The sequence below is a fragment of the Sminthopsis crassicaudata genome, chromosome 2, assembly GCF_048593235.1.
Source record: "Sminthopsis crassicaudata isolate SCR6 chromosome 2, ASM4859323v1, whole genome shotgun sequence".
Classification (NCBI taxonomy): domain Eukaryota; kingdom Metazoa; phylum Chordata; class Mammalia; order Dasyuromorphia; family Dasyuridae; genus Sminthopsis; species Sminthopsis crassicaudata.
This window is the reverse complement of record NC_133618.1, coordinates 616,667,794-616,956,151: the sequence shown is the minus strand read 5'-3', so window position 1 is coordinate 616,956,151 and position 288,358 is coordinate 616,667,794. Positions and strand designations below refer to the sequence as shown.

Sequence of the window (288,358 nt, the reverse complement as noted above, 5' to 3'; positions counted from 1 at the left end):
TTTCTTTTGTTTTTCATTCAAGTTTTCTTTTACAAAATGACTAATTTGAAAATGTGTTTTACATGACCATACATGTCTAACATATCAGATTGCTTATTGCCTTAGGCAGTGGGGGAGGGAAGAAAGATAGGGAGATAATTTGGAAATCAAAAAAAGCAAATGCTGAAAATTATTTTTACATATAATTAGGGGAAATAAAATACTTTTAAACTAAATAAAAGAAAAAAATATTCTGAGAATGGATATGTAGATTTTGCCTGATTACTAAAGAGGATCTCTCTCTCTCTTTCTCTGTCTCTTTCTCTCTCTCTGTCTCTCTCTCTCTGTCTATCTGTCTCTCTCTGTCTCTCTGTCTCTCTCTGTCTCTCTCTCTCTCTCTCTCTCTCTCTCTCTCTCTCTCTCTCTTGTGTGTGTCTCTATTTCTCTCTCTCTCTCTCTTTCTCTCTCTCACACACACACACACACACACACACACAAGGTTGAAACCTCCTGCTATACCTGAACCAGGGCCTTCTCTGCAAAAGATTTGATAAAGAGGCATCCCCTAATAAGTGGGAACCCCCTACTTACAAATGTATTTTCTCCATCCTCATTTTTTTTGGTCTCCCTATAACACTTGACATTGTTGGTTGCTCCTTACCTTTTGGAAACTGTTGTTTCCTATGGCTTCTGTAACATTTTACTATCCAGGTTCTCCTCCTCTGACTGTTCTTTCTCTGTCTCTTTCACTGTCTCTTTCATTTTCCTTCCCCCAAGATAGACATATATCTCAATTGTTCAATAATTTCTAGAAATTAAGAGAGATCAGGTGACTCTAGTATCAGAATTGCTAAACCTGCTTTGAGATGGAGGATAAAGAAATATATGATGGACTGGTGTTTCCTGAAAATGGCAACTCAATGTTATATGGACCCCAATTAATGTCTATCCCCCAGATTGGTTTTTCCATTCCAGCTGTGGGATAAAGATATCAGCTCAAAAGAACTCATAAGCAACAATGACTCCCATTCTAACAAGATGTAACTCGATTGGTATCCACCGGCCAGCTAAATTACTTGGGCTTTTGCATATCAGTGACTCATACAACTTTTAATCATTGTTCCAATTGCGAGGGAAGCAAAAGATATCTGATGAGCAGCCAGAATATGTAAACATAGCAACCATCATCTATTTTTCAGAACTAAATTATGGCTAAAGACTTGTCACTGATTCTATTAGCATTCACTATGCATGTTGCACTGTGCTGGGCTTGTGTGTGTGTGTAGAAAAAATGAAGCAAAGGACACCAGATCTTGCCCTTGAAAAGCTTTTAAGATTCTGAATCAGTGGTTTCCTGTGGTTTAGACAGGGGCCCCTCCCAACACTTCTGTGCATTCCTGAGAGTTGATTTATGCAGGAAATATATTTAAATGGAAAAAGAAAAAAATAGGCTTTTCTCTCTGAATGCCCCTAAATCAGGATGACAATTTTAAAAAATTGATAAAGCATTTGAATGTTGCTGTTACATGGACAGCACCATAGTCAATCAAAAATATTAACAAATAATAGAGGAAATACCTCCTTTATAGAAGTAAGGAATTGTAAGTATTTATTGTTGGTTGAAGTATTGGTTAATATTATTGATCATTGGGAAATATAGTGAAACTCTGATATGCAAAAAAAAGTCAAATAAGTCAGCTGGTAAGCATGGATGTTGATCAAGTAGCATCTTTTTTTTTTTTTTTTTTTTTTTTTTTGAGTAGAGTTACTGTTGCTAGCCCTTAGGCCAAAGCTTAAGGAGACTCCTGGCAATGGAGGACTTCAGGGGTTCTGATTATGAAACTCATCTGTTTAGGAGGTTGAGAATTGTGAAAGGTTTTGACTTGGGACAGCTAGGTGGGGCTTAGCGTTCTGGATCTGGAGTCAAGAAGACTCATCTCCCTGAGTTCAAATCTGGCCTCAGACACTTTTTGATCCTGGACAAGTCACTTAACCCTGTCTGCCTCAGTTTTCTCATCTTTAAAATGATTAGGAGAAGGAAATGTCAAACCACCCCAATATCTTTACTGAGAAAATCCCAAACGGGGTCATGAAGAGTTGGATACAACTGAAAAAAATGACTGAACAACCACAAATTTTGACTTGTAGTTTGGATTTAATCAAGTTCCAGCCAGAGAAGACCTAATGTCCTTGAGATTAGAACAAAAAAGGAAGGAACTAGTATAGTAAGAAATTTGGCTGATCTGATTGTGAGTAGAGAGAAGAGAAGAGATATGAGATATTGTAAGGGTAGAAAGACTAAATAAGTAGCAGTACCTAGCACATAATAGGGACTTAACCAATGTTAATTGACTGACTAACTGATGGGGTGGAAAGGAGTCTGGACTTGGTTTCAGAAGGATCAGCTTGAAATCCTGGCTCTGCTCCTCACCATTTGTAAGACCCCTGGAAGATCAATTCTCATCTCTGGGCTTCAGTTTTCTCATTTGCAAAATGAGGCAGCTGGACTAGAAGACCTCTCAGGTCCCTGGCAGCCCGATGGCCCTATTTTTAGAAGATATTTATCTCAGGTCTCTATTCGTTCTTCCTGATTTTCTGCCCGAATCCAGTGCAATGATTGGCCTACTTTCTTTCCTCCACATTCTGGCTTCCTGCCTCTTTTATCTCCCTTTTTTTGGCTGAGCCTATTTCAACCCTGTTTCAGGCTTGTGTCTTGTGACTAAATTTGTTCTTTCTATCCCAGCTCCAGTAACCAGGTCCCTGCCTTGCTTCCTGTGCCTGAACTCCTACTTTGTAACACTGGTCTCCAATTGGGTTCTAATTTTTGCAAATCTTAAAGTATAATTCTATTTCATCTTATTTTCCTTTTCCTTCCATCTTTTCTTTTCACCTCTTGTTTCTTCTCCCTTCCTTCCTTCTTCCTCTTCCTCTTCTTCTTGTTTTCTTATTATTCTTTCTTCTTTCACATAATTAGGGGAAATAAAGTACTATTAAAATCAATAAAATAAATAAATTATTCTAAACAATTCTCAAACCAAACAATTAACAAAATAGTAAATCAAGTTCTGATTTGTAGAAATTATTGATTTCTGAGGTAAATGCTCAACTGAAAATTGAGTAATGGACTCACACAAGCCTTGGTTCTAACACATCCCTAGTTAATTCCATCTTCTGAAGATCTCTAGTTATGTGGGTTATCTCCAAATTTAATCTCTATCCATTATATCCCAAAATACCCTGATTCCACCCCTTCCACTTCTGATTCAACCAGGGATAAGCTGATAAAAACTTAACATCAGCTCTGGGGAAGGGGGAGGGGGAGAAATGTACTGATGACACAATTTAAAATTTAATCTCTATTACAACACATAAATCTAGATAGTCAACAAAACAATAAATCTGGCTTTGATTTGTAGTCTGCTCATTTTTGAGGTGTAAATGGTCATTTTGAAAATCTAAGGCTGGCTCCAGCTCACCATGGCTGGGTATAGGTGTCTCGTGGGAGTTATAACTTAATTCCCTCTTGGGAGTTGTAGTAGCATCAGCACAGTTGCCATTTGGAAAATTTCCAAACCATTACCCTTAATCATATAATATTTATATAGAACTTTTAGACTTGCAAAATGATTTGATACTTGTAACTATTCTGATAAATAGATTTGTATCAGAAAAAAACATTAGAAGACTTGTATGGAATAATAGAGCATGTTGCAGTGGAAAGACCACTTGCTTAGGAATTAGAAGATCTAGATTCAAATATTTCCTTGATACTTTCTATCAGCTGAACTCTGATTATTCACTTACCAACATGTGCCTCCATGTCCTCATCTGAAAAATTGAAAAGAAAAAAACCACATGACCTCTGAGGTCCTTCTTCACTCTAGCTCTGTGATTCCTTACAGAAATAGTCTTAAAACTTTTTTGATCTCTCACCCCAAACAATCCCCTCCAATGGCTTTCCATCATCTCTGGGATCAAATATAATTGCTCTATTTGGCTTTCATAGCTCCTCAGTAGCTGACCCTCATCTACCTGTCAGCCTTATTGGACATTACTCCTCTTCCCACACTTTGCAATCTAGACACACTTTGATCTTATTTCTGATATACACATATATAAACATAGTTAAACTATTCAAATAAGAATCACAATTTAAGATATTAGATCATCCATTAAAAAAAAAAACACAGCTGAAGAAAGAATGGACTTATACAGAGAACTTCCAGTTGAATTAAAACAGGAATAACTCACTTTTTCTCTTTCTTTTTAAGGCAACGAAGTGTCTCAATGGATAGACTTGAAGGCTGAAGTTAGGAAAACCAGAGTTAAAATCCAACCTCAGACACTTAATAATATAGGATCTTGGTCTTATGTGACCTTTAAATCTTTGTCTGCCACTTAGTGTCCTTATCTGGAAAAGGGAGATAATAAAGTACTTCCCTCCCCGGGTCATTTTGAAGATCAAATAAGGTATTTGTAAAATGCTTTACAAATAAACATTAGTTGTAATTATTGTCATGGCCACATCTGGTGGAGATGTGTACACAGAGAAACAAGACTCCTGTCAAAAAGCTATAACATTTTACATGATTGTTATATATCTTGTGTATTCAATAAAAATAAAGGTATAAAAATTTATCTCTGTGTCTTGCTATATTGATCAAAATAAATGAATAATCATTATTTACAAGCCTATCCTATACTCCAGGATATACACAAGAATTTCTTAAAATAATAAAAGCATATTCAATTATATTACCCTTTGGAGAAAAAAATTTTTTCCTATCTTTTACCACTAATAAAAATTAGTATCATGTTTATTTCATTTTTATCAAGTTCCTTTACAATTGAATTTTTATTTTTCATAATTTGTATAATACATTAGCAAAAGACTAGATATATATAATAAACAAACAAACAAACACATAAATGTACACATATTGTAGGTGCATTCACAAAAATATTTTATAGTGGAATGAGAGGCTCTTGCTATAAGGAATCACAGAGCTAGACCTGGAAAAAACCTCACAGGTCATACAGTTTTTTCACTCAATTTTCAGATGAGGAAATGAAGGCATTTTGCAACATACATAAATGTGCTCTAAATTACTATTAAACAAAGAAATTCAAATTTAAAAAATGTTGAGATGCTACCTCATACATATCAGATTGACTAATATGACAGAAAAGGAAAATGGCAAATTTTGGAAGAAATTTGGGAAAACTGGGACACTATTGCGCATTTGGTGGAATTGTAAGCTTATCCAACTAATTTAGAGAATTTAATACAAAAAGGGCTATAAAGCTGTATATACTCTTTGAACCTGCAAAAAAATGTTACTGAGTCTATATCTCAAAGAATCAAAGAAAAATATAAGGAGCTTACTTGCACAAATATGTCTGGAGGCTTTTTTTCTGCTAGCAAAAGAAAAAATTATAAAATAGTGGGAGGATGCCCATCAACTGGAGAATAGTTAATCAAGTTGTGGTTGATATGGTTATAATGGTTGATGTGGTTGTGATGGAATACTATTATTGTGCTATAAAAAATGATGAGCAGGTTAGTTTCAGAAATCTGGAAAAACATACATGAACTGATATAAAATGAAATGAACAGAATTAGAAGAGTGTAGACAGTAACAGCAATATTTTACAATGATCAGTTGCAGAGTGACAGCTATTCTCAGCAAGACAATGATCCAAGACATTTCCAAAGAACTTAGGATGAAAAATGCTCCAGAGGAAGAACTGATGGAGTCTGAATGCAGATCAAAGAATAGTTTTAAATCTTTCTTTTTTGTTTGTTTATTTTGGTCTGTGTTTTCTTTTGCAAAGGATCTCAAATGGAAATGTTTTGCATGCTTACACATCTATAACCTATATCCAATGAAGTGCCTATTCAAAGAATGGGTAGGGGAAGAATAGAATTTGGATGGCTTCTTTTTTTAAAAATGTATTTATTTATTTTTTTAATTTAATAGTTTTTATTTACCAGATATATGAATGGGTAATTTTACAACATTGACAATTGCCAAACCTTTTGTTCTAATTTTTCCCCTCCTCCCCCCCATGGCAGATTGACCAATACATGTTAAATATATTAAAGTATAAATCAAATACAACATATGGATACATGTCCAGACAGTTGTTTTGCTGTACAAAAAGACTCGGACTTTGAAATAGTGTACAATTAGCCTGTGAAGGAAATCCAAAATGCAGGTGGACAAAATTAAGAGGGGTTGGGAATTCTATGTAGTGGTTCATAGTCATCTCCCAGAGTTCTTTCCCTGGGTGTAGCTGGTTCAGTTCATTACTGCTCTATTGGAACTGATCTGGTTCATCTCATTGTTGAAGAGGGCCACGTCCATCAGAATTGATCATCAGATAGTATTGTTGTTGAAGTATATAATGATCTCCTGGTCTTGCTCATTTCACTCAGCATTAGTTCATATAAGTCTCTCCAGGCCTTTCTGAAATCTGGATGGCTTCTTTTTAAAATGAATGTTAAAAATTGTTGTTGCATGTGATGAAGAAGAAATAAAACAACAATTAAAAAAAAGATCATAAACAATAACTAGACCAATCTGCTAATTTAAATAAACTGAGATCCAAAGGGAAAAATGATTTGCATAAGCTAAGATTCAATTCCACATGCTATGGCTAATCTCCTTAGAATCATTATAAAGTCTCAAAGTGAAACAATAGCAGGTAAACAATAGATTGAAAGTTACAGCTAATCACAAGGATCTGGGTTTGCTTATTCAGATTATTCATCTTAATCTTCACCTTTATCACCATCATCATATTTGCCATGAAAACATCTATTAATCCTTCACTGGAGTCATGGCATCCAAGATTTACATGACCCAGGGATTAAAATCCTTCACAACTTGTAAATTGAGGTTTGATATTGACCTGGACAAACCCATTTGGTTAAATTATGTTTTGAAAAAGCTGAGCCAAACCACACTGTTTTTCCTGGGCTCCACCAAAGAGCTGCCCAGAGTGGACATTTAACAATTCAGCTGGCTGCCACTTGAGGTCAGTGACTCATTTTGAGCCCTGAGTCAGCAGCGTAGATGCTCCCTCTTGGATGGGGAATTCAGTGGTCAGGGCTTGGGAGAACACTCCTAGGTAGAAGAGACCACCCCCCCCCAGCCCCATAAGTTGGGGCACAGAATAATAAATGACATCACATGCTGTCTGGAGGCAAGAGAGGTCAAGATCCTGGGAGTGGGACTATTAGCCAGGAAGGAGAGATGGGATCATTTCCCTCCCTGCACATTCTCCAGCTAATTGGCAGCTAAGAAAGTTGCAGGTACCCCTCAGAATTAGCTGGTTAAGGAGCATGAGAAAAGGGCAAGGCTTATTCATAAACATGCCTTCTCTTGCTTTAAATGCCATATTCTTTGTTGCTTGACATATTCACATTATCCCAGAGGCCATTTTAGTTGGTCTCCAGTTGTGAGAAAGACAACATCACATCTGTGGTGTCAGGTGAACAAACATAAAGGGGAAAAACCATTAACTGAAAAAAAGTCTTGTTCAGATTTTTGTGTGTGGGGCAAAAATTAATAATTCACTTACTTTGGGGAGAAGAGTTCACTCTGTGTTATCCATGCAGGTACAAAGGGTACATTTAGAAGCATCTTGGGTTTGAATAGGCCGTTTCAGATAAGGACCACTGGCGATAGCTTTGTACAAGGGACGGCCGGGCAAGGCAAAAGCTGGTGCGCCTTCTTTGTGCAGAGATCTTTTTTTTTTTTTGGTTTACACTGGATTTAAGTGAAACACTTTCAGTGTATGGGATCTGCAAATGAGTGTCTAAGCCAGACAGCTGGAGAAGCTGAATGAGCCAGGCAGAATATGTCCCGTCTTTCCATGGTGGGAGCTGGCTGCTTGCATGTGGAGTGTACTCTGAACTTCCTCCATAAATGTATGAATGCTTCTGTTGTCAGCGACACTGTGGATGTGAGGGGAGCCAGAAAAGGCAGGTAGAGGATTTTTCCCCTCCACAATTAAAAATCAAATTTTCCATTGGAGCATGTGAGTTTCACATCAAATTACAATCACAGTTTTGTTAATGCGAATCAAAGTCACTTGTAATATAATTTGACAATATTTTAATTGTATCAGTAAAAATGAATTTGAACTTGAGATGGTAATTAAATGATCATATTTGATTGGTATGCTTGATTAGGGATGGAAAAACATAAAATAAAATGAACATAACACCAAGACCTCACTATTTTTGTTCTTTTCCATTAAGAAAGAAAAATAATTTCCCTCCATCCCCACTCCCATTTTCTCATTTCCTTTCTTTGCTCTCAGTTTTCCATGTTTCTAGGCATAGAAACAAAATTCATGAAATATACTCTGAAAGTTTATGTTTGTCTTAAAGTCTTTTTGAGAGGGAAGGAAATCAAGTTTTTAGTCACCACTTCCACTTTACAAAGTAGAAAAATGAGGCCCTGTGAGTGGAAGAAGATTGAATCAGATTATACCATGGTAATGGTAGAGCTCACACAGAAGCAAATAAATAAGGATGCAGCAGAGAGTAATAATAGACTGGAGGATTGAAAGCTTTGACTAGAAGGAAAGGGGACTCCTACTGTATCCAGTCCTCTTCCCAGAATCTTTATTCTGTCCCCCTTCTCTCCTTCCTACATTCTCAATTTTTTATTGACTTTTGTCTGAGGAGGAACCAACTTCTTTATCTTTTCAATTTAAAGAGGCAAGGGATGTCCACATTCAAGGGACTGTATGATGGAATAAGGGCTAGAAGAGTGAAGAATTATGAGAGACAATACAAATCAAAGTTCAGAGGCCAAAGGAGAGAGGGGAAGAAAGCCTAAGTAAATATTTAGGTCACATAGAGGTACATCAGGACAGAAGAAAGAATGAGCAGGTACTCAAAGAAAAATGAAAACTTCTTGAACAAAATGTTATACCATGAACTAAAATTTAGGATTCCCAAGATGTCATGGAACATGGACCAGAAACTCCCTAAATTGTCAAAGGCTATTAAAATAAGACCTTAGGAAGACTATTAGGTAAGAACCCAAGGTTCAAATGCAGAACTGAAACAAAAAAAAAACCCAAAAAAACCAAAAAACCAAAAAAACAAAAAACAAAAAAACACCACAAATGAGAGTCATTATCCCTAAAAGAAAAGAGATTCTCAAAGGGAATACAATTTACCAAGAAGAGAGAAATATGGAAGTAGATGAAAATTTGGCAAAATAGAAGCAAAAGTAGTGATGTTTCAAAATGTTAATTCCATATAAACCAAAATAGCTCAAAGAAACAAACAAAAAATGATAGGATATACAGACACAAATTAAAAAACACACCTCTCAGGATAGAATGATTAAATAAAACAAATAAATCTAAACGTAACTTTGCAGTACATAAAATCAGCAAATTTTCTAGAGAACATTTGAATTAAGACAATAAAAAGCATTAATCAATAGAAGCCACAGATTAGGTTGGGGAGAAAATAGGAACAGAGCCAGCAGATTTACTTCAAAACATACAGTTGTGAAAGTTTCTTTTTAATGACTAACTCGAGATTTTCTAACTTTTCAAGAGAAAGCTTTCCAAATATGGCAGGATGCTCATTTGAATAACCCCCAGCCTCCATAATCCTGGATTATTCCACAGGCATGAGAAATCAGAGGAAGGGGCAGAAAGCAAAGAAACTCAAGCTGCAACCCAGAATACCATCTTCTGCAAACCTGAGCCTAAAGTCAATGTTAAAAGAATTCAAAGGGGGCTTCTGAGACAGTTTTATCAACCAACCAGCTGAGAAAGAACTGAACAAACATCAAAGACAAAGGTGAACAAAATACTGGTTTGTAAATAACCCCAGAACAGAAATGCAATTATAAACAAAGGCCAAATGATAAAATCAATTATCTCATGTATGTAGGCTATTAAAAAAATTGAATTGAGATATAAAAGAAAGAACAAAGAAGGGTTACCAAGGGACAAATTGTATCTATTTGAGAGAAATTTAAGTAATCAGCAGTAAAGGAGAAAAAGGCAAATTAATAGTTTTGGGGCTAAATCCCCTGAAATCTTATAAATGAATAGAGATCTTTTGTGGAAATCTTGTACAGTAGAAGGCACATGAAAGGGAAAGGTAGCACTAAGGTAAGAGACAGAGGGGACCTGGAGATGGCCCCCCACCAAATTCAAGGATAAATGGTGAAAAGATTTTCATTTATTTACTTTTTCAAGAAAAGTAGGGAATGTGAGACCAGTGGCAAGGAGAACAAAGTAGAACATTCATATGAAGAGAAAAGATAAGGATGGCCTGAAGTATATTTCTCTGAGTCAAGTTAAAGGCAAAGGCTCAATAATACTTCTTGCACAAAATTAGAAAAATATTGAGACTGCCTTCTCTGAAAAAGAATTGTGCCCTGGAGGATGGCTCTCACCCAAGAAGTAGAGATTCCTAGGTCCTGAAACTGAGGGGGTACACAGTGATGAGAGGGTCCCAGAAAGGGATGCAGAATGAGCTAGTTTTAGGATGAACAATGATAAGTAAAGGCAAAGCATAGGGAAGGGGCTCAAAATTTAAGGCATCGTGTGGCCACCATTCCATTCCTGTTTTCTCATGAATTGATGTCTCTAATTGTGAAGCAAAGCAGAAAATAGGGAGAATAGGCAAGACCTTTAAATTCAGGAGCACATAAATGGGATGGAGAAAGGAATTCAGATTTGGTTATTAAAAAGCCCTACTCCTTTAGGTGTGTCTGAGAGAGAAATAAGAAGGAATAAGCAAGAATAGAGTTCAAGATTCAGAGAATAGAAATCAGAATAAACCAGAAACAAGAAAAATGAAAACAAAGAAAGGAAAAGCATCTTAGTAAAAGATATGGAAGCAAATTTCCTAAAAAGAGGTTGTAGGAAGAAAAAAAGATTTAGGCAGCACATTCTAAGCTGGGAAAGAACAAAAAATAAGGAAAAAATAAGGAGAGAAACAACCAAACTGGGATGAAGGCTGGCCCTGGGATTTCTGTGGTTTATTGAAGCTGCTGGATAAAGCAGCCTTCTTTGCATTTTAGGTTAGTACCTTCCCACAATCCATAGTCATAGTGACTTTCCCAGTGCAGTAAGAGATTGAAACTTCCAGTCACTCACAATCATCAAGCATTTATAAATTGCTCTCTGTGTGTCAGGCATTGTACTTGCCCAGGTTCATGAGGACAATTCACATGAGAGACAGAGGCTGAAATCTGGTCTTCATGCTCCATCTCCTAGACTGCATTGGCTGGCTTTTCAGAGAGGTTGGCTAGACAGAAACAGCAGGAGATCAGGGAGAAATGGATCAGTCCTATTAAGCAGTACCTACCAATGTAATCACAGGTTCAAATTAGGGACTTAAGTCAGAGGCTAAAAACTCAACACAGAAATAATTAATGGAGCAAAACCAAGCACCAATTAATTCCAATTTTAAATGTGAATGGATTCAATAGAAGTTTTACAAAACCCAACTGTGGAAAAGAAAGTTGAAAATTACAAAATGGAATTATGAAAGGGACTTACATACACATATACACATATATATCATATACATACATACACATATATGTGTTGTGTGTAATGCAAGTATACAAGTATATATGTAGACATATACATATATATTTTATATATATATATACATATACACATATACATTAAAAGGCTGTTCTAGATGCTTTTATGGACAAATCTAGAAAATAACATATTCATATGCTACTTACATTATCTAAAATTTATTTTATTATCTAAAACACATCATCTAAAACATTACTAAAACAAATCCATAAATATGAAAAAAAACTTTAAGTATCACAAATATCATTATGGGATGCATTTTTTTTTCTTTCTTTTTTTTTTTTTTTTCTGAGGCTGGGGTTAAGTGACTTTCCCAGGGTCACACAGCTAGGAAATGTTAAGTGTCTGAGATTAGATTTGAACTCAAGTCCTCCTGAATTCAAGGCTGGTGCTCTATCCACTGCACCACCTAGCTACCCCCATCAATGCATGCATTTTAAATGAAATCCTAGGAAAAAGTTTACAGCAATAGATATAAAAATATTCACCACAAGCTTGGTGGCTTTGTATGCTATAATGATCTATTTCTCTAAATTGTAATCATTCTCTGGGAGCAGGTTTCTTGGGGAGCTTCTGGAGGCAGCCTTAGTTTCAGTTCAGTTCAAAAATCTCAAAATGCAACCAGGGGTTAAAGTCCAGATCTTTTATTGTGTCCTTCAAATATTGCCTCTTCCAAATTCTTATCTCCTTCACTTGGGCTCTAGAGGCCTTCCTCTCTCCTTGGTTCCTGAGAGCTCTTGCCCGAATGTTTCCAAATCCAAAGGTTTGTCCTTCAGCCTCCAGCCTCTCCTCCTCCCAATGTCTCCAGCCAGCACAAAGGTAGATATGGGAATGAATCTGCCTCTGCCTCCAAGAGTGTGGGATTGTGGGAGCTCCTTGCTTATATGCTGTACACCGAGCATGCACCAATCATTTCATCACTAGGAAACCATTATTTGTTGTAAGATTAAATCAATGCTAAATTAAATTTAATCATTGTCTCCTCAATTCCACTCAGTACCTTGTTTCAAGTTCTGGCCCATAAAATCTCCTTGTAGGATCAAATCAATTGTCTCTATCCATTCCAGTGACTTAGCACCTTGTAAGAATCCTAACAGTATGCCAAGAATTTCAATATTGGAAAAATACCTTAATCATATTAAAAAATAAAAAGTCCTCAAAGACCTAGCTATCGTGACATAATCAAACCAAAATAACAAAGTAAGATAACACACATTTGTGTAACACTTTGCACATTTGCCAAATATTGTACAGAGGTTATGTCATTTAGTCCTCACAAAAGCTCAGAAAGGTAAATATTATCATTATAACAAAAATATAACATTATGCTTAAACCTATATCGGTCAAAGTCATAGGCCATTTAAACGTGATTAAAATAAAAGGACATCTCTAAATCCCAAGATTATTTTTATATACAAGAGGGAAATGCTAGAAACTTTTCCAAGGATTTCAGGAGTAAAGCAAGGAAGCTTCTCCCAAATGTTAATCTTTGTTGTTCTAGAAATATTAGCAATAGAAAAGAGAAATAAATGAAAGGCAAAGAAAAGAAAAATTATCCCTATAGAATAAAAACATGATAGTTTATTTAGAAAATCTGAGAGAATTAGAAAAGAAACTAGTGAATAATATAAGTAATATTTTCATAAAAGTAGCAGGATAGGAAATATAGCCACAAAAATCATCAATATTTCCTTTGAAAAATAAAATCTGGAGCAAATAATTTAAAAATAAAAGCCATTCATTCATTGGAAAACTGATACACCAGTGTAAATAGTACAGTGGCCCTTAGTGATAAAATTCAGGCCTTATTATATATAGTACAGGAGCAATTTGACCAAGGACACTTACAACCTTCTCTAAGTCCTTGGAATCCCCCAGTATTTGTTGTAAGAAAGAAATCTGGAAAATGGAGGATGTTGACTGATTTAAAAAAAGTAAATCAACAGATGGAAACAATGGGAACTCTTCAACCTGGACTTCCATCTCCTATTCAATTGCCTAGGGAATGGCTTCTTTGGGTTTATAGACCTTAAGGATTGTTTCTGTTCTATCCCTCTAAGTAAAGAGGATATAAAAAAGATTTGCCTTTTCAATGCCCAGTGTTAACTTAGCTGAGTCTTATAAGAGATACGAATGGACAGTTTTACTACAGGAAATGAAAAATAGCTCTACTATGTGTCAAATGTATGTTGCTGCTGCTCTTACACCAGTAAGAAAAGCATTTCCAAAAGTCATGGACATGACATTGACTAAGTCAAGAGACATTACATGGATGATATTTTGGGGTGTGCACCTGAGGAACAAATGTTAGGAGTATGTCTACAAAAGACCATAGAAACATTAAGGAACTACAAATTGCACATAGCTTCAGAAAAATTTCAAAGACATGCTCCTTTTCAATATTTAGGATATGAAGTATATGCTAATGTGCTTATAGTACAAAAACTTTCCTTAAGAACAGAGAAGCTAAACACCTTAAATGACTTTCAGAAATTGATAGGAGATAACCAATGGATGCGTCCAATTTTAGACTTGACAACCTATCAATTGCAACCATTATATGACATTTTGGGGGAGACAGTGCTTTAAACTCACCATGCCAGCTTATAAAAGAAGCTCAAGAGGCTTTGAGAGAACCCTTGGAAATATCAATTTTTTGCTACACAAGAGACACCCACAGCAGTCTTTCATCAAGGAGACAATGTGATAGAGTGGGTAAACCTCCCAGCACAACCAGAACAAAGCCTTACTCCTTATCCAGTGCTTGTGGCTAGAATTTTATTAAAGGCCATTAAGCGAGCAGTACAATTATCTGGGATAAGAACTGAAAATATATACACCTTTTATACTAATGCACAAATTAATGTATGCTGTGAAATCATCCCAGAGTGGCAAATTTTATTGGCCATGGCTCCAAATTTTGTACACGGGTTTCCATTAAAGATAATCCAGCTATTATATAATTGGCGATGGATTCTTGAAGAAAATTGGGGGTGTTACATAGTAGTATACCAGATCAGAATCAAATTTTTACCAACATATTTGAGGAAGATAACTGATTAAGCTTTCCTAATTTTCTTTCTATCTTTCTTTAATGGTATGACTTTATATATTCAACTTCCATACAAATTTGAAGTGGTACCTAATATAATATGTTGATAGAATCTATTTTTTGCCAAACTTTTTTTTTCAGTTTTTCAGCAATTTTTATTAAATCATGAATTTTTATAATTATTTAATATATTTTGTATCTGTACATCTTTACAGATGCATCCAAACATATCATTTGTGCTGTATACTCTCTTGAGCTAACTATAAAGAGAGCAGTCAGAACTTCCTTTCAGTCCACTCAGCAGAATTAATTGTATGCAATCCTTTTAGCTCTTACTTATTATCCAGGAGATATAAATATAATATCTGATTTGACCTATTCAGTAGGTATGGTACAAAGAATTGAGGTATGGTACAAAGAATTGCCACAGCCCAAATAAAATTTGTAACCTCTAATATATATCAGCTCTTTAAGGAACTTCAAGAGCAAGTGAGAAAGCATCGAGGTAAGATTTATATCTTGCATGTCCACTTTCATAGTGGACTTCCAGGTCCTATTTTTGATGGAAATTCAAAGGCAGATAGCTTTCTAACCATGTTAGCCAATACTTCTTCATTTCAGGCAGCCCATGAATCTCATTCTAAATATCATCAGACTGCTCGAGATTTATGTTTACAATTTGGGATAACAAAAGAGGAAGGTAGGAACATAGTAAAAGCCTGTCCAACTTGCCTTCCTTTCAACGAAATGGATGTAACCCATTATAAAAAAAAAAAAAGGTTTCAAAAAAGGGAACAACACAGTTGACTCCCAGGATGCCAGGAGCTTCCAGTGCTGCTGCTGCTTCCTCCTCCTCCTCCTTTTTTTCCTCCTCCACCACCACCACTACCACCATCACCTCCTTCACCATCACCACTACCACCACCACCACCACCACCACCACCACCACCACCACCACCACCATTACCTCCTCCTCCTCCTTTACCACCACCACCATCACCTCCTCCTCCTCCTCCGCTACCACCACCATCATCTCCTCCTCCTCTTCCACCACCACTACCATCACCTCCTTCTCCTCCACACCACCATCACCTTCTCCTCCTCCTCCTCTTCCTCCTCCTCATTTTCCTTCTGCTCCTTTCCGTTCTCCTCTTTCTCTCTGTCTTCATTTTTTCCATCTGATTCTGATTATGACTGGGACTGGGATCCAGATCTGGACTCAGACTTGGACTCACTCGTGGACCCGGTCCCAGACGCGAACTTGGACTTGGACCTAGTCTGGGTCCCTGACTCAGACGTGCACTAGGACCAGGAATGGGATGGCCTGAGCTCTGACTGCTCTGACTTCCGGACTGTCCCAGCCGTTTCTGTCTGTCTTGCCTGGCCTGGGCCATGGCCACGGTCCTCTGCCTGGTTTTGGACGCTATTTTTGCCATCCCTTTTTTTCGGGGTCCTTGTGGGTGCCCCCCTGAGACATCTTCAAGTAAGACTGTCTGGACGTCATCTCCAGATCGCTGCTGCCACTGCTGGTACTGCTGGTACTACTACTACTGCTGCTGCTGCTGCTGCTACCAAGAGAGCTCCTGCAAGAATGAGTGAGCCAGCTCCTTATATACTCCCATGAGGCACCTGTGATGTCAATGAATCCACATCTTCAGGAGGGAGCAGCAGGCTGGAGTAATTCTGCAAATCCTTTGTCCTCTCCCAGTTGGAGAGATCCAAGGGTCTTAATGGCCCTACTTTAAGAGTCATCAAAGCTAAGTCCCTGCAATATGAACATATGTTTGTATGACGGTATATGTATGTACATACATGAATGCACATGTGTGTCCTGTATAAAATTTCTTGCTTCTCAGTGGGGGTGGGGTGGGAAGGAGTAGAAGGGAGGGAGAGAATTGGGAACTCAAAATAAAAAAAACAAAAAACTCAAGAAATATTTTAAAAGTGTTTATGTCCCTGGGGAAAAATTAAAATATTAATAAAAACCCAAGTTGTCCTCAAGGAGCTTTCCTTCCAGTGGAAAGAGGGCACGCAAACAATGGCATCCAACCAACAGAGGGAGAAGGGAGAAGTTGGACATCATCCCCAAAGGAGGACCCTGGTTCAATGACACAGTGTACATGAACATAATTCTTTATTCTCCTTTGATGGCTACAGAAATGTCAGTCAATCAGGAAGCATTAACTAAGCTCTTACTCAGGCACTGTGCTAAATAAACAAAGAAGAAACTGTCCTTATCCTTGGGGGGGGAAAAAAGGTTTAACAAGGATCTTTGCCTTTTGGAGGAGGGGGCGGGCAATATTCTTATTTACTTTGATTATGTGTAAAACAATTTTTTACATTTGTTTTTAAAACTTTGAGTTCCAGATTCTCTCCCATTCTCCCCATCTCCACCCTCTTTTTAGAAGGCTCCTGTGAATTTATGCAACACATTTCTGTAATATTTATGCTACCAAAGATAGTATAAATGTCGTGTGCCTCCCCCCCCCCCAAATCCACTCAAGAAAAAAAGGAACTTTAAGAAAAAATCTTCAGTCTGTGTTCAGACCCAATCAGTGTTTCTCTGAGTACAGATAGCATTTTTCTAAGTCCTTCAGACTAGTCTTGGATAACTGTGTTGCTGAGAACAGCAAAGTGTTTCACAGCTGATCATCCCACAGCTTTGGAGTTTGCTATAACTACCGTGTTTCCCCGATAATAAGACCTATCCTGAAAATAAGACACCCACATACTCTTTAATATTCCGCTAAAATAAGCCCTCCCCCGAAAATAAGCCCTATCGAACTTACTATGAAAACGGTCATCATGGTGATCCCCTGCGCTATATGCTGCGTAGCGGTACCTTCAGTAAGCAGCGCCGCCCTCCCCTCCCGGGTGAAACGCACGTCGCGCTCCGAGCTGCATCCAATCAGAGCTGCAGCAGTGAGCGCGTCATCCTCTTCTTCTCTGGTGATTTGCTTGCTGGCGCTACTGAGAGCAGCGCCGCGGAGTAGAGCTGAGACAGGACCATCTAAAAACTCGGTAAGTTCAGTAAGCGATGGAGAATAAAATAAGCACTCAGGGGGCATGATGGAGGCTAAAAGGGGCATGATGGAGGCTAAAATGGGCATGATGGAGGATAAAAGGGGCATGATGGAGGCTAAAATGGGCATGATGGAGGATAAAAGGGGCATGATGGAGGATAAAATAAGCCCTCCCCTGAAAATAAGCCCTCTGGTGTTTTTTAGTCCCAAAAAAATAATAAGACAGTGTCTTATTATCGGGGAAACACGGTATGTACACAGTTCATTTCACAGTGCTTGAACTCAGGGAGTACTTTCCAGATTTTTCTCATTTCTTATACAATAAGAGTATTCCTTCCTTATCCTATACCACAATTTATTCAGTCTTTTCCCAAAGTAAGGTCATCCCCTCAATTTCCAACTCTTTGCCCTGAAAAAAAGAGCTGCTACAAATATTTATATAGGTCAAAGGATTTTATGACCCTTTGAGCATATATCATATCTTTTCATCATTAGTTAATTGGGAATGGCTCATGTATTTGAAAACAAGTTTGACTCAGTTCCCTATCCATTTGAGAAGTGAAGCTTTCATCAGAGAAATTTGCTTCAAAATTCTTTTCATAATTACTCTTGCTAACTGTATACCTCCACTGTTTATTCTGTTCTCTTTCCTTTCATCCTGTCCCTCTCAAAAGTGCTTTGCTACCTAATATGCCCTCTCTTTTATCACACTCCCCTTCCCATATCTTTTTCTCTTCCTGCTTTCTGATAGAATTGTGTACCCATATTGATGTAAATTATTTCCTTTTGAGTCAATTTTGATGAGTCTAAAGTTCACTATTTTTTCTCCCCTTTCCTCTTTTTCTACATTGTAGCAGTTTTTTTCTTGTATCTTTTATGTCAGATAATTGACTCCATTTCACCTCTCTCTTTCCCTTTCTCCCAGTTCTTTCCTCAATCACCCCTGGATTTTATTTAATTTTTAGATTTTATCCTCTCATATTCAATGCACACAATGCCATGTCTCTTTCAGTCTCTGTCTTTTTCTCTCTCTTTCTCTCTCTCTAATATATATATATATATATATACATATGTGTATATATATATATATATATATATATATATATATATAGTTTTTAACTGCCATAATAATGAGCATGTTATTATAAGTTACAAATGTCATCTTGTAGGAATGCAAACAGATAACCCTTAAGTCCCTCATGATTTCCATTCTCCTCCTTCTCCATTTCCTTCTCCTCCGCTTTCCTTTTTCTTCTCTTTCTCCTCCTTTTTCTTGCAATTTTTCTCCTTCTCTTCTTTTTCCTCCTCCTCCTTTTTTCCTTCTCCTTCTTCTTGCAATTCTTTTTCTTGAAATTCTTCTCCTACTCCTATTTCTCCTTCTCCTTCTCCTCCTCCTGCATCTTCTTCTCTTTCTACTTTTTTCTCCTCCTTCTTCCTGCAATTCTTCTTCTCCTTTTTCTTCTCCTCCTCTTCCTCCTCCTTCTTTCTCTTCCTCTTCTCCTTCTTTCTCCTTCTCCTTCTCCTTCTCCTTCTCCTCCCTTTCCTTCTTCCTTCTCCTCCTTTTTTCTTTTCCTCTCTTCCTCCTTCTCCTCTTCTTCAACATCTTCCTCTTTTTCCTCCTCCTTTTTATCCTCCCCTCCTTATTCTTCCTCTCCCTCTCCTCCCCTCCCTCTCTCTCTCTGTGCATCACTTTTAACTGCCATAATAATCAACATATTATTATAAGTTACAACTATCATCTTGTAGGAATGCAAGCAGATACTTCTTGTTTTTTAATTAATTATAGTTTTTATTTACCATATATATGCGTGGATAATTTTACAACATTGACAATTGCCAAACCTTTTGTTCCAATTTTTCCCCTCCTCCCCCCACCCCCGCCCGGAAATGGCAGGTTGACCAATACATGTTAAATATGTTAAAGTATAAATTAAATACAATATATGTATACATGTCCAAACAGTTGTTTTGCTGTACAAAAAGAATCAGACTTTGAAATCCAAAATGCAGGGGGACAAAATTAAGAGGGGTTGGGAATTCTATGTAGTGGTTCATAGTCATCTCCCAGAGTTCTTTCTCTGGGTGTAGCTGGTTCAGTTCATTACTGCTCTGTTGGAACTGATTTGGTTCATCTAATTGTTGGAGAGGACCACGTCCATCAGAATTGATCTTCATATAGTATTGTTGTTGAAGTGCATAATGATCTCTTGATCCTGCTCATTTCACTCAGCGCAATTCACTCAGCAGGATATTTCCAATGTATTAACAAGGATCACCTTTGCTGTCCGCCATTGTACTACCCTGGAGGGGCTGTTTCCTATTTCCATCTCAAGTGACTTCTTATTCACACTAGATTAAATTAATGTACACATTATCCCAACGAACATTTTATATTTCTTCAATTAAACTTTCCAAACTTTCAATCTATGTTTTTATCTTTCTCCTTCTCTCCCCCTTCCTGCAAAGCCATTTCCAGAGACAGATGGAGAGAAAGAAAAAATTTTTTTCTTTTCTTGAGAAGCCCAAAACTAGTTCCCAAATTACCAATACATTCTGAGACACTCTGAAAGAATTACTATTTCCAATTCCCACAATTCAGCCTGATATTTTTCTAAGCCTGTAACACAGAGGCTGAATTCTTATCTCTTATGAGCTTGCTAACTTTTAACACAGAACAAAGCAATCAATGCAAAGCAGACATACACACACAGACAAATGCAAAACTCTATTTTCACCTTTTACATACAGATTTAAGTCTGATATACCCAAATAGTCCTGGGATATACATCCTCCTGGTTTTCAACTGCCAACCATACAGCCAAACATAAAGTCTTAAAACCAGAGTGTTTGTCCCCAGGGAAAAATACATTTATTGTAGAGTTGGAAGAGAACTAGGAGATGAGCTATAATCCCCCCATATTGCAGATGAGGCAAGTGAGAACCATTTGTTTTTTAATGGAAGAGAAGGAGGAGATGAGGTAGTTGTGTTTTTTGGCCCTTCCACGGATGGTTGTCAAAAAGGAAAAATCATCAAACAGAATAGAAGCTGGAAGCAGCAAAAAACCCGCCCAGAGAGCCAGATAGTTTTGACCCTGTAGTGATAGTTCACCACAGTTACCCAGATTGTTGCAATATCTTTTTGGCTTCAACTTCCTCTTCAAAACTCATCATTGTAAAGGACCTAAAGCACAAGGGTGAATTTGTCAGTGCCCTCCTCAGTTCAAAAACTATCTATGGTTCTCTGCTACCTGTCAAATAAATGCCAGATTCCTCAATTCAGCCATCAATATTGGACTTCAATGCTCAGTCTCCATTCTACCTTCCCAACACTATCTCCTATCACTACCTTACACTCCAACCAAACTGGACTGCTTGAGGAAGTGGGTCAGAAGAAAAGGCATTGACTCTGGAGGCAGAAGTGATGGAGTCAAATGGCATTTCTGATTCTTACTACCTATGTGATTTTGAACAAATTACTTAACTTCTTTGAATCTCAGTTTTCTTGTCTGTAAAGTGGGGTGATTCAGTTAGATCATAGCTTCTTAAACTGTGGGTTTCAACCCTACATGGGGTCACATAACTGAATATGGGGGTCATGAAATTATGATTTATTATCAGTAAATGTTTGATTTGTATACATATTTTATTTATCTATATATTAGGGATCAAATTTCTCAGGTGAAAAGGGGTCACAAGTGGGAAAAGTTTAACAAGCCCTAAGCTAGATGACTTTTAAGGTCTCTCCCAGTTCTAGGTCAATGATCCTTTGATTTTCAATGGAGGCAGGCAATTGATGGTCAATAATCAATAAACATTGATTAAGTTTTTACTTTGTTCCAGGCAGTGGGTTAAATGATACTTGTTGGAAGTGTATTGTTCTAGGACCATGTAGCCTGAACTGTTATGGTGACAATGGAAACAGAAAGCCAGGGATAGAATCAAGAGAGGTCAGGCAGAAAGAATCCACAGCATTTGCTGATATTTTATATGATGGGCATGTAGCAGGGGAAGAAGAGGTTAAAAAAGTCAGAATTTGAGTTCAAGTGGTTGACTAAATGATTATGTTCCCTGGAAATACCCTGAAATTTCCTGTCATGGCTTAATATTGTTTTTCCCCCTAATGTCTCAATTTGCCTAAATCCAATCCTCTTTCAAAACTCAGTTCAAAATCTTGTAGGTCTTGATTAATGTGAATAATGAATCCCATGCAGTAGTTGGATGTAATCAGATTCACATGATTTGTGATTGGATTTGGTAATTGGATCCAGCCAAGTAGAAATATGCAGTGAAAATCTGAATAATCTGATTGTTTCAAGGGATTTGTCATTCATACTAATCAGGACCTAGGGTACTATGTGCAAGGATATGAAGACAAAATAAAATATAATTCTTTCTTTCAAGGAGCTTACATTCTTTTGGGTAAGGGCAACAGGTAATAATATTACAAAGATGTAGATCCAGAAATTCTAGCACTGACATTAAATAGCTGTCTTAACTTTTTAAAAATTTGTTTTTGAACATAAGAAATAAATATTTCCATGACACAGTAGAACAGAAAAAAGAGTGAAACCGCAAACCTATTATATACAACTTGTTATTCCTTTAAAATATGTATTATATTTATCATGTGACTTTCTTTTCCCCCCTTTTTTTCTTCTACCTTCACCCCAGAGATGGCTGTAAAATTATTCTATACATACTTCTATTTATCAGTTCTTTCCTTGGGTATAGATAGCTTCTTCCTTCATAGGTCCTTTGTAGTTAACTTGGATATCAATCTGTTTTCCAAGATGATTAGGGAAAAAGGAAAAGAATCTATATGTTTTAAAATATTTATAGCAGTTTTCTTTGTGATAACAAAAGACTGGAAATTACCCATCAATTCGAAAATGGCTAAACAAGTTGTGGTACATGATTGTGATGGAATACTACTGTACTATAAGACATGATGAGATCAATGAGCTTAAAAAAAAAACATAGACTTGTATAAAATAATAAAGAGTGAAATGATCAGAACCAAGAGAACATTATATACATTAACAGTGATATTATTTTAAGAATAACTTTGAGCATTATTCAATATTGTATTGGAAATCTTAGCAATAGCAATTAGAGAAAAAAAAGAAATAGAAAGAATCAGAATAGGAAATGAGGCAATAAAACTATCTCTTTTTTGCAGATGATATTGTGATATGCTTGGAAAATTCCAAAGACTTAACTGCAAGTGATCCTAGAAATACACTTATCCCTTCACTGAAGTCTTTATCCAAAAGGCACTTTTAAGAGTATATCAGAGAAAGAAGGAACCCAGGCTTTTCTTTTCAGTTATGCATCTTTAAAAAATTGTTCCTTTAGGCTATTACAGAGGGAATTAAGGATGAAAGTGTATTTATTTGGGAATGTGTCAGGATAGGTTTTCCTATTTACTTTGGTGTATAATTTTGTGCCAGTGAAATATTTCAATATTTTCTTGTCTGGTATATTGCAGCAAATTGGATATTTAAAAGGTATGATATCTAAGATGTGGTATGGATTCAAATATATGAAAATAAGAACTACTCCTCAATAGATACATGGTCAAAGCATATTAACCGAGGGATAGTTCTCAAAGAATTTCAAGCTTTCAACAGCCATATTAAAAAATGCTCCAAAATAATCAAAATTAGAGTAATACAAATTAAAACAACTCAGAAATTCTCCCTTATATACCTTGAATTAACAAAAATAGCAAAAAGGAAAAATGACAATTATCGAAAGGGCTAGAAGAACCAGACTCACTAATAAAGTCCAACTATTCTGGCACACAGTTGACTCAGTATTATCACAATTAGAGTTAGAGTTATTCACCAAAATATTTTTTAAAAGGAGGCAGAGAAGGACCCATAGGTACAATAATATATATAATAGTTCTTTTTATTAGAGCAAAGAACTGGAAATGAATGGGGTGGCTGTAAGTAAGACTGAACACAGTATATGAATGTAATAGAATATCATTGCACATAAGATATGATGAAAAGGAAGATTTCAAAGAAACCTAAGAACACATATGAATTGAAGAGTGAAGTGAACAGAATCCAGAGAACAATTTACCCAATAATTTCAACAGTATAAATAAAAATAACTTTGAGAGACAACAATTCTGATCAATGCAATGATCAGAGGACAGCTAATAAAGCATATCCTGGAGAAATGATGGATTCAAGGGGAAGAATGAGCTAAATAATTTTTGGATGTGGGCAATGTCGTGATTTATTTTGTGGTGATTCATACATCTGTTATAAGGATTTATTTGTTTGTTTATTTATTTATTTTCCCTGAGGCTGGGGTTAAGTGACTTGCCCAGGGTCATACAGCTAGGAAGTGTTAAGTGTCTGAGACCAAATTTGAACTTGGGTCCTTCTGAATTCAGGGCTGGTGCTCTGTCCACTGCGCCACCTAGCTGCCCCGTATAAGGATTTGTTTTGATTTCAAGGGGGGAGAATCTGAAAAAAAGGGAAATTACTGATAGTTTAAAAAAAAAGAAAGAAAAGAGGGTCATTGAGGTAATTAGAAATTGCATAGAAGAGAACAGAAGCAAGGCTAAAAGGAAGCACAAATAAGGAGTATAGCTTTGACAGATATGTGTGTGTGTGTGTGTGTGTGTGTGTGTGTGTGTGTGTGTGTGTGTTAAGGAAAGGAATATTATATTCTTAAGAGAAAAAGCAAACTATTCATAATAGAGATTTGAGATTTCATGTGTTACCTCCTTTCCCCTTCTTCTTGGTGTATGACAATACATATTTTTATGTTTTTTAAGTTCAGAATTTTTTAAAAGAGGAAAAAATCCCTGAATATCTTAACTTGTGTTTGACCTTAGATGTTCCCAGGTACAACTGAATGATGAAGTAAATAGAATACTTACTCTCGAGTTAGGAAGATTCAGCATCCTAATTCCAAAAATGACTTCAGATATTTAGTAGCTATGTGACCCTGGGCAATTCACTTAATCATTTTTACCTTAGTTTCTCATTTTACAGATGTAAAATGAAAGTGAGAAGGAAATGGCAAACTAATTCAATGTCTTTGCAAAAAAAATCCCAACAAAAACCAAATGGGGTTGCAAATGACTAAAATGACTGAAATACAAGTTTCCAATCTCCAATTGGGATGGTGGTTTAAGTCAGATGATATTGTTATAATTACCCAGAAAAGAACTTCTCTGAAAACAAGTGCATCTGAAAGACAGTGATAGGGATTACATCGGCTATTTTTATTAAGAATTTCCAAAATAACGAGCTGATAAGTAAACAGAACAAGTGTTATAAAGCTTAGAGACCTGGGCACACCAGTATTAGTATCAGGCTTGAGATCTGAACCCAGATCTTTCAGCTCCAAATCCATTACTGTACTCCCCAGGAAATTTGACAATAAAAAAGATTTATACTATTTTTATCCCAAGATTGTTGTGAAGAATAAAAAAATCCTTAAAGATACATGTGCTATTATTCTGCTTCCCCCATTTATTTATACAAACATCATCTACTCAATCAGAATTTTGTGTCATAGGCCATTCTGTGTGGCAGTGGGATAAGACAAAATGACTTCTATTAATTTCACTAGATAATTTCTTATGATTGGAGACTTCTGTTCACCTTTGCTCCTTTTTTAGTCATATCCATACTCAATAGTTGAAAAAAGGAATCTTTTTTCCAAGTCCAAAGATGAAACAGGAGGCACGATAGATCTGACTGATTATTGCATTGATGAGGTAGGGTAGCAGAATCCACAAATAGCTACAAATAGGTTGAGAAGCCAGATTATATCAGATAAATTAATTTTTTACTATAATTCTGGTAATCTGCCCCCTGGTCTTGGGCAAACTGTTCTTGGCTTGAAATGTCCACCCTGGGGTCTGGTTTCCTATGCCTTTCTCTGTTCCTTTTCCTTTAGTACTCCCTCAGAATCTTGCTTCTCAACCTCATTTGGCCTTTAGTTTACATTTACTTTCTGTCTTTAATTGTACCATCCACCTTTTGCTCCTGGCAGGGATTTTGTCTCACTTCTGGTAATTGCTCTCATCATTAAGTTATGTTGATTCCTTCATTCTCTTCAAGCTTTTCATACTTCAGGAACTGGATCTCGCATTACCTCTCCTGACCCAACCACACCTATGAAGCTGTGAACATAGATGAACATCCAGCTATCAGTAGCTACTTATAGAACCCGTTATTTGCCCAACTGGACTGGGTGTTGTGAGAAACACAAAAGAAAAATAAGTTATAGTCCCTACTTTATAAGGAATTTGTAGTCTAGCAACATTTATACAACACAACAAAAGGTGGTGCAGTAGATAGATCTCTAGACTTGGATCTGGCTTCAAATACTTACCAGCTGTGTGATCGTTCGCAAGTCACTTAGCCACTCCCTGACTCAACTTCTTTATCTGTAAAATGGAGATAATTACCTCCCAGGGTTGTTATGAGGATCAAAGAAGATAATATTTGCAAACCTTAAAATATGAGAGAAATGTTATTATTATTACTAATATTATACCAAATTGCTTGCTTCCTCCCTTGGGTAGCACAGTTCTGTGTTAGAACAAGAGAAGCTAAGTCAGATCTGAGTTGTTGGGTTTTTTAGCCAGGAGCAGACCAGGAGAAGGACCTGGAATAAATCATTGATGTCAAAGCTGTTCTGGACTGTCTTATTGCAGACCTTCTGTTACACGTTACAGTCCAGTGTTCTGGGAATTTAGTTTAGTGAAACATATTTGGCATGTAGGACAATATTAAATGAGCAGACTAAATAGAGAACTTATAACTATGTGATCTCTATGTCCTTACCAAAATCTTACATGAGATTGAGAGAGAGAGAGAGAGAGAGAGAGAGAGAGAGAGAGAGAGAGAGAGAAGAGAGAGAGAGAGAGAGAGAGAGAGAGAGAGAGAGAGAGAGAGAGAGAGAGAGAGAGAGAGAGAGAGAGAGAGAGAGGAGAGAGAGAGGGAGAGAGAGAGAGAGAGAGAGAGAGGGAGAGAGCTGTATTGTAGATAAAAGGTTGATGGTCAATTAATGGGATTGATAGTCAATTAATGGGACAATTATCAATTAATTTTGACAGACATTAATTAAATGTCTATAGATGTTTTAGGATGGAGAAATGCAAAACCAAAGTAGCTCCTGGCACAGCACAGAGTAGGCTCTATAAGAATGCTTTCCCCCTTCCTTAATATAACTTTTCATTGTGTATATTATAACTAGTGAACTTGTTCAAGGGAACCTGGTATCATTTTGCTAAGATACTAAATATAGAGATTTCCCATGGGAATATTTGAGCTAAGGCTCAAAATGTTGACCTGGATCCTCCGTTTTAAGGTCTTTCTACCAAAAATGAAACGAATGGTCCCACCAGCTATGGACCTTCTCAGTCTTGAGAACAAATCATGGAGACTTTTGAAGATATTTCTTTATCTGGCTTGATTTTCCCCCTACCTAGTTACAAAATTGCAATCTTTTAAAGGTAACTTAGGTCTAAGTATTTAGTAGCTTAACAGACTAACAGACATTGGCAAAAAGTAGTATTGAAACAATATTTAATCAGGACAGAAATGAAGAGTCAACAGCTGAATTCAGTCTTGGCACATATCTTCCAGATTAGGATCCCATTCTCTTTCTCCAAATTATCCCCACTCTCCACCTCTCTTTCAGAGAAGTTCAGGCTTTGAGCAACTCCATATCAAAGTTGTCAGTCTGGAGGTACTTGAAGATCTATTCTGTATTCATACCAGATGGGCAGATGTGGTTGAAATGACAATTAGGTGGATTTTTTTAATAGTTAAATGAACAGATTCAAAGATTAGTGATTAATAGGACAATGTGTTTATGCTTAGTCCTACTCTATTCAATATTTTTATTACTGATGTAGGTAAAGGCATAGTGGAGGACTTATCAGATTTATGGATGACACAAAGCTGGGGAGGAAAGCAGACATGTTGATCAAAATCAGGATACAAAAAGATTTCATTAAGTTAGAATTCTGAGCCACATTCAATATGATGAACGGAATAGACAAAATCTCACATTTGAGCCAAAGATTGTACTGTACAAAATAGACCAAAAGAGTCATGCTTCGGCAATCTTTAAAAAACTCTGTGGGAACCAGCAGTTTCACATGATGGCCAAAATTTTTTCATAGAGTAAGAAGGGGCCTCAGAGATTTTTAATCTTAACCTTTTATTTTTTAAGTCAGGAAACTGAGAGGAAGATGGGGAAGAATTTGAACCCAAGTCTTTTGACTGTTCTTTTATTCAATTCTTAGCCCTTCCTGGAATGTCACACATTTGATTTTCTCAATACTTTTCATACAGAACAAAGAACATTAATAATGCAATCATATGCAGTAATTATTGAGTTGTTTTAAATTTGTATCTGACTTTTGGTGACCCTAGTTTGGGTTTTCTTGGCAAATAGACCAAGCCATCAATTCACTGTGCCATGTTGCCGCCCCACATGATTTTTACTTCCCTAGAATTAAAAGACATGAATTTGCATCTTGTAGTTACTTGCTTATAATTAAGGACATTTTTTAGAGAAGATGGTTCCAGAAATTTCATTATTGGTTTATTAGTGCAGCACTCATTTTATTTTACTGCAGTTATTAAGCTTTATTGCCCATAGTTATTGCCTGTAGGATTAAATTTGAATTCCTTAGCTTGGCATTCAATACACACAGATAAAACATTATGTGTCAGGCACAGTGGTAAGGGCTGGGTATATAAATACAAGAAAGTAAGATAGTTCTTCTTTCAAATAGCTTATATTCCAATAGAGAAAAGGTAGCTATTTAAGGAGATTCAGAAAGAGGGAAAATACTCATACCAGGGAATTGGTGGTCACTTATTCCACACTTTTATGGCAACCTCTAACTGCCAACCTATGTAAAGCTTATGTTACAGACAAACTAGTTCTATTATGATTCCTAAGAAACATTTGCTCAGCCCTTTCTCCCCACCTCAGCCTCCCACTGCAATTCTGACCATCCTTCAAATGCTATCATCTCCAGGGAAACACCCCAGACCATTTCAACAGGAAGTATTCCCTCCCTCTCTCTAAATTCTTAAAGTCTTTATTAGATGTATCACTCATATTTACTATTCAGGCATTCTGGCCTAGACTCAAGATGAGCATTGGTGAGAGGAAATACTAGCCTGAGGATTTTCCTAATATATAAGGCCTTTAGCTTCTTCTTAGTCAATTTATGAGTATTTCTTTTCAAAAAACAAACAATAAAACAACTAAATCTTTCTATTTTTTCTTCTTTTTTGACTCAGGTGAGAAATCTTGGACTGTTTCATCATACATTGTAATAGCATTTTATACAGTGCTTAAGGTTTACAAAATGTATATCCATAAATATCTCATAATATCAATCAAAATATATAAATCTTATTTAATCCCTATAACTGCCCTGTGAGAGAATGCTATTGTTATACTCATCTAAAAATTATAATGTCCCTTTTGTAGTTGAAGAAACCATTGCTGAAAGAGATTAAGTGATTTGCCTATAACCACATGGTATGAATTCGTCATCCCACCTCTAAATCTAGCCTTCTGTCCATTGCATAACCTGGCTTCTTCTAGGCAGTCTTCAGGAAAATGGACCTTTTTTCCATTAAAAAGGATGTTAATGAATCGAGATTAATGCTGTACAGCAAAGACCAGTTGGAGCTGAAGGGCTGTCTATTCAAATTGGTGTTGCAGAAGAATGTCAAGAATGCACTCATCTAGCTTCTGATTGGAAACATCTAATGAAAAGTCCTTCCTCTCTTCCTCCTGTCTCCCAGGAATGTTATTTCACCTTGGATTTTTTTCTTATTGTTAGAAAGGCTTTCTTGATACCAAGTCAAAATTTGCTTCTGTAACTTGCTGTTAGAGAGGCCATGGATAGGGCACTGGACCTGGAGGAAAGCCGACCTTATCTCCGGTACTTAAATGTCGGAGAAAATTAGGGTAGAATAGATTTTCACCTTGATGAAACTGTCATTGAGGAGTAGAAAGGGAATTTTTCTCTATCTCCATGGTATTCCCCTCCTATGGAAGTGCATATAGTTGGTGACTGGGAGAACATATTTAGGACAATTAAATAGTTGATGCTCCCTTACATTTACTTCATCCTTTTCTCATATTAATCCTATAGGATATGAGTATTAGTATTTTTTCTGTCTTAAAGAAGAGGGAAATAGAGTTGGAAACTGGCCTGGGTTGGTGGGTTGTGGAAATGGAAGTTATTTTGCAGTTAAGACAAATTAAACCAATTACATAGACTCATAGATTATTTAATCAGAAAGGAACTAAGAGACCACTTTGCTTAATACCTTATTCCTTATGAGCAAACAGAGGCCTAAAGTTAGTATCCCTGCACAGACTAGAGCATGTTTCCTGACTGCTGGTCCATAGTCCTTTAAACCAAATTACTGAAATCTGGTCTACCTCATGGGCTGTCCCTGGTTACATAACTTAGAACAAATAACTTGGCAAGGAGGGAGGGTCCTGTTGATATTTCCCAGGTTCAAGTTGTTCCTCTCTTCCCTCTTATTCCTCTTAATAGCCAAATTTGAGAAGCTTGGAAGAGCAAATGAGGGTGAGAAAGGACCCCAGTTTGGGGAGGAAAGAGTTTTCTACAGAAAGCACTCTTTTCTGGCCTTGCCTTACCTGAGGAACCCCTTCTTCTATTTTTTTATTGAAGTTTTTTATTTTCAAAGCATATGCATGGATAATTTTTCAACACTGACCCTTGAAAACCTTGTGTTCCAATTTTCCCCCTCATTCCCCCAACTCCTTCCTTTAGATGGCAAGTAATCCAATATATGTTAAATGTGGTAAAAATATATGTTAAATCCAGAACCTTTTCTTAATGAAGTCATCATGAGCAGGAGGATGTGTTCTATCTGTGGCTGATCCCTGGACTCCCTGGCATTTGCATTTTTCTTTCTCCTCCCAGTGAATATATTGTGAATAAAATTTGTTAAGTCCATCACTACCAACCCTGAAGGAACTGGCTCCCTGGGTCCAGACCAGATTTAGTACTGGGCTTCCTTCCCTCTATTTAGGTTGAATCACAGCCCAGTTCTATAAATCCATCTCCCTTTTTTTCTGAGGAAACACTGCCAGGTCAAGATAACTATATCAAGTCCATTTCCATCTTCATCCTAGTACCTTCCCTCAGAGATAACCTATCTTTTGTGTACATAATTTATCTTGTTTCTAGATAATGATTTATATGTTGTCTCTCTCATGAGAACAGCAGCTTCTGGATGGAAAAGATTGTTTTTGGTTTTCTTTGTATCATCATTTCATAACAGTGCCTTACTGGTACACAGTAAAGGCTTAACAATGGCTTGTTGACTGACTCCCATCCCAGCACTACCCCACCATCAGATTCCATTTTCACTTTTTCTTTAAAGGATTATATGTGCTATTAGTGAAACGTTATATTTTCTGCCCTGGGGCAAACCCCACTGACAATACCTAGCTAAGGGTTTGCTATTGCTTACCTCAACTCACTTTTTGGCACTTACCCTGAGAGAAAGGTGAAGGATAAAGAGAGAAGGGTTAGAGAGAAATATCTCTTTTCAAGACATGATATCTTGCCACATTTCATAAAGAGAACTAATTTGAGCTCAGCAATAATATGTAGCCCCACAGTACGATAATGATCATTTGTCATATAAGCAAGCTTTCAGGAGCATAGCCCGATGGGCAGAGGAGACTCCAAAGGAACCGGGCAACAGGCTATGATCAACCCTCTGGAACCCAGTGACAGATGAGTCTCAGAGAAGGCTTAGTGACAGGCTGGTCGGGGCGGCTGAGAAATTCTAATAACTGAGCCCTGCCCTTCAAGCCTGAAGTGGAAAATAAACAGACCCTCAGGACTCCAGGAGAATCTGTTGGGTCTGGCAACCCTCTAGTGGCCACTGTGGATAATAACAGGAGGTCAAATTGAAGTAGGGACTGGTTTCAGATCCAAAGTGAGAGGCTTGTCCTTAGGATGATGCTGTAGAATGCTTTCCACATCATCTGGACGCAGTATCTCTAGACAACAATCCATAGCTGATGAATATATCTGTGATTTTGAACCCTAAAATATGCTGATGATACCATAGAAAAATACTCTCGTGCCCTTGTGTTAATAAAGACTGGTATGGGGAACTCAAACAGTTGAAAAGAGGCCAACCTGTCTATTATTTGTAGAATACAATAATGTTAGAAGGGTTCTTCTATCTGTAAGAGTCCTTCTAGACTATCATTTCTTTTTTTCTTTTTTCTTTTCCCCCTGAGGCTGGGGTTAAGTGACTTGCCCAGGGTCACACAGCTAGGAAGTGTTAAGTGTCTGAGACCAAATTTAAACTCGGGTCCTCCTGAATTCAAAGCTGGTGTTCTATCCACTACGCTACCTAGCTGCCCATTTTTAAAAAATTAAACCTTTTTATTTTCAAAACATATACATGGATAATTATCAACACTCACCTTTGCAAACCTTGTGTTTGTTCTAAATTTTTTCTCTCCCTTCCCCCCATCCCCTCCCCAGATGGCAAATAATTCAATATATGTTAAATATGTACAATTATTTTATATGTATTTCCCCAATTATCATGCTGCACAAGAAAATCAGATCAAAAAAGAAAAAAAATTGAGAAAGAAAACAAAATGCACACAAACAACAAAAAAGGTGAAAAATACTATTTTGTGATCCATATCAGTTTGCACAATGCTCTCTAGGTGCAAATGGCTCTCTTCATCTCTCTTCATCATAAGATCATTGGAATTGGCCTAAATCATCTTATTGTTGAGAAGAACCACTAGACTATTAGTTCTAAACTCCTTTTTTTTTTTTTTTTTTTTTTTTTTTTTTTACAGTTGGGAAAAAGGAGATTCAGAGAAATTAAGGAGCATGGCCAAGGTTAACAAAGAGTTAGTGGAAGAGCTGAAACTTGAGGGCAATTCTTCTGATTCCTAATACACATAATTTCTGAACCAGGATTAATTCAGGTGAGCGCAGTAATCTAGTTTGAGATTAGAACCCAATAAAATAGTTGCGAACTATAAAAATGGAAGATAAAGATAAATCACTACTTCTTTCTGCCTCCTTATTCACCTTCATAATGATTAGCTAAGTCAGAAAGATGATCTTGAAGGACAGTGGGAATTCTACTGATAACAACTGTTCACAGGCTGGACTTTTTATGTCTCAAGTAGCAAGGAAGTCAAGTCACTAATAAAGCCAAGAATAGCATTGCTTGTTCTTTTAAAGAGAAACCAGTTCAACCTCCACAAACACAAAAATCACAGAATTTTTAGAGGTTAGGTGATTGAAGTCATCACTGAACAACATTCCTCTATATTATGATATTTCTGACCAGTGGTCAATTGACTCCTGAAGACTTTCAGAGAAGGGAAACCTACTGCCTCCCAAAGGTTGGACAGAAATGTTTCAAACCATTGGTAAACTTTTAATATACTAACCTGGATCTGAAAAGGAATATTCTCTACAGCATCTCTGACAACCCAGACTCCATTTGAAGGCTTGATGGGGAACCTACTCTCTCCAAGACAGCTCATTTCACTTCTGAATAACCCTAATTGTGAAGAATTTCCCCCTTAAATGGAGATGAAATCTGTCAGTTTTCAAGTTCTATCCATTAGCCCTAATCCTACCCAAGGAGAACAAATCTATATCACAAGCCAACTCACATGACACTTATTTAGGAACAGCTGTCATGTCTTCCTTATGCCTTAGCTTCTCTAAGCTGAATATCCCAAGTCTTTTCGATTGGTCTATGTGTGGTATACTTTCCGTTGTCTCATTACCCCCGACATTTTCTTTTGGGTGGACTTAGGTTGATTGATGTCTTTCTTACACTGGCATTGAGAACTGAACTAAACAATATTGATTGAGGATCTCATCTCCTTTGTTCTGGATTTTATGTCTCCTAATACATTTGAAATCTAGTTAGTTTTTTTTTTCTTTTTAGCTGCCATATTTCTCTGTTGACCATTATTGAGTACATCTTCATTTTATCCTGACTATATGAATATTGCAAAATATTCTTTAGGGAGTCGTTTAAACATCATCTAGGTATGTGATTACTAACTTCTGTTGAACAAGTCTTGTAATATATATTCATGAATTGCTAGGAGATGGATGGTACACACATTGCATATTTCAAAGATACATACCAGGTACTCAAATTACTTGTAATAGGCTTGAAATACAGTTAATTTTTTTCCTAGGGGGAAATAGTTATCAAATAATATCCCTTCCCTTCCATTTTACAGAACTACATTGTAATACCAGAGAAACTGAGGCAGATAGAGATTGGTTTTTAAACTTTAATGTGGAGAGTTTAGGCTGACCAAATGGGACTCTTGTTCAAAGCATTTGGCCCAGATAAACTGAGGCAGGGAACTTATATAGGGTTTTAGCTAACTAGGGTTTTAGAGGGGAAACAAAAGCAGATAAGGGGGGCAAAGTCACTGGGGAAGATGGATGAGCCATAATTTCAGGAAAAGATCATAAATTAATCTTGAAAGGATAGGGATCAAGTTAGGAAAATTACAGACAGGAGACAGTGAGGCAAGGAGGCAATACTCAAAAGACGGGGGAGTTATCCTAGCAAGGATTGAGATCTGGAGTTTATGACACAATAATATATAAAACTAAATTTCTAGGATTAATGGCAAAGAAGGGGAGGTGACTATGACCCCAAACATATCTAGTGCCCAACAATGTAAGTGGTAGTCAGATAAGCCCTGTGAATTTATATCTGTGTTTCAATTGATCTGTGTGTATTTAGGGCCATCACCCCAGCGGTACTGAAAACTGAGGGGAGCTGAAAGTCCATCTAGGTTATAGCAGGTGATTTTCTCATTCGTGACTGGGTGAATAGGTGTCCTAATGAGCAGGTACCCAACTGACTAATAAACTATCTAGTGAATCTCTACCATCTGCTAGATACTCTGCTCAATCCTAGGAAACGACAAAAACGAAACACTCCTGCTCTTAAGGAGCTTTTACTCTAGCAGGGGGAGAGGCAATAAGGGGAGACAATAGGGACACAGTAAATACAAACAATGTTTACAATTACATTATCACCATAGGAATCAAGATTTAGACTAGAGCAAGAAGGTTATTATAGTCCAATCTCTGAGGTACACAGATATTAATAGCTAGCATGTAATAGTAGTTATTTGCTCTAATATGTACAAAATACTTCATATATGTGCATTAGGTGCTGTTATTAGCCCCATTTTATAGATATTTCTTAACAGTTTCTTAACTGAGGTTGATAGGAGTTGTTAGTAAGTGTCTGAGGCAATGTTAAATGTAATTCAAGAAACATTTATTAAGTGCTTACTATGTGTCAGACACTGTGCTAAGTGCTACAAAAAGAAGCAAAGGACTACTTCCTGCCTTCAAGAAGCTTACAAACATCCATTTGAACTTAGGTCTTCCTGACTCTAAGTTTGGAGATTTATCTACTCTGCTACCTAGTTATTTCCTGAATGAGGTTATTAATAGACGAAGGTCACCCAGGTAGTGAACCACAAGGGCAGGATTTGAACCCAGATCTACATTAGAACCATTATTTTTTTCCCCTATACCACACTGTCTCCTATCTGCATCTGGAGCCATCACTAATCATCTTAACTTCCTGCCACTCACTGGACTCTGATGACTGGAGGAGAGAGTGAAGCTGCAGACAACAAAGTTCTGCCTCACTTAAATCCATATTCACTTGAAAGTCAAGATATCACACTCCTGATGTCATTGGTCCTATTGGAGAATTCAGGACAAATAATTAAGCCGTAACACCCTGATTCCCATCTTAAAAAAAGGCTGGCAGACAGATAAATGATAGATCGGCCAACAGTCTCAGACATTTTGAGTCAGAAAACTCAGATTTTGTAAATACAAAATAAATTTGGAAGTTGTTTGTGGATATAATCAGGAAAGACCCAACACAAGAGACTTCTTCTAGAATCACCTAGGATTCTGATAGATAAGATTTTCCCTTATCTTGCCTGAGTCAGGTTTCCACCTTACTTTCCATCCACTTCCAAGTCATACCACCCATGTATCCTATCCTAGCCCCATCTTTCCATTTCTCTCCATTAGACTTTCTCCAATAGACTGTAAGTTCTATTGACTTGAATAGGACAGGAATTGGCTTGCTTGCTTAGTACATTGCCCGGCACAGTGTAAGCACTTAATAAATGTTTTATCATTTTTGCATAATATGTAGATACTGCATGTAAATTAATTGCATTTGTGAATTACATATGAATATATTTAAATTATACATGAATTAAAGTTCAATTAATTAAAACTCACTAAATTAAAATTTATCAAATTAAAATAATTAAATTACATTTTAAATAAATACAAATTAATTTCAGGAGTCAGAAGTACTAATGAGTGGGGGAATTGGGAAAAGCCTCTGATAGGAATTAGGGATTTCAAGAGATGAAGTGAAAGAGAGGGTCCCAGGCATTGAGGGGCAGCCCATACAAAGGTCCTGAGGCAGGAAATGAGATGCCTTGTGCAAGAATGTCATTAAATCAGGTCCTGCCTAAAAAGTTCTAGACACATGGCTTTTCTAAGTACTTCTCTCCAAAACACATATACATGTATATCTCAATGTATTTCTCTCCCTCTTTTTGTTTATTCTGTGCCTTATGCAGGAATTGCACCCTTCCAGAGGGGTTTCAGTTATAGGTTCTACCCTACATAAGATAACAAATTTCCCTCCTCATGTGCACTCCAAGATGCACTTCTTAATTTTGCACAGCAGAGGGCGCACGACAGCCACAAATGGCAGTCTGCCCAGCGAGATGCTGCAAGTGTACGAAGTTAGGAAGCTGTAGGGGACAATGCTTTTGGCATTGGTTAAGTCCTTGGTGAGGTCGGAAAATTCCTCTGATGGGTCTCTCGAGCTGGCTGAGAGCCAGGAAGTGTGCTCCAGTTGTTGGCAGGGCTAGAGAACTTTGCACAAGTATTTTTTTTTTCCAGATGTGGAGATGCCCCATTTGGGTCCAGAGACCCACACCCACCGTGCAGCTGCAGGACAGCCCACTATTCAAGGAGTAGGGGAGAACGGCTATCCTCAGACTGAACAGCAAATTTCATGCTGGCTGGGACAGGGCTGCAGTTCCTGCTCACTGGAAAGCCTTCAGCAGGATTTTGCATGGGAGAAATTGACTAGGTCAATTTCAACACCAGTCTATTACCAGGGAGATTTATTTAGGATGGGCGGGAGGAGAGAAGCTGAGCCAAAGCTATCGAAAATGGAAATCAGAAATTGTCCTCTGGGGACCAGAGGGAGAGTCCAGGGCAGGGGATCTTAATCCTTTTTGTGTCATGGATCCCTTTTGCAGCGTAATGAAGCCTAGGGACTCCTGCTTAGAATAATATTTTTATTTTTAAAAATTGTATTATTTTAAGATTGATTTTTAAAAATCCCAAGTTTTGAATTATCTTCCTCTTATTCTACCCCCTCCTACCCACTGTGAAATCAAGAAATGTGATATCAATTATATATGTAAAATTATGCAAAACATATTTCCATATTAGCAAAGAAAGTAAGAAAAATAAAGTAAAAAAAGTGATGCTTTGATCTGCATTTAGACTCCATCAGTTTTCTCTCTCCCCGGAGATGGCTAAGTTCTTTGGAATTGTCCTGGATCATTGTATTTTCCAGAGTAATTAAATCATTCACAGTTGATCATCATTCAGTATTGCTAATACGTGTACGGAATCATGTTTTTATATAATTGGAAATGCAAAATTTCATTTGCAGGTTAGTGAAAATATAAATGCATTTGTTTTCCCCATCTAAGTTAAATCCTCTGAAACCTATTTGTGGACCTTTTGAAGGTTTGGGACCCAGGTTAAGAATCACAATTCTAGAAATTTGGAGGAATCCGTGACAAGGGGGAACAGGATGTGGAAACTTGCTCAAGACGTTTTTGGTAACTTTTCACTGATGAATGATATGTGGGTTGTTATTACAGGTTTATCTCAAAGATGCTTACCCAGACTTTTGGAAATAATCTGTTGGTCTTGGAGCCACAGGGTCTGGAAAAATGGGGTCTTTTAACAAGGAAGGAGCTTTTTTCTCTCTCTGCTTTTTTTTTTTTTTTAAATTACCTAATTGATTTGTTTCCTGGAATTACATTCTTGTTAAGACCATATTACATTTTGTCCCATCTTGCTCCTCATCTTCTCTGCTGAATATACTAAAATTCTGCTTGTGCTGTCTGATTTCAATTCTTTATTACTCAATCTCTCATCAATTAATGACAGCTGAACTTCTACTTCCACAATTTGACTGAAACCATTCTATGAGCTCACCAATGTTCTCTTGGAGCGACTTCCCCTTTAATTCTTCATCAGATGTGTTACTATTGGTTTGTTCATAATTTCATCTTGAGATGTTCCTTTTGAGATAAGAATTTCTCATCTCTCCTGGCTTGATCCACCTTGTACATTATGGGATATTACCTATTTTATCACTTATTAGCTATTATCAAACACTTCCCCCCAACATACAGATACATGTATCTATCAATACATTACTCTCCAGTCCCTCTTTTTATCTATCTTGTATCTTGTGCATGAATTGTTCCTTTCCAGAGTGGTTTCAGTCATCGTTGCAATGATACATAGGATATCAAAATTTTCTCCTTATGTTAAAATCTCCAGTTTTCCTTGCTTATTACCTATATATAGATATCTATGTATCTATACACCTTCTCTACTGACATTTGAAATTGGATGAATGTGTATAAGTATATTCACATACACATAAATAATGGAGCTACTTGACTATCCCTTTAAACCCCAAATCACCAACTGGCTAGTAATAAATCCCAGCCCAAGCCTGCTTGTTCTTTGTTTGGGTCCTGATGACTCAGAGTGAGGGTAAACAGCAGTTGTTTCTGTTCTGGCCCCTGAATTTCCTCATCATTTTCCTCAAATCAGTCTTGATGTTTGTGAGTTTTCTGACTCAGATGAGCAAATGCAATGCTGTGCCCCAGATCTCGGAAAACTACCCACCCTTTTTTGACTCCACTGTTACCAACTGTATGTTGGCTCAACTAACTGTCAAATTTAGCAACAAAATGTTCTCTCTCAGAGAAGTGGTCTCATCTGTTGGCATTACTCCTTCTGATAGTCTGTTAGTTTTTGGGCCACTGGTTTTGTTAAATGCAAATATACAGCTTAGAGAGAATAAGTCTATGATCAGTCCAGCACTCTGCATCCCACATTGCCTTTATCACTCTCACATCCTGTCTGTCTCTTCTTCTTATAGGTACATAGTCTATAAAATACCTGTGTTTGCTGTGAGGTTGCATCCATGAAGTTTTGTATTTAGGTAAACAGAAGACAATATTGGTGATGAAAATATCATGAGATGCACAAGTCTTCAGTAGGTAAGTAAGTGATCATGCCATTGTTGTTTCCAACTCCACTCTTCCAAAGAACTCCCTATTATATCTGGGAGTCTGAGCTGACTCTAGCATTAAAGTCGCCCAGAATTATAAGCTTATCTTGTCACTTTGAGAATAAGGATTTCCAGGTCTTCATAAAATTTTTCCTTGACTTCATCAGGATTTGTCATAATGGATACATAGGCACTAATAATCAATATTGTATGTCAACTTCATGATGATGTGTTTCCCTGGGTTCTGGATGGTAGATGATGCTTTAGAGCTTCTCCAGTCACCAGTGGAGTGAAACAAGGCTGAGTGCTTGCTCCCAAGCTTTTTTGCATGATGTTTTCAGCCATGATGCCCGAAGTTTTCAATGAGGATGAACAGGACATCAAAGTCAGCAACTTTGAAATTCTTCAGTTTGAAAAGGCTACAAGACAAAAAACAAAGTGGAGGGAGTGTTGATGCATGATTATTTGTTTACAGATGATTGTGCACTCAATGTAGCTTCTGAAGCTGAGATGCAACAAAGTATAGATTGATTCTCTGGTATTTGTGCTAATTTTGGCTTAACAATCATTACCAAGAAAACAAATATTCCATCAGCCAACATCCCACCATCGGTAGAACTATCTTGCCACTGGACCCAAATGGTTCTGGAGGAGAAAGTGAGGCAGGGGACCTTGCTCAGCCCTCCTTAATTTAAATCCCATTTTATTTACATATCATGACAATCTCCCTAATGTCATGGTCCTCTTCAAGAATGAAGGATAAACAGCAACATGGGTTACAGCAAATGAAGAAGTTTTGAATGCTGGGGTTAAGTTCACTTACCTTGGCAGTATATTTTCCAGGAATGTTCACACTAATGATGAGGTTGACACATGCATTGCCAAAGCTGGCTCAGTGTTTGGGAGGCTCATAAGGAAAGTGTGGGAAAGAAGAGGTATTAGACTATTAAACCAAAGGTCTACAGATCTATTATACTGATCTCATTGTTAGATTCCTGTGGAATCTGGACAGTCTACCAGTGCCACACCAGGAAATTGAATCGCTTCCATTTGAATTGTCTTAGGAAGATCCTGAAAATCACCTGGCAGGATGTAATACCAAAGTGATACACAGATACTTTAAGGCAGGGGTCCTCAAACTTTTTAAATAGAGGGCTAATTCACTGTCCCTCAGACTGTTGGAGGGTTGGACTATAGTAAAAACAAAAACTATGAACAAATTCCTATGCACGCCTCATATATCTTATTTTGAAGTGAAGAAACAAAAATGGGAACAAATACAATATTTAAAACGAAGTAAAGTTAAATCAACAAACTTACCAGTATTTCAATGGGAACTATGGGCTTGCTTTTGGCTAATGAGATGGTCAATGTCTGGTTCCATATTTGTCACTGCTAGTCATAACAAGTGATGCAAGTGTGCATCCGTTAGTCTTGATCTGGTTGGAGATTTCAAATGTTTCATTCTAGAAAAAGTCTATTCACAGACATAAGTGCTGCCAAAGATGGTTGCCATTTTGAGTGCATGGTTCCTGAGATGAGGATATGTTTCAGAAGGGAGAGATACTAGAAATTATGAAGGCTGCTTCACTTGAATGCGTCTTTCAGAGAGTCACAATTCTGCAGTTCAGCCAGTTTCATTTGGTAAATTGTATCCGCATTTTCAATGTCAATAGAAAATGGGTTACAGAAAAGCTGTATGTCCTGTTCATGGAGATGAAGCTCTTTAAATCTAAATTGGAACTCCTTTTGCAATTTTTCCAATGAATCCACTCACGTTTTATTTGGGAATGCAATCAGTGGTTTTTCTGCTAACAGATTTTGAGTTGTGGGGAGGTGGCAGAAGTTTTCCTCCTTCACTTGTTTGATGAGGAGGCCTAATTTTACTTCAAATGCTTTGACATGTGACTCCATATCACAGATGAGTTTCTTCTTTCCTTGAAGTTGCATATAGAAATTGTTGAGTAGCTCTGTTACATCTGTCAGAAAGGCAAGGTGCCATTTCCATTCTGCATCATTGAGCTTTGGCACTTATTTGTTTTTTGAAAGTAGAAAAGTTGTAATCTGTGGAAGTAAGTCATAGAAACGTTTCAAAACTCTCTTTCAACCCAGCCAACAGACTTCTATGTGATATAGAACATCTTCATACACAACATTTAGTTCAGACAGAAATTCCTGAAATTGTCTGTGATTTATTGCATTAGCTCTAATGAAGATACCACAATTTTCATAACAGAATCCCACTTGAGTGATTTACTACACAGCACTTCTTGGTGGATGAGGCAGTGTATGGCTATTGGATGAGAATGGTTATGTTTGTCTATCTCTTGGTTAATGTGAGAAATTACTCCTTTCTTAGATCCCACTATCAGTTGTCACACCTGCTAGTTTAGCCCAGTCCAACTCCAAACCATTCATAGTTTGGCAAACCTTTTCATAGATAGTCTCTCCTGTAGTTGTTCCTTTGATTTTTTGCAGTGCAGCAAGCTCTTCTATGACTTCAAGATAATCATTTGTCCCACGAATAAAATTAGAAGTTATGCAGAATCACAAACTTCATTGCTTTTGTTAAGTGCCAAGGAAAAAGAGGATTTTTTTTGTGGAATTTTGCAACTGCTGATGCAGATTGTCTCCTATTCCTTCAATCCTCTGTGTACTTGTAGGTCCTGAAAGACTTACTGTAGTAAATAAATCAGCCTCCTCTGGACACATCTTTTTGGCAACAGAAAGAAGGCATTCTTTAACAAATTCTCCTTCCATGAATGGTCTGCCAGTGTGTGCTATTAGCTTGGCAACTTGAAAACTTGCTTGCAGTGATGAAATATTTAGCTGTTTCTGCTTCACAAAAATATTTTGCCGAGTTGTCAATATATTTTTTCAGTTTTAATATTTTATTTTTTCTTACTTCTCCAATCATATTTATCTTTATGTTGAGTTTCATAGTGTCTATGCAAATTATATTCTTTGAACACAGACACTATATTTTATCAGACATACTTCAGGCTTCAGATAGACATTGGTCAAGCTAATAGATTAGATATCGATAAGTGTCAAATACTGATAAATGTCACCAGCTCAGGTTAAGTAAATATGGTTATAGCTGGCCAAGGGTCAAGTAAATATGAGCCTGCACATATTATATTTATGCAGGTCATTGGGGAAACACAGAAATAGTGAAAATAAAATACAGAAAAAGAGTTCATACATTCCTGTATGTTTTTCACCTTATCTCTTATCCCACACAATTTCCCTTTGAAATATATACATGGTTTTGTCATATTTCTACAAACTTACACACTGTTCAAAATCAGTTAACATATATATATATTGTTTATCAAGTTCACCATCAAGATCATACCCCTCTAATACATTCCAGCCTTTTCTCTGAAGAATCAACATTTTAATACCATCTTCTGTATGCAATATTTCAATAGGTACCATTGAACTATTCTGGTTACTAATGTAATTAGACAGGATAGACATAGTCGCAACAAGATAATACCACTGATTGCAATAAGTCCTTACCATAAATATTGCTTCCACCGACTCTCTTGGAAATGGTTATCCCAGAACAGATTGGCATTTGGCAGACATAAAAATACAAAGATAAATTAACAAAAATGACAATTTAGGGAAACTGAGGCACAACATTACACACTCTCCTTCTGAATATTTGAATTATTGAATGCCCCTGGATACCTGGGAGGTCTCAGTACTATAATTTTGACCAACCCAATGTGAAGCAAATAAATCAAAAAATAAAACTAGAAAATGCAAGAACAAGTCTCTTCTGACAACCCCAGAGTTATCAGCAGTACAAAGGCCCTCACCTCAGCCAGAGAATCCAGTTCGAGATGGATGGTTCACTGTGTTAGGTGGTCTGCAGTCATTTGTGCACTTAACTAAGCTTCTGCTTATGTAGGGAGTAGCAGTGATCAAGACAACCCCATGCTAAGAGAGGCACCCCAAGTCTGTCAGAGATTCCAAAAGAGGGAAAGAGTGGGGCTTGGAATAGCTCCACCTGTCCTCTCTGATAGAACAGGAACTGCTTCCAAGATCCAGAAAGGATTTCTGAGCAGAATATGCACAGTTAGACCATGAAGGCAGGCAAACCCCGAACTTTAGAGGCTTCATCTCAAAACAGCAGTGTCTTCTGAAAATGCTGAGATACCAAGTAAGAAACTGAGCTTACAGGAGACTGCCAGTCCCAAGACAAGGGTCTATATCTTGGAGATTTCCTGAAAACAGCCAGAGAACAGTCTGCCAGAGCAATTCCAACAGAATAAGGGATTCCAAAGCTAAAGCATCAAATAATCATCCCACATATAAAGTTCCCATACATCCATAATGGCAATAATTGCACAATTTAACAATTTCCATCCCAAATCTTAAACACACACCTTATTTCTCTATTCCACACAAACCAAAGCAGGGAAGTCTGATAGGAATAAAAAAAACCTTATCTTTGTGATTCCTCTCCAATATGCAAGTTTTGTTTCCATCACTCTGTGACCTCAGGAAAGTTGTAGTCATCACGTTTCTAAATTTTTGGAGAAATTTTAATTATGGTTCCAAGATAAACAAGGTAGAATCTCATCCATTAATTCAATCTCCTAACTGGAGGTGAATAATTTCAGAGATTAATCGAGAAGAAAACCACACATTTATTTGAAACTACTTAGGGTGTCCCTCACTAAGGAGTGACTTTCTGCTAGAATACACGGCAGCCACCCGAGGAGTGAGACACAAGGAGACTGAGAAAGTTGCTGTTCTCTGACTGACAGGCTCTTGCATCGTCTCACCTCCCTCCTCTTTCCTCTGCCTCCAACTCATCTCATTCCTAGTCCAACACCTGTATCAGCAAAAGTTTCCCTGTAACTCCTTCAGATGCTATTGTTACGTCACACTCTCCCTGAGTTGTTCTACCTCAGTTTCCCTTATTGTTCTGACTGAGTTTCTCTGAATTGTTTTATCTCAGTTTCCTTAACTGTTCTGCCTCAATCCCCTTAAGTTGTTAACCCTCTCCCCCATGTTCATTAAGACTGAAGACAATTTGCTCTAAGGTTATAAATTGTCAATGGGAGATGAGGAGCACCTCAGACATCCTGGCTCCTCGCTCCTTCTGCCCTCAAAGAATTTATGACATTGTCCCTCTAAAATATTCCAAGAGATAAGACCATCCCGGATACTTCATTGATCTCTTTACTTCTGTTTATTCAAACATCCTGTCTCGGTCTTTTTAGTAAGACTTTATTGCCTCTCCCCATCCTGACAGAACCAAATGGTTCTGTAAAAATCTTTCCCACTCTTTTTTCTTTGTTTGAAAGATATAAAAGGCTTTTCTCCCATTAGTCACTGGATACTTTGAGACGAGAGTCCTGTCCAGTCAATTAAACTCTTCAATTAATAAAATATTAAAAGTTTTCTAATCTATATCTTGCCTCAGTTTCTCTGGAATTACACTATGATCCACAGCTGGGGAGGTCTTGGGGAATTGACCTGTCCCTTAACAATTCCTTGTTTTTTTTTTTTTGGCTGTTATTCCCCCTCCCACCCCACCACAGCATGGTCCCCACACTGAGAAACCCAAGAGGTGCTATCACTTTTGGTAGCAGGTGTTGATCTTGTGAAATGTCATGGAGGCAAACTTTCAAACAGAGAAGAGGACTGTGGTCAGAACAAGCATTTAAGTGTTTCATCTGTCTCCTGGCTCGGCCCTTTGATATGTTGGCCCATTTAATTACCCCCAATAAAAAAATTCTTACTGGGAGTTTTCTTCCTTAATTCTGGAAGGATCCTTCTCATGGACAGCTCTGGTTCTTCTTATAATTCTTGACCCACGTTCAGATGCCATATGTTGGACTACACAGGAGAGCTGCTGAAATACGCGAGAGCCACCTGACAGTGGCTGCTGGAGATCCAACCCAGAATGGATCTCCTCTTGTGAAAGGATGAAGCAAGGAGACTGAGAGGCCATTGCTGTTCTCTGACCTCTCTCCTAAGAAGCCATTGCTTTGTCTGACCTCTCTCTCCTCCTCGCTGTGCCTCCAATTTATCCCATTCCCAGTCTGCAACACCTGTGTCAGAAAAGGCTGCCTTGCATCTCCTTCAGATGCTATGATCCACAGCTGTGGAGGCTCTCGAAAAATTGACCTGTCCCTTAACAACTTTCTAATTCAAGAATACGTCTTTCTTTTTTATTTTTTTGACTCTTTTGCATTTTTATTCATTTCATAGCTACACAAAGTTGAAACATGCACATGTACTCATACATTTAAACATACATATATATGCATATATACATATAAGAAATCCTTACTTGATTGCCAGTCTTCTGCTTGATAATTCTTTTTTTTTTAATTTAATAGTTTTTATTTACCAGATATATGCATGGGTAATTTTACAACATTGACAATTGCCAAAGCTTTTGTTCTACTTTTTCCCCTCCTTCTCCCCCCCCCCCAGATGTCAGGGTGGCCAATACATGTTAAATATGGTAAAGTATAAATTAAATAGATGTCTTTCTTTAAGTAGAAATTGGGCCCCAATAATCAGCCCTTTCAGAGAAAGATACATAGCCAATGAGCAGTATTATATAAAGATTCTATTCCAATACTAATGTCTTTCAAAGTAGATTAAAAACAAAGCAGGGGAAAGGTTTTAGCCAGCCATTTGGTGTTCAGAAAGCAAATTAATATCTCTAGGAAATACATTAATCTTTGTTTAAAGAAAGAAAAGGAACATTGAACATTTAGAAAGTTTTATACTTATTGCAGATGCTATCTATTCAAGAACTGCAAAGCAGAAAGGATTTTACTGAAGTTATGGAGGCCACCTGTATTGTTTTTCTTTCCTCCTGAGGATTCATTTAGATGACCTTCTCGGGTCACTTACAACTCTCTTATCTATCAATCAACAAGAATTACAAATAGAATACAAGAAATATTCCTTCCTGACCCTGTGGTCTATGAATTTATGAAACAAAAAGTTTGTGATGAAAATGGTGATTGGGATTTGGAAGATGTCTGATAAAAATGCATACAAAGGTTATAAAGATTACTTAAATCAAAAAGATTAAATCTGAGGACACTGCACTAGCCCATAGTGGAGCAAAGGGGACTTGGCCTAATAGCAAATCAGAAAGATATTACCTAGCGAGAATTCTTGTGGAAAATACCAGCCTGCCTTCCCTATTTGCAGCAAAGAGGATTTTGAAGTCTCTGTGCTTCCTTTTTTACTTCCAGGAAGTGAGATGTGAGATTACCTCTAAGGACCTGATTAAGAATCATAAAGACCCTCACTAGTAGGGATTCTGCTGCTGTGCTGTAAAGCTGGGATCTGCCACTCAGAGAATGGATATGAGAAGAGAAAGATATAAGTTAGTTATAGATTCAAGATTCCCTCTTCCCTTAGAGATGTGATTATCATTTCAGAAATAAGACCAAGTAGTGTTGATTTCATGGAATCTCAAGAATGTCATCAAAGGCTTGAAATTTGTTCCACGTAGAAAACATTAGCCACTATTTTTATTGATTGGTGATGATACACCTATCAAAAATTACTAATAAATAATGATTATGAATTAAAATAATTTTTTAAAAATACAGTTGGGAGCTACTTGAGAAATTTTAGTAGGTTACCAAGAATAGAGGGATGTGAAATTTAAACAATATCCTTGGAGGATGGAGATAAGGAAGAACAGCTGAGGATACCTTGAGTGTTGTTTTTTTTTAATGAGGCCTGGATTTTCAAGCTTTGTTATGGATTTTAACTAAAAAGAATCTTTTCTTGTATTCATTTCTTTAGTTTAGACACTGATTATGATTTCCTGCATAAAGACAACATTGTAAAAATATTTTATATTCTCATCTGTCCATACAATTTATCAAATTTATAAGTTTTCAAAGCTTCCTCTTCCAATCTCTATCTCTTCTCTCTCTCTCTCTCTCTCTCTCTCTCTCTCTCTCTCTCTCTCTCTCTCTCTCTCTCTCTCTCTCTCTCTCTCTCTCTCTCTCTCCCTCCCTCCCTCCCTCCCTCCCTCTCTCTCTCTCTCTCTCTTTCTCTCTCTCTCTCTCTCTCCTTCTCTCTCTCTCTCTCTCTCTCTCTCTCACACACACACACACACACACACACAAAACATAAAAACTATTGAATACCTACAACAAATTAAGGGGATGGATTGTAGATGCAGAAGGGAAGAATAGATCCAATCCAACAATAACAAAATTTTTATGAAGAAATCTTCAATGCAAAGATTCTTGAAATTGGAAGCACTATGTACTAATTCCAACTCTGAAACTTAGTAATTTCATGATCCTGTCTGAGACAACAAATATGAATATCATTTTTAAATAAAATTATTAAAAGAAGGTTGTCTGAGACAGCTCATAATAAAAGCATGGTGAGAAGGTAGAAAGTGTTGTTTATAATGCGAATACCTAGGTTCAAATTCTTCTTCTGTTATTTGTGACCTGTGTGACCATTTCTATAGAAGTCAAGTTTCTTCATCAACAAACTGAACTCTCTAGATTTTTTCACTTTCTCCATAACTGTTTGGCTCACATTAGTCCTCTCTACTCCTTTTTCTAGGGCTTTTTTATGTTTTGAATTCCTTATAAGAATGTAGTTATCTGAGGCCAGAAATTGCCTCAGTGAGGTTTATATAAAAACCTCAGACAGGGCTTTGGCCATATGATCCTCAGAAGTTACAAACATCTTCCCAATTTGGAAATAAAAGAAACTCCCACCAAATCAAATGAAAAAATATTTGCAAAGTACTTAGAATAGTGCTTGCCATATACTTAATGCTACATAAAATCCAATTATTATTACTGTTCTTATTCTTTTGTGGTTGTTAGATAAGTACTCAGATGGGGAAACTGAAGTCTTGCCTGTTTTTTATAAGGCAGTTGATTTTTGAGGAACTCTTCAGAGAAAATAAAGAAAAGAAAGGGACAGGTGGCAACAGGTTAACTATCAGACAGTGTCTGAAACATCTACAGTTTCTGTCTTCAAGACCATGAGTTTCGACTCCTAAATGATGAATTCTAAATGTATATGCTTGTAGTAGAAACATGAAAGAAAAAAGACAAGAATGGGCAGCCTTTGTTCTGGCCCTGACTTTTGTCTCTTTAATTATGGGTGTTTTAATGCTGTTAACATGTGTTTGTAAATTTCTTCATGAATACCCATGGATCATCATAACCTTAAGAAGACTAGACTGAGGAGATTGTGAATAATGTACTGAAAAGGAAAACAAGCCTTCAATGAGTTACAAGTCAAGGCAGTTTATTAGGAATGGATACTCAAGTGTGAGTGACTGCAGTCTTTCAGTGGAAAAGCACGTATAGTGGGGTGGGCTTCTGCAAGAGTGCGAACCCAGATTGAGAACCCAAAGCTCAGTTTCTGTCCTTATATCTGACATAAGAGGCTGGTAGATTCACAGGCACTACCAATGAGGGGAATCTTAAAAAGAATGGATGAACCAGGTGAAAGTTCAACATGATGATTATTCCAGCAGCTCTCCTGTGTAGTCCAACATATGGCACCTGAACGTGGGGCAAGAATTACAAGGAAACCAGAGCTGTTCATGAGAAGGATCCTTCCAGAGTTAAGAAAGAAGAGCCCTGGTAAGACTGTTTTGGTTGGGGTAATTAAATGGGCCAACACATCAAAGGGCCAAGCCAGGAGACTGATGAGATACTTAAATGCTTGTTCTGACCACAGTCCTCTTCTCCATTTGAAAGTTTGCCTCCATGACATTTCACAAGGTTAACACCTGCTATAACCATCCAGAAGTGATAGTGCCGCTTGCGTTCCTCAGTGTGGGGACCATGCTGTGGCGGGGGTGGGAGGGGGAATAACAGCAAAAAAACAAAACAAAACAAACCAAACCAAACCAAAAAAACAAACAAACAAACAAACAAACAATATCCCGAGAGCCTCCCCAGCTGTGGATCATAGCATCTGAAGGAGTTGCTGGGCAACCTTTGCTGACACAGATGCTGGGGACTGGGAATGAGATAAATTGGAGACAGAGGGAAGAGGAGGAAGGTGAGATGATGCAAGAGCCTCTCAGTCAGAGATGTCAGAAAACAGCAACTGTCTCAGTCTCCTTGTTTCATCTCTTCACAAGAGGAGATCCAGCCACTGTCAGGTGGCTGCCATGTATTCCAACAGAAAGTCACTTCTTAGTGAGGGACATCCTAAGTAGTTTCAGATAAATGTGTGGTTTTCTTTTCAGTTAACCTCTGAAATGATTCACTTTCAGTTAGGAGGTTGAATTAATGGATGAGATTCTACCTTGTTTTTCCTGGAACCATAATTAAAATTTCTCCAAAAATTTAGAAACGTGATGACTACAACTTTCCTGAGGTCACAGAGTGATGGAAACAATACCAGCATATTGGAGTGGAATCACAGAGGTAAGGTTTTTTTTATTCCTATCAGACTTCCCTGCTTTGGTTTGTGTGGAATAGAGAGATAAGGTGTGTGTTTAAGATTTGGGATGGAAATTGTTAAATTGTGCAATTATTGCCGTTATGGATGTATGGGAACTTTATATGTGGGATGATTATTTGATGCTTTAGCTTTGGAATCCCTTATTCTGTTGGAATTGCTCTGGCAGACTGTTCTCTGATTGCCTGTTTTCAGGAAATCTCCAAGATATAGACCTCTGTCTTGGGACTCTCAGTCTCCAGCCCTGTAAGCCCAGTTTCTTACTTGGTATCTCAGCATTTTCAGAGGACACTGCCGTTTTGAGATTAAGTCTCTAAAGTTCATAACAAAAGCATGGTGAGAAGGTTTAAGCAGTGGTCCTCAAACTTTTAAAATAGGGGCCAGTTCACTGTGCCTCAGATTGTTGGAGGGCTGGACTATAGTAAAAACAAAAGCTCACACTCTGTCTCCGCCCCTCAGTCCATTTGCCATAACCCAGGCGGGCCGAATAAATGTCTCAGCGGGCCCCAGTGGGCCACATCTGGCCCGTGGGCCGTAGTTTGAGAACCCCCTGCTTTAAGGTCTCTCTTAATTTTAGACTTGATTGTGTGACATGGGAGACACTGGCACAGGATCACCCAGCATGGCATGCCCTTATCAGAGAAGGTTCTGTGCTCTATGAGCAAAGCAAAATGGATTTAGCTCAGAAGAAAAATGAGGTGCAAAATTACAGAGTCCACCCCAAATATTCATAGGGACTATCTGTGCCCAGACTGTGGCAGAGCATTCCGAGCTCATATTGGTCTGATCAGCCACAGTCAAGCACACTCTAACTTGCTCTAACATAGTGATGTCATTTGGATCCTATTGGAAAGCGAAGGACAATAATTAACTAACTGTTCTGGTCAGAAACTTGAGTGTTTCTAATTCTAGGAATCCTCCCAGATGGATTCTTTTGTGAAGGCAAATGAGGCTCTCTTTTGTCTCAATTCTTACCTAGCCCTTAACTACAGAATGGGTATTGCCTCAGATAAACTGAGATTCAGGGAAAACCTTAGCTTAAAAAAGATCAAGGTCTCCCACTGCATCTGGGGCCACTACCAGTTGTCTTAACCTATATCTTACCATTGGACCTCTGGAGGAGGGATTGAGGCTGATATTTTGCACAGCTCGGCCTCTCTTAAATCCAATTCATTGGCAAGTCAAGATATTACCCTCCTGATGTTATTGGTCCTCTTCAAGAAAGAAGGATGAACAACTATCTCCATTTTACATCTGGGGAAACTGAGACTTAGAGAGCTGGTGACTTGCTTGCTTTAAGTCAAAGACAGTATTTGAAACTAAGTATTACTGTCTCCTGCTTCAGCATCCTATTCACCATGCTCTGCTGCCTCTGGTGGAAAGAACCCTGGTTTTGGAAATAGGTTAGACTGGAGTGAAAAACTAGTTGTCTGGCCCAAGGAAAATTACTTGATCTCTAAGGACCTTAGGATCGTTATCTCTAAAATGGAAATATCAGTGATGTTTGTGCTACTTCTCTCACAAGGTTGTTATGAAGAAGGTGCTATGAAAACCTTAAAATCTCCCTCGTCTTCCTCCTCTCATAGGAATTTGGACTCTGCCCCTGGCACCGTGGTCTCTGATAGGTTTATCTTGCCTGGAACCAGGTCTCTCTAAACTCCATGCTGTTGCATGGGAGCGCACTACCTCTTCAGGCTCCCATTTATGGACTCTTCTTGAGGGTAAAGCACTGTCTTATTTGCTTATAATTTGTTCCCTTAATACTTAACACAATGGCTGGTACACAGAAAGCACTTAATAAGTGCTTTTTTCATCCATCTATTTATTGAATAATTGGGAATTATTATTTTATTGCTATGATACACATCAGGAATTGCAGGTTTTGGGGTGTGTGTGTGTTTTAGAAGCAGCTGTCTGGCAATCTCCTTCCCCAGAGGCTAGCTCTGTGAGTCATGGCTTAGCCTCAAAGCTCAGGCTTCTGGAGCATTTCAGGGACTGCCATGACTAAGCCCTGGGAATGTAGATTATATAGCCTTCATTGGTCTTATGGAAGGATGGAACTCCTTTCTTTCTTCTCCCTCCCTCTCCCCAGTCCCAGCCAACTCTCCTGTAGAATATTTATGTCAGGGGTGAAGGTAGAGCGAAGGGAAAGAAATGTCTGAATATTTAGAAGCACGGAGAGGCTGCTCTGTCTGGACACCCCTCCAGTGTCTGAATTTTCTGGGAAGCAGAAGCTAAAAAGACAGAGCTGGGCTAAGCTTCCATTCCCACAGGCCACGGAAAAGCAGTTTTTCTCTCTAGGCATCTACTGCCGTTTCTGTTCTCCGGGTCATCTGCACCAGTTGTTTGTTCAGGGTCATAATGTGAGCAGTTTCCCCCTGCCCTGTAGCCCCCGGCCCTAACCCTAGCCAAGGAAAACAAGACTGGTCAGGAAGTGGGGATGAGGGTGATGAGTCAGGAAGAGGACCAGAGCCAGTGTGATGCCATTGCTGACAAAGTCATCTTGGGAGAATCCCGGGGGGTTCTAGCAGAAGGTCCAAGGAGACTGCCTGGGGCTGGATGAGTGTAGGGGGATTGAAAGGTGGGCAGAAAAGAGCAGGAACCTATGAAAGTAGAAAGATCCAGTGAGAGTAAAAGATGGAGTCAGAGGACCCTTTGGGCTTCAAATCCAGCCTCTGATAGTTATCCCGTCTGAGACCTTGGGGCAGAGGCACAAAGCACTTTGGGCAAAGTGACAAGCTTGGACTAGATAGTCTTTCCCACTCTAGAGTGATGCACCTTTGATCTTTCCTTGAGGAACCAGTAAACCTGATAGTGTTTCTTAAGAACTTTCCTCCTCTTCTCTTTGCAAGTGAAGGTTTGAAACCCATTGGTGGATGGCTACCTCCGGGATGAATCTATTCCCCATGCTTATGTGAAGACTAATGAAACTTATATTTATAGAAAGACCACTAGGTGGTGCCATAGTGCATAGAGCACTGGGTCCGGAGTCAGGGAGTCTCAGCCTCCTGAGTTCAAATCCAGCCTCAGACATTTACTACCTGGGTGACCCTGGGCAAGTCACTTCACCTTGGTTGCCTCAGTTTCCTCATTTGTATAATAAGCTGGAGAAGGAAATGGGCAAACCATTTCAACATCTTCACCTAGAAAATCCCAAATGGAGGCCCAAATAAACCATTAAACTGAAATGACAGAATAACAACATAAAGGCTGACAAAATGATTTATCATTATTTCACATAAATCTGGCGACATGGGATGGCAGTAGGGGTAAAAAATACCTGGTTCAGATTCTGCTTTTGACACATCTAGTAGGTTGCATGACCCCAGGCAAGATGGTTGATAAGAAGTGCCCTTCACATAACTCTTTAAGATCATATAGCAGAATAGATGGCAGTCTGCTAGGGTGTTAGGTGAGAACTCGGGTTGTCTGGACAGTTCTCTGGCTCAGAATTCACACCTTTAGTTCCGGCCTTTAGGGGGAGTTTACACCTTTAAAAGGAGTCCTAAAAGGAGTTTACACAACCTTTAAAAGGAGCAAGTTCATTGGTTTTCTCACAAGCTCTGTTGAGTTCTCACTACAATCTCTGCTAGGATAAAAGAGGAGGGCAGGAGGGCAAGGAGGTAGTCGAGTCTATTCTGGGACAGAGTTGGGACAGCACTCTGGAGGAAGAAGAGTCTAGTCTGGGATTGAGTTGAGACGGCAGTCCCCAAGGACAACTTAGAGACAACTGGACCTTTACAATTCAGGACCTTTACATTTTGGAGTCCACAACGTGGGGCAAGGACTTTTGCTTATCCTGACAAGGACTTATTCTGAGCCCTTCAGAGGAGCTAGCCAGGACCTTCGCACTAGGGCAAAAGGAATTTTTGTCTTCAGGAGTTCCTTTTAGCAATGAAAATACAGGTTTAGTTAAAAAAGGAAGAAGAGCAAAAATTGACTGTAAAAACAATCACAATGACTAATACTTAGATAGCACTTTACAGTTTGCAAAGTCCTTTACAAATTTTTACTTTATTTTGTTCTAACAACTATGCGAGAAGTGGACTTTATTATTTTCATTTTACAGATGGAGAATGTGAACCAAATAAAAGAATTTGGATGGCTTCTCAGCTGGGAAGTATCTGAGGCAAAATTTGAACTCAGATTTTTGTGATGAGAGACACGGAGAGAGAGAGATGGACAAACAGGGAAAGAGACGGAGAGAGACAGACAAAGAGATGGAGAGAGACAGGCAAAGAGACGGAGAGAGACAGACAAAGAGACGGAGAGAGACAGACAAAGAGACGGAGAGAGACAGACAAAGAGACGGAGAGAGACAGACAAAGAGACGGAGAGAGACAGACAAAGAGACGGATTGAGATGGAGAGAGAGAAAAAGAGAATCTCTCTCCCTCTCTCCTTCTCTCTATCCCCTCTACCCCTCTACCCCCTCTATCTATCTATCTATCTCTATCTATCTATCTATCTATCTATCTATCTATCTATCTATCTAGAGAGAACGAACGAGAAACAGGGAGAGAGAGACAGAGAGAGACACACAGAGAAAGAGAGAGGAAAGGAGAGGGAGGAGAGAACAGGGAGAGGACAAAGGAAAAAACAAAGGGGGAACAGAGAGAGACTGAAACAGAAAAACAGACTGTTGGCTGTGGTTTTTTTGAGCAAAAGGGTGAAGTGGGCAAGCCTGGAAGTACAGACACAAATGGTATTGGGGATTTCCAGGTCACAGCTTCATGGGGTGAATTTCTTCGGTTCACAGGGCTCCTTTTGGTCAGCCACCCAAAGACACGAACCCTATGTTTGTATGTCCTTGGGGAGAGTAAGTTCCAGGGATTCTGTTGGCCTCATGTGCCCCAGTCTGGGGGATCACTGGAATGGAGACCAGAGCAGCCAACCAATGGCCCAGGCTTTGCTATCAGCCACATGCCCGCATGACCCTTGCCAAGGCATTTCCTGTCTCCTTGGGCAGGAGGGTTGTGGAATTCCAAGAGAAGAGCCTGCATTTCTGTCATTCGATGCTCCAACGGCCTCCCGCTCTGCAGCAGCCTTGGCTGCAGGGAGCTCACAGAGCTGTTCGGAAACTTTCAGCTTATCTAATCAATATTCACACACATTAGCTGAGAAGGAGAGAAGCTGAGGGGACTCACCCCCATGTTCCTAGCAGGGAGAGCATTTGCACTGTCCTTCTCCCATCCCAAACCAGAGCAGTTTCCATCCTGCCATCCTGCCTTTTCTTCTCTTCCTTCTTTTTGCAGTTTTAACTACACGGAAACTGAGTTTGTTCTGATGTCCTGTCTTAAGCATTCCTCCTCTCACCCTGACCTCCTCACCCTTCTCTGCTCATGCTATTTGCCAGGCCTGAAACTGCCCTTTCCATTCTCCACTGGGCCTATCCTAGACCTCCTTCCATTCATGTAGGAGAGGCTCACCCAGTCTTTTTCCCCCCTGGGGCTACTTTTCATTTTTTCAAAGCTATCAGATCACCTGAAATTCAGGGAGAGAAGGAGGGCAATATTGACCTTAAAATCCCTGCAGGGCAAAGACTATCTCTGATAGTCAAGTCCCCTGACTGTGGAAAAAGCCTCCCCAACCATAGTGATGGAAGTGGTAAGGAGTGAGGGAGAAGTCAATTTGTGGCCAGGAATCTTCCAGGTAAGTATTTGAGATTTGCTGATAGAGACTGATCTATAGATTGGGGGGTATTGATGTAAGATGACAGAAAATCTCAATCCATCTTAGGATCAGTGATTTATCCCAGTAAGTAGATGTATCTATACATAGCCGTAGTCTAGCCCAAATCATGGCATTTATTTCAGTAAGAAAACACTTTCATCCCAGAGCTTGCATAACAATAATTACAGAAAGCATCTATAGATTACTTTAAGGTTTGCAAGACAATTCACATGTTATTTCACTAGATCTTTACAATAACCGGGTGGGAGAGATGCTATAATCACCTCTGTTTTACAGATGGAGAAACTGAGGCTGAGAGAGATTAAATAACTTGCCCAGGATCACCCAGTTAGTAAGGCTCTAAGGCAAGTCTTGCTGACTTCAAGCCCAGAACTCTTCCTTTTGTCACCTTATTGCACCTAGGCATTTATTGGATGCGTGTAAACTCTTTCAGGTTATGTCTTAAGTCTATCTCCTTGATTCCAAAGATTAACTAGGTCTTGGTCTTTCTCTTAGCCAACCCACAGACTTTTATGGAAATCCCTCCTCTGTACTATTCCCACTTGGCCACTACTCAGTAGGTCCAATTCTTTATGTGGGTCAACCATGAGTCTAAAAGAACACATGAAAGCTACTGACTCAATTGAGGCTTGGAGAATGCTAAAAGAACTTGAAGAAAGCCTTCATTGTGTTGGGCACACCTCAATGGAGACCTTTTGGAAAGGTGTGGACAAGAACTAGGCAGGATGAGAATGGAAGGCAGGGTTACGATCTAATCCCTCATATACTCCTACTACATGTATACATACACAGAACACATACACACATATGTATATCTACTCATCCATCCACCCATGTATCTGTCTATCTAGCTAATCTATTTGACTATCTGGCATTAATTTCTATTCTATCTATTCAATTTGTCTGATTATCCATCCATTTAATCTATCTATGAATCTATGTATTTATCTATAAATCTAATCTTTTTATCTATTTGTCTATCATTACTTATTTCTGTCTAAATATCTATCTATCTTATCTATCTAATTTATATAACTATATGTCTATGTATCTATCTAATCTTTTTATCTATATGGCATCTAATCCATTTTATCTATCTATCCATCTAATCTATAGGTCTATCTCATCTATCTCTTTATCAATCTATACAACATCCATCTATTCATCTGCAAGTATTTATTAATAGTTACCGTGTGTTAAGCATCGTAATAAGCCCTGGGTATACAAAGAAAAGTAAAGCCTTTCAAAGAGCTCACATTCTAAGGCGTGAGTGGGGAAACATGCAAACTTTTTGCATCTCTGTGGTTTACGTCCTTCTCAAAGGACTTGAGGTGACAAATATTTTGCTTCCAAATGGAATGCCAAATCTAAGAGCACATTTATACCTTGGAGTTGCCCATAGCTGATTGCAATGATGATTTTCACAACAAATACTCATGTTAATCTCACAGGCTTTTGAAGTGGAAGGAACTGTAGAGAACACTTAGTTCTATTTTTATTTACTGGATAAGAAAACAGAGATCAGGAGAGATCATGGAATCCTATAGCCATAGCATCATGGATTTGGAATTGGAAGGGGTTTTGAGAGATTATCTTGTTCAAAACTTTATTTTGTATAAGAGGCTACTTGAAGGGGGACAGGAGAGGGGTGATGTCTTATTCAAGGATACAGAGACAACAGGTAGAAGATAAAGGGCTGGAATCTAGGTCTCCAAAACCAAATTCTTTTTTTTTATTCCTACTATGTCTCTGCCTCAGTATGTAATAATATTATTTATGGGTGTAAATTATTTTGGGGAAAGCTAAAGAAGTGACTTAGAATATCTCACGTTAACCAAATTCTCTGCATTAGACCATATTTCAGGTCCTTGACAAGGAAGCTATGTCTTTCTTTGATATTCTCCCACTCAGAAACACATTTAGTTGACCATCCTTCTAGTAGACCATGATGCAACTGAATGTTTCTGTAGGTTTCCATAGTGACTGCTAATACTGTGGTTTTTGTGGTCATAGCACCAGATGTCCCAGATCCTCAAAATGATTATGCAGTTGAAGGTTTATAACATTCCCAGGCTAAGTCTGGGTCTATGATTGAAGACTATGTCTATCCCAAATCCTGCTGAACTGGAAGAAGTGAGAATGAAAATCTCAAGAAGACAGATGCCTCTGGTGGGGGTGAAAAGGGGTCACATTTATTCATTCAACAAACAACTAATGGATGCTTACAATATGCAAGACTATGGGGAGGTGCTCTGGGAGACAAGAAGTGTAAGAAATGGTTCTTGATTCAAGGGAATTTGCAGCCCAGATGAGAAAACAAAACACACAAGAGATGTTTAATAAGAAAAATTGTCTTGGATCCACATTATCTCTATTAGTGAGGATTTAGTTTAGACATCTCTTGGATAAGGTAGGAATTCCTTGTCTTATTTATGATGTTCCATCAACACTATATGAAGGATAATTGACTCTAAGCCAATTCATGCATCTGGTCTCTATCCTTTGCCCTTAGCCTAAAGCAGAGACAGAGGGCTATAGAAAAATAAAGAATCAAAACTGAGAGGTTACAGGGCATTATCCCTGAAGTCAGGAGGACCTGAGTTCAAATCTGACCTCAGACATTTAACACTTCCTAGCTGTGTGACCCTGGGCAAGTGACTTAACCCCAGTTGTCTCAGGAAAACAAGAAAACAAACAAAAAAACTGAGAAATTAGACAAAAGCATGTTGGCTACACTTATTCCTTTGGAGAAAATCTTCTGCAGCCACACAGCCAGTCCAAAGAACCATGTTACTCCAGAGAATCATTCTACCCTAACTATGGAGATCCACAGTTAGGACTAATAGCCTGAGGATACTGATTCACCCAGATCCGTTATGGCAGTTGGTCACTAAAGAAGTGACCAGCCAGTGATGAATGACATATGACACCAAGGACAATGGGAAAGAAGTAGCCAAATGATGACCCTTGGTGGTAAGCATATGATGCATACATGTATTGAAACCCAAAGGATGTCTCCCATCCATTATAGCTAAGGTTTTTAAAGGATTTCTTAGATGTAAAAACATGAAGATCTGTTATCATAAAAATTTGGCTTTCATCAAACTTGAGTGCAAATCATTAGTTTAGGGATTTGATTCACGTTTAAAAAATTACATTTCCCAAACCAGGTAGAAAAATGATAGTTGGGTAAAATCTGTGAACCCCGTCTCGCAAGAAACTTTTAAAAAATCATAATTGAGGGGAATGTTTAATTTCAGTTAGAAAATTTTTTTTAAATTATTTTTTTTCTTTTTCAACTTCCAAGATCCCCTAAAAATCTATCCACAGACTGATCCCTGGTCTGATGAGAAAAATGGAAGTGGGCTGAGAAATAACCCTGAATCACATCAAAAATATTGGTCTTTAGTTTCTTTGTACTACTTTTAACAATTACAAAAGCAATAAGAACAAGTGAAAATTTGTTTTTCTGTCATTTTTTTTAGCCTGATTTCTCTTATACTTCTCTGTAAGGCTCAATTTCTGTTTCTGAGGTCCAGAGTGACAAATATTGTATTTTATTTCCACTCCAATGTAAGTTCAAAAAATAATAAATAAAAAATTCCAGGAGTTAATTGTTAAACAGGTTTATTGCTGGCTTTTAATCAGTAAGAATATGTTACATTGCAATATTGGATTTCAGATACACTTTCCCACACTTAATTGTGGTCCTGTTGCCGCAGAGTTTCACAGAAATGAATGGCAGACACACATCACATTCAATGGTTACACAATTCTAATGTGGAAACAGTTAATTTCAGAAAGCGGTACATTTATCTTTCCGTTCATACCAATCACATTCTGTAAATCACTTTCTATTCCCTCTGAAAAGTCCAAAACTTTTAAAATAACAGCTCTTTTCTTTTAATGTTCAACATCCCATTCTCATTCTTTCTTATCTTTAGAATTTATACTCCTTTCTTGAAATGACCCACACAAGAAACTTTCCACTTATCCCTAAAAGACCAAGCTTTCCTAGCTATCTTTTTCAAGCATTAAATGAATGGATCTTCTGGATTTTCTATTTCTACTGTGTTAGGCATTACTCATAAGCATAAATTGATATAAGCTAAGAATACTAGAACATATCACGGTCTTCCCCATCCCCCATGCCTTTCCCATAACTGTGGAGGACCTGGAACATGTCACTTGGACTATACTGGATTTTGCCTGCATGCATGATATGCTGAGCCACCTGTAAGCCATCCACCATAAGCCCCTTGTAATAAATTACTCTAACTGTCCAGCAGTAAAGCAAAATTGCTCTGTTCCTCCATGTAAAAAAAAAGTATCAATATTTACAGAAGGGGGAGGGGTTGCTTTTTATAAAAAACCAAAACCAACCCCCCCAAAACTCCAAAGTTAGGGATCACATTCTATGAAGAATAATAGGAAATAAGGCATAGGGACGGTTTTTCTTTTCTTTAAGACAGTGCAAATGCCACGGGAATGGGTTATAGCCTGTTATCAGAACCTACCAGGTGGGTTCCTTGCCATTCAGGTGGGGAGCTCCTTTCATGAAAAATACATTCATGCCCCAATACCCACTAGCAGATGCTCTGAATATGGGGCAAGGGATGTTTTGGAACATTAAAGCTCTACCAACTGACTCTTCAAGAGTCTTGGGAGTGGACACTGTGGCTCCCCTCCATTTCGAGAAGAAGAAACCAAAACTTATAAGACTGACATATCAGGATCACAAGGCAAGATTGAGAGATCCCAGCCAGGTCCAGAGGCTGGTGCTTTATTCGTTAGTCTAACCTAGCTGCCTCTGTGATTGTCATTGGGTGTGAGGTCTGTGGAGAACGTTTATATTGATGTGACCCAGTCCTCATTCTGAAAGGGCTTCAGGACACATTCAACTTCTGATGTACTTTAAAACAAACTTCTTATTTGCCTAGATAACTTTGAGAGTGGACTAAAAATTCTGGGCCAGCATGACTACCGTGATTGATCCCTTGAAGAAACCAAGGGAGATTCTGGCTGTAAAAGTAATGCAAGGTCATTACTTTAAGAAGCTGGAGTGAAATACCTCTAATTAGGTAAATTAAAGGCAAAGAAGCTGTATAGGGTGGGTAGTTGAGAGGAACATAGATCTAGGACCTGGGAGGGATCTCAGAAGCCATCTAGGCCCCTCACTCATTTTACAGACGAAGGAATTGAGAACTAAAGCATTCCCCCCCTTCCCCAGAGTCACAAAGGTAGTAAGTACCTGAGGGGGATCTACACAACAAATGCTTTTTCACCGTACCATGAATCATGAAACAATGAATAATAACCAAGTTTCTCTGACCTCTTGGGGTTCTGTTTAGGTTCTTTCCCTTTTCTCCTTTCCAACTTCAGGGATCCAGCAACGTGGAGACAATCATATTTATGAAGTGTGCCATCTGCAGTCCCTCAGCCCTGTTACCATTCTATTACTTTGCATTTAGTTAGCATCTTTTCTCTAAGGGACCCTGTATATGCAAGCTCTCCTTCTAAGGGAATATAATTCTCACAAGACCGGGAGGCAGGTTGGTAGGTAGATTAAACTAATGTAACTGCAGAAAAAGATGAGGAAAGGGAAGAAGGGAAGGGAAAGGAAGCCAATCAGTGCAGCTTTTGGTGGAATATTGAAGTAGGTAGGGAGGAAGGGACCAAGCATTTATTAAGTGCTGACTATGTGCCAAGCACTGTGCTAAGTGCTTTACAAATATTTCCTTTGAACCTGATGGACAAGGAGTCAATCCCATTTAGCTGAGTCTTTCTCTTTGGGTGTGGAAGAAAATAATAGTGGTGATAAGGAGAGAGGAAAGAAGAGAAAACATGAAGAAGCTTGAGTCCCATTGTAAGGATGGATTATTGTGCTGCAAGTGGGGATTTCCATTGGAAATAATGACTCACAGACAAGGTTACTTGAAGGCATGAAGTTGGGTTGTCCTAGATGCCCCTGCCAATAGCACGTGCATGTACATTATATACATACCATACCAGCAAAATGTAAAAAAAAGACAGAAAACATGGGGAGATCATTATAATTTCTACAATTACACAACTAATACAAACAATACTGCCTAAAAACACACACATAAAAACAAAACCAAACACATTCAGATTTGTACTTTGCCCTGCAGAGAAACTCCTTCTGATATGGTATAAATATAATATACGAGACTAGGAAGTTTAACTTATTGAGATTCATTCGGGACGATAGGATGCAGCTCATTGTAGTTTTCCCTACCTGGAATACCCTTGAGTTACTTCGCATAATCCCACGTCAAGAATATTTGTATGCATGGGGCAACACCAGGCACACTCCCCCCTACACACATGCACACCGATGAGGGTGATGTGCTCTGAGATAGAACTATCCTTTCCCAGAAAGCCTGCTTTCTTTGAAGATGACCAATGGCAAAAATTAAGGAAAAGGCTTGCTTCTTTCTTTTCCAGTGGGACTGAAAATGACTGTGATTTGAAGCCAGATTGGATCAAAGTGGAAAGCGTGGATGTGGTTTAGATCATCTGAGTTAACATATCTATAAATGGGGAGAGGGCAGATGCAATGCCATCCAATTGACCCTACAAGGAGGCACGCTGCCCCATACCATATGAAGAATTCTTGATCATGTCAGTAGAAACTGGGCATGTGGAATAATGAAGAAGGGTCGGTCAATGGGATTGACTTGAAATGTTTGGGGAGAGAAGAATTCTCTTTGTGTGAAGAAGAAAGTGTTTGTTTCATTCACAGCCCAAAGAGTTTTTCTGACCCTTCTGAGGAAATGTCTTTCTTCTTTTAATTTCTTAATTTTCTTATTTTGGAATTGTGAGTAATGAGGAAACATTAGGAGTGGATGACCAATCCAGGTATATACATTAATCGGGTATATATATATATAGGGACCTAAGTACCCACATATACATCAAGGCAGATACCTGGATTTATCTACTGATAAATCCACTCACTATATGTGATATATAAAAATATTTCATATAGTAAATTGACCATGTATTTTTTTTTGCTGACCAGCAACAAATTCCAATGTTTTTCAACTGTAAACCAAGACTCAATAAATACAATGAATTCAGCAAAGAACTCGGTTTTGTTAATCTTGGTTCCTCTGGAGTTTTAAAAGTCAGGCTGAGGGGGTGGGCGGGATGGCGGGGGTCCTGGGGGCAGCCGAGCAGGAGGGGGAACAGGAGGCAGCTGCCGGGAAGGAGGCTGAAAAGATGCTGTGGGAGGAGGAGGGCCCCTGGGGGCATTGTTGAGGGGGACGCTCTCATGACTGGGGGGTGGTCTGGGGGGCTGTTTGAAGGCAGTTGGTTTGCCATCAGATTTCACTCGGGTGAAGTTGATGCACCTTCCCTGTTGGGGAGAGAAAAAAAATTAATAGTTAATGGAAATTAATCAGGAATTAGTCACTGATACAGTGGGAATATGAACATCACACTGGAGTAGTTCCCAATCTGTGGGCCCAGTTTTCCTGGATGAGGCAAGAGCAATTGCAAAAAAGGTTCTGGCTGCCTTATCAGATGATGTGATCTTGTGCAGGAGGTTCCATATATGGATATATATTTTACACACACACACACACACACACACACACACACACACACACATACACACACACACAGAGACATATATGTAGATATAATCACAAATCAAGAGCACCAGCTCTGAAGTCAGGAGCACAAGAGTTAAAATTCAGCCTCAGATACTTACTATTGTGTGATCCTGGGCAAATCACTTAATTGTCTCCAAAGAAGGAAAGTAAGGAAAAAAGCCCCCTAAAGTTGATGAATGCATATTTGTACCAGAGATTTTTAGCCTTTTTTTTTTTGTATCATGGAGCCTATATTTTCCTTTTCCCATCAAAGTTTTTGAATAATTGAAGATGTTAAATTTTAGTAAGAAATTAGTGAAAATAAAAGATGGCATGGAGACTCTGACTATGGACCCGTTAGGCGCCTGTGGACCCCAGGTGTAGCCCTGATGGATATGAATGACTTCTGTGTATGAAGCATTGATTAAATGCTTACTATGCGCCAGGCACTATGCTAAGAACTGAAGATACTCACAAAGGTAACTTTACAGTCAGCCCTGGATTGGAAGCAGGAAGACCTGAATTCAAGTCCAGCCTCAGACGCTTATTAACCAGATGACAAGTCACTTACCTGGTGATTGCCTCCGTTTCTTCATCTGTAAAATGGGGATAAAAATAACATCTATCCTCCAGGTTTATTGTGAGATATTTGCAAAGTGCTCTGCCAACTTTAAAATATTAATGTAAATGTTAATTAGTATTAGCTCCCTCTCTTTCAAGGAAAATGGGGGAGAAAATGCAGACAATAATAACAGCTAACATTTACATAGCACCTATTATGTGCCAGATTTTCTGTGGAAAGCTTTATCATGATGTCATTTGATTCTCACAACAACCATGGGATATAGAAATATTATTATCTAAATTTTACAGGTGAGGAAACCAAGGCACATAACTAGCATCTGACAATTATGTACATAAAACATGAATCCAGAGTAAATGGAAGGTAATCCCAGAAGGAGGGCCCTAGCAATGGAAGAGCCTGCCTCCCTCCCTTATGAGACCTTTCCATTCTGGGTCAGGATTACCCCAAGGGCCTGACTCTTGGTGACCAAGGCTCTACCTGTCTGAGTCAACCAGGCCCGCATTTTCAAATAAAAGCTCTGGAATTGCTATTGGAAAACACAAGAATGATCTGCTGCTGATGGCTAGGGCCAGCTACCATCATTTTTCCAAAACCTGATTGCCTGCTGGATTCCTCCATCCCTAACTCCCTCCCTTCTGTCTCCACAGCTTGTCCCGTGGCAGTGTGTCCCGTGGCAGCTTGTCCCGTGGCATCATGTCTCGTGGCAGCTTGTCCCGTGGCAGCTTGTCCCATGGCAGCTTGTCCCGTGGCATCATGTCTCGTGGCAGCTTGTCCCGTGGCAGGCCCAGACTCTAAATTGAAGATACCTTGTTGATTCTGCTTAAGGTTTCATATTAAGTAGCTGTGGTCTAGAGTCTGGATTTCTTTGATTACAAATGCCTCCACAAATGTTTTTCTTTTTTTCTTGTTACATCTCTGAGAACTATTCATTACACTCATAAAAAAGGCAGCTGAAGTCTAGTGCAGGAACCCAGAAACATTAGGCCTTGACTTGAGCTTAGCCCTGACCAGTGGCTAGTCCCATCTGGGTGTTCCCTTGGGCACACAAGGCAGAAATCACACCTTTTCTTCTTCTGCTCCAGCTCTGGGAAATGGGCTGTATACCTGCTAGGGAATACTGGCTTCTCAGCTCTAGAAACAATCCTTAGGGTCTGTGCAATGAACAGAGGAACACCTGTCTGCTCTCAGCAATCAGGAAGGGGAGAAGGAGCCAGCAGCAGCAGACCCTCTCCTGATTTTCCTATATAGAGTTCAGGGGGTGGGAGAGGGAAGGCAGAGGATGCACATAGAAAGGGAAGACATCTCCAGTGGCCTCTGCATTTGACCTTCAAGCCATGCTCTGGGAATCTTAGCTCTAGCTCCAGACTGCGGCTAATGTCAGAACAAGGAATAAACAGTTATTACGCTGCTCTATTTCCTCTGTGGTAACAAAACGACTAAGTAGCACATTCTCTATTCAAGTGTCAGGCAGGCTCCAACTCCAACCCAAACCACACTCAGAGGAAAAACCCAAAAAACTAAACCTCTGCTGCTAGTCACTTGAATTTCCAACCCAGGAGACTTAAAGGAGCTGGTCTCTGAGAGGAATTAGCTCTTCCTTGTAAGGCGGGAGTTTGACTGAGGAGCCAAATGGTTCCTATCAACTATGACTCAGAAAAATCTTGGTCAGACTTTTGCTCAAAAAGCCTCAATGGCTCCCTATTACTACTTAGATAAAACAGTAGCTCATAGGTTTGACATTAAAAGACCTTCACAATATTTTGTTCTTTGTGCATTCTTTGCAGACATTTCATATCGCTCCCCTTCACATACTCTTATCTTCTAGATAAAATGGTCTGCCTAAAATACGCCAGTTCCCTCCCTCCTAGAATTCTCTCTTTTACCTCTGTGTAAGAGACTCCTACAACCCCCTGAGCTTGAGTCTGAATCACAAGGTGCCTTTTGGAAGCCTCTACCTAGATGTATCATAATCATCTTAAGCCCAACAGAACTTCCTCTCAGCTCAAGTGGGGGTTCCTTAGAGAAGCCTTTGCTAATTACTCTTGTTGTTAGTGCCTGCCCCTGTTCATTATGTATTTATTTTATATGCAACCTTTATTTACTTGGATGGGAGCATGTTGTGACTCCTTAGAAGGAGGTTCTTAAGCTGGGGTCTGTGAACTTGTTTAAAATTTATTTTATAACTCTTTTAATACATTAAGATTTATTTTTAAAAATTTTAAAGATTTTTATTTTCAAAACATATGCAAGGATAAGGGAAGGGCCTGGGGACAATTAGGAGAACGAGGTGATCATGTGAGAGTCTTGCAGGTGTCTCAGCTTCCTCCAAGTGAATGGACATGGCATCAGATAACCTGAGACCTGGGAAAGACCTTAATTATAAAGGTTAAAGTCCCCCACTGCCAGCCACCAGGGCCATCGCCAGTCATTTTGACTACACACAGAGATTGTCCATTCTCTCCCCCTCCTTCCCTCCTTCCTTCCTTCCTTCCTTCCTTCCTTCCTTCCTTCCTTCCTTCCTTCCTTCCTTCCTTCCTTCCTTCCTTCCTTCCTTCCTTCCTTCCTTCCTTCCTTCCTTCCTTCCTTCCTTCCTTCCTTCCTTCCTTCCTTCCTTCCTTCCTTCCTTTTGGCTAATTTTCTGGTCAATTCAGTCTTTTGAATTATTCTGATTCATTCAATTTTTTGATCTATGCAGAAATCACAAACTTAACCCCCAATTGGGGTTAAGTGACTTGCCCAGGGTCACACAGCCAGTAAGTGTTAAGTGTCTGAGGTCACATTTGAACTCAGGTCCTCCTGACTTAGATTTATCTCTTTCAAAGAGGAGATTTTTTTCCTTACATATGGGCTTAATCTAGAATTCTTCTCTTCCTCTTCTCCTGCCTTAGCACCTTGTTTATAGTAAGCACTTAATACATGTTTGCTGGGTTAGCAATGATTGGATCATTTTCTTGTGTAGATTAAGCCACCGTGTAAGTTCTCCAGGAACATTGACTCATATAATGATGCCCCAAAAGAGACTTCCTCTTATTAAAGAAATTTCAAATTCAAACCAACAGGTGATGGAAGTACTGGGGGGGGGCAGACCTTCTGGAGTGACAGATTTAATAGGGGACTCACTAAACTTGTCACTGTATGCTACTAGATATGCTATAAGATGGCAAAATTAAAAAAAAAAGTATCCTCACCAAAAAAATAACAATCCTCACAAAGTATTTATATTTGTGCTTATTTCTTTTCTTTCAGTCATTTTTGCTATTGTTCCAATAGCACTAAGAGATGAGATGGTTCAGAATTATCTGGTTGATTGAGAATGGATATGAATAATAATAGCACAATGCCAATATTTGTATATTAAAACTGATGTATCATCTTCATAACAACCCAGGGTGTTTAGATACTATTGTTATCCCTCTTTTACAGTAGGGGAAACTGAGGCTGAGTTGTTAAATGATTTGCCCAAAGTCACAAGCCAGTGTCTAGGGAGGAATTTGAACTCAGAACTTCCGATTTCTAAGTATTCTTTTTTTTAAACCACTGAATGAGCATTGTTTCAGTCAAACAGACCTGTAAAAGACTTAGCTTAGCAAGGTCTAGGTCTCCCACTGCATCTTCAATCATCCTAATCTATATCTGGCCATTGGACTCAGATGTCTCTGGAGGGGAAACTGAGGCAGGTGACCTTGCACAGCCCTCCCTCACTTAACTCCAATTCACTTGCATGCCATAGTATCACCTCCCTGATGTCATGCTTGGACAAACAACCACCACTGTATCACCTAGCTGTAAAGGGTCATGATTTTCTGAAGGATGACTACAAATAAGTGACAAAGCCAGCTTTAAAACTCACTCCCTCTGCCAACAATCACACACAGTTTCCCTCCCTCTCTCAAAAACCTCACAGAAAGCACCAATCCAAGGTCGCAGCTCATCCTGAACATGAAAAGACCCCAAACTGAGATCCCACTGTCCTTGTCTAGGGGAGCTAGCACCCCTGAGAAACCAACTGACTAGAGTCCTTTCAGAAAAGCCCTGCAACCAAGCGAGCTGTGGCGAGCTGGGGCAGGCCCTGAAATGACTGGATCCTTGTTAAACCTCTTCCCTGCATGCTTTGTCCAGAGAGGTCTAAGACACCCCTGAGCTTTTAGGTACACACGGGCTCTCCTAGCAACCTGGAGAGCATTTCTTTAGGCTTTGACAACTTCCCATGTTGCTCTTCTAAGCTGTAAACAAGCTTTAAGAATGGAAAAAGAGCCCTAGAAAAAGGGGGCTTTTTCTCTTGAGTGACTCCCTGGAGATGTACTTTGGTAGGATGTGAGGGAGGCATCTTGTTGGTAACTTATTTTACACAGTAGTGAAGATTTATATCTATCTAATGTTTCCTCTTTTAAATGCCCTCTGGAATTAGCTTACTATTTAAAGCAATTCCATGATAACAAACAAAGGACAGTTCAACATTAATTTGTTTAGTAAATAGGAACTTTCCAGCAGTGGGAAAAGTGAAGAATTATAGAATCAAAGCATCTGAGTTTGGATCTCAGCTCTGTCACTTCTACCTCTTGATCTTGGGCAAGTTGTCCTCAGTTTCTCCATCTGTGAAATGAAGGTACTAGACTGGATGATCTCAAAAATCCCTTTTAGCTACAACTTGACATAGCAGATTAGCTTAAAGGATGACATATTTAGAAATTTAATGGGACTTTTCCCTCAAATAATGGAAGAAGGGAAAAAGGGAGAGTCCTGAAAGAAAAATCAATGGATTGAATTCAGGTGGACCTAAATTCAAATCTGACCTCAGAAACGTCACACTTTCTGGCACATTTAAATTTTGTCTTTGTATTCCTACCACCTTACACAATAATAGGCTCCTAGTAAACACTTCTTGATTGACTGACTCAAGGGGGCTTACTCTTACGCTGGTGTACAATCCAATTGCTGCGCTACCTCTGGCTGCTGTGGGACCATGCAGGACTCGGACTCACATTCCCTCACACTCTTTTGTTCACCAGTTTTCTAATTCTATATCTAGGAGAGACTTTCCTGTTGTCCCATTCTATCAGTTCTTACCTCTCCATAAATCAGTCATGGGGCTAGGAGATAGCCCCACATAAGGCAGGGATAATCTCAAATGTGTTTAGAAGAACCTCAGTTAGCAGCAGCCACCAATGATGGGCAAAATATTTGCTTGGATATATGTTTGGTGCTAAGGAAAGCCATTCTTTCTGGAGCTTGCCAGGTATAACAGAATCTTTGGGCAGATTTCAAATTCATTCCTTCTGTGTGTTGGCTGTGGCCCTTCCTCCTAATTCTGCTTCCTCTCCATCTGCAGAACAGTACCAACCCCCTCATATACTCATGCTCCACAGCTGACTGTGGCTTTTTCTTCAGCTACAGCAACCTGAGGCTGCTGATAGCTCCTTCTACCATTCTGAATCTCAGACTAACAAGAGGTTTCAAAGGCCACACACTGGGCTACCTCATCCAGCCTGGCTGATGCTGACTCTTGAAAGAGAAGGTGAACCATTTAACAATGTCTTGATGACAAGGCTGAATTCTAGGTAAATATTCATGAAGAAAACTTTCTCAGGTGCAAGCTTCAGATTATTTTGCTGAGACAATTAAGTGAGTTGCCCAGGGTCACACAGCTAGGAAGTGTTAAGTGTCTGAGGTCACATTTGAACTCAGGTCCTCCTGACTTCAGGGCTGGTGCTCTATCCCCTGCACTAACTAGAATCAGGTATTTTTAAACCGAGGCTAATCTACATGGAGTAAACCAAACCAGCAAAAAAAAAAAACAATTCAAAAAGTCAACCCATGGATGAAAAAAAGATGTGAAGAGAGGGAACAACTGTATATCAATCCAACAAAAGGTGAACTCAGCAAGCATTTAACTTTTTGTTGTGCTGGATTCAAAGAAGAAACAGAGACAAAAACAAAATGCCCCTGTCTTCAAAGAAATCACATTCTACTGAGGAGATAAAGCTAAGACAGGTAAATGTAAAAAAAAACTGGAGGAAAGAAAGGGGTTTGCAAATGTGGAAGAAGAAAGAATTCCTATAGGATACGGGATCTGAGCTGAACCTTGAAAGAAGCTAAGGATTCTAAAAAGTCAAAGGAGAGAATATATTCCAGACTCAAGAAGCTTCTGGAGCTTTATGCTGTCTAATATAAAGCACTTTAAATGATCTGGCTCCAGTCTTGCTTTCCAAGTTGATTACCATCACTCCCCATTACTCACTTGACCTCCAGCAAAACTGCCCTACTTACCATTCCCCAAACATACAGAACATTCCATCTATTCCCTCTGGATTTTGGCCCAGGCTGTCTCCCAGGCCTCAAACTTATTTCCTTATCTCTACCTCTTGGAACGGTGAACTCACTTCAGGGGTTGGTTTAAGTGACCTGCCGTTAAAGAGGATTTTCCTGAATCCCCTGACTGCTAACCCCCTGCTCTCTCTCAGTCACTTATTTATATGTATGCATGTATAATGCTTTTATATATGTATATATCACAGACACACAATATATAATTTCATACATGTACATACATATATAATGTATATAGAATAACATGACTGAAAAAATGACAGAACAATAAATTCCTCTTCTCCACCCATTATTATTTATTGGACATACAATATCATATTGAGAACATTCCCTACAAATGCAAGTCAGCTCCTCTGTAACTTAGACGATGGTCTGGAGGGGTTAAATCAGTGGTCCTCAAACTTTTTAAATAGGGGCCAGTTCACTGTTCCTCAGACTGTGGGAGGGCCGGAGGATAGTAAAAACAAAAGCTCATACTCTGTCTCCGCCCCTCAGCCCATCTGCCATAATCCTGCAGGCCGAATAAATGTCCTTAGCCGCCGCATCTGGCCCGTGGCCTGGAGTTTGAGAACCTCTGGCTTAAATCATATGTTAGGGACACAATGGATGGAGCACTGGCCCTGAAGTCAGGAGGACCTGAGTTCAAATTTGACTTCAGACACTTAATACTTCCTGGCTGTGTGACCCTGGGCAAGTCACTTAATCTCAATTGCCTCAGCAAATTGAGAGGTGCTTCTAATGATAGCTCCTGATCTGCTACATCAGTTGCTTCTCTTCTCAATATTACTCAGAAACAATCATTCATCTTGGATTGCAGTGGATAGTTTCCACTAGTTTTGAATAGCCAAGGTCCTCCAATTCCAAGCATATTGTGTTTTCTACAATACTGCAATGGGTTGTCTATAACTATATACCCACATGCACACACATATATGTACACATACATGTGAACATGCATAATGTGTGCTCATGCCTGCCCATACATTTACAATATTTGCATTGTTATCATATGTTTCTAGGGAAAATTAGTTTTCTTGTGTTTTCTGTCCAAGAACACCCAACAAATAATTTTACCTTACCTATTAAATAAGGAAGAGGGAAATTCAGATTTCTTTCAGTTCTCCAATACTTAAACATCTTTATTTCCTTTTGGACTTGTCTGGGAAACTTCCTAAGTTTTGGGGAATGTTTGTGGTTAAAGTAATTTCTAATAAGTCATATTCCCCCCAATTTTAGGTGCTTTCCATTAAAAATAGCTCATATTAAAGGACAGCCATATTGCTTCAATGGGACCACAGTAAGCATTTATTAAACACAGACTTTATGCCAGGTGCTAATTGCTTGCAAATACTTTATTTCCTCATCACGACCCTTCTGAAAAACTGGCATTATTATCTCCATTTTATGGTTTGGAAAACTGACTTGTGATTTGTCCAGACTACAAGCCCAGGGCTACTGGTCTCCTAGGATAGCTGCCTCAGACAGGATTCAAAGAGCACTGCTCTTTCCCTTCTATGTTGGATAAACACCCAAAACCTTCCCACCAAGCATTTAAGCACAAGTGAAAGTGTGATTTCCAGCTGGAAGGGATCTCAGGGGCCATCTCTTTTAACTCCTTTGTTTTTCAGATGGGGAAACTGAGGCTCTGGGGAGGTCCCACAGGCAGAAGGTCAGAAGCAGGATTTGAAACCAAGTTTCCCGACTTTAGAGTCTGTTTTCTTCCCTCTGTTCCACAGAGAGAACAATGACATCTCTAGCCAGATCACGCCAATTGCCAATTCCTCATTGCTAACAAGAGCCAGTTTAGCTTTTAGTCCAACAACAGCTGCTCTGTCCATCTCCAATTGTCTTTGGTTTTATTATGATTTCCTCTAAGAAATCCCTCTGCCAGGCTGTCCCAGGCACCCCTGCCACCCCCCCAACTCCATGGGAGCAGGGCACTCCATGGACTCATGTCATTTTTTTCTTTTCCTATATTGACTTTCCACTTTGTCATCCCCTGTCATTTCATTCCCCCAACTGGCTTCTTAAGCACAAGTGTTGAAAATCCCACATCCTACTCTGCTCTCTCTTGACCTAGCCCCTTGATAATAGCTTCAGTCTGAGAACATCAAACCCAGAATCTCTGATTAATTGCTATTCTTAACCTGGAGACTGTAGATAGATTCCAGCAGGGCCATGAACTTGGAGGGGAAAAAGAATTACGTCTTCCCACTGAAATTTAACATTTCCTCAAATGAGAAACGTAAACCACCAAACAATATTCTGGGAAGAGGTAGCTGGTTATAGAAGAGACCTATATCATACAAAAATGTTAAGAACCCTTGACCCACCAGAGATCTGGGTTGGGCTGAGCCAAGAGACTGAAGTGGCTTGAAATCTCTTCTCAAAGAAGTGTACACATTTAACATATACTAGATTACTTGCTGTCTAGGGGAGGGAGTAGTCAATAATACAGACATTAATCACAGACTTAGTTAAAAGGGACCTTAGAAACTATCTAATCAAGTTCTCCTTCCCACCCCTATTTTATAGATGAAGAAACAGACATAGACAGCTTGAGCAAACTTGTTACCCACCAAATAAGTTTCAGAGGCAGGGTTTGAACTCAGATCTTCTTGATGTCAGCCTAATACTTTAATAATTCCCAGCATCTAGTACAATGCTTAGTATACAGTAAGCTCTTAATAAACGCTTATTGACTTTTATAGATAAGAAGACTGAGTCCCAGGGTTTTAAACTTTTTATTTTATTTATTTAGATATGTTTCCCTTACTATATAAATAATATAAGTTGAGTTCTGTCTAGGTTTATCATCTGTTTTATGTGTGTATATGTACCCTTAAGGCTCTCTAAGTACAGCTGTCTAGTCTACTCATTAAATCCTTAATCCCTGGAGAACTCTGTGAGCAATCCTTCACTTTCAATACAAGACTAACTAAATCCTTTGCTTGAGCAAAGCTGCCTAGTCACTCTCTCTGCACAAGCACCAAACACTGGTACTGGTTCCAAATGCAGTCACCCTCCATTCACCAGCCCTAGAACTGGGATGAGATGACTGTGGATCCACATTTGCCAGAAATCTGCCCGTGCTGCCGAGCTCAACACTGGCTTCCCGCTTGCCACAACAAGGCTCATCAAAGCTGTCTCTGCTTTCTCTGGAATGGCCCTGGGTACCTGGCAGCATCAGGACTGAAAATGAGCACATTCCCTTGGGCTTGTTTCCATCGTTCCTTCCCTTAGGGTTGGGATGAAGACTGCACTGTGCTGTTCAGAGAAATTGGGTGCACGTTTTCCAGGGGCTGTATTTACTTTTGCATGTTTCTTATAGCACTGTGATTGATGGTTGGCTTATCTTCCTTACAGTCTATATTTTAGTCATCCCAGATTTTCCAGTTGGCTTTGTAAAACTGATGGGAAAAGCAGTGGAGTCTTGTTTTTTACTTTAATTTGTTTTCAAAGCTAATAGTCTAAACCCAAACCAAAACACTCTGTAATGATCCTCTACATTCAATCTTTAATATTCAGTATTTCATAAGACTCTAGATTTTGAGCTGCCCTCCACATATTTCTCTGAAATACAAATTGACTTCTTTGAACCTAACTTTCCTTATCTGTAAAGTGGGGAATAAATATAAACTCCTCTGTTCTTCACAAACTGGGTCCATCTTCCCTCTTCAGCCTTTCTTGTCCCTCTTTTGAAAACAGAGATCAGATCAAAGTTGTCTGGAACATATTTAAAGCTCCATGCTACAAGTCCTCCACAGTCCAGTCATACTGGTCTTTGGGCTAATCTTCAAACCTCGCTCTTTCTCCCATGTCTAGAATGCGCTTCCTCCTCAGGTCTGCCTTGTGGGACTCCTGGTTTGTGCTGAGGGGCACCTTCATAGGAGATGAGGAGCCTGACCTGAGCTTATAGAGCCACACTTAGCTTCCCACAAACCAGAGGACCTGGGCACTGCAGGTCAGTGATCTGTTTTCTACGTTAGAATTCTGATCTTTGATTAGTAGAGAATTTGACCACAGTGCTCCTGTTCTGAAGCTGAGAGAGCAAAATACCCCAATAATGTAGTGCAATGTTAAGCATGTGTCCTTGGTCTCTATGTTCCAGGGTTTCTCAAAGCAAGGCTTTGAGCACTGTGGCTTCTATGGGAATCTGGGCAGTTTTTAGATGGGGTCAGAGACACTGAACCATAGAGTTCTGGAGAGCAAGGGGCAGGAACCCAAAATTACAAATCTTCTTTTTTCTTTTTTCCTTCTCCCTTTATGATCTGCTATAATGTCATGAGGGAGAATTATGTTCTTTGTCTCTGACTCTTTCTTCTCTTTCTTTCTCTGTCTGTCTGTCTGTGTGTCACTGTATCTCTCTCTCTCTCTCTCTCTCTCTCTCTCTCTCTCTCTCTCTCTCTCTCTCTCTCTCTCCTTCCTTCTCTCCCTTCCTCCCTCCCTCCCTCCCTCCCTCCCTCCCTCCCTCCCAGATAGGATGGCTTGGTACTCAGTTCTATTCTGACACTTTCAAGTAGAATAGATTACTTAGGATGAAGCCCCAATATGGTTTTGAATTTATTAACCTCCTTTGTTTTAGCTTTTCTTCACTTCTATTGCTTCTTCTTGCAGGTTTTTTTTTTTAAAGTATATGCTTTTTATTGACAGTTTTATTTTACTGAAGACAGAGAAATTAATTCTCACCAATTAGGAAAAGTCATTTTATTTGGCAATGTAAAAATGATAATAACCTTGGAAGAAGGTATTTTCATTTTTGCAATGATAAGAAAATGGATCATTTCACAAAAATTAGATATGTACCCTAGAATTTAGTCAGTCTCTTGATAAACATTTATTAAGCACAAAATTATAAGAAGTATAGTATCATGGTCAGAGACTATAAAAGGTAATGCAGGAATTAGAGGTTCTTAAAAATGAAATTCTTAACTATAAAAACATAGATAATGAAAATGAAAGAGAAGAAAAAGGAGAGATCAAAAGAAAGGTGTATGGCTACACAGGGAACTCTCTGATAATTCTTGGAAACTTCAGAAAAACATCTACGAATTGTGTATGTTTCATCATGGTATCTATTTAAATACAATTGCTGAAGCCTCCCCTGGAAGTGGATTTTCTTGGACTCTTTCTGGGTACAAATAGTCACACTTCCTCCCTTTCTCTCTGGGGTTCCATTTTCATGGCCTTTCTTTTCACGATGAGAAACATCTTCAAAATCTATTTTTGTTGCCATAATCAAAACACTACAGTTATATGTCATCCTATTGTAGAGCTAATCGTTGTTCAGATGTTTCTCATTTTCCAACACTATAACCCAGTAAGGAAGCAGCATAGGGTTATGTTATTATTCATTCTAGTTATGTGAAAGTTGAGTGATGACAGGGCAGGGGCCAAACACTGACTCAATAAATATTATAATTAAATTATAATTAATTTATATATTAATTTAATTAAATATTAATATAATATTTAATATATAAATATTTAATGACTACCTTATTTCTTTAGGTAGGAGCTGACTTCTGACATGGACATTGGGCTGAAGGTTGAAGTGAGTGGGAACAGCATTACTATAATTACCAAGATGGCAGCATGTGGGCCATGTTTGGGAACTAATAAGAACTGCAGTGTTTATGAAAGACTAGAGGAGAAAATGAGGTAGGAGAGAGAGATTGGGGTCAAACTATGAAGTGCCATCAATGCTAAACAAATGCCTCTGTTTTAATGTTTTCTCCAGTAAAGACTTACTGGAAACGAAGTGAGAGGTATCCAATCCAGCTCCTTTAGTTTTTGCATGGAGAAATTGAGGTTTGAAGAAGTTAAGTGATTTACTTATCCAAGGTCACACAGAAAGTAAGTTGGCTAAGCCAAGATTTGAACTTGGGTCTTTGTCTGCAAAGCAATTCCCATCACACCATATTACAAATCTGATGTAGTTCTATCACAGAGAACTGAGACCATACAGTGAGCAAATAGAAATAAGATTTGAGCTCAGGTCCTCCAAATTCAAATACAATGGTCTTTTTGTCCACCATGATGCTACAACAGAATCTAATTTATTTTTAAAAGAGGGCCAATCTGTAAGAAATGACCAGCAGGATGAATACAGAGAGGCCTGGAGAGACTTACAGGAACTGATGCTGAGTAAATGAGCAGAACCAGAAGATCACTATACACTTCAACAACAATACTGTATGAAGATGTATTCTGATGGAAGTGGAAATCTATAACATAGAGAAGAGCTAATCCAGTTCCAGTTGATCAATGATGGGCAGAAACAACTACACCCAGAGAAGGAACACTGAGAATTGAGTGTAAAATGTTTGCACTACTGTCTTTCTACCCAGGTTACTTGTACTTTAGGAATCCAATTCTTCCTGTGCAACAAGAAATTTGGTTTTACACACATATATTGTATCTAGGATATGCTGTAACACATTTAACATGTATGGGATTGCCTGTCATCTAGGGGAGGGAGGGAGGGTAAAATTTGGAAAAATGAATACAAAGGATATGTTATTAAAAAATTACCCATGCATATGTACTGTCAAAAAATTATAATTATAAAATTAATTTTAAAAAAAGAGGGCCAATGCCCTAACTTTGGGGTGCATAGGGGCTAGTTCTCATTGATAGAGTCTTGGGTAAACCAACTGCTTCCAGAAATTGGAGGAGGGAAGGAGCTAAAGGGGAGATTTCATTTTATAAAAACTTTAAGTAAACAAGACCAGTTCTGCTGAAAAAAAAATGTGGTCTTTTTTTAGCTGAGGTTTTTGGTCAACCAAGCCTTTCAGAATTTCCTGTGATATTATATGCTGAAGTGCAGAAATCAATGGATTTGCTGAAACAAGCAACTAAACAAGCATTTTGGAGGCACTGCCTCTTTCTTGCTCAGCTCAACACCAAATTTTAAAAATGATTTAGCTTTCTGAACTTCTTTTGCACTTCAGATTGTGAACACTCTTGGCCAAAAATGAGAAAAAGAAGTTTAGAAACAAATTATCACTGTTAGAGGAGAAGAAAGGACAAAGTTACATTTCCATTTTTTCCAAGTTACTTCTACCTTTTTTGTTTTGCTTTTCTATTCAAAAGCATGAGAAGATCTTCCTGCTGGCTAATAAGATTATCACCCTTTATGGCATGGAATTTCTTTCCATTCAAATAGCATTAATTAAGTGGGCGTAGGTTCCACTGCTGAACCCTGTGCAAGTTCACTTTTCTCTCAGAATATATGTAGATTTGTGTGAGACAGAACTCAAGGCCTGTGGAAGGAATGTTCTTATATGTGTTGATGAGCTATTTCATCCAATGCTTTTGCTTTATTCTAAGTATAAATATGCCATTAGGACTCTTGAGAGCTATAGTTTACAAAGGATTCTGACCCACAAAGCAACTAGAATCTAAGGTAGTTTTGTGAGAGCCTGCAGGTGAGAGGGACTCTGGGTGCTACTACTTTTTTTTGGAGAATTACTAAATAGGATATTTATCATAAATGGCTCAAAATTAAGTCAAGAAGGATTTTAACTTCTGAGAAATGGGTGTCCAAGGCTGATATCTTTAGTACTTATGGTCAGTGCATCAGATAACTGCTTCAATAGTCTTGTGGTCTATGATTTCAGCAATGTGGATACTCCCTTCACACCTAACAAAGAACCCATTTCTCTGATTCTATAGTTGAGAGTTGCTGTATAAATCTGAAGACATTTTAGTGATGAACTTCAAACTCAGTCAGGTTGGTCTTTGGATGGTAGACATATCATCCATCAGCAGGCTCATATTCAAGGTCTTTTCAGGAGGTAGAACCTGCCAGGGCTGATACACAACTGATAGTCTTTGAGGTGGTCACTTCCTTGCCATGATAACACATCAGAATAGGATCTTAGTAGAGGCAGTACTTAAAGTGGGGTGACTTTCAGAGAAGGAATACCAAGTCCACTGTGAGGCAGCTAGGTGACACAGTGGATAAGGTGCTGACCCTGGAGTCCAGCCTCAGCCACTTATTAGCTGTGTGACCCTCAGCAAGTCACTTCATATTGTTTGCCTCAGTTTCTCCATTTGTAAAATGAGCTGGAGAAGGAAATGGCAAGGCATTCTAGTATCCCTATAAAAACCCCCAAAAATCCCAACGAAAAAAGACTAAAATGGCTGAACCACAATCCAGCTGTAACCACGGTACAAATTCATGCAAGACTCCTGAAATCAAAATTTTGTCTTGCTCATATGGACATAAACTTGCTTATCTTCCCTTCAGTAATCTAAGCTTTTTCTTATCAAAATATCTTAAAAACTCTATCATAAAGTGTAAAAGAATAACTTCACAATTGAATAGGTACTGGATCCTGAGCTTCTTCAGGGAGACAAACCCTCCAGCACAGAATCTCTCTAAGAAAACCAACTGACAGAACACTAAGATGAGAGTTCACTTCCTAAGACTGTAGATTTAGAGAGAGAAAAGCTCTTCTCAGAAGTCACTTTGTCTAGCCCTATCATTTTACAGATGATGAAATTGATGACCAGAGAGCACGAGTGACTTGCCCAATTCACACAAGTGACTATGATAAAAGACCTCTGGCTCCAAATCCAACATTTCAGCCATTGAATTGCTTCATGTTGTCTCATTCTCTGCCTTTAATTAGCATCTTGTCTTCAATTCTGGCATCAACATCCCTTTACGGTAAAATCTGAATTGCAGAATTATGGTGAAACTATTTTTCCAGCAAAAAAATTTCATGCATATATATATATATATATATATATATATATATATATATATATATATATGTATGTGTATATATATATATATGTATGTGTATATATATATGTATGTATATATATATATGTATGTGTATATATATATGTATGTGTATATATATATGTATGTGTATATATATATGTATGTGTGTATATATATATATAAGGTTACAATGGCTGTTGGATCATCTCTGTTTAGAAAGTCCACAAGCAAAGCCTCACCTAAGACCATCTATGTTTTATCTGCCTTTGTTCATGAACAAGACATCTGTTTACTGCTCTGCTGGTCAGGAGGTGCGGATAAAATATCCCACAAATTACTACTTGATTTAAAATGATGGTGGCTTGGGGATGGTGTCTGTTTCTTCCCTGTAGCCCCTCATTGTCTGACCCCTGAGGCTGGAACTGGGTATAGCTGGTATTCTGACCACAGACCCCTTCAAAGACAAGCCTAATGATTAGTCTCCTCAGAAACTTGATTTAATTAGGGTTTCAGGAAATGCTGAGGCCCACATCTTCTCTTACCTCATGAATGCATTTCACATTCCATTGGTCCCATCTCTCTTTACATCAATCTGCCCCCATCAGTCCTTCTACTCACCAAATCCCCTCAAACATAATAAGTAGAATAGGTCTTGCAAATGGATCCAATCAAGACCTTCTTAAAGAACCACTCTGAACCATCTCTAAACCTCAAAAACCATTCTGCGCAGAGCCTGGGTTAGTACAATCTGCCATTTTGGCTTTGCCAATTACAGTAGACAAATGATTTTATTTCCTTACATTTTCTGTTTTTGATAAATATCTAAATCTGAGGACCAACTCAATTGATGAGTTAGATAAATATAATTAGAAAATGACACAGAGGGACAGTTAATATATGGGATGAGCAATTTAATCAATATTCATGAAGTGCCATCTATGTACCAGACACTGCACTGGAGATCCAAGTACAAAGAATGAAACTATTCTTACTCACGTGGAACTTACAAAGTAGAGAGAGGTAATGAGCACAAGTTTAATGGGAGTCAATGACAATCCAAAATAGTAGTGCAATATTTCGCATTAATAGAAAGCAATGTCCAGAACAAAGGATTTGTGAGTCTCACTCTACTCTGCCCTGATCAAATCACATCTGGAATACTGTGTCCATTTTAGGAAGGACAATCAATGGTAATCCCAAGTAAGGCAAACAGGATTCATGCATGGCCAGAGCAGAGAAAGTTTATTTAGAGAAACTAGAGAAGAGAAGTTCTGAGAGTGAAGGGACAAAACTAAATCTCCTTAAGTATTTGAAAGCTGTCAGCGGAAGAGAGTTTACATTTGTACTGTTTAGTCCCAGAGTGGTGCAACTATCAAAAATGGGCAGAGGCTCCTGAGCTAGCATCCAAGAATATCTGGATATGATAAAACATGGGGGTAAAGTGCTTATTTGTTGCCCTGAATGGGTTGTTTATGGTTCCTAAAAGTTGGCATTTCCTTAGGTACTTAAAAAAATCAGCATCTGTTAGCTATTTATTAATTTTTACCATATCTGTGATTTGATCAGTATAGGGACATCCCAGTAAGGAAACTCCCTCTTTCAGTGCAGACTGATACCTTCTTTGAATTTTGAGAGTTGCCAAAGGCATAAAAAAGGTTTCCCAAAGGTCACATAGCCTGTATGTGTCAGAAGTTAAACTTGAATCCAGGTCTTACTAACTCCAAAGTTGGTTCTCTACCCATTATACCATACTGCCTTTCAATGATTATTTCTCCCATGTTAAAGAATGGAAACAAGGGTCATATGAAATGACAAGGAATGGATTTGGAAATATAGCATGAATCATACTGATGAGTCAGCGTGTCACAGCAAGCATGGATATTGTCAGATTTCTTTGCATAATCTGTTATATAATCCAGAATAAAAAGACCTTTTTCCCTCCAAAAAAAACATTTTCTCAACCTTGCTATTCTCATGGATCCCACTCTATCTGCAAAATTCCCTCCTCTATATGTTAGAAGCCATACAATGCCAAGAACTTCAAGAAAGTTATTAGTATTTTTAAAATAATAAAAAAAACTTTAAAAATGGAAATTTCAAGTAGCCTAAACTTTTTTTCATAGTAGAGGAGAGGCAGCTCTGGATTAGTGATTTTGTGATTGAAGAGAACTCTCAGAAGTCTCCTATCCATGAAGAGTGGAACCTATTCTGCATTTTTTAAGTATTAAATGTAGGTAGCTGTATAGTGTAGGGGCACTTAACCATGAGGCCTTGGATAGATGTTTGAGGGGTATTCCTGTGAACTTAGATAGGAAAATATATCTTATTTTCACTAAAATCTTACTGAAATTGAACATTTCCTTCAATGATTTAAAAACATTATTTTGAGAAGTAATCCCTAGATGTCACCAGACTACAAAAGTGGTCTATTAAACAAACAAACAAAAAAGATTAAGAAGCCTTAGAAGTAGTGAATAGGACTTTACACTTGAAATCAGAATCATCTGAATTTGAATCTTACCTTAGACACTTAATAGCTTGTGACCCTGATCAAGTCATAGTATCACTTAAACTCAATTTCCTCATCTGTAAAATAGTTAGAATAATAGTACCTATCTCGTTGGATAGTTATGAGGATCAAATGAGATAATGTTTACAAACTGATCTAATCATTTTGGAGAGCAATCTGGAATTATATCCAAAGAATTATTGCTATCTATATCCCTTGACCCAGCAATAACACTGATAGGTCTATTTCCTTTTATTTTGCTTTATTTAGTATTTTATTTTTCCCTAGTTACATGTTAAAAATAATTTTTAATGTTTATTTTTAAAACTTTGAGTTCCAGATTCTCTCCCTTTCTCTTTGCCCAATGCACCCACCAAACTGAAAATGCAAACAATTCAATATAGGTTATACTAAGTGTATTTCCAAAGACGATTAGGGAAAAAAGGAAAATGCTTTAGAACTTGTATGTTCTAAAATGTTTTATAGCAGCTCTCTCAAATGGGGAATGGCTAAATAAGTTGTGGTATTTGATCATGGTAGAATACTACTGAGCTATAAGAAATGATAAGTTCAATGATCTCAGAAAAACATAGACTAGCATGAAATAATGAAGAGTGAAATGAGCAAAACCAAGAGAACATCATGATAAAATGTTATTTTCACTATTATAAATACCCAAATTAACTATAAAGGATATATGAAGAAAGACACTATCTGTATCCAGAGAAAGAACTGATAAATAGAAATATGTATAGAATAGTTTTACACACACATACACACACATCTATCTGTGTCTATTGGTGGCCATCTGTAGGGCAGGGCGAGGGAAAAAATAAAGAAGGAAAAAAAGAAATTTACATGAAAATTTTGTTGTATGTTTAAAGAAAATAGCATGTTCTACATAGTAGATTTACAATTTCATGTGCAATCATCTTTTTTATTATTATATCATGGAAACATTATTTTGCTTCACAAATTAAAAATAAAACAATTTTTTTTAAAAGCTCTTGGCAAATTTTTTTTTCTCCTGAGGCTGGGGTTAAGTGACTTGCCCAGGGTCACACAGCTAGGAAGTGTTAAGTGTTTGAGGCCAGATTTGAACTCGGGTCCTCCTGAATTCGAGGCTGGTGCTCTATCCACTGGGCCACCTAGCTGCCCCCTCTTGGCAAATCTTAAAGTGCTATGTAAATATTAGCCATTATTATTGTTATTATTATGATAGAGAGGCTTGGTGTGATATACTAGAGAGAGTGAGCTGAATTTGGACCTAGATTCAAATCTGATATGAAATAGCTTTGTGATCCTGGATCAATCAAAACTCTCAGAATCTAAGGCAACTGTCTAAGATAATAAATTGCTTGGAAGATTTAGACTTTCAATTTTAGAGGAAGTTTCCTTACCCAGGAATTCCATATGTACAACAAATCACAGATCTAGTCCATTCTCTGCATTCATCATCATCATCAATCATCTTTATTATTGTTACTATCATTGTAGGATTCCCTGGGGCATTGAGAGGTTAAGTGATTTAAGTGTCAAATAGCCAATGCCACTTGAACCCAGATCTTATTGGAGTTCTAGTTTCCCAACCCTGAGACTGCTATTCTATATAATCATATCTTGGGCCAAAAACTCAAAGAATTTTCTTCCAAAGAGCTCAAACCACTTGAATAAATATGTCTTTCTGGCATCTGCTAATTTGGGATGGATTAGTTGAAACTCAAAGGTCTAAGTGATGACTGACACTACAAAACATTAGTGGCAAAGTATAGTAACCAGCAGCATTGATTCCCAATCCAAGGTTCTTTGCACTAGGATTTCCTTCTTTGTAATCTTAGTTTCAAATAATTGTGTTTAGAAAAACAGAATGATTTGGAATCATTTATTACTTCCTTTTCAGGCTTTTGCCAAATCAAGCTAATTTTGTTGGCCACAAAGGGGAGCTGACTTCTACTACTGCTTGACAATAAGATCTTTTCTATCCTCTTGCCTTGATGAACATTTGATTCGTTGACTTTGCCCCCTATTTGGCTTGTCCTGCTTTAATTAACCTCAGCCTTGTTCTTTTTTTGTCTTTTCTTTTACCACCCAGGAGCACTTTACATGTGAGTAACTGAGTGCCCTTGTTTGGAAATGTTTCGGGGCTGCCTTGACCACAGTGGTGGTATTGTGTTGTGGGTGACAGAAATCCACCAGCAGCGCCAGGGAAAGGCATGGGATGAAATCAGATTCTATAATGCAACTTCTATCAAAATACAGCTGGGACTAAAAGGCCCATTCAAGAACCCATAGGCAGATCTAAAAAGTCATTGCGAAGCCTGAAGTCCAGCTGCCCAAGGATTTCCCATTCAACCAGCAAATAGACTGTTTGGTACCAGTGGTGTTCATCTTTCAATTTCTGAACTGGAACGATATGGAGACTTCTGCTATGTCTCTGCAAGGTCCAAATGCTTACCTATCCTCCTAGATACTACATAGATTTTTTTCATGATTTATTTATAACTTTGCTAATTTTTAGGAAAATGTGAGGAGTGAAAATATTATTATAGAATCAGAAGGTTAGAAGTAATCTCATGTGATCAATTAATTCAGCTCTCTCTCAATAGGCAAAGCAGCATCTGATCCATGGATTAAATATAAGCTGTTTTTTTTTTAAAGAAAAAAAGTATACATAGATGCATGAATAGTGAAAAATAACACTGATTATAAGTGGTACCCATATTTCATAACATTCCTATTTGACAAATAAGCTTTGCCTCTATTTAAACCCATATGATAAAATCTGCCAGAGTTAGATGCGTACCTAGCTTTTTTCAAATGGCCTTATTACAATGAAACATATCCAATACTGGGAGCCCAACCTAAATGGAGAAACTTGGCTTGGCATCTTTAATTCAATTTAACCAACATTTGTTGAGCATCTCCCATGTGCAGGACACTCTAAGCTGTTCTGATTTCCAACTCCAAGACTCGTTATTTAAAGATGCTCATTTCGGATAAGAGCAATCATCTGACAATCAGTTTCCGTACTGGGATTCCGTGTCAGAATTCATAAAGTTTAGCAGGGAGTACATCTCAGAGATTTGATTTTACTCCAGAATTATCAAGAGATGATGGAAAAAAGAGATGAAACTATCCTCCAAAGAATTTGCCACTTGCTCACTTTAGATTTGTAGCAAATTAATTACAGGAACTGAGGAATGGTTGGCTTGCATTTTAGCTTTCCTACAGGATATAACTCTTTAGAGTAGCTACATTGTGACATTCTAGCAATGTAGGGATAGATACTTACCTTGGAAAGTAATAGCATAAATGAATTCTAACATAAAAATTATCACTTAAGACAGGGGTTCTCAAACTACAGTCCGCGGCCAGATGCGACCCGCTGAGGACATTTATGTGGCCCGCCGGGTTATGGAAAATGGGCTGAGGGGCAGAGACAGAGTGTGAGCTTTTGTTTTTACTATAGTCCGGCTCTCCCACAGTCTGAGGGACAGTGAACTGGCCCCCATTTAAAAAGTTTGAGGACCACTGACTTAAGACATCAAAACCAAAAAGGAAGAAACTAATCATTATTTATTGGTGAAAGATTCTTCTAACTGGTGATGGGATATAAAGTGAAAATTTATTAAGTGTAATTGACTCTAAGTATACTACATAAAATAAATTTTTATGATTGTGTTCAAGGTAATGATTCTGAGTGCTCATAAAGCTGATTTTTATGTTGATTTAATGCTTAGATAAGAAATATTAACTTTCCCTTCATATTGAAGTCAATTTTGGATTTAAGAGATGATTGAGTTTGGTCCCAAATCTTTAACTGCTTCCGCTTGGAAATCCCATAGACATTTCAAACTGAACATGCCCAAAACTGAACTCGTTATCTTTCTCCTTAAACCCACCCCATCCTTTATATTTACCTATTCCATTCTTCTGGTCACCTAGGAATTATCCTCAATTCTTCATTATCACTCACTGACCCATATCCCATCATTTGTCAAATCTTGTTGATTTTTACTTCTCTAAGAGCTCTTGCATTTATCACCCCTCTACCCTTAATATAACCACCATAATTTAGGCCATCACCCCATCGGGAAAGTAGATTGGTCTTCCTATTTTTGATCTTTCCTTTCTCCAATCCACAATAGCTATCAAACTGACATTATTTAGTAAGTAGGACCATGTCACATCTTTGATTAAGAAATTTCAGTGGCTCCCTTATGATTCTGGGTAAAATATAATTTCCTTTGACATTCAAAATTCTTCATAACTTGGCTCAAGATTATTTTTCTAGTCTGATTATACATGGCTCCCCTTAATGTACTTTATGTTCCAACTGCGCCCAATAATGTTCTCTACATCCCATCAAAATTGGCTCATCAGTTATCCTCCATACATGATATATGTCATGTATATGTCTTTGTATAAGTTGTTCCCTGTACCTGGAATGTTTTCCCTCCTCACCTTCATTACTTTAAACCAAGCTTCCTCCGAGGCTGAACTCAAATGTCACCTTTCTTTGTTTTGTTTTGTTTTGTTTATGTTTTTAAGGTTTTTTTTTTATGGTGGTTAGAAGCAACCAGGGTTAAGTGACACAGCTAGTGTATGAGGCTGCATTTGAACTCAGGTTCTTCTTACTCCAGGGTACTCTATCCACTGTGCTACTGAGCTGCCCTGAAAGATTCTATTTTTTCTCTGTACATATTTCCACATTTATCATGCTGCACAAGAAAAATCAGATCAAAAAGGAAAGAAAAATGGAAAAGATAACAAAAAGCAAGCAAACAACAATAAACAAAGGTGAAAATACTACTTTGTGATCCACATTCAGTCCCCATAATTCTTGTTCTGGATGCAGATGACTTTCTCCATCACAGGTCTATTGGAATCTCCCTGAATCATCTCATTGTTGAAAAGAGCCATATCCACCAGAAAGATTCTTGAAGGAATAAGAGAAGTGCACTACTGGCCATAAAAGAAGACCACAGTTGTGATGTCTTACCTTGTCTCCTGGCTGGGGTCTCATAAGTGATACTTGGTCATACCCTTGTCGAACCAATGCCCACAAAGCATCCAGTTTGCCCTAAAAAAGGCCACATATTATTAGTTTTTAGCTTTTGTTGATTTTAAAGCCATGATTTAGATAACTAATTTTTCTGTGTGGTACTGATCATATTTACAAATTAAGCATTATCCCATAAAATAGTGATTTTTTTCCCCAAAAACCAAAATTCATCTCTTATAAGATATAATTTTTTTGGGGGGGGAACTTGAGATCAGGATTAAGATTTAAAGTCAAGGCTGCTGGTGAAGGAGAATAATTTCTGCAGAAAAAGGGGATGTCCAGAAGGAAATGGAGAGTTTGAGGATCCTAAAGGTAATTGGAAAATTAAAGATTGTAGACCATGAGGGAAAATGAAGTGATTATTTATAATAGGAACAATGATTCTGAGATGAAAACATCTGTAACCATTTAATGCTTTCATCTTCATATGAACAGACTAAGGCTCAATGTCTTATATATGGAAAGTCATTAAAACTAAGGTCTTATGATTTCAAATTGAGCACTGTATAAACTGAAATGGAATTAGACCTCCCCCACAAATAGTTCCTCTGACTGACAAATCGAAGAGATTTGGGAAGTGATGATTATGTCATGTTCAGCCCCCATAGGGCATAGCTGTTTTGGAGGCAGAGGGAATCAAACTCTTTTCACTCCCAATTCTTAGACACCCTATATTGATCCACATGATAAAACTTCATGATATTACTGCTGCTTATGCTGTCTTCTGAATTCAACACTATTTGGGTACCGGAGGTAGGCTAAGGGAGGTCAAATCAAGTCAAGAAGCATTTATATTACCAAAGAGTGGGTAAAGCTACTATTATTTCCTTGCAAGATTCTGTCCTGGGACTTTCTCACCCAGAACATCACTCTACCACGTGAACCACTTTCTCACATTGGTGAATTTCCTTCGGGGCCTCCATTTGGGGATGGGACTGGGCTAGTCATGCTTTATTTTGAGCTATGCTGTTGGTTCAGTGTGCCCTATCAAGGGCTTATCCCCTTCTCAAAACTTCCCTGCTCCTTTTAGTTCTCCCTTTGTGGGCTGTCCACCCCCATCAAAATGTAAGTTTCTTGAGTTTTTAAGTTTATATTCCCAGAATTCAGCATAGTGCCTGGCACATGGTAATCATCAAATAAACGCTTATTGTTTTGTTAGATCAAAGACCTTTGGGATAGACCATGGTACTTTTTTGAATATACACTGTCTTCTATAGGTGGGGATGAGTGTCCTCCATGTTTCAACGCCTCCTCCAGTTCTAACTCCTACAAGCCCTGTAAATGGAGAATCTAAGGAAACGCTTCTTGACCTCACCTTGATGGGAGTGTACCATTTTCTCTGTGAAGGAAGCTCTTTCCTGCTGTGCTTCTTTGGTTTAGGCTCCCATGGCTCAAATTCTTGTTCTGGTAATTTGATGACAGCATTTTTGGGCTTTTCCAGTTTGGCCCCTTCCTCTGTTGAGCCTTTGTCTCCCCATCTCACCTGAATAGAAGGACAGAAAAAGAAAATGCATGTCTGAAAATGTTGCCAACTTAAGTTCTTTTTCACACAGTTGTTCATAATCTACTTAAGGATTTTCTCTTCCCCATCCCCTTTGACTGGAAACTTGAGAACTCCTAGTTTGAGTCCTTTGAACTTTGCCAAATCAATTTTCAAATGGATCAAACAGACTTAAGGTTTTTCTTTTCCATTTTTCAGTCTGAGTGAGGACAGGCCTGATGTATCTATGACTCAATATTTCCTTATTTGTCCATGTGTTGGTCCAGTGGTTTGAAATCCAAGACATTCCCTAACCTGATGACATCATCTTTATACAGTTTCTCACGAGGCAGGTCTTGGAATTGAATAAATATGAACCAGCCCCAAATGTTTGGAAATTCCAGGCAGTCTGCTAGAGACCCTTTTGACTTCACAGAAGGAGTCCACCAAAATCACTCTTAGTGAAAATGGGCAAGTCTGGAAACTAGATCTTGAGCTATCTTTTTGACACCATGAGTTAAAGATACTGAGTGTCCTTTCTCCCCTACTCCTCAAGCCCAAATTAATGACAACAAAGAACCAGAACAATTCATAAAATCAATAAACAAGACAAATCTTATCTCTCTCACATAAGTTCTGCCTTTCATTTCCTCTGGTCAAGGTCAATAATGATTATTCAAAAGGGAGTAAATTCTTCTTACCTCCATTCTTTTAATCCCTCCAACTCCTCGGCCACCATAATAAGAGGCATCCACTGTTGGCCACTTTTTTTTGGGCAATCCATCTTCTTCATCTGAGTCCTAGTCAAGTCACCAAGAATTTATTAGGTGCTTAAACAAGTGCCAGGAACTGTGCTAAAGCACTGAGGATACAAATAAAGGTAAAAACACAAGGAGCTCACAGTCTAATGACAATATGCAAACAGCAATGTATGGATAAGGTATATACAGAATGAACTGGAATTAGATCTATAGATTTGTCAGAGACTTGCCAGGTGATGGATGCAAACTATCTTGGATAACGCCAAGTCCCATAGTATCTCCAGATTGGTTGGCCCTGGCATGGTGTATTTACATGTTAACGGCAAATAAAACCCTATTGTTTTCACAGCTGTGGTTCTTCCCTGAGAAGCCTGCAAGCATCATGGTGTCCCTTCTTCGTCTCTCTCCAGGCCACCTTTATTTATATCAACTCTGTATAAAAGATTCATGAGCACAGTTTGCTTGGGAGGGCACAGACGGCCACACCGTGGGAATGAATTGTGCATGAGACAGGCTACTGCCTTGTAGCAGAACAAGTGAGATGGCAACTCACTCAATGAAATCATTGATTAGCTATGAGAGTGAGGGACAGGGACACTCATTCATGGTGATGCTCTTGGGGCCACTGTGAGCAGTCATTCTAACAGCAGGACATCACTTATTGAACTTTCAAAGTCCTTATTTAATTCAGTAGGCAGCTTAGATGTTGTCTGCAATAGGCAACCCAAGAATGAGTAATTTGATGGGAAAGGCACAGTATTTGGTTTGTGAAGTGGATGGGTAATATCAGGAAAGTTGTCTTCAATTCTAAACATTATCAAACATCATCTATTGCTTTTCCCCTTTTGTTCCTTCTAAGACTAACTTGCTCCTTTGTTCAGAAAAAAAAAAGCAAAAACAAAACGACAAAAAACCTAAAGGGAGTCACTTTTCCTGTAATGCTGCAACAGTTAGAATTAATACTACTTACCGCTGGTGGGGGTGGAGGTGGGGGTGGTTCCTTAATCACCTGGAATCATACAAAAGCACAGTTTTAAGAAGGCTTCATGGCCATCCTCTTATCCTGCTGTGGAAAGCAGGAAGCAAATAACCATTTCTCTGGACCTATTTATTGTCATTAAAGAAAAGTTTCCCATTTATCAGTTCTGGAGTATACGACTTCTTTAACTGCTAGACACTGCAAAAGAGTAGAAATAAATTATGGAAACAAATACTATTCTCATTGTTAGCTTGGAGAAGGCATAGACTACTTCCCTCTTCATGCTGCCTCCACTGTGGCCACATTCTTTTTTATTTTTGTTAATCAGTTGTTCAGTTGTATCTGACCCTGATCTTTCCCTTTTACCCCCAACAAAAAACGTAGGATGCCAGGTTTTGAAAAGGGTGAGTTTGCCTCATTTTGCCTGGGACTAGGCTTCTATAACCTTTTCTGGCTGTCTCTACATCACATACTTCACCCCACTCTTTCCAGCTCCTCAGTAGGTATTTTCTTTTCTAATAAGAATATAAACTCCTTGAGGTTCTGCAAGAACTGTCTTCCTTGTCACTTGCATCTCAAATACTTATCACATATCCTGGAACAGAGTAAGCACTCCAAAGATGTTCTCTCTCTCCCTCTTTCCCTCTCTCCCTCCCTCCTCCTCCTTCTATTCTCTCTCTGTTTCTGTCTCTCCTAGGTATTCTTGAATTTGGAACCATGCTGCTGCCACTGTCTTATCCTGGAACTTGCACCTGGGACCTTTCAGTCATAATCAATCAGCCCTATAGCCTTCTCAATCTGAAATATCCCTTTGCAAGTCTATCCCCTTCTCCCATTGGTGAGTTCTTCCTGGATTTTCCTTCCTCTTCTAGATAGATTTCTGATTTCTGGATTTATAATCTTGTGAACAGTGTATTTATTTCTACCTCCTTTCTCTTTTAACCCTCTGTTGTCTGTTTTTCCCCCATATTAGAATGTAAATCTTCTTGAGGGCAGGTACTTTCAGTTGATTTTTGTATCTCAAATGCTTATAATAAAATTTTAATAAATACTTATTTCTTTCCTTTGCTTTCTTTTCCTCCCTCCCTTCTCCCATTCCTCTCTTCTTCCCTTTCTCCCTCCTTCCTTCCTTCCTTCCTTCCTTCCTTCCTTCCTTCCTTCCTTCCTTCCTTCCTTCCTTCCTTCCTTCCTTCCTTCCTTCCTTCCTTCCTTCCTTCCTTCCTTCCTTCCTTCCTTCCTTCCTTCCTTCCTTCTTTCCTTCCTTCCTTCCTTCCTTCCTACCTTTTGGCTAATTTTCTGGTTAATTCAGTCTTTTGAATTATTCTGATTCATCCAATTTTTTGATCTATGCAGAAATCACAAACTTGAAAACATGTTGAATTTTTAAAAATTAAGTCAGTAAATTGGAATTCAGAATAAATTTTCTCATATAAATAACACTGTAAATGTTGCTTAGATTCTTAGGCTACCTCCCAACTCATCATATATATTTACAATGAAAACTATAGAAAATATTGTTAATAACCCACATAATATAATATTACTTTAAGTTTTGTAAAATGCTTTCTTCACAACTCTGATTAGTACAAGTAGTTTTATTCTCATCTTACAGATGAGGAAATGGTTTTAGTGACTGGTGCAAGGATCCCTAGCTAGCAAGCACTGGGGCTAAACTTTGAGCCACCATCTCTTAAGTTTAACTTCTATTTAACAACAAGAATAACAACAAAATCCAACCCTGCTCAGAGAAAGAATTTTTTTTAAAGCTACTCTCCATTAAGTTTATGTATGTAGTTTGTAAGATATTTTGCTGACAAGTTTTCTTGCTTCATCAATGTAGAAAAGAGACAGAATTGTGTTTTCAGAAAAATAATAGATGTCACCCCCTCCAAACCCGGTATGTGTGATTCTATCTACAAATATATCTATATTCTTTCCCATGTAGCATTCATGCAACATTGCTTTCTCCAAGATTGTTTCACACATGGATTATTAATTATTTTATGGGTAAAACGGATTATTGTGGCTGGCTTAAGAATGTATTCATCATTTATGATGCCTTTTCTACTTTAGGGAGGATACTGAGAAATGCTAGAGGTATGTCTCATCAATCCTTCTCTGTTAATGTCATGTATCTGCCCTCATCCCTGAAGGAACTGGCAGCACTGCATGGGAAAGGAAGAAGAGGGAGGAGAGAGATTTGGAACAGCAGAAATCTTAGGTTCTCACCCATCACTCATCCTGGAAGCTTGTGTATTTTTCTATGTATCTTAATGATAAGATGGTGTCCAACAAGTACTTACCACTGTGCAGCAAAGAGGCCAGAACCACCAGAGAAGGGCCAGGGCCAGTAACAGAAACAGAATCAACAGGGCAATGAAGAGAATTGTTCCACTGAGCTGCAAACAAAGGAAATGTCCAATCACTTCCCTAATTGTCAGAGGGTCCAATTTAAAAAGACATCACAGAATGAGATCAAAGGCATAACAGACAGAACAATGGGTCATCTCTGCTTTGCTAATATCACTGCTCATCAATAGGATGTCAGGGATAACCAAAATTTCTCCTAACAGAAAGGGATATGAGGAATTCCTCATTAATAAGCAGCTCAACAATGCTTGGTTGATCACTCAAATAAGTCTGTTTTATGATAATATCATCCCAGGAGCAAGTATACAGTCACTGACTCACAGTTCATGTAGAAATCCTAAACTTTATTCCTTCACCCCCATGGAATCCCAGAGTCAGGTGATTAAAAAATCTAGGAGATTCAGGCTTATTGGGACACCTTAAGTTAGTTTATGGAGATTTTTTAAAAGCTGAAATATCATTTAGTAGATTACTGACACACAGTGAGAGAAATAATGGTTAACACTACTAGTGCTTAGAGTTAATGAAGCGATTTGTCTCAACAACCCTCTGGGATATATAACTTCATTTTACAAACAAGGAAACGAAGATCTAGAGGTACAATGACAGAAATCATCCAGCTATTAAACCCAGGTCTCTTGTTTCCACATTCAGTGCTCCTCCTACTGAGAGGCTAAGTGACCTGCCAAGGTCACACAGCTAGCATCTGAGGCAGGTTTTGAACCAAGACCTCCGGATGCCAAGTCCAGTGTCCTATTTACTGAACTATGCTGCCTCTCATCAATTTTATCAATCAGTGTCATTTAGCCTAATTTTCCATTCCATGTTCGAATATCACCCCCTCTATTTATGGTAAACATCTATGTGATATCTAAGTATTGACATTCAAGAACTGAAAAATAGAAAAACAGAACTAAGGAAAGGAAAGAGGAAAATTCACACATGATGGAGAGATTAAGCAGATTCTGAATATGAAAGTCAGCAGAGAATGTGGGAGAGGAATTACAAGGGTCACTTTACTTCAAATTAAAACAAAGAGAGAAAGGGAGAATTTAGTTGGTTGGAGTTATATTTTTTAAAAAGTGCAAAATAATTTGTAAAAAAAGGTTTGGAAAGCTAATTTTGCTGATGGGCTGGGATGTGCAGGGACAAGTGATCATAGAGTCATACCCACATACTTTCCCTTAGATGGAGACAATTAAGTAAATAGTAGTTAAGACTCTGCAAGTTGGTACCAGAATCAAGAAAAAAGCTAATTGAGCAGAGATACAACTCCCTCCTCAGGCATTCCTCTTCTTCCTGTCCAAATTTTCCATATACTGAAAGCACATATAATCCTAATTCTAAGTATTTGCAGAAAAGGATTGAGTTTTTTTTTTAACCAGCTGGCCTTTCAGGTATCAGATTAATGGAAGAACTAATATGAAAGGGAGTTATAACCTCTATTTATAGATTGTGAATCTGAGGAGGTAGGAAAATGAGCTTTAGAGGAAGGAAAAGAGAGGAAACTTACTGCAGTAGTCATGAGAGAGCCAGGTGAGAGCTAAAGCTGGGGAGCCAAAGAGAAGAAAACAGGAGAAGAAAAGGTAACTGGAGAAATCTGCAAAATGAGAAGGAACGAGCTTAATGAAACAAGATTCAACAGGCTTGGAACACACCTGGCTTCACATGAGCCCTGGTCTGATCCTCTTATTGAGTGAGCTGAAGTGCTGATGACAGCTGGGCATTAGGGATGTACATACAACCAAGGTACCAAGTGGGTAGGGCCAGCACCTTCAATTCCACCCCACCCTGGGCCATACTGCTCTACATTTTTATCTCCCTAGGTGCCTGTCACTCATACTCCTAGAAGAAACCATACATCAGTAGTCCTTATTAGCCGAGAATAATTATAAATTCTCTCATGCCAAAGGCTGCAGGGACTCTTGTTATATTTAATAACATTCATCCCTATTATGAACCTGATGGAAAATCATCCTAATTTTTGCACAAATGACCTGGAGTCATTAAAAAAATTCCTGTATGTCAATTGTTTTTTCATTTTGGGGAGATAATCAGGATTAAATGACTTACCTAACGTCATACAACTAGTTAAGTATCTCAGGCCAGATTTGAACTCAGTCTTCCTAATTCTAGGACTGGTATTCTATATACTGTGCCACCCAGCTGCCCTATGTCAAAGCACTCTTGCAACTTAATTCAAATGCCAAAATATTTCCTCTTTTGTCACCTGCCCTGATGCCATCTTTATTTCTTCTAGGATAGTATTTTTCAGGATGGGGAGGTGGAAAGAATGTGACCCTCTCAGGTAAAATAATTTTCAAACATTTATTCAATGAAAAGAGCTTCTAGTAGATGTAGCAATTTGATAAAAGGAGGCTTGTGGCTTTAACCACAGAGTTCACTCTAAAGATAATAAACTAAGAGGGAAGGTGAGCCATATATCAGAAAGCATATTGCAAGAGCTTGTCCTCCTGTTTGCTGGCTTCCCTAGTGATATTTATAGGATTATCAATTATCAATTTAGAGTCACCGTATGAAAAATGGAAAAGGGATTGGACTTAGGGTCATAAATGCTAGAGCTGCAAGGGATCTCACAAGTGAGATTCCACCCCTCATTTTCTGATTGAGGAAATGGATATCTTGCCCAGATCACAAAGATAATAAACAGCAGAAAGGGAATTTGAACACAGGTCCCAAGATTGTAAATCTTATGTTGCTTCCACTTTTTTTATTTTGTTTTGTTTTTGTTAAGTCTTAGTTTTTACAATGGGGATAATACTTCACGTCTTTCTTCTAGCTGGAAAGTAATATCTAACACTCTTACAACTAAGAAAGAAACACTCTAAAAAGCAAAAATTAATCTTCCTCCTTGACATTTCTGGATTGATTCACTCTGGCCCACAGGATCACATCCTTTATACTTACACATTTGGTGCTGGTGATACTGACTGAGCTGGAGATGAAGGTGAGTCCTTTGTTCATGCTGACTTGGAGAAAAACCACCCTAGAACACACAGAGAGACAGTCAATGCAAGAGGTGGTATTCTGCATGTTCCTATGGTTCCCATGAGACCACTCTTGCCAGAAGATTAAATCCAGTCTTGTTAAAGGCTGAACTGTGGCTGCAGCTGTTCTCCTGGGTGTTGGGTTTACCACACGTCAGCTGACTAGACAGAACTGGAGCACATCATCATTATTATTATTAATTTATAAAACAGATTTTGCTACCCGTGGGTAGACCACACCTAAACATGGGAAATTGAACATCAAAGAAAGGATATTTTTCACAGACAAACCTACCAGGACATTACCCTTGCCTCCTTTATCACTCTGTACCTGCTTCCTTCGCTAGGGCACTGATCAGGACTATTTCATATTTCAGAAGAACTGTTCCATATATCATATGTTCAAACTGATGTTCGGTCTGAATCCCAGCATGTAATAGTGGAGAAAGGGCTGATCTTAGTCAGGAAAGCTGAATTTAAGTTCTGACTCACACACACTGGCTATATGACCATGACATCTCAATGATCCCAAGACTATAGGACACAGAGGACTTGCTGACCTGCATTAGTGGAGAATGTTTCTACAGTAGGAATATATCAAAGTGTGGATTTAAAAAAATAAACAAACAAAAATTCCATCTGCTTACATAGAATTACACCAAACCAGTGGTAGTACAATAGCATGCAAGTGTTTACTTCTGTGATATAGAAGAAAATGGAGGGAGAATAAAACAAAATTCAATGTTTTTTTTTCTAGACTCATCTTCTAGAGATATTTTAAAGACGAATAAAATAGTCGTTGGGTTTTTTAGGAGACTTATGCAAATTGAGAACATTATTCACAGTGGAGTGATTGTTAGTTCTTTATTCTAAATTCTATGTACCTAAGTATAGCAAAGATTAACCTTGCTGTTTCTATGCACAAATGAAAACTTGACAAAGATTTATTAAGTATCTACTATGTGCAGGTTTCTGGGGGAATCAGATGGAATCTCTGCCTTCAAGGAGCAAACAATATAATAGGGAAAAAAGACAGCTATATGAAGAACTACCCCACAGCAGGCAAACATAAAGGAAACATCTGCCCCAAATTCTATGAGAAATCCAAGAAGGGAGCAATCACTTTTGGCAGGGGAATCTGGAAAAGTTTCAAGAAGGAAGTGGTATCTGAATTGACACTTAATTAATTTTCATTTTTGACAGAAAGGGGTTGGGGTTGAGTATGGATAAAGGGGATGCCCAAAAGATGCTCCTAGGAATGGCAGAAAAGAATGGGACAGTAAGTAGAGCAGTTGGGACTTACACTGGGCAAAAGGAAATCATGAAAAACAAGGTTGAGAAGGTTCTATTGCCACTTACTGTCCAATCTCATCCAGCTTTGGTGCAGGACAAAATAAGTAGGTATCTTGCACAACTGTTGGTTTCTCATCTAAAACAAAACCACAGAAGAGAAAAAAAAAACATGAGAAGTCTGCTTAGGACATCACTAGGGAGGGCAGCACAGGTGAAAAGTCAAAGTAGAGGGTTTGTTGTCTCATTCTATTCCTAGAATGCTAATAGGCTCACTGGCTAAATAAATAAATAAACTGGATATACTTTAAATAAATCTTGGCCACCTGCAGCCTCAATTCAGTGTTTATATGTGAATATTTGTGATTCCTATAAGGTTCACAAATAAGGTGAAGAAAAATGAATTAGAAGAGGCAGTAGCAAAGCAAGTCAGGAGACCTGGATTCTAATCCATTTCTTCCACAAATTAGTTATATATCTTGAGCAATTTATTTGGCTTCCCTGGACCACAGTTTCTTCATCTGTAAAATGAACAGTGTATCAAGTCTTTCCTGGTTTTAAGTTGACTGGTCTATAAAAATTTCACCAAATGATCAGATTTTTTCCCTTAATGACTGTGAAAATATTACATAATCTTGAATTGGGAAGGATTTTGGAGGCCAGCTAATCTAACTTGTATCCAAACAATTATCCTGTCTGCAACATCTATGACAAATTATCATTGCAGATTATGCTTGAAGACTTTCCATGAGAGGAAAATCATTATCTCTTAAAACAGCCCATTTCATTTTCATCTCTAAGTATTAGGAAATTAATCTTTTTATCCATTTTATTAATTTTTTATTTTTAAAGATATTCTGTCTCTCTATCCCTCCCCTATCCACTGAGAAATAAAAAATATGATATTCATTAAACATATGAAGTTATGCAAAAAGTATTTCTACATTAGCCATATTACAAAAATAAAGGGAAAATGTTTTAACCTGTACTACAAATCTATCAATTTTCTATCTGGAGATGGATAGCATTTTATATCATGAAGCCTTTGTAGCTGTGTTGGATTACTGTATTGATCAGAGTAGTTAAGTCATTCACTATTAATCATTACATAATATTGCTGTTACTATGTACATTGTTCTCTTGGTTCTGATTTCTTTACTTTGCATCAGTGCATATAAGTTCTTCCCAGGATTTTCTGAAACCACCCCCTTCCTTATTTTGTACATTACAACACTAGTTTATCATATTTATATACCACTTGTTCAACCACTACTCAACTGATGGGTATCCCATAAGTTTCTAAAATTTTACCACTACAAAGAATATAAATATTTTCATAACTGCGTACTATTGCCCTTTTTCTTTATTCTTTGGATACAAACCTAGATGTAGTATTGCTAGATTAATGGGTATACACAGTTTAATAGTCCAAATTGTTCTCCAGAATGGTTGGATCAGTTCACAACTCCACCAATAGTGCATCAGTATCCCTATTTTCTCACATTTCTAGTTTTCCTTTTTTTGTCATCTTTGCCAATCTGATGGGTGTGAGCTGATACCCCAGGAGTTATTTTAAATTGCATCTAATTATTAGTGATTTAGACCATTTTTATATGATTATCTTTTATAGCTTTGATTTCTTGTTCTGAAAGCTGTCTGATTATATATTCTTTGATCACTTAGCATTTGCCTTTTTTCATTAAAAAGTTTTATTGATATGCTTCATTTGTACATTATCAGCATTTAATTCCACCCCAGAAAAGCTCTCTTTTAATAAATGAAAACAAAAAATTTAAAAAGAAAACTAGGGACTCATTTAAAAGTGCATGCAATATTCCATACCTGTGGTCCCTGCTTCTTTATTTTTTTAAAGTATTTTTAAAATGAACAGTAATCCATTTTCTCTTTTACCCAGATCCCATTGAAAAATATAAAAAGAAAAAGATATTCCTCATAACAAATATTAATAATCCAGCAAAACAAATTCCCTCATTATTTATGTTCAAAATGTCTTATTCTGCATCCTAAATCCGTCACCTTTCTGTCAGGAGGGGTTTCATCTTTAATCTTCTAGAGTCATGGTTGATCAGATTTTTTACAGCCTTCAAAGTGATTTGTTTTTACAATATTGTTGTTGTTCTTGTATAAATGATTCTCTTGGTTCTACCAGTATTATTCTACATCCATCTTGAAAAGTTTGGAATTCTACATTTCTATAATATACAGTAAATATACAGTCAGACTGGCATACTAGCAAGAATGCTTGGTTTACAGTCAGAAGCTCGGTTTGAATTCTGACTACCAGGAGTCAGCCTGAAAATGAGGGCATTTTGACTAGATGGTCCTTTCCTATGGTAGTTCTATGATACTCAAATACTGCTCCTAGTTTGCCTTTGGGGGCCAAGAGGAGCAAAAGTATCCCTCTGGATGTAGTCCTTCAAATCCATGAATAAAGCTATCATATCCTTCCTTGGGCTTCTTTTCCCAGGGTAAACAATTCCATTGCCTTAAGGCAATCCACATATAGCATAATCTTGAGGCCCTTTGCCAACCTGAATACTTTCCTTTAGATATTATTCAGCTTAAAAGTGTCTTTGCTATTTTTAATAACTGTAATATTTTAAGAATTAGTACTAAATTCTTTCCTTCAGAACCAGAAGGGAAATATGATATTCTTAGAAGGTGATGCATTTGGCTCCTAAAATTCAAGATATAAAATAATAAAAATAACTAACATTAATATAGCAATTTTATTAGCTACAACATATTTTTAAAATATCTCATTTTATCCCCATAACCACACTGGGAACTAGTTGTAACTATATCCATTTTACAGGTGAGGAAACTGAGGATAAATGATCTGCCCAAGTCTTCCTGACCTGGCTACCTCAGCAGCTGAATATTGCAAAGAGAATAACTACAAAGTACTCTAAATATTTGGCTGACAGTGAACAGAATAAGGAAACCTAGAATCAGGGTCCACCTTATCTCTTATAACTCTCTATGCCTCCAGGGTGCCTCAAGGTCTGTATCATCTCTAAATCTGTGATTCCAAGGCATATGCCCTAGTGGTAAAGGCAAATAGTATTGCTTTCTGGGAAACAGGAATTTTTTTTAAACTAAAATACGTTTAAATTTTTTTAAAGTCAAGGCCATGGGGTCTTAGGGAAGAGACAAAGCAAAGGGGATAATTCTAGATAATTGAAAGCAATTCTAAAAATACAAAACTGGTCAGGATGCTATTCTGGACCAAGGTGGTCCCAGTCAATAGGAAGTCTGGGCAGGCATTCAGGGAAAGAAGTATGTTGTGAGTATGAGGGGGAATGTTTTTACCCAAACATATCCTAGTAAGTAGGAAATGTATTTGGACAGAAGAATGTGATATAGAAATAGTCCTATGGGAGAAGAGCCCGTCTGGCAGCCAATCCCTTATCCAGGATAAACACAGTTTTCTGGGAAATGTACAGATGAAACTGGAATAGACTCAGTCCCCCACTGGCAACTCACAATTTATATATATATATATATATATATATATATATATATATATATATTTAAACCTGCAGGAACTGGGAAAAAGAAGCCATGACTCAGGCTGCAGTCTTATTTTCTCTTTGTGGTGAAGTCTGTGATGGAGAAAGGGGTGAGAGACCATTCTGAACAAGGACACTAAATCAGAAATGAACTTAAAAGTGGAAATGTGTCATGGTTCCCTTGCCAAGTGGGTAAAACTCCTTTTAGGAGCTGGCCCTGCCATAGGACAGAAAAAGCTCTGCGATTAATGCCATCCTTGGCTTCTCCGCTTGGATTCCAGAGTGGCCAATTCATGTTTTTTGCTGTAGTGACTCTTTTGATGAATTCCTGGGAACAGGCTGGGAGCCAGACCCTTGTTTCACAGCCCATCGCTTGGGCAGCCAGCTTGGGGTTGCTCCTGTCCTGAGTTGAACCTAGATAGTCAGAACAACAATTATGACCTCTGCTTTGTGGAATCATTGGTCCCTAAAGTCCAAAGTGGTGAGAAAACAGCAGGCTTTGAGAAAGGAGAGAGAAATAGCTCCATGGACTTAGAAATCTCTGTGGGGAATCTCTTCTAGAGTGAATACTATTTCAATTCAATGAAATAAGTGCTTCTTGTGCCTGGCACTGAAGACAAGAAAGAAACAGTCTCTGTCCTTTGGAAGCTTACAGTTGAGAACATAAAAAAAAGGGATATGTTCTAGATCAGAGGTTCCCAATCTGAGGTACTCATGTCTCCAGAGGGGTTACAAGAAACTCATCAAACGATACTTGGGAATATTTGATATTATCCCAACAAAATGAATCTCTTTATTTTATTTCTTAATGTAAATGCAGGGTAAATGCAGAAGTTATTGACTTTCATAAAGAGCAGAGGCTTCACTAAGGTTCCCTGAAAGTCAAAGGAAACAGATTTGTCCTTTAGTTCATTAAGTATCATGCTTATACTATTCTCTACAGTTCAGAAAGAATCAACTAGGTACCAGTGAGTCCTAGGAGAGGATTTATTTTAGTGAAACAAAGCCACAAACAAAATTCATAATTAGGACAGTTGAACCAGGGGCCAACAGCGGGAACGGGGGGAATTAGCTAAGTAATATATTCTCTAACTAGAATTCTCTAAGTAATAATTCTCTTTCTAATAATTCTCTGATATCTAAGTAATAGAATTTTCTAATGTCTCGTGGGGCTTAGTGGACAGAGAGCTAGCCTAGGAGTCAGAAAAACCTGGCCCCCAGGCTTAAGATGTACTAGCTATGTGATCGGGGTAATATCACTTAACTCTTTCAGTTCCATGAAGTTTTGTACCACTGTAAGTTCCTGGAAAGTACTCTGCATTGGTGAGGGGAGTGTTACATACAGGGATGAAAATTCTATACACAGTGGTGGAGGGAGAACTGTTACATACAGGGATGAAATCTGACCCATTCCATAGTCTCTAACACGATTAGAGAATAACAGCTTGAGGATGACCAGAGTAGTGCACCTTTTTCCTGCACACAAAAAAACTCTCCAATAAAGTACACTTTTTCCATCTAAAAATGGAACTAAACAATCCCATTCTCCTACTTATCTGTTCAGCAAGAATGAATGAGTTCATATATTCTCAACTATTAGGCTCTTTGATTCTTAGGAAGGAAAAGGAATTCAAGAGATCATCTACTCCAGGGGTCGTCTCTCTCTGGTTTTATGATAAAAACATAAGAACATATCACCCTTGAGCTAAGAATGGTTAGTTTGTTGGCAACACAGAAATAGGCAGAAAGATACAGTGCAAAGACCCCAGGAGCCCTGACCCACATTCAGTGCTCCTTCTAAGGCATTATGGAGACGTGACTCGGAAGCAGCTGACCATCTACTTACTAATAGTAATGGTGTCATTGATCTTAAAGCTGCAGAGAACTTGGTCAATATTCCGTGCATGATAGAATCCATTGCCTCGGACCACCACTTGGAAGGATTCTGCAAAGACAAAAATTTAAAGGGACACATGAGAAATGGTTTGGCTCTGTTTTCCATCTGACCTTGCCTTTCAAGTGGCTCTATCCCTCAAACTAACCCCCAGGAATTCTACTTAGCAGCTGCTGTTCTTGAGTCCATATCTTCACACTGAGCCAAATCCTCATCCGGTGTAACTCTGTGGGAATCTTGGACTGAAATCTGGCCTTAGTGCCATTATCAAAAGGCATTTTTTTAAAGTGTCTGCTTCTGCAAAGGTCCGGGCTCGGCAACATACACTGGATGCAATATCGCGAACACTGAAACCCTTGTTCCTCTGAAGTCTGTCATTTTATCAGTAATAATCTCTGGTTTCTGTGTGGCCCATAAGAACCATGTCTTATCCTGTTGCCTAACTTTACCTCCCTTATTTTTGTTGGGAAGTGTAGGCAAGGGTAAAGCTCTAATTCTTTGAATCCCACATACATTCTTAAGAACACAGGGGAAAATAAAGCAGGAAGTGGGTTTTTTTTTTTCAATTGAGAGTTTCTTGGCTTGAGGAATTTGAACCTTGAATTCCAAAATTGGGCTTAGGGTGAATTATTTTCTTTTTGGTGAGATGAAGAATAATAAAAATGCTCTTCCTGACCAGTTATATCAGTTACTTGATAAGGAATAGAGGTCTTTCCATCATATTCATTTATGACTAAAGTGATAGATCCAGGATTTCTTGACAACACCATTAAATTTCACTGAATGGTTGAACAAATTGTGGTAAATCAAAGTAATGGATGATTACTGCAGAATAAGAAGCAAGAGGAATTCAGTGAAGTATAGGAGGAAGTCTTGTATGAACTGATGTAAGCATTTCAGCTTCTTCCTCCACCTGAGGATATCATGGAGAGGTCAAGCTGATTATGATATTTTGTGGACATTTGTCCATAGTCCAAGCTAAGTAATGGATCATGGATAGAAAGAAAATATCTTTACATAAGGCAACCTGCTGAGACTAAGACTAGCTACGTGTATAGACTCTCACAGCAATCCAAGAAATTCACTGTCCCAAACTATGCTCATATGCCATTTCCTCTTAGCAGGAAGAATTCATCTAATTTATAAAAATGATTAATGTTAACTATTGTGATGGCTTTTTCCTTCTTAAAAGCACTCTGTGGATCCCCTTCTCCAAAGCTAAGGCTTTCTGCCCATTTCCCCTCCTAGATCTTCCTCTGTATATTAACCATGTTTTCTTTTTCATTCTCAATCTCTCTTCTTTAAAGAGTTCAGTTTTGGACATACTGAATTTAAGATATCTAATGGGACATATAATTCTCAGTATTCAATAAGCAGTTGAAGATGTGAATGAACCTGGAAGGCAGGAGATAGTTTAGGGTAGATAAGTAGATCTGACTTGTCAATGCATGCAACAGGTACCTACAGTATATGGTGAAAAGTAATTTGGAATGTAGGCACGTGATTGGCATATGGACAATTTTATAGACTTTCTCTGAAAGAGATATAGTTGTAACTTTCTAATACTTTTGTCCCTTAAGACCACTTGTAAACTTACAGGATTATAATTAGTGTAGAAAGGGCCTTTGGGACTATCCAGTCCAACTCACAGCCAATTTTATAAACGAAGAAATGGAGGTATACAGAAATCAAGGCTGGAAATCAACACAAGCCTTGTGATTGCAAATACAGCACTCTTTCCTCTTTACCTTCCTGGCTCATACAAGTCTTCTCTTGCTAACATTGACTTACACAGAATACCTGTGCTGCTTCTGGCCAGTTTAATTTTTCCTCTGCAGATATTATCTGTATACATTAATGTAAGCAACTCAGGAATCTACTTTGTATAAATAATAGGTTTTAAAATAATAATAATATTATTACGATGCTAAAAATGAATGAAAACTTTTGTGAGTCAGTGAAAATCTTAGCTTGGAGGGGGCAAGTTAAGTTGCTGGTATTATAAAGAGACAGACGTCTAAAATGTTCCCTTATTTTTACAAATACAGAATACAGAGTTGTGCTGATAATTTACATTGTTAAGATTGGACAATCAGGACATTGTGCATGGACTCTTGCAAAGCTAAATTGTAGAACACAGCATGTCACTGGCAGCAACATAGTCTTTCCAGAGATTTTACCATGGAAATGGCACTAGGCTAATGCGATTATGTTACTGAGAAATCTCTTGTTCATCTCAAGTATATTCGTATATCAAAAAAATCCATCTGTCACTGCAATTCTGCTGGCTTTGTAGCTGAATTCTCGCCCAAATTCAAAGCTTTTCTTATAGGGAGGATGTGCTATAAGGTAGAAAGGGACTAGACAGGCAATTATTGCCAAAATCTGATAATACGTCGAGTTCTGCACATTATTTTTAAAAATTCAGACAACCAAGGATGACATTATGGTTTCAAAAATAATCTACAGACTAGCCTCAGCTTGCCAGTCCACTCTGCAAGAAGACACCTGTCTTCCATTTTCTAAATTGGAAGCTACTGTGGATTACTGGAGTAAAAAATTGCCTCCTACTCAAATCGAGTTTATTTGAGTTTCAAATGGATTTATTTGGCAATAGTAAAAATATTTAACTTAAGTCTTGTGCTGTAATAGGATGCTTTTATTAAGAACCACTTGTCAGGGAAGATAAGTATAAACATATAAAATCCCATAGAGACTCCTGGAAGGGGAGTAGAGGAGTTTAACAGACCAGGTGTGAAAGAGGAGGACAAAGGAAAGGGCATGAGTACCATAGGAAGTATAAAAGTCTTAGAAGCTGGTCGGCATGAATGCCATTTTGTTTTCAAAGCCAGGTAAAACTAATCTGGTCATAGAACAGATCTGCAGGGACTAGTTTACTTTTGTCATTGTATCCCCAGTGACATGGTAAGTTCAATAAATGATAGTTGATTTATTGATTGAAGTGTGGGATGAGACAGTCATTTTTTTTTGGTATATATATATATATATATATATATATATATATATATATATATATATATATATATATATACACACACACACACACACACACACCCTGTCACATGATGGCACTATTAGCCCCATTTCCCAGTTGAGAAAACAGAATATTTGACTAGTTTCGTGACTGGCCCGAAGTCACCCAGCCAGAACATGCTTCAGTGACATGCCTGTGGTTGGACCCAGGTCTCTATGAGTGGAGGCTACAATGGGCTAATTCTCACCCTTATAAATTCTCTTTTTTCTTTTGCTCATACTTCTCCCCTTCTTTACTGCATCTTGACCCCTCTCTAATCTCCCATTCAGTAAGCTGATCTCCTTCAGTGGTTGTTTTGATTAAAACAATGAATATAAAAGATGTGGAAGAGCAATCCCTCTCAGGTGATAGAACCTGAATGAATTCACAATTGGTTGAAAGTGTGTGGCTGAAGTTTTGGAGCTGGGGACTTACTCCATGGAGTTATTTAGTTCATTTCACCTCTGCTTCCTAAACCCCAGAATAAAGAAAATAAATGTGGAAGGCAGAATAAGGCACTCACAACAGAAGTTATCCACGAGAGTGAAACAGCTAGAAAAAGCATTTTTTTTTTTTTTGAGTTGCAGTGGCTTCCTGCCCTGCCCTACTGTACAACACACCTTTTCTTCACAGTCACAAGTCCCTAGAGGGCTCAGTACAAACACTGAGTTATCACCAAAAGACTCGGGGCCTCTCACAGTGTTAATTCAAAGAAGGAATTTGGCTGGACTTTAATGGAAGTCAGCCAATGAGGCTGGTCTGAAAGGAGGTGTTGTGAGCACTGGAAAAACCAACCACTAAAATTTCCAGTTAATTTGATAATAGAGCCCAACAGTGGATGAAAATAATCCTAGAAAATTATACTTGTGTTGCCACAACACAGAACTATAAACATCACACACTAATATCTATATACTAATATTGTGTATACCCATTAGTGTATACATGCATTATATGTGCATATATACAGAGACATACATAGATATGATACACAAACAAATGAAATAATTACTTTTCTTAAGGAGTTTGCAGTCTATGGAGAGAGATGACATGTAAACTATAAGAAACTATATACAAAGTTAACACCAACTAAGGGAGTACAAGAAGGAAGGGCATTAGCCACTGGTTGCAGGGAACCAGGGAAGACTTCATGGAGAAGGGGGTCCTTGAGCTGAGTTTCTAGAGGAAGCTGGGAGGTGAGGCAATGCATGCCAGGCAGGGAGCACAAAGGCATGGTGACAGTGAGTTGAAATGGCTAGAAGAAGTGGATCAAATCTCCTTTAGAAATGTTCAAAGATGGAATGCCTTCATTCCAATTGCTGCAACACTCTTTTCCCTGTGCCTTGGATGGTCATCCCTCCAGAGCTAGAGATCACCTTGTCCATATCTTTCATTTTACAGACAGGGAAACTGAGCCCCCTGGAGTTAAGTGACTTGGCAAAGATCATATAGATAGTAAATGCCAGAGGATGGAAATAATCCCAGTCCTTCTGACTCTAGGGCTAGTTCTCTTCATTGTATCAAGCAATCCAGTTCATAGCTGGAACTCTAGCTTATTCCCAAAAGTTAATTTCATTCAATCATTTATCAGTTCGCTAAGTCACTCAATTTTTATTTTTTGGGGGGATAGATAAAAGAAGCCATTCTTTGCCTATTCTTACCTAGCCTGAATCACTTAATGGGTGTTGCCTCTGAGATCTGTTAAAGACCTTAGCTCAAAAAAGGCAAAGGTTTCCCACTGCAGCCAGGGCCATCTCCAGTCATCCCAATCTATATCTTGCCACTGGACTCAGATGGCTCTGGAGGAGCTGGTGACTTTGCACAGTCCTCCCTCACTTAAAACTCCAATTCACTTGCATGTCACAGCATCATCTCCCTAATGTGATTTTGAGGACAAAGGACAAAAAACAGCAAAACAGTAGCAAAATACCTACTACATATGAAACATCCTGTGTTTAGTGCTAAGAAGGAGAGACCTAGAAGTAAGGCAAGTCTCTGGTTCACAGAAATATTTACCAGTTTAAGTGATCATCACTGCCAACAGAAATCAATGAAGAACCTAAATATTTTCCCTGAGTACTTTCTTCCTTAGAAAAAATGAGAAAACAAAAATACATTTCAAAGCTACAAAACAATGAAAATTCAGAGCAGATTAACTAGTAATTGGATAGTTTTTTGAGGTATAAGGAGAACAGAAAGATGGGAAAGAAGGAATTGTGACCAATTCCACATGAAGGGATAGCCCTTCACTTTTTCAGATCTTCATTTTAGTGGGATGGATAATAGATTTCATTTAGACTCTTCTCCAGTACCGTGTTTCCCTACCCCTCATACTCTCTTTATCTTGCTTTTTTAAAATAAGGAATTGATATCCAAGATAAATAACAAAATGGTAAAAAAGTTAGCCTTGATGTATTCAAGCAACCGAGCTCAGATGAACTAGGAATCTGATTGGTGAGTCTCAGTGATTGTTAAAAAACCAAGAAGAACCAGAAAGGTTCTGAAGGACTAGAGAACATGAAAAGGTTCTAATATAAAAGAAGGTGGACTCCTCAAATTTTAAGCAAGTGAGCTTGAGTCTTGTACCTGGCAACATTATAACATGATGATTTACGACTATTTGGAAAGAAATGTTCTGATAACTAAGATGAAACTATGCCAGATTACCATAATTAATTTTTTTGACAAAAATCATTAGGTTAGCAGATCAGGGAAATGCCATTAACATAGTGTAATTAGAATTCAACAAGTATTGAACAAATTCTCCCATGTCAGGATGCAGAAATAGGGAGGTAGATGATAATTAGATGGAACTAGACTAGATTGTATAAAGAGACCTAGAGTTCTTCACCTTTTTGTATCATGAACCCCTTTTGAGAAGTCTGCTGAAGACTATGAACTCCTTTTTTTTCAGTTTGGTGAAGCTTATGAATCCCCTTTAAAATGCTGTTTTTATATACATAAAACAAAATATACAGGATTACAAAGAAAACCAAAACTTAATGAAAATAGACACATTTTTTCCCATCCAAGTTTCTGAACTCCCAGTTAAAACCTCCTTTACTAAACCAAAATATGATTTATTGAGTTATTAATTTATATGAGGTATTGATCATTAATTAGAGGCTATCAGATGGGAAAGTCCAGGAATACCCCTGATACCTACCCTTGCTCCTATGCTAGTCAACATTTTAATCAATTGTCTAGACAACACTATAGTCATACTTCTATCTGCAGGTAATGCAAAGCCAACATGTTGGTTGACTGTCAAGATCCAAGATCAAATTAAATAAAGTAAAATATGAGAAGAGTAAATGGAAAATCCCAACATTGGGTTTAAAAAAGTTAAGAGTACAAATAAAGAATCAGAAAGACATAGCTTTAGGTAAATTTATGTGGAAATAATCTTGAGATTTTAGTAGACTTTAAGTTCAGAATGTCAACAGTGGAATAGCAACCAAAATAAATGCAACTTTAGGCTTCAATAAGAATGGCATTTTTTTCCTAAACTTAGATGGTGAGGATACAACTGTTCTGTGCCCTGATCAGCCCTGTTATGGAATATTTTTTTAAATTTTTGGGTGGCACATTTTATATTAGGAAGGGATAGTGATAGAGCATATCCAAAAGACTATAACCAGTGTAAAAAAGAATATTATCCTAGATAAAGATATGATTGACCATTCCATAAATAATATGGAGATATTCAGTCTGGAGAAGAGAAGAATTTTGGAGAGCATAATAACTAACTTCAAGTATTTGTAAAGTCACATGCAATGGAGATAAGATTTAATCTACTTTTCTCAATAATCTGGATTTAGGAACAAAGGGAGGAAATTATAATAAATAAACAAATAAATGATGATGATGATAAGTTATAATATCTAGCATTTATACAGCATTTGCTTAGGCACCTTCTGTGTGCCCTCAGGCACTGTTAAATGCTTTATAAATATTGTCTCATCTGGTCCTCACAACCACCATGGGAAATGAGCACTATTATTATTTCCATCTTAGTTGAGGGAACTGAGGCAAACAAAAGAAATGACTTGTGCAGATCAAAAAGCTGTAGTATTTGAGGCTTAGTGACCTCAGATGTTCCTGACCTCAAGTCCAGCACCCTATCAGCTGGACCCACTTGCCTATCCACAAAGAGGCACATTTGAGCTTCACATTAAAAAATAAAAAAATTCTAATATTTATTATTTATGTGTGACTACAGGCACGTCCCTTCACCATGTTTGCCTCAGTTTCCTCATCTGTAAAATGAACTAGAAAAAAAAGGCAGACCAGTTCAGCCAGTATCTTTGCCAAGAAAATCTCAAATGGTCACAAATAGTCAGGTGCAAGTGAAAATGGCTGAACAACAGAATTGTCTGAAATTGTCAGAGCTGTTGCATTTCAAAGTTGTCTGAAAGGACAATCAGCTGCTTTTAAAAGAATTATGGTCACCATGACTAGAAGTCTTCAAGTCGAGGTTGGATTATCATTTATCCAGAATATTGCTGAGGGGTTCTAGTACTGGTTCAGTTACTGGTTCAGGAACTGGCTGACCTACAGCATCTCTAAAGTTTCCTTCAGCTCTCATATTCTGCCTCCCTGTGCATAGTAGGTACCCAATAATTATCTATTGAATGAAGGGATGAATTAGACTAAAAGACCTGCAACTAGATTTCATTTTCTCCATACTCCTCTTTTAGGAGAAAAAAGCAAGCCACAAATCAGAGACTGAGTCATAAAACAAACTTAGAGGGGATGTTTTGAGGTTAATATACTCCTCTGCCTGTCATTATCTCTAATCATGAACAACAATCACTCATGCTCCCAATAGTGACCCAGAGAAGAATCTGTAACATCTCCCATCATCAAAGAAAGGAATACCCATTTAGCCAAGAACCTCGACCAGTCCTAGATTGTACAGTCCCAGATCCACCACTAACACACTGGGTGACTCTGGATGGTCACCTCAACTCTCTCCCTTATTTTCCCATCTACAAAATAAGGAGGGAATAAACTAGATGATGGCACATCCTTTCTAGCTTTAATTGCTACCAGTTTGGGAATTCGGTGCGTTTTGGACAGATTTGCAACAAGAGGTGGAATCAAAAAGCATTTCTCTTTCCTTCCCAATTAATAGCAAACTCCTCATTATTCTGATTAATCAAGATTTTAATGTAACAAATGAGGGAAAATTCCATCAATACACAGACAATAGAGAGAGTCTCGTTATTGGGTCGCCCCATGCTCTGTCCCTCCCCTCCTCCTTTCACAAATCATTCTCCTCCTTTTTCTGTCCCCTCCCCTGCAGCCCACCCTGCATCATCAGATGTTCTTGCCCATTAATTTATCCTAGCTGATGGATGCTTGAAATGGCTAATTCTATCTAATTTGGGGTCCTGGCTCTGGCTTCCTTCTTTTCTCCCTGAGTTACTGTCAGACTGTTCTTTGCAGCTTTTGACAAGCCGGCAAAGGGAAAAAGGTCAGCAGTGAAATTTCTGGGCAGAGCTGGCAGCGAGATGGTGGGCTGGAGCTGGTGTGCCCAAGTTGGGCTGTCGGCTCCGCTTGTGTGGCTCTGATGAGAAGCTGACAGCTTGCATCCTCACCTGGGATTTGACACGGCTGCTTGGATGCCCCATCTCAGCAAAACCTTTCAATTACATCTGTGTCCCACGAGCATAATCAAAACAATGACGCTGTCAGAGAGGGAGCGGGAGCCCCTCCGCCTCACCCTGATAGCCTATTTCCAGGCAGCATGTCTTGGTCACTTTAAATCAGCAGAAGCAGATGAAGCCTTTCCTCCCTCCCACCAACAAGCACCACAGATTTATAGGGTCAGAAAATGTGAGGTGTCAGATGGCTGTCATCTACCGTCAACCCACTGGCTCAGTCAGCTGAAGCTTTTCTAAGTGACTTCCCATAAAAACCCCAAATCCAAGGCTGAGACTGAAGAGATGGCAGCAGAAATGACATTCACGACAATCAGAAGAATTTGCCTAGTGACTTGCATCACAGTGGCAGGAAGACTTGAAATAACAGTGTGAAGATTGTTAATAAAAGAATGGCAAGGTGGAGACTGTGTCCATGAGAAACAGGGGAAAAAAGAGAGGGGGTGATAAAGATAATAAATACAACATATAATACCTAGCGTGGAGGGGAACCAGGAACACTTCTGAGTTCAAATCAAGCCTGAGGCACTTACTGGTTGTCTGTGCAACACACTTAATCCTGTTTGCCTCAGTTTCCTTATCTGTAAAATATGTAAAACTACTCTAGTATCTTTGACAAAAAAATTCACAGGTAGCATTGACATGCTGAGGTCTATGGGGTCACAAAGCATCAGCCTGACTGAATGACTAAAGAACAAGTATTTTATAATTAGCAAAAATGTATGTGATCTCCAAAACAGAATTCATTCCAAACTTATAAAGAGACATTATCCCTTTCCTAACTTGGAATCTGTGAATGTGTTAAAAAACTTAATAAATGTATTTCAATGTCATTGGGTGTCCTTATAATCTTATTAATTAATATTAATTATAGTTAAATGTCTGAGGCTGGATTTGAATTCAGGTCTTTCTGATTCTAGGACAGGCACTTACTCCATTACTTTACCCAGGTGGCATGCTCAGTGTTAGAGACAGAAAACAGGAAAAAGGACCTGTCTCTGCTATTACTGAGCTCTCAGAACCCAGAAGGGAGAGAGATGTTGAGCCAAGTTTAGGGGATAGGAATTCTTTTCTCTTGTATCAAGTTACAAGTACTATTTTCCTCTACTCCACCTTCTTCATAGTTTCAACTAAATGATCCAACTCTTCCTGACCCCATTTTGAGGTTTCCTTTGCAAAGATACTGGAATAGTTTGTCATTTCCATCTCCAACTCCTTTTATAGATGAGGAAACTGAGGCAGATAAACTCAAGAAACTCTGGGCTGGACACTCTATCCACTATTCCATCTAGCTAACCCCTTTGTATACTCAGTGCTTAGCAAGGTGCCAAAGAGATATATGTTGATTGAAAGATTCACCTCTTCAGCTTGGGAATATGATTTCTAGCAGGAGCCATAACTGCCAATTTGAGGGTACTTTGGAATTCAGCACTGTGGAATTTTACCTATACCAAAAAAAGCTAGCATTTATCTAGCACATTTAAGTTTACAATATGCCTTGTATGAGTTGTCTCTTTGGATTCTCACAACAACTACTTTGAGGTAGGTACTATTATTATCCCCATTTTATACATGAGGAAACTGAGGCAGTCAGATTAAGTGGCTTGTTTGAGTAAATGTTTGAGATAGGATTTGAACTTAGGTTTTTCTCACTCTCAATTTCAATACTCTAGCTGAGTATAGCAGAAAAAAATTTTGTTTACTGATTAGCTGTTTGGCACATTAGACCCTGGACATATAATTCATTTAGTCTCTCTAGCTAATAGTATCTGGTCCATTGTAGGTACTTAATAAATGACTGATATTAATAGTAGGCAGTATGACAAAATATATAGAGACCAAGGCTTGGAATCAAAAGATGTGTATTAAATCCCACCAGAACTCTTACTAGCTATGGGCAAGTTATGATCTCTATATGCTTCAGGAAACTCTTGGGATTTAGTTACAAAGTAAAAGATAAATATTATAAGCTATCACTATTTTTAGGGGAAGTAATGTCTCACTTGTCTGAGATCTTATTGATGTTACAACTCATAACATTTATTTTATACTCTTTATTTATATGCTCCATCTTCTCTATTTAGACTATGATACCCTTGAGGGTAGGGATCTTATTCATTTTTCTACCTCCCTTAGTGCCTAATCTAGGAGTCTGCCCACAGTAGGTTTTCAATAAATGCTTGATGAATAAATGAAAGAAGAAATTGATGAAGATACATATTATGAGATTGTTAAGCCTGAAGAATGTTTTTCCATCTTCTCAAGAAGCCTTTCTGAAAACCTTTAGATTTTTGTGCTTTTTAAATTACCTCCTATTGATCATTTATGTAGCTTCTCAACAATGTAGTTTCAAGGAAATTCCAATGGATTTGGGATGGAAAATGCCATCCAGATCCCGAAAGAAAACTATGGAGGCTGAATATGGATCAAAGCATTGTATCTTCACCTTCTTTATATTTTTTAACCTTTTGGTCTAATTTTTCTTGCATAATATGACAAACATGGAAATATGTTATTTTTAACATACATTTAACTTATATAAGAATACTTGCTGTCTAAGAGAGGAAAGGAGAAAATTTTGGAACACAAAATCTTACAAAAATTCATGTTGGAGACTATCTTTACATGTATTTGGAAAATAAAATACTACTAAAAATTAAAAACAAAAAGAAAATACTTTGGAGGCATTCTTACTTAGAAAACTAAATTAGATAAAATGGTCCTAAATTAGAACAGAAAAGATATTGAAATCACTTAAGGAAGAATATCTTTATTATCTAGTACACTAATAAGGGGCAGAGAGTACATTGTATACTGGCAGATGCTTTTTTATTAAGATGGGGAAAGTGACTTCACAATGCTCAGTTTATCTTACTATGTCCACACAAAACAGAATAAGCCAAAGAAAGGACAATGCAAACAATAGGTGCTTAATAAAAATTTGATGAATTAAACCAAATTGAGTAAATGTTGAATAACTTCTTAAGAATTTCTTCCTCTATTTATAATTATTTAATTATTTCTAATCAATCCTTGAAGTAGTACCAGCCACCTGTCTGGGGAACCAACCAGACACTAAAATTTCTTACAAATAATCATGTTGACTCTATTTATTTTTTAGGGATAGGTACCAGACCTGTGATTTCATCAGCAGAAGGAACTTCAAGGCAAGGAAATTCTACCATACTATAATAACACAGGACCTAGAGATTTCCCAAATGCAGCCTCTCTCCCAGGGAACATAATAAAAAAAACGATCAAAACATGAGAATAGCATTGAGTTCAGCCCAAAGCAGCTAGAACCCAGTAAAATTCTGAATTATAGAACTGATATTCTCTAGATCCTTCTCTTCTTCTAGCACACGCTCTTCCTGGTTTTTCCCCCGGAGTTTATTTCCTAGATCTTTCTACCTTTTCCCCAAATCTATGAGCTAGATACAACAAGTAGTAAAGCAGATTTTCAAGGCAAGAATTAATCACACAATGTTAGAGAGCAGCTAGTCCAACCCCCTCACTCTACATGTGAGGAAACTGGAAACTGAAAAGAAAGAAATCTTTTATAGTGATTGCAACATTTCCATTCCATACTAAATATGCCTTCCCTTTCAAATAGCTTCAATAACAATTCAATAAAACTTCTTTCCAAGTATGTTCCCTGCCTAAAACATCTTGCCTAAAAGACCAATGTTTTAGCCTCAAACTTATTGGTTCATCCTCACGAAAATGGGACAAGATAACGTTGCCAAGTTGTGGTTGTATTGCTAGGAGACAGTTTTTGAGCAGCGTTCAGATTATCTGAATGTATCACATAAATCCCCCATAGAATGCTTTAATAAACTCTGATTATAATTTTTCCAATGCACCAATTCCACTGGAGAGAGATATTCTAAACGTCTAGTCTGTCCAAATCTTCTGCCCGGTTGTAAATACTCCTTTTATAATAACAGAGCCACAGCCAAGTTTTAACATGAAGGTTGATTGGTCTTGCACATTTTAAGAATATGCCAGCTCAAAACAACTCTATATAAGGCTATTCTAAGCCCACAAAACTACAGCAAACTGCTAATGATGCTAACAATTCTGTACCATTTTCAACCCAAAATAACATAAGTAGCGTCTGGGGTAGAGAAGAAGGAATCCAAAACAGGTATGGTAAGTGAACCCAACAAAAAAGGCATGTAATGACCATAAATCCCTGAGGAGACACATTCTTTTTCCAAGTTGAGTAAATATCTTATCTGTCTGGTCTGCAAAAGGCCAGTGTAAAATGGAGGGACTCTTGTCAATCATTGCTGTTATTCCATATACAAAGTTCTCTTGTTCTGATAATTTCACTCCATTATTTTATGCAAGTCTTTCCCCGTTTTGCTGAAATTGAACTCATCATTTCTTATAGCTCAGTAGTATTCCATTACAATCACATGCCATAAATTGTTCAGCCACTGATGGACATCCCTGCAATTCCTAGGTTTTTGCCACCACAAAGAACTGCTATACATTTTAGAACATACAAGTTCTTTTCCTTTATCCTTAATTATCTTTGGAAACAGACCAAATAGTGGTAATATTGAGTCAAAGATTAAAAGTAGTTTAATAACTTTTGGAGTATAATTTCAGATTTTTCTCTAAAATGGTTGGATCAGTTCACAATTCCAGCTATAATAAATTAGTGTCTCAATCCCCGCCAACATTTGTCATTCTCCTCTTTTTTTTTTTTAATCATTTTAGCCAATGTGGTGCATGTAAAATGACATCTCAAGGTTGTTTTAATTTGTATTTCTCTAATGGGAGATGTTTTTGGTAACTTCTGTCCTTGATGTACTTTCCCAGGAAATATCTTTTAGTAAGAGCTAATTGATAAGCAATTGATTAATCAGTATTAATTCATGAATAATAGTAATAGTTTTAACATTATTATTCAAACTTACCCAATGATAGAACCCTGAGGGGAGAAATAGTCAACTGAGGACACTATTCATTAAAGGGTGTGGGAGTAGGAACTGGAAGAATGAGCCCAAAGAAACTGCCACAAATATATTAACTCATTTGATCCTTGCAACAACCCAATGAGATAGATACTATAGGTCTTATTATCCCCATTTACATTTGAAGCAACTGAGGGTTAGCTGAGGTGCAATTACTTGGTAGGAGTCATACAACTACAGCAGTGAGAATTTGAATCCAAATTTTTCTTGGCTCCTACTCAGATGCTATTGCCATTATAGTGCTCTGTAATTGATGTTCTAATTATTGAAAACAGGATTGAAAAAAAGGTCAATTCTCCCAACTCCCTCCTAAAGTCATGTAATCATTATTACCTCATCATGAAGTAGCTGAAGACTGCTCCAGAAGAAATCAAAGCAGTCCCACCTTAGGCTCCTTCATGATATTTAGGGAAAAAGCATTAATCTCAGATCCCCAAATATCTTTTCACTTATCTCTCATCAAATCAGGCAGTCGAGTGGATAATAAAAGGGGGCCAGACAGTATGAGTTGAACCTCGGCTCTCTCCCTTCACTATCTGTATGACCTCAGTCAATTTCCTTAACTTCTCTTAATCTCGAGTTCATCTATAAAATGGAGATAATTATATTTGCACTCCTATTAAGATTGATGTGGACCAAATAGGATAATGGGTATCACAAATTTTATAATCGTCAGGTACTCCAGTTATTTGTTGTTGTTGTTATTATTGTTGTTGTTACTTCTGCCCAGTTACCCATGAAGTGCATTGATTATGTGTATTGATTATGGTCTTTTTGCTCTGCAGTAATTTCATAGCTTCAATGATACAACTCACCTCCTGCACACACACTTGATGGCTCCACTGCTAAGATTTCAATGCAAGATTTCTTCAGGATCTAGGAAGCAAATAGTTGTGAGTATAAAACAATCAGAGCCAAAATTAGGAAGAATTGGGTCCTGGGCAAGTACCCAAACCAGACCCAGAGCAAGCAGCAAGAAGCAAGTCATTAGCTGGAGGGCTTGAGGCTCTGCCCAGCATCCTCTGATGGGGAGAATGAAAGTCCCAAGATACTGATGAAAGATTGCTGCTTGTTGAGAGCAGGAAAGTGTCATTTCATCACCTGGAAACTTTCTATTTTAATGACTTTTTTCTTGCTAAGTAGTTCTAGGCTTTCATTTCTCTTCTGCAAAAGGATTGCAGAACTATCATCAATTTTCAAATGTAATATCCTGGGCAAAAGGCTGATAACCCTACCCTCATTATGTCTCTGAAAATGGGGGTTTGTTTTTTCAAAAGAAAGAGGAAAGCCCAACATCTTTATTCATCTCATACTCACCGAATCAATGACACCTCGAAGGGCATGAAATCCACCCGTAACAGGAAACACATGGTCAATGCTATCAGCAATGGTTGACAGCTGCAAAGAAATGAACAATGAGTCCACAGAAAAATTAGAGTGAATGCCCAAGTGTTGGTGGAATTCACCCTTCTTAGTATTAATTACTAAGAGCTATAGCCTGTTTTCTATCATTATCCAATTTATCTCCCTTAGGGATATTATTTATTTTTTCACCTCCAATACTAAGCCTTTTTTTTTAATTACTCAAATATTTATCAGTTGAACAAATTCCCTTCCTTAGAATCCTGGATTTGGGCTTTGTTTAATCAGGCTACAGCCAAGGAAATATAATAGAAATGTTATAGAAGAGATTCCTGTCCAAATTGGGATTGAACTAATAGGCAAATGAGGTCCCGTGTAACCAGGGGTGTGGAGGTGAATGTTTAACAACCAGACTCTTAAAAAGCATGTACATAGAGTATACTTTTAACATTAACATTTTTTCAAGACTTTAGATAATCAACAAAATAACAAATCAAGCCTTGATAATGAATCATATGAATTTCTTTCATCTTCATATACAAATATGCTGATTTCCAAGATGTAAATGCACACAATGAAAATTTAATAATTTAATAACAATAACAAAATTTAATAATAATAATTGAGGTACCATAGTCCACTCTTGACTTAAACTCTGAGATTTATTGAAGCATCTACTTGATTTCCATAGAAAGAATTAATGCAATTTCCAAAAGTTCCTAATTTACTCATGAGGAATTATGGATCACTCTTGTAGGCTTGAAGTCTTACTGTCTTTCTTAGAGTAAATAAATCTAGTATTTTTAAAAGTTACTCTTGAGAGTATGAATGCTTCAGTAAAGTAATTATCATTCTGCTGTGTGAGCGTCTAGACCGACGATGGAGAACTCAAGGACTTTAGTTCCATGTTACCTGTGTTTCGTTGAAATCTTTTACTCCCACACAGTAGACAATCGCCCCAAAGGCCCTGGCTCTGTCTGCCTAAATGAAAGAAATGTTTCATTTAGCTCAAGAAGTTTGAAGCTCAAGAAGGAAATTTAAACAATATTTGGAGCTTAAAAAATTGTAATGAAATGGATGGAATTGCTGCTGCCAGTGGTAAATAATACTTACTTCTTTCTCTGCAAAATAAAATTGCTCCTCCTGTAGCTCTCCATCAGTCAGAGCAATGATTACACTGGCAGTGTGGAGACCTGTGAACAATGGGATGACTGAGGTTACATCATCACAGGGCTATAATTAGGCATTTTTTTTGGCAGTAGGACAAGTACCAAGAGCATGCATAGGACAATTAGTATGAAGGGCATCTCAGATGATTGTACAAGGTGACACTCCAACCCAGGGTGGGAAGATAAAGACCTAAGGACACCAGCAAGAGGCAACTGAGAGGGAAGTTAATATGTGCAGAGGGAGGAGATGGAGAAGAGGTCCATCTCAGTCCACCATCTGAAAACTTCCTATTTTAACTATTTACTTTTGCTAAGTAGGTGCTAAATTCTGATGTTTTTATGCTGCAGAAGGATTGTAAATGCTGTCAGCACCCTCTAAATATGGCATCTTCAAAACAGCCCTGTTCACTCTCTCCTGGTTCTGGTTCTGGTTACAGGGTAGCATAAGAGATATATTATACCAATTTTCTACTAAGAAATACTCTCTATATAGACTCAATTATCGTTCCACCTACAAAACACTGGTGATGCCAGTTGAAGTGAACAGAGGGAGTCTTCCTTTATTTCTTTTTTCAAATGAAATTTTGGGTTTACTTGCTGAGACAATCTGATCATTTATCACAAACTGTTATGAACTAGAGATTGAATGGTGGGAGTAAAACCTTATGGATAAACTAGCTCATTACCATTTTTTGTTGTTAAATCTGTGCTGGGAAGGGAATATGAAATCTTTTCAGTTGTAAAGGATTAGACTTTAGGATCACAAACATTAGGGGCAATTGAGCTTAGAACCTTCTCTCTTCCCCCCACTTTATTTTACAAAAAAAAAACAAAACAAATAAAACACCCCCAAAGCCCCCAAAACAGAGAAGGCACTTTAGATCAGGGAGATTAATTCACTTGCCCAAGTTCACATAGCTAGGAAATATCAAGAGCTACAATTTGAACCCAGGTCCTTTGACTTCAGAGCCAATGTTTTTGTTTTTCTCCCCCCAAAAAGAAAATACCACACTGGCCAAGTTGCATTGTAAAATGTTTCATTCAAAGTTCCACAAAATGCCTGGTTCTATTTATGTAATTCTTCACCAGTATTTCCTTCAGAATTACAATCTGTTTCCTGTGTTTAAGGATGACATATTCTTTTGAGTTGTCCAAGGAATTCAGTGAAAAAAAGTCAAATATAATCTTGTATGGAACCATTCACTTGGTTAACTTATCTAGGACATTGAGGACATGTCCAGACTTCAGTATCAGTTAAATTCCCTTTCCCACTCTCCCTCTCCCTTAACTTTTTTTTTTTTAATCTTTCAAATACTGTTACCAGCATAGTCTAAAATTAAGGGGACCATTGATTCTGACAGCTTTCTACTAAAATGATCCTGCTCTCTATATTATGAGGATGGCACAGCCATAAACACTTAGGTCAACAGAACTCAAAAACAATGGACATGCTTTATGATTAGAGAGACAGGAATGCATCTGATGCAGCTGGGAACAAATTTTAAAAATCAAAACTGGCTATTGTCAACTGAACTCCTGTGAACCCAACACCCTGCCTTTTTTTTTTTTTCCTTTTGGCACTGCTTAACCCAAGCTCAAAGGCAGGAAAAGTATGTCTTCCAGGAAAAGAGAACAATAACAAAGAAACATACAGGTGTCCTACCTCCATAGTTTTCATGGTAAATCTGCTCATTTGCCTATAAAAAAGGAGGAGGAGAAGAAGTTGGAAGAAGAGAAGGAGGAAGGGGAGGAGGAGGAAGAGAAGAAGAGGAGGAAGAGGAGTAAATGGAAGGGGAGAAACCAGAGGAGGAAAAGGAAGAAGAGAAGGAGGAGGGAGGAGAAAGAGGAGGAAGTGAAGAAGGAATAGAGGAAGAAGAGGAAGTAGAGGAGAAAGAAGAAGAGGAGAGGGAAGAGGAGAAGGAAGAAGAGGAAGAAGAGGAGGGAGGAGGAAGAAGTGGAGAATGAAGAAGAGGAGAAGGAGGGAAGGGAGGAAGAGGAGGAAGAGGAAGGTGAGAAGAAAAAAGAGAAGGAGGAGGAGAAGGAGGAGGGTGAGAAAGAAATATTTTAAGTCATCAATTAAATCCAACAAAGGCAATAAAAGTAGAATTTGTAACCCATAATAAAATCCCCCAAGTCTTGAAGTCTCTACCCTTTCAAATCCTTTATGCATGAATGTGTCTCCTCCAGGTACTTCATACCGAAGGATCTCTAGACCTCGTCGTATTGCTTCTCTGAAACAAAGAAATACAATTTAAGGGTTTTTTTAAAATGCTTCTTTTTTTAACCCTGAAGCATTACAAAATAAACGTGTTGTCCCAAACCCACTTAGATAGAAAAAATACTATCAAATGATTGCAGTATTTTCGAAGAAGGTTTTTATTCTTGGTTCCTAGTCAGTCCATGCTTGCACGATAGAAGGGGGCTAGAGAGAGGAGGCAAGGTTGAAGTAGACAAAAGAGCTCAAAGTTGGAGGACTTAATTTTATTTTTCTTCCATCCACAAAGGAATTGCTTTGTTCTGTGAAGACATCCTTCAGGGTCCACCAAGACCATCCTACATCCAGTCTAGGAGCTGCAGACCATCAAAAGCAGTGCTTCATCTCCTTCTCTATGGCCACAAATAATGAGCTATGATATTGATTGTTTTTTAGAGACAGTTGGTGACATAGTGGATAGAGCCATGGGCCTGGAATATGGAAGACCTGAATTCAAATACAGCCCTTGACATTTACTGCTTCTGTGTCTCTGGGAATGTCACTCAATCATCTGCCTCAGTTTCCTCAGCTGTAAAATGGGGATAATAATAGCACCTAACTCCCAAAGTTGTTGTGAGAATTAAATATTTGTAAAAGTACTAAGTATACAGCCTGCCATGTGGAAGACATTGTAACAAATGCTAGTATTATTATTTATTATTATCATTATGCTTATAAGTGCTTATTCTTTTCCCTTCATAATGTTGTCCTTTGTAATTACAATTTAGCTGAAAGGATTAGATTAAAAAAAAACATTTTTTTTTAAATTTAGCAAGCATCAAGTATGTGTCAGGCACTGTGTTTGAGGCAATGGGCAAAGACAAAAAACATAAGTTTCTGACCTCAGGAAGCTTTCATTCCTGTGTGCTTCCCTTATTTCTCTCTTCTTGTTGCACTATTCTCCTCCCATCCCTAACCCACAATTCCCCATTTCACTTATTATTTCTTCAATCCCAGAAGTCTGAGTTTCTTCGGCATCATACCTTTCCTCACTTAGGTTTGTTCCATAAAGCCATGCAAATCTTCAGCCAAGGTGGGTTTTTTTTAGCTCCCTTGATTGACAAATTGTTATTGTTGTCTGTCCTTCCTTCTTGAAAAGGATCAGACCATCAAGAAGATTTTGCCATGACTTTAAAGTGGATTGGATTTAAGTAGGGGAGGATTGTGCCAAATCATCAGCTTCTCTCTCCCTTCTGGAGCCATCAGGGTCCAGAGGCAAGGTCAGAATGACTGGAGATGGCCCCAGTTTTTGTAAATCACCCCAAGTTGGAAAAACCGAACTTTCTTGTAAAATATAAGTACCATTCAGCAATAATTCTTGGGTTGTTAGCAGCAACATAAACTTTGTCAGCTTCTATTAAAAGCACATGGGTTGTAAAGGCCAATGATGATCTGGGCCAACACAGTTGGCATCTATGAAGAATACTCAATGAACAGATTGAGACATATGCCGGGGCTCTGTCTGCCAGGAGAGGCAAAGGGGAGGTTTGTGTAAGGGAAAGCAAAGGCATGAGATGGAAAATCCACTGGATCTGCAGTCAGAGGACCTCAAATACTCATTGCTTGTATGTCCTGGGGCCCACACTGCCCCTGTTAATGAAGGGAAGGGGGATCAGATGATGTTTAAGGGGCTATGCAGCTCAAAATGTAGGATTCTAAAATTCCTCCCTGTTCTCAATCTTATGGGCCTATGAATTTGGGTCAATATGAATGGATAATATGGACCATCCAGAGAATTTAGAGCTGGTCGACTTTACTGTTAGAAACAGTAGAAAGATTGTAAAGAGAAGGGATCACTCCTTTTCAATTCTTTCTTTTGTGAAGGACATGATCATATAACCAGTCTCTGAAGATCCTTGCTGTCCTCAACTACTTTCCCTCACAATTCACATTTAATTAATATCAATTGATTATCAATAATTATCAATCAAGTATTGTCAATTTAAAATTTAAAAATCTCCTCACCCATAGCCTCCTACTTTGTCTCCCACTTCAAGTCTCTCTTTATCTTCAAAACATCCACTCATGGCTTCCAAAGTGATCTTCCCAAAGCATAGATCCAACCATGTCACTCCTCTGCTCAAGAAACTTCACTGGCTGTGTCTTACCTCTCAGATAAATACAAATCATTCTGATTGGCTTTTAAAGCCCTTTACAATCTGGTTTTTGACCTCTCTCTCCAGGCTTATTGTAATAGCCAGTAATGAACTGACCCACACAGTTGACATATGTGAAGAATGCTCAATGAACAGCATGCTTCTCTTTTCTACCCAGTCGGCGTTCTAGTTCACCTGTTTGCTTGTTCCCTGTACACGAGATTGCATCTTCAATCTCTAAATCTTCAATAAACTGTCCCTTAAGCACAAAATGCCCTCCTTCCTTATCTTATGTGTGTGGAATAGAGAGATAAGGTGAAGATCTTACAGGAATGTGTGAATTCTTTTTCTGTATTTTATTTTCATTATTTCTATGTCTCCCCTATGACCTGCATAAATATAATATGTGCAGGCCCATATTTACTTGAGCCTTGGCTAGCTATAAATACATTTACTTAACCTGAGCTGATGACATTTATTGATATTTAGTCTATTAGCTAGACCACTGTCTGCCTGATAATCTAAAGCCTGCAGGCCTGATTTTCTGTTTCCTAGAAATCAGATGATTTTGGGGAAACAGAAACCTTCCATTTTAATTTCTCTAGATAGCAACAACCAATTAGATGCCTCCCCCCTCCCTTCTCAATGTTCTCCTACTTGTGCTGTAATCTCTTGTATAAAAGCTATGTATCTTTACTACTACTTTAGCCCTCCTACCATGAGCTTTCTCTTTCCCTTATCTCCTGGTAGAACTGCTCATCCTCATGAGGATTAATAAACAATCTTTCTGCTTTCTACTTTGAGTGGTCTCTGAGTAGTCATTTTGGGTAAGGGTCTTCTAGATCCCACACACAGGTAACAGAATCCCCTGTATATTTAAAAGCTCTTGTACCTTTTCCTCTAGAAAGCATCAGTAGCTAGTAACATCTTCCAGAACTTATTTCATATGGATTTTATATTTAATTATCTATATACATCATTTTCTACATGCTCTACTTATGAAATATAAGTTCTTTAAAGGGTAGGTTTTGTTTTTATTTTTGCATCACTAGTTTGTAGCACAGTATCTGTCATATAGTGAATACTTTAGAATGCTTTTTGACTTTAATATACAGTTGGGAGGGAAATCCCCTCAAATAACAACCAACAAAACAAACACTGCTTATGTTTTTGGGATTTAGATATAGACTCTATCTCAAAGGGATAAAGCCATTAATATGTTGACTAGTATTTGCCTGTCAGATAGAAACTCCTATGGAGATGTGATCGAGGAATGGGAACTTTCAATTGGCTGTGGTGGAAAGAATGAAGCAAACACTTGAATCATTAAAATTCACTGCTCAACCTGATAGGGATACTGGCAGTCTATAGAGATAATAAATAAATGAGAGGTACTGAAGACAAATTTTGTCTGTTTCTCAATTCTGCTCAGAGCTTAGTCAGCCCTATAGGTGCTCTTCTGCCTTATCTCAAAAATATCTGGATTTTACTTTTCCTTAGCCTTTTATCTCAATTCTCCAGCTGAATTATCCCATGTAGATATGACCAAGAACATCATGAAGCTGAGGGGAATACTTGCCTATCTTCTGTCAACTTCATGATGGTAGTTCCCTTAGAGGAGAAGACAATGAAAGACATCCGCAACATTGGGCTAGAAATAAAATATTTTGAAAAATAATATTATGTTTGGTACATTTTACAGAAAAGACAAATTACTATCACCTCTACCTCTGATATCCACCTCTTTGAAATGATTAGTAATAGGAAGTGTAAGATGGATGGGACTCGGTTTTTCTTGACTCCATTCCATTTCGATTCTAGATAAAGGAGAAAGATGTCTACAAAGCTATTTTCCCCTCCATCTATCTTCCCATTCTCCTCCCTGCAACCAACTTATCTTGAATTTTAGTACAGTACAGAGTGAATTGGGCTCAGAAAAGAGAGCAGGACATTATTTTTCCCTGGATGCCATCTTTTTTATTACCATCACCACTACATCATGACCCTTGCTAATAAAACTCAAGTGCTCTCTAATAATTATAGCAATTTAAATGTATTCTCTAAGGGATGCATCTGGTTCAGTCTGCTACCTATCACTCCTTCGAGCCTTCTCCTCATCCCTTACTTGTCTCAAGAGCCCTCTTCTAGGCTCAATCCCACCTAAAGGATGACTCTATGTAGTATAATGAAGAAATAAATGTTACCTCCAAAGAAATGGAAAATTTGATTTCAACTCTGAGAAACTTTACCTTATGAATTTTTCAGCCAGACTTTCAACAAAGGAGTAAATTTCTGTCCAGTGATGTCTCACGCTGCCTGACCTAAACAAAAATAGTGATAAATTGGATTATGAGATTCATTAGAAGATCTAGAAATCATTGGTTTTCTACATTTCATGCTGTTTTAGTCATTTGCCATGATAATGTCCTTAATTTTAATAATTTTCTAGGAGGAGAAATGAATGACAGAATTATTTGACTTATACCTGAAATGGGCTGATCCTGAATATACCTGAAATAGAGATTATTTAATTCAACCCTCTTAGGTTATTGATGAAGAAACTAAGGCCTAGAGAGATAAAGTTACTTGCCTAAGGATGCAAAAGTAATATATAGTAGAGATTCGAACCCAGGTTCTTTGACCTAATGATCTTTCCACTTAATGATGCTGCAAGATTACAAATACCTTGATTCTAAAAGACCAAAAGAGATTGGTCCCTTCATCAGAAAACTCATTATGATTTACTCCATGATGCCATCTTACCCTCAAGTCATTACTGAAAAGTTGAAAGTATCCCCAGTTTAAAGATGAGGAAACTGAACCAAGGAGGTTAAGTCAATTGTCCAAGATCACACAGCTTGCCTCCTAACAACCAGCCCAGTGAGTTAATAAACAAGTATCTTCCAACCTTAGGATACATTTGTGAACTTGACAGAATCTAACACGGGGATATCTATCTTTCTATGTTGTTAATCACTCATTTTATCTCAGAGACTGGAAACTCCCTGAGGATCATGACCATGTCATATTTACCTCTATTATCCTCTTACTCCTAGAGCCCAAGACAGTATATTACACATTGTTAAGCCCTAATAAATATTTGTAAAATGAATAAATGGATACTTTAGAAAAGTCCTAACTGTGCTGCTTCCCTTCATTTTTCCCTCTCCATACATTTCCTCCACAACCTCATTTCCTACCCTTTCTTGCCCTCTTCTCTCTCTAATTCTGGAATCATGAACTATGATCAAATTAATTCTAACATTAAAACAGGATGGGATTTCTCAGTCTATAATCCTGTGGCCCCTCTGTAACTTTCTGGATCAACTACCTGGCTATCACTCCCAAATATATATAATGTCTCCAACTGAAGCTTAAGCTCCTCAAGGGTAAAAATAGTCTTTTGTCTCCCGTGGTTTAACATAGTGATTGGCACATAATAAGCGATTAATAAATATTTTTAGTTAATTTTATTCATTAAAGTATGTATTCATAAGTATAATATATGAATATTATAAATGGGACAAGTCAATGGCACAGTGGATAGAGACTAGAGTTTAAATGTGACCTCAGACACTTACTAGCTGTATGATCTTGAGCAAGTCGCTGCAAAAGCAAGCCTGTATAAGACTGAAAAAGAAAATGGCAAACCATTCCAGCAACTTTGCCAAGAAAATTCTATGAACGGTTAGTCCACAGAGTCATGAAAAGTTGGACATGACTAAATAATAACACACATACACACAAGAAAATATACCCATATGTGTTTTGGAAACCCATGATTTCATTCATATAGCAATCTACTTACTAATGTGTAAACTCCCTCTACGGAAGCATTTTGCTAACTTCTTAGAGTTGTCTTAGGCGGTGAGCAATTATAAGATGTTTATTTTTGATCACTCAGTTTGTGTATATCAAAGTCAAGATTTAAACTCTCAGGAGTTAACCACAAGATCAGCTCTCTATACACTATCCCATATATAGTGTTCCATCCACTAGGTCACCAACTGCCCCAAACTAAGACAAATAGAGATTTAAATAATTTGTCCATGATATTAAATGTCTGAAGTGCAGCATTCTATCTACTAGGACATAGACCCTTTACACATAATAGCTAACTTTGCTCTTTTCTCTATTATAATTATTCCTTAAATTTTTTCTAGCCTAAAATCATAAAGGGTAGCAAGAGAACCCAGAATATCTCAGTTTGCTGTGGGCTTTCCCCCAAAGCTATCCTAAAATATGTGGGTGGCAAAATCTCCTGTTTCTTTTATTTAATATGTCCTGAATGACCATCAGCCAACTTCAATTTAATGCGCTAAACATTCACTAAATGCTTAACAAAATGAAAGCTGATATTTATATATTATTTTATGCTTTGTAAAGTCAAAGGATGATAGATTTAAGGCTAGAAGAACTTCAAAAGACTATCAAGTCCAGCCCCTTTATTTTATAGATGAAGAAACTGAGGCACAGATCTGTGAGATGGCTTGACCAAAGTCACATAATTGCTGTTTGAGACAGTGTTAACAAAGTGCTAATCAAGAAATTTTATCGAGAAAGAAAGTCCAGAGGATTGTATGTTTCTGGCAGAGCAGGCTTTGCACTTTGATGGGAAAAGGGAACACTTGATACAGAAGCAGACTACTTTTATACTGTTAGTTTGTCACAGTTCCCTCTGCCAAAGAATGGATTAGTTAGTTCCCTTTTGTGTTACATTATTTCTTACATGCTACTCCTAAACAAGTTCCCTCTCCCTCCTTATATATCCCATGTTCAATTAATGAGGTTCTAATTCTATTTGGGGTGTGTCAGCTTATATGCACGAGGCTTTCCAGGTTCTTGAACCTAATCAATTAAAACCAGTTTTTAGCCCAGACATTTTCATCAAAGGCTTGAAGCCAAATGAGCCTTCTCTCCTGAAAGCTCAGTGGTCAGGGATTCTTATTATCTTCCATTACCTTGAGGCTTACAATATTCTGTGGAAGCTTAGCTTTTCAGTATTTCTCATTGTCTGCTCATGGTTTCTGAGGAATTGTATTTTTACCATTCTATGGAAACTTAACCCTTGTTTGTCTCTCATAAAAGGATATGATGAATCAAGTCTTACTGAATCCAAGTCAGATGCCCTAACCATTACCCATATTGCCTTTCATCAGTGAAGTCTAACAATAGCCTTCTATGGTGGATGGTCCAAATATTGTTGTCTCCCTTTTCCAAATTGAGGTAACTCACCAAAGGTACTTCATGTAAGGGAATGATTCTAGAAGCTGATTCTGTATAAAGCAATAAGACTCTACCTTTTCAAGAGCTTACATTTCAAAGTATGTTAAACACCCATTAAAAGAATGGTCAAATATAGGGCTTAATATTAGCTTCTTTGTTTAAACATAATTTATTTTTCTTTCCTGTTCTCCTCCCTTCCCCTATTGCCCTCTAAAAGACTTGAAGTGGAACCATACAGAGGAAAGCAAACATCAAATACAGATGAGAGGAAAAACTAAGATTTTCATTCCTTTTATCCCAACCTAATATTCTGTGAAAGTGGGGCAAGCATTGAGGAGAATTTTGCATGACACTATTCCAGATATATGCAAAATGGTGGAAGTGGGGATAGCAAATGTGTGAGTGGGGGAGGGTCAGTTCAGGATACTAACTTGACTGGATGAAAAGTAAACTGACTGAAGAATGAAAAGGAAGTAGAGAGACATGAAAGAATAGTGAAAAGAGCTGGGGAGTTTTAACTCAGAAGAGAGAAGAACCAAATGGGACAAGATTATTTTACCTTGAAAATGTCATAATGTCAAAGAAAGACTAGACTCATTCTGTATAGCTCCCAAGAGATGTTAGATTTGATATGGAGAAATTACAGGAAGGCAACTCACTTATGATCTACCAGCTGGACTTAGCTGGAAATAGAATAGGCTGCATCATGGGGTAATGACCTCCCCATTTCTGGAACTGTTCCAGCAGAAGGAAAATATCCAACAGGGTTCTTATAATGGGAATTTTTGCATTGAGTGCGAGGTTGGACCAAATGACCTCAAGTCTCTTTCAGCCCTGAGGTCCTCTTAAAATTGGTGCCAAATACAGTCCTTTTCTGTTCTTTGCATATGGAAATATTCATATTTACTAAAGTTCATTAGATTTTTTTAATCCTAAAAATAAAAGATTTTATGAAAAGATTACTTTGGCAAAGATCCTTTCAATCCCACTGAGATAACTATGGCGCCCAAAACAAGACGAAAGGTTCATAATAGATGAGGCTGAACAAAGAGTAAGAAAGAACATTCCCATGCAATGAGTTTGATTTTTCTTTTTCAGGAGCAGACCCCACAAGTTTGAAGCCAGATATTTTTTTCCTATGTGTTCACTTAGAATGAGCTTTAGAGTATCATGCTGTACTCCAGAACCTCATTATAACATGGCTTGCAACTACATTGTTTTGGATATTCTTTAGGCCAAAAGTAAAAGACAGCACTTTGTCCAGGGAAAAGCCCTGAATTGGGAGTCAGAGGAATTGGGGGGGGGCATCTAACCTTAGCTCTGTACTAGTTAGCTATGGGATCTGGGGCATGTAATTTTCCTCTTTGAGCCTTGCTTCCTCATCTGTAAAATAAGGGAATTAAATTAGATGACTCATCAAGGATCTAAAAATTTTGATTCCTTTAATCACACCCAATAACTCTCTATAGTCTGGATATCAATCTCATTAATCCATTGAAACTGCTCTCTCCAAAGTCACCAGCAATATTTTAACACCAAATCTAATAGGCTGCTCTTTATCCTCATTGTTTTTGATTGAGAAAGGGAGAGAAAAAGGGACAAAGAGACAGAGAGAATAATTCACTTTTATATAGACTTTTTAGATATATAAAAACTTTTCCTTAATTCAACTCTATGAGGGAGGTAGTACAAGTATTACGATTTTCATTTTGTAATGAAGCAAAAAAAAGTTTGCCAAGAGTCACACAGCTGGTTATAATAATAGCTGACATTTATATACTGCTTGAAAGTTCTAAAATAATAACAAAGAGCATTTATGTAGCACTTTAGTGTTTCCAAAGTACTTTACATATATTGCCTCACTTGATCCTCACAATAACTGTGTGTGGAAAATGCGCTTTCTGTCCCTATTTTACAGATCTGAGGCATAAGGAAATTAAGTGACTTCTTGGAATCATATAGTTGGTAAATGAGGCAGGATTTTATTCCTAGATCAGTGCTCTATCCACATTGCCCTTTTGCATACAGGATCTCATTTTGTTCTTCACCTGGGAGGTACGTGTTGGAGCTGGATTCAAACTCAGATCTCCTGACAGTTAGTCGTAAGCATAGGGCACCACAGACTCTCCATGAGTGCCATTAACTACTTGCCTCATGAGTCTGGGGCCACACAAGTAGAACCACACCATTTAATTCCCTCATAGGCTTTATGAACCCCATACCTCCTTGACCAGTCCACTAGCACTTCCAGATTATGTCCTCCTGATGGTTAAGCCTAAACTTTGAGAATAGAACCCGAGCCTGAATTGATAGCAGCAGCTCGTGCTCCACAGGGCTCACTTTCTTGGATTGGCAGGGAATCACCATTGTTTTTTCTCTAAATATCTGGATTGTTGTCCTCCCCTCCCCCAAAGCTGATGCAGTGCCAAGTAAAGCCCTGGGCATGAATCACAAGCCAACAAAGTATATACCACATGAAGGAGAGCAAACACATAAACAGAAAAGCTGACAGTGGTTAGAATCTAGCAGAGTAAGTGTTTCTACCACCAAGTGATTGCCTTGGCTGATGTACACAACAAAGACTTGCAAAAGAGGCAGGATTCTCGCTTCCGTACCCATGAGCCAATTGCAAGAAGTCCAATTCTAGCTCCAAATTTTCTAAAACAATGACATGAGTCTTCCTCAGGAGTTTTCCCTACGATGAAACCACCAGGAAAACCCAAAGCATTTTAAACCTGTCATTTTGTATGCAATGGAAAATCCACTAGTGTATAAGATTTTGAGCAGAGATGGTCAGGGGCCTGTTCTTTGTCATCTACTGAGGGAAGAATGTAGCCTCGGAGTATGGGTTTGAAGGCTGGATTGCCTTAGGTTTCCTGGCTAATGCTAGATTTCTTCACCCAATAAGACAATATCTCAAAATATGTTCACTTTGGATCCATGTCTGCACAGCAACATTTACTAAGCTTCTACTAAGCTCAGGATATTGTTAGGCATTAGGGGAACAAAGAGGAAGCTAGGAGACCTAATGGATACGGCATTGGACCTGGAGTCAAGAAGATCTGAATTCAAATCCATCCTGAGACAAGTGTCAGCTATGTGGCCCTGGGCAAGCCACTTAACAGCTCTTAAAATTTAGTTTCTTCATCTGTAAAATGGAGATAAATAATAGCACCCACCTCTCAGATTGGCTAAAAGTATAAAATGAGATAATTGTAAAAGTGCTATGCAACTCTTAAATTATTACACAAATGCTACTGTTTTTGTTCAGTTGTTTCATACTTTGGAGCCAGATTTGTTTCAGATACTGGAGTAGTTTGCTATTTTTTTCTCCCCTCATTTGACAGATAAGGAAACTGAGGCAAATAGGAATAAGTGTTTTGCTGGGGTCATATAAGTGTCTGAGGAAGATAAGTTTTCCTAACTACAGACCCGGTATTCTATCCACTGTACTATCTAGCTGCCCATATAAATGCTAGTTATTATTATTACAAAGATTTTTGGGGAAAAGTGTAGAGGGTCACAGTCAGTGGGAAAATGCTGATGAGGTATACGACCCTTTATCCCAGAGGGAATCTGCTGACAAAGTCTTGTTCGGCTCCCCATCTCCCCTAAGGGCTCTCGGCCTTCCTGAGAAGTCAGGGGGCGGTGACAACTTGTGTTGTGATTAAAGCAGAGTGATATTAGGTGAAGAGTAATACCAGGTGGCAAACTACAATAACAAGTTGCTTATGTGATCCCATGTGCACAGTATATACTTAGCACATGCCCAGTATTGTTTTGGTTACATAAGATATGAGGGTATAAAAAGGGGAAAGTCCTTGGAATAAACGGACTCCATTTTTCCACCATCCTCGGGAGTCCCGCCTCATCACTTTTCAACTAGAATGGTGTATTTTAATCACCCCAGCATGGGGACTCTAAAAAACACGGTACATTTTGTCACCCCAACTTGGGAGCTCTAGAAAGCAGGACACAACAGAAAAGAAATGAATGGACCATATCCTCAAGAATCTTAAATATTCTTTGGAAGATTATAGCATACAGGAAATTAAGGTCATTTAATAAGGAGAACACACACAACTAAAGGGGAATCAGAGAAGGCACCTGAACTGAGTCTTACTGGAAGATTGGGATTCTCAGAGACAAAGGGGAGAAAGAGATACATTTTGTTTAAAAGGGACAATCTATGCAAAGATAAGAAAATAGGAGGTAAATATCAAGTTCAGGGAACAGTCAGTCAGTTTGACTGCAATGTAGAATAAGCAAAGAGGTCATGTGACATAAGAATGGGAAAATAGGTTGATGATAGTTTGTGGGTATCCTTCAATGTCCTGCTGAGGAACTTCTATCTTCTCCTAGAGGCAATGAGGGAGTCACTAAAGGGAAGTGCTATGGTCAGATGAATACTTATAAAGATTATTTTGCCAGTTATGTGAAGGATGGATTGAAGGAATCCTGGATCTGGAAGGCAGCATAGAATAGAAAGAATACTGACTGGAGTAAAAAAAGAGTTTTTGGTTTCTGATCCATTTATGAGTTAATATTTGCCTGAAAATTTGGAAAATGAAAAGGTTAGACCACGTAGCCTGAAGTTCCTTCTCGCTAGATAGTCCTTGGTCACATATTACTATAATCCAGGAAAGAAGTGATGAGGCTGCATGAGTAGAGAAGAAGCAAGTGAATCCAAAATATATGGAGAAAGACTCAATAGAACATGGCAGCCAATGAGATATGGAGGAGGAGAAGTTGGGGAGAAGGAAATGTCAAAGATGACTGAAGTTGTGAATCTGGATGCCTGGGAAGATGATAGCTCAGAAGGAATTACGTGGAGGAGTGGTGCAGTTAAGAAAGGAAGATAATCACTTCTATTTGTTAATTGAGTTTGAGACTGATATCTACAGGATGAATAGGCAAAGACTTGGAGTTTAGAAAAGATATAAATTTGGGATATGTTCACATAGAGGTGAAAATTAAATCTAAGGGAGAGCAAGTAGAGTGAAGATCAGTGACTGAACACAAGAAGAAGGGGATAAATAATTAGGAAGTTGGGTAAATAATTAATAAATAATTATTAAATTAAATAATTAATAAATAATTAGGAAGATGGATAAGGGAGATTACAAGGACATAGAAGGAAGAATAAGAGGAGAAACAGATAAGAGCAATACCATAAAAACCATTCAATTCCATTCAGTTGAATTCAACAAAAAATTAAGTAACTACGATGTTTGAGACATTGTATTACATATTGGGGATACAAAATAAGGAGGCAGTCCCTGATATCAAGGAGCTTATACTCTTCTTAGAAGGTACAGCATATAGGAAAGCTAAGGAGGGAGAGAAAAGAAACTACTCCTGTTGGGATGGTGACAGGCATCAAGGAAGCCTTCCTGTGGTAGGTGACATCTGAATTGAGCCTTGAGGCATAAGTGAGAAAGGAGTTCATTCCAGCCAAGACCAGTGGCTGTAAAGGGACAGAAATAAGAGATGTAATATCAAATCTAGGCAATAGATAATATTTCATTTTGTCTGGAATTCTGAATTTATGAAGTGAAAACTATATGAAATAAGATTTGAAAAGGATAAAGCTATATTGTATGAATGAGTGAATGATAAATCATTTAGTAAGTACAACGTACTTATCTTGTAAATACATTGTACTTACAATGTACCAGGCATAGTAAGTATGCTAAGTACTGGAAATGCAAGTTTATGCAAGACATCTAATGAAGAAAGACAAACTCAAGGGGAGCTGGGTAAGGTGGGGGTTGGGGTGGAGGAGAATACGAGTATGTATAGCAGTATGGTATGGAAGTGCTTGGTAAATGAATATAGGAAATGCCTTGTTCTAGACAAGATAAAGAGAAAGCTCAGAGGTTACAGGGGCAGAGTCCTGTTTCCAATGGGAATTGAATGAGAATGATGGCTACACTATCAGCATCATGATTTAGAAATGAACAAGAAAGATAAAAACTTTCTATCTATAGACAATAGATAGTTACTGACAATCTGAGAATGTAGGACTGAAGTTTAATAGAGAGATTACGGACATTTTGATTGGGGAATCATCTATATGTCTGATTAGTATCTACTTCCCTCTGAATTACTGATCACCAAGATTCTCATTTGCTAAATAGAACATGAGTACACCTGGATTCTGCCCTGGCAAGTGGCCCTTGCTACCATCACTGAGAGGAACAGTGTTTGTAGAGAAGGGATAGACATCCTTTGCCAACATCATCAACAACAATTACAGAAAAGCTGTTACCTTTCCAGCAGCCAAAATGGAAATAAAGGATATGATTATAACCTATGAAAATGGAACAGTCTCTTCTTTCAGAGGTATTCCAAAAGGAAGAGTGGGATGGGGATGACATACATGACGGAAACCAACAAGAGATATTTGTTTACTTTTCTAAAATAAGTTTTTATGACTGTTTCTTTTTGAGACAGTAAAAGATTGGGACAAATGGACTGAAATCCATTTCACATATAACTCTAGTTGGGAGATGGAAATATGGGGAGATGAAATGATGGATGGAAGTTCCCATCTTTTAGAGGAATCCTCAACATCCAGAGCAGGTATTCCCCTATACTCACGGATAATAATATCAGGTTTGGGAATCAGGAAGATTGGGTTCAAATTAAAAATCTGAAATTTCCAAGTTGTGTGGTCAACTTAATCTGCCTGAAGTTCTGGCAATGATCTCAAAGGTGACAAGTGAGCCAGTTTCCCTACCAATGAAAGCACAAATCCTGGATGGGTGTTTATGTGTTTAGATAAGGGTTGAAGATACAGATGGACAGGGGACTGAACAATCAATCAACCAACCAGAAACCAAGGAAAACAATTATATGAGAGAAGCATGGTGTTCAGGAAGTAAAAAGGAATAGCTTTTTGGCTAAGCAGAAGAGTGTTCTCCAACCTTTAGGGAAAGGGGGGCAAACACAATTCCTATAGGAAGATCCCTATTATATCACAAACTGAAAATGATGGGAAATACCCCTACTGATTTCTTCAACATCAAATCAAAGGTAGAGCTAGCAGTGCTCATAGCGCTATCTTGTTAAAGCATAACTGAGCAAACTCCTTCTTGAACATACTTTACAAGTGGTCAAACAGCCTTGTCTGAAGACCTCTTTCTCCGTTCTCTGCACCTAAAACTATTTTATTTTTTTCCAATTATGTATAAAGATAGTTTTCAACATTTATTTTTGTAAGCTTTTGAGTTCCAAAATTTTCTCCTTTTCTCCCCATGACAGCAAGCAATCTAATGTAGGGTTTTACATGTACAATCATGTTAAACATATTTCCATATTAAGCATGGTGTGGAAAAATCAGAACAAAAGGGAAAAACCATGAGGAAAAAAGTGATAACTTTTGCTGTGACTATTCAGTCTCCATAGTTCTTTTTCTGGATGTGGATTGAAGACTTCTTTCTTAAGGCAACCCATTCCACTTTTTGCTGCTATTGCTGTTGTTCAGTTGTGTCCCTCTCTCCATGATTTTGTATAATTTTCTTGGTAAAGATATTCAAGTGATTTGCCATTTCCTTCCACAGTCTATTTTGCAGAACAGGAAACTGAGGTAAATAGAGTTAAGTGACCTGGCCAAAGCTGAGTAGCCAATAAGTGAACTAATGTCTTCCTGCCTCCAGCACTAGCACTCTATCTACCAAACTATCTAGTTGACTCTTTTAAATAGGTTAATAATGTTCAGGCAGTTTTTCTTAATGTCAAATCTAAACTTATTTCTCTACAACTTCTCCCCAGTGCTCCTATTTCTCCCTTCTTGGGTCAAGTGAAATAAGCCTAATCCCTCTTCTGTTACATGACCTGAAGCAGCCATGGTATTTCTCATATAAGGCTTTTCTTTCTCCAAGCTAAACATCCATAGCCTTTTCAGGTGAACACAGAATAGGAAGATCCTCACACCCTTCAACTTACTAATAACCCTTCTCAGATTCTTCCCTTCTAGCTGATCAGAATGTGATGCTCAGAAGTCCAGATGTGGTCTAAGCCAGGCAAAGTACAGGGAAACTATCCCCACACCCAAAATTAGATCAAAATCTTTGTTGCAGTTTAGAAAAGGAGAAATAAAAATGTGGTAAAGCACTCTTTGTGGGTCAGGGCCCTCAATTCAAAGAGCAATCCTGCAGAATTAACATACCAGTGGTTGGGGCCATTCCTCCATTCCAAAGCGTAAGGAGGGAGAAAAGGATAGGATACCCATTTACCCTTCTTCATTATTTTTTGCTCTGACTCTGGAACCCAGAGGAAAAATGTGGCAAAGGGCATGACTTAAAGAAATTAATAAAAAAATACTAGGGAAGAAAAGACACAGGGAAATGAGTTTTGTTGTTTTTGTAAGTTCAGAGACCTAAGTCAAGATCGTAGGAAAAACTGCAAAGAGGCAGTTCAATGCCATGAAAAATGCTGGCTTTGGAGCCAGAGGATGGAGTTCAAATTCTAGCTCTGACACATGCTACCAGTGCAATGTGGATCTGTAAATTCACCTTTTTTGACCTCAGTTTTTTCATCTGTAAAATGAGGGAGGGAGGTCAGTGGACTGGATGTCTTCATCTGGCTCTAAATCTTTGATCTTTACGAGCTTAGGGCTCTAGTCTTTGAGGTATGCTATTGCCCAACTAGGCCATCCTTTACCACATTTTTTAATTTGAGACCTCAGATGCATCTTTATTATTGTTATTCAGGGATTAGTCAGTATATGGGCTTTTAAAACATTCTTGGGAAATGGACCATATTGAAGTAATAGGCAACTAAATTCAATGCAGAGCTTACTCTGACAAAAGGATAACAGGAAGGGAGATGACAAACAGCTAAAGGATTTAAAACTATATTTGCCATGTTATTAAACAAAAGGTCCCTCATTTAACTCTTTGGTTTTCTTTTCCAGAAAGAGAGAAGCTAATTAATTTATACAAGTTATTCTGTATCATTTGCCTTCAAAAATTTTGAAATGATGATTTAAAAAAATAAGGAATATAATATCACCACTGTAGTGTTGAGGAAATTGGATTCAAGATGAAAGAGTAAGGGTTCAAATTTTGTCTTTATCTCTCAAGACCTGGGTGATGATGGTCAAACTGCTAATTATCTTTGTGCCTCAGTTTCCTCATCTGCAAAATGAGTAGGTTGGATTAGTTCTATTCTAGCTCTAAATCTATAATCCTAAGATCTTGTACTTCCAAAAACTTTGTAATTTCCTGTATCACTTTTTAATAGACAGGAAAAATGAGTCAAAGAAAGAGGGAGTATCCAGGAAAGTCAGTGGAGGTCATGGATATGTTCAGCCACTCATAAGGCCAGTATGTGTCTGCCAAAGAGCATATTCACTTAGTTACCTGTGCTTGTACACTTATAACTCAAATCTCTCTCTACAATGAACCCTTCCATTGGTTTCCAGGGTCATAATACATATAGCATAATTGGGCCAACTGTTACTATATGAGAGAAATTCTAACAGGAATCACAGGGTCCATTTATGGAAGGTCAGACAATTTTAAGATTAGAAGCATCTCTAATCCTATGATTAAAGATCCCTATTTTCTTCCCATCTTCACTGGCAAACTTGGATGATCATAGATATTTCACTTCTCTTAAGGTTTAAACTTTGGATTTAACAGTTAATAAAAGCTGGAGCATGAAGTAGTAGATAAGAGTGCTGAAATTGGATTCAGGAAGATTTCAGCTCAGATCCCACCTTTAACACTTCCTTCCTCTGTAATCTTGGACAAATTTCCAGGCATCTCTGAACACCAATTCCCTCATTTACAAAAAGAAGACATTGATATAGATGACTTTTGGGTTCCTTTCCATCATCTCATATAGCACTTGAGATCCACAAAGCACTCTACATACATTATGTTAAATGAGCTTTAGAAATACACTATGAGGTAGTATGAACATTATTATACCCATTTTGCAGATGAATAAGCAGAGGCCCATCTTGTTCATAGCTCTTCCTGATTCCAAATTCAGCACTCTGATCACCAAACTAGGCTAACTTTTTACCTCTATCTCTATTATCTTCTTTCTTTGAGAAATGGGAACAATGAGAAGAAAGGAAAATCCAGTGTTATTATTACATGAGACATGACACATAAAAATTCCTCAAGTTCTAAACCAACTTTTTACTAGCTAATCAACATTTTCTGGTTATAGTTTTGAAAGTTCTTACATTTTCTATTTGATACAGCAAAAAGAGCATTGATTCTGGATTCAGGGGATGGCTTCACATATTGCTTCTGATGCTCCTCTCCTACGCGATTTTTGGATAAGTGATTTAACTTCCATGGCCTACAGTTTACTCATCTATTTAAGGGACTTGATGGATTCTGAGGTCCCTTTCAACTTTACGTCTATGATCCTACAAATATTTTCTCCCTTTTCTATGACTTATTGGGATTCATATAGTTGGACTGGTTTTCAAGGAAAATAATATTCTCTTTGTACTTCTCTGTAGGTGACATCATTTTAAGATTAGATTTCAGGTTTAAGGCACTCTTGAGATCTAGTGTAGGCTTTAACCTTCTCAAGGGGGGGCTTTATTCTAAAAACCTTTTGTATTTCTTTAACCTAGTAGACTTTAGTAAAGCAGGAGTCTCCAGAGCTTCTGTAACTTATCCAAAATAGAATCAAAAGGAGTTCAGAAGGACACATAAGATTAGGGCCCATCCATTGGAATGGCCCCAGGAGAATCATGAAATGGCCACACTTTTAAAGGTAAACCCTGAAGTATCTTAGGACCAATTTCTTACAGAAATCTTGTATCTTCTAGTTCTTCCCTCCTACTGCAAGACCCTATTTTCATTTATATTTATTTCATGCATGCTTACACGGATACACAATTCCCCGGGTAAAACACAAACTTTTCAGAATCAGGGACTATTTTCTTTTTTTGTCTTGGATCTGTAGCACCAGAGCTTGACACATAGTGAAAGCTCAATACATGCCTGTTGGTTGACTAATGAAGAAATCAGACTTGGTCCCTTCTATCTTTTCCTGTGTGACCAGGGGCAAGTATTTAATTTCTGTAAAACAGAAATACACCTGAAGATTATACCTTCCAAGGTCAGTGTGAGGGTCGCAGGACATAGTATTTATAAAGTACTTTGTAAAACTTTCAAATGCTGTGATAAGAATGTCAGCTCTTATTATTAATATCTCAATAGCCTCCAGATTCTTTACCCTTGAGGCATTACAAAAATATTTCCATGGCAACAAAGGTTTGCCTGTTTTCATGCCATGGTTCACTCCTGCCCCTTCCTTACCCAACTAATCTTGCATTCCCCCAAAGTGGTGTTGAGTCAGAGAGCATCCGTTAATATCTAGGTTCCCAAGAGAGGATGTCATCTAGATCCATCAAGTCATTTCCGAAGGGCCTATTTCCCCCCAAAGTTGGATGGGCAAGCTTTCAGTAGCAGAAGGCTCTTCAACCCCTCATCGTCTACTTTTTAGCCATCCCACCCTCCACCCCTGCTGAGTTTATCAGATTGTTGCCAGCCCTTTTGGAGAACTGGGAAAGATGTTTCCCTTTATATGTATTACTTTCAGGTCTTTTACACCCACAAGTGTGGACTCAGCACTAAAGGTAAAATTATAGCTCCTCAGTCATGTTATTTTCCTGGGGCAATAGATTTTGAGTTAGCTGTTGACAAGCCCATTCTTGCAGACTCTTTGCCAGCTCCTCACTGAATGCCCTAGAAGGCAGAAAAAGAGATTGGATGCCCAAAACAAGACCCTGTCATTGTTGACAGAATCTTCTTTCATTGATGGCAGGCCACTGTCAAATAAAATTTCTTTGATAAACTTTGTGTGTGTGTGTGTCTTTTCTTGGCAATTTATCTGAATGTCAAATATGGAGCAAAGACATAAAATCTTGATTTTTCTTCCCATTGGAGGGTCTCTAGGTCAAGCCATGTGTTCAGATAGTAGAGAAATCATAGAATCATACTACTTCTCTAAAGAAGCTCCACTACACTATAAGCGCAAGTAGTCAGCCAGACTTTGAACACTTCTAAAAAGAAGAAAAGCAACCCATTTCACTTTTGGTTAGTTCTAATTACTAGGGAGTTTTTCTTACAAGAAGTAACTCTTCACTTCCCCTTGAATATCCTCTAGTGTGTCTGAAGTTGTCCACACATCCCAGTGAATACATCAGCCAAAGCCCACTGGGAAAAGGAATGAGTGTCTAACGTTAAATATTCAACCAGTGAACATGATGATCTCATACACACCCCACAGGAAGTAGAGGTACAAGCCAGAGGCTGCTTCCAGAGGATATGGCAGTAGCTTGATCTCTGACTGCATCTCCATACTCTTTCTAGCTTCATTTCCTTTTTATGGATGGCTAAATGTAAAGGTGGCATAGGGAAATTTCCAAATCAGCATGGTATAGCAGAAAGAGTATTGGATTCGGAATCAAGAAAATCCAAGTTCAAATTAAAACTCTGCAATTTCCTCATCTATTAAATAAAATCAGAAGATTTCCAAATTCCCTTACTTTTCATTTCTCATTTAAACTCATCCTGGTTAAATGAACAGCCATTTAGATAAAACCATTCTCCCTTTTAGAAGAAATCATGAATTACATGGAATGGAGAGTGTGGTATGAACAAAAATGGTGTTGGATACGGATCTTTCCTGACAAAAGGAAACAGAATGATGTAATATGGCAGTGGGGCAAAGAAATATGTTGCCAGAATCCTTCTGGCACAGAGATCCTCCCTGAAGCAAAAGACATAACATGAGAGGTTTTTTTTCCTTGTTAAATTGTGTCTGAATCTCTGTGACCCCATTTGGAGTTTTCTTGGCAAAGACAGTGAAGTGGTTTGCCATTTCCTTCTACAGCTGATTTTATAGATAAGGAAACTGAGGCAAATAGGGTTAAAAAATTTGGTTAAAGTCATATAAAATAAATGCCTGAGGACAGATTTGAAATCAGAAAGCTGGGTCTTCCTGATCCTAAGCCTGACATTCTATCTACTGTGCAACCCAGGTTTCTTGATTCTACAAAAATTCTTATCTCCTTTTCTATCTTTAGTGTTATAAAATTACTAGAGGTTCTCCATCCCTTAACAGAATTGGTTTGGAGATAAATGGAGCAATAATTATAAATGGTGCTAAACATTCCAAGAAAGATGTGCAATGTATTCAGAAAATGATTCTCTTAACCTACCACAGCTGGGTGGATTGAACATCCAAACTGCTGACTACTTTGCCAATAGTTTTTTTGTTGAATAAATCACTTTGGGAACAGTTTCCCTAACAATAATAAGCTAGAGTCAAAGGGACTTAGTATCTAGAAGAGGGCAACAAAGCTGCTGAAGTGTTTTGAGTCCATATCATAGGAAGACCTGTTGGAAGAACTAAAAACATTTAGCTAGAGAATGGAAAACTCAAACTGTCCCTTACCATTTGAAAGGCTATCATGTGAAGGAGAGATTGAACTTGCACTGTTTTATCCCATAAGGGAGAACTAGGAACCTTAAGTGCAAGTTGCAAAGAGGTAAATTTTGGCTTAGCAACAGGAAAAATGTCCTGATAATTAAAGCAATCCCAAAGGCTTTACTTTTTAGATATGAGTTACTTCAAGAGAGGTGGTAGGCTCCCCTTCTTTGAAGAACCTCATTCTGGGTATGTCATGTTGGGTTCCTTTGGAGTATTTGCTAGCTTGTATAGCCACTGTGCTCCTTCCAACTCCCACATTCCATGATTCTGTAATACAGTCTCATCTGGTGCAAAAAAAATTAAACAAGGTGTTGGAAGACCGAATTCCAGCCCTTACAGGTATCTGACTTCAGGCAAGCCATTGTAAGCTCTCTCTGCAAAGTGGGAATGACAGTATCTGCCCTGTCAATAGTATATGCTTACTAAATTTGGTCGATTCATTGAAAACAGAATGCATATGAAAGTATTCTCAAAATTATAAAGAATTAGACAAATCTTAGTATTATAAATATTGTTATGATGAAATTAATAGTAACTAATCATTACTCTTAAAGACATTTTTCCCAGCCTCACAGAGAACATATGGTAGCTAGACTACCATTCCACTGAGCCATGAAAGAGACTGTCTTTCTTTACTCTTCAGCACCAGAATAGGGAGGCTTTATTCTTCCATTCTAGAGGTATTCTCCTCTTTTATTATGCTATTTTATATTGTGAAGTTCCTGCTCCATAAAGAACAAATCTGATCTGATCTTAAACTTTTTTTCTTTTCTTCCTTCTATCTTCTGACTTGCTTTGATAAAGAAAAGAGAGAGATTAATGATGAGGTCTTTAGGAGCTTCTACCTTAATGAGCTTTAAAGTACAGGTTGAAATTTCACACATTTCCCATTCCTGCCTGACTCACTGGTTAAGATGAAATTAGAATCCTTTCTGCTCCTTATGTCCACTTCTAGATTCTCCTTCTCCTACCACCAATCAGCAACTTCTCCTGTTTTAAGATCCAAAACATTTATATTTATCATCCAATATAGATCCTGGCCTTTATCTATCAATCCTCAGGGCATTCTCTTTTTCTCTGTGAGGTCAGTGCCGAGGTCCCATTGCTTTTTGAGCTTCCTATGGGAGTCCTCCTCCAACCCTCTCATCTGAAGACCTTGGATCATATTTATTGAAGTAACTGAACTATTTATTTGTCTCTCTCAAACCCAGACCTATTCCCAACTTCTCCATTACAGCTGAGGGCATCACCACCTTCCCAGGCATCTAAGATCACAACCTCAGCATCCCTGGATCCCCACTTGCATTCACTCCACATATCCAATGTTACAAGTTCTTATGTCTGGCTTCAAGACACCTCCTGTATCCATCTCCTCTCTACTCCCTCACTCATACAACTGTCACCCAATGCATGTCTTTATCACTTGACACCTCCCTGAATCCAGTCTTGTTCCACATTAATCCATTGCCAAAGTCCTAAAAGGCAGGTCTAACTATATTAACCCTTTCTCTCAACTTCAATAAAGTCCAGCACCTCCCTATTGCCTCCTGGGAAAAAAACCCATAAAATCCTTTGTTTGGAATTAGAAACTCTTCACAAATTCATTCCTTCTTACCTCTCCAGCTTTCTTACACTTTCCACCCTTCCTCAAAGTGCAATCCAATTCCATTAGCCACTAATAGGCCTATTTGTAATTCTTCATATACAGGACTCCATCTTGCTACTCCATTGCCTTTTCCCTGGCTATTTCCCATGCCTAGAATGCTGTCTTGCAACTTCCTTCAAGACTTGATTCAAATCTCATTTTCTACAAGAGGCCAACTGTGTTTTTCCTTTCTTTGCATTCCTCTACTTGGCACAGAGTCTGGCACAAATCAAAAACTTAATAAGTGTTTACTGATTGACTAACTGAAGACAGAATCTAATGAAGAGGTTTTCAAGGATTAACACTAAAAATCACTAGAATATACCTTACATAACTCATGTTTTTCCATATCTGCATCTCCATGACTTAAATAATTTTTGCAAAGCATATCAAAAAGTGAAATATGGCCCCAAGAGTTAAAAGAATTATCTCAAGCCACTATTTTTTTCAGAGTACTGACAACAGCAGAGAAAAGAAAGGCATGAAGGCCTAGATTCAGATTCTCTGACACATAAAGGCTGGGTGGCCACAGGGAAATCACTCAATTTTTCTGCGCCCTGAGTCTGTACTCTAAGACTATATGTTACAGAAAAGTTGCTGATCTTCACTGTAGCAGGAATTCCTTATACAGATGAAATCACAGGTCTGGCCAAATAATGATAATAGTTATTATTGTTGTAATAAACAAGATTAAAATACCTACAAGAAAATTTGGCTATGTTATATTTTTTAAGTCATGTAAATTTCAACACATGAACACAAAATAAAAGTTCAGCAGTTTATGGAGAGCTAAAAAGACAGGACCTATTCTGTATAAATACTTTTTTAGTATAAGTTATAGATGTAGTAGGACAAATTGATAAAAATTAGTAGAACAGTTAGTGCATTCTAGGCAATGTTTAAAAAATGTGTCCCTATCATTCTAGAATTTTAGGAAGGTGGGAGGAGGGGAATCTAGATTACCAGACACTGGGGAAACTAAACATGTATTATAACACATAAAAATTGATTTTTTAAACCTATATACCATACAGAGTATAATTTTCTGGCCTTAACTATATTTGCAATTTTAAAAAAATCACTATTTTTAAAAGATCCCATGATTACATTCTACCTTCTGTATTTTGTGCCCTGAGCAGTGTCCCATCTTGCCAACCCTTAGTCCCAGCTCTAGTAAAAGGCATAAAGAAAACTCCACTGGACTAGGTTGTTTTGTTTTTTTGTTTTTTGTTTTTTTCCCCTAAAAATTTAAAAAAAAAAAAGAATTATCCAGTTTAGAAGGTTTAAAGCTGGAAGCAACAAGTGAACAGATTCTGCTTTAAGGGCTCTCTGTTTTCTGCAAACAAAGAAGTTTCAGTAGCTGAATCTCTTGGTGCCTGTTTGGTTAGATTAATGGTACCAGTTTTTCCTCTGGAAGCCTTTGTAACTACTGGCCTTTTTTTGGCCCAACATCTGGTCTAGCCCCACCCCCTGGAGGCAGCCTTTCACCCCATTTACCCCCTCAACACAGCAGCTCAAAGCCGCTGCTGGGCCAAAGATGCCTTCGGCTCTGCCTGAGCAAGCACCCCGAACTTACAAAAGTTAGGTGCCCACGGAAGGTCCTCAAGGGCCTTGCGCCCGGGGTGAGAGGGTGCCTCCCATCTGGCAGGGGTGGGGGGGGGGACTTGGAAACGCTGGGCCTCAATTCCGATAGTCTCTACTTTCCAACTTAACACATGTCTCCTATCCTTGAGCCTTAGACATGGCTGGCCTTTAAGGCCTGGGTTAGTCTTTGAAAAAACTTAATGGTGCCGTCGAGTCACAGAGACATCGGAACTAATTCTGCCTTTTCCTGACCCATGTGCTTGGATGTTAATGAGTCTGTGTCCGTGTATCTCAGCCTGCAGATATTAGTTTATGTTTGTGTCAGCGAGAGAGACAGAGACAGAGACACACACACACACACACACACACACACACAGACAGACAGAGACAGAGAGACAGAGAGAGAGAGACAGACACACAGAGAGAGAGAGAGACAGACAGACAGACAGAGACAGAGAGACAGAGAGAGAGACAGAGAGACAGACACACACACACAGACAGAGAGACAGAGAGACAGAGAGAGAGGACAGAGAGAGACAGAGAGAGGGGAGAGAGAGAGAGAGAGAGAGAGAGAGAGAGAGAGAGAGAGAGAGAGAGAGACAGAGACAGAGACAGAGACAGAGCGACAGAGAGAGACAGAGAGAGGGAGAGACAGAGAGACAGAGAGAGAGAGAGAAAGAGAGAGAGAGAGAAAGAGAGAGAGAAAGAGACAGAGAGAGGGAGAGACAGAGATAGATAGATAGATAGAGAGAGAGAGAGAGAGACAGAGACAGAGAGAGACAGAGACAGAGAGACAGAGAGAGAGAGACAGAGAGAGAGAGAGACAGAGAGAGAGAGAGAGAGAGAGAGACAGAGAGAGACAGAGAGAGACAGAGACAGAGAGAGAGACAGAGAGAGAGAGACAGAGAGAGAGAGACAGAGACAGAGAGAGACAGAGAGAGAGAGAGAGAGAGAGAGAGAGAGAGAGAGACAGAGAGAGAGAGAGAGAGAGAGAGAGAGAGAGAGAGAGAGAGAGAGACAGAGAGAGGGAGAGAGAGACAGAGAGAGGGAGAGAGAGAGAGAGAGACAGAGAGAGGGAGAGAGAGAGAGAGAGAGAGAGAGAGAGAGAGAGAGAGAGAGAGAGAGAGAGAGAGAGAGAGAGAGAGAGCGCTTCATTTGCGTGGCTCTGTGTCCGTCCTGGTGCTTAGGCTCCCGGGTACATGGGGAGGGGGATGGCCAGGCTCTTTTCCTCCCTTAGGGTCCGGACTGTGTTCCTTCCGAAGCAATGCCCGCCTGGCTTTTGCCGTGCCTTTCACAGGGCTCTTTGTGTCTATAGGGAGTCGGGAAGGGGGCTGCCCTGGCGATCAGTCCCAGGAGCTCCTGCCTCCTTCCCCTGTGGAAGTCCAGGCGCGAGCCGAGCCGGGGGCTGGAACTGGCACTTACTTGTCCAAGATGAAATAGAGATCGAAGGCTCCGTGGCAGGAGCGCTGTTCCTCCTTCTCCTCCTCCGCCTGGGCGCAGCCACAACTCCAAGTGAGGAACAGCAGCAGCAAGAAGAAGGGAGCTGATCCCGGTACTTTAGCCCCACGACTCGCCATTTTCTTTGCTTTTCCTCCCCCCATTCCCCCCGCCCGCCCCCTTCCAGTAACTTTGTGGAGCTCGGCTGGCTGGCTCCGGGCTCCCGCAGACAGACCTCGAGGGGAAACAAAGTTGCGATGGTCCGGCGGCGAGCGCGGAGCCAGCCCACGCCGTTGCGGTCCCTGGTCTTTCTTCTGCGCTGCCGCCGGGATGTACGACTTTGGCGGCTTCACCTCAACCCGCCCTCACCCCCTCACCCCCTCCCATCTCCTCCTCCCCTCCTCCATCCCTGCCTCTGCAGAGGAGGCTGGCTTTGGTGATAGGAGCCCAGCCCTGGCTGGCTTCCTCCTCCCTGCCGTCCAATGCGCGCCGGGATGGATGGCTTGGAAGAGGGGGGATCCGGAGCTCCGCTTTTCCTGTTCCGGGAGGAGAACAAGGGGCTCGGGAGACTCGGGGAGAGCGGCAATCACCGCTAGCCAAGCGCCCCCCAACCTCAATTTCCAGAACACTGCCAGCCTGCCCTCCCGTTATCATCATGGAGACTGCGGGAGAGATGCTGTATGTGCTGAAGGGAAAGTTTAAGAATTAAATAGGGCTCGCCTGGAGGCCAAGGAAAGTTCTCTCCGGCTGCGCCTTTGCAAAACACTGGCTTCCTCTGTGTGCTCTGGGGGGAGCTTGCGGATAGTTGGCCTGCCAGGACTTCATCTGCTGGCCAAATGAGTTTCTTGTACTACACTTTCCGCCTTATGTCTGTTAATTCTGTTTGTTTCGAAGCAATAAAACAAACAACAGTCGTCCATGAAGTTCGAAGCCTGCAGAAATCAGAGGGAGTTGGGGCGTAGACCCCAGATTTCCACGAGGTCTCCTCATTCCGCTGCGCATTTCCCCATCCCTGCGGCACAACTAATGCCCCAGTAGTGTGTGTACATTCCGTATCAGATGTGATACTTGTTTGTAAAGATCCAGTAATGACTGGATGATGATCATAATGATGGAGCTGATGGTGATGTAAAGCACCTGGTTTGAAGATCTGAGCTCCTGGATTCTAATGTCGGCTCTGCTTTTTGCCATTTGCTACCTTTGTGACCTATGTCACTTTCCTCTTTTAAGCAACGATTCCTTATCTGTGTAATGAAGTGTATTGCATACACAATAATGTATAAAGATGACTAAGTCACCTTTAAAGTACCTAGAAGCTCTGGACTCTATGGTCCAATAATGAAGAAAAGAACTGCACTGTCTAATTTAGAGAATAGGGTAAAGGGGAAGAGAAATAATCTATTTTGTATGTGTATGTGTGTGTGTGCGTGTTTATGTAAACTGCTCACCAATGTAACCCCACATTTCCTAAAGCAACGATATCCTGGAGGTGATATTCTGGAAGATAAATTAATAGTATCATAACCAAAGTATTGCTTGCTAGACTCCTTGGCATCCCCTTCAAAGAATGAAGAGGCAGCTTCATGAATTTCCACACTTAGACTTTGTATAGATTCCTGCCTGAAGAGGAAGAAGAAGAACAAGAAAAGAATTCCTTTTAATAAACAGATAAATACCAACATTTGGCTAAGTATGGAAACCATTCACAAGAATAACAAAACACAACAAATCCTGTCCCGTGATCCTAGTTATGATTCACAACAGCAGCAATCACAGCTAATGCTTAGTGAAGGCCAGATAATTGTGGTGAAGTTTATGCTTGGAATGGAATCACTGAGTATATCACAGGATACTAGAGAGATTAAGAACAGAGGTCACCAACCCCTCTCCAATTAGGAATCTGACATTAGAAATTAACTTTGAGGTAGTAGAAAGAGGAGGAGGCTGAGGGTCTCGGGACCTCAAGCCTGATCCAGATTCTTCACTGACTCTGGGCAAGTTAAATTAACTCCCCCTGGCCTTGGATGACCTTTTTTGTTAAGTGAGGTAGGTCAACTACATGACCTCTAAATTATAGATTTTTTAGCTTCTTTATCAGAATCTTTTCCTCCACTTCTTCTTTGTTCCTTCTTTTATTGTGGCTAATTATGAACTCTACCACATGAATATAGTTTTTCTTTTCTTTGACTTGTAAATTGTTTCTACTTTTAGACAGATATCTTTAATATGTGAACCTTCCCTTTTCTTGACCTTCCCTTTTCTCTGGTCCAAGTCTATTGCACAGTCCCAGGGCCCTTGATATAAGTACACAGCTAAAATTATGCCAAATGGGTTTCTTGCTTTGGGAGACAGGCATTTTATTAGGAGCATCTATGAATCTGTATTTACCAACTCTTACATTTAAGTCATTTAACTTCTGGCTGTTTCAGTTCTTCATCTATAAAATAGGAATGAAAATATCACCGACTTCCCACAGTGGTTGTGGAGATTAAATGAAATTTTGTTAAGGCCTTTGCAAAACTTAAAAAATACTAAATAAGTGCTAGCTATTATTATTGTCAAGGAACTTTCTCAATATCTATCTACATAACGGCGTTGTGGCTGCTGTGTATTATTTTACAGAAAGGAGTCTATTGTTTAGAATTCTTCCAGAATGAAAGGAAAAGAAATTTTATTTCCTAGAGATGTATTTCTTGCTCTGAGTATACCATTGATATTATGTCCAAAGTGCTAGAGTTACAAATAGAAAAATATCAGTTCCTGCTTCCCAGTAACTCCCATACTAATGGGGGAAGCAACATACATTGGAGGTTCCTGCTGCAAATAAGATAGAAGGCTTTATAGACTTTGGTAGTGGCTAGGCTAGTTGATAATTCCTCTTCAGTGTCATTTCCACTGACAAAACCATGTTTTTGGTGGTGACTCATTTGGTTATAGCAAAGATTTGGGGGGCAATAACATTCCTTTCTGAGTCTTCAGTAGTTGGCAGAAACTCGAGCACCTTTGAAACAGTTGTCAGGTGGCAACAAAAATTGTTTACTTGATTGATAGCAGTGAAATCCAGGAGGGAAACAATTTTATGGGGTTGAGTAGGGGGATAGAGGAGAGGAAAGTGCGTGTTCTCACTTAACTATATATACTCTGGATGATCTAAAGAGTTGTATATTTGGCTTTCCTTGGGCTCCTACAAGGCACAGAATGTCAGTTGTTCTTAATTAATCATCAGTATGAAGTATACCAAGTGAGGAGAATGTGAATTGCAGGAATCATAATAAATTACTAACACATTAGATTTTTCTCTAGTTTCAACTTGCTTTAAGGAGGTGCCTTAAAAACAGCTGCATTTTGGTTTGGTTTGCCATTTCAATGGGAGAGGGGGAGGAGGGAGAACCCATGTGGAATAATTTTGAAAGATTTATTTTCTGGGTGGCAGAAGAGATGTGTCAGAACATGTAAAATAGCCTTTCCTGCCACTTACTGAGTCTGGGGACTGGAGTGTAGCCATGGAAGATCAGGTAGGGAATTCTCCTGAATTATTGGTCTCAAAAGAAGAGGCCAAATTTCCATTGGGTGAGAGATCAGGGCAAATTTTAGATACAAACACAAATATGTTGTGTGTGGTACTTTTCCTTTCATCCAGTGCAATATACACTACAATGTGCCTTGTTTCAGAGCCCTTCTAGTGAGCTGTTTGTAATACTTCTGATATTAATAGAGATATTACAACACAAGGGTGATCCTGATGATTTCCTCTCCTTTTTCTCAGCTTCCCTTTTCTGCCTTCCTCCCTCCTGCTATTTTCTCTTTGATCCCATGATATCCTTTTCTTTTCTCCTTCCCCTATTCTCTCCTCTTTTCTCTACTCTTACTATTTTATCCTCCCTTCTTTTCTTTCTCACTTCTTTTACTTTCCTCTCTTCCATAATGTCCCCTCCCTTCTCTTCTCCATTTCCCACTATCCCTTGCTCCTTCTATCCTTCCTATTTTACTATCTTCTTCTTTCCCTCCTCTCAGTTTTTCTCTCCTCCCCTTTCCTCCTCTTCTTTCTCCTTTCCTTTCTTTTCATCTCTCCCATAATGCCCTCTCCTTTGCTTCTGCTCCTTTCTCTCCTCCCACTCTCCTCTGCCTCCTTCTCCTTTATTTACTAATCTCCCTCCCCTCTTTTCTTCTACATCTTTTTCTTCTTTCCAGTTCTTTCATGTTCTCTCTCTTCCCACATCATTTCTCTTTTTTTTCCATTCTCTCCTCCTTTTCCTATTCCTTTTGCTTCTCTGCTGACTTCTCGCTACTATCTCCTCCCTTCTTCTGCTTTTTTCTTCTCTCTTTACTCCTTGTCAAACTTCCAAGACTAATCGCACAGCCTCCTGGGAGATGTAGTTCCCAGGGGGAGGGGAGGGGAGTAGTAGTACTAGCACTCACTAGTCTACCCCTAGCTCCCTCTCTCCGCCCAGCCTCGTTGCCTGGAGATTTGGGGTTGAAAGTTAAGGCAGCAGCTCTTTTCGTCTGCCAGAGACCAGTCTTCGATCTAGCTCCAGGGTGACCTCACCCAGCGAAGGGCTATAAACAGAACTAGACCTCTTACCGGGAGCTAGTGGTTTGTCTGGAGCAAGAGTGGGGAAAACGGAATTCTTGAGCTTTGGGACAGAGGGAGGAAAATTAATCGGCTGCAAAGAATCTCAGCCTTGAATGCCTCATTGCCAAGCTCTACCAACTCCCCTTAAAATGTTACCTCTCCTCAGTCTCAATTTCTGTCCCTGTCAGTCCTTTCTTTAAACCAGTCGTTTTCAAAGTGTAGTCCAGAGAATCCTGGTGGCTCTGGTCTACACATTCTAAGTTAGTTTTTATTTCTAATACGGTAAATGTCTATAAATACAAATCCACATAAACAAAAACTCTTTGGACAGATCCTCACTAATTTTTGATAGTATAAAGATACTGAGAACCTCTGCTCTAAACCTCGGGTCAGATCGCGAGGAAGGAGAATGCTCAGAGGTTTGGTGAGGAGGTGAATTTACTAACTCTAGGCTCACCATCCCGGCAGCCCCCCAAAGAGCGTTTCTTCCCTGAGCAGAGCGGTCCGTTCTGCTTTCCGCTTTGTCTGGCGCCTCTCTCTTTCCAGCCTCGCCCCCTCCCTGCTGGAACATCTGGAAGCAGGGCTGATCCTCCGAGAGAACCCGGCTCCGCCGCCAAAGCGAGCGCTTGGGAAGGGCAGGGACTCAGTGTAAGCAGGCTGGAAGAGAGAGCAAGGGGATAGGGCAAAGAGGGCGGAGGCGTGGAAGGAAGGAGAGAAGGAGAAACCTCAGGAATTCATCTGGGCAATGGTTCTCCACTTCTCCTTTGTAGATTAAGAAAAATAGTTGCGATGTAGAGATTGTTATAACTTTTTCCTATTCCGGTCAGCTTGAAGAGCTCTCCATTGTGAATGCAATTTTAGCTTGTCTACACCGGCCATTTCGAGGTGCTGCATTTTTTTTTTTTTTTTAAAGCCCACAAAATCAGTCCATTTATCTGAATTTGGAAGTGAATTTGTCAGGAGAGGGAGCGCGGTGTTGGATTTGTAATCCAAAAATCTGAATTTCTTCATTTGGCTCCTGACTACTTGTATCTGCTACTTGTATGAATTGGGCAAGTTTCAGAATTTCTAGCTAGGACTTTAGGTGGGATAGGGCGGTAGTAAATGGTCCCTGACTTGGAATCAGAGAAATAAGGGAAAGGATTCAGCTTCTGCCTCTGGGGAACTAGCTCTGTGATTAGGGACAATTTAACCTGAGTTTACTTTTGTAAAATGGGGATAACAATACCATGAGAATGAGAGCTTAGAGATTTTTCCTTCCTTCCCATCTCCAGGGCTTACCACAGTTCCTGGCACATGAGTACTTGGGCTTGTTGATTGGCTGCAGGAGCCACCTTCAGTGGGTGTTGTAAACTTCAAATGAGGCCATATATATCGTTCACTAATTTGTCCTTCTCCTAAGGGGTGATTGTTGTCGCATGTTCCATACTCATGTTGACATGAGCACACTGGGAGCCATTTCTCCATTTCCATCAGACTACTCTCCCCTGGACTCCTACACCATCCCTTCTTGATGGGTCCATTTCCTGCTTCTTCCTCTTTTAGTTTTCTTTTTGTGTCATCTCACTTATTAGAATTTGAGTTCTTTGAAAGCAGGAGCTATCTTTTTGCTGGTATTTATTTTCCCACAATTTACAGGACACCCAATGTTTACCACAGTCTCTATGAAATACTAAGCACTTACTAGGATGTTTGTTGATTGACGCGATGACTTTATATTCCTAAATTATCACTTATGAACCCCTATTGGTGAGCTTCCCTTTAATAGTCATTCAACACACACAATAAGCTCAAAGCAAAAGCATATACTAAGATGAATTAATCAAAATGATTGCTTACAGAACATCTCCCTCCCATAAGTCTGGGATTTACTCTCTTACATATTCACACAGCAACCATGTTGTTGTTCCCTTACTTCTCAAAGAGGACCATGACCTCAGGGAGATGAAGCCATGACATGCAAGTGAACGGAGGGAAATATGACATGGTCGATTCTGGGCACTATCAAGGCATAATTCATTCAAATCTTTGTTAAAATTGTCTAAAATAAAAGGAAACTGAGGACAAAGTTGCTGAGCATCTATGATTTAATTTGCAAAGTAAAATTTGCACCCAATTAGATCACCTGACTCCTTTACAAAATTTACAAAGCTGATTTTTATAACATAATGGAAGGATAAAAAATACAGAAATTTGCTTTGAACATAATTCAATTGGATATAAGGTAGGTCACCTGACTAGTTAGCTTCTCCTAGACTTTGTTAATCCTTCCCTAGAAATACCAGAAAGTGTCCTGGGAAAGAAGAATTTACCTTCTGTCTAACCTTTCTCCAGCTGCCAAAAAGGGACACTTAGGCCTTGGTCAAACCCATCTGTGCTAGAAAGGGAGACAGCCTTTTTGTAAACAAAGAAATAAACCCCAAACCACCCTTATAATGGTAGTTATGATTATAGTATTCTTCTAGATTGTCTGCTACTAAATGATAAAATCTTACCAATTTATTCACTAAGTCTATAAGTAACGTAGACTTAAGAGACTATCTATTTCAGTCTGGCTCAGCTTTTAGAACAAGGCTTTCCTAAAAAAAGAAGTTTAATCCTATCATCAAACTAAAAATAAATCAAAGTAATCAATACTAATTGATTTTCTTTTAGGTTTCCATCTGATTCATAAGGAAATAATTTTCTCATGGATCACTTGAGTAGAGAATCAAACTCCTTTAGGTTTTTAACAATTTGTCTCCCTAAAAGGTCTGTAGATTAAATCTTTAGATTTAATCTGTATTATATTAAAAGGTTTGTAGATTAAAACTTTATTAACCATGACCAGCATATTAACAAAATTTTCAAGGGGCAATCCCTATTGGTACAGAAGTAATGGCACATGGAGAACAGAGTTCTACAGGTTCACTAGATATCTTTAATACAGGTGAAAAACTTCAAAGATCTATTCTGTACTGAAGCCTCATAGTAGAATTTTCTCAGCCTGCTTTGTAATTGTAAAAAGCAACATATGTACACTTCTGAAATAAGTAAGCTATGTTCTTAGGATAGCTCTGAAGAGACATCTTCTCAGGTTCCAAAAACATGTAGAAAGACTTAATAGAAACTCAATATACAAAAGAGTTATAAGAAAAATCATTAAGATTGCAAAATTCACTTGAAACTTCAGAGAATTTCATGAGGACCTGAACTGGAAAATGAATTTTTCACTTTCTCTTCAAATCATCAGACAGATGCTTCAAGTGGGAAAATAATTCCACTCTATGATTATCAGTACAATTTTACATGTGAAATTCTTAATCCAAATTTGAAAACTGTCATATCTCTTGCTAATTATTATCATATTGACATAATGAAAAGATGTTGTAGCATGAACTCCTATAAAATAAATACCTATCAATTGTAAAGCTTCATGATCTCTGTTACTTGTAATTCAGAGGACAATTCAAAATGATTCTTCTCTTCAGTAATGCTATATTAGCATATATTAGTCAGAATTCACTAATAGGATTTATCTCTGATGTTTATTAGAATGGAAAAAATGAAACATCATTTTACACTTGCCCTTGTCCATGGAATTTGCTGCAAGAGGAGAAAGGCAGGGACGTAGCAGCATTCAGGTACAGTTATAGACAGTCAACTATATGACAGGATATGACAGCCAAGCTCAAAAATAACAAGGTGGGGAAATGTCTTGTATGGGAAATTGAGTCAGGAGTGTCCTTTAGTTTTCCTAAGTTCTCTCCCCACCTCAACTATTCTCCAAGGACAGATATCCACTGGAGGAAGTTCAGAGACACTATTTCTATTGAGCAGTTGCCATTTTTCTTAAATGATGGACTAGTAGTTTTATGAGAGCTCAAACATTTATGCCTGAAATAAAAATTTAGAATTGTCAAATTAAAATCCCATAAGATTCCGTCTTAAATAGAAAAACATTGTTAATCACATGATAAGATAGCATATAATTATTATATTCATGTGATGATAATCAATAATCTGGGTTCAAATTCATATAGTATTTATTAACACATGTACATATGATCTAAAGTATAACTAAATACAAGATGAATTTTAAACTTTCCCCCTTGGTCTGTTCTGTAAATAGGATAAAGGGAGGAGAAAATACTTGACCACTTTAGGTGGGCTTCAGAATACAGCTTGCCAATATAAAAATCATTATTAAATTCTAGAAAAACTTTAACCCACTGAGAAAGTTGAAAGGAGCAGCTACCATAGAGTATGTTAGAGAGGCAAGCTGACTGAATATTGGATAAGTTGGGCAAGCAGCAGAAATACTACATTCCGGAGTTTTCTATGAATACTAGTTTATACATTGTGAATATCTGGTTTAAAAATGTAACTTTATATAGTATATAAATATCATGGAATACTATTGTTCTGTAAGAAACAACCAGCAGGCTGATTTCAAAGAGGCTGGGAGAGACTTACATGAACTGATGCTGAGTGAAATGAGCAGAACTAGGAGATCATTTTACATAGCAACAAAAAGATTATAAGAACATCAATTATGACGGACGTGGCTCTTTTCAATAATGATATGATTGAGGCCAATTCCAGTGATCTTGTGATGAAGAGAGCCATCTACACCCAGAGAGAGGACTGCGGGGACTGAGTGTGGATCGCAACATAGCATTTTCACTCTTTTCGTTGTTGTTTACTTACATTTTGTTTTCTTTCTCATTTTTTTTCCTTTTTGATCTAATTTTTCTTATACAGCATGATAATTGTATAAATATGTATGCATATATTGGATTAGACACATTTTAAAAAACATGTTTAACATATATTAGATTACTTGCCATCTAAGAGAGGAGATGGGATGAAGGAAGGGAAAAATTTGGAACACAAAGTTTTGCAAGGATCAATGTTGGAAAATTATCCATGTATATGTTTTGAAAATAAAAAGCTATAATTTTAAAATGTAACTTTACTACAGATGATTAACAGATATACCCATGATCATCTAAATGATCTCAGGTGAAATTCACCTATTATTTAAGATTTAGTTCATAAATTTCCTACTTTGGGAGAGGTTCTAATTCTTTAAACTGCAACACTAGAGTTTTATAACTGTCACAGCAAAACTGATCCTAAGGAACCTCACAAAGATGTCTTATGAGGATTTTACTAAGCTTTTCTCCCAAGAGTAAGTCATTTTATTATTTTCTTAATCTAAAGCAAAAAAATATCTCATTAAATATTAATAGTTTTCTAACATTTGTCAGATTTTGTAACTGATACATTTAAAAGGAAGTAACCCACCTTGTTTTTTTTATAAGAAAATATTTTGCATGCCTAATATTAAGTATATAAAACATTAATATTATTATAAGTAAGATGACAACATTTAAAATTATGTTACAGGGAAAGTCATTTATCCTATATCTTTTGGCATTCTATTAATCATATTCAATGACATCTAAAACCCAGTATAGAGTTATACAGTATGGAATTATTATTGTCAATTAAAGAGGTAATAATAGGTCATTTATATATAGTGTATAACCACATGCCAGGGTTTTCTCTAGTTTTTTTTGATGTTTAATATTTAATATTTTTATTTTCCTGGTTACATGTAAAACTTTTTTTTAACATTTGTTTTTAAAACTTTGAGTTACAGACTTTCTCCCCTTTACTCCCTTTTTTGAAGGCATATGTGAAGTTATGCAAAACATTTCCACAAAAATCATGTTGTGAAAGAAAACATAGATTTTCATCCCCCCACCAAAAAAAAAAAAACTCCTCAAGAAAAATAATGTTAAAAAAAGAGTCAATCTATATTCAGATACAATCAGTTCTTTCTCTGGATATGGACAGCATTTTTTTCTAGTTCTTAAAGTTTACTTCAAAAAATTTCCGAGGCCTACTTTCTGTACTAGTTTAGAATATTTGATTTTTAATTTCTCAGTTATTATTTGAGCCACTTGCTAATTCACATTTTAGGACAGTTATAAATGTAAGATTGAAGTCATTCCCTTTAGGAGCCTAGTTTAGAGGAAAATTAGCTCACTGAATATTAGTTTTTAAAAAAAAACTTCTATATTTTAGCAGTCAAATTCATATGATACTAAACTTACTTTAGTCAAATGGCATCAATTTAGTCCATTTCAAAGTAACTTTACTCAAGTACAGTTACAAATTCAGATCACACCTGGGATTGGGAATTGGGATTTTTAAATCTCTTAATAAATCATAAGAAGTTAAGGCAAAGGCATTTCATTATAATTTTTTCAAAGACTATCATCACATTCATATAATGATTCAAGAAGAAAGTGGTATTTCTAAAATTATTTGCAATGTGTTAGAAAAATTTTATAAAACAATTTTTATATATTTTCTTAATTAAAAGAGAATTTGCATTTCTAATGTAATATTTTTCCAAATTCCACAATACAAAAAAACAAAAAAATAAAAAAAAAAAAACCTAGAAACCTAAAGAATGTCTATTTAGGTAGATAAAATCTTAAATTTTCATTCTTAGATTATTTTGATGGCAGTAGTCTAAAACCCAATAACAATAGTCAATGTTTATATATTATTTAGTCACACTATCCACTTTTAGAATAATTTAATTCCTTCCACAACCCTAGAAGATATTATTATTATTATTTTTTACTACTACTACTACTGCTACTACTGCTACTGCTACTACTACTACTACTACTACTACTACTACTACTTCTACTACCTTGTACATAAAAAGACTGATCAAATTCTTAAGATATTACAATTATAAAATTTTTAACCTAATCAATTTTTATTTGTAATTACTAGTTGCAATAACCAGATCTCATTTTTTCACGAGTCCATTATTTTAGTGGATTTATATTTAAAAAGCTCATGGTGATGCCTCAAGCTCCAATATCTGCTTCTTTATTTCTTTGAATCATCCAAAGAGCTAAACCAATCCCTTTCATTTTGCTAACTTTATCCTAGCAGTGTATCTTAAGGAATTTCTTTTAAATTCCCCATATTCTCTTTTAAGAAGTTTTTTTTTTTCTTAGTTTCTTGGTTTCTTAGAATTCAAAACCATTCCTTAAATTTCCTTTTAAAAAACTTTAACTCCTTTTTTTTAAGCCAAGTATTCATGCTGTCTATCTTTCCTTAAACTCTACCCAGTTTTCTTTTATCCCTACTTGCTTAGTTTCATCTTTTCTTTCATTTTATAAAAACTCTTTAAAACCAGATCTTTCTTGTTAACTAATGCAACATTTCTCTTTCTTTCTCTTACTTGCTTAATTCCTCTAGCTTACTTCCAATTCATTTCCAAGATTGCCTATAAATTTAATTTTCATCTTTTACACTTTAGCACAAATTTTTATTAGACTATTAATTACAATATGTTATAATTTTGGTTCCTTATGGCTTAAAAATTCCAACTTAAAAAAAGTATAGTTTTTATAAATTAAATATACAATTTATTGATCACAACTACAAAGTTTAAGATTCCTTTCAATTTCTTATTGATCATCTTGGAGGAGAAGACACTTATCTCAAAGTTAACCACTTTTATACTGGAAAAGTATTCATTCTTTTTCATGGCTAAGTCCCAACAATGGCACAGTAACTTCACAGAGATTGGTACTTTAAAGGGTCTCTGCTACTTCTCTCATTATAACAAATTATTATATATTGAAAATTCTTTATCTATATTTAAATTGCCTTCCTTTCTCAATATATAGTTTAATAGCATTGTATAAAATCAACTTCCATTTTGGTGTTATTGACTGATGAGCTTCATTCCCAATTGTATCTTCCTTTTACAAAGTTTTGATATTTTCCAATGCCATAGGTTATTAGCTTATTTAATTTCCCAATGGTTTTCAATGAATATTAATTTAACTTTGAATCCACCTAAATGAGATATAGCTGTATAATTATTAATAGTAATAATTAAAAATCTTAACTATCATAAGGATCATTAACTGCCAAGATTTCAAATATGGCCCAATATTATACTTTAATTTATATTTGACAGTAAAGCAAAAAGCATCCTGAAATAATTTACATAAATCTGTTTTTTCAAAATTCCTGGTTTTTAATACTGATGTTTATAAATCATATATTCTTTATATATTTTTTAATGTCTGCACCTTATTTTAGGTGTACATGTGCTCAATTTTCTCCTATACTTTCCTATAATGCTCTATTCTTGTTTAATTCTATTTTCAATAATTCTTATCTTAACTTTATTTTTTTTTTTCTTTTTCCCTGAGGCTGGGGTTAAGTGACTTGCCCAGGGTCACACAGCTAGGAAGTGTTAAGTGTCTGAAACTAGATTTGAACGCAAGTCCTCCTGAATTCAGGGCTGGTGCTCTATCCATTGCGCCACCTAGCTGCCCCTTATCTTAACTTTCTATAGCTTTACTTATTGAAATTCTACCAAAACATAATTTTGAACTTATTTTCACTTCTACTGATTTTAATAGTTTTATTGTGTTTCTAATCTATCTAAAAATTTGATTTAAATCACAGTAGTATCATTAAATTTCACCTACTTTTAGTTGTTTCTTGATTTCAAAACAAGCTTTTTGTACTTTGGGATTCATCTACTATCTGAGACTCCAAATCAGGGCTCCCTTAGTGCCTTCAGGTTGTTTGTTTAAAGACAGTAATCAATAGATAGCAAATAAATTCCAACTCTACTTTTATTCTTTTGGAATCTGAAAATGCCCTAAAATCTTCCTGTTCTGCCTTCTAAAAATAAAAGCTCACAATTCTTTGCAATAACTTCATATCAATTTTAAGTATAGTTTTAATTATACTTCTAATTTATGCTAAAGTTAAAGCCAGTTTCATAGAATGATATCCCAAAACTTTAGATTTAAAATTGGTTAATTGAATTTAAGATTTAGCAAATGTGTTTCTTTTTGTGTTGTGAGTTTTATTCTAATTTTCCTACATTAGTTTTTCTTAATTTAACATTTTGATGAATTTTACTCAATCTCTTCTGAACTTATTCTATGATTAATAAAGCAAAACAAATTTATTAAATAGTTGTTTGGGGTTTTTTAAAATCTGTCTTTTGTTTCTGCAACCTTCAGTTGCAGTATTGGAAACAGAGAGAAAAGAGATTATTTTTTATGAAGATCTTTTGAAAAGTTTTACTTTTTACAGTCTTTTTTTCTCTGGTTTATTAGATGACAGGAAAAAGCATAGAACAACAAATGCTTGGAAAAGCTACCTGTTTTCCAAAAAGCAAAAGCTTTTTCCTGCTACCATGTATTAGCACAAAGCTCAAATCAGACAGCCCAGATTTTCCATTCTCTTAAAATTTTTCTTAATTGTGTAAGTTCCCTTTCTATATAAAAGAAGGAACCTACTATTTCTAAATTTAGTTCTGTCATTCACAAAATGGTTATATACAGAACATATAACAAGATTTAACACAGTTTAAATTAGGCCTGATTTCTGCAGAGAAAAAAAATTGTGGTTTTGGGGGGTTTCCTTGTCAAAATATAGGCTTACCTCAGTTTGGAAGAATTTAGATTCTGGACTGAGAGTCCAGGCCTTCAAAGTGGTCTCCTGAAGAGAAGTCCCTTGGTGACTGGAAAAGCTCTCAGGGAAATTCATTGGAGATCACTTATGGAGTCAGTTCCTCAGGTCCTATTGGGGTGCCAACTGTTAAAATTAATTATCTGAAATAAAAGGAAATTGAATATAAAGTTACTGAACATCTATAATTTAATTTACAAAGCTACCATTTACATATTACCTCAAGTCACCTGACTCTTAAGATGTCAGAGACAAAATATGATTTCTGTTTTCTAATTTTTCCATTCTTTTTGATTTTATTGTTGCTTGGTTTCTCATAAAATCACGAGCTTTCATTTGTTCAATTCCAACTTCAAGGAATTATTTTCCTCCTTGAATTTTTGTATTTCCTTTCCCATGTGGCCCATTTTGCTTTTTGTTGTTGTTGTTGTTGTTGTTGTCTCTGTGTTTTTGATTTTGTTGAGGCAATTGGGAGTAAGTGACTTGCCTAGGGTCACACAGCCTGGAGACACTAAGTGTCTAAGGTGAGATTTGAATTCAGGTCCTCCTGACTTCAGGGTTGGTTCTCTATCCACTATACCAACTAGCTGCCCCTCCCATTTTGCTTTTTAAGGCACTCTTCTCCTCATTAGCTTTTTGTATTTCCTTTTGCACCACTCTCAAGTCTTTTTCCATGTTTTTTTTTTTTTTTCTCTCTCTTATTTGATTTTCAAAACCCCTTTTGAGCTCTTCTATGACCTGAGACCAATTCTTATTTTTCTTGGAGACTTTGGATATGGGAGATTTGGCTTTGTTACCTTCTTCTGATCTTCCTTTTCATCAGAGTAACTTTCTATCATTAGAATCTTTTTCTGTTGTTTTCTCATTTCCCAGTTTATTACCTGACTGTTAACTCTTTGATAATGTAGGTCTCTGTTTCCAGAGTGGAGCGTATAATGTTACAAATCTTAGGAGTTTTGTGCAGCTGCTTTCAGAGATCTTTCTAGGGACCTGCTTACAAGCACTCTTTTTTTTTTGCCCTTGGAAGTGTGAGAAATCCCTACTCTAATATGTCTGTAAGTTCTAGTGTGCTAAAGCCATAGATTCCTTCCTCAGTGCTAGTAAAAAGATCTTTTATAAGCAGAGGTCTTCCAGAAGCTGCAATTGCCATCTCCTCCCACACTTGTTCCTGGTTAGTTGGTTTCCTAAGGCCTTCTCACCGTACTGACAGATCTTTTCTGTTGACCTTCCAAATTGTCTTTGATGTTTCTGAACTGAGATGTCTAGAAATTACCAATACTGCCACTGATTCAGAGGCCCAGGTCCCACTCCTGCTTCACTGGTGCATTGGCTGGGACCAGGGCCAGGCCCAAGGCTCAATGCAAGGTTCCTTCCCTGGTGCCATAGACCTTTTCTGCTGCATATCTAAGTTGTCTTCAGCTGAAAAGTTGCTCCACTCAGTTATTTTGTGTATTCTGGTGCTCTAAAATCTGTTTAGAATTATTTAGGAATTTGGAGGGGTTTGGGGAGAGAGCTTATGGAGCCCCTGCTTTTACTCTGCAATCTTGGATTTGTTTCTTACAAAGTTGATTTCCATAACAAAAACAGGAATACAAAATTATAGAATATATATTGAATATAATTCAACTGCACAAGGCAGGTTGCCTGACTAATTAACTTCTCCTAGGATTTCTTAATCCTATCCTAGAAATCCTTGCCTTACTGGTAGTACCTTTTATAATCTGGAAGCTTACTGGGAAAGAGGAATTTAACCTCTGGTTAACATTTCTCCAACTGCAAAGGGGAAACAGCCTTTGGTCAACCCTCCTTTCTATAAGAACAGTCTTTTAAAAACCCTTATAATATGTTATTTTTCTAAATTATCTGCAACTAAATGATAAAGTTCTATCAGTCTATTTCTTTCCTAAATTTATTGATCTTTGGCTGGCTTAGTGGTTAGGGCTAACTTTTCCTAAAGAAAAGATATCAAATTAACAATAAAACAATGTAATCAACAATTTTTGTTGATTTCCTTTGTACTTGCAAAGATATAACAATTTTCATCATCAATTCAAGGGGATACTCCAGCACCTGTACAATATTGCACTATGAGCAAGTATAGATGTGTCCTGTTTAGACCCTGTCCTGTTTCAAAGTTAAAGTAGCAAAAAGAGCCTACATGTTGAATTCTAATGAGGAAAGGCTTTCAGATGCAAAGAAGGCATTTTATATCTTCAAAAATTCCTGAGCTTTGAATAGCTCACTTGCTATGAAGAGACCATAAGAAAATAACCTTGTCCCAGAACACAGACTGCTTTAATACCTTTGTCTCCAGTTACTTATCTATATAAAACCCGATAGGAATCTGAGAACTATGAAGAGCAAATTGTCATAATTATAAAGGTGAAGTTTCTCATTGAGGAAAGCTATTCTGAATTAAAAGAGATTGTATAATGGAGGAATTAGCTTTTTCCTCCTTTCTGCCAAGAGATAAAAAGATTTCATAGCAATCTAATTGATTCTATTTGAGTAATCGTCCAGTCACCAAGTAACCTGCTTAAATAATTTCAGCAGCATTTGAACTTACAGAAACTTAACTTAATAGAAATTGGCTTCTATTACTGAAATACTGTGCTCTACAGAAAATCATCCCAGGTAAGTAGGAGAGTGACTCATTTATCATGATATCTTGCCCATCAGTGACCTTTATGAAAACATTTCAGAAAAAGAGAAATATTAAGAGCCTGAAATTATAAGTTGTTTTGGCAAATGTTTTCCTTAAATTGTACCTCCCTTTCATTCTATGGTCAGGTAATATTACTCCACTCTACCCCTACCAATGGACACTATGTGTATTCATGGAATATTGTGGCAAAGGGTTTTTCCCTTGGAAAGTAATTCCTTCCTTTCTCGAAATGAATACTTTGCCAGTGTTATTCTTGTTAAGAGTTAAATGAGTCTAATTATTAGGGGGAAGCCACTGGTAGGGTCTCATTCTCTATTTTCTGAATATCATAGTTATCCACAAAGTCATTTCTAGAAGCCTAGGAGTTGTATTTACCTAAAGACTCAACCTGTCAGAGTCAGCATCAGTTGAAGAATAAACAGAGGAGGTGATACATTTTGGGGCTCACCAGGATACATTTGTTTGTTTTTTTTTTTTTTTTTGCATTTAAGATGACTTACTAATAAATTTTTCTATACAATACTCTCCTTATGGGATGCTCTATTTTGAAAGAATCCACTAGAGAAAAATTAGCAATTTTTTCTTTTGTTTTTAGAGAGCAATTATGCAGTCCATTTTCTGGTTTTCTTTAGAAATTAGGTCAATTTTTTGAGAAAACTTATGTTTGAATGTTAAATATTGATATCTATTTTTTTAATTTGTTAAAGCTTTTTATTTTCAAGACACCTGTATTATTATTATTATTATTATTTTTGCTGAGGCAATTGGGGTTAAGTGACTTGCCCAGGGTCACACAGCGAGGAAGTGTTAAGTGCCTGAGTTCAGAATTGAACTCAGGTCTTCCTGCCTGGTGCCCTATCTACTATGCCACCTAGCTGCCCTGTATGGATAATTTTTCAGCATTGACCCTTACAAAATCCTGTGTTCCAAATTCCCCCCCCCCTTTCTCTTTACTCCCTCCCCTGGATGACAAGTATTGATATCTATTTATTACTGTAGAAATTATATGTATAATGCTGATATGAGCAATATAGATTTTGTATTCCTAGAAGATGATGTTATAGTATTTTCAGAGTTTTGGTGTTACTATGAATAGCTGTCTTCCTAAAATTTACAAGTTCCCATCAATATGCTTCTGCTTCCACTGAAAAGTCAGTAGATTAAATTCGATTTTTAGTAAAGGTATTTATTCAAATAGCATAGCAAGAACATTAATCACAGAGTATTTCCCCATATAACCTGGGATTCATTTTCCCACAAATACACAGAATCAGGAGGAGGGGGAGAGTGAATACAAACTCAGTGGTAGTGAGGTATATGTATAGTTGCCAAGGTAACTCATATCTTAACAACCTGATAGACTTTGTTTCTCTACAGGCTTCTCACACAGTTCAGTGAAGTGGGAGCCCAAGATGACAGATAATTTTTTTAGTTGCTAAACTGGGTTGGCTCCTCCCAAAGCAATATGGGTCAATTTGCTACTCAGCTGGGTCAAGCGGATTGTTCACTCAGAGTTTCCCTGGGATACCATTAGATAACTAATGGTCCAGATGGCCTCTACATTTGAAATTGAATTGTTTAAATTTCAAATCCTTTCCAAGGTGTGGAATATTTCTTATGCACTTGAAAAGTCTTCGCCTTTCCAGTGTTTACCCTTTAGGACCTTCAAACTTGTTGAGTTATGAACCAGAGTATATCCTCACAGCTGGACTCAGTCAGAAGAACATGTATACTCTTTCCGTTGTTTTTTCTAGTAGTGGTAATGACTTTCCTGTGACTGTAATTCTGTTTGCATGCTTTCGCCTTGCTATTTCCTTGTAACCAAAGGCATTTTGGCTACTAACCAGCAGAGTGAAGGCTGTGTACTGTTTGTAACTCCTAAATACAGAAAAGCCAACTAGTTAGTCCACAGATTTATCTGCCTCATTAGCATCATATTTCAACCAACTAAATTTTGGAAAACACTTCTTTTCAATCCCCTCTTTATGAACATTACAGAAGCCACATCAAAGATCTGTCCTAGTTTCAACTCTGCACTGACCTTTTGTGATCCAAGGGATTCAATTAATTGCTTTGGACATCAAATTCTTCATCTAGGGATGATCTTGAAGATCTCATTGTATGAAAATATTTTATAATTCTAACTTCATATAGACAAAACGTTCAAATTGTACTGCTAGTAAGGCTGGATGATATGTAGCTTTCCTTGTTGCCTGTAAACACTATCTTGATTTGTTAACTGTGTTTTAGATTTCTGATAACAAAAGGAAAAAGCAGACTCACCCTTTAAATATTAAAAAAATATTTATTAGGGTATAAAATGAATTAATCAACATTAATCAACATTTACTACTAGGCACTGTATTAAGCACTGAGGATATAAAAAGAGGTAAAAGACAGATCCTGTCCTTAATGAGTTTACAATCTAATGGGAGAGACAAAATGCAAACAAAAATATAAAAACAAACTATTTACAGAATAAAAACTACCATATATGAGTGTAAAGTTCTGTTGTCTCCAGAGACTACCGATCGCTCTCTGGGAGGAGATCTGCGGTCTCAACTCAATCTCTCGGCCAGATTCTTCTTCCTGTAGAGAGCCACCAACTCTGTCCTAGAATAGACTACTCCTCTAGAGTGCAGCTCTCTTTTATCCTCCCAGAGAATGGGCATGGGATAATTCAAGGGATTGTGGGAAGATTACTTCTACCAATGAACTTGCTCCTTTTAAACATTAAGCTCTTCCCCAGAAGAGGCAATCTGATTGGCAATCTGATTGCCTTTTGGCTGACTGATCAGGTAATCCTTTTCTTCCATGTGATTGCTTTTCGGCTGATAGATCACATCAGAGTCCTGACCTTCTAAAGGCTCTTTGGGTGTAACCTCAGTTGCCCCACCAATCCTTTGATTGATATCTTGGAGCTGGGCCCCACTTCTCATTTCCCTGGGTCAATCTGCATTCTGAGGCCCAGTGAAAGCCTTTGTGACATTTTGGACATGGAATTTTAGGTCATCTTTCACCCTGTCTTCTCACTTTGTCTCCATATCTACATTGAGCTCTTAGATATCCAATTTTTCCACATTGGAAACATCGACAAATTTCTCTAGAAGTCCCTTGCCAGGAGGGACCCTGTCTTTCCATGTTCATCATAGTCCGGTTGTAAAAAGCATTTGTTCTCACTGTAGCACATCGTCTTATGATCTCCTCTAAAGGAGCATCTTTGTCTAATCCCCATATAATTCTTTTGCAAATCTCATTGGCATTTTCCTTAGCCAGATGTCTGGTCATTATTTCTGTAGCTGCATTTTCTACAATAGTTCTTTTGACAGCAGTTTGCAAATGTCCCACAAAATCTGCAAAAGGTTCATTGGGACGTTGCTGTATTTTAGTGAAAGCCTCTCCGCGATCTTTCTGTCCAGGGAGGACACCCCAAGCTTTTATTGCAGCCTTAGCAATTTGTTCATATATTGTCATGGTATAATTAATCTGTTCCAAATTCTCTCCATACTGACCTTCACCAGCTAAGTGCTCAAAAGTGAATTGTGTGTTAACTCCTATTTCCAAATTGCATCTGACTTGGATTTTACATAATTCATGAAACTCCACAAGCCATAATAAATTTTCTCCAGGTTCTAGACATGTCCTTGCTATGGATTTCCAATCATTCGGGGTTAGGACTTCATAAGACAAACCATCTAGTAACATTTTAACATAAACTGATGTAGCCCCATAAAGGGTACAACCTTTTTTCAAATCTTTAATTTTATTCAAATCTAAAGGTGCATATCTTCTCCTTTTTTGACCTACTGAGTCAATCTCTTCAATTACAGGATATGCATGTATAAAATCACTTATGTCCTGTCCTTCTCTCTTAGCTTTAAACATAGCTTTTTCTAATCTTGTCATAGGCTGCTTCACAGGCGATTCTGTTTGTGTTTCTGCCTCTTCCCCTCCTTCTTCTTCCTCCACCCCTGAAGGTGGAGTAGATGTGGGCCTGTCAATAATCTGCTCTCTAGGTGGGGTTGAAGCTTCTTCAAGAGAATCAGAGTCATCACACCCTAATTCCTTATTTAAATCCCCTTGCCCTTGGGCAAGATCTTGATCTTACCTTTTTTCCTCACACTTCCTCCTCTGTTCATTTTTAAAACTTTTCTTTCTCCTACAACTTGCTCGATAGTTTAAGGCTAATTGAACTACGTTGTAGATATAAAATACCTCTGCAGAAATTGAACGAGGCCCATTTTTTTTTGGATGAAATTCTTTCATTTCAAGTCCCACTAGCTTCTAGTTATCTACATTTATTTTTTCTTCCTCTAAGAACCAAGGGGATGTGTGTCTTAATGCAGCCAAGAGTTTAGCAATCTTACCCAGGTTACAAGTAAACTTTGCTCCTCAATTATCTTAATTATACTCTCTATGGTACCACTCCTGAGTGGGGCTGGAGCTGGGGCTGAGTTGGCTGAGGTTGAGGGAATGTCTTTAGCTAACATCTGCCCCATTTCAGCTATAAGAGATTGCTGGTTTAGCCCTTAAGAAGGTAAGTTCCTTATTTGTCTATTAGAATGCTCACTTAATCTTTAACAAAGTTTCCTTGTTACTCACGGTTATTTCTGCATCAGAAAGTCTTTTCCACTGGAATCTAAATTGGAGGTTCTTCCACTGGAATCAGGATCGTGTCTGTCCCTGTTCGGGCACCAAATTGCGAAGGTCCAGTCTAGCTCCTCTGAAGGGCTCAGAATAAGTCCTTGTCAAGATAAGCAAAAGTCCTTGCCCCAAGTTGTGGATGCTAATATGTAAAGTTCTGTTGTCTCCAGAGACAGCAGATCTCCTCCCAGAGAGCAGATGGGCAGTCTCTGGAGATAACAGAACTTTACATATGAATTTGAAATTTTTATCAGCTTTGGAAACTTTTGGTGTAGAAGTTCCCTTGAATAAGGCAGCGGAGACTTTGTGGTGAAGTCTTATAGAGTTGCCTAAGATTAAGTGACTTTGTCAGAGTAATATTTTGCTAGAGTTAGAGGCAGAATTTGAACCCAGGTCCTCCTGATCCTAAGCTCAATACTTTATCTACTACCTATAATGTCTGTAGGGATGTGTCAGGACCAATCCCAAGGATTTGAAAAGGTTTGCTTTTGCTTGCAGGATATTTGCTACTAAATAAGCTTTATTCGGGCTCTTTTACTAGGTGCCCATTCTTTGCAATACTGCTAATTTTCTAATGATAAATAAGCAATAAATGTTTGTATTTATACTTATACCTATATGTACATTTATGTATTAGTTACAATTTATGTAGCATTTTAAAATTTACAAAATGCTTTCATATAAGATCTAATTTGAACCTCACAGCCTTGTGCTATTATTATCCTTACTTTATAGTTGAGGAAACTGAGGCAAACAGTGTTAAGTGACTTGCCCAGGTCATACAGCTAATAAGTGTCTGAGGTTGGATTTGGATTCTGGTTTTCCTGACTCCATGTCCAATATATTATCTGTAGAAGACTGTTGAGGACCATACCAGGGACTGGTGCGTTCTCTGAAGCCCCTCTAGATGTAACACACTTTAGAACAAAGTCATCAGCCTTTATATTAACAGATTTACTGATGCAGATGTTGCTTGTGACTTAGGAATGACATAAATTAAAGGCAAGAGGGAAGGGGTCAGAGAATGCAACTGCCTCCCAAAATCCTTGTATCATCCTCTCACATGAAAGGAAACAGCTATTAGCAAGTAGCTGCCATAACAATTTGCATTTTATCTTACAAATGATAGGGAGCAATGGAAGATACATGCTCAGACACTCTTAATAAAATTTGGCAGTTTTTTGAAGGATGGATTTGAGAGCAATGCTTGGAAACTAGGATATTAATAATATACTTTTGCATTAGACCAGGTGAGATATGATCATGATTTATACTACCCTGATACTGAACAGAATCTCACTAACAATGAACCAATTGAATTACAAAAGGCCCAGATAAAGGTCAAGAAAGCAAAAATATATCCTGGAATTTAATGATATTAAGGAAAAAGGGAAGGTAAAATTTGAGACTTTATTTAGTCTTAGAGGACAGTATCAGAGAGAATTGGGTCACCTAGGCTGGATCTCTGGCTTGTTTTTGGTAGAAGGACTTTATAGAGGCTTTGGAGAACCGAACCATCCCTTGATAGGCATGGTTCTCAACAATTAACTATTATCCTACCCCATCTAGCTTCTTCTGCTGTTTACACACACACACACACACACACACACACACACACACACACACACACAGAATTTGACCAGTGACATATAATCAGTTACTCAGTAGCCAACTCTCTCGCTGTATCTACCTTGATCACATATCTCAGGTTTGATTCACTCTCTCCATACCGTAGTTCAGGGCTCTATCAATTTTCACTTGTATTATGGCCACAGCTTCCATTGTACCCCATACAAATCTCTATCCAACAAACTAGTGCCAAAGTAATTTTCCTTAAGCACATACCTTGCCATGTGACTCCCCTACTCAACCCACTCCAGTGATTTCCAATTGCCTCTTGGATAAAATCTAAAGTCCTTGATTTAGCTTTTTAAAACACTCTACAACCTGGTCCCAACCTATATTTACTCTTACTGGATGTTACTCAACTCTTTGAACCAGTCCATCTGGCCTTCTCATTGTTCTCCATTCCTGACATTATATCTCCATTTTTGGCCTCTTTCTACAATGTTTTCTTATGTTCAGAACACGCTGAATTTTTATCTCCCCTTCATAGAAAGGCTTTCATTAAAATACAGTTTGGGAAACATTCTGCACAAAGTCTTTCCTGGTCCTTCCACCTCCTACTGAAGTTTCTGAACTACTTTTTATTTAAATACTTTGTATATACAGTATTGGTACAAGTATTGATACTGTTTATATTTTTATAGATTCTTTTTGTCTACTGTATTAAAATATAAGCTTATTATATATAGGGATTGTTTCATTCATTATATTTGTATTTCAATACTCAACAGAATGCCTAGCACATAGTTTACAAGCAGCAAATTCTAACTCGTTGAATGCTGATTAATAGACACATATAAATAAACATATTTCTATATCTTTCTCTCCTTCCTCAGTCCCATTTCTCTTCTCTTCCTTGAGCAGTGGAGGATTTGGACTTTCCCTCTTGGCATTCTCACAATGTCTGAGGGATGGAAGTACCTAAGATTACAGTGTGCAGAGGATGAAGACAGACTGGAGTCTGTGATGAAGGGCAGATTCAAGGATTTACAAAGAACCAGGAAATTACACCAAAACTAAGGGCAGACGAGGAGCTGTGAGATACCTCTTGGCCACATGTATTCCCTAAAGCTCGCTTTCCCCTGGACTCTGTATGAAATGGAAGAAGAATTTGTCACTGACTCTTTAAAAAGCTAATTTGACTGGCCGATTGATTTCAATAGATGTTCAAGCGATGAAGCACCCTAGTAGGTATAATATCTGAGTATAATATTAAAAAGCCACCTTTGAGCCCTTCAGAGCGACTTCTAGAGACTTAAGGAGACATAGGAGACATCCTATAGGGACTCAGCCTGCTTGCACAAATGTGTGTAAGGATAGCTCAAAGCTTCTGCTATGCTAAACTTGTAGAATATCTGTCCCAAGGATACACAATTAACCTCTGGCCAATGAAGAGGAGAAGGTATAATACTTGCATGGTATTCCCAATTGGACAATATGTCTTGAATATTGCAATTGGACAATATGATTGAATATTGTAAAGGGCTAGAACTGAGCAATGCACTTGGATGATGAAGCACGTGAGACTAATTGCCAATTGGACGGTTCCCTATTAACTTGTTTAAGGTTGACCCTCCCCAGCTGTTCTGTGCTGACTTGACTGGTGAGACAAAGAGAGGGAAGTGACTTGTGTGGGAGGAGCAAGAGAAACTTGGGTGGTGGAACTCACGCTCACTTGCACTCGTGACCTGGCGTTGGAGACGGTAAAGATCTAGAATAAAGACGTTTAGTGATCCTGACTCTTGCTGATTTCTGGAAAGATAGAGTTCCAGCATTTGGCGCCCAACGTGGGGCTGGCACCCTACTTCCACCGAAGTCCCCCTGTGACCAGGAGATTAGGTGAGTATTCTAATAGAAATAAGGAACTTACCTTGTTAAGGACTAAATCAGCAATCTCTAGTAACTGAGATGGGGCAGATGTTGGGTAAATCTTGGGCCTCAGCTGACCCTGCTCCAACCCCAGCCCCTGCCTCATCTAGCAATGCTATAGAGGATATAATTAAGATAATTGATGAGAAAAGTTTACTTGTTCCCATCCCACAAATGAATAACCTCTTACACTCATTGATTCGCACGTCCCCTTGGTTCTTAAATGAAGAAAAACTATGTATAGATAAATGGAAGCTAGTGGGACTTGAAATAAAAGAATTTTACTCAAAAAATGGGAATTGTCAAATTTTCCCAGAGGTATTTTACCTATACAACTTGATTCTATTAGACTTAAGCTATCAAGAAGAGTTTAGAAGAAGGAAGAGTTCTAAAAAGGCTCAGAGAAGGAAGCGTGAGGAACAAAAGATAGAAGATAGGCAAACTCAGGACATTGCCAGAGGGCAAGGGGATTTGAATGAGGAATCTGAGGGTGTAGACTCTGATTGTCCTGAAGAAATTTCAACCCCACCTAGAGAGCAGATTATTGATCAGCCCACATCCACTCCACCTTCAGGGACGGAGGGAGGAGGAGTAGTGGGAGGGGCGGTGACCTCATCAGCGCCCCCCCCTCCTCCCACACAGAGCCCCCCCTCCCAACAACTGCCCACTCCTGTAACTAGATTAGAAAGAGGGCTTATTGAAGCAATTGAAAATGGAAAAGAAGTAGATAATGATTTCAAACTTCAAATTTTTCCCGTGATTCAACAGCGTAATTCTGCAGGTCAAGAGAGTAGAAGATATGCTCCTTTTAATATGGATGTCCTTAAAAACCTGAAAAAATCTTGCACTGTCTTTGGGGCTACATCAGATTATGTTAAAATGTTAATACACAATTTGGCTTATGAAACCTTAACCCCTAGTGACTGGAAAGTCATTGCAAAAGTATGCTTAGAACCTGGACAAAATTTGTTGTGGCTTTCTGAATTTACTGAGCTCTGTAGAATTCAAGCCCAACAAAATAGTCAAAATGCAGCTAATACTTCCATCACCTATGACCTACTAATGGGTATAGGTTCTTATGCAGACGCTTTGGTACAGATTAATTACTCCATAACAGCATTTGAGCAAATTTCTGCTGCTGCTATCAAAGCATGGGCTTCTCTCCCCAGTAAAAACTACAAGGGTGAGACCTACACAAAAATTGTACAGGGACCAAATGAACATTTTGCTGATTTTGTGGCACGTTTGCAGACAGCTGTCACACAGGCTAATGGTGAAAATGAAGTAACAGACACTTTGGTAAGGCAACTTGCTAGAGACAATGCCAATGAGGTTTGTAGAAGGATTATACTAGGACTACGTAAGGATGCTCCTTTAGAGGAGATCATAAGATGCTGTGCCGCAATGGGCACAAATACCTTTTATAGCCAGGCTATGGTGCAGACTTCCCAAGATCCCAACATGGGGAGACAGGATCCCTTTTGGCAAGGGGTTTCCCGAGAGACTCGTCAATGCTTTCAATGCGGTAAAGTAGGCCATCTGAAAGCTCAATGTTGGCACAGAGACAGAGTGAGAAGACAGGCTGGGAGAACAAGACCCAAAACCCCATGTCCAAAATGCAACAGAGGACTCCATTGGGCCTCAGAGTGTAGACTGATTCAGGGAAACGGGATGAGGGGCCCAGCTCCAGGGCCCCAAGCAAAAAACACTTGGGGCATGATGGCAGCCGATGCCACACCCAGAGAGTGCCTCCAAGTCCAATACCCAGACATGACCAATCAGCCAGGAAGCCATCTGAGGGGAGAAAGGGATTACACAATCAGTCAGCCAGGAAGCAACATGATGGGAGAAAGGGACTACAATTAGGGAGGATAGAGTTGTATGCAGCTGGGACAATTGAGATACCCCCTGGAGAGGTGAAATCTGTTCCTCTCCAACCTATGGATCCCTTGCCTCCAGGCACAGTAGGCTTGACCATTTCACCTCCTGAGAGTACTTATAAGACAGTGTTCATTCATACACTGATGTGGGAAACTGGGGAATGTGTAGATAATATCCCAGTCACTAACACAGGGAGACAATGTGTGACTTATCAACCAGGGGAAGTAGTAGCATCGGGCTTATTGATACAGACTCCTAATAAGCAACCTGGTGACAGTCACCCATGTTCGGACTCCAAGCAGAAAAACCCAGGAATATACTGGACAGCAGCTGTGACAGCTGACCGACCTATGCTCACCATCTATATAAATGGCATAGCATTAGAAGGACTGGTGGACACAGGTGCAGATCGCACAGTCATTAGAGGTGCCAACTGGCCCAGTCACTGGCCAAAGACTAAGGCAGACACCTACATGTCTGGGGTAGGAGGATCAATAGCAGCTGAAGTTAGTGCTACCCCTTTAAGATGGGTATTTGAAGGTGAAACAGGAGTTTTTACTCCTTTTATAGTTGAAAAAATCCCCATCAATCTGTGGGGAAGAGACATTTTACAACAATTAGGGTTAAAAATGAGTACTTCGGTTTTTTAGGCAGGGCTGCTGTTGAAGGCCTGCCAACACTTTCACCTGTTCCTATCCAGTGGAAAACTGATACACCAGTGTGGATAGAACAGTGGCCCTTAGATAACAATAAAATTCAGGCCTTACTAGATATAGTACAGGAACAACTTGATCAAGGACACTTACAACCTTCTCTAAGTCCTTGGAATTCCCCAGTATTTGTTGTAAAAAAGAAATCTGGAAAATGGAGGATGTTGACTGATTTAAGAAAGGTAAATGAACAGATGGAAACTATGGGAACTCTTCAACCTGGACTTCCATCTCCTACTCAGTTGCCTAGAGAATGGCCTCTGTGGGTTATAGACATTAAGGATTGTTTCTATTCTATCCCTCTAGATAAGGAGGATATGAAAAGATTTGCATTTTCAGTGCCCAGCGTTAACTTAGCTGAGCCTTATAAAAGATATGAATGGACAGTTTTGCCACAGGGAATGAAAAACAGCCCTACTATGTGTCAAATGTATGTTGCTGCTGCTCTTAGTCCAGTAAGAAAAGCATTTCCAAAAGTAATGTTATTACATTACATGGATGATATATTGGGATGTGCACCTGAGGAACAAATGTTAGAAGCATGTCTACAAAAAACCATAGAAACACTAAGGAATTATAAATTGCACATAGCTCCAGAAAAGATTCAAAGACATGCTCCTTTTCAATATTTAGGATATGAAGTATATCCTAAGGTGCTTACAGTACAAAAACTCTCCTTAAGAACAGAGAAGCTAAACACCTTAAATGACTTCCAGAAATTGATAGGAGATATCCAATGGATGCGTCCCGTGCTAGGCTTGACTACCTGTCAATTGCAACCATTATATGACATTTTAAGGGGAGACAGTGCTTTAAATTCACCACGCCAGCTTACAAAAGAAGCTCAAGAGGCTTTGAGACAAGTTGAACTGGCTTTATCCAATGTGGTTGAAAGAGTCACTCAAAAACCCTTGGAAATATCAGTTTTTGCTACACAAGAGGCCCCCACAGCAGTCCTTCATCAAGGAGACAGTGTGATAGAGTGGGTGAACCTCCCAGCACAACCAGAACAAAGCCTTATTCCTTACCCAGTGCTTGTGGCTAGAATTTTATTAAAGGCCATTAAACGAGCAGTACAATTATCTGGGACAAGACCTGACAAGATATATACCTTTTATACTAATGCACAAGTTAATGTGTGCTGCGAAACCATCCCAGAGTGGCAAATTTTATTAACCATGGCTCCAAATTTTGCACACGGGTCTCCATTAAAGATAACCAGACTGCTACATAATTGGCAATGGATTCTTGAAGAAAAGGTTTCTAAAGTTCCTCTTAAAGGACCAACTATCTTTACAGATGCATCCAAACATAATATTTGTGCTGTGTATTCTTGTGACTTAACCATAAAGAGAGTTATCAGAACTCCTTTTCAGTCCACTCAGCAGAATGAATTGTATGCAATCATTCTAGCTCTTGCTTATTATCCGGGAGACATAAATATAATATCTGATTCAGCCTATTCAGTAGGTGTGGTACAAAGAATTGCCACAGCCCAAATAAAATTTGTAGCCTCCAATATATATCAGCTCTTTAAAGAGCTTCAAGAGCAAGTGAGAAAGCATCCGGGTAAGATTTATATTTTGCATGTCCACTCCCATAGTGGACTTCCGGGTCCTATTTTTGATGGTAATTCAAAGGCAGATAGCCTTCTAACCATGCTGGCCAGTACTCCTTTATTTCAAGAAGCACAAGAGTCTCATTCTAAATATCATCAGGCTGCCCGAGCTTTACGTTTGCAGTTTGGAATAACAAGAGAAGAAGCTAGGTGCATAGTAAAAGCCTGTACAGCTTGCCTTCCTTTCCATGCTCCTACACTCCCTCCAGGGAAGAATCCTCGTGGTTTGAGACCTAATGAAATTTGGCAAATGGATGTGACCCATTATAAATCTTTTGGTCGTCTATCTTTTATCCATGTCGTGGTAGACACCTTTTCAGGATTCACATTTGCAATACCAGCAGCAAAAGAGACAGCCCGAGTGGTCACTGAATTCCTTATACAAGCATTTGCAATTATGGGCGTGCCACAAGCAATAAAAACAGACAATGGACCTGCATATACATCTAAACATTTTACACACTTTTGTGCACAGTATAAGATTTTACACACCACGGGCATACCCTTTAATCCTCAAGGGCAGGCAATAGTAGAGAGAAGAAACAGAGATATTAAGACACTCCTCCAAAAACAAAAGAAAGGGGGAGCCACGGGTAACCCTAGAGAACTTCTAAATTTAGTTCTCTATACCATTAATTTTTTAATTTTTGACAAAGATGCACTGGCTCCAGCAGACAGGTTTTATAACTCACCGGAAGGGCAGTGTCCAGTGCGAGCAGCTCCACTGTCTTTAGATAATCGCCAAGTGATGTGGAGAGACCCAGAAAGTGGTGAATGGAAGGGACCAGATAGGTTAACTGCTTGGGGGAGAGGGTTTGCTTGTATCTCTACAGATGGAGAAGGAATCAGATGGGTGCCAACGAGCCGTATTCGCCTTGTCCATTGGAGAGAGACAGAGCAGACCCTTGAAACGAAGGAGAAGGCCCAAGAAACATCGGGTGGTTCCATTGCTGACTGTGCCCACCACTGAAAGAACCTGGCAGTTATGGCGTTTGACCCATGGACATCAAAAACTGTTGGACTTGAAAATCCTCAGAAATCATTGGATTCTCTGAGACATCATAAGACTATTGTAGGACTTGAAAGTCTCAGGAATCATTGGATTCTCTGAGACATCATAAGACTATTGTAGGACTGAAAGTCCTCAGGAATCATTGGATTCTCTGAGGCATCATAAGACTATTGTAGGACTGAAAGTCCTCAGGAATCATTGGATTCTCTGAGGCATCATAAGACTGTTGTAGGACTGAAAGTCCTCGGGAATCATTGGATTCTCTGAGGCATCATAAGACTGTTGTAGGACTGAAAGTCCTCAGGAATCATTGGATTCTCTGAGGCATCATAAGACTGTTGCTGGACTTCAAAATCTTGTGGGGATCATTGGATTCCCTAACATATAAAAAGACTGATGTGGGATTTCAAAAACTTGTGGGGATCATTGGATTCCCTAACAATGAAGCAATGGACAATAGATTGGTTTTGGACTATTTCTTGGTTGCTGAAGAAGGGGTATGTGTGTCTGGTGTCTACATACCCTCCTTCTAGGACTTCTGGAAATCTCTTACAATACCATGTTGATTTATATTGTTTGTTATATCACTATTTGCATGTACAATTCCTGTTTGTTACACCACATCGAGTCTGCACTGATTGTGGGGAGAGTCACCACTAATAGCCTCTGCGTTATTGCTATGTGCTTGTGTAATAACTCCCATGCTGATGGGTTTGTGCATACTTGTCTCTAATAAGGCCCTTCAATCCAGAAACCTGCTAGCAAATCCCCACTTCTCTTTGGTGCTTCTCATCTCCCTTCCTGAGATGTCAGGGAGGGCGTGATTATCTCCTTTTTAGTGCTTTCATCTCCCCTCCTGAGAAGTCAGGGGGGGCGTGATCACGTCCTTTTTGGGGTTCTCATCTCCCTGAAAGGTCAGGGATGGCGCGACCTCCTGTGGTCTAAAACAAAAGAAAGTGGGAGATGTAAAGGGCTAGAACTGAGCAATGCACTTGGATGATGAAGCACGTGAGACTAATTGCCAATTGGACGGTTCCCTATTAACTTGTTTAAGGTTGACCCTCCCCAGCTGTTCTGTGCTGACTTGACTGGTGAGACAAAGAGAGGGAAGTGACTTGTGTGGGAGGAGCAAGAGAAACTTGGGTGGTGGAACTCACGCTCACTTGCACTCGTGACCTGGCGTTGGAGACGGTAAAGATCTAGAATAAAGACGTTTAGTGATCCTGACTCTTGCTGATTTCTGGAAAGATAGAGTTCCAGCAGAATATGATTTTTGAATATTATAGTGTCACTCAGTTGAGATGGCTTCCTTTCATTTTTTCCCTTAACCCATACAGAAAATGGTATCGGGGCTGTACATTCTATTCTCTATGGTCTCTGCTGAACAACATGCATCCTTCTCTGTCTACAACCTTCTGAGATAACAAGATAAATATAACATGATTTTGTCAGCAATGGATTTACTTAGTTATGAAACTACATCTCTTGCATTCTTTCTGTATATTCCTAATCTAAATGGTCTATGTTTCTATTCTTAGCTTTGGAAATTAGATTTGTAATGGGTCTTAGAAGGCCAATTAATACAATCCTGTCATTGTGCATTTGGGAAATTAAGATTCAGACATTTTTTGTTATTTACTCAAGGTTTTATCTGCCATAGTCAGGATTTTTGATTCAAATCTAGTGCTTTCCCCATGTATAATGATAGAGTGAATGATAAATCCAGATACCCCTTCTAAGAGTAATTTATGGCCTACATCCACAATCAAAGAAAATGCTTGGCTTCAGTTTTTTGTTACTGAAAAGATTCCTTTCTTTCCTTCTTTCATCCCTCCCCACCCACCTTCAGAATTATTGCTCTTTGACCAGTTCTGGTGAACACCAAAAGGATGAAGGATATACTGTTTGTTCTGTTGGCTTAACTAATTGGGTGATAAGACTAATGTCTTACACATGTTAGTAGGGCCCAAAGCCATTTGTTCTGTCACATGCAAAGCTGCAAGCTCTTTTGGGTAACTTTTACATTACCAAAAGGCAGGTATGACAAGGCTGGGATCTGAGAAGCTGACTGATGGTATTAGAAGATGCTCATTATCATGTTTCTCATGTTCATGAGAGCAACCAGTTTGATCTAAATTTTGAGATTGTTATCCTTTTCCCTATTCTCACTGTTCAAACTAGTCCCGAATTTAAAAAAAAATAGCAGATCCCAGGAGTTAGTCAATATGGATCTCTAGACTCTGAAGCAGATCATTTCCTCAAATAGTAGAGTACTCCCAATCTGCAGGTTTATGGTTCATTTCCATTGGGTTTAAATTTATTCTGGTTCAAATTTATTTCTTATTGTCCTATTAGAATTACAGGTAAAGTGCTACAGCATCTCATTCCTTTGATTCTTGCAGAAATCCAGTTGCTGAGTAAAACACACACACACACACATACACACACACACACACACACACACACACGCACACACACACCCCACAATGAAAGGAAATGCTTCACTGGAATAGTGTGGTAAAGGCCTGACATCTCTGTTCTAAGTGCAAGCCAGTATTCAGATCGCTGGGACATTAATCAAATACCTTCACTTATTTCATTTGTCAACATGCTCACAAGCATTTTCGACCAGGCGTTAAGCACACTTATGTGGAACGACAGCCATCAAATGCTGTGTGGACTGGCAGAGGTGACAGGAACGTGGATGTGGATCCCTGACTCTGGTTCAGTACTCTGACTGCTGGGAGAGCATCCATCTCCCTGCACAGGGGCAGCCTAGCTATGCAGGCTGAGGCTGGGCCTTGAGCTCAGAGGTGTCAGAGGGAAAAAGGCAATCTTGTCATCAGCTTGGCTGGAGAAGAGCTGCAGGCCCTGAGGTCCCAGAGATCTTTAAGGAGCCAGAGATTAAATGTGTGTGTGTGTGTGTGTGTGTGTGTGTGTGTGTGTGTGTGTGTATTAGACTGGATGTTCTCACTACCTAATTTTGGGAAAACCATAAAAGAAGATCCATATTTATTTTAGGTCACACACACACACACACACATATATCTATGTAAATATATAAATATATATATATATATGGCATAATTGGTTTCCATTTGGGGATGTATTTATATGCTACAGTTCCTATATAACAGATTATTTTCTGCCAAAACATGCTATCCCTCCTTCAACACATCCCCCAATGATACCAAGTCTTATTCATTTGACTTTTACAATATCGCTTTAATGTACTCCTTTCTTTCTACTTTCATTACCATGGTTCTAATTCAAGCCTTTATCATCCCTTTCCTGGAACACCAAAACCTCCAATTTTTTTCAGGAGCACAGATAGGTTAAGTAACTTAAATTTACTTACAAAGTCACAAAACTATTGAGTGTCTCAATGGGTTTGGAGGGGGAAAAAATAGAACAATTCAACAAATATAATGTTTTCCAATAGTATGAGTAACAATCTGGTTCCTAGGTTTATCAGGTAACCATGACAGCTGAAATATACTAGAATTAGAGTAAGAAGACTTGAATTTAAATCTTGGCAGTGTGTTATTGGACAAGTCACTTAACCTTTGTAAACTTCAGCTTCTTCTTCTTACAGATGAGGATACCAATATTTTTACTACTTATTAATAACTTATGTTTCTATAGCATTTTTGAATGTTTTCAAAGTCCTTTGCTTCATAAGGTTGTTGGATGGAAGACATTTCTAAGACCTAAACAATCGTATGTATTATTTGTATCTTTAAAAAGTTTGCTTTGTTAATCCCAACCAACCAGCCTCTAATAGAGAATGTGGGGGCAAAGGTAAATCTGGGTATAGACCAGAATGCCGAAGCTGTAGCCTCAGTGTCTCTCCCATTTAAAACTTTGGGTCATTCAAGAAATTGAGGTAATTTTACAAGAGGTTGCCTGCTAGAACTTCAAGAAATGTTGAGTGTACTTGTCCCTCCCCTTTCTACTGATTTCTAGGCATGCTCTAGTTGCTGCAAATGAGTGACTCAGCTTAACTGAGATCCCCTTCTTTTTTTCCAAAGGCAAAAACTAAACGAGAGTTTCAATTTGTGGGAAGACTAAGCAAAAAAAAGATGCACTATATTTCCTGGAGATAAGATTTGTGTATAAGAATTTAAAATTAAATTTAAATCATCCCTCAAATATATGAAGAATACATACCCCAATAATCATATAATCATCATCATCAATAATAATTATTATAAGATATTATACAGACATAATTATATCAAATATTATTGCACATTATTGCTGATTTCTTTCTTTCTTTTTTTTAAAGGATCCCTATGAAATTTTTGACACCTAGAACAAACTGTAAGATCATGGATCTAGAGGTTCTCATCTAGTTCCCCTTCTTCCAGTTTTACAAATAAGGAAGCTGCAGTCTATTTAAAATGATTTATTCTGGGTTATCCACCTAGTATCTGAAGAAGGATTTGAACTCAGGTTTCTTGACTCCAAGTTCTTTGCTATCTGCTATGGCAGGGCTTCTTAAACTTTTCATACTCATGACCAAGAAAGTTTTAGGTGGCCTGGGGCATATAGGTATATAAATCAAGCATTTGCTGATAATAAACCATAATTTCATGATCCCCACATCTAGTTACTTCCATTGGGATTATGAATAACAGATTAAAAAGGTGGATGCTATGGGAATTTATTTAGCATTGAGTTTTAAAATTTCCCCTTGCTCAATTTTAGGACATTGTTCTAACTTTGAGTCAGTAGGGTGCAGTATCTTAAGAGTTTGATATCTTAACTTAGCTAAAACCTGGGTCTGTGTCCCATCTTTAATATATACCAGCTGTGTGACCATGAGAAATCTCTGAGTTTCAGTTTCCTCATCTGTAAAATGGAAATAAGCTATATTCATAATGTCTACCTCATGGGATTGTTGTGTAGGTCAAATAAGATCATAGGTGTAAAATGCTTTGTTAATCTTAAAGTACTTTATAAATGACAGTTATTCTTATTGTTGTTGTTCTGAAGATCTAAGGGAATACTTCCTTTCCTGATACAGAATGAAACCTCTTCATATGTATTTTAATGAGTTTCTCTGGCTAAAAAATGCTTTCACCCTTTGCTGGGAGGCAATCTGGCAAAGACCCCCTTTTTTTAAAACTTAGCTAGGTTAGTTCTTGGAAGCAAGGAATACAATCCCTTACCAGGCTTGTCTTCAATATCTCTTCCTCTGGTGGTGGTGGGGATTATCCTGAGCATTACCCAAGCCATGATAAGCCAGCAGGAAGACAATAAGTATATAGTAGACACTTACTGTGAGCCAGGTACTTTTCTAATTTGGGGGGACATAAATACAGGGGTAAGAAAGTCCTCCTGTCAAAGAGCTTCCATTAATTCAAGAAGTCAATACATAAAGGGGAGCTGAAAAGGGCGAAGGTGCATTCCTGGGACATGGTGGCAAAGACTAGAGCATCAGAAACACTATCTAGTAGGGAATGAAGCGTGACTGGTCTGGGTACCAGAATAGATGCCGTGGAAGTAACTCATCATTAGGAGAAAAGAAGTTCCAGGCTAAGAAGGAGGCTAGTGATATTTTTGTTGATAAAAACTGGAGAGTCAGAAGCTTAGCCAGATGGAGAAAGAAATACCAAAGTTTGTTGCTCATGCAACTGAAAATTAAAAAAAAAGCTTTCAGATCATAACGGTCTTATTGGAGACATGAAAGCACTGGTGAGAGAGCAAGACACAAGGCAGAGAAGGAAGAGGAAAACTTTACCAAATTTGATTACAAAAGACCAGTTGAAATGTAAGCCTAGATTAGCAAATGAAAATGAACAGTTCAAGTAAGTTTCCCCATCTGTAAAATGAGGGGGTTGGCCTATAAGATCTCCAAAATCCCTTCCAGCATTAACATCCGATGATTCCAAGAACCAGATGGAATACATTTGTTTAATTACTAGGTTAGGCTATAACAGGAACACTGAGAACAGGGTTTAAAATCCTTGAAGTTAAAATGACCAACTTAAAATTGATCAGACATCAAAAGAAAATGGGAATATTAAAATATTGTATGATAGAAAAATAAAGAAAAGTTCTATAAAACAAATGATTGAAATGGAGAGAAAATCAGAGAGGGGAGAAGGAGAAAGGGAGGGGAGAAAGAGGAGTGGGAAGAGAAAGAGGAGAAGAGAGAAAAGGAAGAGGAGGGATGAGAAGGAAAAAGACAAGACAAAGTTTGTGTGTGTGGGTGTGTAGGTGAGAGAGAGAGAGAGAGAGAGAGAGAGAGAGAGAGAGAGAGAGAGAGAGAGAGAGAGAGAGAGAGAGAGAGAGAGAGAGAGAGAGAGAGAGAGAGAGAGAGAGAGAGAGAGAGCACAAAAAATGCGGGAATGGCATGACTAGTGAACAGAAACAACCCAGATACAGACAACTTTTAAGTATAGCTTTTCTTTAAAAATGGAGACAACGTTTGGAAATAAAGGCTACAAGCAATATTCTATAACATATGGGGATTCCCAGTTCAATTGGGAATCATATTTTCATAGATTTAGAACTGGAAAAGGCTTTAGAATTTATAGTAAAGCTAATTTGAAGAGAATAAAGGATCTGTGTGTAGCCTGTTATTTTGTTTGGAGAACAGAACAAACTAGAAACAAGGTCTGTGTTTAAAGATCAGAGAACAGCTGAATAAATCTGTTACAGTCATAGGATAACAAATTTAGAGATGTCAGCAACCTTGGAAACAACTATTCAGCTTCCTCATTTAATAGATCAGGAGACTGAGGCACAAAGCTATTAAATTATTCAGCCACAGTTGCGCAGCTAAATTTCTGAGATGGGATTTTAAGCCAAGGTCTTTATGATTCCAAGTGCAATGACTTGCTGCTTTGGAAGAAGGAAACCAGGGGAATCATTACAGTTAATACAATCTACTTGCACTGTCCCTTAGTACCCACTCTTGGATCTTTTCTTCTGCTTTCAGAGTGCCCCCATAAATAGTTGACTTGCAACAATGTATTCGGTGCTCATTTCATAGTCACACTTGATATCTATCTAGCAAGTAATCAACATAAATCCCATTATTTTTTATCTTATTTTTAAAATTTAACTACAAAACAAAAGCTATAGCACCAGCAATAAATGGATAGCCTTCTTTCCAAGAGGACAGCGTCAGAGATGACAATACTTGCTTGTGTTCCAAAGTTCTGGTGTATTATTTCAAACCCTCCAGCCTAATTTCCTTCTACCTCCCATTCAGAAACCATAAATCAGAGGAGCTCCCAAAATGCTGTTTCCTAGGTTAACTCCAAGCAGGAAATGTTACACTATGAGCCATATCCTCTGTCCTGTGTTCAGCAGGATGAATTGAGTGATGTAGTCTCTTAGTGAATTTATGTGAAAGGAAGTCACTCTGATCTAACTCTATTTCATGCAAATTTTTTTGTCCTAAATCACAGTTTTATGATGATAGCTCAGTGGAAGTTTAGAACAGGATATTAATTAAGCTTATTATGATTACTTACTAAGTCTCAGAGTTGGAGTTGTAACCAAGGTCAGGGGAAGCTTTGAGGAAGACAATCTGAAGAGGATAAGCTGTAGCAGGGGTTTTGAAGGTACAGAGAATAATCCCATCATAGAAGAAATCACTTTGGGAAATGCGACAGCCTAGATTCTGTAGAGATGGATAGAGAAAGTGAACACTGTGGGTGCAGGCAATGTGATTATAGTCTCAGGACTGCCTCAAGAAAGAAATGTGTTCCCACAAGGTTGTATGCACCTTAGGACAAAGCACAGATCATCCTATCCTACTTATGGTTTTGTTTCAAGATTCCATTTATTTGGCAGTGAACAAAATCCAGACTTATTAACAAAAAAAAGATTCATCAATAGTTTGAATTGCCTTGCACTTACTCTCCAAGACTGAATGTGAACTTTTTAGTTCTGAGTTGTGCTAATAACTATTTTGACAAAAGTTTATTGAGTGGCAGAGTAAAATACATGATCAAAATTACCTTAGCATATATGTGAAAGACAAATGAAAGAGGGGAGAGACTTGAGGCAAGCAGACCGATTACAAGACTAGTGCAAAAGTGTTAAGGGTTTGTACTAAGATAGTTGCTGAGTGAGTGGAGAAAAAGAACTATATAAGAAATATTGATGAAGATTTTATTTAAAAAAACAAAATCTGTAAAAATTATTGGATAAAGAGTGGAAAAGGCAGAATAATAAGGATTTAAGGATTAGAACAAAATTGCAAACCAGGATGACTGGAAAAGTGATGGTACTCTTTACAGAAATAGGAAATAGGTAGGGGCTGGGGAAAGTTGATGAGCTCAATTTTGGACATACTGAATTTAAGATTCCTATAGTGAATTCAGTTGATGATGTGAGACTGGAGCTCAGAGGAGAAATTCAGACAACAATATGTAGATATGTGTGAGTTCTCTGCATAGAAATGACAATAAAACCTATGGAAGTTATCCTTTCACTCCTTGGATAGGGAAAATGGGGAGTTCAGATGGCTGAAGAGAAAGGTAAGGAGGTAAGGGAATAGAAGTACTCTCAGAAAGAAGGGAATTGAGGGTACTCACCTAAGAGAAAGTGAGATGAAAGGGGCCTGAATAGAATGGCCATGAAGAAAAACATCATTGGAAGGAGACTTATAAATTAGATTTGGAGCAAGCAACAGAAATGTTGGATAATATTGGAGGACAAAAAAATGACTAGGGGTGAGAAGAAGGGAGGAAAAAATGACTTTAAGGACGATATCTGAATTCTTAAGTACCACTACACATCTATCAGATAAGATATCAGGAAAGAATGATGAATATTGGAGGGAATGTGGGAAAACTGGAACACTAATACATTGGTGTGTTACATCCAATACACCCAATTCATGGAGGTGTGGACTGATCCAACCATTCTGAAGAGCCATATGGCACTATGCTCAAAAAGCTATCAAAATTGTATACTCTTTGATCCAGCAGTGTCTCTACTGGGCCTATGTCTCAAAGAGATCATAAAAAAGGGAAAAGGACTCATATGGGCAAAAAATGTTTGTAGCATCTCTTTTTGTAGTGGCAAGAAACTGAAAACTGAGTGGATACTTATCAGTTGAAGAATGGCTGAATAAGTTATGGTATATGAATATAAATGGAATATTATTGTTCTATAAGAAACGATCAGCAGGATGATTTCAGAAAGGCCTGGAGAGACTTACATGAACTGATGCTGAGCAAAGTGAGTAGAATCAAGAGATCATTGTACACAGCAACAAGAAGATTATGTGATAATCAGTTTTGTTGGACTTAATTCTTTACAACAATGATGTGATTCAGGCCAGTTCCAATGGCCTTGTGATTGAGAGAGCCATCTAAACACAGTAAAAGGACTGTAGGGACTGAATGTGAACTACAACATAGTATTTTCAGCTTCTTTGTTTGTTGTTTGCTTGCATTTTGTTTTCTTTCTCATTTTTTTCCCTTTTTGATCTGCTTTTTCTTGTGCAGCAAGATAATTGTGGAAATATGTATAGAGAAATTGCATATGTTTGTCATATATTGGATTACTTAGATTACTAGAGAAGGGGGTGAGGGGAAAGGAGGGAGAAAAAAATTAGAACACAAGGTTTTGAAAGGGTAAATATTGAAAACTATATACATATATATTTAAACTATATAAAAATAATGAAAAAAGAAAGCTGTCCTAAATAAAGGGAAAACATACAAATGACTGATTCTGGGGAAAATTTGAAGTACTATAGTATGTCTATTTTCAGTTTTCTCTTTTTCTTTCTTCCATCCCACCCCAGGGATGGTGATGGGAGGGGGCAATTTGTTCTGCCAACCAAAATGTGTTCTTAAGAAAAATCTGTTATCAGTTATTTTTGTCTTCTGATATGATGTCTTATTTCCCACAAAGCATCTCACTTTATTTAACTTTATGGAATGAAAGAATTTTTCTCCAAATAAAGGAACTTCAGGTAGCAGCAAGAGTAATTATTTTATTGATCAGGAGATTCTACCTAGTATTCCCAATTAGATCTTACAAAATCTAGGATTAGGCTAGCTCCATGGTTGAAATAAAGATTGAAAGTATCAAGGGAAATCTTCATTTAGGACTGTTGAGTGATGAAGGAGGAAGGGGAAAAAAAGCAAGAATGGGAAAGTCTAATAACTGAGTATTGTGTTAATAAGGACACAGTAGGGGAGAAAGACCTACAAAGAAAGAGACATGTACACATAGAAAGACAAAGAAATACACATAGAGACAGAAAACCAGGAAGGAGGAATGAGGGAGGGGAGAGAAGAGAAGAAAAAGAAGAAGAGGAAGATGAAGGAGGAAAAGAATAGGAAAATGAAGAAGAAGAAAAGGAGGAGGAGGAGAATAAGGAGGAAGAGGAGGAAGAGAAGAAGAAAAGGAAGAGGAGGAGAATAAGAAGGAGGAAGAGGAGGAAGAGAAGAAGAAGGAGGAAGAGGAGGAGGAGAAGAAGGAGGAGGAAGAGGAGGAGGAGAATAAGAAGGAGGAAGAGGAAGAAGAGCAAGGAGAAGAAGAAGAGGAGGAGGAGGAGGAGGAAGAGAAGGAGGAGGAGGAGGAGGAGAAGACTACAATTATTGTATATTGGGGACAGAAAAGGTAAAGAAATGGAATTCCAGAGAATCTAGTCAAATTGGGCAGAGGGACAACCAGAAATATAATTGGAGGGTAAATGATAATGAAAGAACATCGTAGAAATAGAGAAAGCATATCTGTAAAATTAAACAGGATTTGAAAAGAGATTGGGCCACAGAAAGCAGGTGTTGCCCTGAAAAGCAGTTGTGTGTAAGCTGAGGCAGAACATATAGGGGGTATGTAGATGAGAAAAATAGTCCAGAATGTCCCCTCTTGGGATAGCCAGCTGGCCAGGATTCAGGAGAGGTCCTAGAGGAGAGGTACAAACAGCTTTGGGGAAAGAGAGTAGACTCCTCCGAGGGGATGCACACGATGCGGAGGGGTTGAAATAAGGGAAGACTTAGCTAAGATAAGGGTGTATGGAAATCAAGCGCCGGAAGTATTGAGATAGTAGCAAAGATGGAGAATACGAAAAACAAGGAAAGAAGAGTCAGGAGGAAAAGAAGAGAGAAATGAAGCGAGATGCAGAGTGGACGGCTTCGGGAACTGGGGGATTGGGAGTGAGGGAAATGGAGCAACTCGATCCAAGGAGCGCACCGTTTAGACTCAAAAGCGGCAAGGAAATTGAAAAGCGAGATGGGGCTAGCGTGGAAGCAGGGACACAATAGCCCCCCAAAATGGGAGAAGGAACTGTAAGGAAAGAAAAGAGGCAGAGGGCAGGGCAGGGGCGTGAGAGGAGAGGACAGAAGGGATGGGGATCGGGAGCACGGAAGGCACTGAATGAATAGGATTGGCGAGGCGAAAGAAGAAGCTCCAGGCAGGGGTGGAATGCGGGGGAGGCGGGAGGAGGGAAAGAAAGGCGGGAGGAAAAGTGGGGAGCAAGAGGGAGGGGGAGGAGAGGGAGCCCAGGCAAAGGCTGTCAGGCAGGCAGGGAACGGACCTGCCCTCGTCTCACGCCTCACTGGCTCCTGGTGCGCGCCGACTCGGGAGTCAGAGACTGTGGCCACTTTTCCTCCCCAGCAGCAGGAACGCACGCAAGCATTTTGGGAGCCCCTTGAAGCCCACTCCCTCCGATCAGGACTTGCACTTCCACGGTAGCCCCTCCAACACCTCGATTCCCTTCTCTCCTCTGCCTTCAGACAGGGGCTCTGGCCGGAGGGGGCATCCAAGTCTGCGCGCAATCCCCGGGTCTCTCTCCATCCCTTTCTCACCGGCTCTCTAGAGAGCAAAGGCTCCGGGATGAGCCTTTAAGGGTCCGGGCCACCTGTGCTACTTCAGGGACCTCGGCTGACTTGAAGACGAGCTGTAGCAGCTGAGGCAGCGTCACTAACGGTAAGGCTGGGCCAGAAAGGGCTGGCCCCTTGCTTCCTCAGGGCACTGAGGCGACAGACTGGGAAACCCGGGAGGGACAGAGGTAGCCAGCGACCCCAGGGAGCGAGCAGGTGGGCGAAAGCTGAACCTTCAAGCTAGAGATGCTGCGGAGAAATGCCTGGAGGAAACCGGACACTGACCCTCCCTGTTTGGTTTCAGTTTCAACATACCTGGGGAGCTGGCGAGGGACGGTCATACGCCAGGTCAGCTCCAAGGACCGCTAGTAGAGCCATAGACTCCCAGACCCTACAAACCAACATGGCTTAGTCAGGCTAGACCCCTGGCTTGGCCACGGCATCCCCCCAGGACTGGATTCCCTTCCCTTGCCTTCTTTGGGCAAATCGCCCCTGGAGGGTCAGCAGAGGTCAAGGACCTGGTGCAGGACTGGGAGAGAGCCTGGAAGGTGAATGGAGAAAGACTCAGTGCTGCATTGTGGGGTGAGGGGGTAGGATCTTTTGGTGAATCTTCAGGGGTTTCTAGTTTATGTAAATTGTCCTGGGCACAGAGACCAGAAGGGAAGAAGAGGCAGGAGGGAAAGCATAGAATAAGGAAGGGGAGAAAAAAAACTATTTCCTGGGGGAATTTAGGCTTATGGAATTATGAAAGGCGCATTGGGAGAATGTGTAGGTGAATCAAAAAGCTACTCAGTGCTCGCTCTCTCCCAGAAATTAGCTGTCAGGCTAATTCAGAATCATGAATGTTTACAAAAAAAGTTAATGATGATGAAATCACCTTTGTAAACTTATCCATCTGTTCTTTTGTTGTGAAAAAAAAAATGATTTTTTAAATATAGGCCTGGTGGAGATAGCAAACACTTAAAAAGTCCAGACAGGAAAGTTAGAACTTATTAACTATCAATGAACAAAACTTAACTGTGTTTTAAAACTAAGTAAAAGGAGGGGGGGATGCTTCCAGAAAGCCAAGGGAAGATTGGTGAACACTTTACAAGTTCATTTCTAGACACCAATTGTAAGAGAAGTATTAACAAACTAGAGCTGATCCAGAGGGAATGAGGAAGGTAGGTTGGTTTGATGTCTGGGAAACTGTGTACCTAACCAGCCTAATGGATGAAATATTGACTTAGAATCTGGAAGATCTGTGTTCAAATTTTACCTCTGACATTTATTAGCTATGTAAGTCAAGCAGTTTCCTCCTCAATAAAAGGAGGGGGTCTAAGCTTGATTGTCTTTAAATTTCCTTTCATCCCTAAATCCTGTACCACATGAGGACTGGATACAAAAATTGAGACTCTTTACCCTGGAGGAAGAAAAACTTAGTGAGGATAGGCATGCTAACAGTCTTCAGATATCTAAAAATTTGTCCTTTGGAAGTGAGATTTGACTGATTCTTCTAGTTTTCAGAGGAGAGAACTAGGAACAATGGATGGAAATTATATTGAACCAGATTTCATTTCCACATGAAGAAAACTGCTTACCAATTAGAGCTATTCCTGAATGAATATATGGGCTATGGTGTTAATTACTGTTCACTAGTAATTTTAACATGGTGCTAATTTCTGTTCAGTAGTACTTTTAACAAAAAGAGGATGGATGATCACCTGTGGAAGAAGCTGAGTAGTTGAGGGGAGGGTTCAGGAGATATTCTTTCTGTTACTCATTTGAAAGCTTTCTTAATCTCTCTGGACCTCATCTATAAAAGTAAAGAGCTGGGTTGTACAATCTTTAGGTTCCTTCCAGGACTAATATAATCTATTAATCTATGGATTTATATATATATATATATATATATATATATACATATATATATATATATATATATATACACATACATACATACATATATATATATGTGTGTGTGTGTGTGTGTAAGAAAATAGAATTGAGTGTAAAGTCTCATCTCACTTTGACATTCTGTTATTCTTAATATTTGCTTCTCTCTCCCAGACAGGCTAAACTGACCTTAAGAGCATTTTTTTGAAATAAGTTTCTACTTTGTCAAAGATCCATTTATGATGTATATTTGTGCAGAAAAACAAAACAAAACAAAACTGCAATACGAAAAATGAATTCTATTCATAGATTATCTCTGGCAATAGATAACATAACATTCCCCCCCCCCCCCAACCTTGACAGATGTTTTCATAGGAGGCTATTCACTTTAGTTTCTATATTTTACTTGTCATCTGTTCTGTGAATAGGTTTTATCCAGTAGCTAATTTGGATTCTTCTGTGGAAAATACTTGAATAGTAGAAGTGGAAAGCTTTGAAACAAAGGTATGGCTAACATCGGAAGGGTCATTTTTGGCTTTAGGCTGAAGGTGTCTGTTACGCAGTTTCCTTTTAGTAAATAAACACAAGGATCTCTCTGTCCAGAAAAGAGAATAACCCTCGGGGAAATATTCCTTATATTTTCTTTAGTCTTGATCAGAATATCTTATAATGCTTGCAAGAGTCTACTGTCATAGAATAAAGGCTATTGGTACAGAACACAGAGCTTTATTCTGTGAAGACAATAGATGAGTATGTCAGTGACAAGAATATTTTAGTAGGAGCCAATATTGGAAACTGGATTTCAAAAATGACAAAATAGAAACAATCTGGATACCAGAGAGCTCTGGATGATACAATGACTATTGTTAAGGAATGTTTATTTTGTCAGTCAAGAATGGTGGTCACCTGCACAAATATCATGCTAAACAGACTGTTTTAATATGAAAATGTTTATTCTGATGTTGAAGATTCTTTAAGATAAACTGAAAGGAAAAGAGTAAAAATGTGATTTTTTGGTATAAAATATAAGTATTTCCTATGGCAAGGTTTTAATTTTTGGTTAAAATGAAAAAGCATTTAAGTTGACAAAGGCATTTAGAATATGCTGATTTTTTTCTAAAAAGAAATACAATGTCTTAAAAATGTGAACTGTTCAATTTATTTGAGATAGTTTAATTTCTTATTTTTAGTTTACACTGATCCTTAATAATCATTTGTCTTATCTCATGTTTAAGGTCCGATTTTCTACATAATCTCTATCTCTATATCTGTCTATAAATAAGCTAGGGCAAATGATCATAATTTTAAAAATTGAGATTTGTAATCTGAATGTGTTATGAGGGAAGTAATTATTTTCAAAGGAAATATGGAAAAATGATTTCAAGTTTTTGTTTTTAAATTTTAGTGTTGCTTCTTTCAGATAAAAGTAACAAGTAATTGTGAATGTAAGCTTCAGTGACCTAAATGACATTTCTCCACATTAAAAATTACAAACATTACATATCACAACCATATGATTTAGAGACTATATACACACATACATATATATTAATCTAGATCATAGAGTTAAATTTTCCTTTAATGTACTGATTATTTAAGGTTTTCAGAATTGGAAAGGTGATTTTTAAAGAGAACCAGAAATTTCACTTAATTCTTCTAATCATTTTATTTTCATTATAAAAGAGCAGATGGAAAAGTTTACAAAGGTGACTTCATCATCATTAACTTATTTTATAAACATTCATGATTCTGAACTTCTGATTTCTTCAGATAAGTAGGCTATTTCTAACAATGCAATATTTATAGATAATATATTAAATTGTTGCTTCAGGGATAGTTGGGATGGTGACCAATAGTCCTCCCCATGGGCTGTACCCATAAAGACTGTCATTTCATTGGCAACTATAGCCTATTTGTGAGTCTGCCCTTAATAACCACACAGGGCTCTTTTAAGGAGAATGAACGTCCAGTTAAGTCAAACAAGCAGTGGATTCACACAAACCAGCTGGATGTAGAGACATAGCCTCATACAGATATGGCTGAAGTTTTTGCTTAGAAAGAAATGCCACCTCATTTCTGAATGCTGCCTGGCAGTGTGTCTGGTCCTGGCTACTCTTCACAGGTTCTCAGCCATAGCACATTGCTTGAGATATCTTTAACCGTTTTTTCCCTTTTCCCCTCTGCTTTCTATTGCTCTCATTCAGCTTTCTCCATTTTGGTGTCTATATATTGTGAATTGGCATAAGAAATTAAATGGGAATTCTGGAAGAGTTTTTTGTTTGTTTGTTTTAGGTATATTAATAACCTAGGTTTATTTTCTTTAACTTTAATTTTTTTATTTTAATAGTATATTATTTTTAAATTATATGTAAATATCCATTCATTTTTGTAAGTTTTGAATTCCAAAATTTTTTTACTTCTTCCTTACCTACCTCCTCCCCATGTTAGCAAGCAATCTGAGATAGGTTATATGTGTACATTCATTTTTTTAATTATAGCTTTTTATTGACAGAACATATACATGGATAATTTTTCAACATTGTCTCTTGCACTCACTTCTGTTCCAACTTTTCCTTTCCCTCCCTCTCCCCCTCCCCTAGATGGCAGGCAATCTCATACATGTTAAACATGTTAAAGTATATCTTAGATACAATATATATGTGCAGATCTGTATAGTTCTCTTGTTGCACAAGAAAAATTGGATTCAAAAGGTAAAAATAACCTGGGAAGAAAAACAAAAATGCAAGTAGTCCACATTCATTTCCCAGTGTTCCTTCTCTGGGTGTAGCTGATTCTGTCCATCATTGGTCAATTGTACATTCATTTTTAACATATTTTCAAATGGGTTGGGTTGGGAAAGGAAAAAAAAAAGGTTAAAATAGTGTGCTTTGATCTGCATTCAGTTTTCATAGTTTTTTCTCTGGATGAAGATGTCATTTTCCATACCAAGTCTATTGGAATTGTCTTGGATCACTGAATTGCTGAGAAGAGCCAAGTTTATCATAGTTGATCATCGTCCAATCCTGCTGTGGCTATGTACGATGTTTTCCTAATTTTGCTCACTTCACTCAGCATCAGTTCATTATGGAAGCCGCAGACAATACATGAAGGCAGATTTAAGCAGAAAAAAGTTTAGATATCATATATACATATAGATAACGATATGAATAGTATAGTATTGTATAATAGCAACATATTTTATCTTTTTATTATAAACTCCACATAAAATAAAAAGAAAAAAAGTTAAGTCTTCTTGTGTGAAGGGAGGGTCAAAACATTTTATTTGGATTTTACAGAATGCAGGGACACTGCCTCTCTAACCCCCAAACTGTGGAAGGGATAACTTTTCCTTAAAATGAAGGTTCTGGAAGGAATTAGCTAATCAGAGGGAGGGACCATTTGAATAGAAGGTTCTTCAGTGTGTGAAGTCTGAGGCTGGAAAGAACTGGAATATAAAAACTTCTGGGGCATTATAGAAAAAGTCCAGGAGGAAAGTCAGGAGTAAAATCTAGGGGAACCAAATTCTATCATTTTCTTTCACCTGTGCAGGTATGCAGATTCTTCCACAATATCCATCTTTCAATCTAACAATAAAAAAAAGAATTAGATAAAAGTATGCTAAAATGTCAAATGTTTAATCAACCATCCAGATTTTATTTTTAACGGGAGGCCTAAATTTGGATTTTCCATTTCTAAATCCCTTCTAATTACCAAGAAGATGATGTGATGCACTGCACAGAGATTTGGCTTTGGAGCAAGGAAGACTTAGGTATGAGTGGGGCATCTGACTTGTATTGAGTGTGTAATTCTAGGCCAAGGTGTCTCACCTCTCATTGCTCTAGAGACAATAATTTTCAGATTATAAATTGCCAAGAAGGTGACAATTTACACCAGTAGAGGGAGTTTTCTCATGGAAGAGCTCCTTATATTTATGAAGTCATTGGTCTTGTCTCTGTCCCATTACCAGGTATTTTGAAGTTATTACAACCAATCTGTGATATTAGACAATGTGACCATTCATGATTTGGAACTTCTTATTTATTTTCATTCAGATAAATAGATTGTATCTATAGACAGCATATCTTTATGGTTTGTATTTTTAAATGGTGATATGGATGATAGCTGCAATGGGGTCCAATTTGGTATTTGAACTCCTTTAGTGCAATACCTCTGTGTAAGAAAATTGGTATATAGAAATTGCAGATAACAAAAAAACCCAAAAGGGCAATTATCTATGTCATAAAACAGTTCTTTGGTTTGTTGCCAGATCCCCTTAGACACTGAGTTTCTCAGTAAAGTTGCGTATTTTACAGCTCTTGATCATATTCAAAGAAGCAGAGGCTGAATAGATAAAATCCACTTGTAGATAAAGTCAGTCAATAATGAAGATGAAGCATATTTGAATTTCCAAATCCAAACCAATGGGAAATGCAATCTGAAGGGCCCAGAATTATTTTATATTCCATAATACACCTGAAGTGAGAGAAGTGTACTCATGGAAGAACACAGTTTCAACACTGCTATGGTGATGAGTGCTGGTCCAGTATAGACAAATTGAAGTAATTGTTTGGTTAATTTTGGACAAAAAATTGATTTTTGGATTTTGAATCCATGTGAAATAGCTATCATTATTTCCATCAAGGTGTTGATTAATATTTTTTTAGCCCCAATACTGGGTTGATAGTCACAGTGACTGATATATAGTGCATTCTCTCCTCAGAGTACCTCACATTCTGTAGGACATAATTTTTGTTTTTTAGTCATGTCTCTTTGTGACCCCATTTGGCAAAGCTACTAATTTATAGATAAGGAAATTGAGGCAAACAGAAATCAATGACTTGTCCAGGTCACACATCTAGTAAATATCAGAGGCTGGATTTGAACTCAGGTCTTCCTGTTTCTAGAGCTGGCACTTGATCAACTGTACCACCTACCTGCCTCATAGAAACATAGTAAGGACTTGATAAAAATAGGTTGAATTGAATCAAATCACGATTGCAAATGGGTCAGTCTGGTAGGTCAACTGTTTTTTACTGGTTCCCTATTACTTTTTGAGCAAATGCCAAGCTCCTTGGTCTGGAATTCAAAGCTGTCTACACCATGTACCTTTTAACCCTATGTCTTACTAAACTGCCTTTGCTCAGTACATGTATATGGCTTATATTTTTCTACCTTTTGTTCTTTGATTATACATTATGGAATGTCTTTTTCCCCACTATCTTCTGCTCTTTGAATTCCTCTTAATTTTTTCAAATTCAATTCAAATGCTATTTCCTCCAGAAAAACCTCCCTAATTATTTCCTGAATTGCTAATATCCCAATCTGTTCTTATATTTATCTTATATTTCTTATGCATTTTATTAAACATTTTTTTAAAAAGTCACATTCTTTGATATGTGACTATGGAAAACCTATGTAGCTTCTCAGAGCCACAGGCAACTTTTAAAGACTAAATTATAGAGAATGTGATCTGAATTGATGAAGGGAATTGTCACAACGGAGGTGCCAATATTATAGATCTTTGGTGCATTGATAAATTACATCTTATTTTGTCCAATTGATACATTTCTGCTCTTTATGTCTATAGTAGTATAGTCAACTCAGATGAGACATCAATATGGAAAATACTATCAATAATTTATTTAATATATTTATATATTTTGTATTACGACTATTTGTGTTTGGGTAGAATACTCATGAAGCAGCTAGGTAGGTCAGTAGAGAGAGTGCCATGCCTGGAATCAGGAAGACCTGAGTTAAAAAAATCTGTCCTCACACACTAGTTATGTGACCCTGAGCATGTCACTTAATTCTGTTTGCCTCAGTTTCCTCATCTGTAAAATGAACTGGAAAAGTAAACAGTAAACCATTCCAGGATTTCTGCTGAGAAAACTCCAACTGGGGTCAGAAAGACTTGGACACAACTGAACAACAAGAATCTCCTCCTTGGGATAAGTTCTATGGTGGCAGTGATCATATCTTATCTAAGCTTTGTATGTCCTCCTGGCCACATAGCAAGTGTTTTGCACATTGGAGGAATTTAATAACTATTGAATTAAATTGAAAGTGAGTATACATCTATTTTCAAAAAATTCAAAATCAATAAATCACACTTTATAGCCGAACTATCTTGAAAATAATTTATTTTGTTCTCTGATGTTTCAGATAGCAGTCAGGGGTTCTTTAATTCCTTAAGGTCATCATTAGGAACATCAATTATTATTATACTGGAGGGGTACAAAAGTGCCCGTTATTAGAGTATTCTGGTTAATTCAAAGCAGAGAGCTAAGCATTTCTCATTGTTCAGATCTCATCCAGTTTAGCTACACGACTACAGTGTGATCTAAGTCCTGCCCATCTCAGATGTAAATGAAAAGAGATGCCCCCATTTATTCTTCAGGGCTTCTGGAGGATCAGCAGAAATGAATGCTTCATTTGGCCAAAAGAAGCTAGAGTTGGGGATGCTTAACTCTAATGAAGTAGAAAGCCTTCAGTAGTCATCCAGATGTTTTGTTCCATGATGTCAAAGTCCAGATGTGTTATTTATAAGCCTGTTTCATCACCAGCTACTGGGCAGTGTTTATTAGGCTTTTGAGGACCATGGTGTTAGTGTGCTCTGTCAGATAGGTAGCCTATTGCTACATAGACAAAGATCTAGGAAGTTGAAACAATTATACAAGATAATTTGTCATCACTCTGCTTCTGATTTCTCTTGTTATGTGTGGTATGTATACACACATGCACACATGTGTATGTGTGAATATATATATGTATATGTATATATGTATACTGTGTGTATATGTATACACAGTAAGATTTAGAGCATCTGAGGACATGCAAAAGTTGGGACTGACCCAGAGTTATATGATATATATGAATAGTGTAGGACTGTTTTTGGATCTTCCTTATTCTACCTCTCTATACCTCTCTTTCCTCTCCTTCCCCCACTCCCCATCTCTTTCCTCCTCCTGTCTTTTTCTTTTTGCCCACTATTTTTTCTGCCTTTCTGTCTCTCTTTGTATCTGTTTTTCTGTTTCTTTTCTTTTCTTTCTTTCTCTCCTTATTTGTTTGTTTCTTTTTTCTTTCTTTTTGTTTCCTTCCCCCTCCCTCCTTCCTCCCTCCCTCCCTTCCTCCCTCTTTCTTTCTTTCTTTCTTTCTTTCTTTCTTTCTTTCTTTCTTTCTTTCTTTCTTTCTTTCTTTCTTTCTTTCTTTCTTTCTTTCTTTCTTTCTTTCTTTCTTTCTTTCTTTCTTTCTTTCTTTCTTTCTTTCCCTCTTTTCTTTCTTTCTTTCTTTCTTTCTTTCTTTCTTTCTTTCTTTCTTTCTTTCTTTCTTTCTTTCTTTCTTTCTTTCTTTCTTTCTTTCTTTCTTTCTTTCTTTCTTTCTTTCTTTCTTTCTTTCTTTCTTTCTTTCTTTCTTTCTTTCTTTCTTTCTTTCTTTTTCTTTCTCCCTCCCTCTCCCTCCCTCTTTCTCTCTCTCTGTCTTTGTTTTTCTTTCTTTCTTTTCTTGTTTCTTCCTTCCTTTTTCCCTCCCTCCCTCTCTCCCTCCCCCTCCTCTCTCTCTCTCTCTCTCTCTCTCTCTCTCTCTCTCTCTCTCTCTCTCTCTCTCTCTCTCTCGCTGTCTTTGTTTTTCCTTATGTCTGTCTCCCATCTCCAGTGGAGAAAACACAACAGGCACTTTGATTAATTTAAGATTGCATCAAGTAGAAATCTGGGACCTAGAAAGAGACTATGTCTCCCTCAAAATATGAAAGTAAAATATTTATGCCTATTTCCAATAGAGACAATCTTGCCTGCCCCCTGTTTCACACTTTGAAAAAAAAGGCTCTTCCCTCACAGAAATTCTTTCCTTAGATGTGGTTGTACCTGCCTTACACCTGCTACCTTCAAAGTTGATGGCAAAGATGCTTTGTTACCCTTTGGAAATGAAGCAAGGATACTCTCCAAAGAGGGGTTAGCACATGGGGTGATCAAGAAAACACACCTGATGCTAAACCTTTTCTATCCTTTCTTTATACAGATCTATCTCATCTCCAAAAGTTGCAGAATTAGATTTATAATTACTCTACATGTAGTCATTAACATGCGTATGTCTATGTATATATGTTTAGGGAAAAGGGCAATGAGCTGGGACTAATCTTTCTCGAAGGTCTCCATTCTGATGGAGGTAGAATTGCCTTTATTTACAGATGGAACAATTCATATTTATTTATTAGGTCATGATTTACAAAGCACTTTGCATCATCTCACTTAATTCTCACAGTAACTTTACAAGGTAAGTGGTATACATATTTTTATGTCCTTTTGATAGGCTCAGAAACATTGTGATTTGCCCAAAGTCACACAATAAGTGGGACAGATGTAGGCCTGTCCTTTGGCTCCACAATTAATGCTCTTCTCAGTTGTACCACATTAGCTCTAATATGATTTAGTTCAGTTCGGTCCAAAACAGTCCAGTCCAATCTGATCCAATCCAATCTAGTCCAGTTCAATAAGGGTTTACTAAGTACCTACTATATACAGAACATCCATATGTGAATACAAAAACAGAAATGAAATAGTGCCTGTCTTCAAGAACCTTGGGTACTCTTGAGGAGATATAGTATATTTATAAATAATTAGATAAAGAGGCAGCTAGGTGGCTCAATGATTAGAGGCTTGAGCCAGGAGTCAGGAAGATCTGAATACGAATGTGACTCCAAGCAAGTTACAGCCTCTGTTTGCCTTCATCCACTGGAGAAGGAAGTAACAAACCACTCCGTATCTTTGCCAAGAAAACCCCTTGGACACTATTGTCTTGATATGGTCCATAGTGTCACAAAGAATAGGAAACGACTGAACAAAATGAAAATAACAAATGGAAAGCAAATGAGACGGGCAGACTGCTCAGAGTGTTAGACAAGGAATTAGAAGCACTGAGTTTGCAGCACACTCTCAGACTAGCTGCGTGACTGTAGAAAATTATTTAAACTCTCTAAATCTCAATTTCCTTTTATGTAAAATAGGAATAATGTATAACATTTACCTCACAGTGATGATGTGAAGATCAAAGGAGTTAGCATAATATCAATGCTAAGAGGGAATTTTGTGAGGGAGAGGGCATCAATAATTGTGGGGACTATGGTGGATCAGGAATGGCCTTGCAAAGGAGATGTTACATAGATTGAGTCCTGGAGGGAGCTTGTTGTTGTTCAGTCATTTTCCAGTAGTGTCCAACTCTTCGTGACTCCATTTGAGGTTTTCTTGGTAAAAATATTGGAATGATTTGCTATTTCCTTCTCCAGAGGAGCTAAGATTCCCAAAGATAGAATGAGTTGAACAGACATGGGGATAGACTGCAAAGTCATGGAGGCTGGAGATACCCTGACATGTATAGGAAACACTAAATACTCACTAGGAGTGACATTTGGCAACTTTGCTGCCACCATTTCAGTGGCCTCTTATTTATGAAATCCTTTTGGAAAGGATGTGACATAATTGAGTGATTCTCATCATCCTGGAGGCTAATGTTTAGATATTTCTCACCAAAAGTTACAAAGGAAATGAAACTAGAAATGACTCATAGGAGGGATCTAAAGTGTGATACTTGAATAGGTTTCAGTGGTGACATTTCAGAAGGGCTTCCATGAGATCCACTATAAGAAAAGGAAGGCCATGGGTTGTTTAGAGGACAAAAAGAGAGAGGAAACTAAGGGAAAAAAATACATTATGTTTTTCAAAGAGTGAAATGTGTTGGATTTACATGGGCCAGCTCTAAGTTGATGATCCTGAGATGTTTACAACTCTCCCCACTTTCCCTCACTTTGCAATTAGGAAGGCAAGTGGTAGGCGATATTATCTTGATTTTATACATGGGAATATGGAGTACCAAAAAATAGGGAAATGGATTGCTTGAATATAATTTTTATTTATTTTCAAAAACATGAACAGATCTCAGGGAACAGAGGATGAAGAGTCCTCCTTAACCCCATGTCTCAGACTTCTTAGCTCCTTTCAAAGCTCAGCTTATGTGCCAACTCTTAGAAAAGTATCCTCTTATTCTCCTAATTAATTAGTGTTCTTTCCCTTTTCCTGCATTTATAACATATATGTGTAGCAAGAGTGTGGGTGTGGAGTAGGTGTAGATGTGCTGGAAAGGAGAAGGCTAATTATTCTTTCTGTTCTACAATCTTCCTCCCACCCCCCACCTTCCTGGGGTTGGCCATTCTTTTCCAGCCCCTCCCTTTAAGTTTGACTTTCTCTCTACTCCAGTTCCCTCAGTTCTGCCCCAGAGGGGAATGTTTTCCCTTTCAAATCTGCCTCAGGAAGAAAATGAGAAAAAGGAGGTACCTGATGTGGTTCCCATGGCAGTACTAGCTTCCTGTTTCCTATAATTTCTACCCAACCAAAGGCAGCTGTTCTGCTTTTCCTAGGAATGAATCTGGATTTCAGTTCTGGGAATTTCTAAAAATATGAATCAATAATTTTCCCTTTTGCTTTTCTCCAAATCTCTATGACAAGAAAGATCCCAGAAGTTACAAACATCTGTCTCTGTCTTTCTTCTGCACACTTACCCTGTCCTTCTGTCCCTTTGTGAAAGAACTCACATGTACACCCCACATGCCTCCAACACCCCCTCCCAACATTGATTGACACCAGTTTAGTGTAGAGAAAATAATTTCTTTTAAAAGCAATAGAGAGCAGAAAACAAACGAGCTCTTGAGAAATCAGTATTGAGAATGCAGACTGTTTATTTTCTGGAGCAAGAGAGTGAGAGTGAAGCAAATAATGGGAAATTGAAGAATTGTTGATTCTGTTCTTAGTTTCTTGAATGACTTCTGCCACTCAGCATCTGTTCCATGAATAGTCTGGCCACTGTTCTTTTGTTATTATTTCAGGTGGTTTTGGTGGGGGAGAGATCCTCAGCCAGTATTTTTGCAGTATTTGTGGTCCTGGGGTTCTGTCTATTCCTATCCCTTGTCTATATTCTCTCAGGTATCATCATTTCACGCAGCTTCCTTTTAGGAAGGAAGGGTCCCATCGGAGAGTCCCCAATAACTCTCCAGGGCCTTGAGATGAAGGTAAACACAAGGGTAGACATGTCACCAGTGCACTATTTCATAAGCTTACATGTTTTTACAGGTTGCATTTATATGATACAATGTTAGGTACCATAAGGAGGACATGTGTGCCCAGAGCTTGGCACAAAACCTTAAATGTATGTAACGGGCACATATATGCTTGATATTCTCAATTGGATACTAACTCCCAATAAAGCTCAGTTATCCTAACCCTTCATTGGGCAGGTGAGTTTGTTTTAGAAGAGCACCAAGAAGTGGTCTTTCCTTTGTTGTGGAGAACAAAAAAATATTTTTTGCTCTCTTGTGCTTTAAGAGGATTAAATACCCTAATTCTGTCTGCTACCAAAACACCTTTCCCTTCTTAAAGGTATTTAAGTAAAATACAAGAATAGTTGTTTGAGTATATTCCACTGAAATTAAGATTTCAAAGACAGGATAATTATTTTTAAGGATTTGAGGAATAACTTTCATAATGAATTACCCAAGGAAAAGGAACAAGCTCCATGATAATAGAGTATAAACCCTTTTTAAGGACAGGAACTATTTCATTTTTATCTTTGATTCTGTCCCTAATGACCAACACATAGTAGGTGCTTAATAAATGATCGTTCATTTATAGAGTGTTTGATCCAAGGCTTAGAATACTGATGTTTGGACAATAGGCTAGATCAGGCTGTTAGCAACCAAAAGTTGGTGCTTTTCTATTCTAGGTGGCTTCCTAAGGTGTTAAGAATTTGGTGTCTTGACACTAAGTTCATGAAGTAAAGAATCTCTTTTCATTAGAACAGTTCCCAGATGAGGAATAATGAATAATGATGATGGTACTTCTTTACAAAGCATTTACCACACAACACCATGAGGTTAAGTAGTTATTTGTAGTCTTTTTCTTATTCTTCAAGATCCCATTTGGAATTTTCGTGGCAGAGATACTGGAGTGGTTTTCCATTTACTTCTCCAGATCATTTTATGGATGAGGAAACTGAGGCAAATAGAATTAAATTAGACTAGTTAGTGTCTGAGAACATATTTGAACTTAGGAATTTAGGAATACAAAGTATTCTATGAATTATGGCACCACCTAGCTGCCCTTAAGAATGGAGTACTACAAGCATCATTTCATTAATTTTCTCATCTTATAGATGAAGAAATTGGGACAAAGGTAGGTTAAGTGACTTACCTGAGTTTGTACAGCTAGTTAGTGGCAGTGCTAGGACTTACATAACCCTTCTGATTCCAAGACTAATGTTTTTTATGTCACTCCAGGATGCCAGGGTAACTCTCATGGGGTGAGTGAAATTGTAAAGCCATCATCTATTGGACTTAAAAGGAATCTTAGAATTATTGAATCTAAATCCCTCACTTCAGGCACGTAGAAACTGAGGCTTAGACTTGCCCAGAGGTCACACCATTGTCATAAAAGTGGGGATGTCTTTGCTGATTGTTGGAAGTAAGGAAGCTTTTTAAGTAACCTAAATGGATGGACTTCGGGTTTAAAAGAAATTAAGCATAGATTAAAATAAAACAGCCTATAAGCAATTTAGAATTTTAATTAAAATTCCAAATTTAAATTAATTCTAAATTCTAAATTAAAATTAAAATATGATCTTTAACAATACCAATACTGATCTTTTAATTAGTCAGGAATACTTCCTAGCACTCAGAAGCTTTACCACCCTGATCCTCTAACATATGGGAATATTACATTCTGGGCAATGGTTGGTTATCCGGTATATTTGAATATTTCTGGAACCTGCTTTAAGACTAAATTAACACACCAGCCAGAAAACTAGATTTCCTTTATACAGGTCCCAAAGTAAATGTTATAGTTTAAGATTGGACGCCCATTAGACCTGGAAGGGTCCTTCTAGATTATATACAATCCCATTAATTTACTGAAGTAACATATTCCTTTGTCCCCTCTTTATACAATAATTTGGCCACACAACCCTGATGTATTTTGGTTTTGAACAAGTTGCAAATAAAACAAATTCCATTTCTATTTGTGGTCAACTTTCTGAGGTTTAGTTGGAAACCTTCAAATGGGAATGAAGTTACATCCTCTGGAAAGAAAATAGAATGGGTTTAAAGTTTCCATTGAAACACACCCTCTTTAGAACAGGGCAAGGGAAATTCAGTCCTCTTGTTATATTTCTCTAGTAGCAGAAGCCTGCTTGCCTTTAGAAGAAGATGGGCCTCTCGTTGCTATAATAATTTACCCTGTGTCTTGCACAGAGTAGTTGTTAGAAGAAAAAAAAAACAAAAAAACTAGTTGGATGAATGACAACATAAACCAAAAGGAGCTACCTAAAAAGTCATAACAAAAGTCAGTCTTTCCAGAATACCTCTAGGCACTGTGCAAACCACTGCTTGCATGTCACCATTATCTCTGCATCTAATACCTCTTGAGAAGTTTTGTATCCCCAGTACTTCTCATACAGCTAGTACTGAATAAAATAATTGTTGATTGGTGTACCTGTCCTAAGTAACCCTGAGTACTCCACAGTAATGTATGCTGAATATCTTCTCTGGCTATTGACCAACAATTGAGATGGACAATGGGGTACTCTAGTGGGAATGAATCTGGCATTTTTCAAATTCATGTTCCCCTATATCCATTCTATCTGGGGATCAGAAGACTTGCATGCAGATTCTGATGTATCATTGAGTCAGTATATCACTTTAGACAAATTTACCCAAATTTTTATTTCTTATTTTATAAATTGGGAGAATGGAAATTCTAACACTAGTGCCTTCTTCACAGGAGACAACAACATGGTAGAAATTGGTTATAGATAGCGTCAGTGTGCCATCAGTGAGCCAGGGATCTCTCCGCTGTGTAACTCTTGCCTCAGTTGGATTTTGCCTCCCTATGTTCTGTTTCTTGATTAGAGTGTAGACCTGGTGTTCCATACCAGATCAGGGAGATAGCCTCATAAGACTGGAGAGCTAACAGGGACATCAGAGGCCATCTCCTCCACTACTCTTCCCATTTAGAGAAGTGCAGGAAGTGCCTTCAAGGTCATACAAATAATAAATGATTGAGGTAGGAGTTGAATTCAGTTCTCCTGACTCCCAGGTGGTTTCTACAGTAATACATTGCTATTTGTTGAGTACCCCTACTTCGACAATATTTCATGTATCAGCTATGTACTTGCTTCCTTTTCTAACCCACTCTTTTCAATAGCCATACTCAGCTTTTCTACTTTACTCCCTTTACATGAGCGTTATCTTTTATTAACCTCATACACTAAAGTTCTGATCAATCTTTCCTTCCTGCTATTAAACATGGCAGAAATGGATCCTCTCCATCCCTTCCTTAGTCTAAATATCTTGCATTTCTATAGTACTTTATTGCTTTCAAAACACCTTTCACATAAAATCATCTCATTTGAGCTTTATAAAAACCATAGAAGGTAGGTGGGGAGGCAAGTATTTTATAGATGAGGAAACTGAGTCCCAGAATGATTAAAGGGCTCATCCAATATCACATAGCTCATTGGCATTATCAAGACTTGGATCTTCTGGTGGTTTCTTAGTTGAATGTACTCAAAACTCACTCAATTGTCTCCAGAGCAAAACTTACTTTTATACTGTTTTTCTGATCATTTTCATCTAACATATTTCTAAATAGCATTGGATAATTGGGCAAAATGAGGAAAATTGTATTAAAAGTTCTGCCCTGGGTCACCTCCCTTTTTCCATCTCAATCTTTTTTCCCTGATCCTGTTCCCTCCTATGGACTCAGTATAACATCCACATAGACGATTCCCAAACTTATATGTCCAGACTGAATCTCCCTTCTGAGCTCTAACCCTTGCTCACTCCCTGCCTGCTGAAAATCTTCACTTGAATGTTGCAAAATCATCTCAAATTACATGTCCAAAAAAGAAATCATTAACTTTTCCTCCCTGCCTCCAAAACTACCACCCCGAACTTCCTTATTTTTTGTTGACTATCCTTCTAGGCATCCAAGTTTTTGATCCAAGTTTTTCATCCTTGATTATTTTCTTCTTTCTACCTCCGACTTTCAATGATTTATCCAAGTATTAACTCAATACCTGTCTTTATATTTGTCTGTTTTTCTTCATTAATATTGCCATCACTTTAGTAAAGGTTGTTATCATCTCTTACCTAGATCATTACAAAATAGTCCTAATTGACCTTCTGACTTCCAGTCATTCCTCTTTCTAATCTATCTTCCACAGGTCAGCATAATCTTCTTAAAGTGTGAGTTTATCCAAGTCTCTATCATCCTCCAGAATCTTTATTAGCTCCCTATTTCTTCTTGAATGAAAATACAAACTACCAAGCTTAGCATTTTAAGTCTTTCCAACTTATCACATTGTTTCTTTTCATGTTCTTTGTTCCAAATAAACTAACTTACATGCTGTTTTCCAAACCTTGTATTCAATTTCTTATATTTGTGTATTTTTATAGTGTCACTCTATTCTAATAATCTACCTTATTCCCAGCCCAACTCTTCTCTTTTCCCACTGAGATTAACCTCTACACATTCAGTTATTGAAGTATTTTAATGCAACTCACAACTTGAAGTAGAAGCTACGCTCCCTAATGATGGAGAATATTTTTCATTTCTGTCTTTGTATCTACTAGGCTTAGCACAATACCCTGCACTCAGTGAGTATTTAATAAATTTAATTGAATCTCTACTTTACGGATAAAGAAACTAAGGCTCTGACTGATTAGTTGTCCACAATCACATAGCTATATATTTGAGGTTAGTGTTCTATCTGCTTCATCATGTTAGTTCTCATTAAAAGGAGATGTCACTGGGATATTTGACTGTTCACAAACGTTTATCTCATATTTACAAATATTTGATAAAAATAGTTGTGTAAAATAGAACAGAACACATCAAAACGTAGTAAGAGCCTGAGACAGGTCAGTGGCTTTTTGGTGTGGCTGGCATTCCCTTGCTCTTTTCAGTCATACTTGTAAAAATGACTTTTAACACTACCAAGAGCATCCTCTCTGACAACATGGGACCTTAATCTATGTACCTGGGTGTGCCTTTAAATCTTCTCATAGTTGTGTGATGGACCTCCATCCTTTGCTGATGTTTTTATGGACCAATGATAGCAGACAGCTGCGGCGTTATTTTCCACATACCTTGAGTTCACACCACTCAGTATATCCCAGAAGAATGTGAGACATGTATGCTCCAGAACACATTTCTAAACACTATAGCATTCATTGCTCTTAAATACTTGGACAGAAGGAATATCTGCTATGTATTTAACATAGGTTCTTTTCTTTCACCAAAGGTATTTTTTAAAAAATGTATTCTTTGCTGAGGGAGATTCTATTTCTTCAAACCTGGAGATGCCTTTGTTACTAACTGTGTGACCAGAGGCAAGTTATTTCCCTTGATGAGCATGATTTCTTTCCTCACATAAAAACAAGGGACAAAAAAAATGATCACACAGTTCTCTTCTAGCATTAGGAAATCTAGGATTTAAAGAACCTCAAGAGGGAGATATTTTCAAGAAACAATTTTAATCAGCAACAAAAGCAAATTAAAAATTAACTACAAAAAGGACACTTTTCCCATGGAATTCCTACAAACCCCTTAATTCAATTAGTCTTTTTGGTGTTTGCCCTTTTGAGGGTCATTTGAACAAAGAGAAAAAATAAAACTGATGTGTTTTGGGAATAGCATTTAAAAGTCACAACAAGGACAAGATATAATAAAGTAAAGGTGTAACAGACCTCCTGAAGAGCTATGAAATCAGCCTAGAGTGTCTGAGGATGCAAATATAACTTGCTATCTCTTCCCTTCTCTACCCTTCGCTTCCCTATTTTTTCCTTTTCCTTTCCTCTTTCCTTCCTTTCCTTCTCTTCTTCTTTTCTCTTTCTACTTTTCCTTTCTCTTTTTTTTTTCAGCAGAAGTGAAGAATGATCACATTTTGGTAAGACTAAATAAATCTACATGGATGGAATTATTGAGGAGTCTTATAGAAATTGTGGTCTGTAAGGTAATTTCTTAGAACACTAATGTTATTATATTACATATTTATCCAGAAGTGACTTATGCAGCACCTCTGGCCTTTCTGGACATACTGGGAACCTAGAAGTAAGAAAAAAATAGCTGTGTGGTTCAAGAAAATGCCACCAGATCCACACACTAAAGTCCATGAGTTAGATTATGTGGTGAGGTAACAAAAGCCTTGCATTTGGAATTAGAGGTCCAGGGTTTGAGTCTCAGCTCTGTCACATAGATGATCTTGGTCAAGTAACTTTATCTTTTTAGGTACAGTGGATAAAGTAGCAAGCCTGGGGTTAGAAAGACTTATCTTTTTGAGTTCAAATCTAATCTTAGATTCTTGATAGCTTTGTGGCCATGGGCAAATTACTTAGTTCCATTTGTCTAGTTTCCTCATCTAGAAAAATGGCAAATCTACTATCTTTGCCAAGAAAACTCCAAATGTGGTCCTGAAGAGTCACACAAGTGAATTGACTGCACAATAACACGTCTTCACTTGTAAAAAAAAAAGATCATACAATTAGAAAATGTCTGAGGCTAGGTTCTCCTGACTCCAGGGCCAGTGCACTATTCCCTGCACCACCTGGCTGCCCCTTACCTATTTATTAAAAGGAAATTATCCAGTCAGTGACTAGGGTTAACACATGTAGAGTTTCCCCCCAGTCCCTGGGAGCACATTCTCTGCTTTTTCTATGAAAGAAGTACAAATGTTAATTTTCTATTATCAGCCTCAGGCCATTGATTATTTCCAAGAAAGGAGATGTAAGAAAGAGAGAAGGGACAGTCAGGACTGCGCTGATGTGGCAGACATGATCAGTCCATGCGCCAGTTGTAATAATACAATTTTTGGAATTTGTATGTTATAGAATTATTCCAAGTTCTGCAATTGACATTCAAGATCAACTAATGTAGCCCCTCTATTTTAAAAAGGAGGCTGTATAGATCCAGAGAGATGTGACTTGTTTAAGTTAATTCAGCCATTGAGTGGCAGAGCTGGGCTTAGATCCAGTTCTTTCTTTCCCTATTCAATTCGACAAGCATTTTTGAAGTCCCTATCATGCTCAGGGCACTTTGTTAAGTGTTGGGAATACAAGTCTAGTCAAAGATTATTTATTAAGCTTCTCTATTATGTACTAAGTGCAGGGGATATAAAGAAATATAAAATCCAGTCTTATCTCAAAAGACTCACAGTTTAATGGGGGAGACAAAATATAAACTACTATGAACAGATAATCTCAGAGGGCAGACACCAAGATCAACTAAGCTTAGGAGGCTTCTTTCAGGAGGAAGAATTTTATGGGAGATTTGAGAAAATCTTCCCACCTCTTAACTTCCCACCTCTTCTCTTCCTCCCTAGTAGAATATTAGTTTTTTTTAAAATGTTTTATGTGTGTGTGAATCCATAATGTCCATCATTATGCCTAGTATATAATAGGCATTTAAAACGGACTGGGTCTAATTCAATTTAAAAAATAGGTTTTGCCCTCCAGAAGTTTACATTCCACTGGAGATTTCCATGACGTCACATCTCTTTCTGTCCCTACCCATTCATAAGTGTCAAATGAAGAGGACATTATGGACATGACACAATAAAATTTAACATTTTTAATTAAATAATGTAGATCTGTATCATCAAACTAGTGTTTGGGGGATTTTGGTTGAGTGTTCTAAATGGATCTCCTCCTCACCCCCTTTAACAGTCAATTATCTTTGATACTGATTGGATAATAAATAGTTGAAATGGAGATGACACTTATGAACGGGTTGGGACAGAAAGAGATCGGATTAATTAAATGGGTTGGGAATCCTATTTAAATACTTGGGGCTTCTCCTCTAGGTTTGTGCACAAGGCTTGCATCAATGTTAGCTTACTTTTCCTTACACTAACGACTATTTCTGATGGTTACAGAGGCTATACTCTATGTGTCCATAGCATCAAGGACATGTATTTATTTTTATTTATTTATTTGCTGAGGCAGTTGGGGTTAAGTGACTTGCCCAGGGTCATACAGCTAGGAAGTATTAAATGTCTGAGACCAGATTGGACTTAGGTCTTCCTGACTTTAGGCTGGTGCTCTATCCACTGAGCCACCTAATGCTGCCCGTCACCAAGGATATTTATTAAAAATTGTCTGTGCTATTTCATTGCTAAAAGGAATTCTGTGAGGGAACTCCTTCTACTATTCTATAGAACAGTAAACTTAGAGTGTTAAACATCATTTGCTCTGAAACTTAGTGTCTTAAAGGTTTCCTGAGGAACTGAGATTTTGTTGACTTGCCCAGGGTCCCATAGTCATTATGTGTCAGAGATGGGTCTCAAACTTATGTTTTCCTGATTCAGAGACCAGCTCTCCAGCCATTATTTGCTGCTGCCTTTTGGGGTATGATAGCTATGTGTACCTTTCATGGAATCATAAATTTATTGCTCTAAAATACGTTGGAGTCTAGTTTAAACCTTTTATTTTACTGATTGAAGGTCAAGGGATTTTAATGACATTCTCAGAGTCAACATAGATAATAAAGATATGAGGAAAGATTTGAACCAGATTTTCTTGATTCCAAGCTCACTGCCTATTCACTGCACTACACTGTTTCTCCTCACTTAGGGAGAGGATACTACTGCTCCATCTCTCATTAGTAGGGTTTGACTTCTGAGTTGTTTTTTCCAGTCTCAGGAATGGATTTGCATTAATCCATACCCATTGCCTCATGGAGTTTTTGTGACTAATAGCTAACAGGGCTTAGAAGGGCAGTTTGTAGTCATGGAACAGACCCACAGAGCTCAGTTAACTGACATCCAGGGATTTAATCTAAGATGTGAGTCTCATTAACAGAAATACTCTAACCGCATGAGCTAATTGGCCACATAGCTTGAGATTCAGAGCAGAAAATTAAAACTTCACAAGCACATATATACACACAAAGAAAAGCATTTTATAGTTGAGGAAAAGGGAAAAATGAACAACTTGCTTGAGATATAGTCTCAAAATATGGGGCAATATGGGGTGCCAAAAGCTAAGCCATAGCTTTAGGTGTCTGGTGTCTAATAGCGGGATGTGGGGTGGGGAAGGTGATGAGAAAAAGCATCTGGATTGGAAGGCATAGAGGAGGATTCAATGGCAACAGGAGCTCCAGCTTCAGACCAGGACTCCGGGGTTAGACAAGTTTCTTGTTTTCATTTCTAAGGATAAAATCTTTGGTTGACTCACAGTCCAATTCTTCTGGTTTCAAACTACATGAACATTCTTGCAACAACAACAAAACAAAGCAATTTTACTTTCTGAAAGTCATGTTATTATTATGCTATTTTGTGCTGTGCTGGTTGTTGTTCTTCCTTCTTGAAGAGGATCATAATAACATTATTTTATTTGAGTCAAATTTCAGTGTGTCTGACTGCGACTGACAGAACAATATGAGCTCGGAATGCTCTGCCACAGGTTGGGCACAAATAGTCCCAATGAACACTTGGGATGGATTCTCTAACTGCATATGTTGCATTTCTTCTGAGTTACTTCAATTCTGCTTTGCTCATAGAGTCCAGATTTGTCTTTGGAGAGCTCTCCAAGCAGGGTGGTCCTATGCCATTGTCTCCCATGCCATGCAATCAGTTCTAAAGTTCTTGAGAGACCTTGAGAGTGTCCTCCTATTACTTTTTCTGACTACCACACGAGCATTTGCCATGCATGAGCTCTCCATAAAATAATCTTTTTTGGCTAGGGTACACTTGACATTTGAACAATGTGACTAGCCCAAAGGACTTTCACTCTGCAGTAGAGTTTGAATGCTTGGAAGTTTAGTATTGTGTTGCCAATCAATAAGCACTTATTAAGCACCTACTATATGCTGGGCATTATACTAAGCATTGAGGATTCAAAGAAAGGTGAATATTCTCTGCTTTCACTTAAATTTTAATCTAATAGGAGAGACAACAGGTAAACAACCACAATCCAATAGAGCACATACAGAATAACTTAGATATAATAAACAGGAGGAGATTCCAAAATTAGAAAGACTTGGGAATGGCTTTTTGTAGAAGGTGGGATTTTAACTGGGATCTAAATCAATCTGGGAAAGTTAAAAGGGAGGAAGGAGAAAGTTCAAGGAATGGGAGATGGCCAGTGAAAATGTCCATTGATAGGATATAGTGAGTTTTGTGCAATGGACAGCAAGAAGGTCAATGTAGTCTTCCCTCAGAGCATGTGGAAATGAGTAAGTTGTAAGAAGCCTAGGAAGTTAAGAAGGGTCATGGTTATAAAAGGCGTTGGATGCCAAATAGATGATTTTATATTTGATCCTGGGGATATGAGGGAGCCATTGAAATTTATTGAATAAGGAGTAACATGAGAAGAAGGAAGGGAATAAGCATTTATTAAACACAAATTATGTGCTAAAGATTGTGCTAAGTATCATCAACAACCCTGGGAAATGCTATTATTACCCCATTTTATAGTTGAGGAGACTGAAGCAAAGGTAAATGACTTCCTCAGGGTCACACAGTTAGAAAATGTCTGAAGTTGGATTTGAATTCCACTCTGTTCACTCTATCATCTACTTGTCTCCAAATAGAACTGTATTTAAGGAAGATCAATCTGTGTTGTGCTATGTGATATTATATTATGTCATGCCGATTTGGGAAAAGTTGCAGTGTTTCCTGAATGCCTTCAAAAGATTTTCTTGTGTGTCTATGTCCACTAGGTGGATGTTAACTCCATTCTCAGTCCCCCGGATTGACATGGATGAGGCTTGTTCAGGCAGCTTGCAGTAGCAAGGAGCAGAACCTGGAAGCTAAGTTGGAAAACAGCCAGCTATATTTCCGTCCCATGAGGAAGATCAGTAAGAATGAAGAGCTCTTTGTCTGGTATGATGAAGAGCTTTTGTGCTTCCTAGGTTTCCAGAAATTAAAACCGGAGCTTTCCATAAAGGTAAGAGCTTGTGCAAAAAAACAAAAAGAAAAAAAAAAAAAAAAAAAAATCTTTTCCCATAAGGAACAATGAGAGTGATAGAAAAGTGATTCCTAAAAACTAAATTCCTCCAAATGAGAAACTAAATTTATAAAATTCAAATCATAGAAGTATAGAATTAAAAAGTATCATAGGAATCATTTGTGCAATGATGATGTTTATGCAAATGGAATTCTGATACATATATATACAAACACACACATAATTATATAAGTGTATATGAATATATACCCATGTATACACACATATATTATGTGATAAAGTAGATAGAGGGACATAGGTGGTGCTATGGATAGTGTGTTGGGCTTGGAGTCGGGAAGCCATGAGTTCAAATATGACTTAGATAACATCTGTGTGACCCTGGGAGAGTCACCTAACTCTGCCTCAGTTTCTTCATCTGTATAATGAGCTGGAAAAAAAAATGTAAAACATCCTAATATCTTTGCCAAGAAAACCCTTAAAAGAGGTCCTGAAGAGTCAGACTGCATTAGGAAATCACTAAATCATTAGCAACAAGTTGCTAGAGAGAAGGTGTGACTGACAGAGAGCATTTGTGGTGGATAGGAAAACTGGGATTCAGGTGCTACCTCTGGCACATACTGTCCATGTGACCCAAGGAAAGTCACTACCAGAGGCAGGGCTCCAAGACTATATGTGCAGCTAAGGGACTGACCTGCCGTTGTCTAGGGAGTTTCCTCCATCAGAAATTCCGTGGAATGATGATTCACAGTTCCAGGTCCTGTCTCTGTTCCCATCTGTTGAATAATTCAGCCCTGGACATATGCTGCCTTCTGTTTATCCTCATGTAAGCCACAACTTTGATTTTTCAGGAATTGTGATGTTGCAATATTGGTGCCCACAAGGTTGAAAAGATGTACTTTTGCTAAATTCCCAAATGCAATCCAGGCCACCTTCTTCTTCCTGTTCACTTCTATTCATCAACATAGTCCATCTGCATTACTTATGTCAAATTATGTAGTGATGTAATCCAGTGGATTAACTATCCAACTATGTTGGATTTATGGTCCAGACAATAGGCATTTTTACACCATTTTGTACCCGATTTTACCCATTTACCTTTTACCTATTACTTCCTGGAGAGGTCATTAAGCCAAATACCTTTAAATAGTCATGGAATACATTGGGGAAGCCCTGTTTTCCGGGAATTCCCAAAGATTCCCAATATTTTTTTTAATAAGAACATCTACAAATTCTATCCCATCACTAATAAACTTGGACTCTTTTAGGACATTTTAGACCTGTCTTATTATCTCCTTTTTAATTCTGGGCTTCAGTTCTAGAGTGTGTAGTAGTGCTGAGCTTTCTCCTGGTCCTTTGGCTCCATGCCTGAGACCTAGTCCCTTAAATCAGGGAATCAAGGCTTTTCAAACTGTTTCCAGTGGATCAGTTAAGAACTAAGACATGACTATTTGGGAAAGTTGAAGGCTGTCCCTTCCTCCCTCCCTTCCTCCCTCCCTTCCTCCTTCCTTCTTTCTTTCCCTTCCTCCCTCCTTCCTTTCCTTTCTCTGTCTCTCTCACTCCTTCTAATATATATGTACTTTTAAAATATAAAACTAGCTTAAATTATTTAAAATATTTTAAATTATTATATTTATATAATATATAAAATTATTATAAAATAATTTAAAAAATCAAATTCTCTAAGAATGAGGAGCTGCCTTTGGCAGATCTGGAACTGAAGGGACAGACAAGGCTGGTGACTGACGTCAAATGTGTGATTGCTTCCCACAGAGTGTCCTGTGGTAACCAGAGACAGCACAGCACTTCGCAACGTCTGTTAAAAAGAAACTGAATTGGTTCTGGGTTGGGAAAAGTCAGTGCTGATGCAAGTTTTGGGGCAGGAGAAAATTAAGGATGTGAGGAAATGTGAGACCTGGAAGGAAGTTGGAGAGCTTCAGTGAGATCTGTGTTTTTCTTCCATCAAACAAACCACGCCAAAAAGTTGAGGTTAAGAGAATCTCCTGAATAACAGAAAACAACTTCTCAGATTGCTAGGAGTTGTCAGAGAGGCAGGCCCGAAGCTTGACCAAAGATGACCTGGCTGCTCTTCTGAGGAATTCAGGGAGTGCCAGATCTCTGGGTGTTAGGGAGGAGATTCTGCAACTGTGTCATGATTTTTTTTTTTAATGGCACTTGTAGGGACACTTCTCTGTCCCTTCTTTTCTGGGCACCTTTACATTTTAGATTATTTTTTACTTATCCTCTAAATACACACAGTCAAATAGCACAAGACATATCACAGTATGATATTGAGGCCGTGATCCTATTTGATGCCTGGCTTTTATTATTGGGTATGGCCAATAACCAAGTTCATTTAATAGGAACTGAATGAGAGCAACAAGGGACTCTGGCAACAGCAGCAGAAAGAGCCAAAAAACAGAGAGACAGATGTGCGATGAGGTGAGGTGGATTGAGAGCTAGCTAGAATGGAAAAGAAATAGCAATCTTATCAATTATCTTTCATTTTGTTAAGTACTTTAGTTAAGTTTTTTTTTGTTAAGTACTTTTTTTTTGTTAAGTACTTACCATTTCTAGATATTGGGGATACAAGGAAAGTTTAGAAGAGCATGGTCCTAGAAAAAATCAAAGAGGGAAATCTCATTTACATGAGATTTACTTCCTTTTTTGATCATGTGTTTTTGAGGTATAATTTTATGCTACTTCATGTGTACAATTCGTTATTTGTAACCGCTTATTTATGCCTGTATAGTATCTCTCCTTTGTTCTTTGGGGAACCCATCATTTTGATTTTATGTTTTATGATTTGAAGCAGTATGGCATGCCCTGGAGAATATTAATGTTAAAAGGAAAGATTTCTTGTAGGTAGAAGATTGGAGTTGTCGAAAGGGCTATGTTATTTCCTAAGTGCCATCTAGCTCTTCTTCCTCTTATTTGTTTCTGGGATCATTCAATTTACCATCTACAGGGGCTGTCTCCAGTAAATGCCTTTGCTTTAAGCTAATTATATGGTTTTATCAAAAAGTTAACAGATTAATTGTGATTCAGGAGCTATGATTTTAGAAGGATGGACTCACAGAGTACTTTAGCCTGAGGTTGCCAACCCTTCAAGTTAGACCTTAGTCCAAAGGGACATTACACACATTTAATCACATGAACATATGATAACTAACTCCCTGCCAGGAATAGTTCTACATTAGCAAACTACTCCATTTCACCTTACTTTTGAATTTTCTGGTCCTAGTTTTCTTCCCATGTTATGATAGCCATGGGAAAGGCTCAGTTGTTCCATTCATTATCCATTCACTTTTCTACTACCAAACTTGGGCTTTAGTTTCTCACTAAGCTTCATCATCTCTTCGTAGAAGAGTAATGCAGTGAAACAGAACGTGTATCTGAGTTCCAGTGGTGACTCTGAGACTAGCTAAGTGATCTTGCTATGTTAGGCTCAGTTTTCTTGCACATATATAACAAATTCTAGGAGTTTATGGACAAAATTCCTTTCTTATTACTCCTAAATTGTCACCCAGAGTCTGCATTAAGTTACTTGAGAGTGGTTCAATCCATAATCTGCAGAAAAATCCCTCCTCTTAGAACTGTTGTTAACAGATTACTTAGATATTATACCATAACATGACACAAAATAGTTTAATTTGATTAGGAAAAAGATGACAATACCAAACAGTAGCAGGCATAGGTAGCATAAATTGCCTAAACTGTAGCATCAACAATTCCTGAATAGGGTCAAAGTTCTTTTCCACACCAAGCATGAACCTGGCTCTATTGGACATTTTTCCAATTCATCCTGTGTGCAATGAGAGGAAAAACTAGGCATTTGTGCATGGAAGTGGCTTGTTCAATTGGCAGAAAGTTTTGGAATGCACTGATAGCTTTGTATACCTCAGATTATGAGCAGGTTTTTAGCACTGGTTCATCTGATTGCACTTTGGCTTAGCAGAGTAGGAATGAAGATTTGACTTCCTTCTCCTCTTCCTCCTCCTTTTTCTCTTTTTCCTCCTCAAAGATACAGAACATAGAAGACTATGTTCTTCATCCTACTTGAATGGAATCTCAGCTTGTGCACATGGTCATACCCACTGCTATCCTCCTTACTCCCAAACCTTCCTGTCTTCTCCCTTCCTTCTTTTCCAGCTTCCATAATCAGTTCCTTGGATGCTAAGTTTTTTGGGAAGTAAGGGAAACTGATGATGAATTAGAAATGTCTCACTAATGGCACTTGCTAGGAAATAGCTTCAGGAAAAATTGGAGTAGAAGATTTGTGTTTTATTACTGTACTTTTTAATAGTAATATTACTTGCATTCCATCTTGGAGTTGAGAGGAAAGCAATTTGTAAACCATGAAGTTTATTGATTGTTGCTGTTACTTTTACTGTCCTTGTTATCACAGTTTTATTAAGTGCAAGCAGACTTTCTTTCTCAGAGTTCTGGTACTTCTAAGGCTGACTGTGCCCTAATTCAGTAAGTACTATATTCAGAAACCTGTTACTTCCCACCACTCCCGCCCCTGTCCCATCATAATACCAGTTTTAGTTCCATCTCCCAAACCCAGATTGTAGATGAGTTGTTGTCTCTGGTACGGTTTCACAGGGTGAAGTAGTTTCCATAGTATGATGCTTTCCATAAAGTGGTCAGAGATTGAATCACAGAATTCCATGCAATATTTTGTTGACAAGACAGCTCAGATTAGAGATTCCATCACCAAATCAATCCAAATATACTTCAATCTTTCCTTCCCAACCATTTCTTGAGCTTACCTCCTCTGCAAGGTCGTCCTGTCTCATCAGTGGGATCCTCCTGGAGCCGCTATTTGTGGAAAGGCCCATATTCTGTCTCCATTCACCTCCCTGCTCTGTTCCTGGCTTTCTGGATGTCAAAATCATGGATTTTGCTTCTCTTTGCTATTCTTTCTTTTACTTATTTTTCAGCTTCCTTGTGTATATTGTATGGCTCACTAGAGTGTAAGTTTTGGGGGACAGGAATTGCATTTTGTTTTTTTTTTTAATAGACTTTCCTTTCTTTAGAGTGATACATAGTGTATTAAGTAGAACCACAGGAGGGAGAGAGGTGGTGATATGGAAAAAATAATAGGCAAAAAAAAAATGGTTGGCAGGGTTCTTCCCTCCCTCTCTTCCTCCCTTCTTTCTTTTACTCCCTCCTTCTTCCCTTCCTTCACTCCCTCCTTCCTCCCTCCTGCCTTCCTTACCTTCCTCCCTCCAGCCTTCCTTATCTTCCTCCTTCCTTCCCTCCTTCCTTCCTTCCTTCCTTCCTTCCTTCCTTCCTTCCTTCCTTCCTTCCTTCCTTCCTTCCTTCCTTCCTTCCTTCCTTCCTTCCTTCCTTCCTTCCTTCCTTCCTTCCTTCCTTCCTTCCTTCCTTCCTTCCTTCCTTCCCTCTTTCTCTCCTTATGCTTACATTTTTCATCTTTGATGATAATGGTTCCTTCTCAAGCAAGAAACATCAAGATGTAATCTGAATAATAATAAAAATCTTCACACAGTCAATCAGTTGCTAAATATTATGGTTTCTTTCTTTGAGGTAGCAGTGTACACAAAGTGCTACATGTGAAGGCAGGAAAACTCGACTTCAAATTCAGCCTCAGACATTAATTGTGTGACTCGGAATAAGTCATTTTAAAAAACACTATCTCTGCCTCACTTTTCACATGTGTTAATCTGATCCTGAATTTCACTGATCTCCCAGGGTTGTTGTAAGGATAAAATGAAGTAATATTTATTTAATACAAAGGACTTTGCAAACCTTAAAGCTCTCTATAATGCTAGCTCTTGTTGAGATAATACTAATATATTTGTCTTTTTTATAATGATTGCCATCTTTATTAGACTTTGTTTCTCTTTTAGTTTATTGTAATGTTCCCATTAATTAAACTTCCACCTTTGGCACTGTACTTTGCCAGTCATTTCCCCTGCCTATTATTTTTACTTATCTCCTACCTCCCTATGATGTTTGTGCCCTGTACCTTTTAAGTCAGTCTCAAGACTTTCAACTTATTTCCACGTTTCCCAACTTGGGAACCTGGAAACTACCTCACTTTCCCCATCTCCTATATACAAGACTCACTTACTCAGAACTTCATCTTATTCTTACAATCCAGCCTCCAAATTTTTAGATCATGAAATGTACCCACTTGCTTTTACCAAGTCAATTCTTTTTCATCTTTCAAATGACTCCTCAAATCCTAGCTCCCCAGTAAAGCTCTCCTACCCTGATTAGAGGAGACGTGACAGTTGTCTTCTTCCTGTCTTTCCTGGGTGTAGACATCCTGTGGTTTCTCCTTCTGTTCACTACTCCCCAAATGCATTTGGCTGTATCCTGAGTTTCAAAATACTTTTGACAGATATATCATTCAAATACACCTCCTGTTTGTTGTTTTAGCTTCCTGTTCCATGGATTGGGCACAATGCTGACAGAAGACTCTATTTCAATGAATTTAAAACAATCTGGGATCTTTATTTCTTATATAGTTATTATATAACCCAAATACCATAGTCTGGTTGTCAATTCCTTTGTTATAGAGTTGTTTCAAATTCTTCTCCTATGTCCTAGATTTTCCCCTCTCTTTATGCTATTTAACTGCCTTCTAATTTACCTGTCCCTAATTATTTTTGAACATTTTTTTTTCCTGGAAGAATCTGTGGTTTTGGTTTTTTAAAATTTGTCTTGTTTTTTGCTACTTTGGTAATCTCACCATTCACATGAGTTTTAAAAACTCATTTACCTTTGCCAAAACTCTGATCTGTCTGGATTAATTTATTCCTGTCTTGTGCTGAAGGGCTCCCTCAGCCTGGTATCTTAATCTCAGAGAATGTTTATACTGATGCTACATTATCTCTATATCAATACATTAGGCAGAGCAAACCAGAAGTACAGAAATATTGAGTTAAAACTTAACTGTTTTCTGCTCAGTATTTAAGTAGCTGTGTGACATTGCTATACTCTTGTCTTCTACATGCTAGTTTATAGTAGTCCTGGGGATCTAAATCAGATAGCTTTTATTAAGCATCCCATATGGCTATAGGAACTGTGCTGGTCACTAGGGATATAAAACCAAAACCAAAATAATACCTGCCCTCATGAACTTTACATTTCAGTGAGATATGAAACATATACACATGTGTATACATATATATATATAATATACATACATACACACATATATACATATGTGTGTGTGCACCTACAAAAGAAATAATGTAAGGTGACAGTGGAAAAGAAAGATACTAGCATTTGGAAGAGTCAGAAAAAGATTCATGTAGAAATTGACTCTGGAACTGGAAGCTAGGCAGTGCAGTAGATGGAACACTAGACTTAGAGCCAAGACATTTGAGTTCGAATTCTGCCTCAGACATTCATTGGTTGTATGACCTTTAGCAAATCATGTAATCTCTCTTAGCTCTTGTCTTTTGGCTTTAAAAAGGGATATAATAGCAACACCAATATAGAGTTGTTATGAGAAAATATGTTTAAAATGCTTAAAGCACTTTCTTAAATTTTATAGACAAGATATATATACTATCAACCATTATACCATCAACAACAATAATGGCTAGCACTTATATCACATGATAATCATATGATATGATCTTAAAATGCTTTATAGATTTTATAGACAAGATAACTATATCATCAACAGCAAAAATGGCTAACATTTATATGGTATTATATGATATATATGTAAGTATATAACTTTCCAAATATCTCATTTCATCCTCACAACAATTCTATTATCACTCCCATTTTGCAGATGAGGAAACTGAGGCAAATATAGTTTAAATGACTTTGTAAGGGTCACACTATCTGTTGTGGATTTTATGACAAATCTTCCTGATTCAGGGTCTAGACTCTATCTACTCTGGGCTTGGCTGCTTCTAACATGGAAAGTATGTAGAACTTGGAGTCATAGAACCTAGATTTATATCCTGTCTTTTCTAGTTTGTAACCTTTAACTTCTCAGTCTCCTCATTAATAAAAGAGGCTTGGACTAGATCAAAGCTTCTTAAACTATGGGTTCCATATGGGTCATGTGCCTGAATGTGGGGGGTCACAAAATTATGAATTATCAGTAAATGTTGGATTCATATCCAGGAGCAAATATAAAGCTCAGGCAAAAAGAAATCATGAGTGGAAAAAATTAAGAAGCCTTGGACTAAATGACTTCTAAGTCTCTCTCAACTTTACATCTATGACTACATGATGTTATGAACCTAGAGATGTCAAGAGGTAGAAATGTGAAGGGAGAAAATTTCAGGTATGGGGGATAATCAATGGGAAGAAACATAGGTGGGAGGTGGTATGTGATGTGTGTGTAATGGCTGTAATTAGTCTGCAAAGGTAGAATGGTATGTGGTCATGAAGAGCCTTAAAAACCAAACCAAGGAGTTTGTAGTTAATTTTAGAAGTCTCGGGAAGTTGTTGAGTTGGGGAGCTTTAGGCATGAACTTTAGAAAAATCACTTTGACAGCTGTGGGAAAATTATATGGGAGTGGAGAGAGATAAAGTAGGAACTAGAATTATACATATAATCTGAAGTAGGATGGTAGCTGAATTTGTGGAGAAAAATTGTGGAGAAAAAATTGAGATATCAAGTGAGATATCATGGGGACATATCTATATAGGGACTATAATATTTGGAAACTTACTGAAGACATGAAGTGAGTGAGGGTTGAGTCACTTTCTTTTCTTTTCTTTTTGGAAATAGTATTTTATTTTTACAAATATATTTAAAGATAGTTTTCTAGGTTCATTTTTTAGGACTTTTGTGCTCTCATTTTTTCTCTCTTTCTCTGTTACCTTTCTCCTCCCCAAGACAGCTATTATAAGTTATATATGTGCAAGAATTCACTTTCTTATGGAGAAAGACTTAGGTTACAGACATGGAAACCTGGAAGGATGGTAGAGCCTTGCCAGACTTAGAGATGTCATAAGAGCTATGGGTTTGATGGGAAAAAATGAATTCAATTTTGAACATGTTGAGTTTGTGATGCCTGCAGGTATTCTAGTTGGAAATGTCCAATAGATGAGGACTTCTTAAAACTTTTTCTGTTTAATACCCCTCTTTATCCAAGAAAATCAGATTATGGTATATAACTGCCGATACTGACAAAGGCATGTGAGATGCATGTATATATTATGATATTCCCTCCCCTCAATATCTTCTAGAAATTATTTAATTTATTTTTTTAGAAATTATTATTATTTTTTTAATTAATAATTTTTATTATATATATATATATTTAATAATATTATCCCTTGTATTCATTTTTCCAAATTATCCCCCCCTCCCTCTATTCCCTCCCCCCGATGACAGGCAATCCCATACATTTTACTTGTGTTACAATATAACCTAGATACAATACATGTGTGTAAATACCATTTTCTTGTTGCACAATAAGCATTAGATTCCGAAGGTACATGTAACCTGGGCAGACAGATATTAGTGCTAACAATTTACATTCATTTCCCAGTGTTTCTTCTCTGGGTGTAGCTACCTCTGTCCATCATTGATCAACTGGAAGTGAGTTGGATCTTCTTTATGTTGAAGATTTCCACTTCCATCAGAATGCGTCCTCATACAGTATTGTTGTTGAAGTGTACAGTGATCTTCTGGTTCTGCTCATTTCACTCAGCAACAGTTGGTGTAAGTCTCTCCAGGCCTCTCTGTATTCCTCCTGCTGGTCATTTCTTACAGAGCAATAATATTCCATAACCTTCATATACCACAATTTACCCAACCACTCTCCAACTGATGGACATCCATTCATCTTCCAGTTTCTAGCCACTACAAAAAGAGCTGCCACAAACATTTTGGCACATATATGTCTCTTTCCGCTCTTTAGTATTTCTTTGGGATATAATCCCAGTAGTAGCGCTGCTGGGTCAAAGGGTATGCACAGTTTGATAACTTTTTGGGCATAATTCCAGATTGCTCTCCAGAATGGCTGGATTCTTTCACAACTCCACCAGCAATGTATTAGTGTCCCAGTTTCCCCACATCCCCTCCAACATTCATCATTATTTGTTCCTGTCATCTTAGCCAATCTGACAGGTGTGTAGTGGTATCTCAGAGTTGTCTTAATTTGCATTTCTCTGATCAGTAGTGATTTGGAACACTCTTTCATGTGAGTGGATAAAGTTTCAATTTCTTCATCTGAGAATTGTCTGTTCATATCCTTTGACCATTTATCAATTGGAGAATGGTTCGGTTTCTTATAAATTAGGGTCAGTTCTCTATATATTTTGGAAATGAGACCTTTGTCAGAACCTTTGCTTTTAAAAATATTTTCCCAATTTGTTACTTCCCTTCTAATCTTGTTTGCATTAGTATTATTTGTACAGAAACTTTTTAGTTTGATGTAATCAAAATCTTCTATTTTGTGATCGATAATGATCTCTAGTTCTCCTCTGGTCATAAATTCCTTCCTCCTCCACAAGTCTGAGAGGTAGATTATCCTCTGTTCCTCTAATCTATTTATTATCTCCCTCTTTATGCCTAAATCATTGACCCATTTTGATCTTATCTTGGTATATGGTGTTAAGTGTGGATCCATATCTAATTTCTGCCATACTAATTTCCAGTTTTCCCAACAGTTTTTTTCCAAATAATGAATTTTTATCCCTAATGTTGGAATCTTTGGGTTTGTCAAAGATTAGATTGCTATAGATGTACCCTTTTTTGTCCTTTGTATCTAATCTGTTCCACTGATCTACCGTTCTATTTCTTAGCCAATACCAAATGGTTTTGGTGACTGCTGCTATATAATATAGCTTTAGATCAAGTACACTTAGACCACCTTCCTCTGAGTTTTTTTTTTTCATTAGTTCCCTTGCAATTCTCGACCTTTTGTTGTTCCATATGAATTTTGTTGTTATTTTTTCTAGGTCATTGAAATAGTTTCTTGGGAGTCTGATTGGTATAGCACTAAATAAATAGATTAGTTTGGGGAGTATTGTCATCTTTATTATATTCGCTCGGCCTATCCAAGAGCACTGAATGTCTTTCCAATTATTTAAATCTGACTTTATTTTTGTGGCAAGTGTTTTGTAATTTTTCTCATATAATTCCTGACTTTTCTTTGGTAGATGGATTCCCAAATGCTCTCAACATTTGTTTGGAATGGAATTTCTCTTTGTATCTCTTGCTGTTGAATTTTGTTAGTGATATATAAAAATGCTGAGGATTTATGTGGATTTATTTTGTATCCTGCCACTTTGCTGAAATTTTGAATTATTTCTAGTAGCTTTTTAGCAGAGTCTTTGGGGTTCTCTAAGTATACCATCATGTCATCTGCAAAAAGTGATAGTTTGTTTTCCCACAGCCCCTCCAACATTCATCGTTATTTGTTCCTGTCATCTTAGCCAATCTGACAGGTGTGTAATGATACCTCAGAGTTGTCTTAATTTGCATTTCTCTGATCAATAGTGATTTGGAACACTCTTTCATATGAGTGGAAATAGTTTTAATTTCATCATCTGAAAATTGTCTGTTCATATCCTTTGACCATTTATCAATTGGAGAATGGCTTGATTTCTTATAAATTAAAGTCAATTCTCTGTATATTTTGGAGATGAGGCCTTTATCAGAACCTTTAACTGTAAAAATGTTTTCCCAATTTGTTACTTCCCTTCTAATCTTGTTTGCATTAGTTTTGTTTGTGCAGAAACTTTTTAATTTGGTGTAATCAAAATGTTCTATTTTGTGATCAATAATGGTCTCTAGTTCTCCCTTGGACACAAACTCCTTCCTCCTCCACAAGTCTGAGAGGTAAACCATCCCATGTTCCTCCAATTTATTTATGATTTCGTTCTTTATGCCTAAATCTTGGACCCATTTTGATCTAATCTTAGTATGTGGTGTTAAATGTGGGTCCATGCCTAGTTTCTGCCATACTAATTTCCAGTTTTCCCAGCAGTTTTTGTCAAATAATGAATTCTTATCCCAAAATTTGGGATCTTTGGGTTTGTCAAAGATTAGATTGCTATTTTTATTCACTATCTTGCCCTGTGAACCTAACCTATGCCACTGATCAACTAGTCTATTTCTTAGCCAATACCAAATGGTTTTGGTGACTGTTGCTTTATAATATAGCTTTAAATCAGGTACACTTAGACCACCTTCCTCTGACTTTTTTTTCATTAGTTCCCTTGCAATTCTCGACCTTTTGTTGTTCCATATGAATTTTGTTGTTATTTTTTCTAGGTCATTGAAATAGTTTCTTGGGAGTCTGATTGGTATAGCACTAAATAAATAGATTAGTTTGGGGAGTATTGTCATCTTTATTATATTCGCTCGGCCTATCCAAGAGCACTGAATGTCTTTCCAATTATTTAAATCTGACTTTATTTTTGTGGCAAGTGTTTTGTAATTTTTCTCATATAATTTCTGACTTTTCTTTGGTAGATGGATTCCCAAATACTTTATACTCTCAACATTTGTTTGGAATGGAATTTCTCTTTGTATCTCTTGCTGTTGCATTTTGTTAGTGATATATAAAAATGCTGAGGATTTATGTGGATTTATTTTGTATCCTGCCACTTTGCTGAAATTTTGAATTATTTCTAGTAGCTTTTTAGCAGAGTCTTTGGGGTTCTCTAAGTATACCATCATGTCATCTGCAAAAAGTGATAGTTTGATTTCCTCATTTCCTACTCTAATTCCTTGAATCTCTTTCTCGGCTCTTATTGCCGAGGCTAGCGTTTCTAGTACTATATTGAATAGTAATGGTGATAGTGGGCAACCTTGTTTCACTCCTGATCTTACTGGGAAAGGTTGTAGTTTATTTCTATTGCATATTATGCTTACTAACGGTCTTAAATATATGCTCCTGATTATTCTAAGGAATAGTCCATTTATTCCTATACTCTCAAGAGTTTTTAGTAGGAATGGATGTTGGATTTTGTCAAATGCTTTTTCTGCATCTATTGAGATGATCATATGGTTCTTATTAATTTGATTATTAATATGGTTTTAGAAATTATTTTAATAAAATCCCTAACATCTAATATTCTTATGTTTCTTTTTTTTCCTCCAAAAAGTGAAATTTGAGGTGTTGGAAGGATATGTATTAAGGAGTTTGGTTAGTTGAATGATTGTAGTGTTTTTCACATCTTTTTACAATTTAAAATTAAATACAAAATAGAAAAATACAGAAAAGGAAAATAAACTAACACAGAACAAAACATCGTCATATGCCCAGCAGAACATCAATAAGGATTCAAAATCTGTAGATTAATTTCAATTTTAAGAAAGCACATATAATAGTATAATTGCCTTTACTTAGCTAATTTTTTGGGGTAGTAATTGCTTTTTTTTTTTTTTTTGCTAATGATGAGAAGAATAGGAAATTGAGAGTTAGATTCAGGTCCTTTCTCTGACATAGTGGCTGAGTGATTGTGAGCAGCCTCTTAATTCTCCAGACAACTATCTAAGTTTGTAAACTACAAATAAATCATTCCTAGGAAATGGTGCAAGTTTGTTATATGAAAACTTGATTATACTTCATGAGTCTTGCCTTTTCAACCTCCCTTTTTCCCCATAGGTTGCTTAAATTGCTTCTTTGCTATTATTTTATATTATTCTATGTTTCTTTGCAAGGTTCCCATGTCTTATTGCCTGTGTGTTTTTGTTTGTTTGTTTGGGAAATTAAGGGAAATTATGGGAAATCTAAGGCCTAAAGATCTAAAATAATTTGCTCAAGTCAAACGTGAAAGTGATATATGTGGGTATCACAATTTCAGTCTTTCCACAATAGTGAGATATGAAAACCTCTGAAAAGGTTTGAAAAGCTAAATGTCAAGGGCTAATATTTCAATTATTTCATTTAGATAAATTTCTTTGCAGTAAATTGAGGTTTATATATAAAGAGAAACACTGGAAAACTGGCCTTAGTGTAAACTGAGTCTGTGGGGGAAGTAGCGTATACTAAAGATTATACTAAATGACTCATAGTTTGCAAAAGAATTCTTTATTAAATAATATTATGTTTCTTCTCTATTCAGACTATAGACGCCCAGAATGCAACCACACCTTTCAGTGTGAGCACTCCTATCTCTGACACATTTGCTTCCTGTGTTCTCCAGAGAAAGCCCCCTTGGTAATGAGCTCCCCAGATCCCAAAGCTCCCCATACCAGGGATCTGGACCAATCTACCAACTACCACAACCTAGCCAGAGACCTGGAGGTTAAAATGGCCACCCAGAAAGATACTCTCAGCCCTTTGCCTGAAAAGAGAATACAAACCAATGAAGCTGAGCAGAGCCAGGTCCAGAAAATTGTGTTACTGGAGAAAACAAACCATTTGATGAAGGGACTTCCCTCTGTTTCCTGCAGCAGGGAGGATGGAGGGACTGAGCATGTGTTGTCAGCTGCCATATGGAAGCTCAATCCAGTGAAGCAGTCATCCAAGAAGGCCCCCTGGGAGCAGAAGCCCAGTGCTTTTACTGAGGTCAAGAGACTAAAAGACAAACTTCAGAGCGAGAGAGCCAGAGAAGGGGACCAAAGCCCGGACTCAAACCAACGTGGCAAAGAACAGCAACCAATGGATTGTGTCCTGAGCGGGACAGGTAGCGCGTTCTCCTTTGTGTGGCCGGCCCGAGCCTTGGGTGAGCTGGGGAGCGCTTTCAGCAAACCAGTCAAGTATCTGGCCCAGAGAACAGCAGTGAGCTCCCAGCTCCCAGTCAGCAACTCGGCAGAAACCCTGGGGGATCTGTCAGGGTTCATTAACACCATGGATGCTATGTGTTGTGGAAATCTTTTGAATTCCAAGTTTTCCATCAGCGATTTGTGCAACTTGCAAATGTTACAGGAATGGGCCCCCCAGTGCAACACTTTCCCATATGCCTCAGAACTGTGGCCAAAGCCAGTAGCTCAGTTACACATTTCTTCCTCGTCCCCCTCCTCTGCCCCATCTCCCCCATCTTTGATGCTCCTGCCGCCCACATTCACATCTCTGGGCATGGCTACCCAGAACTGGTGCGCGAAATGTAACCTCTCCTTCCGCATGACATCCGATTTGGTTTTCCACATGCGATCACACCACAAAAAAGAATACTCCTCCTCTGAGGTGCAAGCCAAGAGGAGGAGGGAAGAGAAGCTGACCTGTCCGATTTGCCACGAGTATTTCCGAGAGCGCCACCATCTATCCCGGCACATGACTTCTCACAATTAGAGATGTAGCCGGGGACTGACTCAATCACACTCCGGGTGGTACTTGTGGGGCTCTGTTGCTCAAGGGAAGAATGATTTTGAATTCCTTTCTTTAGAGAAATGACTCTTTGCAATGATTGACAAATGTTTCCTTGGTCAGAGAGAGAGAATATTTGCAAAATTGGTCTTAGTTTTAAAAAGACAACTAAATCAGTCACAGTGCTGTTGAAACTAAAAGGAGCTTAGTGACCATCTTGTCCAACCCTTATGTACAAGTACTTGTAAATATATATTTTTAAGGAATGAAAATAGTGAAATGAAGCTGATTATTATTAATTCTCAATCATTGTACTTTTCAGATCTGTTTGTTGGTGTAATACAGACCTTGGAACATTTTCCAGGGTGTGAATTGTTTGAAATATAGGAAATGTCACTTCCATTTCTACTTCCTCTTAAGTCATTAAGTTCAGACATTCAGAAGGCAGAAAAATAACACCAACTCTCCCTTCCAAAAAAACATTATGTGCAAAAAACCTGAAGGATAAATGTATGCAGGATGGAAAAGAGTTGTGATTGGTAGCAATATAAAGAAAAAGAACTCTCTTAAGAGACTAGTTGGAAATTCTCTTCCAGGGTTATCTTTTCCTGATGGTACAGGGAGACAATTTTATTTCTCAACAATCATAGAAAGCAGTATTTTATTCTACCCAAAAAGTTGTTCCACACTCGCAAAAACCCCTTTTTGGATTTACCATGCTTCCTTTCTATTCACAACACCTTATTTTTCTTAGCTGGGGATATATGTTTGGGGAACCCACAATCTCTATCTCAGGACACTGTTCTCTATGAAAGTCAAAAACTCTCTGGGTGAATGTGAACACATACTACTTAGATGGCTTTATATTTAAAAAGATGCACAACTCTAAAGAATCACCCAGAAATGGAAAGGGGAATGGTTTGTAAGCAAAATAAATAACAGCAAGAAACTAGAAAAGGTCCTCTTCAGAAGAAATAGGGGAAGTGGTTCCAACCATGTCAGTACCTTACATCCCCCTCTTGTCCTTTGCCAGAGTGGGGCTTTTATTCACTATGTGCTCAGTGAAGCGTGCTCTGGTGTTTAAATGTCTGCTCATTTCCTGTCACATTTGAAAATCCTTCAGAACTTGCTGCCATTCAGGTGTGTGCATCTCTGATAATGTTGAGCCCATGACAGGTGGCACGTCTCTAGGCGGCAGCTGTATGCAGCAAAGGCAAATTTGGGCATTCTTTTATATGGTATTTGACATGTTTTTCTTCCTTTAAAGAGCAAGATCCATTTTAGCCACTCACTGGGATAAATCTTGGGGAATGAGGGCTTTATTGTATTAGATGCCTGAATAGGCAATAAAATTTCCCTTTTTAATGTTGAATTCATTTCAACAACTGTTTATTAAGTTCTTACTTAAATGCAAGGCAAAGATACATGATTATAAGTGATCAACCAGAAAGGGAAATGGAAGATGATTGCAGAAAGAAACCTGGCAAGAGAAAGTGCTCACTATCTTATGAACTAGGCAGTATTCAGGGGAAAAAACAGTGGATATGTTTAGGCACTAGTCTAGGCACAGGGGATACAAAGCCAAATATGAGACCCTACCTTCAAGGAGTTTATATTCCACTCAACAGAAAAGGAAACCTACTTAATATGTACCCAGATAATAAATACAAAATATATACAAGATAGTACAAAGTAATTTCATAAAAGAGAAAGAATTGACAACTGAGGGGATCAGGACCAGCCTCATGCAGAGGTGAGGTAGGAATGTACTTCCAGAAATGGAGGACCATCTGTGCAAAAGCACAAAAGTGCCATGTCCTGGGAGCAGCTACCTCATGAAAGGGAATGATAAGAAACATGCCTTTTTGCAAGAAACATGCTATAAAATGGTGTTGGCGTTTATCACTTGAGGGACACTGGTTTTAGTGCAGCATAAGTTGATGAGTTATCATTAAAGCAGATACCATATGAGCCCGTGGACAAATTGTTCTCTCTAAGGCTAAGTCTATTTCTAGGAGAAATATTTTAGAAGCTGTCAGATTTCCTGAGGGCTCTACTAATTAATCTTCTATGATATTATCAAGTCTGCTACCTTGACACAAATAAATTTCAGAACACAGATGGCAAATTTTCAAACTTCAATGATTTTGTATTGGCCAAGAGGTGGTAGGGCAATTTTTTTCAATTGTTTCCTTTAATTATTTTTTTTAAGTTGTCATTTACTTTGGTGGTTTATCATTTTGACCAATGCAACTGACATTTATATGGTGGTAAATGTTGAACCACCAGCTCTTTTAAAAATGTATGCATGATACACTTACTACCCTAATATACATCGTTAATATTTTCTCCTTCACTTTCTTAAATCTAGACAAAAAAAAGGTATCAGTGCTCAAGTGCTGTCCTTAGGTAGCTCCTACACTGCACTGACATGTTCACACTGTCAAAGATCCCTTCTTTCTATCTGTCTGTCTGTCTCTTACATCTATGTTTATATCTAAAATCTATCTATGATCCACCTATTGCTAACATCTATGTTCTATATCTAACATCTATCTATGAGCTATCTGTCTGTATATTTCTATCTATCCATCCATCCATCTTTTGACCTATCTTGTTCAGGCATCTAGCTTTGAAAATCTAAGATCCTGTAGTCCTTTTTGCTGATGGTATTCATTCTTTCAAGGAAGGCTTTAATCCAGGAAGACCTTTCTTGAGACATATCAAATGTCTCATGGATTGCTATAGCACTCTGTATAAGAAATTTTCTCTATTCATATTATTTATAGAGAAAGTACAATTTTGAATATAATCAACAGGCAGCCATCACATCTGATTCCCCTCCTTGGTATCTGAGAGTCCTATCAATTTTCTCTCAAACACTGGAAAGAAAAATTCTCTTTCTTCCCATCTTGGATCTTTGAAGGTGTTTGCTGAATATCAAAACATTCTGAAAGAGAAATTTGATATCTGCAGAGGACAGAGCAGGTAAATATTTTGCACTAAGAAGATATTTGCAATAGTTATAGTAAATGCATTCTTTTCATTTTGTACCAAAGCCATCAGCTGAATCAGCTAATCAAGATGACTATTGATGGTCAGAACTGGAGGTAAGACCAAGTTTGCCTGGCCTAATACCAATGAACTGCTCAGGCAGTTAGTGACAGGCCACAAAAATATGCTGAAGCAGATGGATGTGCCCTCTTCTTCCTCCTTTCTCTTCCATTGATTTAAGAAAAGGAACCCTGGAAGCAGTGGAGGATACAGTAGAGTGACTACTGTTGCTATGGAAACTCTGGGAGCAACCACAAACTGCTGAATTTTCAGGCTGCCTTTAGTGTCTCTCCTCATCCAGGTCATTAGCATCAGGAGCTGCTTCTGCCTGTGACCCTGTTTTCTAGTGGGATAGTGACCCCCAAGTTCTCCAGTGTTGATTAGAACACTCTTGCTATAGAATAGCTATGGATACTCCAAGAGAAGATTCTTTTCACTTTGAAGGATGGTAAGAAATTTCACTAGAGAGGTAATAAGAAGAAACACTTTTACTTTGTATCCCTAAAGTTGATCCCTTCCTTATTCCATCTATCCATGATGCTTTGGAAGAATATGTGGCATTGGAAGCCATGGGCACTGATGTTGTGGATAAGGGGATCATTTCCCCTTTTTGTACCCATGTAACCCATGGCTAGTTAATTCAGTATGCTTAGTTAGTTAGGGTGGTGAGAAAAACACTGACATAGATATCAGGAGACCTGAATTTTGGCCCTGACTTTACTGCTATCTTGTCATGCAACTTTAGAAAAGTTACTTAATTATATTGTGTCTCAAATCTCTCCTTTTAACAAGCCAGGGTGATACCTACCATACATAGTGCAGGTACAATTTCACCATGTGTAGAAATCATATCATTCTTTGTGCTTGAATTCTTAGCACCCAGCATTTAGATAAAAGGTATCTACTAAGTGGGTTAGGTACTAGGCTAAGTACTTTTTACAAATGTTATTTGATCCTCACAACAATCCTATGAGGTAGGTGCTATTATTATTCTCATTTTACAGAGGAGAAAACTGACGTTGATAGAGTTTGAGTGACTTTCTCACAGTCATGCAGTATGGAAGCTAGAAAGTTTGGTTTTCCAGACTGAATATCTACTATTCTATCCACAGCACCACCAGTAGCCTCTCTTATTAATCACTTAATAAATTGTTGTTGATTGGTTGATTGATAGGTTCCTTTGCATTCTCAGCCCCACTCCCAGTACCCACTTGCTTTTGCTTAAAAATTACAGGGAGATTAAGAATTTTTCCTTCATATATTCTGTGTGATGTAGAATCAAGCTGGTCTATTTTTCAGAGAGGACACCAAGAAACAGATACCAGACCAATAGTCTGGTTTAATGGCCTTTTTTGGGCCCCACCCCACTTGGGCTCCAAGCTGATCCACTATTGTCTCTGAAACATACTTTTGACTATCTACATCAAATCCCAGAATGAAACTTCCCTGCCAACATTTCCCATGTGAATTCTACATGCCCAGGCTAAAGTAACCTCAAAAGGCTCACAAAGTTGGAGGCAGTTGATATCTGGCATAACTTTTAGACAAAGCTATTCCCCCTTTTGCCCTGGCATCCCCAGACTCAAACACTCCAGTTGAATCTCCATGCATTTATTAAACAGATCTTCCTTAAGTGCAGTTCTACCCATGTTATCATAAACTTCAATGACTTCTTATTACTTCCAGCAACCAAAATAAAATCCCATGCTGCATTTTTCAAAGTCTTACATAATTTGGCCCCTTCTTATCTTTCCAGTCTTCTTACTCCTCAATGTAGTGACATTCATCTCCTTGCTGATCCACAAATTAGACCTTCCATTTCCTGGCTTCTGGTTATTTTCATTGGCTGTCTTCCATGCCGGAAACTCTTGCCCTCCTCAAATTGGCCTCCTACTTCCTTTGGCATCCTTTGAGTCTCAATGACAGCTCCACCTTCTGCAAGAAGCCTTTCCCAGTCCTTAATCTTTCTTTGTGCTTTCCCTCTGAGATTACTTCCAAATTATCCTGTTTATATCTTGTTTATACAGAATTCTTTGCACCTCTGCCATTGAATTGTGAGCTCCTCAAGAACACGGACTGTTCTTTTAACTTTTATTTGTATTCCTAGTACTTAGCACTAACCTGGAACATAGTAGGTGCTTAATAATTGCTCATTGCTCTTCTCATCTCAGTTCCATTCAATTTCATTCTGTTCTGGTTCTTTTTGATTTCATTGCACTGTAGGACATTTTGTTGGGTGCAGAAGACAAAACCAAAGTTAAAGATGTCTCCACTCAAGGAACTTTATTTTGGGGGGAGGGATAGGCAAACTATATACAATAAGTAAATGCCAAATCATTTCAGGCCAGAAGGGCTTCCATTCAGAAAAGGAGATCCAACCTTGAAGGAAGCTAGAGATTCTAAGAGACTGAGGAGAAGGTGGGTATGCATTTAGGCAAGGAGGGTAGTCTGGACAAAGGTTCAGAGGGTAAAGTGGTGTATTATTGCAGTGGAGTCAGGCTCTCCTTATTCCAGACTGAACTATTCAAACTAAGCTTCTTGATCAGGGTGGGGATTGTCCTGGTGAAATCATTTGCTGAAGCAACCACAGGGGATGATGAACTGAAAGCCAGATATACAAAACCTCCCACTGCTTCAGTTCTATAAGTTTCACGGGCCACATTATATAGCCCATGAAAGATGTTATAAATATTTATAAGTCTCTGATGCTGACTGATGTGAACCCCCAATTTGTTAGGTGGTCAATAAACATTTATTTAAAGTACCTATATGTGCCAGAAACCGAATCAGACAGTGCAGGTACACATGAAGGCAAAAATCAGTTCCTGTTCTCAAGAAGTCCACAATCTAAGGAGGTAAATTATTTAGTGTGTACTTTATGGGTGTTAAAGGACACCTGGAAAATTAATAGAAGAAAATAACAAAGGCTATTTTTATAGCACTATAAAGTTTGGAAAATACTTTGGAAACATGATCCAATTTGATCCTCACAACTGTCCTGTCCTCTATCTATCAGATGGAAACGGAAAGTGGTATATGCCAGATGTGTGATTCTGGATAAATCTCTTAACTTTTCAGTGTTAGAGGCAATATAAATCCGTATTGAGAGAGGGAGTTTCCTCTTCTAGGAATTTCTTATACTGATGAAATCACCAGTCTATCCCTAGGTGTACTAAATCCCTAACCCTTTCCCTATATTTATGCCTATTTCTGTCTCTATCTAAAATCCTATTTCAAATAACCAGGAAACTGAGGCAGAGAAAGATTACCCAGGTTTACACAACTAGTAAGTATATTAAACAGGATTCAATTCTTATCTTCCTGACTCCAATTCCAATATGGTATCTATTAGGTCACAATGATTCTCAGGAATTACATTAGTAATTTGCATTTATATAGTACTTAATTATTGACCAAGAGGTTTCTTTATCATAGTCTTATGAAGTAACTTAAATGCTTCCCCTCAGGAAATATAAGGGTAGGAACTGTTTTATTCTTGTCCTTTTTATCTCCAGTGCTTATAGTACAGTATGCTTAATAAACATCTGTTGAATTTAAATATAATATAATTAACCCCATTTTACAGGTAAGAAAATTCAGGTTTCAGAGAAATTAAGGGATCTATTTTAGATCTCATAGCTTGTAAGAAGATGCAGAGACCTTGAATTGTAAAGATTGACAGAATGGATTCTTGGTGAAGTATAATTTAGATAAGAAAGCCCCTTCCCACTTGGTGATTTGGGATTCTCTTGAAGCTATTCTTCTTTCCATTTTATTAGACTCCCCTAAAGAAATATAGCAATAGCTTTCTATAAATCTGTAGTTTCTCATCGTCATTGCTATTGTGGGATTTCCCCTTTTTCCTTCTTCCACTTTCCTGTGACACTCAATAAACTTCCTGACCTCACTTTAGAGCAAGGATTATTAATTTGGTGTTCATGAACTTAACCTCTCTCCACTTTACAACTGTATTTCTATGTAATTGCATATATTGATAACTATTAATAGTTAATTAATAATTATTGATTAATTAATAGTTATTAATAACTATTTCTACATAATTGATTTCCTTTATAGTCTTGTGTGCTTTATACATTTTAATGATAACAATTTCTAGCATATGTGCAACACTTTAAATTTTAAAAGTGTTTTTAAAATATCATCTCATTTGATCCTCATTATGTCATTTGATCCTTGGGCAGTAAGTGTTATTATTACTCCCATTTTATAGATGAGGAAACTGAGGCATATGGAAGTTGTGATTTGGTTGGGCTCATCAGTATATGTTTCAAGACAGATTTGAACTTAGTTCTTTCTGACTCCAGGTCGAGTACTCTATCCCCTGTGCCATTTAAAACTATTATTCAGATTAGCAGTCCATAAATTTCCCAGATTGTTGAAGGAATCCATGATACAAACCTCTAAAACATGACTGGACTATCAAATTCTAGACCCTTTTCCCCACCTTTTTCCCCATTTTCATATTTTTTAGCACATATCCAGACTCCTAGATACCCATTTCTCCTAGTATTAATTGAAAAGAAGGTGTGTTGATACAGATATTCATTGGAGGAAGGTAATGGAAGAAGCACTTATTAAAGGCCTGATACATGCTAGATACTGTGACAAGAGCCTTAAAAATTTCTCATTTGATCCTCAAAACAATTCTGTGAAGTAGGTGATAATTTCCTCATTTTTACAGACAAGGAAACTAAGGCAGACAGAGATGAAGAGATTTGTCCTGAGTTACAGAACTACTAAATAATTGAGGCCAAATTTTTAGGTATCTTTCTAACTTGAGGTCCAGTGTTCTATCCATTGTGCTACCAAACTGCCAGTATTCATTGGCTAAAATCTGTATAAATGACCCAGAATAGTACTTGGCCAGAGCTAACCACTTATTCCACAGCTAGTATTTGTGGTTATAGCATTTGTAGCTCAGATGTATTTTTTTTAAATGGAAAAGAATGTGCATGAAGGCTGAAATATTCCCATCATCAAATTCTTGTCCATTTGGCAGGACCCAAAGGCTGTATAAGCAAACATTGGCTAGTTAGACAATTCTGGCTAAAATGATTGGGTCAGTTCTGTTAAAAAACAATAACTCATCATTGACAGCTAATAAAAATAAACAAATAATCTACCAAACTCTTCCCATAAAATCCTAAATTTAGGTTTAATTTTGACCACACAGAAAAATAATAATTTCATAGCATACATTTTCCTTAGCATCTAAATAAGTTGTACACAATATAAACAGAAATCTCTAATACATTTGATCTTCATCCCTTTCCAATTCAGTCCATGTACATATTAAGTTCAAAATCTTCTGTTTGGCATTTAACATCCTTATAATAATCTGTCTCCAACCTCTCTTTGTAGGCTGATTACACATTACTCCTTTCTTATGCATGCTGAATGCCAGCCAAGCTAGTTTACATATGGTTCATTACACATATATGACATTCCATTTCCTGCATCCAAGCCTTTCTCACAGGCTGCATCTTGTTCCTGGAGTGCTCTTCCTCCTCACCTACAGCCATGAAATTCCTTTCAGTTCAAGTGACACCTTTTTAAAGAGGCCTTTCCCAGTGATCTCTCCATTTCATATATTTTGCATTTAAGTGGGATAAAGGGATTGGCACACATCCCTTTCCTTTCTTCCCCACGGGGCATTTCTACTATGGGTCCATGAATGTGGTTCAGATGAGTTTAAGACCAGGGAGAGCTTAGCCTGTAATAAAGAGGCATTATTCTCTCCTCTTTTTTTGTTCACTCTTCTCATGTCATTAAACTTGATTGGAATCCTGGACCATATACTTATATCTTAAGTTATAGTTCTTTTCTAGAATCTCCCCACAGGTAGAATGAAAAAGTATGCAATGTACAGGAAAAATCAGGAATGGGACAGATATTTATTTCCTACATACATAGAATTCTAAAAGGCTCAAATGGCTCACCACAATTATTGACAGAACAACAACTTAAAAGAGGCTGACACTTAAACCTCATCAAAATACAATGTAGTTTGTGAGATTGCCTAGTAAATATTCTTTACCCATTTTACCTCAGCTCTGCACTGTCCAAACAAGTCTGTGTCTTCTGGGAAAAAATGGGTCAAGTTTGGGTCCATTCTCTGAGTATAGTTTTCTCTCTCTCTCTCTCTCTCTCTCTCTCTCTCTCTCTCTCTCTCTCTCTCTCTCTCTCTCTCTCTCTCTCTCTAAATTAGGATAGTTTCTGGGAAGACCTTTCTAAGCCATGAGTCAATTCCATCTAAGTCTGTTAGATCTCTTGAATTTTCAAGATCATCTCCAAGCCTGGACACATCCATCTTGGAATAGATACTTATTCATATAGGCAACATGGAATAATGTGAATGGGCACTGAATTTAGAGCCAATTAGACTTGTGTTTAAATGGAGGCAGAGATTTACTAGCTATGTAAAAACCCAAGGCAGGTCACTCAATCTTTCTGTCTTAGTTTTTCCATCTGTAAAATGGGATTGTGTTTAATTTTCAAACATCAAAGGGAAAAAGGACCCAGCCTCAGGTCTGGGTATGGAGAACATGCTTTTTATTCCAGAGTTCATAATATGTGTTTGGAGAATGATGTCAAGGACAAGATGCTCCACCCTATTGAGTTGTGAAAGAATCCAACCATTCTGGAGAACAATCTGGAATTATGCACAAAAAGTTATCAAACTGTGCATACCCTTTGATCCAGCAGTGCTGGATTTCCCAAAGAAATACTGAGAAGGGGAAAGGGACCTGTATGTGCCAAAATGTTTGTGGCAGCTCTTTTTGTAGTGGCTAGAAACTGGAAAATGAAGGGATGCCCATCAATTGCAGAATGGTTGGGTAAATTATGGTATATGAAGATTATGGAATATTATTGTTCTGTAAGAAATGACCAACAGGAGTAATACAGAGAGGCTTGGAGAGACTTACATCAACTGATCATTATACACTTCAACAACAATACTGTATAAGGATGTATTCTGATGGAAGTGAATATCTTCAACATAGAGAAGAGCTAATCCAATTCCAATTGATCAATGAGGGACAGAATCAACTACAACCAGAAAAGGAACACTGGGAAATGAGTGTAAACTTTGAGCATTTTTTGTTTTTCTCCCCAGGTTATTTTTACCTTCCTAATCCAATTCTTCCTTTGCAACAACAACAACAACAACAAAATTCGTTCTGCACATATATATTGTACCTAGGATATACTATAAGATATTTAATATGTATGGGAATGCCTGCCATCTAGGGGAGGGATGGAGGGAAGGAGGGGAAAATTCGGAACAGAAGGGAGTACAAGGGATAATGTTGTAAAAAATGTTATAATTATAAAATTAATAAAAAATATATATAAAAAAAGGAGTAGCCAGGTGGTGCAGTGGAGAGATCACCAGCCCTGAAGTCAGGAGGACCAGAGTTCAAATCTGGCCTCAGACACTATACTTAACACTTCCTAGTTGTGTGACCCTGGGAAAGTCACTTAACCCCAATTGTCTCAGCAAAAAATAAAATAAAATAAAAATTTAAATAAAAATATATAAAATAATAAATAAAAATTTATGAAGGTCCAACCATTAAAAAAATGATCAGTAAAAAAAAAATGCTCCATCCTATACCTTAAAGGTAGCATAGAGAAATTGTCCTGATTTAATCTACAACATGAAAGATAAAAGAGCTCTCAGTTTCTGGACAATTCATTTAAAAATCCCATGAGGAGTACCATAGCATACGTAGATAGTATAGTGAATAGAGCATGGGTCCTTGAGTTCAAATTGTACCTCAGACAGTTAACACTTATTAGCTGTGTAAGTCTGGACAAGTCTCTTAATCCCAATTACCTTGCGCCCCCCCTCCCCCCAAATCCCATGATAATTCTTCTGACTTCCTAGGGAGTCAGGGTAATGTTAATTGTTCAAGTGTTTGCCTTTGACTCAGAAAGAACAAGATGCAAATTCTCTTTCTGATATTTAATAATTCCACGTGCTCAACAGGCCATAAAGGGAAAGCCTCCTTTTTCTCTCCTTATTCAAGTCCAAGGGTTTGTCGAGAAGCAAGAGACTCAGACTTGAATGTGCCCTGTTCAACCATTGTGTAACATGGGTTTCCCATATTTATTTATCTATGAATATGTTGTATCCCTCCAGTAGTATAAGCTGTCAAAGGACAAAAAATATTACCCTTTTGTACCTTGTATTCCAAGCACAAGTCTGTATAAAATCTAGCACATAGTATGGATTTAATAAAAGCTTTTTGACTAATTACTAAACCCCATTGCCTTTGTTTCTTCATAACCATACATACACACACACACACACACACACACACACACACACAAACATATATATACACAATTGGAGTAATATGTTATATTATTCTTCTGGTCTTTGGATCATGATATGTTTATCCTTCCATGTTTCCATAAATTCTTCCTGTTTGTCAATTTTATGAATCATAACATTCTATTGTATAAATATCTCTTTATTTATTCAGCAATTCTAACTGAACCTGTCAGTTGGTACCAGTTTTTCCCATTTCTAATGAAGTGGATCTGAATCCTTTGGTGAAAGTAAATCTTTATTCCTGTTTGCCCATATTTGATAATAAAGTCCAAGCATTGTTGTTCAGATTCCTTAATTATCAGAGGAATAAAAATCAAGGCAATCTTAAGATTTTTTTTGACAGGGGGAGAGAAGGTGAAGTTGAACCTCCAACAATGCATGCATCTGTGTAATTCATACTATAGTTTAATCTTTGAGATCTTTCTAGGGACACCAAGAGCTTATGTACAATTACTATCTTTCAAGAGGAGGATTTGAACTCGTCTTCCTGTTTTAAAGCCAGCCCTCTAATCACTATTACCAGAAGCTTTTTTACTTAGTGCTTTAAGCCAATAATCAGTTACAATATCCATTGTTGTTAGGGTTGTGGGAAAAGAGGCACTTTCTTGGTGGAGCTTTAAAATGATGAAAACTTGGAAGAACATCCTAGTAAAAGGCAATGAATCACCAAACTGATCATGTAAATGCTGATCCAACAATTGCAATTGAAAGGGGATTTTTTGTTTGTTTGTTTGTTTTTAATTAAGTGAATTCAAAAGAAACTTGATGTGATAATGCAAATCCTATATTTAAAGTCAGGATCTGGATTATAATCTTGGTTTTGCTATTAACTTCATGTGTTACAGAGCCAAATTCTTTGGGTCTCAGTTTCCTCATCTGAAAAATGAAAGAATTGGATTAGATGATTTCTAAAGTCTCTTCAAGAGCTCAAAATCATATAATCTTGTGGTTAGTTTAGTTATGGTCCAGTCAATTGCAAATGACAAGGGCATGTGAATGTTTTACATTTTCATTTGACTTACTGTGAAAAGAGTGTTTTTGTTGTTATTGCTTTGTTTTTTATTCTTATAATATCATTATATTCATAGAACAAATGCACATATCCATTCCATCCTCTGGTCTTATAGTAGCTGAGCTTGGATAAGTGTAGGGCAAGATGATTCCTTGGGTCAGTTTAAAAAGTGGTCACTGTATATTTGGCACATTTTGGATAAAAATGTTTTCATCAAGGCTGAGGGTAGAGAGCAGCTACTTCTGTTAAAAGACATGACATGCCCTTCAATGATCTCCAAAACAATCAAATCAGTTTTTGTACCTCTGCCCAAAACTCTGGCAAAACTTCTCTTCCAGATTTCCTGTTTAGATGATTGATTCTTATAAGTCTTCTCACTTCCAAAGAAGTAGTGGGGTGTAATGTTCTGGCTTTGGAGTCAGATAGTCAAAAAACATTTATTAAGCCTTATTATGTATCAAGCATTGTGCTAAGTACTTTATATATAACGAAAAGTAAAAGACAGTTTTTGCTTTCAAGAAGAATTAGATTCAAATCCATGAATATATAGAAAAATTTCCCACAGGAAAAGTGAAGTTCATTGTGAGGAAATCATACATCATTTGTGTATTCTTAGATATATAGTATAAAGGAGAGAGAGCACTGCTTATAGAATTAGAAGGCGTAGGTTCAAATCCCATTTCTGATGCTACCTGTATGACTTTGGCAAAATCATAACCCCCATGGGTTTCAGTTTTCTTATCTGTAAAAATAGGGACTTAGGCTATGTGAGATAACTATTGATATTTCTTCTAGCTCTAGATCTAAAGGTGTAAAACCTAAATAGAGGACATTGCTCTCAGTAAACTTAAAAGAAGATCAAATGTATTTCTTTTTCTTAGTTGAACCTTCAATAGGTTCCCATTATCTATTTGAAGAAATTGAAAATGTTTTAAGCTGACATTTAATTCCTTCCACAATCTGACCACAATCTGTCTTTTCAGCTTGGATCATATTATTCCTTTTTATGAATTCCTTGCTTCTCCCTTTCCCTTTATTATATTCTCAACACTTAGAATAGTGCTTGGCACACTATAGAAACCCAATAAATGCTTGTAAACTTTGTTTGACTTCTGGCAAAATTGGATAATCTTTCTTCTCCTGATCTTGTCCTGCTTCCTTCCATTTCCCTATTTTGGCTCATTCAATTCTCTTTATTTCTGCAATGGATTTTCCCCTACTTCAGTGTTTAGACAATTGAAATCTCCCCTTTTTATTCAAGGACCATCTCAGGTAAAATTTCACTCCTAATTAAAAATTCCCCCTTCCTTATCCAATCTCTCAACACTTTGTTTGAATCTCTCTTATGCATGTGTTAATTTTTGTATTATAGAAATTTCGGTATATATCTCATTGCTGTTACTAGCTTCTAAGGTCCTTGAAAAGGATCTTGAATTCAATTTAGTCTTATTCATATTAGATATTTCTAGCATAAAACCTTTGTTGTTCTTGTTGTTGAGTTTCTCAGTTGTGTCCAACTCTTTATGACCTAATTTGGGATTTTCTTGGCAGTTATTGGAGCAGTTGTCATTTCCTTTGCCAGGCCACTTTGCAGATGAGGAAATGGAGGCAAGCAGAGTTAAATGACTTGCCCAGAATTACACAGCTAGTAAGTGTCTAAGGCCGGATTTGAATTCATGAAAATGAGTTTTCCTGGTTGAAGGTCCAGTTCTTTATTCACTGTGTCTCCCAGCTGCTACAGCATAAAACCCAGTGACTTGTTTATAATTGGTTGTTAATAGGTGTTTAAAAAAATAAATATTAAATGAAAGGAGGATAATAGAATTGTACTGTAGGGTTGCAATGCAACCTTGATTTATTCTACATAACTTGCCATAGGGGGAGAGGGAGGGAATCGATAAACATGAAACAGGATTCAGGGATGATATAAAAATTAGAATATTGAAAGACATTGTAGCATTGTGTATTTGAAGTAATCTTGGAAAAAACTCTGTCCCATACAATGCAAATAGGGATTATAGGAAAACATATTGATGGGAGTGATATTTTCACTTATCTAGAATGCTAAATATGAAATAACATCACATCAATGGTAATTGTATTGTATAATAACAATAATGTAGTTATAATTGTAAAGTGACTACTTTTTGACATGAAAAGTCAATCAACAAACATTTATCAAACATCTATTTGGTTCACTGGGATCCAGATGAAACAACCTACTTTTAATGAAATTTGATTTCCTCTTTTTTTGTTTCCAAATATCCCTTAATGCCTTTTATTCTCATGATATTCCATCCCCTGCTGAGCTTCTCATCTAGTTATGCTTTCTGCTAATATAGTTCCCAAATGCTTAGAAGCCAAATTACTTTTAGAAATGCTATGTCATCATTATCATCATTTTTCATCCTTCAATACAGAATGATAATGACTACCTGCCATATAGGGGAAAGGAGAAGAAAAATTGGAACAGAAGGTTTTGCAAGGGTCAGTGTTGAAAAACTACCCATGCATATGTTTTGTAAATAAAAAGCTACAATAATAATAAAAAAGAATGACCATGTTGCTTTCTTTGTGCTGTGGAGTAGCCATGGGTTTCTGGGAAATTATGGTATCATAAATTTTGGTCTGGGAGAGACCTTAGAAGCTCTGGAGGAGGTAGAGAAACCAATCTAAGTCCAGGTATCGGAATATCACAAATGATTTACTAGGTGTGAGCAAGGGCTATTAAAAAATCCATTTACTTGGGTTATAAGAACATAGTTGTCAAATACTGAGCAAGGATACACATTTATAGTCTTGGTTTTAGGTTATGTTAATATTGATTTCCTCATTTCCCTTTCTTTCCATTTCTTTTTCTGCTTAGAATAGTAACTACTACTACCCACACACAGCTGACATTTATATAGCTACATAATGTTTTATGTACACTCCTCATGAGCAAATAGTGGGGATTCAGAATAAGGACTGGCAGGATCCAGTGGCCCAATATTTTGAAAGGAAAATCAGACAAGAGGGAGAGGAAACTCTTGGTAAGAATATTCTTGGCAGTTTGTAGGAGAAGGTGGAATTGCCAACTTGTATATTGGTAAAGTTGACCTCCATTCTAGACAAAATCCCACAACACAGCATTAAGGGAATAGTTAGTGACATTTAGAAAGAGAAATAATGATCTCTAAAAGCCAGCATGCAATTATCAAGAGCAGACCAGGTCAGACTAATCACATATTTTCAGATGCAGTAGTCTGTATATGTCATGAGGCACTTCTCTAAATGCCTTAAACTAAAGGCTCAACTTGTAATCCTGTTTCTGGCTTTTGGTGCCAAATTTTAGGGAGAGTGATAAAAACTGGAACGTCTCAAGAAGAGCAACCAGAAAAATGACGTTCTAAAGACTGTCAAGTAAAAACCTTTTGAAGAAGGTGGCTTTATTTATTTATTTTTAGGATAGATTTAAATCGAGGGGAACTTTTTGGGTCATCTGGTCCTGCCTAGGACTTATGAAGATTAAATGACTTATCTAGAACCATACAAAAAAAAAATAAATCCTGGATTTGAACCCAGGTCCTCTGTTTCCAACTCTATTACTCTTGTTATCAAACTACACAACCTTAAAAAGTTAGCAAAGAAAACTGGAAAAGAGAAGTTGAGGAAAAATTATTATCACAGATACCCTAGGGAAACAGTGATTAAATTGAATTTTAAAAGGTTCTTTTAAGTATAATTAGAATCAATAGACAGAAAAAGAGGAGTTCATCTCTTTGGAAGAAAGAATTTTCTGAGAACAAGATTAAAAATTATTTGCTGTGAGAGGTAATGAACTACCCATCAGTGGAAGTATTTGAGCTGGAGTTTGATGTCTTATCAATGTTGTAGAAGAGGGGAGAAGGGTTGGGCAAGCTGATCATGAGCATCTTCTCTATATTTCTATAGCAAAACTTGGCTCTACCTAATATAGCCACAGCATACAGCCTTGGTCTCTATGGTGAGTGTAGCTTATATAATACCTAGCCACATCCCTTCTGTACATTGATAAATGTTTGAACAATCTTAACCTACGGGAACTTTTACATTGCTTCCCACCAGGCTAGAAGATCTATTTTGCTTTCTGCAAATTGTGGGTGAACATCTCCTTGGCTTTGCTAAGGGCTTGGTCAGCTGGAACCTCCACGTGAGGGGCCACTCCTACTCCCTCCCAGGAGGATTTGTCCCCAGAGCCAACTGATCGGGCCGTAGGGATGGTGATATAGAGGTCGGTGTCATCCACATGGTAGGTCTGAGGGGGTTGGCAACCACCACTGGTTACCTCCCCAATGACCAAAGCCCTCCCGAGCCGCTGCATGATGTACACAAACTCCTCCGCGGCACCCGCCGTCATGCTGCTGGTGAGGATGATCACGCTCTTTTTGGAACCGTATCGTTCACCTGCAAGAGATACAGTAGATAGAATGTAAGGTTTGGGAAGGCTGAGATAGTTTCATTTCATCTTTGTATTGCCAGCATTGAAGATTACACAATAAGTGCTTTAATAAATGCTTCTTGATTGATTAAAAATCTCACAAGTGAACCTCCACCTGGGAAGGATAAAGAGGTCTCAGGGTGCTTTCCTTTTTGAGTCTGTTGCTGACACATTTTGTGATGATAGAAGGAGCAGTAGAGATCAGGGTTCTAATCCTGATTTTATCACTAACTCATAGGAACATAGATTTACAGCTAGTAAGGATTGTAGAAGCCCTTGAGCTCATTTTACAGATGAGGAAACTGAGACACAAAGAAATTAAGTGACTTGGCCATTGAATCAGCCCCCTAGGAAGTATCCAAAGAAGGATTTGAATCTCGGCAGTTCCTGATCCATCCTTGTGAAGTCTACAACTGCCTACATTTAGGTTCCTCATCTGGAAATTCATACTAACAGGGTATAAAATCTTGTTGTCTTTTATGATTACAAAGCCCTTTACATTCACTCTCTCATTTAGACTTCATAATAACTCTTTGAGGTGGTTTCCCATTTTACAGCTGAGAAAACTAAGGCTCAGAGAAATAAAGAAACTTTTCCAAGTCCATATACTATGTTCATGGAGCCAGAACTGTCAGCCAGCCTCCTGTGCCCAGTTCAGTAATTCTATTATACCACCCTTAATTATTAGATTTAAAACTGGGAGGTGTCTTTGAAGCCATTTGATCCAATGCTGATATTGTACAATGGAGACAACAAAAGGCACAGAAGAGGAAAGGATTTGCTCAGGATATTGTAATGTAATATAATATAATATAATATAATATAATATAATATAATATAATATAATATAATATAACATAACATAACATAACATAACATAACATAACATAACATAACATAACATAATATAATATAATATAATATAATATAATATAATATAATATAATATAATATAATATAATATTATATTATATTATATTATATTTATGATATGATATGATATGATCAGTATATTGTAAATGGCAGAACCAGGATTTGAACCCAAGTCCTCTCACTTCAATTCCATTATTCTCCTCTCCCTTTGATTTTCTTATATAATATTCTTGTTGTAGAGCTCAAACAAGATAATGGATGTAAACATTATATACAGTTCTCCATTTTAATGGAACTCTTATAGGATGTGGTATCTCTTCCACTTACAGACTTATATTCCTGATCTTATATCTTTTAAGAATAGTGGGAGAACTTAGTTCAATATCCACCTAATTGAATTCTCCATATTTGTTGTTATTCAGTAATGAAGTAATGGAAGTCTCCTGAAGGTGAATTTTGATTTCTTAAGAACAGAGAATTGTATGCCCTAAAAACCAGTGAGTTGATGATTTGAATAAAGATATAGATGCTATACTTATCAAATTTGCAGATGAAACAAGAGGCAGCTAAGTAGATCAGTAAATAGAGTGCAAGATTTGGAGTCAGGAAGACCCGGCTATAAATCCAGCTTCACAAGGACTTTGGGCAAGTTACATTTTAAACTCTATTTCAGTTTCCTCAACTGCAAAATGGGGATAATTAATAGCACCTATCTTCCAGGGTTGTTGCAAGGATCAAATGAAATAACATTTGATTATATAAATGTCATTTTTATTATTTCTATACAATGCTGGGAGATATAGCCAATCTACTATATCATTGTATCAGGTTTCAAAAGAATCTTGATAGGCTAGAGTACTGAGGGTAAATTTAATAAGGTAAAATTTAATAGAGACAAATGTAGCTTTACACTTGGGTACCAAAAAAAAATCCATTTCACAAATTTGAAATGAAGGAAATATAATTAGTAGATGTTCTGAAAAAGATCTGGGAGTTTCAGTAGACTGCTAGTTCAATATGAATCAGCTATATGATGAGTTATCCAAAAACAAAAAACAAAACAGATGGAATCTTGGGCTGATTAAGGGAAGAATTGTTTTTGAGAATATGGAAAAAGGTTAAATGGTGTAGTTGGGTCTGAAGTCAGGGAGAACTGAGTTCAAATATGAACTCAGATATTAACTGGCTTATGATCCTGGATAAGCCAATTAATCCTGTTTATCTGTAAAATGAGCTGGAGAGAGAAATGGAAAACCACTCTAGTATTTTTGCCAAGAAAACCCTAAATGGGATTACCAAGAGTTGGACAGAATTGAAAAACAAGTAAACCTGAAGTTCCATTGAACTCTGATGTCATCATACTGAGTATTGTGTTCAGATCTAAGTGCCCCAGTTTAAGAGGAGTGTGGATAAAATGGTGAGGTCCAGAGGAGAGCAATCAGGATAGTGAAGGGTCTTGTATCCATGTCACCTGAGGACTGGTCTTAGGAACCAGAAATGTTTGATTTAGAGAAGACAATCTGAGATGAGTTGAGTAAATAAACAATGGCTTGAAGTATATTAAAGATTGGTTGAAGGGATTATACCCACTCTGTTGGATCCCAGAGATAGGGCAGAATGAGGAGCAATAAGTAGAAGTCAAGAAGAGACCATTTTAGGTCTGATATCAGGAAAATCTTCCTAACAATGGCACTTATTGTTAACAAAGACATTTGTCCAAGAGTGGAAAGGGTCAATACAGAAGTGATAGCTTCTCCTTCTTGAAGACATCCCCTTCTCTGATTATTTCACAGAGGAGATTTCTAGTCCAAAGGACTCTCTCTCAACTCTCAAGCTCTGTGATTTTGTGACAGCTCTTATATCTCCCCAAAAACCTGCCAGAACCAAAGATATAATGCTTGAAGGGCGGTCAGAGGCCTTGAAGGGAGGTCTTGTCCAAGCCCTCATTTACAGATGGAGAATCTGAGACCTGGCAAGTTTAAGAAAATTGCTTGAAGTCACATGGGTAGGAAGTGCCCCATCTAGGATTTGAACTTAGATCTTTTTAATTTAGAGACAGAACTTTTTATATTTTACTCTGATGCCTGGTACAATCTGAAATGGCTTCAACTCTTTGGATTGTTGGATTTGCCTGGGTTAGAAGATAGTCAAGGGGGTATTTTCCCCCTCATGCTGATTTCCCAGAGGTTTGCCAACAGTGCAACATCATTATAAGGCTATCAGTGTTATGAATTCCCAAACCTCAGTTACATCTGTGTTCAAACAGAAGGACAAAGGAAAAATAAGATCTAACAGCAATAGGATTTTTTAGTTATCTCTATTAAGCGTATCTAAATCATGGCTCCTCTCCACTGAACTGTAGAATCACAAGCACATTTTCTGCACGTTCTAACATAGTAGCACATGTCCTCATAGATAAAATACTGAACCAAGGGGTTCAAAGGCTTTTTTTCTAGTCTTGTGGTTTCTTACTATTTGAATTTCCTTATATGGTTTGTTAGCCTCTTCAAATCACAGAATATGAAGATTGGAAGGGACCTAGGAGGTTATTTTGTCTAAATGTAAATTCTCTCCATTACATCCCTGAAAAGAAGTCATGGAATTTTGCTTTCTTTTATTTTTAAATCTTTATTTCTGAATTTCTTCCCTTCCCTTCTACCCAATGAACTGTCCCTTGTAAAAATATTTAAAAAAAGAAAAAATGGTGTAGAAAACCCAGGAATCAACAGTATTTGATAGTATACATTATAGTCTATCCCCATAGTTCCTCACCTCTTTAAGAAAGGTAGGGACCTGTATTTTCTCAATTCTTCTCCAAGGACGTTTGGTAATTAGAATTATGAAACATTCTATTTTATTTCTCTGGTTTCTTTCCTGTTTACAAGGTTGCAATTATTGCATCTAGTCTTTTCCTGATTGCGTTTATTTTATTCTTTATTAGTTCATTTAAATCTTCTTTTCAGTCATCCTTTTTCCAACATAGTAATATTTCATTGCATACCTATACCACAAGTTCTTTATCCATTCCCCAATTGATGAGCACTGACTTAGCTTTGGATTTCCTACCCTGGAGATATATCATCTTGACAGATGACTAAATAAAGTACAAACCATCTAGTCCCATTGTTCTAGTCAATCTCAGACTAAACCTTGCTTCTCACGGCTATTCATTTATTTACTTAAGAAATTTTCATCTATCTTGTCACTCTATTTTACTATCCCAACCCCTAATTTTCTCTCTTTGGGCACAGAAATTAAATTACTAGGACTTTTATTTTTGAAAAGGATGTACTAATTCTTTCTTTATATATCAGCTTATTATCCTAACTTAGCAAACCCAAACTCTTCTTCCTGGTTCCTACTTACATAAATAAATACATCGATAAACAAATAAATAATCAGATAAATAATATTTCTCCTCCTATGATATATTATTAATTCTATTATATCTTCCTCCTTGTCCCTTCTCCTCCTCTCCCTCTCCTCTTTCTTCTTCTCCTCCTTCTCGTCCTCTTCTTCCTCCTTTTTTTCTCTCTGTCTCTCTCTCTTCCTCCACCTCTCTCTCTCTTTTTCTTTTCCTCTCTCTCTGTCTGTCCATCTTTTTCTATCTCTGTCTCTCTCTCTCCTCCCCTTTTTTCCTCCTCCTCTTTTATCTTCTCCTGTTACAATGTAGTGTCTTTGAAGGCAAGAATGTACTTAACTATTGCATTTGTCTCCTCAAGGCTTAGCATTGTACCCACATTATAGTAAGCATTTAAAACATATAGCTTCATCCATTCATTATTTTTCAGTGCTTTGTGGTCTTAAAAGTTCAGATAATAATGTTTTTATTGTCCTTGACTTTCCTTGCCATCTGCAGCTGATTATGAGCTTTGTATAGGAGCTTTATTTCTGTCTCGGACATCCTTGAATATATATGACTAGGTGTGAGATATCCAAATTAAGAGTATGGACATTTTAGACATTTAAAAGTATAATTCCATTTTGGTTTCTAGAACGTTTGAATTAATTCATGACCTTACCAGTATTAGAATGCCTGTTTTTCTGCAGCCCTCCAATATTTTTATCCTTCTACAAAACCATTCACTGTGATTCTCTTAATGTAACCTAAAATTGCATGAAGTTTTTTGGTTGTTGACTCACAGTAAACTTAAAGTACCCTAAAACTATTGAATCATTTGTCTCCTCTTGCCATTTTAAATTGCTTTAATAGACCTCAGATACAACTTAACATTCATCCCTATGAAATTTCATTTCATTTGCTTTGGTCCAATGTGTTCTTACTTGTTAAGATTTTTTTTTTACTCCCTCTACAATTTAATTAGCTATTCCTTCCACTTTTGCAATATCTGAAAAATATGCTAAGCTTATCGTTTGAATAAAATGTTAAATAGCACAGTGTTTGGGTTTCATCACTAAGGTATTTTACTACAGACTTCCTTTTGATTAAAGGATCTTTCAAAGCATCTCCTAGATTAGGGGATCAGTGATCATACAACCAGTTCTAAATCTACTTAATTATATTAATTATTTTAATATAATTTAATATTAATTATATTATTATTTAGGTAATGTTTTTGAATAATTTCCACAAGAATAAGAGGAGAGAAACTTTATCAAATGTTTCAGTAAAATCTAGGCAAACTAGATTTTCTTCTAGTAATCTTGTCCCCCCCAAAAAAGAAGTGAGATTAGTCAGTATGACCTACTTTTGTTGAAACCATGCTGGCTCTTTGCTGTTATTGATTTCTTTCTTAGAGATTTACTAGCCATGTCATTAGTAATATATACTGGAACTTAGGTTGCAATTGAAGCCTATTAAGCTCACTGGATTATAGACTGCTGAGTTCATTTTCTTTCTGTTGTTAGAATTTGGGACACCATTTGTATATCTCTTGTATTTCTTATGATTTCTCAGAAGTCACTGATAGTGACTCAGTAATCCTATATCTGCCAGCTCTTCCAGGATGTGTAATTCATCAAGGGTTAACTAGGTAGTCTGGTACTATAACCCTTCTTACCTGAGTATTCAGTATCTCTGTCCTATGAATTTAAGAATATTCTCTTTAACAGAGGAATTAGAAAAGAAATATGAATTGGGCAGCCCCAGCTTTAGCTGTTTTTCATTATTATATCACTATTCATCCAAGCTTCATATCTGGTACTCTTTTTGGTCCTTTTATTTTCCTCAATTAAAAAAAATAAGCAAACCCAAAATAACCACCCCCAGAAGTCATTTTATTGTCCCCTACTGACTACCCTAATTTTTCCTGTTTTTATATTCTCCTCCATTATCTGCTTTCATTTCCATCATTTTTATGTTTTTTAAAATCTAACTTGTTGATAAGTTCTTTGTGTGTCTGCACCAATCTCTTTAGAGCAATTCTTTTCATCCTCTGAGAAATCCTTTAAAGACCACCTAATCCAACACCAATTAATCCTCTAAAATGACTGTTCTAAACCAAGAGGTTTTAATCTGGAATCTGTGAACTTGGATTTCCAAGCTTTTAAACTATTTTGATAACTGTTTTTCAATGTTTTTGGTTTGCTTTATCATCTTATGGATTTTATATTTCATATCTTAAAAAAAATCATTCTGAAAAGGGGTCTCTAGGTTTCACCAGACTGCCAAGACACAAAAAGGTTACAGATTCCTAATTCATGCTGAATAACAACTGAAAAAGAAGTATGCTGTAAGGAAAACCAATCAGTTAAAAGTTTATACTTCAGATATCCCTCTCACCTGTGACCTGAGGCTGTGTCCAGATTTCACTGATGGAATCATTTGGTCTGTTGTAGATCCGGTCTAGAAGAACCTCTTGACCTTCATCAAAAAAGTAGGAGCACATAGCGGAAATGGAGGAGGTGGGGCCTCCTATGTTGAACCTGTTGGACATTAACTAGAATTAGAAATTCTCGAAATCAAACTAAAACTACTTGATCATAGAAACCATTCCATTTTCCTCTTATGCATCCCATTGTAAGCATAGATAAATTTTCCTTCAGATTGTTTTATAGGTCATGATTTTTTCAAGAAATCATAAAATCCCAAAGTTGGGAAGAAATTCAGTGATCTACTGTGTCATATATCACGTTGTCTTAGTTTTCTCAAGGAAATTGAAAAGGAGGAAAAGGAGAAAGGTTGGAATAGATAATATCTAAAAAAATCTTTCTAATTTAGAAATTCTAAGGTGCTTTAGAAATTCTAAGATGCTAACTTAGCAATGGGTAACAGGTATAATTACTCTTTTGAGATTGTTTTGAACTTTTTCCTGGGTCTCAGTTTCCTCATTTGTAAACTGAGGTGGTTAGAATAAATGGCTTTTGAGGTAGCTTCCACATCCATTTAATTTTTTTTTTTTGGCAATAAGGGTTAAATGACTTGCCTAGGGTCACATAACTAGTAAGAGTTTGGGACTGGATTTGAATATAGGTGCCTCTGACTCCAGGGCTGATCCTCTATTCACTATGCAACCTTTCTGCCCCCATGTTATTTAAGCTTGACCCGTACTATTGACACTTGATTGAATTAGACAATCAAGAGTGCAATAAACCAACCTAAGATTTGTGATTACAGATTTTGGAGTATATACCCTGAGAATATAATAATTGGCTTTCCCAAGTAGTGCTGAGTCTAGCACATTTCTCCTTCTAACAGTCTTGAATTCTTGACTTTTTCTGGGGTCCTTTAATTATTATTAACAATAATTTCTGTTGGAAATTTTCTGGTGCCCAAATGACCATAGGGATAATCCCTTAATTCTAAATTATGATATTTAGAATTTATAAATGAATGAAGGTTGGACTTCAGTGGAAGGAACAATTCATTCCAAGTTAGAGTTCTTGACTTTATTACTTATATATTTATATATATTACATATATAATTTATATTTATTATTATATATAATATATTATATCTTCTTGATCCAACCATTCTGAATAGCAATTTGGAATTATGCCCAAAGGGCTGGCAAAATGTGCATACTCTTTGATCCAGCAGTGTTTCTACAGGCTTATATACCAAAGGGATCTTGAAGGTGGGAAAGGGACCCAAAAGTGCAAAAACGTTTGAGGCAGCCCTGTAGCTAGAAACTGGAAACTGAGTGGCTGCCCATCAGTTGGAAAATGGTTGAATAAGTTATGATATGTGAATTTAATGAAATATTATTGTTCTATAAGAAATGACCAGCAGGATGATTTCAGAGAGGCCTGGAGAGACTTACATGAACTGATGCTGAGTGAAATGAGCAGAACCAGGAGATCATTGGACATGACAATAGCAAGATTATATGATGATCAATTCTGATGGATGTGGCTCTTTTTAATAAGGAGGTGATTAAGGCCAGTTCCAATAGATTTGTGATGAAGAGAGCCATTTACACCCAGAGAGAGGACTGTGGGAACTGAGTGTGGTTCACAACGTAGCATTTTCACTTTTTTTGTTGTTGTTTGCTTGCATTTTGTTTTCTTTCTCATTTTTTCCTTTTTTGATTTGATTTTTCTTCTGCAGCATGATAATTGTATACACACATATTGCATTTAACATATTTTACCATGTTTAATATATATTGGATTATTTCCCATCTAGGGAAGGGGGGGAAAGGGTTTACACAGGTCAGTGTTAAAATTATCGATTCATATGTTTTGAAAATAAAAAAATGGATTATATATATATATATATATATATATATATATATATATATATATATATATATATATATATATATATATATATATATATATATATATATATATATATATATATAAAGAAATGTAGTTTCTTTGGGCCTTGGTTTATTCATTCCTTTATAAATTATATATATCATGGTTTAGAGGAAAGGATTATTCTTCTGGCCGTTTGGGCACCAGTAAATTTCAAATAGATTACTTTTTAACAATAATCAAAGGACCCCAGAAAAAAAAATCAGCTGCAAATCAAAGGATAGAGAATAGGATATTGACTTAGTGGAAACTTTTTCCACTTACTCCTTATCTTCCTCCCTCCCATTTCCTTGCCTATCTTCCCCTATCATATATTGGTCAGAGTGGATAGCAGCATCTTCAGTTATAGAACAATAAAAAAGTTTTATTCTGGTTTTATGCACTCCCAGCGAAGAAAAAGCCCAATTTGTGTTTTTGTGGAGTCTAGTGCCACCTAGTGATTGCGAAGGGTGGTGGTAGATCCAACTCCCAAGGTTACACTCTTCTTTTTGGTAGAGTGGAAAGGGACTCGAGGCTTCCTCCATCTCCCTCCCACTTGCTCTCTAAAAGGCCAGCTTGTTCCTACAGAAGAGAAATAGTTTTCCCTATCTTCCTCACGTGTTCTTTGCTCTCCTAAGAGTAGTGGAGAGCATGGGTGAAGGAATGGTGTCGCTTGTTCAGAGAAAAACTCAGAGCTTGCTCCGTGCTCCAGAAAGAGAGGTCATTCTCTGTGTTTTCATATCTATCTCTGTACAGAAAGGGAAATATTCTCCCACAGATATCCATATAACTATAATGTGCTTTATGCAATAGATTTGAGACCTGGGTTTAGCTTTGATTCTGTCACTAACTAGCTGTGGGACTTTGAATGTTACCCCTATTTTTGAGTCTTTTTCCACCTTTGTAGATGAGTTGGACTATATGAACCATAAGGATTCTTCTCTACCTTCAAAATTCTTTTATGTTCCTGAAGAGGCACAAGGTTGGGATAGGATCAGAGCTATCATTTCGTTAATATAAGGATCTCCCAGCTGAGGAAATTTCCTTTATCCAAGCAAATTGGTGTCCTTTCTGTAATTTGTTCTAGAATACTATCTAGATGGAATAGGTCTATGCTTGTCTCAATACTCCAGAGCCCCAATCAGATTAAAATGTTATTAGGAAATATTTAATAAAATGAATAGTAAAACAGTAAAACATTGATAATGTTAATATGTAGTTTTCTAAGTAAATATGCTACCTTTATGTATGATTTAATGGTCCTTTTTACCCGCTGGTCTAGAACACTGAGGATTAAATAGCCATATATGTCACAGATGAGTTTTGAATTTAGCTTTTCCTGATTCCTAGGGATCTCTGTATTCTCAAAGCCATATGGCCTCTTGTTCCTGAAAACCTATGTTTGAATTATTTTTCCCAAATCAAGGAAGAGAAAGTAAGAACACATATATCACCTAATACACATTACACAGTGTAATAAATATTTTGTGAATGTCTCATTTGATCCTCACAAAAAGTCTTGTAAGGAAAGTGTTATCCTCATTTTACAGTTGAGGAGACTGGGGTAAACTGACTACAGATGCATGTCTCTGTGCACTATGGCACTACCTAGTGGTCAAATAAAGATATCTTATAGATATAAAGGATCTTTCTCCCTTAAGAGAATTTATTTGGGGAAAAAAATCTGTAAAATAAATGATCAATCCTGAATTTACATTCTTGGGAAGATTGATTTTTCATATATTAGTTTCCCTTATGGAATCTATTTCTATATCTATAATATATATCTATATATCTATATCTATCTGTCTGTCTGTCTATCTATCTATCTATCTATCTATGTGTGTGTGTGTGTGTGTATATATTCTAAAAATATGTTTGGTGCTATTGAACAGAGATGGTGAAATATTTTAGTCTCTTTTGGAGCCATAATTAGCAACATCTGGGCAAACATTGCCTAAGGCAATAGGTAACTTATAGGAAAGCACCCTCAAATCAGCTTTACTATTCATGATGTGAAAATGATACAAGAAGTAATTAGGATAAATTGAGTTGAGTGGGAAGAATTAGTTACTATAATGGCTTTAGGGGATAGAATCTCAGAGTTAGAAAAGATCTCAGAGGGGCCCTCCAGTCCATACCCAAAGGTCTGGGGTCCCATACTCTTGATTTCATCAGAGAAGATTTGATGATCATCTCTCTAATACAGTGAGGCAGACAAGTAGCATGAGGAAGAGATATGGATACTTGTTCAGGGAAGGTGGGAGAGAAGCTGATCTTTGCAGAAAGAAAAGCTGAGGATGAGGGTGATAAAATAGAAAGTGTACAATGCATTGGAGGAGCTAGATTCAAATGAAGGCTATAGTGCTTACTGCCTGTGTTTAACTCTGGAGAAATAATCATAACCACCTTAGACTTTGATGTCTCTATCTGTGAAGTTAAATTTTTTGACTAGATGTTCTCCGAGGCCTATTTTAGCTGAAAACCTAAATACATATTTACCTTATAAAATGTACAAAATAAATTTAAGGTAAGAAAACAACAATAAGAAAAAAGAAAGAGGAAACCTGGAGTTAGGGAGGGTATAGAGTAAAGTTGGTTATCATTTCTTTATGGGATGGAAGGAGGAAAAAAAGGAGATTTAAAATTTGCTGTCCCAGCATCTTGAAGCCAAATCCTACTTTCCCTTCTCTTGGTTCTAGGCAATGACATCTCTGGTTTTATTCAGTTCTACTGGCATCCTATAGTCTGACTTTCCAGCCAGAGCCTCCTCCCATGCTTACCTCATGTCAATAATCATTCCATCTGTGTGCATGACTTTCTTCCAGACGTGTTCCACCAAGAGATCAGAGACTTGGGTGAGCAGCTCACAGTCTCCAAACATGTCAAACCTCAGGTAGCCAATGTTGCCCTCAAATACATTGGTATGGAAGGAAAACTTGATCAGGTCTTCAAAGGCTTCAGGAGAGGGAAGCTGAATTCAAAAAAGATGGGGAAAGTCATAGAATTCATTATATTCAACAAATACATTTGTCAACATTTACCTTTAGTAGCTGATCACAGCAAGACATAGTGAAGAGACCAGGAGTTAGGAAGTCCTTTCTCTGTTACAGGTTGTATGATCCTCGGCCACAACTTACCTTTTCAGTGTCCCAGACAACTCTCTATGATGAATGCTAAGTCTATATTTGGGGAGGGAATTTCCACACTGGGACTTCCTTGCATGACTGAAATCATAGGCTCATCTCCTATCCCCAGAAAACATCATAGTTCTACTCTAAGGGTTAGGAGGGATGATAATGGAAAAGTAATTAAGATATAATCTAGGCCTGAAAAGAATTTACAATCTAGAAGGAGTTGAGTAAATTTTATGAATTTCTAATTAAGGAAAACATTTCCCAATCAAGGTCCAAATATCACTGTGATATGATGAGAAACCTTGAGTGTCATTAGCTCAAAAAGTCAAGAGCTCAAAATGGGAGGTGCATATTCACTGTGGCAGAATTCGCTAGTGTAGAAAGCAGAGAACTTGGTCTCAAGACTAGGAAGATTTGAATTAAAAAATCATCTCTGATTCATACAGGATGTATGATCCTGGTCAAATCTCTTAACCTGTCAATGCTATAAGACAACTTTCTAAGGTTCTAAAATGCTGAGAAAATGCTGACCTGCATCCAATACAGCTGATTTTTTTAACTTAGGAGTTCTTTATCCTTTTGTTTCTGGAATACACCTCATTTGAGCATATTCAAGTAATTTTAATAACTCTGAAAAAGAGTCTTTGAAATATGTTTATTGTATGAGTTTCAATATCTAGATGAGAAATACAAAGAGTACCCAAATTGGCTACCCTAAACAAACTCCTGTGCTTCCCAAACAAGAAAAGCAAAGTAAGTTTTTCCAATAAGTTCTTTTAAGCTAAGATGCTATTAAAATACTTTATTCTATTGTCAATCTTACAGCCTCAGATCCTATCAGCTATTTATGTCTCCCTCTAGAGAGTTAACTAATTTCCTATCAGTGGTGAAGATGGGGAAGACATTTATTTGCAGAACAAACAAAAAACCCCAAAAGATTACTGTTAATCTCTGTTCATTTCTTTCCGTGTTACCAAATCCCTTGCCTTATTTTTGGCTCTCCCTCTTCATCCTCCAACCAGTTCTCAAATGACATTGATAAAATTATATTTATTTGCTTCTGCCATCCATGACCTAATGAGTTCATTAGATCCAGGGAGTCAAACACAGATAAATTAGTAATAACACTGGCCTTGCAGCTCATTTTCAGTATAAATTGAAGGGATTCACTGGACTGTGCAATGTTTCATTTTCTTCATCTATGGTTTAAGGGATCACAAGTCTAATTGTAGATCTGGCTTCCAGTCCTCATTTTGACATTTATAGTTTCCTCACCTGTGAAGTGGGTATCATTTCTGCCTTGTTTCAAATTGTAATGAACAGCAAATAAAATGTGATGTAAAAGTACTGTAAAACTTTTAAGTAAAAGAAAGGTTTATTGCTATTATTACTAATGCTAATTATGATAATGAAAGGCAGGGATGATATAATGAAAAGAGAGCAAGACCAGGAAGACACATATTGATTGTATGGCAGAGAAGCTGTCAATCTGCATAGGGAGACTGAGTTTCCTCTTATGGGAGTTCTCTATCTATCATTGAAAACACAGGTTCAATTCCTTTCCCTACCTTTCTTGCTAATTCCTACTCTGTATCTACCCATACCCTTATTCCCAACTCCATCCCCTATCTTACCCCTATTCTTATTCTTCTGGTATCTGTATTCCCATCTCCAATCTTATTCCCAATCTTACCCTTATATTCTTCATACCTCTACTCTTATTCCTAACTCTGTCCCTGTTTCCAACCCTATTTCCCACGCCTAGGCCTATCCCCACCTTCTCTCCCAACCCCATCCATTCCTGTTCCTATTGCTTAATAATGATATCCTTTTAAGTGAGTGTGGAATTTGTAGACCCAAATTATTAGTCTATACACCCTACAACTGGGATGTTTTCCTTAACACTCTATCAGGTTAGCACTTTAAGAACCATCTAAGAATAGAGTGTTCCAACCTTCATAACTTTTCTTTCATGGGCCACCTTGGACTGAACAATATAATATAGTGGGAATATAAGTGACCTTGACCTCAGAACACCTGAGTTCTGGTTCCATCTCTGTGAACGTTGGGTATAGCCATTTCTTACTTTACTACTACAACTGACAAATGGGAAGTTTGGGATAAAGAATCTCTAAGGCTCCTCTCACTCAGCCCTAGCATGTTCTGATTCTAGGAAGACTTTTGGGAAACTACCAAATGATATTTAAATCCTTTCCACTGCTGAGAGCTCCCTTCTGAACTCCAGGGCCACTCCTCTGCTTCTTTTTCAATCTTCTCCTCATCCTCCAGCTAACCTTTTAAGGTACTGTGTGGGACTCAAGATTCTATCTTCGACCCTTCTTCCCTCTCAAGGATCTTTACCTTGACAGACTCATTTATTCCAATCACTGCAATTGTTACCCTTCACTCCAACATCTTTATCTCTACTTCTGACCTCTCCTGCTAGCACCTCCAAATGAATATAGGATATTTTTGTCTGGTTATTCCATTGGCATCTCAAATTCAACAAGTCCTAAGTGTAACTTACTATCTTTCCCCAAACTTGAATTTACTCTTCCCACCACTGGTACCACCAATCACAGTGTCTCCTATACATTTGTAATTTTGATTTTCTTTCACTCTTCTCTCTCCATCATTTCTTTCAGCCAATCAGTTACTAAGTCTTGTCTTTTGGAGTTCTGAAAGTTAACCCTTCTTTGAGAGAATCATCAGCAAACCACTTAGTGGGTCAGCTTCAGAGTTGGGAAGATTAAGATCCAGGTGTTGTCTCTTATACATACTAGCTATGTGACCATAGACTTAAACCTTATTATCTTCAAATGACTCTCTGAAGCTATAAATTGTAGACAATTTTGCATATGAATAGGATGTTTTCATATTGGGACTTCTATACAAACATGATACTACAGGCTTGGCTCCACGCCACCCCAATAAATAAAATTTCCCCAAATAAATACAATTTTTAAAAATTGCAAGGTATTTATGTGGGCAGAAATGATTCTGGGAATAATGTCTGAACTTCTCCTAGTATCTAGTATCAGAGTTCAAATGCAATAAGTATTTAACTAGCATTAACAAAATTATTGTTAATAATTAATAATAACAATAACAAATTAACAAATATTTGTTGCCTAGAATTTGCTTTTCATTGCCCTCCTTACCTCAGCTGCTGCATCCTCATCCCTTAATGGCAGGGAGCATGTTAGAACATAGCTGAGTTCCTTTATTTGGGGGTTTAGGCCATAGACTTGATGGCTTGCACAAATGGCATCAGAGCCCTTCCTCCCCTCTTTCCTCCCTCCCGCCCTCCCCCTTTTCTTTACTTTGTTTGGCCATTGCACATGACCATCAGAGGCTATTGAGTTTGTCATTTCCAATCCAGTGGCCAGTGACAGGAATTCCACTTGATCTTTCAAGTGTGTGGATTGATTAATGAGGCCTGGGTTCCAGGAATATACCCATTATCTCCATGGCTTCAGTCTGACTCTATTTATGTGTGGTTCAGAAATCCTGAATTCATGTGAAAAAGCCCCCTCCTGGCTACACAGAAGTGATTTCAAAAGATGCTCGACATTTTTTAAGACTCGTGGTATGGGTGAGCAATAAAGGTCACTGAGAGAGGATAATTCCTCATCTTTTAAAGCCCTGTGGAATTTAACAACTGTATGCACGCATGCATGCATGTGGGAGTGTGTGTATATACACCAAAGTGTTTTATTGAGGTTGGTTTTAAACAGAGCATCAATATTTTCTCAACAAGTGCTTAAAAAGGCTTGAGTGGGGCCAGACCTGCCCTATTCTGGACAGTCTTTTCTGTTTTTAGTGACCTCTAAGGATGACCTAAAGTCTATGAGCTCTAGGAAGCAGATCTCTGTTGAATTTTTGTCTTTGAATCCTTAGCATTTTTTAAAAGTTGCAAGAATGGGAAACACAGATTTAGACACTTTTCTTTTCTTTTCTTTTTAAAGACAACTTCAAACTCTTCCTTCTTCCTCCACTGAAAAGGTACTAAGGCATTTGGGTTCATCCATTTTATGGGTTCAGTGAGGCTGTGAAAGAAGGTGCAGGGTAGTGGAAAGCTCAATGGTGCAGAAGTGAAGAGAGAGCCAAGTTTGAATTCTATCTCTAGTGTTTACTAGCAAAGGCAAGTTACCTATCTCCCTTGGGTCTCAGTTTCCTCATTTTCAAAATGAAATAGTAATGTCTGTAGTAATTTGATGCAATAGGATCACTGTGTTCTTTAGACCTTTCTAGTATAATAATACCCCCAGGTTATTTTCTATATCAAATGATATATGATATGTCCATTGCTTGGCAAGCCTTTAATTAATTGCTTTTATATTGTATTCTACCATGTCTCATATAGAATGTGAGTCCCTTGAGAGCAAGGACTGTTTAGTTTTTGTCTTTGTATTCCCAGAACCTTGTACAATATACTTTATTTCCCTCTAACTAGCTGTGCAACTCTGGGAAGGTTATTTAACCCCATTTGTCTCCATTCTTCATCTGTAAAATAGCCAACCACTCCAGTATCTATATCAAGAAAACCTAATTTGAGGTCATGAAGAGTCAGATATGACTCAAACAACTCAACAACATATTCTATGATACAGAAAACATTAGTTGATTTTTTTTCTTGAATAAGACACTAAGTTTTCCATCTTCATGTCTTTGAGCTGGCTATCTGCCTTGCTTTCCCACATAGGCCTATTGGCTGTTCTTCCCCAATGACCCTCCATCTCCCATCCCTGCCTTTGTCACTACCTCTCTTCCATAACTAGAATGCTCCTCCTTCTCACCTTTTATCTCTTTAGTTTCCTTGTCTTCTTCCAAGATTTATTTCAAATCCTTCCTTTTGTAGAGTCTTGTCTTATGAGCTCTCCCCATTTTGTCTTTACTAGTAACTCAGTTTACCTTCTATTTCCCTTTATATCAGGTCAAGAAAGATGTGGCAGGGTGCAATTGTTCTGAGAAATATGAAGTATGTATTTTTTGGATTGTATTTATTCTTTTATAATTACAACTTCCTCTAACTGTCCATTTAATTCATTTTCCTAGGGCAGATAAATATCAGAGCAGATAGAGTGTCAAGCCTGAAGTTAAAAAGACTCATCTTCTTGAGATAAAACTTGGCCTCAGATACTTACTGTCAATTAACCCTATTTGCCTCAGTTTCCTCATCTATAAAATGAGCTGGAGAAGGAAACAACAAATTGCTTCAGTATCTCTGCTAAAAAAAAAACAACAACAAACAAACAAACAAAAAAACTGCAAATGAGTTCTAAAAGAGCTGAATAGACTGAAAAAAAAATAACTGAACAATTAATTTGCATTAATTGTAAGAGAGGAGCCCAGTAAGATAAAGTTCATTAATACTTCTTCAAACTAATTTCAGCTAACTTTATTGAAACTAATTCAGCTATTTCTATTTATTCTTCTACTGAACATTCTTCCAGAACTATCAACACCGAGTTTTATTGACTGGGTTCCTTTACTTCTCCTGCCCACTCTGGTAAGCTCTTCTGACAACTACCAATGGACCTCTCATGATGTTCCCCTTTAAAGGTTTGTGTTCCAAACAGACCTATTTGTCTTCTGGTTGTGGTCCAGCCTGGTCTGGTCGGTTTGTCAACATGCATTTCTCTGATAATCTGTAAAATGAGCCATTGTGCTGATTCATTTTCTGTGTAAGAGGGTGTTTGTTTCTTACCTTCATAAAATTCTGTAGTAGGAAGAGACTTCCAAGGCCATCTTCCCACACTCTATCTGAAGCATGAATTTCCTTAACAATCTACCTCTCTCAATACTATGCCCCACAACCACTGCTTGAAGACCTTCAGTGAGAGACACTTATTACTTCATGAGGCAGCCTATTTTATTTTTAAGTGGCTCTATGCTGTCCCTCATTTGGACTTGTTTATCTCCCTTTAATTATCCATTAGTCCTGGTCCTTCCTTCTCAGTGAGTCTTGTGATTGTGATCCTCTACTTTTTCTGCTTAAACTCTAATACCATTAAGAGAGGGCTTCCTAGTGAGTTTAATAGTCCTGGGGCACAATAATGGAGTCTCACCTGCATGGGAACGATGCCAGGGATGCGGTCCTTGGCGTCCTCTGGGATATGGGCTGTCTTCAAGTGTCTATCTCCAGAAAGAGTCTGCAGATCTGCCCCCAACATGTCAGCCAGTTCCCCTTCTGAGGTAACTTTCCCGTACTGGATCTGGAGACTTGCCAGCTTTGCTGCCACTCTGGATCCCACCTCAGGGGAGGCATAATTATCAGCAACGAGCTTGCCAGCTGTCTGTAGAATGGTGGGCACCTTGGCACGAAGGGCAACAATGCCCTGGGCAGTGATGAGGGCCTCATTTGCCAGCACGCTGACATCAGGCTCAACCCCAGCCATATCCCAGGCTTTCCCAGTGACTGGGCTGAGGGCCACTTGAGTGGGCATGGAAACATAAAGGGGGCTGTTACCCACCTGATAAATGCCCACCGAAAGGGCCCCTCCTGCCGTGGGCTCACCAATGACTGTGGCCCTCTGCAGGTCCTTCATGATGTGAGCAAAGGCCTCCGCCGCAGAGCCACTGGTATGGCTGATCAGGATGTACAAGTCCTTCTGGGAACCATAACGCTCTCCAGCCACCTGAGGCAGAGTCCAAACCTCCGTGAACTGGGAGGCTGCCCGATCAAAGACGGTGTACAGGTGCTTTCGGGGCTCAGCTTCGAAGAAGTAGGAGCAGAGGAGGGGCACGGTGGTGGAGTAGCTCCCAGGGTTGTACCTCAGGTCCACCACCAAGGCTTCTGTATCCACCAGCTTCTCCCACACCAGCTCTACTAGCTGGGGGCCAATGGCTCGCACCGTCTCTACCTCAGCCATCATGTCGAAACGCAGGTAGCCCAACTTCCCGGGCAGGACTTCCGTCTTGAAGAGGGCCTCGATGAGGTAAGTGAGCTCCTCAGGGGAAGGGACCCCTTTGGGAGGTGGGGACGATTCTTCCGGGACTGGTTCCCCGGGGCTGTGGAACACGTGCAGCCGATGGTCCCCGGACACCTCCTGCAGGTCACTGGTAAGTTGGGATGCTAATGACTCGAAGTCTACAGCTGTGCGGTAGGTCCCGTGCGCTAACTTGGCTCTCAGGAAGGCGCTGGCCTGCCCGACCACTTCGGGGAGAGCATAGTGGGCCTCCACGAGGTGCCCAGTGCCTTCTACCAAGGCGCCCAGCTTCTGGTGAAACTCCAGGACCTCCTTGGCTTTGTCCAGAGCTTCTTCGGCCAAGACAATGGCGTCGGGCACGACTCCTCCTCCGAGCCAGCACTCGCCGTGGTTGTCGATGAAGGTGAGAGTGGGCACGGTGAGAACGAGGCTCCCGTTGGGGGGCTGCAGCAGGGGAAAGGTGCGGGTGTGCATCAGGCTGCCGGCCGTGATTTCCCCGACCAGGGTGGCCCGGCCCAGAGACTGCATGAGGAAAGCGAACTCCTCCGCCGCCGTGGCGGTGTGGTAGCTGGTGAGCAGGTAGACGCCCCGCTCGGCTCCGTAGGGCTTGCCCAGCAGCTCTGCCCGGCTGCGGTACTCCTGCGTCTGGTTGGTCTGGCGGTCGTAGGTGGCGAAGAGGCGAACGGGGCCTGCGGCCGGGTCCTGGAAATAGGACAGGAGCAAGGGCACGGCTGAGGAGGGCCCCCCGGGGTTATAGCGGAGATCCATGATGAGGTGGTCCGTGTCCTGAAGGGGCTCCCACACCTGGCGCAGCACGTAGGGAGCCAGTGTGCCGAGGACCGAGGAATCGGCAAACTCGTCGAAGCGCAAGTAGCCCACGTTGCCGGGGAGAACGGACACCTGGAAAACCGCGTCTATCAGCGCCTGCCGTTGGGAGTCGCCCTCGGGCAGGGATGCGGGGGCGGGAGTGGCAGCCTCCGGTCTGGCTTCCGCCCCGACGGTGGCTTCCTCGGGCCTCAGAACCCGCACCAGGAGCCGCGGGTCCTCGGACACCGCCTGGAGCACCGCGTTGAGTTTGGCAGCCAAGTCCTCCTCCGTGAGCACGGAGGAATAGTCGATGGCGGTTAGGTGATGGAGCAGGGCCGGCACCCTATCGACCAGGGTGTAGTATTTCTGCAAGACTTCCATGAGCCTCTGAATGGCCCCAGGCCTCGCCCTGCGGAGCGTGAGAATGGCCAGTGCTTTCTCCAGAGCCTGTTCGGCTGGAATCCCCACGCAGGGAAGCACCCCGCTGCCCTCCCAAGTCTGGCTACCCCCACCCAGGGGGCTCAGCGAGCGGGCCACCGGCACAGTGATGAAAAAGTCCGACTGTCCGATGCGCAGCTTCCGGAGATCCAGGGCCCCCCCCAGGGTCTGCTCTCCCACCACGATGGCCCGGCGCATCTTCTTGAGGATGTAGGCGATATCCTCAGCTACCCCTACGGTATGATGGCTGGTGAGAACCACGATGTCCTTCTCCCCGCTGTACCTCTCGCCCAGCACCTGGGGCAGGGTCCAGATCTCGGTGGTGGTGTTGGATGGCCGGTCATAAATCGTGTCCACGTGGAGCAGGATATCCCCGTGGTGGAGGTAGGAAATGACAAAGGGGATCCCTGAAACTTCTCCTCCGCTGCTGTGCTGGAGATCCAACACGAGAGAGGAGGTCTCCATGAGCTGCTTCCAGATGTCATTCACCAGGAACTCCCCAACTTGCTCTATCATCTCCTGGCCAGGGATGTAGTCCACTCTGAGGTAACCGACATTACCCTCGAGTACCTGGTACTTGATTATTTGCTGGAGTAAGGCGAGTAGCTCTTCCTGAGTGGCATTGGCGCGTTTGGAGTCGTGCTGGGGAGCCTCGGAGGTGCTGGGCTCGTAAGAGATCACTAGCCGTGGGTCATTGAGAGAACCCTGCACACCTGCCGTCAGGACTTTGGCCAGCATTTGGGGATCAGAGATATCCAAGATCTCCCCACTCTGGATTGCTTGCTCAATCGCTTCTTGCATCCCCATTAAGTTTTCTGGGAAGCAGTAGTTATCCAATAAGATCTTGGCCATGTCCAGAACCAGAGTAGGTTGGAAGATTTCTTCTGCATGGGCCAGACTAAACAGTAGGGCTGAGAACAGCAGGAGACACTGGCTAGTCATTGGGAGGCAGAAGAAGAAACACACTTTGGAAAGAATCTCTCTTCTCTTTTAGTCCACAAAGCAATCTCTTCTGTGCTGTGTGTGTCCCTCTTTGTCAATGACTATAGGCAGAAAGCCTTATGCTAAATATGGGAGCAGGGAATAAAGGGAGGGCTTTTTATCTCCATTAAACCTTTAATCTCATTAAATTGAAGTGCATCAGCCAAAGGGTGATAATGGTAGCCAGTCCGGTTGTTTACAACTCCATTAATGAATGTGGGTAAAGAATGTGGTTTACTGGGACAGTGTCATTGTACCCCCCATCTTTGTGCTGCTCTGAATATGCACTAGTTCTCTCCCCTTAGGATCTTACTGACGTAATAATTGGTCCCAATGTTGTTTAACACCAAGGAATTCAACTGTAAAGCTATTTGCTGGGAACTCACTTACCCTCTGGCAACTTCACTGCAATCACACACTCATCTCATGAGCATAAATTGGAGCCAAATTCGTGCTGCCCTGATTGCCTGGATAATTGCTAGTAATGATTTGTATTTTTGCAGCCCATTGCCTGGAAGGGCAATTTTCCAATGCTTTAGCATTTGGCTATTTGCAGTCTCTAGACAACAGACATTGATGAGAAAGCCATCACAAAAAGCTACCACCCACAACAGGCTGAGGAGCACTGCAGGACGGCTGCATTCACTCTCAGCCCAGTGTAGCAAAAACTGAAGGCACTTTAATCTTCATAATTCTTAGCTCATTAGGATTTGCTTTTAATGACCCCTAGTGACATATGGTGATGTCTCCCCACTGTTTTCAACCAATGGAAATGCAGCTCCAACTACAATAGAGCTGAGGTTTGCTTTTGAAGGGCAGATGTATTCAGGAGACCTTGGACCTGCATGTTTGGAAGGGGCTAATTATGTATTTATTACAGAAGCCTAGAATATAACTGGCATCTCAGAGTTGGGAGAGATCTCAGAGGCCATCCAATTCAATCCCTACTAGATCCGGAACGTAAGTGGTCATGGTCTCTACCTAGAGACTTCCAAGGATGGGGGCATTACTATTTACCAAGGCTTTTGGAGAAATCTAATTGAGAGCAGGTTTTCCTTAAAGAGGGTTAAAATCTTAGCCTCTATAATTACCATCCAGCCATTTCAGTTCTGTCTTTAGGATTCACACAAAAAATATGAACACTCTTCTATATGATAATATTTTAAATATTTAAAGATTATTGTTTCCATCCCCAAATTTCTGCTTCAGGGTAAACGGCTGACTTTCCACCAATAATGTCCACACATAGGACATTTTAAAAAATAGTGCCCTTACCTTCTTAGCTTTCCTCCTGTTATATGATACATTTTATGAGTACTGATTTGTGAATGGATATAGGTTATATTAATTTTTTCTAAAGGTTGACAAAACTATGCCTCTATTGAAACAGTTTCCTGGTTAATATTCAATATGCATTTGTTTTCCGTTCTGTTCAGTCATTTTCCAGTCATGTCTGAATACATGATTCCATTTGGAGTTTTCTGGACAAAGATGCTGAAGTGGTTTGCCATTTCTTTCTCCATTTCATTTTACAAGTGAGGAAACTGAGACAAATAGGTTAAGTGATTTGCCCTGCTATCAAAGGGTCACATTTAAACTTAGGAAGATGAATCTTCTTCACCAGAGATCTTGTGTTCTATCCAATGCACCACTAATATTAAGGACTTTACAGTTTGAGAGGGGAAACGAGAGAGATGCAGAAATAACTATAATCCAAAATGAAAACTACCTGAATAGGAGAGGTTGGAACAAGGTGTATGTTAAAAATCTTCCAGCTAGAACAAAACCAAGAGGCACCACATGGAATACTGGGGTTAGTTTTGCTAGTTAAGTGGGATCTTTCTGCCTTTGGATTTTCAAGGTCTGCTGGTAACAATTTTCCTTGTTTATGAATCTAGCAAGAGCAGACAAGGGTCAGAAACTGTTTTCTGTAGAAACTTCACTTAGTGTTAAAGATGACAATTAGGTAGGTACCAGACTACCTGATAGGGTTGGAATTCTAAAACCCAATTGAGCCATCCTTAGTGGAGGGCATATTAGCAAAAATAGATTTATATACCATTCACAACAGTCCCCCGAAAATTGCCAAATACATCCAAAATACAAATTGGTGTGAAACTAGGGTAAGTCTAGCTTTGCTACCTTGTTAGAAACAGGTTGAGTGCTGGATTTGGAAGCAAGAAGACCAGGATTCAAAATTCTGCTTCTGATACTGCCTAACTATATGATTATAGGCAATTGATTTAATGTCTCTTAGCATCACTTTCCACATCCAAAAAATGGAGTAGGTAATACCTGCCTCACAGAATTGCTAGAAGGCTTAAAAGAAAAAAATATTTTGTAAATTTTAAAACACTATATAAATGTTAATTATTGTAATAAATATACGGAATCAATGGCTTCAAGGATCACAGGCTAAAGATATTTACACATGCTTCAAGTAACTAATGATAAGAGAAATAAAAATTAAAAAAAACAATTCTGGAGGTTTTACCTCACATTCTATATATTTGCAAAGATGAAAAGAAGTTGGGAATAGTCAATGATGGAAGAATTGTGGACTGGACTGAACTCGCACACACATACTACCACATTGTTAATGGAGCTGTGAATCAGTATAAGCATTCTAGAAATCAATTTGGGATGATGCAAATAAAAAAAGCTAAAATTTCCATATTGTTTGATTTAGAGATCCTAGTATTAGGGATATGCTCCAAAGAAGCAACTGATAAAAAGAAAATCTCCGTACAAAGTAGTATCTTTATGGTAGCAAAGAACTAGAAACAAAGTAGATAACCAATCATGTGGGAAATAGTTAAACAAATTCTGGTAGATAAATGTAATAAAAAACTGCTGTTGTAACAAATGATGAATATGATGAATACTGAGAAACATGGAAAATTAAATGAACTTATCTGAACTGACATAAGTAGACCTGAGAAAATATTATACACAATGGCTATTAAGATGTAAATTAAATGAAAAGGAAAACAATAAAAATTATTGTTGCAAAATTACAAAGAACAAGAGTGACTCCATAGACTAGCTATGAGAAGACATAGTTATTTAACTCTTTTGCAGATATATGTATGTGTGTTGTCTGTAGATGTGAAACACTGCACACATCAGGTTTTTTTCCAGTATGTTGATTGGTTTTGCTGATTTTACTTCTTTTTTCTTAAAAAAAAATAAGACCTTTCTTACAGAGGGACCATTTTCCAGAAATGAGTAGGAAGAGAGAGTTGGGGGAAATTCAGCAGATATAAAATCAAAATCTATCAACAGACTTTACATTTTAAAAAGAAAATTGTTTTTCAGAAAGGAATATCAGAGATTGCTGAATATAGTACTCACATTTTACAGATGCAGAAACTGAGATCCAGAGAAATGTAATGACTTGGCTACACATTTTAATGTTCAGATGTATCCGATTCTTTATGAGCCCATTCTCTTGGCAAAGATATTGCCATGTTTTGCCATTTACTTCTCCAGCTCATTTTATAGATGATAAATGGAGGCAGACAGGATTAAGGGGGATTTGCTCTGGGACACACAACTAGTGAGTAGCTGAAGTCAGATTTGAACTTGTGAAGATGAGTTTTCCTGACTCCAGGCTTAGAACGCTATCCGCTACAGCACCACCTACCTGCTCCTTCACCAGACTCAAAGGAGTAATAATGGGAAGAACTCAGGTTTCAACCCAGATTTTCTGATTCCAAATCTAGCACTCTTTCCCCTGTGCTCTCATGCAACAGGAATTTTTTGAAACTGAGCTGATTAAATATCATGTTAGGATTTAGAGTTATTAGTGACCCTAGAGGTCATTGCGTACAAATCCCTCATTATACAGGTGAACCCAAGACTCAGAGAGCTTAAGTAAGTTAGGGGAGATCAGACAATTTCATGTTCCTTTGTTTCTACTATATTCAAACAGAAGAGCATATTGATCCTAAGTGTTATGATCTAACTAAATTGGTTAATTTTTAGTACTTCCCTGGAAAGAAACTGAATCCATCATTAGGTTCACTTCAGGACAACACCACTGAGGCATGGGTAAATGAGCTGCCACAAAGTATGGAAGAAGTTTGAGTCCTAGTCCACATCAAAAGTATAGAAGATGCCAATCTTGTTGTACGACAGATTTCTGCCTGCAGTTCCTGATTGTTGGGGTCTAAATATGCCAGGTTAAGAACTCAGCACCATCTTTTTAAAAAATTAATTTTAAACATTCATTTAAAAAATTTGACTTCTAAATTCTCTCCCTACCTCCATCTCCTCCCCCACTTACTGAAAGGGCAAGCAACAGGATACATTATAGTTGCAAAGTCATGCAAAACATATTTTCATATTAGTCATACTGCAAAAAAAGCAAGAGAAAGAGAATGAAAAATGCTACGCTTTAATCTCAGTTAAGTCCTTGGAATTCTCTTGTATCATTTTATTGATCAGAGGAGTTAAATCTTTCACTATTGATCATTTTTGCAATGCTGTTGTTATGTGCATAATATTCTCCAAATATTCCATTTGCTTCATTTGTATCCATTCACATGTCTTCCTAGATTTTTTAACACCCACTTTTTCATTTTTATAGTACAATAACATTCTATCACAATCATGTACCACAACTTGTTTAGCCGTTCTCTAGTTGATGGGCATCTCCTCAATTTGTATTTCTTTTCTGTCACAAAAATAGCTGCTATAAATATTTTTGAACATATAAGTCCTTTTCCTATTTCTTTCTGTCTCTTTGGGACATAGACTTAATAATGATATTGATGAGTCAAAGAGTATGTCCAATTTTATAACCTTTTGGGCATAGAACTCAGCAAACTAAGGGTTACCAGCTGTGTTTTCATTCAAATCATAGCAAAGTGAAGATGTTAAAAATCTCTGAATATTTTATCTATACCATTCTTTCAAAATCCAATTGACCAAATTTTCTATGGTTCTCCAAATTGGTTTTTTGCTTACTCATTCTTAGAGCAAGAAGTTTTCAAAAAGATGAATGGTATTTTTACCTAACCTTTGGGTAATGTGGATTACCTTCTCAATTTCCCTCCATTCTGAGCTTTCCTGGCTCTCCAACCTCGAAAAGATTCTTCTCCTTTCAGCTGGAACAAGGTGATTAACACTGAAAGGTGCATATAAATAATATATGTGCTAAGCACTGTGCTAGGAGATATGGAGAATTCAGAGAAACATGAACAGATTTCTCTCTGCCGAACATATAATATTGTTGTGGGCTTGGTTCTATTACCCAGAAGTCAGAAATCAGGATGTTTTAAAAGGAGTTGCTCATATTTACACTGACTTTAGAAACTGTGTCCTTAATTCTAAATTCTCATCTGCAGGGCAAAAAAGAAGGGAACTGTTCCCAAACGAATGGCACTTCCATATAAGACTGCCATAAATGAGTGGAAAACAGATGCCACTAGGGAATAGCATAGGTGGATATCCTTTCTACTTCCCATCCCTACTGTCTCAAGCTCTATGAGCAGGCTGAGAACTAGGACATATATATAGCAAGCTTCATTCCTGGATCCAAATCTTCAAAATCAGGAATCAAACTTATAGACAGTTTTAGAGAAAGTTGATGTAACATTAAATGGGGACTGCACTGTAATCCTGGAAGCAAGGCAATCAGGTAGTCAGGACCACGGAAAGGAGTGTATTTCCTGAATTGTTTAATATAGAGTGATGAATAAGGAGGTGGGATTCAGGAGACCTAACTCCCTGCCATAGCAAGCAAGCAGCTAGGGAGAGAGTTCAGACCCAGAGTAAAGGAAATCTTAGATTCCATGCATTCTAAGGTTTGGGACAGTACCAGTCAAACTGTTTTTCATCCATTCTTGTAGGTTTGATAACTGAAAGATCCTCTACCCTCTGGGTCTCTAGATAATATTTTGTTTCACTCTATGGAATGGGTTTGGAAAAATTAGTGTTGATGATGTTCACTGCCTATCCCTAGTGATTGTAGGAAAAAAGCTCTTCAAAAACCCTAGAGAAGGAAACCTCACATAAATTTCAAAAGTAGTAAGTTTAAAAAGATGGTAATAGTTGTTTGGGAGTTGGTGGTATGAAATGGAATCAGATAAAATAGATAGATGTGTATGTGTACAAAACAAAGACAGGATTACTTACTGTATCAGGGAGGGGAGAGAGGGAATGAAGGAAGGATAGAATTTGGAATTCAAAACTTAAAAAAAATATCCAAATGTAAGAATTGTTTTAATATGCAATTGGGGAAAAATAAAATATATAAGAAAACAAATTTTTCCAATTACATGTAAGCAATTTGATATAGATTATACATGTTCTGAGTTGTTTTTTTCCCCCCCAATCAGGAATGCTTGAAAGTCCCTGGTTTCATTGAATAGTCATTTTCCCTTCAAAGTATATTCAATTTTGCTGCAAAAGGGATTCTTGGTTGTAATCCTAGGTTCTTTGCTCTCTGGAAAATCATTCCAAACCCTCTCATCCTTTAAAGTGGAAGCTGCTAAATCTTCTGCTATCTTTACTATGGCTCCATAATATTTGAATTGTTTCTTTCTGGCTGCTTGCAATATTTTCTCCTTGACCTGGAATTTGGCTATAATATTCCTGACAGTTTTCATTTTGTGATTTCTTTCAGGAAATGATTGATAGAATCCTTCATTTTTTATTTTACTCTCAGATTCTAGGTTATCAGGACAGTTTTTCTTCATTATTTCTTGAAAAAATTATGTCTAAGTTGTTTTTTTTTTAATTGTGACTTTTAAGTAGTTCAATAATTCTTAAATTATCTTTCCTTAATCTATTTTAGGTCAGTTATTTTTCAATGAAAATGTTTCATATTTTCTTCTACTTTTTCATTCTTTTGATTTAATTTGTTTGTTTCTTGATGTATTGTGGACTCAGCTTTCATTTGCACAATTCTAATTTGTTTTTGTTTTGTTTTGCTGAGGCAATTAGGATTAAGTGACTTGCCCAGGATCACACAGCTAGGAAGTGTTAAGTGTCTGAGACTAGATTTGAACTCAGGTCCTCCTGACTTCAGGGCTGGTGCTCTATCCACTGCACCACTAGCTGCCCTCCCAATCCTAATTTTTAAAGATTTATTTACTTCAATATCTAGTTAACTGCCATTTTGTTTCTTTAGAGATTGCAGAATTCTATGATTCATTTTGTCATAGGAAAGATAATAGTATATATTTTTGATGCCATTCTGTATTACTAAACAGTTTTCTGCAAGTTCCTCAAAATATTCTGTCTCGTTCACCCTACCTATCCAATATATCCTACATACCTGTCCAATATATCTGTTGATTTAGTGCAATAGAATTTCTGTCTAACTTCATGCTAAAATCTGGACAATAAACATTTTAATTTATTGTTTTTATATTCAAAGAACTAGTATTTAAAAAAAATCAATCTGGCATTTCCACTCACCCAAACATTTTTAAAGTTCAATAAATAATCCCTCAACATACACCTATGTAGTCCAACAAAAACAAATCTCATATTATCCATATCTAAAAATCCAAATCTTTTGGAACTGTAAATTTATCATCTTTCTTTTGAAGAAGTGAGTAGCTTATTTCATACTCATTGTTTTGTTCTCATGGTTTTTCCTTGCTTTGATCAGAGTTCATAACTTTTTCAAAGTTATTTTTAATAATGTTATTATCAATGTATCAATTGTTCTCCTAGTTTTGATTGCTTTGTTCTGCATCAGCTCATGAACATCTGTTTCCCCTGAAATTGTCCATTCCATAATTTTTTATTGCACAATAATATCCCATTCTATTCATGTGCCATAATTTATTTCTCCAATGGAAAAATCCCCCCTTAGTTTTTAATTTTTTTGGTTGCCATGAAAGAGCTGTTATGATTATTTTTGTATCTATAAATACTCTTCCTCTTTATTTGATTTCTTTGGAGTGTAGACCCAGTAGTATAGCTGGGTGAAAAGATATTCATAGTGTGGTAACTTTCTGGGTATAGTTCCAAAGTGATACTCAGAAAGGTTGGATCAATTCTCATCAATGCACTCATGTACTTGTTTTTACTACAGCCTCTCCAACATTTGTATTTTCCTCTTCATCATCTTTGCCAGTGAAATTTATGTGAGATACTATCTCAAAGTTGCTTTAATGTGCCTGTCTCTAGTTATTAGTGATCTAGAACATTTTTTCATATGGTTGTTGATAGTTTGAATTTCTTCCTTTGAAAACTGCCTGTTTACATCTCTTGATCATTTATATATTGGAAAACAGTTCATAATTCTATAAATTAAAAACAATTCCTCATAGATTTTTGGAAATAGACCTTTATTAGAGAAAATAATGATTCCCCCTCCAGTTTCCTGCTTTCTAATTTTTACATTAGATTTGTTTGTGCAAAAAGTTTAAATTTGATGTTGTGAAAAATTGTTCATTTTGTCTCATGTGATCCTTTCCATCACTTGTATAATAACAACTCTTCTCCAACCTCTAGATTTGAAAGCTTTTGTCTTCATTAGTCATTTGATTTGTTTATAACGTGATCGTTTACATCTAAGTCATATTTGGAGTTTCTCTTTTTTATATATATAGTGTGTGAAATATTAGTCTAAACCAAATTTTTGACAAACTGCTATTTACTTTTCCCAGTAATTTTTGTTAAATAGTGGGTTCTTTCCTCCAAATAATTAAAGTTTCTGGTTTATCAAACATTATGCTTCTGTGTTTGTGTTTGAATTTTGTGTACCTAAACTGTTCTACTGACTCCAGACCTGGTACTCTATCCATCAGACTACATTGTATTACAATCACAATGATTTAATCACAGTTTAAAAGGATCTATAAATCAAAGTACTTAGATTAATAACTGAAATCTTATCCAGAGGCATCAAGCTCTTATTGGTTTTGTATGTCTCAAGCTACTCTAAGGATAATCTTTTTCTCCATGAGTTTCTCAAAGTCATCCAGATATTTAATTAACCATCTTTTGTCTTCTAATAGATTGCTTAGCTTCGTTTGGCAAGCTGATTCTGAAATGAAGATCTCCATTCCTTTATATTCAGCACATCTCATTCTAACTTCAATTATTTCACTTTTTTTGTGGAAAATTCTTATAAAATTGATATTTACTTTTTCATATATGATGTCTTTCTTCTTAGCTACTGATAAAATAATCTTCTTATACACCTTGAAGCTTGACAATGATGCTTCGGGATAAATTGAATTTTTGACTTTTGGTATCTTGTGAATTCTATTTATTTGTAACATATTATTTTTCAATTTCCCCTTGGTTTCATCCTCCAGATTTGTCACATTTGTCTTTATTTCCAAATCTTTTTCCAGTTGGGTATTTCTTTCTCCTTCCATTATTCATCTTACTTTATAAAAATCTTCTAAAAATGAATATTTTTATTAAGTCTATTGGTTTGTGGACATTTTAAATGTTAACTTTCTCCACTCTTCAATCAATTCTTTTTTTATTTTTCCCATGATTTTTAGATATACCTTCCTTTAATTCTGTCAATGTATTTATCATCCAGTTTGTTCTGTGTTGAGGAAAGTCTGGTTATAAATATAATTGTTTCTGATCCTTTTATGGTATTTTTTTCAGAACATTTTTCTAGCATTTACTTCTCAATTTATGTTTGAATTTTTTTTGATTTTCTCATTTTTTTGAGTGCATTTGCAATTTTTTCCCCTTAGCCTTGTTAATAGTTTTTAATTTTTTCTAGTGTTCCTATGGCATTTTGAGGAAATTATTCAATAAGTAGGTTCCCTAGCTATCTTTCATTTCACTATTTTCTCAGAACTTGAATTTTATTCCCTTATATATGTCCCATTATTTACAGAATCACAGAATTTGAATTTTGTAAATGGCCACAGAGACTATCTAGTTTAATACAAACATGAAGAAAATCCCTACTGTAACAAACCAGACAAGCTGTCATCCAATCTCTAAGAAGCAGGAAGCACCCCCTTCCCCCATTCTTACCCCCGAGGCTGCCTAGTCTACTTTTGGACAACTTTAATTGCTAGGGAGGTTTTCCTGACATTAAGCTTAAATTGGCTTCTTTGCAACTTCCTCTCATTGATTTTAGTTTTGCCCTCTTGAGACAAATAGAATACATTTAATCATTTTTCCAATACTTGAAGACAGTTTTCATGTCCCCTTCCCTATCCTCTGAATTTTTCTTCTTTTCTCCAAAGTAAATGTGCCTACTTCTTTCAAATGATTCTCTTATGTCATGGACTCAAGGTCCTTCCTGTTTATCCTTTTCTAGACACTCTCCAGTTTACCAATGTCCTTTCTGTGTCATGACTTTTAGAACTAAAGACAATACTTCAGACAAGTTCTGAAAAAGAAAGAGTACAGTGTTTCTACCCCCTTTCTGTTTGGGGGAACTATGTTTTCAGTCCAATAAAACTTCCACATCTTTCCCTGCAACACCTGCTATCTCACCACGCTTCTATCATTTCGTACTCTTGAATTCATCATATTATCTTCTTGTTGATAACTCTTCATCTTTGCACAAGAACAGGATGAGATTTTGTCAAAAACTTTGACAAAATCTGTGTAAACAAGGCATCTGGTATATATGTAGGAATCATCAGGACCTGAGTTCAAATGTGACTGAAGATACTAGTTTTGTGATTCTGGGCAAGTCACTCAACCCAGATTGCCTCAAAAAAATCTGTGTAAATTTTTATTTATAGTATTCCTTTTATCTAATAGTTTAATCTGTCAAAAATGGAAATAATGTTAGTCTGGAATGATTCATTCTCTTTGAAGACATGATGGCTCTTTGTGAACACTACTTTTCATTTTTATAATGATCCGTTCTAGGATTTTCCTAGTATTAGATTTATAAAAAATCAGGCTCTCTAGATTATATTTTATTCTTCTTCTCTATCTATTATCTATCTATCTATCTATCTATCTATCTATCTATCTATCTATCTATCTATCTATCTATCTACCTATCCATCCATCCATCTATCCATCCATCCATCCATCCATCCATTCATCTATCTCTCTATCCATCTGCCCCCCCTACCACTCTATCTATGCATAATAACATATGCACATGTGTGTTTATATCTTTGAAAATTAGCTTACTTTCCCTTCTTCAGTTTTATGACTGTGCCCATTTTGGGGGAATTTCAGAATATTACTAACAGTGGTTCAGCAAACACATCTGTCAGTTATTTCAGGTCCTGAAGATGTGGTTCATCTGGACAAAGAGACTTGATTTCATTAAGAGAAATTGAGTCTTTTCTCATTATTTCCTTATTTATCTTTGTCATCAACTAGTTACTCATTTTGTCATTTCCAGTTAAAAGAAAACAGAAACATGATAGCAAGAGAATCTCTACCTTCTCTCTTTTCTTCATTATTATTGTCTCCTCCCAAGGTATTAACCCCTTAGTTGGTACTATGCCTTCTCTAAAGATTGCTGAAAACAAACAAACTGAATTAGACAAACAAAAAGAAAATTCTTTGCATTGTTCTTAGTTTTCCTCATTTGTCTTTATAACAATTAGAGTCATTCTAAAGTGGAAATGACTTGCCTCTGGAGATGGTTGAGTTCTGCTTCACTGGAGAGTTTTAATACTACTGGGTATGTTATGTTGGGTGTGGGTTGGATTAGGTAATGGCTAAGATTTCAATTCTGAAAATCTGTGTTTTTCAGAGTTGGACAGAGTTGGCTCTGTAGCTTCCTGTTCCAGTTGCTCTGTCCTCACACTGTCCAGCATCTGGGTCACCTATATTTAGAATAACTGCCATCTTCTGCTGAATAAGGTTTGGAACGAAAGAAAATTCTACCTTCTCATTATTTAGGAATTGATGAATGTAAGTTGAACAATTTATTTTTTTTAAATTCAGATCATACTTTAATTCTGCTTTTCCTCTGCCATCTTTCTTCACCTGACAATGGAAAGAGAACAGAGCAGCAGAGTTATTGCATTGTGAATTAATTCTGTAATTAATAACTGAAATTAGGAAAAATTCACAATCAGGATGTCATTGCTTTTGCAGTACTTATGTTTCCCTCTAGGAGGAGCTATGACTTTGTTAATGAAAGGATTTATTTGGAAGGTAATTCCTTTTGTGCAAAGCTCTCCTTAAGCTTTTTATTAGTAAGAGACAAATGTTGAAAATAGCAATACAATAGCCTTCTGTCAGAGGGATGGATTTAGTCTTGTTTTTATAATAATGAAAGACTCCTGTAGTTATAGACTCTAAAGGCCAAAGTCTGAAAGCTTACCAGTGCATTGCTTTCTTATTCATCCTTATAACCCTCCCTCAAACATTTACAAATATAAGTTTTTAAAATACACTAAACAAAGTTTCAAAAATAGTTAGCCTACTTCTATAGATTATTTCTGTGAAAAAATGGAGGGAGGGGATGGCATTTGAAAATCCAATTGAATATAGATGTAGATATGTTATTGTTCAGCGTTTTCAGTTATGCTTGACTTTTTGTGACCCCATTGGGGGTTGGTTTTCTTGGCAGAGATACTGGAGTATCTTGCCATTTCCTTCTCCAGCTCATTTTACAGATAAGAAAACTGAGGCAAGCTGACTTAAGTGACTTGTCCAAGGTCATACAGCTAGCAAAGATCTGAGTTCAGATTTTAACTCAAGTTTCCCTTCCTTCAGGTTCCAATCACTGCACCACCCAGCTATCCTGCATGTAGATATATAGTGGTATTTTAAAGTTTCTTTCTCCCCTTCTATCTGGGTAGGATGAAAGCCCTGTGAGGAGTTATGAAGGATAATCATCTCTATTCCTGCTGGCTGCCTAGAGAAGTCTGTTTACAAAGAGGCTTTAGGAGAAAATTGGCCTTGTAGTTTGTGTGACATGTCTATTTCATGATTTCAAAAGAAAAAATCATAAATAAGTGGCTTAAGGATGCCACTATATTGATAGGAGAAGGTTAGACAACCATGGCCAGCATTTAGATTTCAGAAACTATCTCTGCCTTTTGAAAACATTTCAAGAGGCTATTGCACTGGAAAATGAATGGGAAGGTCAATTATTTTGCACAGGAGACCAAAGGAATGTTTCATCTCTTACCCTCAATTTTCTGCCTGCATCCCTCCCCCCATTTAATCCTTTAGAGATTAAGGAATTGGAGAATTGGGTTTGTTCAAGGAGTAGCCTGATCCTGAGGCATTTTGCATTTCCAGAAGGAGGCTTCTAATGGTTTTTAGCAGAGTTCCAGCATCTTGAGTTGAAATGCTCTGTCAGGAGGTGGATCTTTCACTGTATGCAGAAAACCAGTTTTCAACAAAGCTTGGCCAACCCTGACCCATGTCACAGATACAACTAAAGAGAAAGGAAATAATCAGCACAGCATTAGCTGAGGAATTCAGCAAAGCTGAGCCTGTAGCACTAGATCACCACTCAACCATTTCCTCTAGGTGTTGTATGAGTACCTTTGGACAGCTTGCAAACAAGGCTGAGGATTAATCAGACATATGCAAGGAGATACACCCAAGATAAGCTTTTCTGGTTGTCCTTCCTTAAGGGGAATCATAATACATCCGTGTGTGTGTGTGTGTGTGTGTGTGTGTGTGTGTGTGTGTAGGAAGACACAGAGATAGAAAAACACAGAGAATGACTTAGACACACACACACACACACACACACACACACAGAAAATCAGAAACAGTAAGAGACAGAGAGATAGAGAACCAGGCAGAGATAGACAAAAAAGAGACAGAAAGAGAATCAGAGACAGAAAGTCAGAGAGATAGAGCCAAAGACAGATAGAAATAGATGTTAAGAAAGAGACAGAGACAGAGACACTGAGACTGATTTACATAGGCACAGTAAATTATCCAGAGTCAAGAGAGATCAAGATGGAGACAGAGAGGATCTAATAGGCACTTTGGGATTCTAGTTTGGAGACTGGGAAGCTTAGTGTTGAAGCTTGAAGACTTCCATGACTTTTAGCAGTTGCAGGACCCCTTTTCAACAACTTGGATGTTGCATTTGAAGAAGTGATGGAGAAAGTATAGGAGTCACCAATGATTGCTGATTTTTCAATGGGAAATGGAGCATAAGACTTTACAGGCAAATTGTCCTTTCTTCTGCCCATTTTTATTGCTTAAAATGACATTTTGTATTTTTAAAAATTTGCTTATGATTCCTTACATACTCAATACATTAACAGTGATTTACTATAGATCACAATTTTGATCACAGCTGTTTTTTATTTGTGGATCTTGTTATTTGTGAATAGTAGATTAGAAAAGCAGAGAATAGTAACTAGTCTTAGTGTAGAGACTAGAGTGAACTGTTGATAAATATGAATGGCAACTAGGAATTCAGGATCAGTATGGGAGAAAATGATTCTGAAATACAAGTTTTACATAAGGATTTAAAAGTAGATGAAATGGTAATTGGGGATTTCTGTTCTTAAGTGAAATTGTATCAGTTGGCATGGTTGTCTGGGAAGATGCCATGACATCATGGGCTGTTATACTAATTTTTCTATTCTTCCTCCTCATCTCTGTAGAGGGAAATTGAGGGCAGATACTAGAGAATAGGGCATGTCTGATAGGGGGAAGGACAGAGTGTCTGAATCTTGCCAGTAACACCCATATTCCAAAGGTGGAGGTCAGAGGAGGAAGTATGCTTTTTTGCTTTCATATACAGCCTAATAAACCATCTATTCCAGAATGTATAAAGAGCTGCAGAGCTTTGATGTTGAAATCATTAGCACAATTTAGTATTAGATGCACGGGAAACTCCTTGACTTCCCAGGGTATACATGTATATCTAATCAAAATTCAGTAGAATTTTGTTCTTTCTCAGTTTTAAGCTGGTCATCAAAACTGCTTGACTTTGAAGGGATGGTATTACAGATGAATATAAGTAGACATACATTTGAACCACTACAAGAACATTCTCCTATCATTGGGCAACTAAACAAGGGCAAAATCTATTTGAGCCCCTATTCTGATGGGGAAGTCACTACAAATGGGAAAAAGGAAATTACTGGATCCCCTCCAAGATCATTAAATTTTGTGTCATCCGGCACTTTTACAGTAAGATGCTCTTTCAGTATAGATGTTCAAAAATCAAACCAAAACAGTTTCACTCCAATTTCTTCTTTGAGTTTGGATTCCCCTCTACCACTTAATACAATGTGACCTTGCACAGATCAGTTGCCTTTTCTATAAAACTAGAAGATTGAACTAGATGGCTTCCATCTTTAAATCAATCATCTTACAAAATTAAAAAAAAAGTGTTTCAATACTAATATTTTAATAGCACTTTAGGACTTTCTAAGTCCTTTCTTCATATCTGTTCTATGATACACATAGTACCCTTAATTTTGATTTATTTTTTAACTCTTTTGTGATTTTTTTGTTATAAGGAACTCATAGAGAGAAAAATCCCTCAATCAACTTGATTCTTTACAAACTAATGTCTTAGCAGATTCCCAAGACAATGAAAAGTTAAATGACTTGTCCAGGGTTTGTAGATTCTGAGGTCATATCAATGACATTACTATCTCATTGCCTCTTTGTGTTTTTTAATTTTTCCCCATTTTATGGAAGTGGAAACTAAGGCTCAATTTTCCAAGGCCACCTAAGTGGAAGAGTAAAGAGTTAAATCCAAGTCCTAATTCCTTTTACTTTGAGAAGCAGGACAGCTGCTTGTTATAAGCTGAATGATTTCCAACAGTTCTTTTTAAGATTTCCATAAAAAAAAAATTTAAACGATTGTGCAAAAAAAAAAAAAAAAGTTTTACTCCCTGACTGATTGTGCTTTTGTTTCTTATCTTTGACCTGGACGTCAATAGCCCAGCTCTTCAAAGGAGAATCAGGGTCCTCCTTGACCCTCGGGTCATTCTGGAGAAGGTGGGTGAAGAATAATTTGTATCCTTGTCCTCAAAACCTTGAAGTGCTGGGTGTGACCAAGCTCTTGATGGCTTGGGTAGCTGCCCAGTGACAGAATAATCCTGAGAGGAAACCACAGAGCAGGAAATGGCACCAGCAGGTCATTCAGCTTGTTTGCCTAACATAGAGATCCCTATATTGGGTATGATAAGTGGGAGCCAATGGTTTCAACTATTGGCAGAAAATAGAAGCAAGACCTATCAAGTGTCAGTTATAGTTTTTAATTTTTTTCTAAGTCATACAGTTGTTTTGTTGCCCGGCTGACTACAGGATTGTAGGTTTTGAGCTGGAAGGAACCTTGGAATCAAGTCCAAACCCCTGATTTTACAAGTAGGTAAACTGAGATCTAGCAAAGTTTAGGGATTTAGATTGCGTAGCTGATGAGTGGTAGAGAGCTTTTCTTTCTATTTCATCACATGATATTTAGCTTGATAATTCTTATTCCAAGGAACTTTCTCCACAATTGAAAAGCAGTTAATTCTTAATTATTTGTGGCCACAGATTGAGATTTCAGAAGACCTTTAGTCCAACTTCTACCTCTTAGAGATTTGGAAACTGAGTCATGGAGACATTAAGTGATTTGTCTGACATTGTATAGGGAGTATTCAGTTGATAAAACCATGGCTCCTGAGTCCAAGCCAGAATTATTTCTGTTACTTTTGTAGATTTATTCCCTTCTTAAACCACATCTCTTTACAGTCAGAAAATGAAAACTCCTTTCAATGCTAAATGAAGCTTTTTTGTTTAGTCCTTTTTCAATCATGCCAGATTCCTCATGACCCTGTTTAGGGTTTTCTTAGCAAAGATACTACCATTTGCTTCTCCAGTTCATTTTACAAATGAGAAAACTGAGACAGAATGAAGTGACTTATCCAGCATAATACAGCTTAGTAGGTGTCTAAGGTCAGATTTGAATTCAGGAAGATGAGTTTTCCTGACTCCAAGCCTGATTTTTATAGCATAATTTTTATAGCATAATAATATATAGCATATAAAAGTCTTTCAAGATAATCTAGTTGGTCCCAATCATTCCACAATTGTAGAAAGGCAAAGTGATTGTCCTAAAGTCACACAAATATACATGGAAAAAAATCAGATACTCAAATGGAACTAGAATCTCACTGAAGAGGTTATATCTACTAATGGTGCAGACCACTTCACTGATACTTTCCCATCCTTTTTCACCTCTTGCATAATAGCTATATAATAATGATGGGCTTGAAATAGATAGTCGTGAAATCACTAAATTTAGTCTGCAGAAGAGAAGACAAGAGATAGAAGGAGGAACACATGATAATTATCTTCAAGTATTTGAAGACTTTGGACCAAGGGACAAAACTAGGAGCAATGGGTAAAAGGTGTAAAAAGGCAAATTAGGATCAATGTTAGGGGGGGAAATCCTAACAATGAGAGCTGTCAAAAAATGGAGGGCACTTCCTTTATTAGAGGCCTTCCAGAAAAGACTGGATGACCTTGTAAGGTATATTACAGTGTGGTTTCCTTTTGTGTATGAGTTGGGATATAGAATCAGACCCAGAAGAGAGGACTTTAAGTTCATATCCCTCATTTTACAGATGATGAAGCTGAGAGCCAGTAAGGTCGAAGTGACTTCCTAGTAAGTGTCTGAGGTCTTCATAGCTCCAAAGTCCCTTCTCTTTCTGAGATCCTTGAAATTAGTAGTTATGGTAAACCTATCTCCCTAATCACAATGTGCACTCCACATAATTGGGTTGTCAGGGAGCACTAGCATCTCTGGTGTGAGAGCTGCTCATCTACCTGTGAATGGATGGATCATTTAACTCTCACCTGTGGTTCCAAGAAGCTGTTGCTTACTCAGTGGCCATACTTTAGTGAAGTGTCTCAGCACAAGAGTTAAACCAACAAAAGCACACCAAAACCTTTTAGATTATCTGTTTCTGTTTTTTTTTTTTTTTATTCAATTTTAGTATTCCACATTCAGGAAAGGCTGTTTTTATTTATATACTTATTATTTCTGTTTATTAAACAAAGAATAGAAAAATAAAAGAAAACAGAACAGAACATTGTCATGGGTCTAGCAAAACATCAGGGAGGATTAAAAATATATGATAATAAATTTCCCATACAAGGAAGAATAAATAATAGTAGGAGTAATTACATTCATGAATGTCCATCTTTTCTTTGTTTCCTTGTATGTTGTTCTTTTGTTCTCTGCTACATACTTTTTTGGACTTTATTCTTTTTTCCCTACCTCCCCCAAGCAAGCTATAGTTAAGCATAGAATATTTATATGTAAATATAGATATATACATACACACACCTGCCCACACGTATGTGTACAAATACATTCATACCCACTGACAGACACATATACATATACATATACATATACATATACATATACATATACATATACATATATATGTACATATTGCAACATGCATACATCTCAGATATATACACATACATATATACACAAACATATTTACCCATATGTAAACATGCATCTAAAACAATATTAATATGGCTGACATATAATGTAGATTACTCTCTTGATTGAACCTTTAAGTTTGACTTTATCTGAGATCAATGATTACTAGCCATACTTTTTTTCTAATAAATTCTATTCCTTATCCTTGAAGTATTTGGGTGCATCTCTTCTTTCTTATCCTTACCAAGTCCTATTTTAATTCTGTTCCTTGACTTGCCTTGCTATTACTTACCCTCCCCTTACCTCTGGATCCCACCCTTTGCTTCTCCCTCCATCCATCCCTCCTCCTTATTTCTTTATAGATTTTAGAGGATGTTGTACCTTTTATGGTATATATGAAGTATTGCCTATTTAACCCATTCCTGATGTGAATAGGTTTTCAGAACCTTTTCCCTCTAATGCCTCTGTGTGTTCTTTCTCTGAACCTCATCTGTGTAATATAATTACTATTTTTAACTTTTCCTAGGCAATTTTGCTTTTTAGAATCAGATCATACTCAACCCTGTCCTAATCTTTCCTTTGAGCTACCCAATTGCTGTTGTCAATCTTAAACATATGGTATACATTTCTATTTTAAAAATACAAACAACTTATCCATAATAAGTTCCTTGAAATTGATCTTTTATATTGACTCTTATATGTCAAATTTTCGATTGAGTCTTCAAGTTCATTGAACATACTTTTTTTCATTCAATATTATGAATCTTTTGATTGCCAATAATATGATTCCAAGATCTGTAGTTTTTATTGTGGCTGCTGCTAAGTTCTTTACAATGCTAGTATTTAGCTGGATCTAAATATACTTCAGCATATTTGAACTGATTTTTTCTTGTAAAATTTTCTCTTTGATCTGGGGATTTTGAAGTTTAGCAATACTATTCCTATGTATTTTTCACAAAGGATATTTTGAAGTGGTGATTGATGGATTTTTTTTTTTTTCTTTTTCTACTTTTCCCTCATGTTCTATCACTCCAGGACAAATTTCTTGTATTATTTTGTCAAGGTTCTTTTGTTGGTTACTGCTTTCAGGTAGTTCAATTATTCTTATATTTTCTTTTCTTGGTCTGTTCTCCAGATCTATTGTTTTTCTTATGGGTCACATTCTGTTCTATTTTTTCATTCTTTATATTCTGTTTGTTATTTCTTGGGTTTTTATAACTTCACTGGCTTTCCCTTGCCCAATTCTAATTTTCAAAGAGTTATTTTCATCTTTAAGACTTTTTCCTTTTCTAGTTAGTTAACTTGCATAATCTTGCTTTTCTTGGATTTTTAAAAAGTTTTTCCTTAGTACCTCTCATTTAATTTTTAAATTCCTTTTTGAGTTCTTTCATAAATTCTCTCTGACCTGGTAACCATTTAATGTTACTCTTTGGAGTAGAAGAACCTTTTTTTTCACTTCATTTTCCTCCTCTGAATATGAACCCTGATCTTCCCTATTCCCATAGTAAGTTTCTATGGTTGGATTCTTTTGTCTTTGCCCATTCATTTTTTAAAATGAAGATAAGCACCTCTATTCGTGGGATGGAGGTGCCTTTAGCTTCACTTCAGCTCTCCCCTCTGACCTGGAATCCCCAACCAGAAGCTTCACTCTACTGCAAATGCCCATGGACCTAGTGTTCCTGCCCCACTACTTCTGCACTCCCTGTGTGCGGATTTCTTCTTGCCCAGGATCACATCTCTGCAGCACAGCTGGGACAGTTCTTTCTAATTTGCCAAGGTTCCTTCACTCTGCCCAGACTCAGACCCCCAACTTCTCATGTAGTCCAGGAGGTAAAAGCTCTTGTGGTTCCCGCTGAAGCTACGGCCAAACCCAACTAGTCCCAGGCATTCCCACTTGGTGTTTCTGCAGAACTAATTCTTTGGTCTGGGGTCTTTTTATGGGTCATCTTGGGTAATACCAGGAGGACCCCTATTCTGCCCCAAGTCTTTTTAATTGTTCACCAGGCTATGTTCACTCTCAGGCATAAATTTGTTCTGTTTTTGGGGGGCAATTGGAGAGCTTGAAATTTATTGACCTATTCTGCTGTCTTCTCAAAAATCTCCTAGATTATTAAAAAAAAAAGATACTGAAACTATCATGACCCAAGACTCTAGCTTTTGAAAAAGCTTTCAGGTTGTCTGGGTACAAAACCCGCTAGATCAGGTGGGACTGGAACTCTTTCACCAGACTTTGGACAGCAGCCCAACAGCGAGATCAATAGCATCACACAGGAAGACTGCACTTTATTGAAACAACTGCATCGTTAGTGCTTTCCCTGCTCTTAATATCGTTTCTATCCTATGAGTGGCTAAACTTCTTTTTGTTAATTTTTAGATGATATTATTTTGTTCTGATCTCATATGTGAGCAGCCAAAACTGCTTGTTCACTTCTGTTTGGTTTGGTTATATTTCAGGACTGCAAAGATAACATGATTTCACAGGGATGATTGTGGAGGATCACAATGTCTCCATGCCTTAGTAAAGTTAGTCATACTCCTTGTGATGATGTCTTTTATACCTGCCTAGAGAGTACTTGAAGAAGTGACAGGTAGTTTATTGCTGGTTTCATATTTAAAGATTTTCCAGTTTAATTGGACCTCCTAACTTGTCTCCATTGGTACAGTCTTTGGGGTAGCAGAATAAACTCTATTTCATGATGAAGTTTCAAAGTATGCTTCAGTGGTGGTCTCCTCATTAGCACTGCTAATTGAGAGATGGTTATAATTTGGACCTCAGAAAAATGAAGAAAGGAGGGAGATAGTGAAAATAGAGGTTTTGAAGCACTCAGCATTGAAGAAGATACCCAGATATATGATATCCATAAGAGAATGACTAATTTTTGTAATGGTTTATTTTTGTACTATAAGAAATGATCCAAGGTTCAAATTTAGAGAGGCCTAGAAAGATTTTTATGAACTGATGCAGAATGAAATGGTCAGGAGCAGGAGAATAATTCATACTGCAGTAATAACACCTTGAACAAAAACAACCACAAATAACTTGAGAATGATAACCAATTAATCATGACTCCAGATGACAAATCATGTTTTCTACCTCTTGGAGAAGAGGTGAGGGTTAATATTACATAAGAAGAATACATTTTTAGACATAACCAATGTTTTTCATGAATATATTTATGTTTGTTATAAAGAAAGACCTTGTGAGGGGGTGGATAATGAGAAGATCTGGAAATAATGGAAATGATATAAAATAGGAATAAAAGATTGGTGAATAAGTTTCAAACACATAAAAATTAACAGAATTATCTAGATGTTATGGGCCAGAACTCTGAATTTGAAACAAAGGAATCTTACAAGGTTCTAAGTCAGTGGAATTGATAGAGACAATGGTTATCTAGTTTAGCATGGTTCAGTATGATAGATTTAATTTTACAACAAATGATGGTTTCCTAGTGATAATAATGATTGGTTTATACTCAGTATAGAGCATATAAACTAGGAGTCTCAGCCAGGATTCATTCGGAAAGATTCAGAGGGGAGAGAAGAGAGGAGGGAGCTCAAGTTCTCAAACCCAAGGCCAGACATTCATTTGATCTTCAATCTTCCTGGCCTGGCCTCCTGCACTTCTTTCACTAAGAACAAGGCCAGACTGAAAGGCTCTCCAGAAAGCTTCCCAGCATCAGGCAAAGAGATAATAAAGGATTTGGAATTTAACCCCTGGCGACTCTTGTGGAGATTACTGAGCTGAAAGGAAGGCTGGTCCCAGAGACCCCCAAGAAACATTACCCACAGAGAACATTACAATTAGAAATAAAAGTTAACAAAATTAACAAAAGTTCAGGATATGTAGACAAGCAAGGCAATGTTGGAACTATCATGTTAAATTTGAAATATACTTTTAAAAATATATTGCACAACTATTTCAAAGTCCCATTCTTTTTGTACAGCAAAACAACTGTTTAGACATGTATATATATATATATATGTATATATATATATATATATATATATACATATATATATATATATATATATATATTGTATTTAATTTATACTTTAACATATTTAACATGTATTGGTCAACCTGCCATCTGGGGGGGAGCAGGGGAAAAATTAGAACAAAAGGTTTGGCAATTGTCAATGTTGTAAAATTACCCATGCATATATCTGGTAAATAAAAACTATTAAAATATATAAAAAATAAATTGTACATTAGGGAGAATCACAATTTTGTATGCAAACTTTTTCTTTTTATATGGAAAGGTTCACATTATTGTTTATAAAATTCATAATAATAAAAAAGATAATGGGAGAAAAGAGGGGGAAAAAAGGGAAAGAGGGAAACGGAGAAAGGAGAGAGTTTGGTACTATAAAGAAGCACATTCATCCCTTTACTGTTAACCTCTCAGAGATTTAATGTCATGAACAAGTTTAGTAGATCATGGATGACCCAACATCTCTCAGGACCATTATCTCATGTTTAATATAAACATTTTGGTGGTTTCATAGTTCTGCATATTATATTTTGCCATAATTTATATATTTTTACTTTCAGGAATATATGTTAAGTTGCAGTCTATTGAGATGCTCCAAGAGTCTTACATAGTTTAAGACCAAGATCAACCAATGAAAAATGATTTCTCAGAGCTCATTAAGTACTTTCAGAGTCTGATATTTTGAAAAAATTCACAAACTAGAAGGCAATCTAAATGATTCCCCATTAAAAACTGTCTAAAATCTGGTTCCCAATTTTAACTCATATTACTCACAGCCACTCATTTTATATGTCAATTGAAGGGAATTATCCCCCAGCCCCAGCCCCTGTTTTCATCCTGCCTACTCCAACCTTTGTGCTCAGGCCATTGCCCATTCTTAAAATAATGCTTCCTCCCCCACCCCAAAACTGCTTCATCTAAATAATACTAGTAGCAACTGCCTTGCAAAACTGTCATAAGGTTTGAAGGAGATAATGTAAATAAAATGTTTTGCAAACTTTGAAGCATTATTAAGACGTCTGTTGTCATCACTATCATTGGTGTTTTTATCTCCAAATTTTACATTATTTCCTTCTCTTCTTGCCCCACCAATTCTGATACTATTTCTTCTATGAATCCATCTCTGACATTACCCAGCCTTCACCAGAGAAAATGACCCCTGCCTCTTCAAATTTCCCAAGCCATCTTCTTGGCTCTCCTTTGGAAAGTTTGAGTCATTTATCATTCCTTTGGATTCTTTGGTATTCAATTGCTATTTATCTATTGACTCATACTCCTTTGTTTACACACATTCTAAAGTCTATTTCAAACTTAAAAAAAAAAAAACAAATAGTTTTCATTTTCCCCTTTCTATTTCCTCAAGCCATTATCTTATATGCATCCTTTTCTTAACTATTATAATGAGTAGTTTATACTTGCTCCCTCTATGTCATCGTCATCACTCACTAGCTGACATCTGACTTTATGAAAGAATTTTCCTTGGTTTATTTTTCAGGTGAGGAAACTAAGACACAGAAAGATTAAAGAATTTGCCCATGAGCCCTTAACTAGTAAGCAGCAGGTCTATTATGCAAACCAAGGCATTTGGGCTCAAAGACCAGTGTTTTTTCTGCTTCATCATAATTCCTTTCTTTTATGCCAGACTACTTGCTCTGGAGATGAGTATATTTATATTTAAATAGGGGAAAGATTTCTGATCAACGAGGGAAATTTTTTTTAACCTATTTTATGATTTTGTCTAGGAATGACCCTTATAATACAGCTAATGAAATTTGGTTCAACCTAATAAAATTTTATTAGCCCCTAAGTACTTAGATTATGGTTAAGTTTGTCTAAAGCTACCCAATGCAATAAAAAGCTGCTTTTCAATTGTCCTTTTTTTTAGTGGATTAGGAGATTACATATTT

At 37.8% G+C, this 288,358-nt stretch overlaps 3 protein-coding genes across 5 annotated transcripts; 1 reads left to right on the top strand and 2 right to left on the bottom strand.

Moving 5' to 3' along the window:
- Positions 1-62,109: 62,109 nt before the first annotated feature.
- On the bottom strand, positions 62,110-145,732 carry ANTXRL (ANTXR like). Of its 2 annotated transcripts, none has more exons than XM_074296146.1 (18): positions 145,364-145,732; positions 124,260-124,331; positions 123,590-123,661; positions 119,810-119,891; positions 119,324-119,357; positions 117,605-117,684; positions 117,404-117,472; positions 116,447-116,527; positions 115,945-116,005; positions 101,397-101,495; positions 96,087-96,156; positions 94,648-94,726; positions 91,653-91,748; positions 89,341-89,379; positions 88,311-88,409; positions 87,445-87,612; positions 86,067-86,147; positions 62,110-62,667 (listed from the first exon to the last, which is right to left on the bottom strand). In XM_074296146.1, exons 1-18 carry the CDS (start codon positions 145,540-145,542, stop codon positions 62,431-62,433), a joined length of 1,698 nt encoding a protein of 565 aa, XP_074152247.1. In that variant the 5' UTR covers positions 145,543-145,732; the 3' UTR covers positions 62,110-62,430. The 2 variants fall into 2 exon arrangements, with proteins under 2 accessions (XP_074152247.1, XP_074152246.1); XM_074296145.1 differs by having other exon boundaries at positions 117,404-117,468; positions 117,601-117,684; positions 145,364-145,708.
- Positions 145,733-148,781: 3,049 nt separating this feature from the next.
- ZNF488 (zinc finger protein 488) lies at positions 148,782-226,673 on the top strand. Of its 2 annotated transcripts, none has more exons than XM_074285247.1 (2): positions 148,782-148,893; positions 225,209-226,673. In XM_074285247.1, exon 2 carries the CDS (start codon positions 225,307-225,309, stop codon positions 226,375-226,377), a length of 1,071 nt encoding a protein of 356 aa, XP_074141348.1. In that variant the 5' UTR covers positions 148,782-148,893; positions 225,209-225,306; the 3' UTR covers positions 226,378-226,673. The 2 variants fall into 2 exon arrangements, with proteins under 2 accessions (XP_074141348.1, XP_074141347.1); XM_074285246.1 differs by lacking the exon at positions 148,782-148,893 and adding an exon at positions 187,015-187,408.
- Positions 226,674-240,644: 13,971 nt separating this feature from the next.
- RBP3 (retinol binding protein 3) lies at positions 240,645-264,198 on the bottom strand. Its single transcript, XM_074296143.1, has 4 exons — positions 261,063-264,198; positions 254,638-254,828; positions 249,896-250,038; positions 240,645-243,245 (listed from the first exon to the last, which is right to left on the bottom strand). The coding sequence occupies exons 1-4, from the start codon at positions 264,108-264,110 to the stop codon at positions 242,917-242,919; spliced, it is 3,711 nt and encodes a 1,236-aa protein (XP_074152244.1). The 5' UTR covers positions 264,111-264,198; the 3' UTR covers positions 240,645-242,916.
- Between the last annotated feature and the right edge of the window lie 24,160 nt (positions 264,199-288,358).

What these genes read in the sequence shown, in the direction of transcription:
- ANTXRL (XM_074296146.1), bottom strand. Translation starts at nt 145,542, where the DNA reads ATGGGGGGAGGAAAAGCAAAGAAAATGGCGAGTCGTGGGGCTAAAGTA. An exon ending in TTTATTTTGCAGAGAAAGAA is followed by an intron (nt 117,473 to 117,604) that starts GTAAGTATTATT and finishes TCTTTCATTTAG; the next exon opens with GCAGACAGAGCCAGGGCCTT. An exon ending in GACCCCAGCCAGGAGACAAG is followed by an intron (nt 62,668 to 86,066) that starts GTAAGACATCAC and finishes TCTCCCCAACAG; the next exon opens with GGAAGGTGCATCAACTTCAC.
- ZNF488 (XM_074285247.1), top strand. Translation starts at nt 225,307, where the DNA reads ATGAGCTCCCCAGATCCCAAAGCTCCCCATACCAGGGATCTGGACCAA.
- RBP3 (XM_074296143.1), bottom strand. Translation starts at nt 264,110, where the DNA reads ATGACTAGCCAGTGTCTCCTGCTGTTCTCAGCCCTACTGTTTAGTCTG. An exon ending in GGAATGATTATTGACATGAG is followed by an intron (nt 250,039 to 254,637) that starts GTAAGCATGGGA and finishes AATGTCCAACAG; the next exon opens with GTTCAACATAGGAGGCCCCA. An exon ending in GACACAGCCTCAGGTCACAG is followed by an intron (nt 243,246 to 249,895) that starts GTGAGAGGGATA and finishes TATCTCTTGCAG; the next exon opens with GTGAACGATACGGTTCCAAA.